The 288358-nt window shown below is 43.4% G+C and overlaps 4 protein-coding genes, 2 long non-coding RNA genes and 1 pseudogene across 19 annotated transcripts; 3 read left to right on the top strand and 4 right to left on the bottom strand.

Moving 5' to 3' along the window:
• Positions 1-22851: 22851 nt before the first annotated feature.
• SOWAHB (sosondowah ankyrin repeat domain family member B) lies at positions 22852-44058 on the bottom strand. The gene is made up of 3 exons (XM_036413097.2): positions 41404-44058; positions 28585-28594; positions 22852-22858 (listed from the first exon to the last, which is right to left on the bottom strand). Exon 1 carries the CDS (start codon positions 43902-43904, stop codon positions 41448-41450), a length of 2457 nt encoding a protein of 818 aa, XP_036268990.1. The 5' UTR covers positions 43905-44058; the 3' UTR covers positions 22852-22858; positions 28585-28594; positions 41404-41447.
• A 687-nt stretch (positions 44059-44745) lies between these two features.
• Positions 44746-51507, top strand: LOC123651192. Its single transcript, XR_006739728.1, has 5 exons — positions 44746-44906; positions 45956-46013; positions 49499-49572; positions 50778-50864; positions 51324-51507. It is a non-coding gene; the product is annotated as an uncharacterized LOC123651192 (long non-coding RNA).
• A 21643-nt stretch (positions 51508-73150) lies between these two features.
• Positions 73151-162933, top strand: SEPTIN11 (septin 11). 11 transcript variants are annotated; one of them, XM_045571517.1, is made up of 11 exons: positions 73151-73343; positions 121604-121718; positions 132324-132519; positions 139654-139840; positions 143555-143716; positions 145228-145324; positions 147468-147636; positions 152371-152503; positions 154270-154457; positions 160103-160167; positions 162672-162933. In XM_045571517.1, exons 1-10 carry the CDS (start codon positions 73317-73319, stop codon positions 160122-160124), a joined length of 1296 nt encoding a protein of 431 aa, XP_045427473.1. In that variant the 5' UTR covers positions 73151-73316; the 3' UTR covers positions 160125-160167; positions 162672-162933. The 11 variants fall into 11 exon arrangements, 9 of the variants coding, with proteins under 9 accessions (XP_045427473.1, XP_045427468.1, XP_045427476.1 ...); XM_045571512.1 differs by having other exon boundaries at positions 160100-160167; XM_045571520.1 differs by lacking the exon at positions 162672-162933 and adding an exon at positions 162043-162193.
• A 5504-nt stretch (positions 162934-168437) lies between these two features.
• Positions 168438-194668, bottom strand: CCNI (cyclin I). 3 transcript variants are annotated; one of them, XM_036413061.2, is made up of 7 exons: positions 194092-194668; positions 184518-184674; positions 180738-180866; positions 176704-176778; positions 176424-176564; positions 175890-176120; positions 168438-169995 (listed from the first exon to the last, which is right to left on the bottom strand). In XM_036413061.2, the coding sequence occupies exons 2-7, from the start codon at positions 184629-184631 to the stop codon at positions 169552-169554; spliced, it is 1134 nt and encodes a 377-aa protein (XP_036268954.1). In that variant the 5' UTR covers positions 184632-184674; positions 194092-194668; the 3' UTR covers positions 168438-169551. The 3 variants fall into 3 exon arrangements, with proteins under 3 accessions (XP_036268954.1, XP_045427486.1, XP_045427489.1); XM_045571530.1 differs by lacking the exon at positions 194092-194668 and adding an exon at positions 192859-192879; XM_045571533.1 differs by lacking the exon at positions 194092-194668 and adding an exon at positions 187313-187333.
• LOC118704959 lies at positions 183707-184507 on the bottom strand. The gene is made up of 2 exons (XR_004983563.2): positions 184272-184507; positions 183707-183944 (listed from the first exon to the last, which is right to left on the bottom strand). It is a non-coding gene; the product is annotated as an uncharacterized LOC118704959 (long non-coding RNA).
• Positions 194669-245100: 50432 nt separating the features above from the next.
• On the top strand, positions 245101-252856 carry CCNG2 (cyclin G2). Of its 2 annotated transcripts, none has more exons than XM_036412993.2 (8): positions 245101-245414; positions 246366-246503; positions 247212-247349; positions 248462-248712; positions 248893-248971; positions 249080-249178; positions 251240-251445; positions 251775-252856. In XM_036412993.2, exons 2-8 carry the CDS (start codon positions 246366-246368, stop codon positions 251896-251898), a joined length of 1035 nt encoding a protein of 344 aa, XP_036268886.1. In that variant the 5' UTR covers positions 245101-245414; the 3' UTR covers positions 251899-252856. The 2 variants fall into 2 exon arrangements, with proteins under 2 accessions (XP_036268886.1, XP_036268894.1); XM_036413001.2 differs by lacking the exon at positions 245101-245414 and adding an exon at positions 246236-246255.
• A 23417-nt stretch (positions 252857-276273) lies between these two features.
• LOC118708827 lies at positions 276274-277201 on the bottom strand (annotated as a pseudogene).
• Positions 277202-288358: the final 11157 nt, after the last annotated feature.

Genomic DNA, 288358 nt, shown 5'->3' with positions numbered 1-288358 from the left:
GTGTGTGGAGGATCAAATTTATTGAATAAATTCATAATCCCTCACCGCTCTGGCTTTATGCGTTTCTCCTTTGGCAATCTAACAAGGACCTTCTGGTAACCTAGATGATGCTCAGCCAACTGAGCCACACTGGCCAAGCCCAGCCAGATTTCTTTTATTTACTTGCGGTTTCCAAAATAGACATTTTCATGCCCTGGGGTTACAGATACTTTTAGGAAAGGGAAAGAGGAGGAAGAGGGGAAGGAAACGTGACTTTGAAAAGAGCTAGCAAGTCAATACATTGAAATGATCAAGGGCAGGTGCTTCAAACCAGTGTCTTGGGTCTTTCTTCAGTGTTTTCTCACTGGATCTCAAAACAGGAAGGAAACTAGGCCAATGTGTGAAGAGAGATCGTCCCACGTTTTGGCAGATGGAGGGAGGCCTCAGGTAGGAACTTGATAATATGTGGTTGTGTCTCAAGTGCCAGAGGGCCACAAGTGGAGAGGACAGGCTGGAAGACTAAGGCCAATCCAGTGTTCCCAGAGTAATATCTGAAGTTTGTAGCCTTGATGTAAAATTAGAGATAAACATAAATAATCCAACAGCAAAGCAAATTAAATAATGGAAATATCACTCCAATGGAAATCCTTTTGAAGGCAAATCAAGTTTAGAAAGAAGCAATCTCCACTGACATAATGTTAGGGGGTTGCATTTTATAATCCTCCCAAACTAAAGGGTTTTATTCCTTCCTTTCAAGCACTGGAAATGATTGCTTGGATTTCAATCAGGAAGACCCGCATAACTGGTTCTGAATCCCCATCAGTGACTTTACTAATAAAAATCAAGAGAAGCAAACCTAATGTGGGTTACTTGCTGAAAATAAACATAAGTCAGTAATCAGACTTGCACAGGAAGATCCAGAATTAAGCAAGCCGCACAGCTGGTCCTAGATTCTCTTTGGAAAGTTTCTGAGCAGCATTTTTTTTTTCTCTTTAAAAAAAATAATCAATCTGATCTCCTAGTGGATCCTCCTTATCTTCTTTATATAAAAATCAAAACTGATATTTTGTTTAGGGTTAGTGACCACTTGCATATATTACAATCACTTTAAACTCAATATGTCTAAAAATAGGAAATAGAATGTAAGGTTTGAGGCACAGGAAACTGACCACCAAGATATTTTAAAGTAAAGTTTATTCCCTAGTAATGAGCGGGACTCATTAAAGAGGTAGAGAAATCAGAATTGAAGGAGCTGTGAAGGGGGATGGACCCAGCCGGGCTGCCGCCTGGACATGGAGGACCAGCAGCACGTGGCTGGTCTGGGGGTCTTTTTAAGGAGAGGAACAGGAAACGGTTGGACCCAGGGCAGAACAGGAAGAGGTGGGCTTCAGGACACCTTGGCAGGCACTGATTGGTGGCTCAATGTCTTGGGGATGTCTCTGTGACAGATGCCAGTAATGTCAAACTCCGCCCACCAGTTGGGAGGAGGGAGAACCTTATACAGAACTCACTGTTTCCCCCCAAAACCACATTCTTCCTCCAGAGTAGCACTCCCATTCAACCCGTTACCCACACCAGGAACCTGGTGACCTCCTTGAGTGCTCTTTTTCCTTACGCTGCTCTTCCTACAGGTCACTAAGCACTGTTAACCTTCCTCAGATCCCTGCCTTGCTTTGCCTTTCTTCTTGCCCACTCTGGTGCAGATCCTGTTTTGCTCACCTGGGTTGCTAATGATGGTTGTAAAGGTGTGAGACCTCAGTTGTGCCTGCAGGATTCTCACAGCACCCAGCAGCAACAACCTATTCTCCCCATTGTTCCCAGCCCCCTCAAACTGCCCCCTCGAACTGCCCTCCCCCTTTCCCCCCAGACCAGAGCTAAAGGCCAAGGAAAAGGAGCTGAGGCTGAAGCCGGTTTGGCTCAGTGGTAGAGCGTCGGTCTGTGGACTGAAAGGTCCCAGGTTTGATTCCGGACAAGGGCATGTACATTGGTTGCGGGCACATCCCCGGTAGGGGGTGTGCAAGAGGCAGCTGGTCGATGTTTCTCTCTCATCGATGTTTCTAGCTCTCTCTCTCTCCCTTCCTCTCTGTAAAAAATCAATAAAATATATTTTTTAAAAAGAAAAGGAGCTGAGGAAATGGGCAAAGGAGATATCAGTGATTCAATAGACAAGTAGGCAACACTGTCAAGGTCATGTGCCTCTACTCTGCAGCCATTTTGAAATATAGCGTTCTGTGACTGGAATACATTCACATACTTGTGCAACCATCCCAACCATTCCCCTCCAGAACTTTTCATCTTCTCAAACTGAAACTCTGTGCCCATTAAACCAACTCCCCATTGAGAATTAAATTAAACCAACTCTCATTGCAAATTAAACCAACTCTGCAAATTAAACCTCCTCCCAGCCCCTGGAATCCACCATTCTACTCTCTGTCTCATAGGAATTTGACTACATACCTCATAGGTAAGATCATACAATATTGTTCTTTTGTGTCTGGTGTATTTCATGTAGCATAATGTCTTCAAGGTTCATCCACGTTATTGTATGTGTCAGAATTTCATTCATTTTTTTAAGGATGAATAATATTCCATTGTATAGCTAGACCACATTTTGTTTATCCATTCATCCATTGATGGACATTTTGTTTCCACTTTTTTGGCTATTGTGAATAACACTGCTTTGAACATGGATGTGCCCAATCCTTTCAATTCTTTGGGGTATGTACAGGATGAGGCAAAAGTAGGTTTACAGTTGTGAGTGCTCAAAAGAATTTATTCTTGTATTATTATTTACACATTATTATATTATTTGCCATATGAACAACTGTAAACCTACTTTTGCCCCACCCTGTGTGCAGAATTACAATTGATGAATCATGATTGACTTATAACTTCTTATCTCACCTACCAGACTGTGAGCTCTTAAGAGGAAAGATTGGATCTTGACACAAATAGCTGAATGACTGATCATTAACCCTGGTACCGGGGTGGGGAACCTTTTTTCTGCCAAGGGCCATTGGATATTTATAGCATCATTCTCGGGCGATACAGAATTGTCTACATAAAAATTAGGCTGCTGTTTTAGTCAAACAGTTCATTAACTCACCCCTGGTGCCTTGACAGGGCCAGACCAAATGACTTCATGGACCTAATCTGGCCCTGCAGGCCAGACGTTCTCACCTCTGCAGGCCTCGTAAAAAGGATTTTATAAGAAACAGAAAATTTAGAAGATAAATGATGAGAGAGGGCAGGAGCAGTTGGGGCTTTCAAAAGGTTCGTATCCTAGCTAAATTTATAAAGCTGGGATTATGATCTTGAACAGAAGAGAAGGCAGGGGGAGGGTCCCACGGAGGCTTTATCGCTGTGTTTAGCTCACAGGCTCTGGAGCCAGACCATCTGGATCTGTAGCCTAGCTCAGCCACCTTCGAGTTTTGAGGTCTTCAGCACATGATTGAACCTTCCTCTGTAAAATGAGGATAGTAATGATTAGTTCAGAGTTGTTGCAAGGTTTAAATGAGTTAACACACACAAAATACATAAAACAATGCCTGAGAGCTAGCCGTTTTGGCTTAGTGGACAGAATGTTGGCCTGTGGACTGAAGGGTTCCCTTAAAAAAAAATCAATAAAAAATATCCTCAGATGAAAATTAAAAAAAAAAATTAAAATAGTGCCTGACACATAGCATGCATTCAACAAATGCTAGCATTATTAACAAAATCAGAATTGGATAAAGATTAGACTTCAAGTATAAGTTAAGTCTAGAATATCTCAAGAAAGTGCCCATTGTGCCAGGGATTCCATTTCACATGGCCCATTTGGTTGGGAAAATAAGTCAGCATTTTTTAGCACCTACTTTGTGTCAGGCCTGATTATTATTATTACTAGAGGCCCAATGCACTGATTTGTGTTATGTGTTAGTTAGGTGTTGGGGGGAGGGTTGACTAAATAATTTCTGAAATCCTCACAGGTTTAATGATCTAAAAGTCACAATAATCACTATCACTTATTTGAGCACTTAATAATGTGCCAAATATTTTATTTTATTTTATTTTTTCCTTTGTTTTCTTTTTTTTTCTGTTTTTTTCCCTTATTTTTTTTATTAAATTATTATCTGTGTACATATCTTACCATTGTCCCCCCTCCCATACATACCCTCCCTCCCCAGAGTTTTGTGTCCATTGGTTGTACTTATATGCATGTATACAAGTCCTTCGGTTGATCTCTTATCTCCCCCAGATCTCCCTACCTTCCCAGCTGTAATTTGACAATCTGCCTGTTGCTTTACTGTCTCTATATCTATCTTTTGGTTCATCAGTTTATAATGTTCTTTATTATCCATAAATGAGTGAGGTCATGTGGTATTTCTCTTTCATTGACTGGCTTATTTCACTCAGCATGATGTTCTCCAATTCCATCCAGGTTGCTGCAAATGATGAGAATTCCTTCCTTTTTATGGCAGCATAGTATTCCATTGTGTAGATGTACCATGGTTTTTTGATCCAATCATCTGCTGACGGGCCCCTAGGCTGTTTCCAAATTCTGGCTATTGTAGATTGTGCTGCTATGAACATAGGGGTGCATATATCCTTTCTGATTGGTGTTTCTAGTTTCTTGGGATATATTCCTAGGAGTGGGCTTACTGGGTCAAATGGGAGTTCCATTTTCAGTTTTTTGAGGAAACTCCATACTGTTCTCCACAATGGCTGCACCAGTCTGCATTCCCACCAGCAGTGCACAAGGGTTCCTTTTTCTCCGCAACATCGCCAACACTGTCTTTTGTTGATTTGTTGATGTTGGTCATCTGACAGGTGTGAGATGGTACCGCATTGTTGTTTTGATTTGCATCTCTCAATTAGTGATAATTAGTGACTTTGAGCATGTTTTCATGTGCCTTTTGGCCTTCCTTTTTTTTTTTTTTTTTAGTATATTTTAATATATTTTATTTAATATATTTTATTGATTTTTAACAGAGAGAAAGGGAGAGAGATAGAGAGCTAGAAACATCCGATGAGAGAGAAACATCGACTAGCTGCCTCTTGCACACCCCCTACCGAAGATGTGCCCGCAACCAAGGTACATGCCCTTGACCAGAATCGAATCTGGGACCTTTCAGTCCGCAGACCGATGTTCTACCACTGAGCCAAACCGGCTTCTGCCCTTCTGTCTTCTTTTGAAAATATACTATTTAGGTCCATTGCCCATTTTTAATTGGATCATTCATCTTCCTTTTATTTAGTTGTATAAGCTGTCTGCAGATGTTGGAGATTAAACCTTTATCAGTGATAATGTTTACAAATATGTTCTCCCTTACAGTGGGCTTTCTTGTTGTTTTGGTGATGGTTTCTTTTGCTGTAAAAAAGCTTTTTATTTTTATTTATTTTATTTTTTTTGTTGTTGTTCATCAGGTTTTTTAATTTCCTTTTTTTTTAATTAATAAACTTTTATATTTTTAAGAATAAATTTTAAAATCTAATAATTTTAAACCTTGTTTTTTCTGCCCTGGGAACTGAGAAGCAAACTTGTTTACATGTAAACTTGCCCTTAGGCTATCAAAAGTGTAGCCATTCAAATGTAAATGAACACATTGTTTAAAGATAGCTACCGGTTTGGCTCAATGGATAGAGCATGGGCTTGGGGACTGAAGGGCCCCAAGTTCGATTCCGGTCAAGGGCATGTACCTTGGTTGTGAGCATATCCCCAATAGAGAGTGTGCAAGAGGCAGCTGATTGATGACTCTCTCTCATCGATGTTTCTAACTCTCTATCTCTCTCCCTTCTGTCTGTACAAAATCAATAAAATATATTTAAAAATAAATCAATAAAAATAAAGACAGCTGCTGGCTGGAATTGGATTACCTGTTCTGGGTGGGAAGGGCTTGTCCTCCCCTTTCTCCATTAAAATTAAGGTGTTAGCTTTAAAATCTCTTTTTGGCAAGAGACCTTAAACTTTAAGAACTTTAAATTTTTCAGATAGTAAATCAGTTACTTAGCATTTTCTCAAATCAATAATACCTCCACATGCCCAAGGATACACTTCACACAAAAGACACTTCCAAATAGCTCAACCAATCTCATCCAGACCCCACACAAGGCACTCACAGATCAACACCCCAGTGCTATACTAACTCAACACATCCAGATCTAAGCCTTCATCACTTGATTCAGCAGACCCTCAACTTCCCCCAAAAGTTTTCAGCCATGTCTGAGAGGCAGCCCTGGGGCGGGGGCAGGCGAGGAGCGAGCCCGTGTTGCTCCGGGCCGCTCCACAACCAGCTGCTCCGGGTCTGGCTGCTGCCGCTCCAGGCCTGGTTGCTCTGAGCCTGGCTGCTGCTGCTCCAAGCCCGGCTGCTCTGGGCCTGGCTGCTCCCGACCCGGCTGCTCTGGGGCCTGTGCCAGATATTTTAGACTCATTGTCTCATTTGATTCTAATAACAATCTTGAGAGACACATATTCTTACTGTGTCTGTTTTGCAGATAAGAAAATGAAGACGTGGAGAGTTCAATACCACTTTCATGTTCACAGGAAAAGGGCAGGACCCGGGACCCCAGACCTGTAAAGCCCATGTTCTCAATGCCTATATGTTAAGGACAGCCACCATCCTCTAACTCAGTCTCCTTGTTGAATAACAATTTACATAACTGTCTTTCAAAATTATGAGTTCCTTTGGAAAGAGACAATATTTTGACCATCTCTGTAACACTTTCGGCTTAGAACACAAAACCTGGCCCACAGCAGGTGCTCAAATGTTTAGTTAATTAACTATATCAGTCAACAAAAAACAATCATTACTACACTGCATACTCACCAAGTGTGCACAAAGAGTTTGCACCTTACTCCTGTTCTGCCATGTTGTTGTTGGAGAATATGTCTCCCAATATAGCATAGCCCCTTCTTCATATTTACTGAGGACTTCTTAAAAGTCAAGACTTTTTCAAAAGATAGACATAAATGAATGAGTTGGCTGCAAGGCTGATTGCGATAGGAGGTAAAAGATACATAAATGTAACGTTTCATTGAGTTTGATGCCATTGTTTGGAAGATGCAAGAACCTAGAAAAGCTAGTTTTTCTGGAAAAACCTAGAAGGCAGTACTGGCCACCCCCTCCCAACTTTTTAAATAAAGAACAAATGAACAAGAACAATTTATTTTAAGTATTACTAAGAAAGATAAATTGCTGTTAATTAAACTGCACACCATTGATTTGAAAATGCATCCTTATTTTAGAGATGTTAAAACGTGCCTCTTGAATGAAGCTCTGATGCATGCTGTAACATGGATGAGCCTGGGAAACATTATGCTAACTGAAAACAGCCAGTCACAAAAGACCACATATAGTATGTTTCCATTTATATAAAATATCCCAAAGAGGCAAATCTTTAGAGACAGAAAGTAAATGTATTTGTGATATCGCATTTTTGGACTGGATCCTAGATTCTTTGTCCGCGGGAATCAAAGAATGAATCCACGGACAGAAAGTGGTATAGCAAAGGTGGAGATTTATTGATGAATAAGGACAGACTCCCACGTGGGGAGAGGGAAGAGTCCCACAGAATGGAGTCCCATGTAGGGAAGGGGAGAAGGGTCCCTGAAATGACTCCCACGTGGGAAAGGGGAAAAGAGTCCCACTGAGTTCCTCTTTCCAATGGCTTATAAAGGCTGTAGATCCTGGTGCCTTGATATCCCCTCTGATTCATCACTATTCCCTTTGGCCTTTCTTCTCCTCCTTCCGGACTAAGGGCTTCCTTCTCTTTATTTTGTTAATATGACCTTTCTTGGTTTCTTCCAGTTCCCTTGTCTTATGGAAATATACCTGTTGCTGCCTCCTTGTCTTATGAAGGTGTAACTCCACCTGGCTTCCTGGTGTTAGGGAAATGTACCTTCTCCCAGCCTGCAGCCCCATGCTTTTCCTATGGACCCCAATTCTTAAAAAAATCCCTCAGCCTACCTAAGTCCCCCTAAAATTCCTGCTTCATTTGCATAGAGCTGGAGAAGATTGGGGAACATGCACTTAGATTGGTGGGGGGGTGGCTAACCTGAGGTTTGGGGAGGGAGATAATGAAAATATTCTAGAATTGATTATGGGGATGGCTGCAGAACTCTGATAAAAGCCACTAACTGTACACTTTACATGGGTGAATTGTATGGTAAGTGAACTATATCTCAATATAGCTGTTATTTAAAAAAATGTATCTTTTAGAATTGAGAAAATACAGCAATTGCTCAATGGGAGGGCAGGGCTGAGGGAGAGATTAAGCCGGATGAAGAGGGATCTCGGAGTCTTTGGGAGTGGGCTTTGACAATAGAATAAGGGCAGGACTTGTGCCATGCAGGAAGAGAAAATGGGGTGGGGGGAAGGGATCCAGGCAGAAGTGACAGCTTAAGCAAAGTCCGGGAGATCAGGATAAAGTATAAGCAAACACTTAAAGAAAGGAGCTGTGGTCGGAGGAAAAGCTCGGAGGCAGCCTGGCACACACGGGGGAGGGCACCAAAGGCCAGGCTACCTGTGAAGAGAAAAGCCTTGAAAATCTTTCCCAAATGCCAGCCTTTAACCCCGGCAACTCCACCCACCAAGAGAATGTAGGCGGAAGGCTGGTGACGACCTGGCAGGCAGAAAAATCCCCTTTGGAACTGGGAGCCAGAAGACGAAAAGATTAGAAAGGCAAAGGGCAGTGCCTCCGGAAGCGCGGTGTTTAAACAGATGCCGGAGCGCAGGGGCTTCTGGCGGGAAGCCCGGGAATGCCAAAGGTCGCGGCAGCACAGCCAGGAAGCGAGAGCAAGGAGGCATCACTGCACTAAGGGAACGGGAGTGGAGAACAAGATGAAGTGGGGAGGAGGACGCGTGTGCAGTTACGGGAAGGAAAGCCGCCGGCCTCCCAGGCGAGGGGAGCCAACGACTCTAAGGAGCCGCTGGACTCCAGCACGTGTGAGCTGAAGCCTGAACTTGGCAGCCCCGAGCTAAGCGGGGGCAGGAGCCTGGGAACGCAGAGGAGGCGCAGACCAGGGCTCGGAAGGCACCCTCACGGCCACTCCCCTGAGCCCTGGGCTGGGAAGCACCCTGCTCAGAAGGGGCTCAGGCCACTCTGCTCCTTCAGGGCAGGGAGCAAGGACAGGCCGCCGGCCTGCCAATGCCCAGCGGCCAGCTATGCCCAGGTCGAGTGCCAGGTCTGTAGCAAGAGGCAGCTGCCTCCATAAACAGAAGAGAATGGCCAGGCCGACCTGGGTCTGTCTGCCCTTTGGCTCACTTTTCCCATTTCCAGCACAGCGTTTGTAAGCTTGAAGTGAGCCAATTAGTCCATTTAAATACTATACACAACCCAGGCCACTCTCATCCTTCGCCAAAATGCAGACACAGTTCCTGAGATGTACAAAGGACCGTGAACTCAGCAGCTGTGGAGGACCGTGAACTCCTGAACTTCTTCCTAGAAGGAAACTGCCTCTCACACAGGGGTGGGGAACGCCGGCCCGAGGACCGGATGAGGCCCATGGAATCATTTGGTCTGGCCCTGCCAAGGCATTGGGAATGAGTTAATTAAATATTTGACCAAATATAGCAGGCTACTTTTTAAAAAATATTTTTATTTTTATTTATTTTTTATTTTTTTTTAAATATATTTTATTGATTTAATACAGAGAGGAAGGGAGAGAGATAGAGTGTCAGAAACATCGATGAGAGAGAGTCACTGATCAGCTGCCTCTTGCACACCCCCCACTGGGGATATGCCCGCAACCAAGGTACATGCCCTTGACCGGAATCGAACCCGGGACCCTTCAGTCCCCAAGCTGACGCTCTATCCATTGAGCCAAACCCGTCCTGGCTAAAAAATATTGATATTTTTAAATTGACTTTAGAGAAGAAGGGCGAGGGGGAGAGAAAGAAACATCAATGATGATAGAGAACCATTGATCGGGCCGCCTCCCGCACTCCCCCCACTGGGGATCGAGCCCGAAAACCCAGGCAACGTGCCCTTGGCTGGAATCAAATCTGGGACCCTTCAGTCCGCAGGCCAATGCTCTATCCATTGAGCCAAACCAGCCAGGGCTAACAGGCGAATGTTTAAGTTGACACTTGTGTATGGCCCTTGGATGCTGTTATAAATATCCAAATGGCTCTCGGCAGAAAAAGGTCCCCCACCCCTGGCAGTGGCCAGGCCATTCGGTGCAGAGCGCCGTGGCAGGCGGAAAATGGAAGCTGCTGGCAACGTGTGCTAAGTGGAAGTGCTTGTTTACCTGCCGTGTAAACGCACCCACGGCTACAAAGGGCTGGAGGCCCCTGAACTGCAGCCTGCGCCTGGCAGTGCTCACTGAACCCTGGAGATTAAGTGCCGACAGACGTCATGCAGTCTGGATTTTTCCAAACAAAATCTGAAACCCTCTCTTCTTGATCTGTACCCACACACCCATCAACAGCAGTAACAGGAAGAGCCGCTTGGCCAAGCCCTGAGATCTGATAAGGCTCTCACTTTCCACCTTAAGGTCAAGGGAGGCCTGTGCCCTGCCCCCTTTCTGGGTCCCAGCTCTGCTCTACTCAGCCCGGTTCCAACTGACGCCATAAGGCCAGGCCAGGCCGGGGAAGGCCCACCCTGGCAGAAGGATCTGTGGGCTTTTTAATGCAATGTGACTGGAGGTGGGCAGAGCTGCATGTGGGCTTGGAGTATGTCCTGAAACCCACTTGGGCTCAGGCCTAATTCTTCTGAGTTTCTGATTCCTGGGATCAGTACAGAAATCTGCACTTTAAAAAGCATCCTGCCCGGTCAGCATGGTTCAGTGGCTAGAGTGTCAGCCTGCTGACTGAAGGGTCCCAGGTTCAAATCTAGTCAAGGCTACATGCCTGGTTTGCAGGCTTGATCCCCAGTGTGGGGCCTGCACAATCCCCAATGATCTCTCTCATCACTGATGTTTCTCTCTCTATCTTCCTTCCCCTTCATCTCTGAAATCAACATATATATATATATATATATATATATATATATATATATATATATTTTTTTTTTTTTTTTTTTTTTTTTTAAGCATCCAGACCACACCTTTAGATAGTAACAGAAGCTATGGAACTCCCAAGACTTAGCCCTTTATCCTCTGCAGTGGGCACTGCTCCTGGATAAGCCGCTTACATATCCTTATTCAATCTGACATTGCACGCACTGTGCTGCACGGTTCACACAATCTGAAGTAATGCTGGAGGACAGGAAATGTGCCTCCTGTCTCCTTTCCAATGGGCAGTTTCTGCCCTGAGCGTCAGCCCCTCTGTCTCCACGTGCCAACGCCCAACTTCCCTCAAAGCTCAAATGCCCCCTCTTCCATGAAGACTTCCTTCGCCTTCTCAAACCACAGTAATTCATTTTTTTCTCCAAACTTACTGAATTCCCCTTTTCTCTCTACACTATTCGTATGATACTTTCCTTGTTTGTTTGTTTGTTCTTTCTGGTCATTTGTGCACATGTCTATTCTCCCTGTGGACTGAGTTTTTGGATGACAAGATCATATGTTATGCCATCCATACTACCAATTATTTGGACAGACATGACACCAAGGAAAATACCCCCCTAGAACTTGGAGCTGGGGCAAATCAGTGGAATCCAACCACCTTCTTCTGGTAACAACTTCATTATTTAACACTCACTCAATCCATGCACAAAAACACAGATCTCAGGAGTGGTCATGTAACCAAGGTCTAGACACCAATGCCTTCTATCTCCCCTGACACCATGATCAGCACAGTGATGGGCATGTAACCCAAGCCAGGCCAATGAGATTTCATTGTAGCAGTTTTTATTGAACCATGGAGAAGAAAAGAAGCTATTTATTTATTTATTTATTTATTTATTTATTTATTTTACCAGACTTAAAACTGGTAGGATGTGTGTCCGGAACTGTTAGAGGCACCCCCCACCTGGGAAGAGCCTACTTGAAGATGACGCAAACATGAAGTACAGCAGATTCAGAGCATTGGGCTGATGACACTGTACCCTTGGATGCAGCTGTGCCAGAAAAGTACCTAAATCCTCGGATTCTAAGTTGGGTCTTCCATCCTTTGTCACTAAAAAACAAAACAAGTCTGGCCGGCATGGCACAGTGATTAAGCGTTGACCCATGACCCAGGAGGTCACATTTCAATTCCTGGTCAGGGCACATGCCCAGGTTGTGCAAGAGGCGCCGATCAATGATTCTCTCTTACCATTGATGTTTCTGTTTCTCTTTCCCTCTCCCTTCCTTTCTTCAAAATCAATAAAAACATATTTTTAAAAAGAATAATTATAAAATAAGCAACACAAAACACTGTCTAATGAACCCTCTGAAATTTCAATGAGTATAATCTATACACTCAAAGTGACTGTGATTAGCTATCTTCCTGTCAAAGGGTGATAGGACAATTTGACTATAGTCCAAACTTCAATAAAGAAAAAAAAAAAAAAAGGATATTTCTAGAGAGTTTAAACTAGACTATCATGATAACCTAAGAAGAAGAAACATAATTATATAGTGGCCTGAATTGTGGCCTATCTGAACAGAAGAAAGGATATGAAACCCCAAAGGTCAGAAACTAGTCAGCTCCCAGTGAGTTTGAGATAAGAAGAAAAATGCCTTGGCTTATGGACCTTTTCAAGTCTATACTGTTGTGGACCAGTCAACCACAGCCTCTTGTTCAGAGTTCAGTATTCAACACAAGCAACATTGTGATGATTAACTTCCCCTTAACACAGCGTCCAGGGAGAAAATATGTTTATCCCCTCATCATCCAAGCTGCATAATAGTTTGAGATGTCATTGTGCACAAGTAATTTGACTTTCTGGTTTTATACAGCAGACTCCATAAACTCGATGAATTTGAGCTTTCCTCTTACGGCATGAGAACAAAATCAAATTTCTGGCCCAGAAAGCTGATGGCCAGATCCCAGGTGAAGCAAGTCCTCTTTGTTGTAGGGTCTGTAATTTATTTTTAAACATTTCAGCGTTTACAATGTGGCATTACATGAGTGTTTCTCAAGTTAAGCCAAAACCTGGGACTAATCAAGAAAGCGCAGTGAAGGGTCTGGCAGCTAGCAGTACATCAGAGAGCTCCCTGCTTTAGAGCCAGTCTTTGCATTATCACACCTCAGCCAACAACCAACAGGCTTCCAATAAGTATGCTCAATGCCAAAGGGAAGCTATTGACGTTTAAATGCACATGACTGGTGTTAAAAATGGGCTTTCAGTGGTAAAATTAAAGGAATCAGGAAATAGAGCCGTTAGAAAAGACTACTGTAGCAGCAATTCCACTTCTTCCATGAGCAAGGTGTAAAAAGCCAGCGAGGCCTGAGCCTGAATCTTTAGTAACGGTGCCTAAGGCTTAATTGCAAACCAGTTCTATGACAAGCCATTGATTTCTGATTGTCTGATGCCGACTATAGGTCATAGAAACCCATGTTGAAAGAATTTTCCATATGGAGTATGATGGAAGCAACTATAAAGTCTGAAATCTAGGATTTAAGCTCCCAGACTTTGAACTGTGTTGGGCCTGCTGGTAGGTAAATATTTACCTAATAACGTCTACTTGGCAGGATTTGGTGTGACACTTGCTTTCATTCATCATACCTGGTGTGAGGAGTGAGGAAGTCACCAATCCTCACCTTCTTTGGGGATTACCATTGTTTACCAATAAGAACCTTAACAGTTTATTTGCTCAAAGTGTTCTTATTTTAGATCTCACACTAGGCTATCATTCCCACTTCATACCGTGACCACAATACCTTAGGGCTTTCATATTGAAAGTTAGAAGCTGATACATAAGAAGACTCTTAGCAAACATTGGTTAATAAATTTGGGGAGTAAAATTATTTCAGAGAATGAATGAATGGAAATTGAAAGTAGTAGAGTGATCATTGTAGTTATTTAGGCCTTACTCTCCAGCTTCCTCTGTAAAGCTTTCACTTCCTTATCTGCTACTCACCGCTATAGACTAGTAACATTACCCTTTGAGTTAGGACATATTAAATCTTCACAGGTAGAAATTACATATTTCTATATTCTGTAAAAGCCCAATGTACCATTTTTAGATTCCGAATATTACAGACTATTTTGAATAGTTTTGTACTAGAGTTCAAAGTAGACAATTCCTTTGTAATCCCACCAAACTGATAACAAAACCTTCTTTTGATGAATATCAGCTTTTGATGTTGTTTGAGTTGGTTCACCTGGCCTGCTCCACGATCTTTTCCGCTTGATATTGTTGTAAACAACCCATTTTTCATCGCCAGTTATCAGTCGTTTTAAAAATGGATCATTTTCATTACGTTTCTTTAGCAAATCGCAGCTGCTAATGCGTTGCGTTAACTGTGATTCTTTCAGTTCGTGAGGAACCCATGTATCGAGTTTTTGAACATAGCCAAGTTGTTTTAAGTGATTTTCAATGCATGTATGTGGTACATGAAGCTTCTCTGCAATCTCACGTGTTGTACTGTGACAGTCCGAATTGATTATTGCTTTGATTAGGGCGTCATCAACTTCAACTGGACGACCAGAGCGTTTTTCATCTTTGAGTGAAAAATCACCAGAACGAAATTTGGCAAACCAATTTTGACACTGCCGTTCTTTTTTATATATTACAGAATGTCTTTATTCTGTTAAAAAAAAATCTAATTTTCCAAGCAGGATGTGTTTTATGAGAACTGACTGATGATGATGGTTTGAGCCTGATAATAATATTAAAGATCTACTCAATGCCAGGCACTAGTCAAGTGCTTTATAAGTGCTAGGTCATTGAACCCACACAATATCCCACAAAGGAAGTGTTATTATTTCCATTTGCCATTGAAAATTCCAAGAAGTTACATGAGTTGCCCAAGGTCACACGGCTCATAAATTCCAGGGCCTGCTCACTCCACAAGCCCAAGTCCTGGTCATTGTGGCTGTGGCATCTCTGGCTACGGGATGTTCACCGGAACCGCAGCTCTGACTCCAGATCAACTGCTATCCTCTGCCTTAGGGAGTTAGCCATCCCTTCCCAAATTCTCCCAGGACTTAATGCATATACCTACTCTCCCCCTTCCTTGGAGAGCTCCAGATTTCTCAGGAAGAGCAGTCATCGCCTCTGCCAGGACATCTGTTTGCATCATCTTTCAATGTTGATAATTTGGGGATCCCTCAGGACTCCAAGGTTCAGAGGGAAGGACTATTGCCCTCTGGGAGAAGAAGCTATTTTACCTCAAACTCTAACGTCTTTTTTTTTTTTTTTTCCCCCTCCCTGAATTGCTGGGAACAGATTTGGAAAGCAAACAATGCCATGCCCTCTGAAGGGCGTTACATAGGAAACAGATGTTCAAATTCAGCTTGGGTTCATTTGTGTGGATAACTTCTTGGCTCACGTCTCCGCCTGAAGCACTGCCACCCAACGGATGTTTGGTGGGGACTGAATCTCAATAAAGTAATGAAGGACAACAGCCATCGGAGCTGGGCACTGTGAAGGGACAACCTCTGGCCTCACCTAGCAGCAGGCAGAGGCCCTCCGGAGAAGCCAGCCTTGGCCACAGGGAGAGTGGAGCGCATTGCCTTGCTGGCTGCAAGCCCTGAGACTCATGCCAGGGCTTTCGGCATCATGAATGGTAAGCAGGCTGGTGAGTCCTCTGCACAGCAGTGACCTGAGAGAGTGCAAGGCGTGACTCAGACTCTGGGGGCCACAGAAAGAAGGAAATTGGAAGGGCAAGAAACCTCCATGGTTTCAGAACGAGGCTTAGAAACTCTGCTCCTAATTGATTGGAAACTAGACCAGATGCGTTTCCTCCCATCTGCCAGCTGACCCAAGGAGCCCTCCTGCTCCCAACAGCCTCTTCCAGCTGCACTGTGACTGCTGAACACGCATAACGCTCCCAGCAAGCCATGAGGTCAACCTTTCAACTCTCTTTCAGAATTACGCGGGGAAGTGAGTGATGCCAGGGGCTCGGAGGGTCATGGCAAAAGGGAATGTGTTTTATCAGGGGTTGTTTCTTTTTTGGAAAGGGGGGAGTGATAGATTTCCTATGTTGAATTTAAACAAACTGCCAACGGTCTTTTGAACTGAATCTATGAACTTTCCAGCTGTGTCTATTAACAACTATCTTTTTTTTTTTTAATTGATCTTTTACAGAGAGGAAGAGAGAGTAATAGAGAGTTAGAAACATCGGTGAGAGAGAAACATCGACCAGCTGCCTCCTGCACACCCCCCACTGGGGATGTACCCACAACCAGTGTACTTGCCCTTGACCAGAATCGAACCTGGGACCCTTCAGTCCACAGACCAACGCTCTATCCACTGAGCCAAACTGGTTTTGGCAACAACCATCTTATCGACCAAAAAACTACTGCTAGCACTATCCCAAAATCTCCAACTCTCATTTGAGCCATCAGAATTGTAAGTTTCAATCCAGAAAAATCATATAAGATATGGGGGGGAAAAATGATAAAGGCTAACACATATAGTGCCAGGCACAGATCTTTTTAAAATACTCCATCTTCACAGGAACCCTATTATCCTGATTTTACAGAAGGAGAAACTGAGGCACAGAGAAGTTAAGGAACTTGCACAAATTTACACAACTAGTAAGCGAAAGAACACCTGTTCAACCTCTAGCATCCAAGCTCCAGAACCCAGGCTCTGAAATAGACTCCATTGCTTCCTATGTTTCAGTTATTTGTATTTTTAAAGAATTTCTCAATATCATCTAAGTTGTCAAATGTGTTGTCACCAACAGTCTTAAGTCTGTAGTGATATCCCTTCTATTTTTCTATTTTTGCCCATTTAAAAAAATATATTTTTATTGATTTTTTTACAGAGAGGAAGAGAGAGAGATAGAGAGTTAAAAACATCAATTAGAGAGAAACATTATCAGCTGCCTCCTGCACACCTCCTGCTGGGGATGTGCCCGCAACCAAGGTACATGCTCTTGACAGGAATCGAACCCGGGACCTTTCAGCCCATAGGCCGATGCTCTATTCATCAAGCCAAACCGGTTAGGGCTTGCCCATTTTTAATTTTATTTATTTCTGTTATTATTTTTATTATTTCCGATCTTCTTAAGGTAGAATTTTTAGATGTTGATTTTTGAATTTTCTTTGTGTCTAATATAAGCATTTAATGTTATAAATTTTTTTCTAAGCACTGCTTTTCTGAAGCCTACAAATTCTGATATTTAACATTTTTATAAATATAAAATATTTTATATATTTTTATATAGCATTATCATTCACTTAAGATATTTTATAACTTTTTTTATAATTTATTCTTTGGCCTATGGATTACTTAGAAATGTCCTATTGATATTTAATTACCAAATACTTGGAGATTTTACAGATATATTTTCTCATTTAATTACTTTATAATAAAAAAAATACTTACTTTAAATTTATGAAGAGTTAGTTTATGATCTAGCATATGGTCTCTGTTGGTGACTATTATACTTGAAAAAAAAGATGCATTTTGCCACTGCTGGGCTTAGTTTTTCTCTATGCCAATTAGGTCATGTTGATAGTTTTCAAATCTATGTCCTGATTGGTTATTTACTACTTTTTTAAAAATCAATTTTTGAGAAAGGAGGGCTAAAATCTCAATAATTATGGATTTATCTGTTTCTCCTTTTAATTCTGTCAGTTTTTTATGTATTTTGAAGCTCTGTTACTGAGTGCATACACTTTTAGGATTGTTATGTCTTCATAATGATTTGGCTATTTTATTATTATGAAATGTCCATCCCTCTGTCATTGGTAATATCCCTTGTCCTAAAGTCCACTTTAATATAGCTTTATTTTGGTTAATACTTGCACGGTATATTTTATTTCATTTTTTAAAAGATCTATCTTTGTATTTAAAGTGTATTTCTTTCAGACAGCTGTGTGGATCATGTCTTCTTCCAGTCTGACAACCTCAAATTTTAATTGATGTGTTTAGTCCATTTTCATTTAATGTAATTGTTAATATGTTGGGATTTTTTTTTTTTTACATCAACTATCTTGCTATTTATTTTCTATTTGCCCCATCTCTTTTTTGTTCATTTTCTCATGTTCTTTTAGATTAAGTATTTTCAATGTCATATATTCATTGTCATAAAGGCTAACACATATAGTGCCAGGCATAGTTTTAATTTTATAATTTTAAGTTTACAAATATATTTATTTACTTTATCACAATTTACCTTCAAATAAAATTGTTCTTGTTGACCAATGTCACCCTAATAAAATTAATTTTTAAAGAAGTTATACTGCTGCATAGATAATGTTAGACCTTATAACAGTCTGCTTCCATTGTCATACCTTGTACTTATACATATTATTGACCCCAAACATATTGGTGTTATTATTTTTTTTAATATTCAATTATTACCTGGCCAGTGTTGCTCAGTGGTTGAACACCAACCTATGAACCACGAGGTCCTGGTTTGATTCCCGGTCAGGGCACATGCCCCAGTTTCAGGCTCAATCCCCAGTAAAGGGCGCATGCCGGAGGCAGCTGGTCCATGATTCTCTCTCATCATTGAGGTTTTTATCTCTTTCTCCTTTTTCCTTCCTCTTTGAAGTCAATAAAAGTATTTTTAAAACTACACAATTATCTTTGAAGAAAATTTTAATAATGAGAACACTTTTACCAACTTATTTGCTCTTTTGAATGACCTTCATTTCTTTGTGTAGAGCTAGTATTTTTTTTCTTTATAAACTAAAAAGCTTCCTTTTTTATTTCTTGTAATATAGGCAAAATTATTTCTAATAATTAGCTTTTGTTTACCTAAAAATATATTTCATCTGCATTTAAATATATATATATATATATATATATATTTTTTTTTTTTTTGATATTTTATAGAGAGGAAGGGAGAAGGATAGAGCTAGAAACATCGATGAGAGAGAAACATCGACCAGCTGCCTCCTGCACACCCCCCACCAGGGATGTGCCCGGAACCACGGTACATGCTCTTGGCTGGAATCAAACCCGGGACCTGTCAGTCCGCTCTCTGCACTGAGCCAAACCGGTTTCGGCTCATCTGCATTTTTGAAGGTTCTATTTATTGTATATAGAGTTCTAAGATAACATTTTCTTTCTATGTTTCTCTGTGTCTTCTGGTTTACATTATTTCTGGTGTAAAGTCAGTGGACATTCTTATCTTTGTTTCCTTTAAAGAAATGTCTTTATTTTTTTGGCTGCTTTTAGCATTGGCTTTCAGCAATTTGATTAAGATATGTCTTGATGTGGTTCTTTGTGTTTATACTGTTTGAGTTTGTTGAGTTTATTGAATCTCTTGATAAATATATATTTTTAAAACTAAATTTGGAATGTCAGCCATTACTGCTTCAAATATCTTTCCCATACTTCTTCCTTTTGGGTCTCAAGTTACTCACGTTAGATTGCTTAATATTGTCCCAGAGGTCTGGCAATTAATTAATTGGGGCTCTATTAATTAATTACTTAATTAATTTTAGCTTTTTTCTATCTGAGCTTCAATCTGGACCTTTTTCTTTTCCTTTTTTTTTGGGGGGGGGGTTTACATTTCAATTTCACTGATCTTGGCAGTGTGCTTCTAAGACCATCCAGTGAATTATGCAGTTCAGATTTTTAAGTTTAAAAATTACATTTGGTTCTCTTATCATAATTGTCTGTGTTTCTCATTATGTTCACTGAGTTTTTCTTTAAATCCTTAAACATATTCACAAAAGCTCTCTAGAGTCCTTGTCTACTAGTTTCTGTCATCATTTCTGGATTTGTTTCTAGTGACTGTTTTTTTCTCCTGGTTAGGAATCTTATTTTCAAGGTTTTTTTTTCTGGTGCCTGGTAATCTTTTAATTGAATTCTGGACACTGTGAGTATCATGTATTTTAGTGCCTGGATTTCTGTTGTTTCCCTTTTGAAAATGTTCAGCTTTATTTTTATAGTCAGTTGATTTAGCCAGGGATCAGATGGTCTTTTGAGGCTTATTTTCAAGTTTTGAGAAGATTGTAGCGGTCGCCAACCTGTGGTCCATTAGGTATGAAAGGTTGGTGAGCGCTGGTCTAAGGAAGCCTTTATTTCAGGACTGCTTTCGCCTAACTCCTTGGTGTGGCCCTTCTGGAGTCTACTGACTGGCTGGCTGGTTGGAGTTATCGATAGAATGTTGATGCTCTGCAAGCTCCAGTTATTGTTCAGGGGGAGAGAGAGAGAGAGAAATATTGATGTGAGAGTGAAACATTGATAATTGGCTATATGCCCCAGACCCGGATCCAGCCAAAGCCTGGGCATGTGCCCTGACCAGGAACAAACTAGCAACTCTTCAGTGCATGGAATGATGCCCAAACAACTGAGCCATGCCAGCCAGGGCTGAATATAATTTTTAATGGCCACCTCATATTCTAATGCATAAATGTGCATTGTTAATCAATTTTGTATTGTTGAACATTTGTGTTGTTTTTCATTATTGTAAATTAACACTTAAAAGAAAAGAATTCTGAGTACGTTTTTGTGCAAATACAGAATTATTTCCTCAGGAAAAGTTCCTGGGAATAAAATTACTTGATTAAAGAGGAAGAACATATTTAAGGCTTTTGAAACATGTTGCCAAAATGCTCACTAGAAAGTCTGTATTCAAATCTTTCTCCTCCTAAGAGTTTATGAGAGTGCCATTTTATTATACTCTAAAATAGTTATTATTTTTAACCATGCATTTGCCTGGTGGACATGCTGAGAATATACTAGTATTCTCTCTCCACCACCATCTAACTCCAAATCCTCAAATTAGCTACAGAAACAATGAAAATCAAAATGAGACTATAAAACACTATTCTTTGTTCTACACATATCCCATACGTGGGATCTTGGTACCTGGCATATGTCCCCAGTTAGAAAAGCAAGAATCCTTTATGTTGGCAGCAATATGAGCCACAGACCCTGGCAAATGTGGCACCTGCCACCTGTCTGGGACTAGATCAAGGCATGGGTCCTAGCTAACACTGTGCCCAGATATGCATGTGCCTTCCTGTTTTCTTGGCCTGCGTCCAGACTTAAAAACTTTATCTCCAGAAGTTGGCTCCTGTTCAGCTTACAGACATGTTTAAACAGGCAGAGGGAAGTTCAGGACACGGGATGGCTTACGAGAGAGAACCGTTCTGAGAGAACTGAGATGCTCCTCAAACCCCTTCACTCCCCCTCTCTGGCCCTGGGCATCAAGAGGAATATCTAAAAGGACCTAGTAGTCCCAGCATTGCAACCTGGGCTCTGGACAATAAAGGGACAGGGAGCCCTCGCTGGTTTGGATCAGTGGATAGAGCATCGGACTACAGACTGAAGGGTTCTGGGTTTGATTCCAGAAACATACCTTGGTTGCAGGCTCAATCCCTAGCCCTGGTCAGTGCATGTATGGGAAGCAAGCAAGCAATGTGTCTCACATCAATGTTTCTCTCTCTGTCTCTCCCCTTTCCTCCTACTCTCTCTAAAAATCAATGGAAAAATATCCTTAAGTGAGTATTAACAAAACAAAACAAAAATATAAAATATAAAATAAAATAAAGGGAAAGTACAGAAACGACTTAAAAAAAAAAAATAAGACTGGGGCATATGAATTCCAATACACAAACCTACATTCTCACCAGAAAGTAAGGTTCACAATGACAGAATTTTATCCTTTTTGTTCATGGATTTATTCCAAGGGTAAGAAAAATGCCTGGCACTCAGTAAATATTTGATGAATGAATACATTAAATGGAAGGACAAGAATTGGAAAAAACCATTCATTCAACATGTATGAAGCACTTAATATGTGTATACCACTGAGTAGGGAACTAAGCAAGGCTCAAGGAAGGATTCAAAAACATACCTTCATTCTGGAAAATAAACATCCACACAACAAACACCGAGTCCTCCACAGTGGCCCAGACAGCAAGCACCTTTGGCATTCAGAAGAGGGGACACACCTTTCCTAGGTGAAAGAATGGTGGTGGTTTGGGGGGGAGGGGGAGAGGCCACAGAAAGGAGGTGGATGTCAGGCTAAGCGCTGAAGGATGGCGCATTAGTTTCCCGGAGATGCGGTAGCAGATTAGCACAACCTAGGTGGCTTGAAACAACAGGACTCTCTTTCTCCCCTAGCTCTGGAGTCTAGAAGTCTGAAAGGAAGGTGCTGGCAGGGTTGCGCTCCCCCTAAGTCTCTAGGAGAGAATCCTTCCAGCTCCTGGTGGCTACTGGTGCCCTTGTCTTGAACCAGCATAACCCCAATCTCTCTGCCTTCCCGTGGCCTTCTTCCTGAGCTCCCCTGAGTCTGTTTCATCAACTCTCGTTGATGTCAGGACCCACCTAATCAATATGATCTCATTTGAGCCTCATCCTAAGGTTCCATGACATGAATTTTTTGGGTGACACTATTCAGCATACTACAAATAGGCAGAACACCGGTGGTGAAAAAACATCACAGAAAACAAAAAGAACACCTGTATTTATTTGTCAGGATTCCCCCGACACCAATGCTTAACCAAAGACTCAAAGCTTTCTGCAGCCAAACTAGAAAACGATCCCGGATGAATCTGCGGGAAAATAGAAAACTTCACCTGGTAGGGTTCCCAAAAGACATGGAGTCTTCTGAACTGGATTTCCAAAAATGGAAAGCAATTTAAACCCCATGTGGAATGCACAGAATGAGAAATGTTGCTTCAGAGTTAGATTTGAGTTTGAAATGGGCTATTTGCTATTTAGAAAGATCAAATAATAAAAGCACAAAGCCTGGATTCGAGTCTCGGTTTCTTAACTCACTGGCTCTGTGATCTGGGAGGCAATCAGGGCAGCAGCAGCCGCCGCTCGCACTGACCTTCTCTATGCCCCCGGCTCCTTACCAGTGAAACAGGGAGAGCATAACTGCCTGTCTCCTCCAGTTGTGTAAATGAAGCTTCAGTCCTCTTCTTGTGTTTTCCCCTGACTCTCACACTACTACCACGCCCACACCACTTCTGACGCCAGATGTGGGGAGGGAGGAGTTCCTGTGATTGACAAAGCAGGCACCCAGTGAGTGTCCTGTAATTTAACTCAGTTCTGACACCCTGCCTGGAGATAACATCAGATCCCACAGGTCAAAGGTTCAGTTCAGAGACTGCCACCCCACTCTAGACATCAATCACATGTCCAACCTGTGCTTCTGACGAACTAGCTGTACATGAAAGGTTCCCATGACCCTCTGCTTGGGTTCAATCAATTTGCTAGAGCAGCTTGCAGAACTCAGAAAAAGTTAACCTACTGTTTTCCAGTTTATTATAAAAGGACTAGGGACTCAGTGCACAAATTCATGCATCTTGAAAGGAACTGTGAGCCATGATGCTGCAGTGGACACAAGGGCAGGTCTTGGCCCATCCTCCATACCCTTGCCAGGCCCCTCCCACCATGGCCTCTGATCCCCTTATTACTGGAAGCCCCACTCCTGTTGCCATTGCTCCCACACGCTGATGGTGCCAGGCCCTGCTCACACCCACTGATAGCGCAGAGCAATTTGAGGCCAGCACCAGCAGCAGGTGCAAGTGGAGCTGCTGCCGTCAGTGGGTGCGAGCGGCGGCTGCTGCTGCCCTGATTGCCTCTCAGGAGCAGGGGGAAGTAGAGAAACCCTCAGGGGTGATTGATTGGGACTGGTGTCAGGTGCTGTCAGCAGGTGTGAACAGGGCCAGCACCGGCTACAGATGTGAGTGCTAAACGGGACCACAGTGCATGGGAGCAAAGAATTTTCAGTAACCACCACAGGTTTGCCCCAATGACAGTGACCTGCACCCCTCTTTGGTCTGGCATCCCCGCTAATCTGTTCCACCATCCCGCCATGGCTGATGCCCACCATGTTCCACACATGCTTCCTGGTGGTCAGTGCATGTAATAGTTGCACTGTTGTTCAGTTGTTGGGTTGTTCTGCCATTTGGTCTATTTGCATATTAGGGATATATATATATATATATATATCCTCTAGTATATATATGCACAAAATTTGTGCAAGAGTAGATCTTCCTTCCCCTGGCTGCCATCACTAGCAGACTGAAAGGTCCCAGGTTCAATTCCAGTCAAGGGCATGTACCTTGGTTGCAGGCACATCCCCAGTAGGGAGTTTGCAGGATGCAGCTGGTCGATGTTTCTCTCTCATTGATATTTCTAACTCTCTATCCTTCTCCCTTCCTCTCTGTAAAAAATCAATAAAATATATTTAAAAAAAAAAAAAAAAAAAAAAAGAGAAACATTGCTTAAGGAAATAAGAGATACTATGGCCCTAGCCAGTTTGGCTCAGTAGATAGAGTGTCAGCCGGCGGACTGAAGGATCCTGGGTTCAATTCTGGTCAAGGGCACATGCCTGGGTTGTGAGCTCGATCCCCAGTGGGGGGCATACAGGAGGCAGCTAATGATGATTTTCTCTCATCATTGATATTTCCATTTCTCTCTCCTCACTTTCTTTCTAAAATCAATAAAAATATACTTTAAAAAAGGAGAGATACTACAGGCAAAGAGACAACCTGTGCTGAAGTTAACGTAGAGGACCTTCAAGGCCCTCATCCTGGGACAAACACATAGCACTGAGACTGAAGAGGATGGACAGAAACCGGGGCTGAGCCTGCGGAGACCACAGATTGGAGTGAATGTCAGAGGGCCAGCAGGAGGGAGAGGCGAGGCACACGCTCAGAGCCCCCACTCCCAGCAGGGTTACACACCTGCATGACCTGCTTCCCACTGGTTTCCCCTCCTAAAAGTAGGGCTTTAAGTACTGATTTTGGTTTTTAATTTATGCTGAAAGTAGCAAATTATTTTTGCTTGAGATAAATTAGCACAGAAACTTCTAAGTGATAAGGAAATACAATACAAGAGGAGGTAATCTGGTAACAATGTACCATTCTCCCCCCTCACACCCGCCCTCCCGTTTATGATACCATAAACCTAACAAATTAGTAACCGTTATGAGACCTGGTTTGAATCTCAGAGTATATTTTTACATATATTTTTACACTTTTTATTTTGAAACAACTTTAGGAAAGTTGTAAAATAAAATAAAGTAAAATAAAATAATTTCTCTATATTAGATTACCCAAATGTTAATTTTTACCACATTTACCTCACTATTTCCTCTCTAAATATATACATTTGTCTGAACCACTTGAGAGTAAGTTGTAAATATAATATCCCATTGTCCCTAAACATTTGTGTGTACTTCCTAAAAAAAAAGAAAGACATTTTTGACATAACTACAGAACAATGATCAAAATTAAGAAATTAACAGATATACTACTATATTCTAACCTACGGATCTTATTCTAATATTGTCAGTTGTCTTATGAATGTCCTTTTCAGCATCTTGAGGGCTTGAACCTGCATTGTAAGCCCTGCCGTGCCAGTCACTGGCTGGGAGCAGCTCAGCGTGAAGGCCACAGCAGACCCAGGCAGCTGGGCTGTCAGTGATTCTCCCGCAGGGAGAGAGAGAGCTGGATGGTGAATTTCCATGGCTGCCTCAGACAGTGCTTTTGTAACTAAAGGAGAGAAGCCAAGAGCATCCTAGAGGTCAATTCTGATTAGGGTTGGACACATGCTAGCAACCGCCTACCTCTAGACTCTTGCTAGGCCAGAAACATAAATCCTTATGCGTTCCAGCCACTAGTAAATCAATGTGTCTTTTTGTTATTCATATGCCCCAAAGCATTCCTAACTAACATGATCCTCCAAACGTGGTAATACCAGATTTGTATGCCTATGCATGCGTGTGTGCGCGCACATGATCAAATTGCTCTCAGGAAAAAAATTCATGCATGAACTATGCAATATATGTCTCTCAGCATATTCAATATGCTTTTATCACTTCAGTTTATTTTGATGACTTCAATAAGCATAACACCGTACTTTAACAATTCTCACAGGATCTCAGAATATGAGAGTTAGAAGAAACCTGAATGATTATCTCATCTAAACTCCTTCACAGTACATGGAATGTTAAGAAATGTGTTTGAAAGTAATAGAAGTAGTTGCAAAGGGGGAAAAGTGATGTAACAGCGGGTAGCAGAAGGAGTGGAACCCAGGTAAAAGGATTTCAGTTATTTCAAAGCAAAAGTAAAATCTGTACTCATTAATGTGTTCATGAAACATTTCCTACAATAGTAACTATCAGTAAGCTCTCTTTTTTACAAATAATACAATAGTAAAGCTTTAAAAAAATTTTCATTGATAATGTTTTACTATGGCATTATATCAATGTAGTGTGGTGTGGAGAGAAGTGAATTCTTTTTTTTTAATCCTCACCCAAGGAGTGAGGATATTTTTTCCTATTGATTTTTAGAGAGAGTGGAAGGGAAGGAAGAAGGGGAAGAGAGAGAAACATTGACATGAGAGAGACACATTTATTGGTTGCCTCCCGCTCACACCCCCACCAGAGCTGGGGATTGAATCTGCAGCCGAAGTACATGGAATTGAACGTGGGACTCTTCAGGCAGCAGGCCAACATTCCAATCACAGCAAAGCCAACCAGGCTCGCTCGCTCTTTCTTTCCCTTTCTTTCTTTCTTTCTTTCTTTTTTTTTTTTTTAAAGAAGCAGATTCTTTGATGTTGGCCTCAATCAGTTTTACTGTTGCTCTACCATTTGCTAAGGCTGTAACCTTGAGCAAAGGACTTGTCCTTTTTTTGCCTTAATTGCTTCATCTTTAAAATGAAAAAAAAAAAAAAAAAAAATAGGGCCAAAACCGGTTTGGCTCAATGGACAGAGCATCTGCCTGTGGACTGAGGGGTCCCAGGTTCGATTCCGGTCAAGGGCATGTATATTGGTTGTGGGCACATCCCCAGTGGGGAGTGTGTAGGAGGCAGCTGATTGATGTTTCTCTCTCATCGATGTTTCTAGCTCTCTATCCTTCTCCCTTCCCCTCTGTAAAAAATCAGTAAAGTATATTTTAAAAAAATAGTTACTATCTCTTAAGGTGGTTGTGAGAGTTAAATGAATTAATATGTATAAACATTTATAACATTTAATTATTATTATAACAGTGTGATATGCTAAGCCATATGCATAGAAATGAAAGGGGATTATTAAGTCACCCTGGCATTTATTGGCCTTGGCGTGTCCACTGCGAGGGTTAATAATTTTGTGCTCTATCTTCTAGTGAGTCTGACTGGGCCCCAGTCTCCATGCCTTTCTGCTGTCAGCAGGAAGCTGGATCTCAGATCTTTGAACTTTCGGAACCTTTGAACCTGTAATTGCAACAAATGGAGGTCAGTTTATTTGGTTAGGCTTTTACACGTGTTGTCATGGAAACTGATCTCTTTTTCATCCATCTGTCCGCACTCCCCAGTGCAGAGTCACTACTTCTCAGTCAGACTTTTAAAAGACACCAGTGGATCCCCTCAGACGCATCTGAACACCTAAACGAGAGACTGAGGCTTTCTGTGCAGTCCCTTCTGTAACTGACACAGATCCCTTCTCTTGAACTCATGAAATGTTGAAATTCTATGTTATTAATTGGGAAGTCTAAACCTTGAAAGGGGTAACATTTGTGGTCCAAGGGTCTATGCCAAGCCGAGGTGCTGTTCATGCATTAGTAGGGGTGTCGAACTCAATCAGAGAAGGGGCCAAAATCTAAAATCCAGCCTAAATCGCAGGCCGAATGGTTTACTGAACAGTCATAAACTGTCATTGTGATGGAAACGCAGCGGAGTGCAGTGATGACAGCGCGGTGCGGGCCACATTGCAAGGCCTGTAGGGACGGATTTGGCCCGCGGGCCTTGTGTTTGACACATGTGCATTAAGGCAACAGAAATACATTCTCAGTTATTCAAGGGCCCACCTTCAGGGAATTTCTGGAAAAACTATTCTAAGGTACACTCAGCATACTCAAAACAAGGGAAACTTGATAATGGAAAAGCTGTGGCATAAAAAACACTAGTGATGAGCAATGAGACTAGTGAATTGGGCCAAACAAGTGTCACTAGCTTAGAAGGTAACTGTGTATTAATGATCTGAGCTATTTATGCAATCATTTTCACTTCGTAGGCTGAAAGGAAGCAACTAATAGTTATCCTGATTGAAATTTAGCTTAGTAGCCACAGATTCTGGGGAAATTTCCTGGTCCACTTTATGAAGATGGTTCAATCTCATCTGCAGCCTATAATAGACTAATGAACCAGGATTTGCAAAAAGCCAAATAAGTTTTTGACTTACATCTACTAATAATGTTTCAATTCTAAATAAAATAGAAATGTACCTTGTTTTATGTCAGATTATCCATCTTTCCCCACTGTTTCTAAAAATAACACACATGGTAAAGAACAAGCTGTACCCAAAGAACTCCGTGATTCCTATTCCCTGGCCTTTTGGGAGGCCTAATGACGTAATGGAAGTAGCAATTCAGTCGGGCTAAAGAATCAGTACTGAGTCCTCAAATTATTAGCTGTGTAACATTAGACGAATCACTTCACTGCTCTTTGCCTCAAATTCTTGATTTATCCTTCTTTCTACAGCAAAGGTAGACAGAGGAGCTTTCCCAGTTCTCTCTAGTCTGGACCCTAGGGTGACAGAGAAATTATCAGTAATAAATACTAGCTAACGTGATAAATTGTTTCCGCAATCAGAAATAGATTAATTCACACACCCAGAAAAGTTTAAGAACTAAGATTGGCCTGGCCAGTGTGGTTCAGTGGTTGAGTGGCGACCTGTGAACCAGTAGGTCACTGGTTTGATTCCCGGTCAGGGCATATGTCCAGGTTGTGGACTCAATCCCCAGTGTGGGGTGTGCAGGAAGCAGCTAATCAATGATTTGTCCCATCATTGATGTCTCTATCTTTCTCTCCCTCTCCCTTCCTCTCTGCAATTAATAAAAATATGTTTAAAAAAATAAAGAAGTAAGATTGGCATGAGATAGAATGTAGAGAATTTCTATCCTCCCCAAAAAAGGGTATAGCAACAGCACTCTATTTGTATAACTTTTGTAGAGAGCCTTTGTGTGTGTGTGTGTGTAATTTGTTTTTACAGTTTTCTAAGGAATGAGTTATTATCTCCATTTTTTTCTTCAAATGGAGAAGCAGAGACTCAGATATTCAGTGATTTGCTAAAAAATGAATGGTAAGATAGAGGCAAGGAGGCAGTGACAATAGGGAAACAGTGGAGTATGGATCTCTGAAAACCTGCTCTTCCAGGAAAACACTGACAAACATTGTCAAAACCACATCTACAGATCTCAGGAAATTAACTAAAGGGGAGCCTTTATTTAAAAAAAAAAAAAAAATCAAAAAGGCTACATCTCAGCAGAGCGAGCTTTCTGGCATTTTGACTTGCCCTTTGCCTTCCCCACGTCCCCAGCAACACGCCAGCCTGGAAAACAAGCAGCACTCCCAGTGACAACCAGAGCCGAGCAGCCGCTGGAGGGGCAGAATGGGCTTGGAACGCCCCAAAATGCCATTCTCAGAGAACTGCCATTGTCTGACAGGTCTGGCGGTACCTGGAAACCCTGTTCTAAGACCTGGTCTTTATTTAACCTGACTCAGAACAGACTTTCCCTGGAGCATTTGTCAAAAACAGTCAAAAGCAATTGTTTAACATCACAACTACCTTTGGCCTTGATAACTATGGACACAAACACAAAGCTGACCAAACACTTAAAAGGGAAAGCTGAGGGATATTCATAGAATGCTTTGAAAAGGTCCCACTAATTCCTTAGCCATTCGGAAGTATACAAAATGGTAGAGCAGTGCACATACCCAGGAAAGACCTAAATAAATGGAAAGATATCTTTTTCTCATGGATAAAGATTTAAAAAAAACACACATATTTTATTAATTTGAGAGGGTGTGCCAGTGGAAAGAGAGAAACAAGCAGTGCGAAGGAATATGGTGAGTGCAGGGATGACACCTTCTACCTCAGATTTCAGGACACCTGACCTCGAATGAAATTGCCAGAGAAGGCTTCCTGAGGAAGTAATGTGGAGCTGGGCCCTGAGAGGAGGGAAGCATCAGGATGAGTGGCACATTCAAAATGTCCCAGAGGCTCGAACAAAAACAAACAAATCATCCTGGGAGAAAACAGTTGGGCAGTTTCTCAAAAAGTTAAACACAGTAACCCTATGACTGAGCATTTCTCGCCTAGCTAAACTGGTATATATTCAAAAGAATTGGAAACATATGTTCACACAAGAGCCGATGCAGAACTAGTCATAGCAGCCTTATGCACGTTATAAATCTTTGTCCCTCCCCATACTCTCAAAGTGCAAGTTCCAAACAAAAACTCCACCAGAGACATCCATTTTAGTCATATGGGCTCTTTAAAAGGTTTTCATGTTATTTGCTTCAACGTTTGCTCTACTTTAGAAATTATAATAGAGTGCTGGGGGGTGGGAGCGGCCAGGGGAGGTCAAGGCGGGGGGCGGGGGTGTGTGGGAGGAGGAGACTCATACAATCAAGAATTTATTTATTTTTTACAGAAGGGAATAAAAGAAAAAATACAATAGTAATAAAATCACATTTAAAATTTAGGAAAATAAAATAAAGCAGGAAATCTATACATTGTCCTACCACACAAACCACACCATTGTTAGCATGTTGATATATTTCTTATCATGGTTTGTTATTTTACAATGCCTGGAGAAGGCAAAAATCTGTCCTCACATTTCAGTGAGCAGAACAATTACCAAAGCCTCTGGATTAAATGAGATTCCCCAGTCCTGGCCCCAGAAATTCAGATTCACTAAATCTGGGATGGAGTTCAAGCCCCTGCCATTTTTATCTGACAAGCAAAGCAATGGCACAGATGAGTCACAGACCACACATGAGAAAACATGCTTTCCTTCATCTTCCAAGGTCTTGACCTGCCTCTAATTAAGAAGTGGTGAATTGTAATGAGGGCTGGGGAAGATAAATTCCACAAAATACACTAGCCTACAGCACAGCTGACCCCAGCAACCCCAAGTTGGAGCATCTGACGTTAATTTGCTTGCCCTTAGGGAAAAAACAGAAAACAAAAACACAGAAAATGCCTGGGCTTTAAATCTGAAGGAGTGTCTTGCCACCTTGGGACAACAATGCAATACATGAGCAGTTAGTTGCCTGTGTCATTTGTAAGCTGGTTCCTTTGATGGTTCTGTTAATATAGAATACTAGAGGCCCAGTGCATGGATTCATTCCTGGTGGGGTCCCTCAGCCTGGCCTGCGGGGATCAGACCAAAACCAGCAGTCCGACATCCCCCAAGGGGTCCCGGAGTGCGAGGGCACTCTGCAAAGTTGCTGTCGCTTGGCAGGTCTTACGTTGAGCGACCCCCCCCCCCCCCGGTGGTCAGTGCACGTCATAGCTACTGGACAGTCGGTCACTTAGGCTTTTATATATACAAATAAGCTACAAAACTACATTAAGCTTCCTTTCTAATCCAAAAACCTTTGCTATTCAGCCACTGTCTGGATGAGCAATGATAGCACCTCATGGGCACAGCAACCTAACTCTATTATCTTAAAACTTGGAGGTGCAGCGAGTCTCCCTGTCTGGCAGGGATTCCTCTCCCACGGACACATTCCATGTGACCACAATCGCCAAATACATAGCCAGCTGCTTGGAGTCTGTGCTGGAAGGAAAATGGAATCTATGCTGGAAGCTTTCAACTATTCAATAATTCTAAAAGGAACTTAATTTCATTTGTAGCAGGCCCTGACTTCTTCTCTATCAGGTGTACAATTAAGTGGCAATGACTCCTAAAGAATCAGAGCCACAAAGAAAAAAAAAGAAAAAGCCTCAACAAATCAGACAACTGCTGCGTTGTCATCGCTCTTTCCCTGTATAACATCTTCCTTCCTTCCTTCCCTCTTTCATTCTTCCTCTTCTTTCTTATTCAGGTCCACCTCTTCCCCGCCCTAGAAGACTTCTCTATGAAATCGGTGAGGTAGGGGAGGGGTTAGGGCCGAAGGCCGTGGGCAAGACCCTAGGGAAGGTGAGGTGCTTGGGAAACCGCCCGCAGAGGAGACAGGCCTCAGGAGACCCTTTACTGGGATTACCTCTTGGATGGCACTTGTACCTTTATTTACCCGGCCAACCAGCCCAGCACAGGGCTATTCTTTTTTTTTTTTTTTTAATCCTCACCTGAGGATATTTTTTCCAGACCAGTGATACTGGTAGATCTGGCCCATTTTAAGTTGAAATCAAGCACAGTAAACAGTCTTCCATCAGGTCTCGCTCACACCTTTCTCCTGTCTCCCCTGACCCCAAACACACAGAGAAGCTACAGGTGTGAGAGGTGTGGTCACAGCGAGGCGTGCCCTCCTGTCTCTCTGTTTCCCGGAGGAGAGGCCTCCTACTGAAAAGACAGGCGCTCGGAACCCGGGCCAAGACGCCGGTGAGACATAAAAGAACATGATTGCTTCCAGTCAAAGGAATTCAAGAAACGATTTTTAAGATAATTGAACACTTGGTACACTCAGGATATAGCCTTTGACTGCAGAGAATGGAAGTGAACATTGAAGCAAAAGTCTAGTCTACAAAGATTGTGAACTGCTCCACCTTCAGCCACCTAAAGACCTAAATTTATTTTATTTTTCCCCTCTGTGTTCTCTTCCACCTCCATCTACCCTCCACGCCCAGCCCCGAATCACCTCACTGTGGTCCTTGTCCGTGAGTTCTCTTGTTTTCTTTTTTGCTCAATCCCTCCACCACCAACCCCCAGCACCCCTCCCAGAGCTGTCTGCCTGCTCTTTATGAGATTGTCAGAAGACCTAAACTTTTCCTTACTTGAACTCAAGATATAATACCAATTCCATGAAAAAATAAATATATTAAGCAATAAAATAAGTTGGAAAGTACTTTGTACTGTGGTTTCATTTTTTGTTATAAATTCTGGAAGTACACATGCCAAAATATTATCTGTGATTACCTCAAGGTTGAGAAATTAGGGATTTTCTTGTTTTACTTCATCCGTTATCTAATTTTTTACAGTTATTTGGTATTATTTGTATATTTTTTTTCAATTTTTAAAAATGTAAAAATAGTTGAAAAATTTACAAAACCCAACCTTTCATCAACTGACTTTAGTTCTGGGCATCTAAAGTGCAAAGATGATTGATATTCACAATAATAATCACAAAAAAAACATTTCAGGGTCTTGAATGGTTTTTTGAAACAAAAAAATATTTTGTTAAGTACTTAGTGTAGTTCATTTTGTTAAACTGTTAATCATGTAAAGTATATGTGAGAAATCCATATTCACTAGAATAATTCATTAATCAAAGCAAACCATTTTTCAAACCTATCAGATGTTTGTGGTGGTATATACACACATCACAAAATACTGCTTCATCTCTATTCATATAAATGTTTTGTTTCCTTACAGGAACACTCACTGTTAGTTACTTCAAAACCATTTCCAACATAAGCCAGTATTCTAGATGCTATGACTTTAAGTTTATAACTGATAATGATTTTCTTTTCTCAATCAGAGAAAATGAATAAAGACATAAGGAGTCTTTATTGGGGGGTGGGGGGAGACACAAACCTCCAAAATGAAATTTGAGTCAGCCATATACCACAATAAAGAGAAAACATTAACTATGGCAGAATAGAGCCACTCTGTGCCTACAATGCAAGGATTGCCTGGTGACACTGGTCCACCGCTTCTGCTACTCTCCTTTTCCAAGTGGCCTTGTAAAGCTCTTAGCAGGAAAACACCTGAATCTCAAAGAATCCCTGGCTATTCACAGAATCAGGAATTTTAGTAGTCACTGGGTCAGCTTCCTCACACAGAAGCCTTCCTCCACCAAGAGTCGGGAAAACGTATAGATAGATGATAGATAGATAGATAGATAGATAGATAGATAGATAGATAGATGATAGATAGAGTAATACGTTTTTATTAATTTCAAAGAGAAGAAGGGAGAGGGAAAGGAAGAGGGAGAGAGACAGGAACATCAATGATGAGAGAGACTCATTGATTAGCTACAACCTGGGCAGTTGCTCCACCAGGAATTGAACCCTGGCCTCCTGGTTCATAGATTGATGCCCAACCACTGAGCCACATTGGCCAGGTGGAAACATATTTAAAAAATACAACACATCTTGTGGTGTAAAAATATAGATACAATATCCCAATTCCCCATTATCCATGCTAGAATTGTATGGAGAGAGGAGAGTAAAGTGCATAGAATATCCATAACATGAATAATTGAAAATTTCAAGTAATTAAAAAATCTATTTCCATACTATTTGAGTTCCAGCCCCTGTCAGTTCCCAACTGACTGCCATAGTTGGCCAAAAACAAAGCTCAGAAGAAAAAAGCACGTAAAAGACCATTCACCCTGGACACAGTGCTCCTGAGAGAGGTGTATATAGTGTAACCCATATTTGAAAAGAGGTTCTAGGACTCAGTGTTCCCAAGACTTCATGACAGGTATCAAGAATCAGGACAATGTTTTGTGATCTCTCCTCAAAGCATAGAAAGATGGCTCCACAGGTAGGCTCAATGTACATTATTATGAAAAAATTACTTAGTTTACATGCCCTTTAGGAATCAAGAGTTAAAATTTCTATTCTGAGTGTCTTTGGCCTCCGGATAAAGCAAAATCAGCCTTCCGTCCTTTTTTTTCTCCATTTGCTGTTATCTATTGTAATATTGTACATGTTTTCATGGTCCTTCCTGAAGATCTGAGGCCAACTTGACGCTATTGGTATATTTTTCTCCTTCCTCACCTCTCCTTTCTTCACAAAAATCAAAGCTCACAGAGATTTCACATTTGGCCCGTTAACAGGTGGGAAACTGAGGAGAACCCTCAGTCAACAACTTTCAGCTAGAAGGGCGTGGCTATTCCATGTGGGGGTGCAGGGAGTTGGGGGGTAAGGGATATATCCTAGCTCTTCCCAGAAAGAAAAGTGAATGTGACTCTCCCTAGACCATTAGTTCAGGCAAAGCTATTGTCACCTGCTAAATGAATATTTCTTTTGCTCACTTTCAAAAATGTGTTTTAACTCAAAATTTCAATTGCTCTGATCTATAAACCCTTACATGATTTGGCAAGCCTACTTCCTCAAACCACTAGGGAAATGGGACCATTTCTGGCCCTGTGTCTCCTTGCCTCAGCCCTACTTTAGCCAGCCCAGACTCTCAGGCAATGACACCCGCTGTGGGATTGTGGTAAGTCGCTGTGTTCACCACATTCACGTCCCTGAGGCTCTTCCCTGATTGACACCAATGGATAAGGGTTCATTCGAAGGCTAATTGTATTTGGGAACAAAAATATAGCAACAAAAAGCTTTAAGTCTTATGAGATTAACAATTATGGTTTCAGGAAGAGTGATGGCACAGAAACACCTGTTAATAACTGTTAGGTTTGGGAGTGTTCACTCTTCTCAAGAAGAGAAATCAAATGCACGGAAGAATTAGACCCTCTCAAAACAGAGTCCTGGTTTTGGCACCAACAGGCAATTTGATAAATATCTTTCTCCTATTTGTCTTCTCACTTTCTTCTTTAATTGAGGTATAATTTACATGCAGCTATGCCCTTTTGAAAAAGCTCAAGTCTTAGGAGTAGAAAAGAGAAGTCTAACATGGGAACTAGAAATCAAGAAGTACTATTTCCACACCAAGGAGAAGCAATAGTTCAATAGGCCAATAATTTTTAATTCAAGATGAGACATTATTTTGACAACATCACTGGAATTTTGATAAAATTTACTGTATGGTTGAATTTAGATATTTAAATTTCTTAACTGATAGTGGCTCAACACACACACACACACACACACACACACACACACACACACACCTCCCCATCAGCCTCACCCCTTACGAGCTCTGCCTGGGTTTCAGTTCCAGGCCCACCAGAGTTGCTTATTTGTTGGGTTTTAGTGAATGTAACTTCAATTAGACATAGTTCTACTTAATGCCATATCATAATAGCTAGTGACTGTTACTCACAAGAGATAGTTGAACAGTTTTTTTTCATTGGAAATAAGAAACACAAGCATATTTTTTATATAGAAGTATAGCGGGAAATATTTGGCTTTATTAGTAAACCTTATTCGTGTAGCACTTTCAAAGTCAACTAGAGGATTTCTATTTTTTTCAGCATAGATGAAATTTAAAGTGAGCTGTATGTTTTTTATGGTGTTTAAAAAATAATAATAGCTAACATTTATTGAGCACTTACTATGTGCCAGGTACTGCATTAATTCCTTTGATCCTCTCAAAAAATCCACCTTAAACATAAGAAAATTGAGAGGTTGAAGGCCTTCTCCAAGCTTCACTGCCAGGAGCTGGAGTGCTGCACTATTCTACCCTCTCATCCACCTTTTTAATCATGTGTTTGCCGTTGGCGAACATAAGCGCTCACAACAGCACTGCTGTGCTAACCCGCCTGAGATGGAACGTGCACTCTTAGATCAGTGCCACCAGGAACCTAGGCTGTCATCACAGCAATGAACCACACAGGGCATCTGAGCAGTGAGAGGAAAAGGGGCTCTTTTTAAATCTTACCTGTTCCTTTCTAATTCCTACCAACCAAAGTAGCCCCTCCAACCAAAATTTTCTTCCCACATCATAGACATCCAATCTGAATCAATCACCTTATTCTGCTTATTGAATCCACAGTCCTAATATTCCCAACAGGAAACTAAGGCAGTATAAACACTTGACAGACTTCTGCTTCTAGCTTGTCTTGCTCACAGGAGCAGGAGAACTCTTTGTTTCACCTCGGCCTATTTATGTCACTCCGCTGCGGTGAGCTGTCAATGGCTTCCTCTGCCTGGGCCAGTGGTTCTCACACTTAGACAGGAATTTATTGTGGTCACTGCGCAACTCTGTGCACACTCTAAAAATCACTAAATTTTACCCTTTAAACAGGTTAATTGTTTGGTATGTAAATTATATCTCAATAAAGTTGATATAGAGGAATCAAAGCATCTGGAAATCATGGCGTGCCATGTGTAAGATCCTGAAATGGTGAACCAAAAGCAATTTCACTACCAGAAAATAAGAATATGGTCTATCGCGCATATATGTACAAGATTAAAATTCACTACTTTACAACTATAAAAAAAGCAAGTGGTTGAGCTAAGATTATCAGCCATATCTAATGTTTGCCTTTACTATTAAAGTGCCCTTTGTTATATTACTTTACTGCATACTAGGAAGTAAGCATTAATATCAAAGAGAAAAATTTAAAAGGGAAACTTAAAAAATTATATAGTATGTTTTTATTGACTTTAGAGAGAGAGGAGCGGAGAGAGAATAAAAACCATTTGTGCTGGGGATCGAGCCCACAACCCCAGCACATGCCCTGACCAGGAATAGAACCTGTGACTTCCCAGTGCAAGAGGACGCATTCAACCAACTGAGCCACACTGGCCAGGGCTGACAGAGAAACTTTAAACTTGAGCACTTCCCTAAGTAAATGCTTTGATGTGTTGTGTTTTTGGTTGGTTTGTTGTTGCTGTTGTTTTTAAAATATATTTTATTGATTTTTTTACAGAGAGGAAGAGAGAGGAGGGATAGAGAGTTAGAAATATTGACCAGCCGTCTCCTGCTGACCCCCTACCAGGGATCATGTGCCTGCAACCGAGGTACATGCCCTTGACTGGAATCAAACCTGGGACCCTTCAGTCCGCAGGCCAACGCTCTATCCACTGAGCCAAACCGGTTTCGGCTGTTGTTGTTTTTTTGTCTTCAAATTGAGACTTTAAGAAAATATCTATACAGTATTTGTAATAACGCTAGGCTTTCTGGAGGAGCTCTGACGATTCCAGCATCCTAGAAAACGCAATATCAAAATTGACATACCCTAAAGTCAGTCTGTTTTTCAACCCGGCCTTCAGTTACTTGTCCGTCTTCACCTCTTTCCATTCCACCTCCCTGTGCCCCACAGCAGTGGCCCCACATCCCTCACAACCACGAGTAGTGGCTTTACTTCTGCTCCTTCCTCCTCTGGGGTATTCTGTCCTCCTTTCTCCACTTGCCCCTTCGAAGCCCTTCTGACCTGCCCTGTCCACGAAAGTGCCGTGAGAGCAGGGAACATGTGTATCTCACTGAATGTTGTATTTTCAGCAAAAAACATAGAGCCTGATACCAAGAAAATGCTCCACAAATGTGTCTTTGTGTTCTCACGGTCTCGGTGCACATGTCTATCTGCTTACCTCACTGTTCTGGAATTATTTTTCAGTGACCTCGCCCTCACACTCTTCTTGTCTTTATCACACAATAGATGCTCCATAAGTACCTAGTACATGTAGATGAACTGAAAATATGTTTCTTAATCTCCAGATGTCCAAAGTCTTTTAAGGAAAAACAAAACTTTCAATGTGCTAAAATACTACCTGGCAAACACTGTGAGTGGGATGTGTGTGCAATACTGTGAGAATTCTGATAAAGGAGGCTCTACCTCTTCTGGCTTGCAGGCCTTCACCCTGGACTCGTCAAAGAGGCTGACATTTGAACTGTCCCTGGAAGACGAACAGTAAGTCCCCCAGGAGTATAACCAAAGGGGTTCGAAGCTGAAGGAATTCAGCACCAAGACAGAAAGTGAGAGGGCAGGGTGGCTAGTACCCCCAGTGGGCTGATGTGGCTTCCGGGGTGGGGGTGAGGGGTCATGGCAGGCATTGTTGGCAGGAGGCTGGGAAAATGTGCTTGGCCTGGCAGCTCTCCTAGCCTGAACTTCACAACATGAGCAAGAGGGTGATTTGATCAGATCTGTGTGTTTTAGCTCGGTGCTCAACACCCTTCTCTGCCTGCACCCTCCCAACACACGCTGACCACGTGAGAGAGTTGACTAGAGTTCTAAGAGTGACATCTGGACAAAGGCCAGAGTGCTCTGAATCTTCATGAGAACCAAGCTGAAACCCAAGACGGTGTTCTAACCATTAAGCAATCAGCCAACACCAGTGCTATGCAAATCGCACACTGGAGCAGAAGTGAAGAATGTGGTAGAACAAACAAAGCTGGTTTCTATGGAAAGCCAGATCATTCACTGAAAGATTCCTGGCCTCAGTGAAGCCCTCTCTGATTTCCCCAGCACTTAGTTCTGTACTTAGGACGCTTTGAAGTTGTTGGGTTTTTTTCTTACTTTATGATTGTTTTGTGTTCGTTCCTGGCATCACATTTTTTATCTCTTTGCCTCATTTTAAAAGGTGATATCTAATGTAACGCAACTTCAGAAGACACTCTGGGAGCAAGTTAGGGTATAAATCACTCAACAGCAAATCTGATTAGATTTTAATTTCAAGAAGGAAGAGGTCACGTCCCAATCACCTTTATAAATCCCACAGCATGAGGCAAAACGTATTTGTTGAATAAACTGAAGTAGTGAAAAAAAATATGGTAAAGTAGAAACATTCTTTGATTTTTAAAAGAAGTTATTTTTGCAATGTTTTTCCTTGAAAAACACCTATTGATTAAGTATTTGGATTAGATGTTTATCTTTTTTATTTTTTTTTTAATTTTCACCTCTCTTAACCATGGCTCCACTAGGGTTGTTCCTATAATTTTTCTTTTTAAATCCTCAAGCAATGATATGTTTGTATTGATTTTAGAGAGAGAGGAAGAAAGAGAGACAGAGAAACATTGATGTGAGAAACATTAATCAGTTGCCTCTGGAATGCACCCAGAAAGGGGATGGAGCCTGAAACCTTTTGGTGTTCGGAACGACGCTCCAACTAATGAGTCACCTGGCCAGGGCTGTCCTCATTTTTTTTTTTAATTTTTAAAAAAATATATTTTATTGATTTTTTACAAAGAGGAAGAGAGAGGGATAGAGAGTTAGAAACATCGATGAGCGAGAATCATCGATCAGCTGCCTCTTGCTTACCCCCTACTGGGGATGTGCCTGCAACCAAGGTACATGCCCCTGACCGGAATCGAACCCGGGATCTTTCAGTCCGCAGGCTGACGTTCTATCCACTGAGCCAAACTGGTTTTGGCTTTTTTATATTATTTTATTTTTTTATTTCTCAAAGTGTCAGCCCTTGTGTAAGTCTCTGTAAAAAACAACCCTTAGAATTCTTTATTATACCTATGTGGTTTATAATAGGACAGAGATATGTTTATTTCAGCAAAATTATAAAGTAAACCTACAAACAAAAAACACTTGACATTCACTGAGACACATTATTTGTAAAGAAGAAAGTTAACAGTAATCAGTACAAATATAATAAGTTATAAAGATTTGTTAACATTTTAATTTTAATAAGGAGGAGGGAAGATAACCAGAATACAAAAATACTTTTAAAATACGGCATCATTTCCACAGCACATGAAAACATTTTCATTAAAAATTAACAATTTCCACTTAGACATTTCATTTTTTTCAACCCTCTCTGAATTTATATTCTGAAATCTTGATGGTCTCATTTCATGGATCCACAAAGATCAGGCCTGTCACAAATAACTAAAAGGAGCGCTTCCTGTTAGAGAGAGCACTTCAGGCTAATATTTAATCTCAATTGGCAACAAGTTCAGTGCAAATAAAATTACATTTAGCAGCGTTGAAAATTCCTGGTGGGGAGGCGTTTACCTCTTAACCGTCACTGTTTCCCCAGAGAGAAATAATTTTTCTCCTCCCTGTAAGTGTGGACCCTGGCCATTCAAACCTGCTGAAAACGGCTACTGCTAATTCTGCCGTCTATAACACAGGGAGCTTCCGAGAAAGCTGGTTTCAGTCACGAGGCACATGAGCCACCAGTGTTTACATTTGGAAAGTTTCCCTTAGGTTGATTTACACGTGCAAACAAAACAAAACAAAACAAAAAAACCAGAGCCTGAATATCAGTCATAACTGGATCTTACCCAACAACTTCTCTGATCATGGAGAAGAAACCCAAAGGAGGCACTAATCATTTCATGCATTAGCTTCCAAAGGAAAACCAGGACAGAGCTGTGGCATCTCTTTAAATCAAATCCTACTCTCTGGTAATACGCTTATCTCACTGATTTGAATGGGAAAAGGAAGAGGGAGGAAAGCAGTTATGGACATAGCGCGTGGGAGGAGGGAAAACAGAAGGGAGGGAAGGAGGGAGAGAGGAGAAAAAGAATGAATAAAGAAAAAGATTTTTTTTAAGAATGAATAAAGAAAAAGATTTTTTTAAAGAATGAAAAAAAAAGAAAAGAGGGGCCATCTGATTTCAAATCTGGAGCTTTCCACCCTCAGCCAAATCATTCTCCAAACGAACAGAAGCCAGAGCACAGACAGCCAGAGAGGATTCTGATTGAGCCTCGTCAATTCCTGGAAGTGCCTTCCTTCTTGTTAGACAGCTGTTCCCTCTCTAGCCAAGGCCTGGTAACTGCCGCTCCAGAGAACAATGTGGCTTTCTGTGCTCGGATGGGAGGAAGAGGAAGACACCTGCTGCTTGTAAGCACCGGGCTCTGCCCCTTGTAGAGGTCTCCCTGGCCCAAGGTCATGAGCTGTCAGAAGCTTGAATAATCCCTGAGATCCACAATGTGCTGACAAAACACCCGGGCAGGTCAATACTGGGTAGGCCATCCCCCTCGGTCTCTCTCTTGACCAGTTCCTCAGCAGTTTTTCTTTGCTACAGGATGGAGGTGCAGTGGCTGTGTGTCGGAGAGAGGGGCCCACCTCAGTCACTGTACCCCTCTCTTTCCTTTGGAGTGGGGAATTTCTCATACTGGTTGGCCAACTTCCACTTGTTGTGCTGACTTTTGAGAAGCGCCGCGAGGGAAGTCTTTCGGGTGACGTGTCTGGATACATCTCGGCTCTTGGCCTTCCTGGTGGGGGAAGAGCTTCGGACTAAGGGAAAGACGGGGAAGATAGGCTTGCCCCGAGGGGCTCCCAGGAGCTGCCATATCTCCCCGGAGGTGTTACTGGTCAGATACTGCCAAGGCTTCTTCCCACTGCTGTCCCGGATGTTCACCCGGGAAGCCAGCCTTTGCACCAGCAGCTTCATGACCCCCTGGTGGCCGTGGATGGCTGCGAGGTGCAGCGGGGTGTACCCGCCGCTGGACTTCACGTTCGCATCGAGGGCAACCCCTGCCTTCTGGGCACTGCCCACGAAGTCCTGCAGGGCCCTGAGGTCACCGTGCTTGGCGATCCAGTGCAGAGCGGTGTACCCAGTCAGGAAGTCCTTGTGCAAAGCCAGCTGCGGGTCCTCCCAGAGCAAGGCCAGCACGTGAATCCAGGAGCCGGTGGCAAGCTTCACTATCCACTGGTGCTCCCGGGCATCCAGGGGGACCACAGACGGCCTGTGCTCAGGCCTGTGCGGGACCAAGGCTGCAGCAGGCGCCTGCCTGCCTGGGGCCCACGCACTGGGTAGCCGACCCCTCGCAGCAACAGCAGCTTTCAGGTCAGCAGGGCTTGGTATCAAGGCAGCATCCAGCCTGGGGCTGGACGCCGTTGTTCCTGCCCTGGAGGATCTCCTGGACCGTGGTGGGCGCCGACTCCTTTTCAGCAAGTCCTCCTCCAGACCCTCCTCATCGGAGGAGGACAATCTGGCTCTCCCCGCCCGAGTGCTCATCCTGAAGGATCTCCTGGACCTGGGAGCCGGCCAGGGCAAAGGCTCCTGGGGCTGGCTGGCGGTGAGACCATTGGCCCCAGCTGGCACCGGCTGAGAGGCGTGCCCACCATCCCCTCTGTGTCTGAGGCCTGGAGGGCTCCCACTGCAGCCGCCCTCCTTCGGGGCAAGGCCGCCAGCTGACCTCCTGAGCTCTCTCCAATCTGGGGTCCCTAGGGCGCCGCCGGGCAGCCCCTCCTCGGAACCCCCCGGGGACTCTTTGGGCCCACTGCTGCTCTCCTCGCTGCTGTGGCTGTTCTGGTCCACAAAGTCATCCAGTTCTTGGAGGGACAGCTGGGAACGGATGCTGCGGAAGACCGCCAACTGGGGGTTCCTGGGGCAGGATTCGGGGACAGCCGGGAAGAGCGAATGAGGGGAACCAGGAGGATCCGAAGGCGCTAACTTCGCTTCTGGGACCCCGAAGCCCAGCTCCAAGGGGAAGTTCTCTGGCAGCACCGACCAGGCTCTGGTGGGGCCCTGGTCCCGGGCCTCGGGCGTGTGGGGGTGCCTGGCCACCCATTCCCGGGTGCGCTGCTGCTGCTGCTGCTGCTGCCGCCGCTGCTGCCTGGAGTGGTGGTGCAGGTCGCCCGGGGTCAGCAGCTCCGGCGGGTCTCCGGGGGAAGGAGGAGGAGAGCTGGACCGGAGGGCCGGCGGGGAGGCCGCGCTGCCAGCAGCCTCGACGGTTGCAGGAGGCGAGCGGGGTGCTGCGGTCACGGTCACGGGCGCGGGCGCGGGCGCGGGCGCGGGCTCGGCGGGAGCGCCTCCCCGCTCCGGGCCGGGGGCCCCGCGGTCACCGGGGGCAGCGGGAGCCCGCGCCGGCTCCTCCCCGGCGGTGACGGAGGCGGTGGCGGTGGCGGGGTCCGGGAGCGCTCCTCCGGCCGGCGGCTGGCCCGGGAGCCCCCCCAGGACGTTCTGGAGGCATTCCCAGCAGCAGCGGCCTTGCGTCTCTGCCGCCGCGCATCTCGCTCCGACCTGGGCAGCGGGCACCGCGGGCACCGGCGCCCGGGGGTCTGAGCCGCCGCCGCGTCTTCGGCAGCCGCCTCCTCCCCGGGCCGCCTCCCAGGCGCCGCGGGCGGAGAGTCCATTGCAACCTGGGTCGGCGGCCGCTGGGGCTGCGGCACCTGCTGGCTCCTCCTCCTCCTGCTCCTCCTGCTGCTGCTCCTCCCGCTCCGGCCGATGCCGCCGCCCGGGCTGCCGAGCGCGGGGCGGGGCGCGGGGCGCAGCTCCCCCCGCAGGGCCGGCGGCGGCGGGCGGGCCCCGGGGCTGCTGCAGCCCCTCCTCCCCCAGCAGGTCCCGGTACCGCTTCTTGAGGACCACGCACTTGGTGCCGTCGGGGTCCTGGCGCACGGCGGCCACCGAGTTGACGAAGCCCTTGAAGAGCTCGCGGCGGCGCTGGTGCTGCGCGGGGGACGCGCCGGGGTCGCGCAGGAAGCCCTTGAAGTGGCTCAGCAAGGCGGCGTTGGTCACCCGGCCCCCGGCCTGGCACAGGAAGTCCAGGAGCGCCTCCTGGCTCAGCTCCCGGGCCATCGCTGCTGCCAGGGCGCCCCCGGGTCCCCCGGTGTCCGTCTGGCTCCCTCCCCGAGCTCTCCGAACCTCGGCCTGTCCAGTGGCACCTGCACCCGGGGCGGCGCCACCGTCTCCATCAGCCGCAGGCGCCGAGCGCGCCAAAGGGCCGCGGGTCTCCGGGGGAGGAGCCCCTCTGGACCTGGGCTGAGTCCCCGCACGAGTCCCCTCTCCCCCGGGTGGGAGAGGGCGGCTGCAGGGCCTCTGGCCGCCGGGAGCCCCGGCAGCAGCGGACGTTCCCCGGGCAGGTCGGAGTCGGTTTCACCTGCGCCCTGGTGACGCCTCCTGCCTGGCCCTGGGGGCTGGGCCCGGCCCGCCTCCTCCGCCTCCTGTCCCTCCGCCCTCTGAGGTCTCCCCACCCGTGCCACCCGGCCCGGTGAGTCAGGCCGGTGCGGCCCGGGAGAGCGCCTGGGTGCGGGCGGGAGCGGCGGGCGCTGGCCGCGGACCGCTCCTGGCCCGGGAGACACCAGGCAGGCAGGCAGGTAAGCGGACCGGCCTCTCCTCCTGGTCTCAGCCACGCAGGAAACGAAAGCCACGGAAGACCCGTCCCTGGCCTCTCCGGGAGCTGCCTAAGTCACGGCTGAAGCCGATGGGTGGCGGGGAAGGTGCTTATTAACCCACATTCCGCGGTCTCTCTAAGAGGTGCCTGCCTCTCTCTCTTCATCCGGGCGGTGAGGTGGTAATTTCAGGTTCCCTGCGGGCCGAGAAGTGGGGGGGGGGGGGGGGGGGGGGGGTGGCGGGGGAGTACTCACTCTGCATCCCAAACAACCTCTCCGCGTCAGGAGAGGCAGCCCAGGCGCCCGGCACCCAAGTCTGTGCTGAAAGGGAGCGGCCCTGTGCAGGCTCCAGGGGGATTTCGGCCTTGCCTTTTCCTTTGTGATTGCTTCGGATTAAGGTGCAAGGAAAATCAGTTTGCCAGTCGATTATCCCACCAGCTAAAATGATCAGGGGTTATGCCTTGTTAAAGTATTGGATTGGATGCCAGGTGTTCCTTCGTTTGTATTTACCCTCACATTTGTGAACCAAAGGGACTTTTGGGCTTGACTTTTGTGTGGGCTTAAGTGAAGTTGTCTTTCTCCTCTGAATGTAAGTTCCCTACCGCCCCCCCAAACACACACACAGATCCAGCGTGTTGAGCATGTCACAGAGTAGCCTGACTTGACCTGAGCTTTAGAATGTCTCTAGATTCTCATTTTCATTTAGAGTCCATTTGCAGCTAGAGGTGCCTTTTTCACCGGCCTCTTCCAGACAGTAGAATTCAACACTTTTCCCGGCAGCTGCTTTCTCCTTTCATTTTATCGGTGCATTTGTACATCCTGCTCTTTCTTTGATTGAGGTCCTTGAGTAGAGGTCCTGTTTCTTTATCAGTCCTGTTTACATTCCCAAGATGCTCTGTCTTATCTACTCACCTATCTGGCTCCATGCCCTCCCCCACTCCTCTTAGCTGTCTTTGCATTTCTTTTCCCGTCATGGTAACCCCACATGTCACAGCAAGACTATTTCTTAAAATCCTCTGTCAGCTCTATTTCCAATTGTAAAGTCTTCCTTCTCCCCTGCCCTGCCATTTGCCATTCTTCTTTCTATACTAACCCTCATCTTTCACTTTCCTTCTTTTCTCGGCCATTCCTGACTGTGTCATGAGTCCATGACCTTTCTGCCAAGGGAGGGTCTTGAAAGTTGGCCCCACAGTTGTCAACCTGCTTTAGCGTAACTCAGTCTTCGTGATGGCTATGTAGGTCACATTAACCAAGGTTTATTTTAAGTCCCCAACAGTAACTGATATTTTTCTGTGAATGAATTGGAATCTTTGGCTTTGTTATCTATGTCAGAAAGGAGAAGTGGGAAATGTTTTTGGCATTTTCTAGATTTAAACCCAATGCTGGGCTGAGAGGGGCATAGTGGTTTCCACTAAGTGGAACATTAGCTTCAAGCTTTTCAGGAGGGTCATTAAAATAAAGATTTTTGTATTAAACTCCAGCTTCTTTCTGTGTTTATTTCCTGGTGTTGCATCTTAGAGGGATGGAGAGGTGTGTCCACTCTTAGGGCAGAAAGGAGTTCAGACAGGAAATTCAGGTAGGGGATTAAGAGTGGCAAATGAAAACACACACACACACACACACACACACACAAACCCTTTGATACTTTTCAAAACGTTTGGTTAAATACAGGGTTTTTGTGCCCTGGCCAGTTTGGCTCAGTGGATAGAGCATCGGCCCATGGACAGAAGTGTCCCAGATTCGATTCCAGTCAAGGGCACATACCTCAGGTACAGACTTTATCCCGGTCAGGGCGCGTGCTAGAGGCAACTAATCAATGTGTGTCTCTCTCACATCGATGTTTCTCTCTGTGTGCCCCTCCCTATTCCTTTCACTGTCTCTAAATACCAATGGAAAAATATCCTCAAGTGAGAATTAAAAATATATATGGGGTTTTGTGACAAGGGGACTTGAAGCACTTATAAGGGCTGGGGAGAAAGGAAGGGGTCATCAAGTCATGGTTGCTGATGTGATATTATCTTTAGTTGAGAGTGAAATTAGTGGGTCTGGAGGAGCAGAAGGGAGAAGGGAGGTGGGGGGAACGCAGTTGCTTTAGATTTCTGGGTGCCCAGATGGGTTAACATTCAGACCCTCTCTACTCCTCCTTCTCTCTCTTGGTTGCGGGGATGGTTAATTCAGATGCTTTCCACCTTATCTCAGGGAGCATTTTTATGCCCCCCTTCAAGTACTGTTCACTATTACCAAAAATATTCATGGAGTGTCCATGTTGCCCCAGCACTACTGGAAATGGATAGAAAGAAGAAAACATACTCAAGAACTCACTATTTGTTGGGAGCAACTAACAAGAGAAATGGCCCAAACCTGTGAGTTAAGTGGCTTAACAAAGATATGCACCAGAAGCTGGGAAAGTTGAGGGGTGGTGCATAAACGAAGAATCCGGCTCGGCTTGGGGAGTCAGAACAATTTTCCAATAAGAAGCAACTCTGAGGAGAAGAGGTGAGGAAGAGGCAGAGAGAACAGTGGTGCAAACACTCAGCATGGTGTATTTGGGGAACGAACCACAAACAGATGCCCTTGGCTTTAAGGAAGAGGATGTTTGTGGATGTGCTGGGAAGGAGACCACAGAAGGAGGAGGGCATCAGAAGACGAGGCGGGGGAGCCGGGAGGAGGTCCTCTGGAGAGTTCTTGGGAGGGTAGTGGCCTGACCAGATTTGTGTTTCAGAAAGATCATCCTGAAGGTAAATGCTAGTTTGAAATCATGACCCATATTAACAAGTAAAAAAACACATTGTAGAATAGTGTATTTGACCAAATCTAAGACACCATTCATTGTATGTTATATACTGCTTTCAGAGATGATAAAATATAAAAAAGTAAATAAGATGCCTCTTAAAGTAGAAAAAATGCAGCATGTTTACAAAAATCTTACCTTTAGGAAGTGTGTGTGTGTGTGTGTGTGTGTGTGTGTGTAGGAGTAAGATTTGAGGAATGACTGAAAGGTGACTTTTAACTTTTTTTTATAGCTTTATAAACTATTTTATAATGAAAGCATATTATTGAAATATAATATGCTTTTTTAGCTTGAAAAGGACACTAAAGATAATAAAATATAAATGAGTAACAGCAACAAAGAAAAAAAAAACCAGTATCAAATCTTTTGCTGGAAGAGGTAGATGAAGCTGCCAGCAGGGAGAACCGTCCAGAAATTACTGAGAAGATTCAGAACAGAAATGCAAAGGTCTGAGTTCAGTGTCAGAAAAAAGAGAGATGAACAGATGGATTGAAGAGAGACTTAGTGAGTGAATTCAGAGGAGCCTCGTGGTGAGGAACAAGCTTGGCTTTTCCCATGTGGCTAGCCTGAGCTACTGGATGATGACTGCTAACATCTACACGCACAGTAAATATAAACGGAAGAGTTGGTTTTGGAAATGGGAAAGATGATAAATTCAATTTGGGGTGTAGTAAGTTTGAGATCCTTAGATACCATAAAAATAAGGAGGCAATATAGGTATGAGGCTCCAAAAATGTATGTCTTAGCATCTATAAACGGCCATTTAGACCACAAGCAATGATAACATTGCTTAGAAAGAGATATACAGGCAGTGGGGAGGGAGGGTGGAGGGTGAATCCACATTTACCAAAGAGAAAGAGGAAAAGGAGCCTGTGTTAGGGAGGCTTAGGAGCAGCTGGCGGGGAAGAGGAGCCCCACTGAGCGGGGTATCATGGAGGTGGAAGCACAGAGGCAGAAGGAGGAACAGCTTTCTAGAGCAGACGCCAAGTTAGATAAGAAGTGAAATGTGACCGTAGCCTATTTGGTCGCTGCGCCCCGGTCTGGAACAGTGTCAGAAGAGAGGTGAGGATGGAAGACAGGTTACAGAGGGGCGAGGAGTGAGTGGGATTAGCGTAGGGTGAAAAGGACTTGACCACCACAGGAAAAGAAGAGGGGATGCTAGATAAGGAGAATATCCGATCATGTATTTATTTTTTTGGTAGTTGTTAGGAGAGATACCATCCTGTCTATGTGCGGAGGGAAGAAAGCCAAGAGAAGATAAGTGGAAGACCTAGAGGAGAGAGTAAATATTTAATGAAATCGGCGGTGAGGCTGAAGTCCAGAGTTCAGGTTGGGTGGTTCTCTGGGACAGGACATGACAGGGCAGAGCCTTTGAGAAGTGGCGTTTACATTAATTAGGGGGCTAAGAGGTTGGGTGACAAGTTTTGAGGAAATCTCTTTGAAGTCGAAAAGCAGGTTGATGGGAGTAAGGGGGATATAAAATGATAAGGTTAGGATATTATGAGCAGAACCTCAAATATTCTTTTTAAAAATATATAATTTTATTGATTGTTTACAGAATAGAAGGGAGAGATATAGAGAGCTAGAAACGTCAATGAGAGAGAAACATCGACCAGCTGCCTCTCTTGCACACCCCCCACTAAGGATGTGCCTGCAACTTAGGTACATGCCCTTGACCGGAAGTGAACCTGGGACCTTTCAGTCCGCAGACCGACGCTCCACCACTGAGCCAAACCGATTTCGGCAGAACCTCAAATATTCTTAAGTCTTGGGGCTTAAGAGTTGCAAAGAGGATAGTTTGGAGATGATGACAAGATTCAGAGTATGACCACGTAGATGAAGCATAGTGAAAGTGAGAGGCATTGGAGGCGACAGCATCAATGTGAGGGGTGCTGAATGAGTCTTACACAAGGATACTGAAGCCATCTAGGACGGAGAGGACACCAAGAATAATCTGTGTAAATCCTTTAAAAAAATATGCCTCTAAAAATAGTAGAAATACAGCATTTTGGCATGAGTAACATAGATGGCATTTTGCCAGCAGTACTTACTGTGCTCTCATTTACAGATACACTCAGCAAACAGTGTGATATAATGACTTACACACATGTGTCAAGTTCCAGATCACTCTCCTTTATCGGACCCTCAGATCGGGTATAGGAAGTGTGTAGAACAGAGATCATTGCCTTGCCAAAAGTAGCTGTCCTTGCTCTTAATAAGTATGAATTTCTTATAAGATACATTCTGATGAGTTTATTCTTTGCCTTCAGTACAAACTTCTACTGTGAATGTAGAGTGACATCTCCACCCAAGAAAGTAGACCTGCCCAATGTCAGTCATCCAGGTCAGTAGGCAGATCCCCAGGTGGAACTGGAGCTAAGGTGGACAGCAGAAAGGCAGGAGGGAAAACCTGAGCACCTGCCATGCTCCATCTTTCCCTCTCTCTTTTATCTCTTCCTCCTCCCTTCTCTCTCTATCTCCAAGGCACTCTAAAGCTCTACAGTTGCTGAAACCAGTTTGGCTCAGTGGATAGAGTGTCGGCCTGTGGACTGAAAGATCCCGTGTTCCATTCGGTCAAGGGCATGTACGTTGGTTGCCGGCACATCCCCAGTAGGGGATGTGCAAGAGGCAGCTGATAGATGATTCTCTCTCATTGATGTTTCTAACTCTCTATCCCTCTCTCTTCCTCTCTGTAAAAAAATCAATAAAATATATTTTAAAAATAAAATAAAATAAAATAAAGCTCTAAAGTAACAAAGAAAAAAAGCATTTTCTAGTGAAGCGAAGGCTCCAATTTATAAACCAGATAGTGTAATGATAGAGAGCTCTGTACGTAACTCCCTTCTCCTGTTGTTCTGGCCTACCCTTCTTTCCTTCCATCTTTCCTTTCTTCCTTCCTTCCTTCCTTCCTTCCTTCCTTCCTTCCTTCCTTCCTTCCTTCCTTCCTTCCTTCCTTCCTTCCTTCGTTTTCTTTCTTTCTCTGTCAGTATTTATTGAATACCTACCATATGTATGCACTTTCCTGGGGCTGAATACAAAATGGTTAAACCAAACAGAAAATTTGCTTTCAGAAGACTTACATTCCAATGGGGAAGAAACAGACAATAAACATAAACGTAAACAAGAAAATATTGCTCGATAAGTGATCAGATACAAAGTTAGCAGTAGAGACTGACTGGAGAGAGCTACTCTACAAGCATGAACTGGGAAAGCTGCTCTTAGAAAACATCCACAAGCAGAGACCTCTGTGGCAAGGAGGAGGCAGCCATGTGAAGACGGAGAAGAGGGGAGCAGGGTGGGGAAAGCCATTCCAGATAGAGAGATGAGGTAATATTACATCAGCAATCAGCATGACGTGTTTGAGGAACAGAAAACTAGGACTAAGCTGGAGCCCAGTGAGAGAAGGAAGCTGGTGTGAGAAGTCAAAACAATGAGAAGGGTCTGGATCTTGTAAAGGTCTCATGGGTCTTGGGTTTTAGTCCTAATGTGATGGGAAGCCTTTGGAGGTTTATAATCAAGAGAATAGCATGTGCTTTATGTATTAAACAGATTTATGGCTATTGTGTGAACAGATGAAAGGAAATGCTATAAACTAGAAGCAGAAAATCCAGTTGGGAGACTACTACAGAGGGCCAGGTGGGAGAGGGTGGCAACTTGGAATAGCAAGGTACCAGGCATACAGAGGATTGAGATTTGGAAAATATTCTGGAGGAAACCCTAGAGAATGTGCTTGTGGGTTGGACATAAATTTACCAAGATGGGGGATATGGAGGTAAGACCTAGTTTGTGATCAGGAAGTCAAGTGTTCGCTTTTAGAAAGGTTAAGTTGAGGATGACCGCCAGGCGACTAAGTAATGATCTAGAGTAGGCAATTGCTCAGGGTGAAGTCAGGCTGGAGAAATACATTTGAGAGTTTGGGACAGTGAGATGGTGTTTTAAAGCTATGGGGTTGAATGAATTTACTTATGAAGGGACTCTGAAAGAGAAGAAAAGAGTTTCATGACCAGCCACAACATTAGGGATCCAACTTTTAGTAATGTCTTGCTTAAATCTTGTCTCTGCTATACTATAAAATCCATGTTTTATCCTCCTAAGGCCAGTCTGCTGATTGTGTCTGCAGCAGACATTAGTGTGAGAGACACCCACAGTTAATGTCAGGGTCTGGAGCAAGGTCCCTTCCAAGTAGAAAGTCTCCCTCCATTGCCAACTTTACAAGATATAAATTTAAATTTGTTAAACTAGTCAGCAGATTTTCCATGCACATCCTGATTTTGCAAATAGAAAACAAAAAAAAACAAAAACAAAACAAAACAAAACAAAAAAACAGTTTTAGAGCTTAGTGTCTTAGGGAACTCATGCTTGAATTAAGTTAACCCATATATAGCATTTTGCACTAGAATCATAATCTTTCTTCAACTCTCTGGAGTATTTGATCCAATTGACCATTTTCTCTGCTTCAGGTCTCTGTCTTGGCTTCTAGCCTTTTCTAGTTCTACCTCCCTGACCCAACTCTGATTATCCTTATTTTATAGTTGAGGAGATCAAGATCCAGATTATGTAATTTCCTGCTATTTTATTACCAAAGTGGCAAAGCTAGGATTCAAACCCAGACAGTTTTCCTCTGAGTCAGCATCCCTTAGTCCCTGCTCTGTACTTACTATTTCCCTTCAGAGGCCTCTGTCCCTGTGCTCCTTTCTCACCTAAGCCCCATGTCACTTCCGCTTTCTCCGAATCTACTCCTGTTACCTCCTCCCTGAATCTTCAACCTCTTTCTTCACCTCCAAGCACTGTTCCCACCCCCACCCCCCACCCCAACCCCAAACAAAACAAAGAAAACCTCCCCTTTCATTCAGCCTCATCTGCTCAGGCTCATCATTCCTGTTCTGTCACCTCGACCCAGAAGCCTATCCAGACTCTTAAAAAAAATCAGCTCCCTACCTCCAGGCACTTCTCTTTGTGGAAAGTTAACTTTGGGATGCCCGTGAGACATTTAAGTAGAAGTGGCAAGTGGACAATTGGGTATACAATTCTGGAGTTTAACTTTCGAAGTACCTAACACTCTGCTATGCAGCTATAAAAAGGAAGGATCTCATACCCTTTGAGACAGCATAGAGGGACCTGGAGAGAATTATGCTAAGCGAAATAAGCCAGTGAGAGAAAGACAAGTATCACATGATCTCATGTATATGTGGAATGTAATGAACAAAATAAACCGGTGAACGAAATAGATCCAGAGACATAGAAGCATGAAAGAGACTGATAAATCTCAGAGGGAAGGTAGGGTGGATGGGTGGGTAGGGAGAGATTAATCAAAGAATTTATATGCATATATGCATAACCCATAGACACAGACAATAGGAGGTGAAGGCCTGGAGGAGTGGGTTTGGGGGGTGAGGGGTGGAGGGGGTCAATGAGGAAAAAAAGGGGACATTTATAATACTTTCAACAATAAAGATAAATATTAAAAATAATAAAAATAAATTTAACTCTGTGTTTGTTTATTTTTGTGTGACCCCCTCAACCAGAACACAGACTCCATGAGGGCCTGGACCATGTTCTGTTCACCACCAGCAAAGAATTAGCTGTGGAGAGGATTGCTGGAATGCATTGTTTCAACCTGGGTGGCTTACAATAACAGGAATTTCTTCTCTCACAGTTTCAGGAGGCTAGACATTAGAAATCAAGGTGTTGGTAGGACTAGAATACCTCTGGAGACTAGGGAGAATCCTTCTGTTCTTCTTCCAGCTCCTGATCGCTGTCTGCATTCTTTGGCTTCCTTGGCCCATGGCCACACTACTCCCCTCTGGCTCGGTCTTCACATGGTCTTCTCTTCTTTCCTGTGGTTCTCCTCTTCTGTCTTTTACAAGGCCATTTGTCATTGAATGTAGGGCCCACTCAGATAATCCAGGGTGATTTGATCATAAGATCCTTAATTTAATGACATCTGCAAGTTGTTACCATTTTACAGTTATTTACTTTATAGTAACATACACAGGTTCCAGGAATTTAGACATGGGCATATCGTTTTGGAGGGGAGGGAGAGGGGTGTGGGAGGGAACACAGTTCAACCCACTACACAAGGGAACAAGGGGAAGTTCAGGAATGTGTTTCTCCAACCTTTATTCTGGCTAATTCAAATTTCCTTCAAAATTCAACTCAGTAGTTGCCCAATCAAGGGAATTATACTCCAGTTCAATTACATATCCCTCCTATAATAATAATAATAATAATAATAATAATAATAGTTATTGCATAGTCAAAGTTTTAGGACTTTATGTGTATGAACTCACTTACTTCTTGCTACCACCCTCTGAGATGGTCTCTTACTATCCTTATTTTACTGAATGCTAATCATCTATTTTGTTGTCTCTTTCCCCCAATATACCTCTTCCAGGGCAGCAACGAAGACTTACATAGTCATCTCTCTGTCCCCAAGACACAGCACGGCGCATCCAGCCTTTCTATAAAGGCTGTTGTGTTGAATAAATGACTGAACAAGATGGGTTGATATTAGACTGGGGAGACTTTTGAGTATCAAATTAAGACATTTGGACTTTATCTTTTTATCATGTGACCAAAAGCATTTTAAAGCCAAGAAGTAACAGAATGAACCCCTCTTTCAAACATATATTTTCCTTGGGAGACATTTCATCAAATATTTATCAAATAATTATCACTTCCAAATATGAAGCTCCATGTAGGTCTTCCTCCCAAGCTCTAGAGTCACATTGCCAGCTTCTTGCTGGGTATGTCTAGGCCCAAATCAGCATGTCCAGACCAGCAAAGTCACTCTCTCTGTATTATCTAGCTCACAGGCATCCAAACTACTGGTAGACAACTTGAATTAATTCTGGACATTTCCCTCACCCCCAAGCCAATTAGTCATAAAGTCTTGTCAGCTCTATCTCCTGAACTTTGTCTAACGTCTATTTTCTTGGCCACTGACATGTTTCAGGCTCTTGTACCTTTCACTTAGACTATGGCATCCCTGCCTCTAGTTTTCCTGCTGCAACTCCAGTCCATCCTCCACTCTGATGCTCATCTTATAGGCCTAAAAATTGGACTGATCATGTTACCCTCTTATTGAAACAACAACCAAAGCTCCATAACAACTCTAAATTGATTCTCTGTTGCTTACAAGATCAAGATCTTTAAAATCTACCTTTCCTCCCTATTCATTCACTGAACACATGTATTGAATGCCTCCTATATATTGGGTGCTATGCTCATTGCATTCATACACTGGTAAGGAAACTGCCCCACACATACACAGATGGACTAGCTCATGTCACAGGCAAAAAAGGAAGATACTGTAATGGGAAGGAGTTCATGGCATCATCTTCATCTGTTTTCTTTCAATACATATTGTAACTTGATTGTCCTTTTATCCCTGTGGGTAATGCAGATCATATTATCTAGTTTTAAATTAATCTTTACCAAGAAGGCAAATGATTTAAAGTAATTCTCACAAAGAAACTATGAATTAAAGATAATACTAAACTTTAAGCCCAAGGGACTGAGACTCTACCCAATACAGAAACATATGAGACAATTCGAGATATAAAGGAACAAGAAACACAGGGCTGTGGATTTAAAACAAGAGGCTTCATTGCACAGGCAGCATTTTATAAGAATGCTTTTCAAGGTGTGGCCTGTAGGTTCCCCCTGAATTTGACAAAAGCACATCTTCCTTCCTTTCATGGGAAGGAAGCATAATTCCACAGATTTTCAATTTTGCATGCAGCCAGGGGACACTTAGTCATCTCCCACACGCGTTATTAACATTTAATATTTATAAACGGCAGTTGGCACACATCTAGAGTGCTAAGGCTTCTAATTTAGCACACGACTGAAAAGCCTGGCAGCCACAAAAATGCTTGGCAAGTGCACATATGCAGAGAGTTGGGCTTCTCCCAAATTTCAAAGGGCCAATTTCTTACCATGTGTCATTGCTAGTCTATTGAGGTATCTGGGGTTCTGATGACAAGTCTTTTCATTTATTAATAGTGAATTACTATTTGGTGTTTATTATTATTGGCTTATTCTGGGTTCATTCATTTGTTGGTGTCTCACGGGATAGCTTTAGGCAGGGGCTCTGGAGACCCAGCGACTTCCATGTATAATCGGCGTGAACTCGGGCAAGATCTGTGATTATTCTGAGCCTCAGCTTTTCCATCTCAAAATGAGAGTGCGTGGCGGAAGTGCTTATTTCATTGGTGTGATGTGGGCAGCCATTGAGTTAATGCGTGTAGTGTTTTCACAGATGGCACTTAGAGAAGGTGCTGGCACATAGTACGTGGTGATAGTAGGACTTGGTTCAGCTCAGAGTGACAGAAAACCAAAAATGCAGTCTAATTAAAGATAGAAGTTTATTTCTTCACACAGAATCATGGGCAGCCCATGTATGGCATTCTACAGAAAGCATGTCAAACTCAAAGGCTAACACAGGCCAAATAAACAAGGTTTAAACTTAAATGGGCCGCAAACAAACAAACAAACAAACACCAAAAGCTTCAATTTCCATAGAAATGTAAGTTTATTTGGAAATAAAAAAAAAAAAAAAAAAGAAGAACAAGATGCCCTAACCAATTTGGCTCAGTGGATAGAGCGCCAGCCTGCAGACTGAAGGCTCCCAGGTTTGATTCCGGTCAAGGGCATGTACCTCAGTTGCAGGCACATCCCCAGTAGGGGGTGTGTAGGAGGCAGCTGATCAATGTTTCTCTCTCACTGATGTTTCTAACACTCTATCCCTCTCCCTTCCTTCTTGTGAAAAATAAATAAAAATAAAATAAAAAAATAAAAATAAAATAAAAAAAAAGAACAAGAGCCATGATAAAAGTCATGTTTTCTTCCTGACACTTGGCATCTCTTCTCTGCTATATCTTTCCTACTTCGGGGGAAATCTGGTTCGCAGCGATGACTTCCAAAACTGACCCAAGGTGAGTGTCAGTCATTCTGGATCTGACAGGGGACCTCTTTCCTTTCATAGTTGTAAATAACTGCTCACACAGTTGTATTGGCTGGGCCGCAAAAGTATTCTTTGTGAGCCAAGAGTTTGACATGCTTGCTCTACATCTTGTTGTTCCACAATTTCTCAAAATGGGATAGACCTTTTATAGGTCTAGTTGGCTGTCCAAGCAGCAGCCATCAATATCTGCATCCAGCTAGCAGGAAGGAAGAAGGACAAAGAGGAGAGCACAAACCCTCTCCAAGGATACTTCTCAGAAGTTTTATACAGCTTTTAGGCATACATTCCATGGACCAGAACTCGGTCCCATGGCCACATCTAGCTGTGAAGGCAGGCTGGGGAAAAAAAACATTTATATTGAATTTGTATGCCCCCAACTATGGAAAAGGGGGTTCATTGTCACAAGACTGGGTTCATCAGCTGGAACAGTATTGGCCTTTTGGGCAGGACACGTCTTTGTTGAATGAGACTGCCTCTGCATTTCAGGACATTTATACCTCCAGGCTCCAGACACACCTACATGCCAGTAGCATACAATGCCAGTCGTTGTATCAACCCAATGTTCCCACAGACAGGAGGTAGCACTAGCGTTCCATGTTAGGTTCCTGTGGCAGGCATTTTGTCTGCCCAGGACAGTAGTATGTAACTTTCCGCATAGCCTTGTGTTGGATAGCCACCTTCTCATGTAATCCTTTTTCTAGTAACAGAGGTAAGAAAATAGCCGAAACCGGTTTGACTCAGTGGATAAAGCATTGGCCTGCGGACTGAAAGGTCCCGGGTTCGATTCTGGTCAAGGGCATGTACCTTGGTTGGGGGCATATCCCCAGCAGGGGGTGTGCAAGAGGCAGCTGATCGATGACTCTCTCTTGTCCATGTTTCTTACTATCCCTCTCTCTTCCTCTCTGTAAAAAATCAATAAAAATATATTAAAAAAAAGAAAAAAAAGAAAAGAAAATAGGTGAGTCTCTAATTCAGGCCAGGCCAAATAAAATCTTTTCCCAGGTTTTTAAAACATTGGACCTAGGGGAAGAATCTTAATTTCTTCACCAGGGAAGACATTAGATCTAGCACTCTTCATACGCTATTGATGAGAATGTGAGATGTTTCTGCTCCTTTGGAAAACAGTCTAGCAACTCCTCAGAAAGTTAAATATACATAGTCCACACAGCAAAGCAACTCTACTCCCACTCATATATCCAAGAGAAATGATAACACGTGCACATAGAAACTCACACATGAATACTCATAGTAGGGTTATCCACACCAGCCAAAAAGTGGGAACAGCCCAAATGTCCACAAGCTGATAAGTAGATGAGTAAAATGTGGTAGATCTCTATAATGGAATACTATTTGGCAATGAAAAGGAATGGAGCCCAGCCAGTGTGGCTCAGTGGTCGAGATCAACCTCTGAACCAGGTTGTCAGTTTTGAATCCTGCTCAGGGCACATGCCCGGGTTGGGGGCTCCATTCCCAGTAGGGGACGTGCAGAAGGCAACTGATCAATGATTCTCATCATTGATGTTTCTATACCTCTCTCCCTCTCTCTGGAAAAAAAAAATTAAAAACATTCTTAAAAAATTTAAAAGTATAGTGCTTTCTTAATTTCTGAGTCATTTTAGCAAATTAATCTAAAAGGAGTCATAGGAACCCCCAAACTTATAATCAAACTGGTCCATCAGAAGTGTGTGTGGCCCCGTGGACTGGTGGCTGGGGTCTGAAACGGGGGCAGTCTTTTGGGGCTGAGCTGTTACCTGCGTGGTCCGCACAGGGTCAGGTTTGAATGGAATTGTTAAACACCCCTTTGGTGTTGGAGAGTTGTTCGAGTGCACTGGGGAGGTAGCATTTGCTAAGTGGGCCATTATCTACAAAGTCTGAGAACGCTACAGCACGGGAAAGTACCTAGTACAAAAGCACCCAATCTTGAATACAGAACTTGGAGGCACTTCTTAAAGTGAGAGGTTAAGTATTGACATTTTCAGAGTTGAATTGTGCTTCACATTACGAATGTTTACTAAGGGTACGTTTCAAAAGCTACTTTCTCTTCTTATTGCCCTTTTCAAAGATAATGAGTCCTGTTTACCCAAGATGATCAGGGGTGGATTTGCCGGGTGATGAAAGGGTGAAGTGAGAGGCTCTCCTTTAGCCATGTGGTTACACATGTTTCCATGAGGAGAGTATCTCCTGAGATGCTGAAACAAAATAGCTGCTGCTATCTAAATATATATGAATGGTGGTGTGAATGTAACGCATGATCCTTCTTTTTTTCTTCTTCTTCTTTTTTTTTAACCAATCTTTATTGTTCATATTATTACAAAGGTTCCTCATTTCTTCCCCCCTCCACCAGGTTCCCACCCCCACCCTCCGCCCCCTCCCCATCCCCCATTGTCCTCATCCATAGGTGCACAGTTTATGTTCAGTCTCTTCCTCCCTCCCTTTCCCCGATAGTAAATCCCTTTTCAGATAGTAAATCAGTTACTTAGCATTTTCTCATATCAATAATACCTCCACATGCCCAATGATACACTTCACACAAAAGACATTTCCAAATAGGTCAACCAGCCTCATCCAGGCCCCACCCAAGGCACTCACAGATCAACACCCCAGCGCTATACTAACTCAACACATCCAGATCTAAGCCTTCATCACTTGATTCAGCAGACCCTCAAGTTCCCACAAAAGTTTCCAGCCATGTCTGAGAGGCAGCCGTGGGGCAGGGGCAGGCAAAGAGCGAGCTGTTCCGGGCCTGGATGCTTCGGGCCTGGCCTCTGTTGCTCTGGTTCATTCCACAACCAGCTGCTCCGTGTCTGGTCACTGCCGCTCCCAACCTAGTTGCTCTGGACTTGGCTGCTGCTGCTCCAGGCCTGGCCGCACCCGACCCGGCTGCTCTGGGCCTGGCCGCTCCCAGCCTGGCAGCTGCTGCTCTGGGCCTGGCCGCTCCCAGCCTGGCAGCTGCTGCTCTGGGCCTGGCCACTCTGATCCTTCTTTCAATACAAAACTTTATTACATGGATTCTTCTGGAAAGAGCTGATTGTTTCCATACTTGCTCTTTACCCTCCTCTCCCCTTACTCTCCTCCTTTTGTGTTCTCCACTCCCAGGTGGAAAAAGGACCTTCTTGGGAATTTATGTTTATAATGGCAGAAATACTCAGCACTTGACAGGGCCAAGAAACAGTGCATTAGGAAAAAAATTAACATCGCTCCAGAAAGATGGGAATAAAGGATGTTATATCCTGATCTGGATGGCGGTGAGTAGGGAAGTAAGGACCATAGTTTCAGATTTAGAAAAGGAAAAAGCTTCAGAGCAATTGGTGTGGCAGGATATAAAATAAATATTTTTAAAATGAACATAAATAAGGATTTTTTTTAATCAACTGCAAAAATAATAAAGAAAATAACTGGTCAATGTGTATGGATATAGAATCTTCCTTATGAAGAAAGGATGATATATCATTATCACATCTGTGACTACTCTTATTAAATCAGAATCCCCACATTAACTCACAAGTTAAATATTGAAAGATTTGTTTAATAAAATATTTGTTTCCCCCACTAAACACAAGCAATGGTTTTACTGTTATTTCAAATGAGAATATTTACTATACTTCATTGAATTAGTTCACCAAATAGTGGCAAAAATGGTATAATGACTTTTTTTTTCATTTTAAAAGATTGCAGTTACAGTCTTATAATGGGCCTTTATAGATTTGCCTTTTGTGCTTAGAAAAAAAGCACCTGGTGTTAGTTTCCTAATATTTTAAAACTACAGGTGTCTCTATTAATAGCACCCCAAGGAAATGGTGAACATGAATAAGATTATGCAGACAATTTTTAGTTTGCTAATTGAATAATACTTTAGTTCATCACAAGTGTTTCCTATAGACTGTAACAAGTAGCTCATTTATTTTTAATTGCTAATTTAATTTCACTTTAATTTAGGAAATGACTTCATAGGAAAAAAGTGTTAGGCAGCAAGAAGAGCAATAATCAAATATGTAATAATGTTCAAGATTCCATCAGGCACAGAGCTCTTGGTACTATTTAGAAGAAATGAAGCCATTCCATAATTTTGGCTTTCTAGTCCAATGTGAAAGGAAAGGAAGAAGAAAAGAAGAAAGGAAAAAAGGGAGGGGAAAAAAAGAATTGGAAAGAACCTAATATTCAATAACCAGGGAATAGCTACATAAATTTTGATGTGCTCATATAATGGACTATTTTTCAGTTGGATAATTTTATTTATCTATAACATGGTTGATATCTCATACATACATAAAAATTTCTATAGCTCAAGAAAAAGGTTAGCCGAAACCGGGTTTGGCTCAGTGGATAGAGCATTGGCCTGCGACTGAAGGGTCCCAGGTTCAATTCTGGTCAAAGGCATGTACCTTGGTTGCGGGCACATCCCCAGTCGGGTGTGTGTGTGTGTGTGTGTGTGTGTGTGTGTGTGCAAGAGGCAGCGGATCAATGATTCTCTCTCATTGATGTTTCTAACTCTCTGTCCCTCTCTCTTCCTCTCTGTAAAAAATCAATAAAATATATTTTTTAAAAAGAAAATGAAAAAAAGTTAAACACTCCATATGGAAATAATAGGCAAGTGAGTAGCAAAGTTTTAATGAAGAAAAAAAGAATAGTAAACATATTTTTAAGCTTCAATCACTAATGGTCATATAAACGTAAATGTAAAAACCTATGTTATCATTCTTTACTATGAACATGGCAAGGATTTTAAAATATGTACCCAGTGCTTCTCAGAGGGCAGAGGGCTTTTCTGTAAAATAACAATATACATCAAAAACTTTAAAATGGGGCCAAAACCGGTGTGGCTCAATGGATAGAGTGTCGGCTTGGGGACTGACAGGTCCCGGGTTCGATTCTGGGCAAGGGCATGTACCTTGGTTGCGGGCACATCCCCAGTAGGGGGTGTGCAAGAGGCAGCTGATCGATGACTCTCTCATTGATGTTTCTAACTATCTCTCTCCCTTCTTCTCTGTACAAAATCAATAAAATATATATTTTTTTAGAAAACCAAACTTCAAAATGGGCAAAAAAATATCCATAGCCTAATTGAGATTTCTTAAAATCCTTCTGTAGGAACTTGTTTCTTCTCCAAGTTAGTTAGATTTTGAATGAAAGGTAAACAGGAAATATGGTGCATATTGTTATCTGAAAAGGCTATACATAATGCATGACTCCATTTCTGAGACATTCTATAAAATCTGTAAACAGGTCAGTAGCTGTGAGGGGTTCAGGAGGGTTGGCTCAATACAGGACAGAGGAGGTTTTAGGGTGGTGAACCTGTTCTACAGGATCCTGTGTGGATCATAAATGTAATGGACACGTGACACGATGCATTTGTCAAAACCATAACTTTACGGCATAAACTGCGTACCTTAATGTATGCAAATTTAAAAAAAAAATAACGTAGGATGTTGGGGAACCCCAGGATGGAATACAGAGTGTGATGGAAGACTCGAACTATACTACAAATGTAGGGAACAGCCTCACTAAAGGAGTGGGAGGGGAAAGGTGCTGACCTGAGTAATATTGGAAATGAGTGGAGTCTGTAGATTAAAAGCAAAAGAAACTGCATATAATGTAGAACACACAAACATTGTGTTCTAGTGATACAGTTGTTGCTAATGGGGTGTTTGTTAACATTCTGAAACTACCACAAATGTACACTAACACTGAAACAACGAGGTAAATGGATGGTGGATGGTGAGAGCCCGGCTTCGCACTGGTGGGGTAAGAGGTTACAGATAAACAAGGAAGAAGGCTAGAATGATTTATGTAGTAATGGGTTTCAGTTGGCGTCATCAGAATGAACTTACGTTTATCTTACAACAGACACAAATGGCTACACATAGAAATATTTACAGATACTGTGTGTGCACATGAATAGGTTGGTATACACATATCATTTCCATACTCAGACTCCTGAGATGGCCTCCACCACACTCCAATGAGCGATAAGCAAACCTGAAGCCCAGGTTTTGGTTTCTAATACTATCTATGCATATAAAAGACTAAGTGTCCCATCTGACTGGTAGCTATGATGTGCACTGACCACCAGGGGGCAGATGCTCAATGCAAGAGCTGCCAAGTTGTAGTGACTGTCCTTGGGTGAGGTTCTTGAGTGACATACCCCAAAACCAGAGAGGAGGGAGACCGATTCCTCATGGAGTCATGTGATTCCACTTTCGGCTGTGAGTTATGTTGTTGCTGGGGCACTGTTGGTACCGAACCTGGTTTACTACACTCTTGCATTTGTGTTCCACACCCTGTAAGACAGCAACTTTGCAGAGCGCCCTCTAGCACTCTGGGACCTCTTGGGGGATGTCAGAGACCCAGTTTCACCCGATCCCCACAGGTCAGGCTGAGGGACCCCACCTGCCAGAGGGACCCCACTCACTCCACAGATGCAGATGAACCACTGCACCCCCCCCCCCCCCAGGTGCAGCCAGTTGAGGAGGGACTGCCCATCTTGCCCAGTCCCGCCCCACAGGCCACCTTCTAATTAATTTCCTTCCCATGTGCACAAATTCATACACCGAGTCACTAGTTCACCAATAAAAGGAACCAGAGCCCTTTAGAAAAAAAATGGCAGATTCAAGGGTTGGGGCAGAGAATATACAAGAGATGCTTGGAACATTTTGTAGTGCCCAAAAGTAAGGAAGTGCTCAAACAAACAAACCAAACCAATGATAAGGCTGTGTTAAAGGGACACAGTAACCAACTGAAAGAGCTCCCAATGTTATTCCTATTACATCATATCAAGGGTACTACACTATCAGCATGACTCATTATTGATGTTGACCTCAATCGTCTGGTTGAGGTAACTGTTTATCAACTTTCTCCCACTGTGTGATGTCATGAGAATTGCATTTTACCACTTTGACCTTCCTACCACAGACTCATAACCTGAGTCTGATCATTTGGAAAATATCAGGCAAGTCCAAATTGAAAGGCATTCTGCCAAATGCCTGACAAGTACTCCTCAAAGGAGTCAAGGTCATCAAAAGCAAGGAAAGTCTGAGAAACTAAGAGGAGCCCAAGGAAATGTGACAAATAAATGGAATGGGATATCCTGTAAGGGATCTTGGGACAGAAAAAAGAACATTGGGAAAACAAAGGAAATTTGAATAAATTATGGATTTAAGCTAATAATAATATATCAAGGTTGGTGCATTGGTAACAAATATAACACACTAATATAAAATGTTAATGGGGGAAACTGGGAATGGATTGAGAACTATATATACCATCTTCAAAACTTTTTTGCAAATGTAAAAACATTTTTAAATAAAAAGCGTATTAAAAAATGATAGTCAATAAAAATTACTTTAAAACTGGAAAAAAATTAAAAGGACCTATGGCTTGTGATAAACAAACACAAACACAAATTGCTTTCAAGGAATTTGCTTCCCAGCCACCAGGAGTGCATTTATTTGTTTGTTTGTTTTTGTTTTTTAATTAATTAATTAATATATTGATTATGGTCTCACATAATTGTCCTTATCTCCCCATTCCCATCCCAAACCCCTCCCTATATATGTCCCCACCCCCCTGTTGTCCATGACCACTGACTAGGCCCATATGCATCCACACAAGTCCTTTGGTTGATCTCTTCCCCTTACCCCCACCCTCCCCTACTTTCCCTCTGAGGTTTGAGAGTCTGATCGCTGTTTCTCTTTCTCTGGGTCTGTTTTTGTTCATCAGTTTATGTTGTTCATTATTTCCTCTAGATGTGTGAGATCATGTGATCCAAGAAATACCCTTGTAAGAACCTAAACTGTGACAAGCCATAATGGCTATGCTGAGAGGCAAATGAATCAGTCTGTAGTGAGTTCCTTTCTGGGCCAAAGTTCTTTTGAGTGCCAATTTCAATGTCAAATAGTTCCTTATGTGTACATGTCAGCCATGATATCGATATTTCAGATCTGGTTGGTGGACAAATGGTGGTAATGCAGGTCTGGAGTGCATTTAGCAAACAATCTCAACAGTCAGCTCCTTCAGGATCTGCCTCAACTGCAGAGAGATGCCCCTGCTAAGGTAGCCGCTTCTCGAAGCTGCCCATCTGGCGATGGAGCAGGGTGGGTGTAATTGCCCAGGCATCTCTGCCTGAAGACACACCACTCTGATGGGCGCTATTCTCTCCCCACCAGCTGGCTGAGGTTTGGTTGGATCCACATTACGATTCAGATTCTCTCTGTGCCCAATCCTGCTTCTTTCCACTTTCGCCCCAGGTTTTACCTCCAATAAACGTCATGCACACAAAACTCCATGTTATCATCTGCTCCCAGGTTACTGATCATGGGCTTCCTCTTTTAACAGAAGAGTTTTACAGTATTAAAGGTAATTTCTATCTAAGCCTTGCCTGAATTCCCAATTGATGTTTAAATACTGAAACGTATTTACTTAATGCCTTCTCTGTTATCATTTAAAGAAGTTTATAGCCCTGCTGGCGTGGCTCAGTGGTTGAGCATCGACCTGGGGACCAGGAGGTCACGGTTCAAGTTTCAATTCCGGTCAGGGAACATGCCTGAGTTGTGGGTTCAACCCCGGGTTGGGGGTGTGCAGGAGGCAGCCAATTGATGATTCTCTCTTATCATTGATGTTTCTACCTCTCCCTTTCTCTCTGAAGCCAATATATATATTGTCATATATATTCTTTAAACTCTGGATACACAAAACATGAATAAAGTATTTATTTCTTGAGGAGAGGGGTGGGAACTATACAAGTGGTGAATCAGTGGGAGACTTTATTCTATGCCACTTTATATTATTTTTAACCATATACATATAATTATTTCTGAGACTGATTTCCCTCCAGCACTTATTTTTCATTTCTTCCTTTCACAAATAGCATCCACCTCCCCCCGCCCCCATGTCTCAGTGGAGCATGTTAGTGCCATGTAAGAGATTACATATTCTAGCTTCCCCTGCAGCTATTTCCATGTGACTGAAGTTCTGCAAAGAATTGTGAGCAGAGGTGAAATGTGCTCTGCTCATGTCACTTCCTTTAAAGGAAATTACTTTTCTACTTCCTCTTCTTCACGCTTCTCACGGGCTAGACTATGGCTACGGTGACGGTGAATCAGTTCTGATCAGAGTGGAGGAGGTAACAATCAGAAGTTGATGGAGCAACAAGATAACAACAAGGAACGTGGACTCCCGGATAACCACAGGTAGCACAGCTGCCACGTCTTTCTGGACTGCTCACCACCTCCTGGACTATTTTATGAGAGAAATAAACATCTTTTTGGGGACGGCCACTGAGTTTTGGGGTGTTTCTACAGCAACTTAGTCTATATCCAAACATAATTTTTGTGGACCTTTACAACTTATTATAAAATTTACACTTGGAAAGGCAAAGGAACTAGATTAGACAAGATAATTTTTGAAAGAGAATACAGTTGGAGAGTTGATTATCCCCCATTTCAAGACTTATTATAAAACTATAGAAAGCAAGGCAGTGTGATATTGGCAAAAGAATAGACATATTATTTAATAATGAAACAGAAAAGAGAGATAAAAAATGACAAGCACGTATAGTTTATTTTTTACTAAAGATGCAAAGGCAATTCAATGGAGGAAGGATAGTCGTTCCAATAGATAATGCTGGAAAAATTGTATATATGAAAAAACATCAATTATTATCTGGCAATATACGAAAAAAAAACAACTCAAAATAGATTACATACCTAAATTGCCAAATCTGAGATCATGAAAATGTACCTGTATATTTTCTTCTAAGAGTTTTATAGCTTTAGCTATTACATTCAGGTATTTGATACATTTTGAAATGATTTTTGTACATGATATGAGGTAAGGGGCTGAATTTATTCCATTGCTCTGCCTGTACAGTTGTCCTGGCACTATTTGTTAGAAAGATTATTCTTTCTCCATTGAATGATGGGCTTGTCAAAATAAGTTGGCCGTAGACATTTGAGTTTATTTCTGGTCTGTCAGTTCTATTCCATTGATATTTATGTATGTCCTTATGCCAGCACCACACTGTCTTGATTACTGTGGCTTTGTAGTAAAATTAGAAATCTAGAAGTGGGAGACTTCTAAGTGTTAGCTATTCTGGGTCCCTGAATTTCTATATGAATTTTAGAATCAGATTATCAATTTCTACAAACAAGCCAGCTAAGATTCTAATAGGGATTATGATGAATCTTTTTTAAAAAATATATATTTTATTGATTTTTTTACAGAGAGGAAGGGAGAGGGCTAGAGAGTTAGAAACATCGATGACATCAATCAGCTGCCTCCTGCACACCCCCTACCAGGAATGTGCCCACAACAAAGGTACATGCCCTTGACTGGAATCGAACCTGGGACCTTTCAGTCTGCAGACGGACGCTCTATCCACTGAGCCAAACCAGTTTCGGCTATGATGAATCTTTAAATCATCTTAACACTATTAAAGTTTTCAATCTATGAGCATGAGATTTTTTTCTGCTTTTTGAGATGTTTTTCCATCTTAAAAATTTACTTAGATTTTTAAAAATTTCTTTCAATAATTTTAGGTGAACATTTTACAGTTTCTTGGTTACATTTATTCCTTAGTATTTAATTCTTTTTGATGTTGTTGTAAATTAAGTTGTTTCCTTAATTTCATTTTTGGATTCTTCATTGAAATGGTAGAAATACAGTTGATCTTTTGTATTTTAATCTTGTACTGAGACAACCTTATTGAGCTCCTTTATTAGTTCTAATGATTCTTAAAAATGGGTTCTTTGGGATTTTCTATACACAAGTTCATGTTTTCTGTGAATAGAGATAGCTTTACTTTTCTCTCTCCAGTTTAGATGTTTTAAAACATTGGTCCATTTTTACATATAGAGTTGCAGGAGGAGTTCAGGACCTGCTGTCAGTTATACTGCCTGAAATGAAAGTGACAATAATTTTTAACTTATTTGCTGTTTCTTACTCCCCCCCCTCCCCCCCAATTCAATTTTACTGGAGTCACGATGATCTTGTATTAGATAAGGTTCTTTGACTGCAAGCCACAGAAACAAACCCTAGGTAATTTAAGGTAACAAATAAAAATAAATTATGGAATGCATAAACTCTATTTGTACTGTTTTTGTATCACTTAATTCAAGATTCAAACTTAGCAGTGTCTGGGCAAGCTTACATCACAAGCTCTCTTGGATATATTTTGTAGTAAAGGAAGATTCTGATGAAAAGTAACTTTAGGAACCTCTTTTATAGGGCATTTACTTTCCACCAAGATGGACACATTCATTGGGAAATCTCCCCAAATAAACAGGTTCCATTAAAAAGGGAGTAGTAGATCAAGCACTACTAACAATGCCAAATGTTTACTAGGGCCCTAGCTGTTTTGGCTCAGAAGATAAGAGTGTCTGTCCATGGACTGAAGGGTCCCCATTGATTCTGGTCAAAGGCGTGTACCTCAGTTCCAGGCTGGATCCCCACCCCAGTGGGGCGTGTGTGGGAGGCAACCAACCAATCAATGTGTCTCTCTCACATGCTGTTTCTCTCTGTCTCTTCCCCTCCCTTCCACTCTCTCTAAACAATCAATGGGAAAAATATCCTCAGGTGAGTATTAACAACAAAAAACAAACAATAAATATTTACTAGAGATTTTTTTCTAAAATGCAAATATGTCTCTTCTATGCTTAACCTTCTTGATTCTTCATTTCCCACAGGATCAAGTGCTAAATCCTTAGTATGACAATAAAGGTTTTTCTAGCCCAGCCCCTAGCCTCATTTCTATTCCAGTGCAGCTCAAGTATTGGATACTAGAGGCTGAGAGCACAAAATTTATGTGTGGGGGGGGGGGGGAGGGAGAGGAGGGTTTCCCTCAGCCCAGCCTGCACCCTTTCCAATCTGAGACCTCTTGGGGGGATGTCCCACTGCTGGTTTAGACCCGATTCCTGAGATCCTGGACCGCTGGCTCCTAATTGCTCACCTGCCTGCCTGCCTGGTCATCCCTAACTGCCCCCCCTTCCCCACTGGCCTAGTTGCCCCCAACTGCTCCCCACCCCTCATCCCCACTGGCCTAGTTGCCACTCACTTCCCCCCCTGCCAGCCTAATTGCCCCCAACTCCCCCTTCTCCCCCCTGCCGACGCAGCCTGCTGTGCAGTCATTTGGTTGTCCCTCACTAACCCCCCTGCGGGCCTGGTCATAGGCAGCCATTTGTGAGGGTGTGATGGTCAATTTGCATATTACCTCTTTATTATAGAGGATACCAGACTTTGTGCTGTAAGCTGAAATACAAATAAATTATCTTGCTTTGAGGCACTCAGAGCCTAGTAAAGATGTATGTAAGTATGATCACCTCTCAATTGCCTAACTTGTCTTGTAATAATAGCTATGGTGACCATAAGTCCTGGTCTTTGCCTATTATCTTAATAAGCTAACCATCTTCTTTCAATCTCAAAAGTTTCTAAATTTGAACAATAAATTCTAGGTCACTCTAATTATAGTATACCTGTTTTCTCAGTTAACTCTGAGCAAAACAATTCTGTGAAGGACTTAGTCTGTTAAGATCCTAGCAGAAATGAGATGGTACATTCTCAATGGGTAATTTGAGTAGAGTTTAATCAAACGACTATTTGCAAGTCTGTGGGATAAATGTAGCAAAACCACAAGGAGTTTACCCTGGATTATCCCAGGGAAGTAACTGGCCTTTGGTTGAGGAATGCAGCCAGCCTGCAATGGTGCCATAGCAAAAGAGCCTGGGAAATAAGTTCCAACACTCCTTTCCTTGTGGTTCTGTGGCTGCCCACCACTGCCTGAACTCAAATGGGTGAAAAGGGAATAAAAGCCCTTTGAGCTCCAGCTTCTGGGGGCAGAATGGAAGGCGAAGAGTGGATCTGGCAAACGTGTGCCCCATCAGGACTCACTGCTAGTGCTCTATTTCACAACAGAAAAAGATAAGCCCCGACTGGTTTGGCTCAGTGGATAGTAGGGGTGTCGAACTCAATCAGAGAAGGGGCCAAAATCTAAAATCCAGCCTAAATCGAGGGATGAATGGTTTACTGAACAGTCATAAACTGTCATTGTGATGGAAACGCAGCGGAGTGCAGTGATGACAGCGCGGTGCGGGCCACATTGCAAGGCCTGGCGGGACGGATTTGGCCCTCGGGCCTTGTGTTTGACACATGTGGGATAGAGTGTCGGCCTGAAGACTACAGGGCCCCAGTCAAGGGCAAGTACCTTGGTTGCGGGCACATCCCCAGTGGGGGGGGGGGGGGGTGCAGGCGGCAGCTGATCGATGATTCTCTCTCATTGATGTTTCTAACTCTCTATCCCACTCCCTTCCTCTCTGTAAAAAATCAATAAAATGTATTTTTTTATAAAAGAGATGAGATGAAGAGAGGATATCTCGCCCAGTGTCACATAGCTAATAAGTAATAAACTGAAGTCTCAGGGCTCTGTTTTCCCCAATGTGCCACGTTCCCTCTAAGGATCCTACGCCAGCAATGCCAGGACACCTGTTCTTGGGACAGCACCATCACCAGGATTCCGGGACCTCCATCTATTCCCTTGTTTGGAATGTCCCCCTTGCTCTCCTCCCTGTTCTGCTTTCCTTGGTGAAGCCTTTCCTGTTTGTGGGGGCCTGAGTTGGCGGGGACCTCCCTTCTCCGCGTCCAGCTCCGGAAGAGAGATGAAACAGGTTCTTGGAAGAGGTGGCCGGGGATTGAGTAATATATGAAATAAGGAGAGCCGACACAGAAATAGATTCAAAGCTGGGTCCCGGGTGGGTCGCTGCCCTTTTTGCTGGAGAGACAGGCAACACCTGAGCCATTTATTTATTTCCAAAAGAATAAAGGGGGGTTTCCCTGGAAAGCTTAGGGTCAAAGGAGTTTTGGGTGTGCCCAGGTCCTATTCATTCCCTCATTCCCAGTATTAGGCCTGGATTTAACATATCAAGGCCTGGGTGGGCCAAAGTCCTATTCAATCCCTCATTCCCAGCACATGGATAAAGATAAATCAGTACTGATAAGTCTCCAGCCAGTTGGGGGAAGGCCTTTTCCGGGAAACGGCCATGCCAGTCACCTCAGACTCAGCTGACATCAATTTAAAGAATATCCATGTGCATTCCCACTGCTTGACAGGAGAGTGACTTGCTCCTTGTACTCTGCTTTAAACTCCCTTAATTCATGGATCATTTCTAAGAGTTGGATTATTTATCAGCGTTGTTTAAAGATCTCTCAGCAGACTGCACTGATTAACAGTCGAAGAGGCATCCTCATTTTAAAATGTTTAGTTCTTAGCACAGAGCTGAGCACAGGGTTAATAAGGTAATTTAACCCCTTAGCAACCCTAATAAGGAGGAACTATCATTAAATAGATTTTAAAGACGAGGAAATTGAAGCACTGAAAGGTTAAGCAATTTGCTCAAGTTCACATAGCTATGAAGTTTTAAACCTGGGTAGGATGGCTGTAGAATGATGTTTAAATAACTCCCAGAGTGAAAACTGACATTCTGAAGTAGACTTTCTTGGCCAACAGTAATTCAATATTTTTATTAAATACATTTATGCCTAACTACCCAAAAGTCATTTAGGTGGAAATTTAAGGCATTGCTCCTACTTAGTGAAAAAAATCAGGCAGAAACTGGGTAAACTAATAATTTTGTCCTAAAAGTTTCTTCAAACAGTTGAGATCATGGAATAGTGACTTTAAGCTTTTCTGATAAGAATAAACTAACCTGCCCAGAAAGGTAGGGAGTTCATACTCTTATCTAAACATATAGCCAGCTGTTTTCAACACGAGCATTTACAAAGTAAATAAAAATAAAACAATTTGATTAAGTCTGGCCTGGGCAACATAACAAAGAATAGCCAGTTGGTTCGCAATGACCATTACAGCCTGTGGAGCAGTCTTTTTTTAAACATATTTTATTGATTTTTTACAGAGAGGAAGGTAGAGAGATAGAGTTAGAGAGTTAGAAACATCGATCAGCTGCCTCCTGCACACCCCCTACTGGGTACATGACTGCAACCAAGGTACATGCCCTTGACCAGAATCGAACCTGGGAACTCTTGAGTCCGCAAGCCTGCGCTCTGTCCACTGAGCCAAACGGGTTAGGGCTGGAGCAGTCTTTTCATAGGGTTTGCCTGAGACCTCAGGTCCACGGGCAGTGAGGCTGTCTACGAGAGAAGGAACAAAACGCCGACGTACAGAGAGCAGCAGAGGGAGGCCCTCCTCTTCCTCCTCCCTTCGCATTGCCGCCATCCGCGTGGTCATCTTCACTCGACACTTACCGAGCACTTACTGTGTGCTTCACACAAAATGGTGGGCCATGCCTCCAAAGGTTTGAAGACGAGGGGGCACACATCGGTCAACACGGTAGAGGTTCGCGTCTGCAGGTCTGAGCCCGCCCACAGACTTAGCGGTCCCCTTTCGTTCACAGAGAGGCGGTGAGAGTCAGACTCTCATCCCTGAGGGTTCCCCCTGCGTCCTGCCGGTGGGATCCAGCCTGGGCGGCCTGCGGCCCTTCGATCCCTCCGGGGGCAACCCAGCTCCAGCCCCCCCAGCAACTGGACCCCCTGCCCGGCGCGTTCGAATCCAGCCTCCCCTCCCACCCCCGAAATGGCAGGAGGGGCAGACGCAAGGCCTCCACGAAACAAAGTTCCTGCAAGTCTCGGGTCAGACTCGGAGGCAACCAGTCTAAAGAGGCGGTCTGCTTTGACCCAATCCCATAGGCCGTGGACTTCCCTGCGGGCGCAGTCCGGCGGGCTGACCCTAGTCCCTCCCGCCTCCGCACAGTCCCAGCTCTTCTATGCAGCCGGCTCCCTCCCAGACCGGTCGCCGCCCTCCATCACCTTGTGGACCCGGACCCCTCTCCGCGGGGGAAGCCGCGGCTCCTCGGTCACACCCCGCGGACGGGCCTTGGCCCCGGTGGGCGCCGCGCCGCCGGGCAGGCACTAGGACGCTGAGTGTCGCCCGGCACACGGTCACGTACCCCAACATCTGCTGGAAAAACCCTCCCCTACGGCGGCGGGGGAGCTCCCCGGTCCCACGCGCCCGGGGCCGCGCAGACTCGGGTCACCCGCCGCCGCCGCCGCCGCCACCCCCGCGCGCGCCTCCGCGTCGCCGGGTCCGCGTCCAGCGATCACACAAGGTCGGCTAAGCCCCCACGTGCGGCCCGCGGGCTCCGTTACACCGGGAGAGAAGTGGGGAGGGGGGGACACAAAGGGAAGCTCGGCCCTGCGCTCCGGGCCGTGCACAGCTGCACGGATTCTCCAGCGGGAAGTCCTCTGGTTCCTCTCCAGCCGGCGGCGGCGGGGGGCCGTGCACACCAGCCACTGCGGCGGCCTCGTCCTCTCCCCGAGGTCCCCGGCCCGGCCGCAGGCCTCCGCCACAGCACCCCGCTTCCAGAACCCCGCTTTGTGGCCTCTCTCTCCCTGCAGAACGCATCTCCGTAGCCTCTCCCTGCAGAATGCATCTCCGTAGGCGCAACGCTTCCCTGCTGGGGGGCCGCCCATGTGTCTCCCCGGCGGCCCGCACCCCTTCCGAGCCGGCTCCTCCGGGAGGCGCGTGCTGGCCCCGGCCTAGCTTCCCGTTCCCGCGGACCCTCCCGCCCCGCGCCCCTGCCCCTCTCCCCCGCGTCCCTGCCCCTCTCCCCCGCGGCCCAGGGTCCGCTCCGCCGCGCGCTCGGCGGCACCCGGGCCCGGCTCTCCGCGCCCCGGCTCCCCTCGGGCTCCAGCACGTGGTGGCGGCCAACCCACCGGCTGGGGGGGTGTCGGTGGCCCAGACGAGGGTCGCTTCGGGCCCCCCTCCTCCCGGTTACATCCCCGGAGGGCCAGCCTTGGCGGCCTGAGTCCGGGGGCCCGCCCACCACCCTCCTTCGCGTCGCCCGGCCCCCGCGTGGAAGGCGTTCCCCCCCTTGCTGGGGAGGCAGATGGTGCCTTCCAGACGAGGGGCCATGTTGCTCGGATAAAGCCAGAGGGCGGCGGCGAGCTGCGAGCAGACGCCGCTGGGCGCGCGTGGAGCCGGAGCCGGGAGCCAGGAGCCGGGCGCGAGCGGAGCGCAGCCGCGAGGGAGGCGCGGGGGCGGCGAGCGGGAGCCGAGCAGCAGCCGGTGTTGGCGGGGAGCAGCCGGGCGCAGCCGGAGCCGGAGCCGGGGCGCAGCCGCGATGGCCGTGGCCGTGGGGAGACCGTCTGTGAGTGCAGGGGGACCTGGTTCCCCCGGCCCGTTACTCCTCCGGCACGAGGGGTCCCTGCTTTGGGGCGGGGGCCGGCGCGCCTAGGGGAACCCGGGCGGGGGCTCGGAGGCCGGCTGCGGTGGCCGTGCGTGCGTGTGTGTGTGTGTGTGTGTGTGTGTGTGTGTGTGTATGTGTATATGTGTGTGTGTGCATGGATTTGGGCGCGCGTCTGAGGCTCGGGCTCGGGCTCGGAGCCCCCCAGGCTCGGCTGTGGCGTGATGCAACAGTGTCTCGCCTCGGTGCGCCCAGATTCCCGGGATGGTGGGGGGAAAGGGACCTCTCCCCCGTGTTCCCTTCAGGAGAGGATCCTTTGAGCCGCGGTGGGTCTCGGCTGCCTCCCTCCCTCCCTCTCCGCGCTCGCCTTTTCCCCGGTGACAGCGGGGAGAGGCTCTGGGCGCCCGGGTCTCCTCCCGTGTCCCCCGCGCGGAGAGGCGGCGGCGTGGGCACTGAGCCCCGGCCCAGCCCCGGGGTCCCTCGGTGCAGTAAGAAGCGGGCCCAAAAGAAAGCGGGGTGGGATTCCGGGGTGGGTTCCCCAGTGCTTTGTGAGGTCCCGGATACCCTCAGGCACACACGCCCGGGTGCCCGGGCCCTGCCCAGGATGTGCTCAGAAGCCCCGCGTTCACACACAAAGTTTCCGGAGGCGCCCTGGTCGGGGGGAGGGATGGGGGAAGAGGGTGGAGGGTTAGAATGCTGGGGGCGGCGAGTCCCGGAGGCGGGGGCGTGAGGAAGAGGAAGGGCGGGCGGTGCGGGTGCCCGGGGAGCCGGCTGCCCCTCGGCGCGGCGCGGCGCGGAGGCGGGGGGAGGAGGAGGAGGAGGAGGAGGATGCTCCGGCCCCGGGTCGCGGGTTGCGCGGCTCCCAGCCCGGCTGGGCGTGGATGGCGCGGCCTCGGCCGGTGCTCCGCATCCCGGGTGGAAGGCAGAAGGGGCGGCGGCCGTCCTTCCTTTTTAGTGAAAGGAGCCGAGTGGGGTGGGCCAGGCGGAGTTCTCTCTCTCTCTCCCTCTGTCTTCCCCTCCCTCCCTCCCACCCCCATTGCTTTGTCGGTGCTCAAAGTCCATTTTCACCCCTCCGACTTTGGGAACCTTCTTCCCTCGAGGTTTGTCGGGTTCTGCCCCCTCTCTTTCTTCCCATCTCCTTTTCTTCTCCTGCCCGTTAGTGTGGAGCTGCAGGTGGTCGCTGGAGAGATTTCATAGACATAGACAAAAGTCCTTAGGAGGCACCAGAAACTCAGAGACACTCAGGCTGTGCCCCAAACCCCGGGCTCATTGTCCTAACTCCTGCTCAGATATGCATACTCCCCCGCCCTCAACCCCGCACCCCCATCCCCACCCCACCCCGGGAAATTCGGGGGATTCCTCTGCGTGTTCCAACTCAGTGTGGTGATTCCGCTGCCGAGATGTTCTCAGACCTTTTCCGTGGTCAGAAAATGTGCAGTGGTCACATTGAAGTGCACCTATGGGTCTTTCAGGCATTTGAAACTCTCAATAGTTAATGACAGACTCTTAAGAATCCAGATTTCTTGCACGCAAATTGTATTCTTGATAATTGGTGGTCAGAGATTGCTGTTATTGAGGGATGTGTAGTCTCTGGGCTAATCTTTTATTTTTATTTTTTTCTTTTCTGGTGAGAAAACGGGTCTAGAGAGGTCAAGTTTGTCTGGTGAAATTACTTCCTCCCCCACGCTACTTCAGATCCCAATAACTAAAATAACAGTATCTACTCTAGATAATTGGAGAGCATCTGGGAATGCAATATTGTGTCTGTGTGTGTGTGTGGGGGGGGTGGGGGGAGATGTCTTTTTCTGAATACCTTATGGCTGGTGCATTCTTGAGGGATGGGGAGGTGGAAGAAATAATTTGCTGCACATTGTCTATAAATTAGTTAGTTCATACATGCCAGTTCAATAGGAACAGTATGTGGATTTAAGATTTAGTTGTGTGGCCATAATCAGATCCAACACCAGGTCTGTCAACCAGATGTGAGCTTAATCCCACAGAATTTTTGTGGAAGGGCCTCGCTCATGCAAATAATAAGAGATTTTTACAAGTGTGTGTGTGTGTGTGTGTGTGTGTGCGTGCGCGCGCGCACGGAGGAGGGAACTGCTTTCTCTGCACATTCTCTTTTGTCCCTGGAATTAAGATTACATTACGTTTAAAAACAAGACGTCTCTCTTTGCCTGAGCTGTGGTATATGGGTGATCAGGAATTGACTACAGAGTTGAAGTCTTTTCGTGTGTTTCCAAGGAATCGAACTGCTTCACGTTGTTGTTCACCCTGTAAATGTCTTAAGTGTAGTGTCTGCCTTTTGTCTTCTAAACAGCCTGAGTACATGAAGATTCTCCAAGACATCTGCATTGCATCCTTGTTAGAATTCTCTATGCCTTCTGGTGCCTTATCTAGTCTATGATGATGAGAACAAAAGAAAGAGTGTGGAGAGAACATAGTCCCTCGGGAAGTGGATCTGTGTGTGAATGGAGCTTCTCCAGTTATTTCTTTAGAATTTGTTCTTCCACCAAAAGTTGTTAGGAAAACATGAGCATATATCCGTTCCCTGAAAATTGCCTCCCTCGTCCAGATCGAAGGAAAGTTCATTCAGAATAATTTGCCTTCAATTTTAGACATTCTTGAATTTGACCATGTTAGTGTGATATCTCTGGTAATATGATCTTTTACTGGGCAAAAATCCTTAAATGACAAATGTAATAATTTATCTTACGAAGGGATTACAGTATTCCTCCCCTTATCTACAGTTTCATTTTTAGAAGTTTCAACCTTGGTCCAAAAATATTAAGTGGAAAATTCCAGAAACAAGCAATTCATAAGTTTCAAATTGGCCCGCCGTTCTGAATAGCTTGATGATGGGCCATTTGCTCAGTCCCGCCCAGGGATGTGAATCATCCCTTTGTCCTCCTTTGTCCCGTTTATCCATGCTGTATGCCATATGCCTCCCTCCCCTTAGTCACTTAGTTACAATCTGAGTTATCAGGCTGTGGTACCACAGTGCATCTGTTCAAGGAACCCTTATTTTACCCAATAATGGCCCCTAAGCATTCAGATATGCAAAGAGAAGCTGTAAAGTGATTCCTTTAAATCAGAGAAGTGATTCCAAGTCAGGGATGGGACCCTTTTTACTGCCACGGGCCATTTGGATTTTTATAACATCATTCTAAGGCCATACAAAATTGTCAACTAAAAATTACCCTGCTATGTTTGGCCAAACATTTAATTAACTCACCCCTAATGCCTTGCCAGGGCCAGGCCAAATGATTTCTCAGGCTTTCTCAGGTGGGTGGGCTGGACGTTCCCCACCCCTGCTTTAAGTGAAAGAATGAAAGTTTTCAGTATGGAAAAGAGAAACAATTTTATGCTGAGGTTGCTAAAATCTACTGCAAGAACAGATCTTCTACCCATGAAATTGTGAAGAAGGAAAAAGAAATTCATGCGGAGAAATCATCTTACATAACTTTTATTACAGTATACTATTATAATTGTTCTACTTTGTTATTGTTAGTTATTGTCACTCTCTTACTATGCCTAATTTAGAAATTAAACTTTATCACAGGTATGTGTGTACTATTTGTGATTTCAGGCATAACCTCACCAGATAAGGGGGAGGGATTACTTTATATCTAGTTGTAACCATTTAAACCTCAAGGCTAAATTCAGATGTTTCTTAAGTGGATTTGTTGTTGGCTAAGAAAATGAAAGCTCCAGTGTAGTGTGACACTCTTTATTTGCTTTTTTTTTTTTTTTTTTTTTTTTTTTTTTTTTTTTACAGAGAGGAAGGTAGAGGGACAGAGAGTTAGAAACATCGATGAGAGAGAGATATCAATCAGCTGCTTCCTGCACACCCCTTACTGAGGATGTGCCGGCAACCAAGGTACATGCCCTTGACTGGAATCGAACCTGGGACCTTTCATTAAGCAGGGTCGATGCTCTATCCACTGAGCCAAACTGGTTTCGGCTTTATTTGCGTCTTGATCTTACCCCTTAGTTTCTCCATTTCCCACGGGTGGTTTTGGGCTTGGCTGTGAGAAGACCCTGAAGCACATCTGTGGTTTCCAGAGTGTAACTGATGATTAGCAAGAGCGTTTCTCTCCCAGGAACATGTCCACATTTTGGATGAGTTAGTATTTTTGCATCCAAGTCCCAGGGCAGCTTTTATTTTTATTTTAAACAGAGCATGGTAATTGACTCTACCTGGGAATGAGACTTTGTGCGGCTGGCCACTCTCCTTAAGGCGTGGAGCTCGCCTAGTTCCAGAGCCTCGGAGTTGATAGGAGCTTTAGAGCTCATTTGGCTCTGCTTCCTCCCCAGTGCGGAAATATTTATTCCTAGCAGAAGGTATGTGTTTAAACTTTTCCAGGGGTGGACATTCCCCTATGAAACCCTTTAAGAAACATGTTTCTTTTTCTGTTGAGCAAGAAGAAATGGAAAACCGAGTTCATTCATTCGCTCATTTAACACTATTTATCAGTGGACAAGAGAAATTCCCTTCTTCCCCGCGAGCTATCATTTTCTGAGATATTTAGACAGACTGCAGTGGCGCATGTAAGCCGTTTAGGGAGAAGGGACCAGTTTGACTGAGTGGGCGGTGATGTAGGTAAAGGACCTCGTAGGTCTGAGGGTCATTGCATACGGTCCCTGAAGATGCGGTCCGTCTGCAGCAGGGGGAATACGGGGACTGAAAATGAAATGTTATTTTCCCTTGTTGGAAAAGTGCCATTTCTAGACTTGCAGATGTGCCCCACATGGAGAAAGATTAATGGAGCTGAAAAAAGTCCAGGGCATGGCCATCCAAATGATAAAGGGGGGCTGCCATGCAGGGTGAGGTTTTTAAAAATTAAAACTCTTTAATCAGTGATATACACATTGAGGCTTTCTAAGCAATTATTAAGGAATCCAAGAAGTGTTTGAGGTGCAGTGATCTCTCCTTTTAAAATCTTTTGACAGTTGTAAATTATTTTTTTATCTTTTAAAGTATATTTAAATTTTTTTTTTATTTATTGATTTCAGAGAGGAAGGGAGTGGGGGGGAGAGAGAGAGAGAGAAACATCAATGAGAGAGTATCATTGGCCGGCTGCCTTCTGCACACCCCACACTGATTCATAGGTTGATACTGAGCCATGCTGGCTGGGCTAAAATATCTTTTTAAAATATATGTGAACTGTGGGCTTTATCCTCAATGGGGGGCATGCAGAAGGCAGCCAATCAATGATTCTCTTTCATCATAGATGTTCTGTCTCCCTCTGCCTCGCCTGTCCTCTCTGAAAGCAATAAAAAATATTTTTTGAAAAAATGATATGTCTACAACACAATGAAAAAGACTCTTGGAGCCGAAACCGGTTTGGCTCAATGGATAGAGCGTCAGCTTGGGGACTGAAGGGTCCCGGGTTCGATTCCGGTCAAGGGCATGTACCTTGGTTGCGGGCATATCCCCAGTGGGGGGGTGTGCAGGAGGCAGCTGATCGATGACTCTCTCTCATCAATGTTTCTGGCTCTGTATCTCTCTCCCTTTCTCTCTGTACAAAAATCAATATATATATATATATATATATATATATATATATATAAAAGAAAAAGACTCTTGGAACTGATTAAGATAAAAATTACACCTATCCCCCCAGCCTGATATAAAAGCTCTTCGATGGACAGTGTATTTTTATTAGCTTTTGAGGCTTGCACCAGCAAGCACAACCCATTTCAAATATACTGCTACTGTGTGCCTGTGTGGATCGTGTCTGACTGTTTGGGCACTGGTATAACGAAGGAAACAGATGCTCAGTGCTTTCCAGGAGGCCACCCTGTGTCTGTCCAGACAAAGGAGTGAATGATTCGGATGGCCTGCTTTGACTGATTGCCAAAAGACACAGTGCTTATACTTGCTGGTGATGCCACCGCTGATAATGAGCTCAGGGTTTACACTCCCTGTGGAGCAGGCTGCAATTAGTTTTCTGTGCCTGGCTTTCTCTTTGTAAGACCTCCAGCGTGGTTAGGACTGAGGCAGGGGGGTGGAGTGTGGGGTAAGGGATGCTCTTGGATATTTATCTATCTATTTATTTATTAAATTATTATCTGTGTACATATCTTACCACCACCCCCCATACATGCCCCCCCTCCCCAGAGTTTTGTGTCCATTGGTTGTACTTATATGCATGTATACAAGTCCTTCGGTTGATCTCTTATCTCCCCCAGATCTCCCCAACCTCCCCGCTGTAATTTGACAGTCTGCTTGTTGCTTTACTGTCTCTATATCTATCTTTTGGTTCATCAGTTTATAATGTTCTTTATTATCCAAAAATGAGTGAGGTCATGTGGTGTTTCTCTTTCATTGACTGGCTTATTTCACTCAGCATGATGTTCTACAATTCTGCTCTTGGATTTTTATTATTAAATATTTATGGAGATCTGTTTCTTGTAGCCTTAGTTAGACCGGTATCCATTGGGGCAAGTGAAACTAAATCATTTTTTTTTTTATTTTTTGAAAACAAAGACCCAGATATACAGCTTCTATTCTTTTCCCCAAGGAGACCTACTTTACAATACAATTGATACCCCCGCCCTTTTTAAAAATCAAGATGGACAGAAAGCTCCCTTCCAACCAAACAATGCCTCTCCTGACCCATTCAGGCCTGCTGGCAGCCCGTCAATGCAGCTGCTGTTGTACATAAAAACAGTACTTGGGCTGAGGTGTTACCAGACCGACTTCCAAAAAGAATTTGCTGGGTGATCTAAAGTCAAGTGCGCATCACCCCAGACCCTGCCTGTGGTGGAAATCGGGAGTCTGCTCCCTGACAGGACCAGCACCAAGGCCTTAGAGCACCTTTATTCGGGATCTGTGCCCATGAGGGTGAGGGCCTTGCTCAAGCCGAAGGATGCATTCTCTCCACCCGCTGAACTCTGACCCATGGAACAGAGGGTGCTGTGTTGATGGAGGGGACAGGCTGAGGTGGAGGCTCCCTGCTTCGAAAAGAACAGCCTCTGGTACCTGAATGGAAGCTTTGTTCCTGCAGTTTTATTTGTTTTGCATTTGAAAAAAATTGTGGTTAAAATATATATATACAACCTAAACTGTATCTGCTTGTGTTTGGTGATTAAGTAACATTCCTTAAGGAAGAACTTGTGATTTTCTTATTAAATTTTCTTCTTGTCGAAGTATAATCCCAATGATACAGGTAGGTTAGAAACTGCAGAACAAAACAACCTTCAGTAGCCAAACACATCAATAATTGTTCTTGGCTTCTTAACCCATCTGCTTTATCCGATATTTCTTGTGTACTTTTCTCTGTGCAGTGCTGAGGTTATGATGTTAAGTATTGGAGACGCTGTCATCGCATTTCTCTGAAGGATGAGTAAGCAGCAGAACTTAGCGAGGAAAACGGGGTGGAAAAGTGTTCTGAGCCAAGGGAACAGCAGCATGCACGCAGCCCTGGGGGCGAGGCAGAGCCTCTTAAGGAAACCCAGCGTCGCGGTGACATCGGTGTCCGGAGAGTGGACAGAAGTGAGGCTGGGCTGTGGGAAGAGCCCACGTCAGGCAGCATTCTCCCAGGCATGTGCATTGTCACTACACAGCTCTTTCCATGTTTTACATTCCACCCACCCCTGCCTTTCAACCTGGGATATCTCAGATTCTTGGAATTGGTTGATAGAAGACACTGAAAATCTGCATAGTAGTAATTCTCCAGGGTTCAGTACAGTAGAGGACAGATGGCAAAGGGTCAGGGAGGTTGGTTCACTTTCACGGCCAAAGTGGCAAATGGAGCCCTTAAACAACAAGGGAAGTGAAGATTGAGGAACTGCACAAAGGGAAGGAGGGGCAGGGTCCAGTGATGGGAGAGAGAATGTGTGTGTGTGTGTTAGGAGCCTAAATGAATTGAAGGCAAAGAGCACGATTATCCCTGTTCGATAACGGCGAGTGTCCAGGAGTACCATCCCCAGGTCAGGGAGGGGTGGTGACCTTCAGAAAGACCAGCTCTGGGACTGCGCTCCTGGAAATGGTTTTGAGGCCACTAGGACTTGTAGCTGCGTGACAGAGCAGAAGCATTTCCCTGGGGATGCCTCTGAACCAGTCCTCTCTCAGCCGTCTGCTCCTCAAGGCGGACGCATCAGCTGGCACCTGCTTTTCTTGCTTTGTTTTCTCTCTGCTGAGCGGCTGTAGTATGTAACGTTTTGGTTAAGATCGTGGGCTTTGGAGCCAAACGGCTGGGGTTCTGGGGAATCCTCTCTGCCGTCGACCCACCTTTAGGGCTTCAGGCAAGTGACTTACCTTGTGTACCTCACATTCCCCATCTGTGAAACAGTAACAGTATAACATAGGGGTGTCGAACTCAATCAGAGAAGGGGCCAAAATCTAAAATCCAGCCTAAATCGCGGGCCGAATGGTTTACTGAACAGTCATAAACTGTCATTGTGATGGAAACGCAGCGGAGTGCAGTGATGACAGCGCGGTGCGGGCCACATTGCAAGGCCTGGTGGGACGGATTTGGCCCGCGGGCCTTGTGTTTGACACATGTGGTATAACAGGACCTCCCTCAGAGGCTCATGGGATTAAATGCTAGTATACAACACACTTACAATGATGCAGGAAATATTCGCCCTCCGTGAAAGGCATACAAGTACTGAAATAATAAGGGCTTTTAAAAAATACATTCATATTGATATCAGAGAGGGGAAGGGAGAAAGAGAGAGAGAAACATCCATCGGCTGCTTCCTGCATGACGCCTACTTGTGAGCAAAGCCCGAAAGGGCATGTGCCCTGACGGAAAGGGAACCGGACCCGTGACCTTTGGGTGCACGGAACAAGGCTCAGCCAACTGAATCACAGCAGCCAGGGCAGTGAGGGCTTTTCACTGAAGACCGGACTCTCAGCAGGAGCATCTGCCCCTCTCTCCCGCACCGGAAATGTGCAGTCCTGCCTTTTTTTCAGTCACAGCTGACCTTTGAGGCTCAGCTCAAACATGCTCTTTCTCTCCAGGCCTCCAACACTTACGTGTCACTCATACAATATTCTGGAGCTCCTCCCACTTTCTTTAAGTTACTTTTTTTTTTTTTTAAGTGTGGAGGAATTACCAAATATAGTTGTTAAAATATCTCATTACCATAAACAATGTATCCTGCTAGCCTTGAGCACATGCCTGTGTTCTCAGCCTGTGTTGCCGGACTGGAGGATGGAAAAGGACTTCCGGGAAGGACGGTGTGGTGCCCCCTCAGTAACTAACACTTGTCTGGATGGGTGAAAAGAGATCCTGTGGATCGATTGGGTGGGACTTGTGCAGCCCGCATCCTCTCAGCCTGCTTTCTTAGTCCCCCTGTTGGTGCGGGAATTTTAGGCAGGTATCTACGGATCAACAGCGTTGTGCCCCAGGCTTCTCTGTTTAGCTCCTCTGACCTGTGTACACATCTGAATGTCTAAGGCAGTGGTTGGCAAACTCATGAGTCCACAGAGCCAGATATCAACAGTACAACGATCGACATTTATTTTGAGAGTCACATTTTTTTAAACTTAAACTTCTAACGCCACTTCTTCAAAATAGACTCGCCCAGCCGAAACTGGGTTGACTCAGTGGATAGAGCGTTGGCCTGCAGACTGAAGGGTCCCAGGTTCGATTCCGGTCAGGGGCATGTACCTTGGTTGCGGGCACATCCCCAGTTGGGGGTGTGCAAAAGGCAGCTGATCGAAGATTTCTCTCTCATCGATGTTTCTAACTCTCTATCCCTCTCTCTTCCTCTCTGTAAAAAATCAATAAAATATATTTAAAAAAAAAAATAGACTCGCCCAGGCCGTGGCATTTTGTGGAAAAGCCGCACTCAAGGGGCCAAAGAGCCCTATGTGGCTCGCGAGCTACAGTTTGCCGACCACGGGTGGGCCTAAGGGAATTACCATCCCATGGGCCAAATGTAGGCTGATGCGGATGGAAGCTGGTGAATAGAGTCCTCTCTCTTGTCACGAAGTTGGACAATTCTGAGGCACAATCTGGGGGGGTCCCACCTGGGCCCCCGTCAGCAGGGGTGATTAAACATCCATGCTAGTATGTATTCCCCTAGGCTGGCTGGCTGTCCTTTCCGGTTACACTGTTCCTAGTCACCGCTCCTGTTTCTCTGGATCATGTCTCAAAATAGCTACGTGCATGTGTGTCCTTGCCTCAGGCCCCTGCATTTGGGGGAAACCTGGGTGAAAACTCCTTGTTTCCTGGTTTGGGGCTCATTAACCTTACGTAAACGAGGGAGCATGAGTGTTACTTTTGTAGCATACCCTATTATTCTGGACATTACAAAAAATATGCTCAGAATGAACTAACCTTTTATCACATTTTTATAGATTATTGGAGGGCAGACCTCAAACTGTTGTTAAAAACTAGACTCAGAAAAGGAAAAGGCTGGATATATCACCTAAACTTTTCTGTAATGTTCATTTCTAGTTCCTTGCAACGGAACCCTTCACCCTCTTGTCAGGATGGAAGTGTTTGTTTCTGAGTAGCTAGTGCCTAGTTTGTAACTTATCCACTTCAAATCGATTACTTTTTATCTATTTTAGAAACTATAATAGATACAGAGTATATGGGGAGGGGAATACGTTTTTGATACATGAGCTATGAACTTGTGCCAAAGCTTAAAACTGCTTAAAAAAAAAAAAAAAAAGAAAGTTTGGGTTTACACTGTCTGCATGGATTAGGAAAAAATGAGGTCATGATTCTTGAAACAACATTCATTAACTAATAATATTGAGCAATTTTAAGGACCCAGATTAAGTATTGCTTGAGAGTTTGTAGGCAAATGGTTTAAGTCATCTCTTCACTTTGTATATGTACCTAATCCAGAGAAGATTTCTAATAGCCATTTCAGAAATTGTATGAACCAAGCTGATTTGTTTTTTAAATCTCCCCAAATCTGTCAGGTTTGCTTCACTCTTTGAGATTTGGTTTGAGTTTTTTGGTGTGGGTGGGTAATCTAAGATTATACCTCTGCCTGATGGAACACCTTAATTATTTATCTATTGCATACCTCTTCGCTTGCAAAGCCATTTCAGTCCTCAGCCAACTTTGTGATCGCTCTGCCCTGGGGAATGTTGGATGGTCCACAGTTGAACAAATTTATTTCTGAGCCCTCTAAAGAAATCTGGTAGTTGTTGCTAATCAAATTGGCCCCATTCAGAAAACAGAATTCCAAAGAATTGTATGACCTTAAGGCTGAAAATTAAGGTATGGTTTCAGCCATTGACATGACTAATAATTAATTTGCTGCCACTGGCTGCTATTCCGAAGCAGATGTTTAAGCTGTGCTGGAGAAAATCCGAGACTCAATTGGATTCCATCACCTGGTCAAAGCTGAGGAGAAGAGAACTCTTAGGGATGTTATGTAATAGAGATTTACACAGGCGTATTGTGGAGTTAGGGATACTGCTTAATATTACTCACTCTTCTTTCTTGAAGAACGTGTGTTTTATTCCTAGGCGGGTTTTCCTATTTCCCGTTCATTTAGTCAGCAAACACTGAGCCCCAGCCAGCACCATACTTGAGCGAAGATGTCTAAACCATATTCCTTCTCATTCTCCCACCAAATCAAGCCAGAACCAAAATCAGTTTTGGGGGAACATGAACCTCCCTCTCACTGAGGTTCAAAATCTTGGAATACCTTTTGAGTCAGGAGTGAGCTGGCAAGTTGTGTTTGTCCTTCCCACCTGAGTCTCAGCGACTGGCTGCCTGGTTCCTGAGGGCGCACCGTCGGCCAAGCAGGTATTTTAGGACCTTCAGTGTTTCCAGCCCGGCACTCCCTGTTGTTGGAAACACATAAGACGTAGCTCCTACTGAGAAGCTGACGATGGAATTGAGAAGAAAAGTCTGAGGCTCAGATGATGTTCAACTTCACGATTGGGAGGGTCTTCAAACCATCAGCCAGCCCTCCTCCCCACCCCCACCCTTCTCTCTCAATATATTTTTTATAGAGAGTTAGAAACATTGATGAGAGAGAAACATCGACCAGCTGCCTCCTGCACTTCCCCCACCAGGGTTGTGCCCACAACCAAGGTACATGCCCTTGACCGGAATCGAACCTGGGACCTTTCAGTCCGCAGGCCGACGCTCTATCCACTGAGCCAAACGGGTTTTCAGCTCTCCCCTGTCTCTCAAGATAGTAGTAGGTAAACATCAGGAACGTGGTTCAGAATTCAGGAAGAGTAGGGTCCATTTTATTTCTCTTCCCTTTTTGTAATGTAATTTGAGGAGTGCTATAAAGATAACCCCAACTTTCTTTCTTCCGACCTAGGCTACCTTTAACAAGTTATTACTTTGGTCTAAGGCAGGGATGAAAAGGGCACACCAAAGGAAATGGAGAAATTGTATCAGAATCGGAGGGAATGTTTTCAAAATCGCTGCCAGGTTAATAGTGCACACCATTTCTTCTTCAGAACATGCTGACTGCCCACAGCATTCCATATGCCTTTGACTTCAGACTACCGTTTGCTGTTAGGACACACATGCATTCCTGTCCCCACATGCTAACTGGATCAGTAAGCAAGAACCCATGCTTACTGGGTCAGAGGTTTGTTCCCAAACCTGCTCATGCCAGCTATAGTAATCGTCATAGTGGCATAATTTAGTAATCCATGAACTATTGAGTGGGAAAATAGAGTTGCTTCTAAATCGATGCTTTGGGGAGATTTTAGTAAAGTTGAGAATTTTTGCTACGTAAAACTGCTGTGAAGGTTATTTGGTTAAAATAGTTATTAAAAGTTGGATGAGAAGAGTAAAAATCGAGAGAGTCTGCCTTTAGTTTGGATTGAAATGATTTTAAATTCTGGGTCCACTTGAAAGAAACTAACTAGGAATCATGGATACTGGCTATGATTGTACTAGAAGGACATCTCTAATTGGAATCCCTCCAATTCATTAGGATGAAAATAATGTTGGCCCTTGTCTAAAAATTGGTGAATGAATGTGTGTTTATATGTTTTTAAGGTGAAATAAATGTTTAGGCTACAACTATTATTTTTTAAATCCCAATCTTTAAATACTCTTTTTAGATAAATTACTTAATCCCTGCGCCTAACAGCTATTTTTCTAACACACAGGCCTCTCCCCTGCACAGGTAGAAGGGGGGAAAGGTTGATTAATACTGTTCTCCTGAATTGAGATCCAGATACCTCCAGGAGAATTAACTCACTTGACTTATGTACTTCTTTTACACTTTGATGTAAATGGTTATTGGGTTTTTTAGTGGAGTTCTTTTTTTGTTTGTTTGTTTGTTTTCTCTGATTGCAGAGTGGAAAGGACACTAAAAACATTGCCTGTTTAATCAGTTTCTCTTAGTCCCAAATATGATTTTGGACACAAAATATTCTCATTTTGGAAAGTCCAGGTTATTTTGTGATCTTTTACATTCTCTCTCAGGTACACACGAAGACACACACTCAGAGATGTACTCAATCTGTCTGGGAAACAGAAACTCTCCTTGGATATAGAGGAAAGCTTGGACCACAGTCTTCGTAGTCAGCCTTCCAGGAGTTTGGGATTTTGGTGCTTTGACTTTTTTGGCCCACATAGTTCATTCCAGCTATTCTTGGATAATCTCCCATCAACAATTTGATTTTAATTTTTTAATCCTAACCATGAGAAAATTGTGTTAAAAACAAACAAGTAGATAGGTGTTTTTCTATTTCAAAATAAAAGAAGTGGGAGGAGAAGACTTAACAAATTGGAAGCTAAAATGTGTGACTTCTCCATTTTTGAAGATAAAACTGGAGTCATTTCTCATGATTTTTTTTTTTTTTTTGTCTTTAAATGTATATTTGGAATGTTGCTGCTAATTTGCACGTTGGCTTCACCACTAAGCTCACTGCACACATTGAAGTGCAGTTTCACACATTTCCCCTGTGATTGGGTTTCAATGGGTGAAGGTTGGTTTTCACAATAACCCTGTGATAGTTTGACTAGAGCCTTGACCCAACCCCTTCAGCACATATGTGATGGATCTGGATTCAAACTTCCCCTAGATAGAAGGCGATGAGGTTAAGGCCAAGTCTTTTGACTGTCGGGTATATCCTCTGCTTACCAGATGGAGATACTACCCTGGCCTGCAGAATAGCACTGCCCAACAGAACTTTCTGTGTCCACAGGAATGTGTTACCACTGCGCCATCCAGTATGGTAGCCACTGGCCATATGTGGCTATTGAATACTTGAAATGTGGCTGATGCAATGAAGGAATTAATTTTTTACGTTTAATTTAAATTTAAATGGCTTTAGTGAAGCTTTAGGAGTATAGTCTGGAAGTATTGATAATCTGATCTCTCGCTCTCTTTCTCTCTATTATTTTAGGGGGGGGAAACCTGTTTTATTAAGGAATATTGCAAACATATATGAGTAGAGAGAATGGTATAATGATGTCATCCAGTCCAATCTTTTTTTTAATTTGATATTTCAATTACAGTTAACACACAATATTATATTAGTTTCAGGTAAAACATAGTGATGAGGCATTTATATAATTTATGAAGTGATCACCCCAACACGTCTAGTACCCATCTGATACCATACATAGTTATTACAATATTATTGACTATATTCCCTGCACTATTCTTTATATCTCCACCCAAACCAAAGTTATGTCATCTGTTTCTCTTCCTCTCCAACTTCCTGTCTCCCCTCTGTACTTCTGCCCCCCAAGTTATTTTTTAAGTAAATCTCAGGTACAGTCCTATTTTTATTTAAGGGCTAAGCTGGTGAGCCGGCAGAAGGAAGAGGTACTCAGGGATCTTCAAGTGTATTTGTGAATTTAAAAAAAAAATAAAAGACCTGAAGTACAGTATATGTATGGTAAAAGTTATGGTTTGACAACAGGTAATGGGTATAGAGATGAAGGATCGTCTGAATGCTTGAAATAAGTTCATCACCATCATCCTCATAATGAAAAGCCAGGCTTGAGCCCAGAGGGGGGCCAGTCACTGTGCCAGGCCTTGTGCTTATATTGAACTTTTGGTTCATGGATCAGTTAAACTTTTAAAGATTATCCGTATTCAGTGTTTATCATTGAGCTTTATTGAATGCCAACAGTGCTACAGAGTCTTAGGAATTTTAAAAGGTGGAAAGCAAGCTGAGGACCATTTTGAGCCCAATCTCCTTGGAACGCTTATCTCCAGAGAGCGGTCCTGGGTTTGAGTGCACAGGGCATGGCCCAGTGCTTTCTGTCACACCCAGACTGACTGGCGGGCTGAGCTGAAACTGGCAGCATAAGTCACTCCTACCTAGTTTTTAAAACGGCAGGTTTTTCAGACCACTTTTAGAGCACAGATGTGATTTCTAAGTCTGTGTTCGCTACTGTACGTTTTCCTTGTTGGAGAGAATTGTTTTGTAATTAACCAGTATAAAGAAGTCATTTATGAAATGGTATCCTTTGGGCTAAGGATTTATGCCTATTACTGGCAGAGATTATTATAGAAAATGCGTGTTTGTTTTCACTATTTCTGTTTATAAAAGAAACTCTTGTAGCAAGCACATTTCCGTCATATGGATACACTGAAGGAAATAATGCTTGCATCAGTGATATTTAACGTGCATTTTTCCTTCGTAACATAACGCATAATTGTTGCTGTGCTTTTGAAGTTGGATTTAGGAGTTAGTAATGATTTTTCTTCCCTGTGATGGAGTGCAGAATATATCTAGTCTAAATTTGGAGCCCTGTCCTTAGTATCTCAGGTATGAAGGGGAGTGAATTTGTGATGGAGAAAGGATCTTGTATATCAGAAATGCTCCCAGGCCCTGGCTCAGCTGTCCTATTGGTGGAAAAGATAGTATGCTTCGGAAGAAGAGCTATTAAAAATGTCAGCAACATTCTGAAAAGTGGCCAGCCTGGGATGCTATTTTTTTCCATGGCCAAGTCTCTGATAGAGTCTGCCGGTGGTGTTCCCCTTCATCTTCTGTCAACCACGGCCTTGGGAGAGAGGAAAGAGCGATGCTTAAATCTTATCTACATTGCAGTTTACTCCAGGTTGCTTTTGTTCTTCCATGATTCGGGGAGATGGTGAATAGTTAGTGGACACCCTACAGGTGTCTTCAAACTAGGGCCCGCGCGGGCCACATGCGGCCCGCAGAGGAGTCTGATCCGGCCCACCAGGTTTTTTGGGCAGTGAGCGCAGCCGAGGTGTTACAGTAGGAATTAGTAGTTCATATAGTCCGGCCCTCCAGCTCTCTGAGGGACCGTGATCTGGCCCCCACTTTAAAAAGTTTGAGGACCCCTGCCCCTACATATTAATGTTACCATGACTCAAGACTTGGGCCATTTTTGCTAATCATACTCCTGTGAAATGAGCCTTCTTATCTCCACTTGACGAGAGCTATTTGAATCCGTGTAGGGCCAAGAATAAGATTTAGGAAGATGTTTTGTCAAATCAGTCGCTCTGTCCTTTTCATTTCAGGGTAGAGACAAGAAATTATTAAGGCTTTTGAAGTGACTGTGACCTGATTAGGAAACTATAACAAATATTTTTAGCAAAGAGGGCAGAAAATGAGTATGCGTAGCAGTGTGTGTGTGTGTGTGTGTGTGTGTGTGTGTGTTTGTGTATGTGTAATATATTAAAAGCTTATAGATTTTGAAAGGCCTTTGTAATCGATCAAATTTAAATCCAGCAATACCACATTTTGAAAAATAAAATTAAAAATTCATGTAATCTAGATCTCAATTAATGCTTACTTACACTTCGTTACATTTAGAAAAATGCTTAACTTGATATAGCCATAACAGTAAGAAATAGAGGTTTACTTTATGTAATCCCATTAAGGTGGTTCATAATCAATGATTTATCACACAGCTTCGGAAGGCCCTAGTGTGGTTCTGGATTGAATATTTATGCCATGGTAAGGATTGTAGGAGAGAGAAATGCAGAAACCATCTTTGACCAGAGGGACATCAGATGGCTCATTTACTTGAGGGAGAAAAGTACTGAAAGGGACAAGGCTCAGATCTTCAAACTGCTGTAAACGGGCAAGCACAGACCACCTCTTCACTCTGCATGGAGAAATGAGGACCTTAGTGTTGCCATAGTTTTCAGTTTTTTAAGAGAAGATGGACATTTAGAGTATGAAGCAATATTTTCCATCTGAAAACGTTGGCAATTCGGTCAAATATTTTTAAAGTACTGTGTGGGCCACATAAACATGTTTGTGGGCTGAGACTGCCAATTTGCAATCTGATTTCCACTGGAAATAATTCATTTATTTTTCTTGTATTTGAATAAAGAAAGCATTGAAGTGTTTTTTTGTGTTTTTTTTTTTTGGTTTTTTTTGGGGGGAGGGTTGGGTTATTCCTTTTAGAATGTTTTAACATTTGAACGTTTAAAGACTTTTTTGTTTTTAAAATAGAAGTGAAACAGTTGTTTGAACTCTTAAGATGAGAGTGTATAGATTATTGTTTGAGGGCAGCATCAAAACTTTTAAGTTGTCTCCTTAACAGGATATCTCTCCAAACAGGTTTGAGCTGTAGGAGGCCAAGCTGGGAGAAGTAGAACCAGAGTTGAGAGTTACACGGCTCTATAGGACCCAAAGCGGAGAGAGCAGAGGCGTTGTGGAGTGTGTGCCTGGCCCCAGAAATGTCCCTCTGCAAAAATATGTGCTATTTATAGTGAAGGGGGTGGAGTTTTTTCGTCTTGGTTGAGATCCAATGACAGCTAATGGCTGTTCCTGACAGGCTGTGGAATTATTTATGAGCTGGCAGTAGGATGATGTAAAATGCAAGTGGATATAGGTAGAATATGGCCTGTTACCCCAAACTCCAATAATTGGTTAGTGCTAGAGCCAGGAGTGGCTTCCGAGGTCACCTGACCCAGGGCCTTCCCTTGAGGTGAGGAAAACAGGCCTGGGGAGTCATCCGAGGTTTACATTTCTCATTAACCTTCCCCTCCCCTTTTCTCTCCTCCCTTTTCTGCCTATTGAAGCATGTATTTTCCAGGAAAAACTTGGGACAATTAGAGAGTCTCAGGAAAACAAACAAAAAAAGCAGATAGTCATCAGGATATTTAGAAAACGTCATCCTAGCAGTTTGATTTAGCTTTTTTCTTCTTCTTCTAATTGTTAGGACATTGTTTTTTGATAAAATGTGTTTTTCTATGAAGGTGTGATACCCTTACTTCTTAAAGCCGACTCTTCATGACGTTCTTGAGAAGCAAATAAACCAGTGAGCTCATAGAGAAATGTGGCGAAATGACCTATACTTCTGCAGAATTTCCTAGTGGTAGGCGAAGGAAGTCATTGACTTTAGCTGCTTCTGAATGACAAAACTGGTAGTTTCATATGATTCAAGAGTGTAACTTGAGCAAAAGGATAGTGAGGAGTACTGGAGGTCTTTCTGTTCTTTTAAAGACGTCCTTGGCATTTTTCATGGTCATTGACCATTCAGCCCTTCTCAGTTTATTCTGCTCAAACACTGTTATATCCGAGCATTTTTACTGAGAAATGTGGAATCGAAAGCCATGTGTGCTCACGTGGAACAGTCTTCCTTCCACGTGTTATGTTTGGCCTGAAAAGCCTCCCTTGTCTTGAAGAAAAAGACAACCCGGCTAAAGTCAGATGCTGGATTTGTTTCCTATTTTCCAGGCCAACAGAAGCAAGTTAGGATGGAAGTCTTGGTCCAAGCATCGTACTTTGATATGCAGTTATATTAATATTACACCTTTTATTGAATATGTGAGACCCGTAAAAACTTTGCCCTGTTGTTGTAATTGAATCCTAATTCTGACTTGGCAGGGGTAGTTGGGGGTGGGGGTGGTGTGAGGGCGTGGAAAGGGCTCAGAAGAAAGCATTGTTGTAAACTTGAGACCTTTTCCTTCTGCTAACTTTCTAAATGGAATCCGCTGGTATTGGCTTTGTCGAAACCAACTTCTGTAGAAGTGCCATTTTCATATTTTGGAGGTGACAAATATCAGTATAAAATAAAGGACATTTGAGCACTCAACTCGGATAGTTAAGGGAAAAATTTATTTGAGAGAAGTTATGGCCTCTGAGTCATATCTAAGACCCCTAACCAAATACAATAAAACAAATCTTTTTTACTTTTGGCACCGAGTAAATGCATAATAAAAGTATGCATGCTCTTTTTTCCGAAGAAATTAGGAAAAAACCCACCCCCAAGTCCAATCCCTAGGAGAAAGCCAAACTCTACCAGCTACATGGCTCATCAACATCGGCGCACCACAGCTGAGCAAATACAAGCATCCCAAGCAGCAACCTGGCAGCGGCCTTCTCTGCACTCCTTTGAGCCAGAGGGTTTAGTTAGAAATTTGCTTCTGACATTTTCGAACTATTAGTTTAAAATTCGAGTGCTACCTCAAGTACTTAAAAAGCATTTCATAATGTTTGTTTATGAGCTGTTGGGGACAAGGTTTTCCAAGGGAAAAGGTACTGGGGAGGCTGAGCCTGTTTCCCCTTCATTTGTTTCTCGGCAAAAAAGGCCCTCCCATACCCTGCTCTCTTCAGGATGAGTGCTTCTCTCCCCAGGATTGCGTGCACATCCTTCCGTGTGCCTCGGCGCCTTTCCTCCCACAATCCCCTTGCTGCTGCCTGCTGGGCTGTCCACATCCCCTTCTTTCCTACTCCTGTCTTTGCATCACCTAAATGCCTTCCCCTGGCCTCTCCTCGCTGCCCACACCTGCTCACTCCTTCCAGACTCCAGACATTCCTCTCACCAGGCTGAGGAGGACTACTGTTCCGAATGCTCATTTGTCTTAGGCTCCTGTGATAAGCAGATATCTTGTTGTACCATCATCATTTTAATGCCTTATTCATGTTTCTATTGTAAATCCAGCAGAAAAGAGTTCCCGGCCCAAAGGAGCTCCTCAGTAAATGCTTCACAGATAAGCGTGCACAGGTTTCCGTCTTTGTAGAAAGCCTTAACCAGTAAATATTACTGTGGCAGAACATCCTGGGAGGAATTCTCAGTTCTTATTGGTTAACTAGATGCCCAGCGCGAAATTGCGCAGCCCCGCCCCCGCCCTCCTTTGCTGCGGGCGGACTCCCCTGTCCACCCGCGCGTGTGCCTCGTTGTGCACGCAGCCTCCTGGTGACTGGTCTTTGGGCGTGAGGGCGTGAGGGCACTGGGGTTTTTTAATAGAGATGGTTGAACACATGAGAGAGGGAACTCAAGGAGGGCTAAGAAGTGACCACAAATGCAATGGGCTGAAGATTTTAATTTTCATTTCACCCGTTTCTTGTCTCAACCTTGGGTTGTTCAGACCATGCCAGTGGGCACTGGCAGAGCATAATGTACGTTACTCCTGTCCACCAGGTGTATGGCAGTGACTGGGGAAGGCAGCCTGGTAAAGGGTAGTTAGTTCTCTTTGGTGCTGTGTTCATGGCCTTCCCCTGGCTTACTCTTCCTGATGATTGGAATTACATGTGTAGAGCAATGACTCTTGAGACTATTCTGTGTGGAAATTAGTGGGCTGCTTTCAGTATCTTCATTTTCATCACTCTTATTACCTTCCAGAGAGCTGGCAACATGCTTGCTGGAAGTTCTAGAAGTAATAGTGTGAGAAGGGGTTATTTATCCAAAGGTGTCTGGTGTGTGGGATTCAGGCGAAGACCAAGTATTTACATTTTAGAAATTTATATATGATTGATATATATGTCTTATATAAACATACTCAAATGACCAGCAGAATTGACATGGAATTGATAAGGAAAACATTTAAAATATTATATATTATGAAACTGCTTAATGTGGACAAGACTGTACCAGGTGCTTTCTATGCTCTCAGCTGAAACTGTAACAAACCTATGACAATAGATACTATCCTCACTTTGCAACTAAAAAAAGAGAGACTGAGTAGAAACCTGCCGAAGTCATTCAGCTCAAAAATGACAGAGCCGACTTGTAGCCAGTGTTTATGATACTTTTCCACGCTGCTTTATAGTTTGTTTTAATGACAGAGAGATTTTTCCAACCCCATCACTTAAAATATTGACATTTAAATATTAAGTCTAAAAAATGGCACCACAGAGTTTAAGCATACCTGTCTGCGATGCATGTTGGTGAAAGGCAACACTAATTATTTTAAAAATTTAAGTCATTTTAGCGATTGTTCTAGAGCAAATTATTACAATGGTTGTTTCAGCTAACTACTGCTTAAGTATGATCTTTGAATCTTGTCTGGGTGTAGCACAACATTTATGAACATGCCAAGACTTTTATGAGCTTCTTTGAAGGCTAGTAGTTGCTTTTGGGAAATGAAGGGAAAGAAAAGTGCCTTAAAATGGACACAGTGTTGCCCTGACTGGTTTGGCTCAGTGGATGGAACATCAGCCTGCGGACTGAGAGGTCCCAGGTTCGATTCCCGTCAAGGGCATGTACCTTGGTTGTGGGCACATCCCTGGTAGGGGTTGTGTAGGAGGCAGCTGGTCGATGTTTTTCTCTTTGATGTTTCTAACTCTATCCCTCTCCCTTCCTTTCTGTAAAATATCAATACAATATAAAGAAAAAAAATGACACAGTGTTTGGGCTGCTCAGTGATGCCCTGCTCATCTTTTTTTAACCCAAAATGTGTTTATTGTCCTGACTGGTTTGGCTCAGTGGATAGAGTGTTGGCCTGCAGACTTGAGGGTCCCAGGTTCTGTTCTGGTCAGGGGCATGTACCTTAGTTGCGGGCACATCCCCAGTAGGGGTTGTGCAGGAGGTAGCTTGTGGATGTTTCTCTCTGATGTTTTTAACTCTCTCCCTCTCCCTTCCTCTCTGTAAAAAAAAAAAATCAATAAAATATATTAAAAAACAAAACAACAAACAAACAAAAAACAACAAAATGTGTTTATTGGGATGGTTCCCCACCCATCTTGATTCGGGGTGTTTTTAGGGCTGCCTCCTCCTGCAGGAGCATCCTCTGGGAGCCTTGCTCTCCCTCCTGTCGGCTGAGGAGGACAGTGGAGCAGCCAGCACACCAACCACCGTCTGTAAAGATGGTAGCTGCTTTACAGCATTTCACACCCCAGACCTGGGAACCCGGGCTCTGCACCAGGCACTTCCTCCTGTGTTTCCTTGTTCTTCTGGCGGGGGGTGGGGGGGGTGGGGGGGGAGCCTGAGTGCGAGGCATATTGTCGTGGGGTGGCCAGCACTGCCGGAGAGAGATGGGCTGCTCATCAAGACAGAGCAGAACGAGCCCTCGCCGGTTTGGCTCAGGAGAGATGATTCCAGTCAAGAGCTCATGCCGGGGTTGCAAGCTCGATTCGCAGCTGGGGACGTGCAGGAGGCAGCCGATCAATGATTCTCTCTCATCGTTGATGTCTCTATCTCTCCCTCTGCATTCCTCTCTGAAATCAATAAAAATATATATATTTCAAAAATAAAAAATAAAAAAGATCAGAACGGGCCAGTGGGGGTCTGGGTGTAAAATGTCAAGATGTTGTCACAGTGACTTTTCTACCAGCTTCACCTGGTCCTTTAAAAACTAGGCCTTTTAAAATGTGGGGAAATCATAACACTTTCCTAAAGTAATTCTGAAGTAAAGATGGCCAGTGGCTCCACGAGATTCAGCCTGGTTAAGCTGTCCAACTTCCTACGATGACCGTGAGGTCGGACATCTTTTCCTGTGGGGATTGTCCTTTTTTATTCCTGTGAAGAACCTATCCACAGCCCTGCTTTGCTCACTCCACTCCCAACTATCTTGTGTGCGAATCAGTCTGCCCTGTCTCTTCACTTAAAAAAAATATATATTTTATTGATTTTTTACAGAGAGGAAGAGAGAAGGATAGAGAGTTAGAAACATCGATGAGAATCATCGATCAGCTGCCTCTTGCATCCCCGCACTGGAGATGTGCCCGTAACCAAGGTATGTGCCCTTGACTGGAACAGAACCTGGGCCCTTTCAGTCCACAGGCCCACGCTCTTTCCACTGAGCCAAACCGGTTTCTGCTGTATCTTCACTTTTGTTTTTGGTGTCTTGTTGTAGAGAAGCTTTAAAGGTACCTTCATCTTTTTGTTTTGTGTTTTGACCTCTTTTTTTTTTTTTTTTTTTAACTACCGTATTTTTCGGACCATAAGACGCACTTTTTCCCCCCCCAGAAGTGGGGGGGGGGAAAGTCCCTGCGTCTTATGGTCCAAATATAGCCTACACATATACTTTAAAAAAAAAGTTTTTTTACTTGCCCGGCTGTGTGGTCTCTGTGTGCTTGCCCGGCTCTAAAATGGTTCTAAATGCTGCTGTTTACTTTACAGGGTTGATTACATGTGTTTATGACTGTGATGTTGGGTTTTAATGCACATAAAATATTTTAGGACACTATTTGTTTCAGAACCTTTTTTTCTCCATTTCCCTTCTCTAAAAACTGGTGCGTCTTATGGTCCGGAGCGTCTTATGGTCCGAAAAATATGGTAGTTCACTCTTCACTGAACTCATTTAATTGTGTTTTACAACTGTTTTGACTTGCTCGGTAATTTAGTGGAGACAAGAATGCAGCAGAGGCCATGTCTCCTGGGGGAGGTGTCCTGACCACTAAATTTTGAAACGACTCAAAGTGGAGGCAGAAAGGGAAGAGCTTGGAACATGAAAAGGAACAGAGCTGAGCAATCCGTCCTTTCGAGAGGCACTGGCATTTAATGCAGAGATCTGAAGAAATTTCTGTGAGATAATTAACACCTAATGTGCAATTAGCATTTGAGGGCATGCTGTGCTAGATGGGAACCCTTGAATTAGCAATAGCATCATTAATTGAGTTAGAAGTTTATTGTTTTTGGAGGAGAGATCCCGGTTTAACTCATTTCAATTGGGTTATGCCCAGGTGCATAAATCAAAGTAATGTTCTGGTATTGATAATAGTAAGTAATATTGGACACTCCCTTTACCAGCAGATACTCTGCCTAAGCACTTTATGTGCCTTATTTTATCTATTTATGAAGAGGTGCTGTCATGATGTCATTTTACAGATAAGGAAACAGGCCCCAAGGAGGTTAAATAATCTGCTCAAAGGCACACCGCTTGTAAGTAAATGGGACCAGGATTTGAATTCAATTCTTTCTGATCTCAGAGCCACCCAAATGGGATTGTTCCACTTTTTTTTTTTTAAATAAAAAGTATATTTGATGATACTGAGTGATAAGCCCTTGAAGTCAATGATTGTGCCTATTTTGCTTTAAAATTAAGCTCATATCAAGCAACTGAGGGCATGCCCCTGAGTTAGCTGCTCTTAATGGAAGTGAAAAATTTTTGCAAGACTCTACACTTGAAGCCCTTAAAAAGGGAAATCAAACCCCTCCCCTCCTGAGGTCCTTGCTTCTCTCCTCTGGCTTTGCTTCCTTCTGCCAGGGTGCAGCCTGGGTCAGTCTCTCCCGCCAGGCCTGGCCTTGCTCTCCCACAGCCCTCCCGAGGCAGGCCACAGGTAAGCCTACCTATTGCTGTGGTGCAAGGGGATGGGGTGGACCTTGTCAGCGTGTATGTATGGGACACACACACACACGCATGGGAGGTTACCACACACAGCATACGTGAGGGCAGCAGCCCGCTTGCCGATGCTCAGAGCATAACCGCCTCCCTCGGGCTTCTTCCTCAGACCACCCCACACAGAGCCTTCCACTTCAGTGAGCACATAGCACATCTCAAGCAAACAGGAAGAAACAAACGTGTGTGTACATGGAAGAAATGCTGCAGTGAATTATTGATACAGTGTCACAGTGGGTTAAAAACACAGGCTTTGTTACATAGTGGCTCTGAGACCTTGGGGCAAGTTTATAACCCCGTGACTTCATTTCTGCATCTGTAAAACGGCGATCTGACCAGGTTGTGAGGACTTGAACTTTAATGCATGTAACACACTTAGAATAATTCCAGGCATATTATGTATGATAGCTAGTTTTCTAAATTTAAAGCAATAAGCTGCCATTTCCAAACTGGTGGTCCTACTACTTCTACATCAGGGTAATTCATGGACACCTTTATCTTCTTATCTCTGACTGTTTGGGTGAATTGAGGTCACTTTTGCCTGCCCTTGCGGAGGAAGGCATTTCTGTGGCCTGTGGGGGAGTAGGGCTTCTTTGAGCCCCGGGAATGCTGCCTCTGGCTTTCGGTCTGCCCTCCTGCCCCACGGCCACCTTCTTCGGATCACTCGGATGTAGTTCCTTGTTTAAACCTGAAGGATTGTGCTCTGTCTGTTTTAGTATCGGTGGTGATTGGACGTTCTGCCCTGACTCTTCCTGCTTCCTCTCCCCATGGCCCTCTGCCTCCTTGCCCTGACCCCTCAGCTACCTGTTGGCTGTTTACAGCTGGGGAAACCATGGTGGGCCCTTCTGCTCTGTCCTAGGTGCTGGGGAGGCAGAGCGAACACCACATGCGGTTTCTGTTGCTTGGGGTTTTCGTAGATCGTCAAGAAGGAGGGACTTTTAAAGAAATCATCTCACCCAGCTCTTTCATTTTGCAGCTGAGACCCAGGAGAGTAAGTGACCTCCTTACAGCCCACAGACTCTTACCTGGAGCCAGATCCCCCGACTTTGGCTCTTACTACAAGTCCCAGGGCAGAACCAACGAGGCAGTCTAGGTAGTTGGTTTGTCAGCAAATTCTTTGAAGTTTCTCATTGCCTAGGGGACGGAAACCCAAACTCCTCTCCAGGCCCCCTACCTCAGGTGTGAGACCACAGCCACTGATACGGTGTGGTGATAAAAATCTTAACAGTTTGGGGGCTGTGCTATGGGTGCAGCGAGTCAGGCAGCACGTAGGGCAGGTATTTGTGGTGAGCCACTCTTCGTAGAAATGTGAGCTCTTGTAAAAGCCCCCGGAGCCCAGCCCAGGTTCCTGTGGGTGCTCACGCCCGTATGGGGCGCCTCCAGCCTGTGGGCCACAGAATGCAGACTAACAGAGCACTGTCTGAAAGCCTCTCCACCGTCCCCCAGTGCTCACTGCGGCCGTGTCAGTTTGGACATTTAAAAAATATATTTATTTATTATATTTTATCAACATTTTTTTTACAGAGGGGAAAGGAGAAGGATATGCCCTTGACTGAAATCGAACCTGGGGCCTTTCAGTCTGCAAGCCAATGCTCTTTCCAGTGAGCCAAACTGGTTTTGGCAGTTTGGGGCATTTTGGGTTAATTGGTATACTTTCTACCAAAGCAGAGTACTTAGCCATTCCCATGAGGTTTTGCTGTAACTTCAATCCACTTATGCTCTTGTTAAGCTTCAAAAACATTTCCTTATTAATTCATTAGGAAGAATAATTTCATTACATGTTAGCAATACATTTTATGAAATGTAAGGTAATTACATAATGTTTCAAAAGAAAACGTTAGTGGGGGATGCATTGTTTTACATTTGTGTGTTTTCTTTTTAATGCCAGATTTAATAGAAGACAGCTGCTTCTCTCATTTACTCTTCAGATCTGCTTCTCTCATTCACTCTGGTGCAATACACGGCTTTGGTTGAGGTACCAAACAGATCCAGCTCACAGATACGTGGTTGGAAAGCTTCCTGGGGAGGTCCTGGGGTGCCGCTGACCACACATTACTCCTCGAAAGGAGCTCTCCCAGCCTCTGTATCCCCACTCAGTTCCCTCTGGGGACGAGCATTGAGTTTCCGGATAGATGGCATGGAGAAGGAAGTGGGCACTATTATTACTTTGATGTTAGGACTCTGTGTGCTGAGAGTGGTGTGTAAGGAAATACTATAAAGAAAAACAAACAAACAAACAAATCCCAAAGCCAGTTTGGTCCAGTGGTTGGAGCGTCGGCCCTCGGACTGAAGGGTCCTGGGTTTCATTACGGTCGAGGGCCCATACCTCGGTTTCAGGCTCCATCCCCAGCCCCAGTCTCTTTTCACTTCCTGTACTCGTGTTAATGTAGAATGTGATTGTCTTCACGATTCGCTCATTGCTGTATGAATAGACCACTGGAGACTCAAACTCAGAGATGGGGCTAGACTCATGTGTTCTCCTGGTGCAGGCGTGGCCTGGTGACAGTGACCTCCTCCCCTCACAGTGATCCAGGCCCACGGAGGGCTGGTGGGCTGTTTTGCTTTCTGTTAGATAATAGGCTGGTTTTGTGGTCTTAAAACTATATGAAGTAGTGCTTCTTGGACAGAGTAACCCACTGACTTGCATTTGGATCCATTCCCCTGCCTGCTGTGCCTTCTCATTTGGCGTGAGCATTTTATACTTCTGTTTTGATGACTGAATACTTCTAGCGAGGTTTCGTTTGAAGCCTGATAGCCACTCTAATGCAGGCCCTGGCAGCCTTTCTCTTCTTTCCCCCTGGTGAGGGATACAATACCACTATTTAAGAAGTAGGGATTGTTCGTGGACCCTTTCTCCACAGCCCCTCTCCCCTCATCTGTGCCACAGAGGGTGACGCGGAAGCCCAAGCAGTGGTAGTGCCTGCCACTTAAAGCAGCAATTGGGTTGGAAGCCCTGGATAATTTTTTTAAAAAATACATATTTTATTGATTTTTTACAGAGAGGAAGGGAGAGGGATAGAGAGTTAGAAACATTGATGGGAGAGAAACATCAATCAGCTGCCTCTTGCACACCTCCTACTGGGGATGTGCCCACAACCAAGGTACATGCCCTTGACTGGAATCGAACCTGGGACCTTTCAGTCCGCAGTCCGATGCTTTATCCACTGAGCCAAATCAGTTAGGGTCCTGGCGGATTTTTAGCTATGGAATGGAACGGCTGAAGGAGTCTTTGTGTGTATGTATGTGCTCTCTTGTTTTAAGGTGGATTGATTCAGCTACACAATGTTATGTGGAACTAAATGGAGAGGAGAGTATAATATTCTAAAATCAGAAAGCATTGGTGGGAGAGAAATTTAGACCCTAGGAAAAAGTCCAAGAGGAAGCAATTACTTTTTTTTTTTTTTTTTATTACTGGAAGAGGAGAAAGTGATATTAAATAACGTGTGACTTTAAATTTATTAAAATTTGATTTAGAATGCTTTGCCATTTGTTGCACTTACAGAAATATTATTGCCTAAAGAAGTGACCCTGGGATATGTTTTCACATGATTGAGCAAACTATTTGTAATTTCCTCGTGGATTATTAGGAAATAATAAAGACAGGTACTTTGTGTTGGTGCCACAGTGGCTGATGGCTTAAACATTTGTCCCAAATTTCAAGCTGAAGAGCACTGCACGTAAAGGAATCCAGTTAAAATGCCTTCGGAGGTGGGAATCTAAGTAAGTATTAAGTGAAACAACGAAAGTGAAATTGCCAGCTCATGCCTAGCTCAGGATAGGCTTTACAGTTGTGAATATTAATATTAGTTTCCCTGCAGATGAAAATATTATTAGCTTTAAAAGGCTTACTTTTTAATATTGGCTAAGAAAAAGTGGTAAATCAATTATTTCATCAGTAAATCAATATTTTTCCCCTGGATACAGACAATAATAGTGTGACGAAGGCTTGGGAGAGGCAGGTGCAGGGAGGAGGGGGTCAGTGGGGGAAAACAACAACAACAAAACACACCCAGAAATGGATATCTGTAATACTTTCAACAATGAAGATAAATTAAAAAAATAATAAAAAGATTAAAAAGTAAAAAAAAAAAATTAAAAAAAAAAAGGTATTTCTTGCTTCTGTAGTCTAAGCTTCAATAATCTGGATGATAAAGCTCTTCAGCGTTCTGCTCTAAGGATGAGAGAATGAATCTGGAGATGTTCTTTCATCCCCAAAGATGTTTTAGAATAATTAAGTTGGTAAAAATGGCTTGCCAGTTCTTTGCACATAGTAGTATGTAGGGGTACAGAAGACATTTCTTCTTCTCTAGCCCTTACTTCTGAGTTTTGGGTGGGTTTTTTTTTTTGTTTTGTTTTGTTTTTTATGGGGGAAGGGGATACAACCATTTGTGGGTTTGCTCCTCATAGTGGTCTATGAGAAGCAGAGGAGACCGTGACAGGAGTTTCTGAGGTGTTAGTCCTGTGGTGTGAACTGCTAGCTGCATCCTCTCTTTCTTCATCATTGATGCATTTTCTTTACATCTCTGTGAGCTTTGATTTTTCTGTGGAACTGCTTTTTTTTTTTTTTTTTTTTTTTTTTTTTTTTATTGATTTCAGAGAGGAAGGGAGAGGGAGAGAGTGAGAAACAAACATCAGTGATGAGAGAGAATCACTGACCGGCTGCCTCCTGCACGCCCCCCACTGGGGATCGAGCACGCAGCCCAGGCATGTGCCCCTGACTGGGATAGAACCTGGGATCCTTCAGTCCGTAGGCCAACACTCTATCTACTGAGCCAAATCAGCTAAGGTTTGATAATCTGGTTTTTTATTATGGCTTTGCCAGAGTAAATAAGAAAGAAGGTTTGATAATCTTTGCTTTTACACAAGTGAGAGTGATGGCTGTAGACTGCTCAACTTTAACCTGTAACGTTTAGGTTAGGCGGTGCCTTCTGTGTGAGAGATATAAGAAATCCACTCCAGTAGTTGGTAGTGGAAATGCATCGCTTCTGGGTTCTTTTTCCTCTTGCTTTCTGCTTTCTCCACTCCCCTTGCCTTTCCTTATGTGTTCCCACATGGCGTAGGGCCGTGTGCATGGCAGAGCTGCCTCTCCAGCTGTTTCCAGCATTGGGAGATGAACACCCTGTAGGGTGTGTAACACACTCGTGTGTGGCTGCGGATGTCCCCTGATGACCAACACACACACATCACTCTGCGGTTCATAAAAGGTTGACTAGAAGTAGTTTTTTTCTGAGCTTCAGTTGCCTTGAACTATAAAATGGGATAATATAGTACATACCTGAGAGGAGATGGTGAGAGAGAAGTGAGTTCAATGTAATTTACCCAGGATCGGGCCTGGAATGAATTAGTACACACACAAAGTCATGTGCAGCTTAATGGCAGGGATATGTTCTGAGAAATGCATTGCTAGGTGATTTCATCGTTGTGCGAACATCGTAGAGTTCACTTACACAAATTGAGATGGGATAGCCTGCTACATACCCAGGCGATATGGTATAGACCAGCGTTTTTCAACCGCTGTTTCGCGGCACACTAGTGTGCCGCGAGATGTTGCCTGGTGTGCCGTAGGTGCAGACAAGACAAGAATTTTATAATTTTTCACTATTTTGTTTACTTAATATTTCATAATAAAATAATTATAAAATACTTTCTTTGTGTTTATTTGATTCCTATTCAAGAGAATTACTTTATATATAGTCAATATAGGCACAGAGTTAAATTTTTTAACGTTTTCTAATGGTGGTGTGCCTCGTGATTTTTTTCATGAAACAAGTGTGCCTTTGCCCAAAAAAGGTTGAAAAACACTGGTATAGACTATTGATCTGTAGGGGAGGAAAAAGCATTTCCCCTTTATCCTTCTGGGTTCTTGCTGAGATATCCCGGTAGTAAAAGATTAACAGGAGAAAAACAAAGTTTAATAACATGCATACAAGGAACAGACCCCAGGAAAACTGAGTACTTACCTTTTTTTTTTTTTTTTTTTAATGGCTGAAGCCACCCTCTTAAACACCATCCCTAGCTGGTGTGGAAGGAGTCAGTTATGGGAGTTTACCCCAAAAAGCACAGTGAACCGGGTACGATTGTTACCCAGACATTAATGGTTGTCTTCTGCATTGATTAGAGTTTCTAGCAATAAGGTCATCCCTCTCTACCCGTCCAGGGAGGGAGACACCTTAGCAAATGGAGATTTCTCATATAAATGTTAAAGTTACATTACAAAGGGTAACTTCTACTTGGTTTTCAGAGCTTCCCCCAGGCTTACTGGTTTTGTGTGTGTGTGTTTGCTTTTAATGAGCCAGCCTAAAATAATCCTTATGCCAAAGAAACATTTTGGGGTGACAACTTCTGTTCCCCTACAGTCTCTAGACTACAGACCTGTACAGTATGTCACTGTACTGAATACTGTAGGCAGTTGTAACACAATGGCATGTGTTTGTGTATTCATTGCTCTCAGACAGTAGTACAACGACTATGATGTCACTAGATGATAGGAATCTTTCAGTTCCATTACAATCTTACTACAGGCCTTGTGCACAGATTTGTGCACATTGAAAGGAAATTAATTAGAAGGTGGCCAGCGGGGTGGGACTGGGTGAGCTGGGCTGGACACACCCTGGAGCCAACCTCCCACCATCCTCCCGAGCTGGCTGCACCTGGGGTGGCACCGGGGCTCGAAGGGTGTCTGTGGAGTGAGCGGGGTCCCTCCAGCAGGTGGGGTCCCTCTGTCTGGACTGTGGGGACCGGCAGTCCAACATCCTGCAAGGGGTCCCGGAGTGCGAGGGGCGCTCTGCAAAGTCCCTTTTGCTCGGCAGCTCCTGAGTTGAGTGTCTGTCCCTGGTGGTCAGTGGCATCATAGCTACCAATCAGAGCATCTGCCCCCTGGTGGTCATTGTGCATCATAGTTACTGGTCAGATGGTCACTTAGGCATATATATATATATATATATATATATATATATATATATAGGCATATATATATATATATAGGCGCATATATATACACACACACACACACACACACACACACACACCCCCCGTATTTTCTGGCGTATAAGACGACTTTGTAACGAAAAAAAGTCAACCAAAAATCGCGGGCAAAAGACCAAAATTGCACAAAAATTACCTGCAGATCTTGACAGCAAAGTAAGTCTTTTCTTTGAAGTGGGGGGTAGTCTTATGCAGCAAATATAGGCCTAAACCTATGTTTTAACTGTAAAATTAGGGGGTCGTCTTATATGCCGGAAAATACGGGGTGTGTGTGTGTGTGTGTGTGTATAACCATCATCGTATATGCCATCCATCTTTGACTGAATGTTATTATGTGGTGCATGACTATATATTCATTAATACATATATGCATATATATTATACATATATACATACATACATACATATGTACATACTAACTTTAGCAGAATAATTTTCCTAAGAGCAAGTGCCACTGTGATGTTAGACCTCTAACTAGGCCACGTTGATTGCCGCTAAGTGCTGGGAAGGGATCCTACCGAAGCATGCCACTGGATCACTAGCGGGTCTGTCTCTTCCGTTCCACAAGGCCTCTTAGACCTCACCTCCTCCACCACACGCACCTTAGCATAATGAATTCCCCCTTCTGTATGGCAGTTGTTTTTCATTGGGGGAGGGAAGGACAGGCTGTTCACTCTGTGAGAACTGAGACTCTGTATTCATTCATCCTAAACATACAGTAGTGGCTACATGTGACATTGGGGTAAATCAAGTTCAAAGTAAATGAGCAAGACAGGGTTGGAGGAATAGAGTGAAGAAATAAACTATAGAGTTACTATAGTCGAGCTGCTAAATTACTAAAATGAAGTAGGTTGAGGTATGGGGAAGTGATTCTATTCCTGTTTCAACTAGCCTGGAAATGTAGACTTTTGAACTTTCCAGTCCTGCGTCAAAGGCCCGGATATACATCAGACCATTTGGCATCATCAGCCAGCTTGCCTGACATCTGACTAATAACCATCCTCTCCTAGACAGAGGGAAGAATGCAGGACTGATTCTTCCTAAGGATCTTTCTTTTACTTCGGACACTTCTGGGCTTTGGCCCAGTTGGGTTTCCCATTTGCAAACCCTAAAACCCTTGAATAAATCTATCATTTATTTCTAGCCACAGCCTCCAGATTCTTTTGAGTTTATTCGATAACTTCCTGTCCTCAGGAAATTTACATCCTTCTGGGGGCCTGGCAAAGTGTACTACTAGGTGCAGGATGTGACAAGAGGCCCGAATACAGCGCACATTTGTAAAATACAACGCAATGGTGTTTAATTTTAGGAAACAGGGAAGGCCAATGAAGAAGATGGCATTTTGTCTGGAATTTGAGGCATGGGTAGGATTTGACAGAGTTGAGGATGGAGGCGTCCTCTGTGCGGAGGTGAGTGTGCTTTGAAGAGAATCCGTTGTCCAGCTTGAGGTATGGGTGGCGATGGACTTGGAATCTGGAAAAACTGGTTTGAGTGCTGGCTCTGCCATTTACTTAAGCTCTGGCTTCTTCATCTGTGAAATGGAGCCAATAGTAATCTGCTTCACTGGGTTATAAGGGTTGAGTGGGAAGGTTTTTTTTAAAAGTTCAAGTATGGTGTTTGGCAAAGGAGTGCCCAGTAAACTATTGTTGCGATGGAAGGAAGAAAGCGTTGAAACGTTTGAAGGGCAGACCAAGCATGGTGGTCTTGGAGTATCTTGTTCATTTTTTGCTAAGCTGCACTTAGCATTGTGTATTTTACGTAAGTGTTCAATGATTGCTTTTTGGTTGATTGATCAAGAGAAGTGTTCAACCCTTGTCTTTTTACTTCTCTGGTCAAAGAAATGGTAGAGCTTGTTCCTTTTCCCTGCTCTGAATATTTTTTACGTGTTTTTTGTTTGTTTTGTTTTGTTTTTTGTTTTTAATTTTAGAGAGGGGAAGGAAGAGGGGTAGAGAGATAGAAACATCAATGAGAGAGAAACATCGCTCAGCTGCCTCCTGCACTCCCCCTACTGGGGATCGAGACCACACCCCAGGCATGTGCCCTGACCAGGGAATCTCTTGGTCCACAGGGCAACACCCAACCACTGAGCAACACTGGCCAGGCCTTGCTCCTCTGTGAATGCTTTAACCCTCATTATTGGAGTACCCCAGACAACTTTGAATGGGTATTTTTAAAAGATACCAATCTACTTTCCACCCTGACCCCAGAATGAGGTGAGATACGTGGAACACTTGTTAGTGTTCTGCTCTCCAGGAGGAGGGAAGCTTCACTGTTTCTGTCCGTAGACACGTGGTTTTACAGTGGCAGTTCCCTGAGTGTGTACGCGAGCAGCCAGATGACTTGGGGTGGTCATACTGTCTTACCGAAGCGAGCAGCCAGATGACTTGGGGTTGTCATACTGTCTTACCGAAGCGAGCAGCCAGATGACTTGGGGTTGTCATACTGTCTTACCGAAGCGAGCAGCCAGATGACTTGGGCTGCAGGGTGTGTAGGAAGCTGGACCGAGCATTCTGGGGGATAGCTGGCAAGCCTTGTTTCCTTTCCTTGGTGGTTGCAGTCGCCACATTGCACAAAACCCACTCGTGGTAATAACCAACCTAAGTATGTGCCGTTGGTGCAATTGTGGCCAGCGGGGTCTCACTCTGTGCAGCCATGATTACAGCCAGATAGATGGCCTGACCCTCACTCTGTGGGAGGGATTTGAGGCTTGGATTTTCCTCAAATCCAAGTGGCCAAAGTTGTTCTTCCTGTTTCTTGCCCATATAATTATCATTTATTTCTTCCCGCCTGCCCTTCACCTTTGCTACCTGCATAACAATTATTCTAATGAACCATTGGGCTTTGGAAGAGTTTAAGGGCAGCTACTTGGATCAGTGCCTACGACTTTTTGCTAATTCTGTTTTCTTTCACCCTGGGTCCCATTTCGCTTTCTCGGTGTCTCCTTCCTACAGAATGTATGAATTGCAGCAAGGATCTCCTGCCAAGCTAAAATCTCTCAAGTTTCTATTTCAGCTTAATGCCTCCCTGTAATCATGCTGTCAGAGCCGGTCAGAGGCGTATTCCTGTTCACGTAGCCCATAACTCTTAATCTGGTAATCTAGGAGCATTGAGGTGGGACTGGACCCCTTCTCATTGTGAAGCCTGTGCTTTGTGGGAACTGCATGCTTGGAAATGTAGCCTCTGGTGTTTGTTGCACATATTTGACCATCTATGTTTAAGAGCTGCTGGGATTTTTATAAACAGATTATTGTCCATAGTAGAGGTTTCCCAGTGTCCTACTTGATTATTCAGAAATACCAGGGTAATGATGATAATGAAATGCCTCTTTAAGAGATGGTGGGAAGGGGGAAGGGACCGTGGGAACATTCTTTTGTGGCCGCATGTGAAAAGAAGGTTTGTTTTGCCTTAGCTGATGTAGACAAGAAAGCCTGCATCTGAAATGATCCATCAGTAGGAAACATTTGAGAAGAGAGGAAAATTGTGATGCGGCCTCTTGGTTCTGCTTTCCTGAGCACACCAATAGGTATGCGGAAACCCCTAAGCCCTGTTTCCCCTGTATCTTCTCTGACATGTGGTCCATCTTCTGTATGGCAGCAAGTTGTCTGTTCTGCTAATGGGAGCATTTGTTTTTTAGGGATTAATTGGTTCTTTTTTTTTTTTTTTTTTTTATAAGAATCAAGTAAGGAAGAAACAAGAAAGCTTTAGCTTGATTAGAATGGCAGAAATTGTAGCCATAACATGGAGTCCATTTGTTACGTTCTCTGCAAGATATGCGTTTGGTTCTTTTAATGCTGGGAAGGACGTTTGTATCAAATAGCTTACCATTTGGATCCTTGCCCAGGCTCTTAATCTGGGTTCAAACCTTGGCTAAAACGCAATTCTATACCCGAGATTCTTCAGGCTGCTGCGCCGGCAGGAGGGTGCGCTCCTCAGTAAGTGCCCTGGGTGGTGGGAAACAGAAAACTCCTTCATGCTGTGGCTGCTCAGTGATTGTTCCTGCATCTGTCTGTCCCTCAGCGCTGGGACACCCCGGGACAGTGCGGGCACACACGTGTTTCGTTACGTATTGCTGATGTGTGTCTTTAGCATGCCTCACTTAAAGGAATATTTGCAACAGACTGAAATGTGAATCAGTTTCAAAATCTTATGCCCTCCACTCTTAATTATTCTTCAGTTTTTTTCCAGTCCATTGCTGTCCATGAGCTTTGGACCTCATTCTCCTCCTGCTGCCTCCCTGACGGGCTCTCCTCCTTCCTGTCCTCCTGTCTCCATTCCTCCTCAGCAGCCACCCAGATCGTCTCTACCTTCTCCTGACGCGGGTCAGGTCTGACTCCCTCTAAGAACGCCTTCCTTCTTGGCTCTGGTCCCCGCTGCTCTCTATTGTCACACCCCGATAACCTCTGTGCTATATTTCATCATCAGACATCTTGCATTTGCCTTCTCCTTTATTGCAATGTCATTTCTCCCCAACAAGGCGTAAGATCCTTAAGAAGCTTTTGCATTTCCTAGAATTCTTGTTCCTCAAGACCCACCTAACTATTTGCAGTGTGCTTTTATTACTTCCTCCAAAGGCGAGTGACTCTCCAGCTGGTTAGCTGTTTGCGGCCTTATCACATGTGGTGTCAAACAGTGTGGAAATGCCCGTCTGGCTCAGAATAGTGAATAGGATGGGGCCTCATTCCCTGTTGGGTTGGTTCCGGCACCGCTGACTTGAAGATAGGCCTGTCTTGGCTGGATCTGACCTCATCAGTCCCTTAAAAGGGATAAGGCTCTTCCTGAAGACGGGGATTTGAAATGTGAGAGGGATTCTCCGGACGCTGAGGTGGCCCGTATGACTAATTACTGTGGGTGACCTTTCAGGGCTGAGTGCAGACTCAGTCCTACACCTGCAAGGAATTGAATTCAGCCAACAACCTGAATGAGCCTGGAAGGGGAATATCCTCCCCCACCCCCCAAGCTTTCAGATGAGAACTCAGCCCGGCCAGCACCTAGCTTTCAGCCTGTGATACCCGAAATCTCTGTGATATTCCCGAGTGGAGAATCTAGCCATCCCACACCCAGACTTCTGACGTGTAGAACCAAGAGCCAACAAATAGGCTTTGTTCCAGCCACCAAGTCTGTGGTAATCTGTTACATGGCGATAGGAAACTCAGACATGCCCCAAATTTATATCAATGACCTCTATTCCATCCCGGTGGAGTTCCATCCCGGGCTGTGACGAGGATGCCGATGAGGGAGCTGGAGTATTTCCGGCAGGACTGTTTACAAGTCATGCTGGCAAGGTGATAGCGCACGCTAACGTGTACGTTTATTTCCTAGGAATGTATTTGCCATGGCTTTGGCCATTTTTTGGTGTGGGCCCTCAATTTCCTGTTGCTAGAAATGTACCCTCCGCACTCAGCGATGTTGTCCCTCAGCCCAGCGTGAAGGTGCCTGAGGAGGAGGAGGAGGAAGTGGCCAGGCTGTGATGTCCCGGGGGCTTCTGTCGATGGCTGCCGGAGAGCTGGTTTGGGTGTGCTTCTTCTTTCTCAGAGACTGTCATTACACGGTCATCGCAGTAACTAAGAGCCCCTTCCATTTCCAGAAAGGGACAGAAATAAACAGTGTCTTTCCAAAAGGAAGTAGCTAATTTATATCTGCAGGGAGAAACGGTGGCACCGGGAAGGAAACGTACGATATATATTTCATTCCTGGATGATGAATGCATGTGGTGCCTAGGAATACATGAACTGAGCCATAATATTTCTCAGATAGGAAGCACCGAGGATTGGATGTGTGACTATAAGGAGACAAACTGTAACTAAAAGCTGAGGACAAGACTGATGTGGGTCCCTTAATTATCTTTGACCTCCTATTCATCACTGTTTTGAAAAAGCTTGTCTGAAAAAAAATAGGCCTTACCGTCAAGGCAGGGCAGACGGGACAAAAATGACCCAAATGAGCAACTGTGAGCATTTGGTTGGTGGCTTTTCTCCTCTGCAAGACGATAGGGGCTGTGTTTGAAACGGGCTCGGGTTGTTTGGGATGGCCCTGGAGAGCCAGCGGGCTTTACACTGACCCTCCGTGGCTGTCCGTCTCCTTAGCTCTCCTAGGGGGCTGGCCCAGCGAAGGGCTTCTCACCGTCTCTGGGATGTCGGGGTGAGAGGGAGCAGCCGGAGCATCTGTTTCTAATCGGATCGAGCCTTTATAAACACTTCTGGCCTGTTTGTCGCATCGCTCCCCTCCCACCCCCGTCCTCTGTGGGCATGGCCGGATGTGTGAGTCCCTGGAATGCACATGTGGGCCTTGTTCTCCCGCGCAGGAGCCTTTCTGCCGATCAGCACTTTGTGGCATTCGGCTGTTCCAGGCACTCGCCATTTGGTCTTGGGAAACTAAAGGAAAACATCTTTTGTGTTGGTGGCGGTGCTCATTCTCAGCACCCGGGTGGATGGAACCTCTCAGCGCTGACACTGACTTCTAGGGACACATCCCGTCTGCAGGAAACAAGTGCTCCCGCCGAAAGCGGTTTGGCTCAGTGGATAGAGCGTCGGCCTTACAGACTGAAAGGTCCCCGGTTCGATTCCGGTCAAGGGCATGTACCTTGGTTGCGGGCACATCCCCAGTAAGGCGTATGCAAGAGGCAGCTGATTGATGATTTTCTCTCATGGATGTTTAACTCTCTATCCCTCTCTCTTCCTCTCCGCAAAAAATTAATAACATGTATTTTTAACAAGAAGAAGAAAAAAGTGCTCCCACGTTTTCTCGTTTTGGGGTTGTCGCTCTCGGTGTGACAGCCTGGGGCTCGTTGCTGTGAGGGACATCGGGTCGCTGATGGGGCGGAGGTGAACACCGAGGAGAGACACCAGCACGGCTCTGGAGGAAGCGTGGGCAGATGCTGTTTTATGTGAAGGTGGGAGGTAGAGAAGACGGGCGGGAGAACGGGAGGCAGAGATGGGAGAAGGAGAGCAGAAGCGACACTGTATTTTTCTGGCCTTGGGTGTCAGGCTTCCCTCAACAGCCGTATGAGTTCTCACCTCTGAAGCTGGCCCACGGGTAATGGAGGAAAGGGTGGCCCGAGCACTGGGCTGCTGGGTGTTGGCTGTGGTTCTTCCTCCACCCGGCCCTGTCAGTGTACCTGCCTCCTTACCTGAGCATAAGGAGGTTGGAAAACAGAATTTCTGGAAAACATCACACAGGGTACAAATTTTGGCGTGGTCTTATTGGGGGCAGTGTTAGCAGATGGGCTCAGAAATGGAAGTCAGCTGATAGCCGGAATGCACTTATGCCAGTTAAGAGTGTTGGTGGGAGAGGCTGACCACAGAGAAGGTGTGATAAGCGGCTGTTGCATCTGGGTGTAGAGGAGAAGAGCTAATCTGGGGCAGTATCTTCAAGAAGCCTTCACTCTCCAACTCAGATGGTGGTGGAGAGTATGAGGTGATTGGTTAAAGCAGTGGGCTTTTCCTTCTGCAAGGGAGAGCGGACTGTACATTTGTTCAGACTTTTAGCGGTATTCATGCCAATTGCTGTTAGTCTAGGGCCTTTCTAACATGTCGAAGTAGATGCTGCCATTTGACATAAGAAATTGGAAGTAGGACAGATTTGAGTGGAGAGTGGGGGTGGGTAGGCTGAGTCCCAGGAGGAGATGCCAGCCTCGAGATGCCCGGCCGGGCGGAGGATGCACAGGAGGGAGGCGGGGCTATGAGTGGGGAGTGGCTGGCCCATGGTTGGTCACTAAAGTCACTGGCAAGGAAGAGGTCATTTAAGAAAAGCGTGTCAAGTGTTAATTTTTGCAGCAGCCCTGTGAGGTAGTCCTGAGAGGTTAAGTGACTTACCCTAGATCACAGCTGAACTATCCCACTGTTCTGCTTACTTTTATCTTCTGTTATTAGAGAAAAACTCATATTTTCCTCATATATTTTATACCCACCTATTTGCTACAATAAAAATTTCAGGTTTATCTCCTTTAAAAAGATTTTTTACTATTTAGTATTTATTATTGTTATTAGCCTACCCTAATTTTTAAAATCTCACTCTCTATTTTTAAAAAGTGTGAGGTAGGTTTTTTTTTGTTTTTGTTTTTGTTTTTTTGGTGGGTGTGGGAGGTAATAATTCAAATTTTGCAGAAACATAACCATTAGGAAGTAAAATTTCCCTATAATCCTACCACCCCTAAAGAAAAACCGCAACACCACATTATTTTTGCAAGGATCTGGAAAAGCAAATTTTTGCTCTCCGTTGGCAGTCTTTCAGAGAGAGTTCCTTAGAGATGGCACTCGAAATTGGGGCAGCTACTCAGTATTAATCGAGATCTTTTCTGGGTACTTGGTGGTGTTTTCTCGGGTGGCTTCCTTCAGCCCCTGGCTCTGTGACTTGGGAGTTGTCCCCTTGCGTCTCACTCATCGCTACTAGCTGGGCTGCACTCAAGTTCTTTCCTCATATGGTTTTCCTCCTGACTGTCCCCCTCTCCTTCTTGGCGCTCTCTATTCTGCTGAGTGTGTGAGACAATTTCCTCGGGGGTTTTCTTGGCTCCAGCCTTGGGATTCCGTGGTGTAGATGACAAGCAGAACAGCAAATGTTGTCCCAGTCCTCCTTACAGAACACGACCCTCACTGGTAGGTAATGAGATGCCTCAGACACCGACAGTATGAGCGTTACACCCCAGCAATGCCTCGCCTGGAAAGCATCCCGGCGCAGGCTCCATAGCTGTGGTTTGCGTTGATACTTTGCATTCCAGTGTTTTCCCTTTTGCATGGGAACTTGAGGGCGTTCCCCTCCGTCTTCCCTCCAACTTTCCCTTCTTTAAGAGAGACTGGGACACCAGTTCAGTTCACTCTAAGATGTACTTATGTAAGAGTATGTATTTACAAAAGCGATCCATCAGGCACTTGGGTAAAACTTAACTTCTTGGACTGTTTGTGAGGCTAGAATTTCTCCAAATCCCCGCCAGTGGCCAGTGGTCAGTTAGAGATTTAATGTGAGAAGCAGCATGTTTTCTTTGCTTCTCTTCAACGGGACATAAAAAGAAAAAAAAGACAACCCATGATGAAGGGATATGACCTTCTTTTCTCTGAGTGGGCATCTTCCTTATGGAGAAAAGACAGAGAGCAAAGGGAGGGTTAAAATTGGGCATTCATTTTCTTAAGACTTGAGTCTTCATCATTTCTATCTCCTCGCATTAGGCAATGCTTGTCAGAAAGACTCTATTTTCATCTGAATATATAAAACCTGCATATATTGCCTGTGCATAGGAGCTACCTACTCAATTAATAGTAGTTAATAATGCTCCAGACAGATCCGTGATTTTACACACCATGTAGACTGGTGGGATCATGGGAAGGATGACCAGTTAATCACCTAAGTTCTAAGGTTGAATAGCACTGGAACTTGGGATTGCTTATGGGAGTGCATCTGTGGCTATTTGATTAGCGCCTGTGTGGCTCCACAGAGCATGCCTAGCTCCAAGAGTTAGGCATGCTCTGTGTTCTCACCATCATCCCCTTAGTATTTAGCACAGTTATCCAGCACATGTTGGTACTCAATAAATATTTGTTGAATGAATGAAAGCATGAGTAACGGTTTACTTTTCTTCCTGAAGACAGATGATGAACTTACACATGAGTTATTTCCTGTTTTGCTTTGAGGATGTAAACCCACTCTTCAAAAACTTGTGGAAGGCTGCAGATAGAGCCGAAGGGGAAAGGGGAGAGGCGTGTTTTCAAACAGGACATTTACAGAGGGTGGGTTTATAACTTCTTGAAACCAGGTCATAATTATTATAGTTACACGCGCAAACATTAAAAAAGTTGGGTGGGAAACACAGAGGAATGCACACAGATTTCTGTTAGGTTTGGAGTTTGGCAGGACGGCTGATAGAAGATTCCTTCCAAGGGTCCTTGAGAAAGTGAGCCATCCTGATCTGGCAACAGAAAATAGACGGCCAGGAATTTTTCATCCCTTGTTGGCTTTCCTTGAGCAAAATGACAGATTTAGATTTATGCACCTCTGACGTCCAGCCTCAGGAAACCTTAGAATTCACCTTAGAACAGAAGACTGCTTAGAGGTTGCTTCTTTAGATCTCCTCATTTAACCGATGAGAAAACATATGACTGGGGCTTCAGTGACTTGGATCAATGTAATTATCATAAAACGAGGCGTTGAGAAGATTAGAGTCAGCACCTCTTGCCAACAGAAACCTCCAGCTCTCTAAATGAATGTGAAAAAGAAGTACTCTCTTAAAATTAGAAAATAACTTAAATTTTTTAAGGGGCAAAGGTCTTTCTAAATTGTAATATCTATCTTCGAAGGTGAAGATGAAGTCTGTTGTTTTCTGCATACATTAAAACAGTGTTTTTCAACCTTTTTTGGGCAAAGGCACACTTGTTTCATGAAAAAAATCACGAGGCACACCACCATTAGAAAATGTTAAAAATTTTAACTCTGCGCCTATATTGACTATATATAAAGTAATTCTCTTGAATAGGAATCAAATAAACACAAAGAAAGTATTTTATAATTACTTTATTATGAAATATTAAGTAAACAAAATAGTGAAAAATTATAAAATTCTTGTCTTGTCTGCACCTACGGCACACCAGGCAACATCGTGCTGCGGAACAGCGGTTGAAAAACGCTGCATTAAAACACATATCGCCTTGGTGACAGGCCCAGGCTTCCGCAGCCGCTGATAAGGATCAGCTGCTGTAGATGACGCCTTCCGTTTTAAAAGTAAAGAAGGATAGCACTTCACTTTTGAGTTACGGTGAATAGAACCCATCTGAGCACATTTAGTGGGCTAGTTTCAAGAGGCTCTGGGCTGGATTAAAATAGAAGTAAGAGAGAAGATGGGGGTCCAGAATGGTTTCCAGCCTGAATGGCATCCCCCTCCCCCAGCAGGAATGGGGGTCTCTGGCTCTCCCCCAGCTTTGTAAATGACACCTATTTAGGGTGGATTTTCTCCTTGCTACCATCCCCACGCTCTTCCATTTCCTTGTTGTTCACTCGGTTCTTTCCTTTGTGGTTTCTCCTCCTTGGTGAGCCTGATCAGCCCTTCTCCTGGCATGCTCCAGCCGCAGGAGAGCCCCGGGTTCACGTCAGACTTTGAAATCACGGCCTTCTCCTCCCCCCACCCCATTTAGGGAAAGGAAACCCAGGTTTCCTGAGGACCGGTTAAAGGCTGGGCACTCTCATACATGCCGTTTCCTTGGCTCCTCCCAACACCCCGCCGAGCGCTTTGTTTGTGCTGATGGAGAAACAGAGACTAGAGCAAGTAGGAAGCAAGGCTCTGGGGTTCAAACCCACGGCCTTCTGAGGCCCAGCCTTCGCCCTCCTGCTTCTGGTTACGCAAGGTTCGGAACATAGAACGTATTTTAAAGCAGCACTCAGAATGCAAGTGTGCGCACACATTCTTACATAATTAGTTCTGTAACGATTTCAGTAATGAAGTCAGCCTGGCATCTTCTGAAATACTTGTCAATGAATGATCCACTTCAAAGCACACATTCGTAACAAAGAGACCTTGTCGGCATAGAGGGCGTTTATCTGGAAGTCTTCTGCAAACTGGGCTTCTGTTATCCTGGTAGATTTGGAAGCTCTGGCCTTCTTAAATGGAGTCTTCTGATCCCCCCATCCCCCCATCACCCCATAGTTAAAGTCACGGCATTTATTACTGTTACTCTTGCGGCTTTATCTTTACTTATGTCCTTTCTCTGTCCCTGCATTGTGTCCGCTGTACAGGCAGGAGAAGTGTTTCTCAGTGAATAACAAAAATAGCATATCTTGCTCCCTTGTGCCTGAGCAGTGAGTATTTTTGAATAAACAAATAATTGTATCCATGTGGAGATGCTCTGAAAAGAGAAAAACGAGATTGTCAAGTTAAACACTGGTGATTTAATTTCATACCACAGAATTTAGTCACAGCCCATTCCAAGGTAGAAGAAGCATACAAATCATCCAAGTACAAAACTAGGTAGGTTAGCAAGTGGAGGACTACATCAATGACGGTCTGCCTACATAATGGCTTCGTGTTGGTCAAAACTAAGCCTTATATTATTGGCTTCATGTGCCACAGTTGCGAAAATCAACATCTACTTTCAGCCTTACCAGGACCAGTGAAAGTATCTACTATACGTGGAGCTACTTTGCCAATATGAACCCTTGACTTCTCCCTCCTATAGTTACCAACTTTAGAGAATGACAAGGTTAGAATATTTTTTCCTTTCTATTTTAACATGTTAGATTTTTATAACACTCAAATCATTGTATTGTCTGTGGCTACCAGGAACTTAGATCACTGGTTTACACTGGTGTGCTGCAAGAATTCTTTTAAAACACGCAGTACTGCCCTAGTCGGTTTGGCTCAGTGGCTAGAGCGTTGGCTGCAGACTGAAGGGTCTTGGGTTTGCTTCTGGTCAAGAGCGTGCACTTCTGTTGCAGGCTCAATCCCTGGCCCCTGTTGGAGTACATGCGGAAGCAACCAATCGATGTGTCTCTCTCACATCAGTGTTTCTTTTTCTCTGTCTCTCCCCCTCCTTTTCACTCTCTCTAAAACAAATCAGTGAAAAATATCATCGGGTAAGGGTTAACAACAACAACAAATATGCAAGACCTGACCTCTTCCCCCCTCCTTTTTTTAATTAAAAAAAAAAAAAAGACAACAGCCAACATAACGATAGCTGTCCAGTGAGAATGATTCAAAATTATACCGTCATGTTTTTGTTTTGTTTTTTGTCAGATCGGCAAAAAATATATTTTTTGCTGTGCCCCAGAATTTGAGTAGTTAGTTTGTGTGCCATGAGATGAAAAAGGTGGGAAATGGCTGACTCAGGTTGTGAGACAGCGGAGACTAACGGCACATTTCAGTTCCTCCGTGTACCAGCTGTCTGACCTTGGGTAAGCTATGGAGCTTCTGTGCTCTGGTATCTCATCTGTGAGCTGGGATTGGGTAATTAATAATAGTAACTGCCGCATAGAATTGTTAAGGTACATGAACTAGTTCATTCATGGTTAGCACTTTTCTGGAACATTGGAAATGGTCGGTAAATACTAGCTGTTATGATGATCATGGAATACCAAATAGCTTGAGCCACCTGTATGCCATCATTTTTTTCTTCTTCTTCTTGATAAGGAGCATGTTCACTGGAATTTCATCATAAAGACAACGATGGAGGTAGATTTCAATGGGATCTAGAAGGTTAGGTTATGTAAACATTGGACCTCCCAGATGGAGGAAACCGTGAGCGTGAACTCTGAGGGGAGGAACCTGGGATTGGCCCAGGAAAGGCGAGGAACTCAGGTGAACTGCAGTGTCCTGTGCTCCATGGGGAGCCGTGGGCGATCCAGTAGGAATCGAGGTTTGGGGTTAGACCAGGGAGGTCCTGAGATGGCCGGCCGGGGTTTGGGACTGTGGGCCTTTGAGTGCTGAGGTCCCTTTGCCGGCGAGGCACGGAGGGGATTAGAGGGAACAGGATCTGGGCCAGGAGACAGCTGGGAGGCTGTTGGATTAGTAGGACGAGAGAAGAGGATGTGCATTGCTGCCACTTGGGAATGAATACCCGGGGTAGGTGGGTCTCAAGCATAGATAAATGCCACTAACAGACACAGGGAACTCTGGCGTAGGGGTGGTGTAGGATGGAGGAATAGGATTTCAGTTTGGAGAAAATCAATTTGAGGGACAGATAGGACAACCCAAGAAAAACACCCCTTCATAGAAATTCAGAACTGGCCGAAGCCGGTTTGGCTCAGTGGTAGAGTGTAGGTCTGAAAGATCCCAGGTTCTATTCCGGTCAGGGGCATGGACGTTGGTTGCGGGCACATTCCTGGTGGGGGTGTGCAGGAGGTGGCTGGTCGATGTTTCTCTCTCATCAACGTTTCTGGGTCTCTATCTCTCTCCCTTCCTCTCTGTAAAAAATCAATAAAATATATTAAAAAAAGAAAGAAAAGGAATTCAGAACTGAATGCAGGCAGAGAGATCAGTGTCGGAGATCAAGTGCCCCCGTTCTGAGAGTGGTAAAGACAGAGAGGAGGAGATTGCCTGAAGGGGCCCCACATTCTTTGGGCAGAAGCAGCTGAGGCAGGAAGCAGGAAGCCCTGGAGTGCAGGGTTTGATGCCGCTGCTCGGTGTGAGTTACACCTCTCCTCACATTTCCCACGTGCCTTCCAGTTTTTCCAGTCTGTTCACGGATCCAAAGAGAAATGCTGGTTTCCCTTTTCTCCATCACATGCTGATGGGCAGTAACTCCCAGGATTCCTTTCATACTGGGCAGAGAATTGGGCTCAGATTATGGAATTTTAAAACGGCCCTATACCATTTACATATTTTTTTGTTACAACGTTAGAAGACGGAGACTGAAGACATACCTTCAAATTAAAATAAAAAATATTTTTTTTCAGGACCAAACTGTTTTATAACCCTTCATTTTGTGTGCGGTTTTTCTATGGGTATAAAAATACTCAGTGGATGTGGGGGTGGTTTCTCGTGTTTTGGAAATGGTGAGAATATGAGATGCCGAGCGTTGGGTCCTGGGACGAGAGCTATAATTACTGATTCTTTACCAGGACTGGCTCCTGGGTGGATATCTGAGATTAAAAACCCAACACTCCAGAATCCCGAGCAGGGAGCCACTCCCCCTCCCCATCCCTGGAAATTAAAAGTGTGATGGAGAGGAGAGGGGAGGTAGGATGATGGCTCTTCTGGGCCTTGTCTTCTCTTGTGCCATTTGCTGAGGGTCCAATTCAGGGATGTGACTGAAATGCAGGCTGGTGTGGCCTCTCCTAGCCTGACACACAGCAGCAGCTGCACAGCTGCGATGGAAAGATATCTAAATATAACCCAGACTCGTTCAAACCCTCCTCCCCCAGCCTTGGCGGATGTGGTCCACGCCCTAAAAATACCTGCTGTCTGAGTCTTGAGGTATCTGAAGAGGAAGGCATGGGTGAGAGAGTAGAATTAGGGCCGTGTGGTATGTGGGGGGTGGGGGGGACGGGCCAGCTACCGGGCCTGCTGCCCACGAGAGCCTGCTCTGGAAGCTGTTGGTGAGCTGCCCACCGTGCCATCCTGTTCAAGGATAAGTGCCCACTCTTGAGCCTCGTATTCACTGTTGGCAGGTTTCAAGGAAACTATTCATAGACGGAGCATCTGTTCTCTGTCCCATTGACCTCAAGCCTGCAGCTGCCACCATGGTATTCAGGCAGCGTGATGGCTTTCAGTTTTGTTCGGAGAATCAGGATTCTAGAGCTGGCAAGGACCTTGGACATTATAGCGTTCAGACAACAGTCCCTTAAAACCACTTGGTCCAGGGAATCACATTTCTCTGCCTCTGTAGTGACCCTGGCGATTTGGACTTGGAGTCTCTGTCCCAGATTACTTAAAGAGATCCCTCCCATCATTATCTAACACAAATAGGCATAAAGGAAACCTGCGTTTTGTTTTTTAAAAATGTTGACTAAGTGACCCTGGCCAATGCCTTTTTAAAAAAATTATTATTAAACTGTAAATTGGGAGCTCTTTTTCTTATCCAAATTTTAGCATTTTGAATCTAAAGTTCATGGGCAACATAACCAGAACACCAGGAGTTGTGTTTTCAAGAAGGCTTTCAGTGTCTAGTTTCTGGAATTCCAAGATTGTGGTATTATAACTGAAGGACTGTTGCTGACCTCTGCTTTCCTGGGAAGGAAAGGTTTCACAGGTCATCTCTAACATCCTTGGGATGCCTTCCAAGTCATGGAGGCAGTAGACATCCTATCTAATAAAAGAGTAATATGCAAATTGACCATCACTCCAACATACAAGATGGCTGCCCCCATGTGGTTAAAGATGGCCACCACAAGATTGCCAGCAGGGGAGGGCAGTTGTGGGTGATCAGGCTTGCAAGGGAGGGCAGTTGGGAGGGGAATAGGCCAGCAGGGGAGGGCAGTTAGGGGTGACCAGGCTGGCAGGCAGACATGGTTAGGGGTAATCAGGCAGGCAAGTGAGCGGTTGGGAGCCAGCAGTCCTGGATTATGAGAGATGTTCAGCTGCCCATTTAGGGATCAGGCCTAAATGGGCAGTCAGACATCCCTCGAGGGGTCTCAGATTGGAGAGGGTACAGGCTGGGCTAAAGGACGCTTCACCCCACCCCCATCCCCTGCACGAATTTCGTGCACTGGGCCTCTAGTCTATATAGAAAAGCCTAAGTGACCGTTCAGCCAGTAGCTATGACCCACTGACCACCAAGGGGAAGACACTCAGTGCACAGCCATGGAAACATGGAAGAGACTGATAAATCTCAGAGGGAAGCGGATACAAGGGAGGGCATGAAGAGATTAGCCAAATATCTTATTTGCATACTGGAGGCCTGGTGTATGGATTCGTGCACCGGTGGGGTCCCTTTGCGGATTGGGGTCCCAGATTGCCAGAGGGATGCAGGAAGCTTCTCTGCTGTGAGCTTGTCAGAGCTCCTTCGCTGTATCTGGAGAGAGTGTCACTTAGTTTTTACTGTGGGCTGGAAGTCATTTGAAAATTTTTCTTGAGTGTTCAAAGCTCCCAAAATGGTTGGAGGTGTTTTTTTTTTTTTTATGTCTTTTACTAAGTATCTGAAATAGTCACCTCCAGAAGCTCCGTTTTCCCTGGACCCGTGCACATGTGGCAGGGAGTGAGGTGTGCTGGAGACCATCCACCTGGATGTGATTTTGTGGAAAGAGCGTGGCTTTGAGTTGTTGGACCTTTAGTTGTGTAGAAGCCAAGAAGGGTGTGGGGAGAGAGGCACGCTCCTCCGGGCACGCCCGGAAGGAAGGGAGGGAGAGGGTGCTGTCCGTGCGCGCGGTGCCCAGGCGGTGCCGTTCGTGGGCTCTCAAACATGTCCCCTCTGTGATTCCAGAACGAAGAGCTCCGGAACCTGTCCCTCTCCGGCCATGTTGGGTTTGACAGTCTTCCTGACCAGCTGGTCAACAAGTCCACTTCCCAAGGCTTCTGCTTCAACATCCTGTGTGTTGGTAAGTGACTCACCACCTGCCGCCGGGCACGGAGGCTGACCTTCGGCTGGCAGGTGCCTGGGAGAGGGACTCGTTTCAGGAAATGAGCAGGATGGCATTTTCACTTTTTTTTTTTTTTTCATTAGAAAAGCAGGACAATAATACCCACTGTCTATCGATATGTTCCCACCGTTACCAAGATTCTTGTAGGTGGGTACATGCTTTGTGGTGTTACTCAAGTTATTTTCATTTAGTGGTCAGTTTAATATGTTATTAAGTCATTTATTTTCACGTTTGATAGGGGGAGGGACTTAGACCATAACTAGTCACTAGTTAAAAGCAGGAACTGAGATGTACATACACAGTAAGACCACTCAGAAGGCTCTGAAGCATGTGTTTCTAGGGTCTTTCATTGCAGGGCACCAGTAACCTTCATTAGGGGTTTTTCTTTCTTTTTTTTTTTTTTTTTAAAGGGTACGGCATCTGCCCTAGGATAGAGGGTCCCATCAGGATTCTGGGAATATCTTTTTTTTTTTTTTTTTTTTATATATTTTATTGATTTTTAACAGAGAGAAAGGGAGAGAGATAGAGAGCTAGAAACATCGATGAGAGAGAAGCATCGACCAGCTGCCTCTTGCACACCCCCTACCGGGGATGTGCCTGCAACCAAGGTACATGTCCTTGACCGGAATCGAACCTGGGACCTTTCAGTCTGCAGACTGACGCTCTATCACTGAGCCAAACCGGCTTCGGCATTAGGGGTTTCTTAAAAGATATTCTACTGACGGTAAGTAACATCTAAAACCACTCTAACTACTTTCATAAACGTACCGCCTTTAAAATGTTTGCTTTGAGCACAAAAGCCAATTTCAAATTCTGTCTTATATTTGAAATAAACTTTCTGACCAGTGGTCGCATTCACCTTCCATCCATAGTTGGAATCTAAAATTGACCTACATTTATTCCTGTTGGACAAATGGCCAGGGTCAGAGAGATCTGGCTTACTTGTATCCTCAGTACATTTTCTTCATACCCTTTGAACGTCACACGTCAGCCTAGGTCGCTGGCTGTGGTATTTTTCTTCGTCTCTCTAGTCAGATCCCTTTTACACTGAGAGGAGGAAGGTAGAAAAGAAGGTGGGGAGAGGGGGAGACAGAAATACCTCCTCCTGTTGGTTTGAAGCAGAAATGCACCTGGGACAGATGATGGCCTTGGACAGGCTGCTCCAGACGAAGGAGTGGCCCGGCGGAGCCGCAGGGCGGTGGTTTGGGCGGCATTGGTGTGTTGCCATTGTCCTCTGGGCACAGATCCCCAAGACTCCACTCCGAGGCAGAACAACAGGAATTCTGTGTTTCTGTAGAGCCCAGTGGACCCGGGCTTGGCAGAATGTACCAGACTCACTTCCCTTATCCACATAAAGGGAAATGAATTTAGAAAAGGTGTGCACTCCGTGTAAAACCACCATTTTAAAAAGTATATACTTTATAGATTTTTTTACAGAGAGGAAGAGAGAGGGATAGAGAGTTAGAAACATTGATGAGAGAGAGACATTGATTAGCTGATTCCTGCACACCTCCTACTGGGGATGTGCCCACAACCGAGGTACATGCCCTTGACCGGAATCAAACCTGGGACCCTTCAGTCTGCAGGTCGACGCTCTATCCACTGAGCCAAACCAGCTAGGGCCCACCATTTTTATTATATATATATATATATATTATTGATTTTGTACAGAGAGGAAGGGAGAGAGATAGAGAGTTAGAAACATCAATGAGAGAGAGCCATTGAACAGCTGCCTCTTGCGAACACACCCTACTGGGGATGTGCCCGCAACCAAGGTACATGCCCTTGACCGGAATCGAACCTTGGACCTTTCAGTCCCCAAGCCGACTCTCTATCCATTGAGCCAAACCGGTTTCGGTGGGCCCACCATTTTTAAATGATACCCATTGGGGTGGGGGGGGGGCAGGTGTTTCCCTGTTTGGAAGTATCCTGACATGTTGCATGCGGCCGCTGCACTGGGTGCTCGTCAGCAGAAAGCCACCGCGGATTGGCACGGGACCGGCTCGCTCTCTGGCGGGCAGTCCTTGGACTGCGTGAGAGGAAGACAGGACCAGGCAGCCCGCCCTCCGGCTTGCCTTCTCCTTGTCCCCACGTGAAGTGGAGCCATTTAAAATTCAGCAGGGCGCCTCCTGAGTGGCAGCTAGCTCTGCAACGTGGCATAAATGAATTGCCTTTTCTCTTACAGTAAATGCTGCTTGCAGAGCCTGCCATTCCTCATTAGCATAGCAATTTGTTGGCAATTTGTTGATTTTTCTTTTTCTTTTTTCCCCCCCTATTGAAAAGTGGGCTAAATTGTAGGCTGATTACTATTCTGGCTTCTCTCCCCTGCCTCCCCAGCCTTGTCTTCAACATCAGCTTCACAAACACATGGGAGAGTTGTGTCCCAGCTCCTGCAGGTTGGGAAATTTCCCAGGGGCACTGGGCTTGCTGGGCGGACCTGGTTGGACAGGGTGCATGGTGTGAGGTGGGGGTGCTGGCTCCTGGGCTGACCCCTCGTGTTAAATGAATAGCACCGTTACAGTGCTGGCCAGCATTCCTCCCAAGCCACGTCCATGCTGCCCTGTTGGGTCTGCAGAGCAGCTACTATTTTAACTCGCCTGGGTGGATGACAATACCTATGATTCCTAGATTATTTTTTAGATTCTGGTTCTATGCTTAGACATGTTTAAAATTGGTTTTTCAAACAAACAAAAATAGTTCATCCTTTCTGTTTAAAAAAACAATCCCCCTCTTCCCCTTTTGTATTTCATCCTCATTTCCATTCCACAGAATTAACACTGATATTCTTCTAGAAACTTTACTTCTTTCTGGACTTGGAAATTATTTTTGGAGGCTTAGAACAACATCAGTTTATTACTATCAGTATTACCCTGTGGTTCTCTAGAAGTTCAGCATGTGTGCCCCCGGGCTCCATTCGAGGCATCAGCAGGACCACGGTCTTTTCCGAACCTCTGGGACAGCGGTCGCTAACCAGTGGTCTACAGATCTCTGGTGATCCATGAGGTCCGAAAGGTTTGCGACCACTGCTCTAGGGGAGACCTCATGTCCTTGCTTTTCTAGCTTCTAATGGCTCTTGGACCCTCCATTTTCAAAGCCAGCAGCATTGCACTCCTCTCTCCCTCACTCTAGTAGTAGGAAAATTTCCATAGAGAATTGCTAAAATCCGGTTTACACTCCGTTGAGACTCTTCCTCAACCCCGAACACCGAAAAGGCCATACATATATTGAATGGTGGCCTGAGTCCTCAGGGAGGGAGCTGGGGGGAGCCCAGCGCCAAACACAAGAGATTTCGATGGGAAAGGAGACTTGGTCAGAAGGCAGACGGGCATGAGAGAGAACATATACAGCGGCTCTTTCACAGTTATACTAGAACTTCTTAATTTTGGTTTTAGAGATCATATGCTTCTGTGTTTTGATATATATAAAATTGATTTCAGAGGGGATGGAGAGAGATAGACACATCAATGATGAGAATCATTGATCAGCTACCTTCTGCACGACCCACACTGGGGATTGAGCCTGCAACCTGGGCATGTGCCCTGAGCTGGAATGGAACCCTGACCTCCAGGTTATAGGTTGATGCTCAACCACGACCCCACATTGGCCGGGCTGTGTTTTTTTCTCTCTCTCCACAGTAGGTCCTGGCTGTCCTTCCAGTATCTCAAGCCCACAGATTCTTTTCCATGACTCTTTGGCGCCCTGTGGTGAAAGCCAACGTTCGCTCTTTGGGACACGGGGGTGTCGGCATTAATATTAAGCATATTTATCCTCAGAGAGGGGAGTGCATCAAATCTTCTTACCATAAATATTTTACAGCAAAATATCTGTAGAAGAAAACAATTTTCTCTGTCAATCAATGGTCCCATCTATTTTTAAAGTAAGAGTCTGTGAGAAAAAGGGTTCTAGCTTTTGACAGCCCTCGGGGGAATAGGTGTCCTATTTAGCTTCAGAGCATCCATGGTACTTTCTTTTCGCCTTGTCATCCCACTGTCTGTCTGTTATTTTTTATACAGTATGTGTGTGTTCGCTGTTTATAGCATCATTAAGTTATTTTCACGTGATAAGTATGGAAGGGAATTGAGAATTTTTTTAAAAAAGTTAGGAGCCTAGGAAGGAAACTGATGATGATTCTCAGAATTCATTTTGTGGCAAGGTACCGTGGGTCTCAGACAGAGGAAATGATCCCGGGCAGAGACTAACCCTGGCATGCGCTTAGTCTAGTTTTAGAGGCACTGAATTAAAGGTCTGTTGTCAGCATCTGTCTCTCTCGAGCTCTGGAAAGAAACGTAACCAAGAGTGAGAGAGTAGTGTGCACTTCACCGGGAAGAGAACTCTTGAAGCTGAACTGGGTACCAGAGCACCCGGGAGTTCATGGTTCCCTCACTCTCCATCTTGCTGGAAACACACCGAGACACCCCAAAGCTGCACGCTGGTTTAAATAAAGCCCTTTCTGTCTTACCCATGCTGTATTACTCCGGAGAATCTAAATTAGTCACCATTTACAATTTAAATATCTTTCTCGTTCATTTTCCAAAATGACTCTAGCGAAACGCCAGCATTGATGCAGCCGTATGTGGGGTCTCTGTGCACAGGCAGACATGGAGAAAACACGGCAATGCCCCAGCTTTGGGAGGGGAACCAGCTCAATAGCAGGGCCAAAGTAAATTAATGGTGCATTTTGAAAATAGATATTTTTAAAGTAAGTCAACAATTATTGGTTTGAGGGAATGACAAAAGAGGAGTAGAAAACTGACCAGTTTAAGATTATTTTAGCCAAGGCTATAGTTGTCAACATAAACTGTAGGATTTTACAATCAAATCGTGAAATTTTTTAAATCTCCCTTCTTATATCCAGGAAGGCATATAAAGTGGTTGACAGGGTGAAATGAGTGAGTAAATGAATAGATACAATTAACCCGCCAAAGGTAAACGAAGTCAGAGATGGGGTCGGAACTCAGAGCCATCAGACCTGCCTGTCAGGAAGGCGTTTGCCTTTCAGCCAGTGGGCAGAGCATGGAGCAGAGCCATTCAGCAGATGCGTATTGAGCACTTGTTATGCGTCAAATATGTTAACAGTTTAACAATGGCAGGTTTATAGTATCTGTGAAGTTAAAATGAGAGTTGCCCTAGGGGAAGCACAACTTCACCTGGAAGAAGAAAAGACACATGTCCCCACATCTCAGTCTGGTTCCTGAGCGTCCCCAGGTCAGTGCGATGGACCCATGCGATGCCAGGAGTCACATGCTTTTCTTTCAAATCCCTCATGCAGGCGGTGGGATTAGCCAACGCATGTTCCATCAAAGGCGATTCTCCGAAGGGATGAAACGACACAGCTTGGGCACACAGCTCTCTGGTTATCTGGCTCCAACCAAGAATGAAAGGGAGAGTCTTTAGAGCAGGTGGCAGGCCTCCCTGCACAGGGACTGGCTAATCATTCCAGTACTCAGCCTTGGCCGTCAGAGTGAAAATGCTGCATCACAGAGCATCCATCTATAATTCCCTTCTAATTAATTAATAATATAGTCCTCCTAGTTTGTTGTTGTTGGGTTTTTTGCTTGTTTGTTCTTTTTAAAAAATATATATTTTATTGATTTTTTACAGAGAGGAATGGAGAGAGATAGTTAGAAACATCGATGAGAGAAACATTGATCAGCTGCCTCTTGCACACCCCCCACTGGGGATGTGCCGCAACCAAGGCACACACCCTTGACCGGAATCGAACCTGGGACCCTTCAGTCTGCAGGCCCACGCTCTATCCACTGAGCCAAACCGGTTTTGGCTGCTTGTTTGTTCTTTTAATGTCCCACTAAGAGCTTGTAGATTCAGTAAGCCTGAGAACTGAATGGAAGGGGCGGGGCTGCTTTCTGCTGTGACCTTGGTGTCATGCTCACCAGTGTCAGCTGGAGCAGAAAAACAGAAGCCAAGGTGGGGGGTGAGAGGTGGGGCGCTATAAAAGTAAATCTCTAATTATTCTAACAACTAAGCATTCAGATAGATGAACTTACAACAGAAAAAAACATACATACACACACACACACAAAACAAAAAAAACAAAAACCACAAAACAACAAGGGGCGCTACAAAAGTAAATCTCTAATTATTCTAACAACTAAGCATTCAGGTAGATGAACTTACAACAGAAAAAACATACATACATACACACATACAAAAAACACACACACACAAAACAACAAACTTGAAAAAAATCTATCCAAGTTGCAAATCTCAGCATAAAAGATCATCAGGATTATTTTTCTTTCCAATTAACTTTTAATGAAGGCCAGGTATTCTGCTAAAGAGTTTGGAAATACTTCAGAGTTGGTTGGTGTCAGTCATTAATTTTCTCAAAATAGTGTCACCGCTGTTTAGTAAGAATTGCCTGGTAGGCTTTCCGTTACTCAGTTGGAATGAACAGAAATATTCTTCTCAAAAGTAGAGAAAATGTCCTCCTTTTGGAGGCCAGAGAGAGGCCTCAAAACTAATGCACTGAAAAGCTCTCCTGGTTCTAGAATTACTTTTATCCCAAAAGCTGTCACTTCTTACTGAACTGAAGAGTACTTTTGGTGAATCACACTGCTTCTGGAGTAGCTGTATCTAATTACAGCTCTTAAAAGCACAGGGCCTAGAAATGGAAAGTAAAGCCCTCTGAAATTTAAAGGAACAGTGGTTTTCCCAACCCACTGATTAACCCTGAGCTGTAAGTAGGGCCTGGAATGCTAATTGTTCATAATTTCCTCCCTAATGTAAATGATCATTAAAATTACCTTAAAAAAAAAAAAAAAAGCAAAGCACTTAGTGTTCCTGATTGACGAGAGCTTTAGCTAATTCTCAGCCAAGTCAATGAGATGATAATTTCAGTCCTGCAATAGTAACGGAGAGTCCCTACCATGGAAATGGAAGGCTTTATTGCTGTCCTTAGGGAAAGAGATGAAAGTTGAATGGATCACTTTCTACAGACAGAACCTTTACCTTATAAGGTAGTTCTGCTATCGTCCCTTTGTCCATGGCCTGAAAATAAGTAAATCGTAAAATAAGTTTGCTGCACTTGAAAAAGTTACATGTGTGACAGGGACATAAAATCACTGGAGTACCTACAGTATTGGGTTTCCTACCTGATTCTAAGTACCCTAAGAGTGAGATCCCTGCCCTAGCTTGTTTGGCTCAGTGGATAGAGTGTCGGCCTGCGGACTGAAGGGTCCCAGGATTGATTCTGGTCAAGGGCACATGCCTGGGTTGTGGGCTACATCCCCAGGAGGTGGCCGGTCAATGATTCTCTCTTATTGATGTTTCTATCTCTCTCTTCCTCTCCCTTCCTCTCTAAAATCAATAAAAATATATATATATTTTTTAAAAAGAGTGAGATCCCTGTTTTCTTTCTGTATGTATTATACAGTAACTTTGATTTGCTCAAAGTTATTTTGTTAAGCCACGAATCATGGATATGTTTGTTGAGCTCTGTCATGTTAGGGAGCACAGACTAGTTTAGATTACTCTCACTACAGGCCTTTTGGTAAGAATATTCAGGAAGGTAAGGAAGACAGGAAAACATCTCAGCTGCTACACAGGCAGACTTCACGGAGATCTGGAATGACATCCAGGACGTTACAGACGTTCACTCAGTGTCTGCTGTCTCTTTTTATTCACCATTTTATGCCCAGCACCTTTGCTTGTCACATAGTAAATGCTCAAGTATTATTAATGACTGGAAGTCTGGTGCACGGAAAATTCGTGCACTGGGGGTGGGGTGGGAGTGGGGGGCTTAGCCTGGCCTGCCCCCTCTCACAGTCCAGGAGTCCTCAGGGGATGTCCTACTGACTGCTTCCTTCTCCGGGAGGCAACCGGGCTGATCAGGGGAAGGCACCATCTCCATCACCCCGCTGCCGTTGCTGCTGCTGCTGCCACTGCCAGCCGCGGCAGCTGCCTGAGCCCCGGGCCTTGTAGCGGCTGTGGCTTTGTCAGGATGTACATCTGAAAGACATCCACCCTAATTAGCATATTACCCTTTACTTAGTATAGATTGAATTTCAGACACTTAGCTCTATTTGTGTCTATCTGCTCTCTTCTATATTCCCAGCTAATGGCCTGTCAGCATCTTCCATTTACTGGAAGCCTTTGCTGCTTCGTGGCTTCTGCTTACTCTCTCTCTGTGTATCTTTTCTTATGCCTTTGCCATGTGTGCAGATTGTGTATCTCTCACTCAGACTGCCAAGGAGGGGAGTTCTGATTGGACAGACAGGTCGCTGCCCAAGATGGGGCACTGTCTAAGAGCATCATGGTTAGGCTTCCATGGGTGCCTCTGCTCAGGACGCCAGCCCTGGTTTAGTTCCCTGTGGTCACGAGGTATAAAGTATCGTCTTGCTCAGAAGAGGAACGTGGTTAAGGCAGACACTTAGAATATTATCCCCACCATAATAAATTAGAGTCTGATTGGTATTCATTCAGTCATGTTCCGGGTCAGATTCTATGGTGTGGGAGAGTACCACTGCAGGCTAGTTCCTCGTAGTCCCAGAATGTGACACAGTGCTTGGTATGGAGTAAGCAGTGGAAAAATACTGGCTGAATGAAGGCTGAAAGGAGAGGAAATGCTTTGATCTTTTGTGTATCCGGGGCCCAATGGGCAAGGTTAAAAAGTAAGGCAAACAAACTTGACCGACTCATCCTCTAAGTGAATCATTGCAGTCAATGGCAAGCCACACAAGGCTGCTAACTAGAGAAAGCTCAGATCCAGAGAAACTCCATCCTACTTCACTTTTGCATTATGTTGGAAAACAGTGAGTAATATGGAGTTTACGGTTGTTAAGTGGGTTTTGCCATTACAATGGGAGACTTGCCTCAGGGCTGTAAGTCCCAGAGTTCTTCTTTCCCCTGCAGTGGTCACCATCCTAACCGGCATTATTAAGACCCTTGAGAAGAGGAACTGTTTCTAGGATTTGTTGGGAGGGTTGCAGCATATTAGCATGCTCAGATTGAGTTGGAAATCTAACAGGGAGATTTTCCAAATTCAAAATAAAAAGTCTTTCCGATGGATAATATTCTTTGATTTCTACTTCCCTTTTCCCACCATCACATACTTAATCACTAACACCAGCACCTTGCCAACTATTTTTGATTCAGAATTAATTTGGGAATTAGAATGAAGGAGGATTTTGCTTGGTTTTATGATGAAGGTCAGGCTAAAGCTCTTTTAGCTCCTCATTTGAGTCTCGCCATTTGATTGGTAGAGTGGTACCAGGAACCTGCCACTCTGCTCTGCACATATTAGGCTCTCGGTAAACACTTAGTGACTTAAATTATCTGTGTGAATTAGTAAGGCCACTGTTGGGAGGTCATTTAACATGACTCAGTTTCATTGTTGCAGACATCACTCTGAAGCTGGGAGAGCTATCTGGACTCCAGCTGAATAGGAAAAGACAATGAGGGTCATATAGAGCAGTGGTTCTCAGCCTTCCTAGTGCCGCGACCCTTCAATACAGTTCATCATGTGATGACTCCCAACTACAAAATTATTTTTGTTGCTCCTGTTATGAATCATAATATAAATACCTGTGTTTTCCGATGGGTTGCGAGACACATGGGTTGAGAGACACACAGGTTGAGAACTGCTAGCAGGGTCACCTAAGACCATCGGAAAACAGATATTTACATTACAATTCATCACAGTAGCAAAATTACAGTTATGTAGCAACGACAATATTTTTATGGTTGGGGGTCACCACACCATGAGGAACTGTATTAAAGGGTCGAGGCATTAGGAAGGTTGAGAACCTCTGATATAGAGGACTGACACAAACTCATAACTATAGTTGGGAAATAATAGGCAGGCAGCTTTTGCTGTAATAGGAAAGTCAGGATTGGCTCTGTTGGCTCAGGGTAGGTGTTCGTCACACAGATGGGCTAGCACCCTGCTCTGCCACTTAATAATGTGACTTCAGGCAAGTTACCTACACCCTACCTGAGCCTTCGTTGCCCCGACTGTGAAACGGAGGGGACGGGAGCACCTGCTTGCTTCATGGAGGATTGTGATAGGGCTTAACTAGCTCAGGCATTGGAAGGTCTTGCCACAGCACCTAGCACAAAATCAGCCCTCCGTCACTTAGTGGGTGTGTGATTATTACCGTTATTTTCAAAAGCGTCGTTCTGGAAAATGTCATCCTTTATAGCAACAGTACCTGGTCTCAGATAATTCAATATAAAAGGAGTATGTCTTTCTTTCTAGTAACAGAAACTCAGCAGTATAATTTCTTTTAGGTAACAGTTTTACACACCAACAATTAGGAGAAGAGATACCTGTTACGTCTTTGTAATGTACAAACAGGTTGTTTCTCTAGAGCTATAGAAGAGTATCTTGATCAGTAAGTCCAAGATTTTTTCTGCTGAATCATTTCTAAAACTTACTAAGACATTTCTAAGGAGGTATTGGATACAGCTCACCGGGAAAGAACGGTCTTGTTTTGGAGGGCGTACTGGTGATGGTAACTTTTTTAGAAGTTGTACAGACATGGTCATGAAACACTCTTGTGAGGCACTGACACGCTCTCCGATTCCTCCCCTGTGGTCACGTAGGTGAGACGGGCATCGGCAAGTCCACGTTAATGGACACTTTATTCAACACCAAGTTTGAAAGTGACCCCGCTACTCACAACGAGCCAGGCGTCCGGTTAAAAGCCAGAAGTTACGAGCTCCAGGAAAGCAACGTCCGGCTGAAATTAACCATCGTGGACACCGTGGGATTTGGAGACCAGATAAATAAAGACGACAGGTATATCTTGGGATTTCGTGGGGATGTAAATGGATGAGGCAATGGCGTGACCGGTAAATTCAAATGCTGACTGTTCACTGATGATGGGAGTTGATCCAACTGTATCTACGAAAAGATGAGACATTCTCGTCCTGAGAAATTTTCTTCAGGTCAGAAACAGCCTGTGTGATTGATTCCAGCTAGTGTAAGCGGAAACGGGATGTGTTGGGAGGAATAAGATCACTTGTGGCATTTTTCCAGGAGGGCCAGGGAGCCAGGTTTGGGGGATTTCCCATCGGGAAAGTCAATCTAAAGGAATAGAAACATGTAACTGCCCCACAGGACAGTTAGCGGAAACCCCTGCCACCAGCCAGCGGTGACTCTGGGCTGGGTCCCTAGAACCGCCACCAGGTGTGTGCAGATAGCCAGATGCTTCCACCATCGCCTGCAAGAAGAACCCTTTTCCCTGTGTGACTTCTGCCTTGGGTTGCTCCTAAAAACCCTAAGTGAAGAAAACATTTTTTATGAAAGATCTGTTGGGAAAATCTTAGTGTCTGGCTGACTTTTAAATATCACATTTTATCTCAAAAGAAGTTTGAGAAAGTTAAAATAAAACTGTCTCAGGCCCAAAGATGCGTTCAGGAGGGGGGCTTCCAGGGACATTTTTGAGCAGTGACAGCATTATGGGAATAAAACACCACGTCAACCAATGATGGTATGTTTACTTAGTGCTCAGAAACTTCATTAGGTTTTTCTTGTTTGGATTTTTATTCAAAACTATGTATGTTATATACATGTGTTTTGTATAAAGGAACTTGAACTATTTCTTATCTAGAAATGTGCATTGCCTAGATCAGTGGTCGGCAAACTGTAGCTCACGAGCCACCTGTGGCTCTTTGGCCCCTTGAGTGTGGCTCTTCCACAAAATACCACGTGCGGGTGCACACGTACAGTGCGATTAAAACTTTGTGGCCCATGTGCAGAAGTTGTTTTTTGGCCTGGGCGAGTCTATTTTGAAGAAGTGGCGTTAGAACACTCAAGGGGCCAAAGAGCCGCATGTGGCTCGTGAGCTGCGGTTTGCTGACCACTGGCCTAGATAGATATGGGGGGGGGTGGGGGGGTGCGCAAAAAAGTAGGTTTACAGTTGTTTGTATGGAAAGTAATACAATAATTAATAAATAGTAATATAAGAATTAAGTCTGTTTCGTGTACTCACGACTAAAAACCTACTTTTGCCCACCCTGGATTTTAACTCTCCCTTATCTATATGAGCACCATGATAGTGACAGAGAAATACGTAATTCCTTATATAGCTGAGCTCTATTTTTATCTATAGAGCAATTTAAATGTTCTTCAATAAACATTGTCCGGTAATAACAGAAGAACGTGTTAGACGTAGTGAGAGATGTCATTTTGCTGGTCAAAATGGACTATCTGTACATTGTGTAGGAGTCGGGGACAGCTGAGCTCAGCCCCTGCAGCTGAGCAGTTGCTCTTAACTTACGGCCTCAGTGCCAAGCAACGATGGCGAGGCTATTGCCTGAAGGCTGTTGGTAATGCCAAGTGGAGTGGATGAAGAGAAAACCCTGGTGACCCGATGAAGAGCACAGGTGCATTGTGGGAGCCCAGGAGAGAGCTGGGGCTCCTGGTCACTGAGCAATCCCAGTGCACACTCAGAGCAAGGCGTGTCTCCATCTCCAACCCGCACGGTTTCTCCCTGGGGTTAAAGTCTGTGCACTCCGTTGGGAAGGCAGCAACTGGACCCTTTTAGGATCCCCTTCTGCAGGAATGAGACTGTCCTCCAGCATCCAGCTGCTGAGATGCCACGTGCTATTCCAGCTCAGCGTCCTGCTTCAGTCCTGCCCCTACGCTTGTGCCCCGCCTCTAACCAGGCACTTTGCCTTAGATGGGTGAGTATGCACTCACCTGCTCTGACCAACAAGTGGCTGGTCCTGTGCCGATCCTCATCGCTGCAGCTGGAGGCCTCTTTAAGAAATTATCTGACTCATTTGGGTCAAATAGTAGTCTCCAAGGAGATTTAGAAGAGAGGAAGTGTGATATTAACCTAACCTAGATACCAAATATTTTTTTTTCTTCTGAAATTTCTTGACAGCTGTTGCATAACATCTTTCAGTGGCATTTAGAACTCTGTGCCCCAGAAGGCAGTGTTGACACTATGGACTGTGAGCCCAAATGACTACTGTTTAAAATAGTTGTTCAGATAGGCCCTGCGTCCATCAAAAAATTGGAAGTGGGATACGCATTTTTGCAATGTTATGTAACCGTATGGTAAAGGATGTGCTGTGTCTCTGAACCCATGATTATTTTACTAGTGTGGGGATTAGGCAAGCTTTTCTGCCATTGATGCAAGACCTCAAGAATGTCCCAGTTTGTTTATATAGGCTTCGGACATGTCAGCATTCCTGCAGCATTATCTGCCTGGGACCAGGCTAGCTAGAAGGAGGCAGGAAGAGAGATCTGGTAAGGTTTCCTGTTATGTTTAATAGCAGGTTAACTCTTTGTGGATTAAGGACTTCCTTGTTTTGTTGTCTGTGCTCTTCAGTGAAGAAGGAAAGGGGTCTGGAGAAGGAGGAAACCAAATGTTGCTGTAGAGCTGGAAATCGAATAATTAGCCCTTCCTTTGGGAGATGGAGATAGACTGACAGTGGCTTATTAACTAGAATGATAAACAGCCTGAAGAGCATGAATGGTTAAAATTCACTTAGAGAGAATCCTCAAACTTATGAAGTCTTCATTAGAGTTATAAAAATGGAATTGAAGTAGACTGTTTGGTCTTTGATTTCTAATTTTTTTTTTAACATGAAAAAAAATTTAAATATATTTTATTGATTTTTTTACAGAGAGGAAGGGAGAGGGATAGAGAATTAGAAACATCAGTGAGAGAGAAACATTGATTAGCCACCTCCTGCACACCTCCTCCTACTGGTGATGTGCCTGCAACCAAGGTACATGCTCTTGACCAGTATCAAACCTGGGACATTTCAGTCCACAGGCCAATGCTCTATCCACTGAGCCAAACTGGTTAGGGCGAATTTTTTTTTTTTTTTTAAATAATGAAAATTAACTTTGGCTAACAGATAGCAAGATAATATATATATATATATATATATATATATATATATATATATATATATATATATATATATATATATATATATATATATGTGGTAGGTGCCTGGTCATTTATAAAATTGAGAGTCAGCCCTGAATGATGGCATTGGCTATTTTGCACGAATGATCAGTGGGTGGATAAGAAATTTTGTGTGGACATATAGTCCATCAGTTTCATAGTCAAACATTTGCCCTTTTATTGTGTTGTTCATGGCTGGAGGAATGTGAAAAAAATGAGTGGTGGGTAAAAGGGAATAGCCCCATGCCATAAAAGGAAATCATGTGAAAATGGAAGGGCTGGATATGATGTGCTCTCCCCGCCCCCCATTTCCTCTGGTTTACATGGCTGCCATCCAGGGACGTTAGCATCGGCCACACTGAATATAAATAGGTGTCCTTTCTATAAGAAGGGAAGCTGGCAAAAGGCAAAATAGGGAGTCAGCGTCCTTGTCTTTGTCACTGAAATGCTGGGAAGGGAAGTGGAGAGGAGAGGAGACAGGGCAGAGGATTTGTGTGAAGGGTTGTGAACAGAGGATCAAGCCACTGGAACTATTTCATCAGCATAATTAAATATTCCACACAGGACTAGTGATTTGGGTAGAGTTCTCCCGGAGTGCATTTCTTATTAGATTAGATCAGTGTTTCCCAAACTTTTGACATATGTGTACCCCTTCTATAATTTTCGTCTCGCTGGGTACCCCTCGTACTCATGAGAACAGAGAATTAGGCGCAGCTAAGCACGGTGCAGTGCATATCCCCACCAAACTCCGGTGCAACACGTACCCCCACCAAACTCTTCCCATACCCCTGGGGGTACGCGTACCACACTTTGGGAAACACTGGGTTAGATCAATACACAAAATAGATGGGCTTTTGTGTGTGGGAGGTAGGAAGGGGAAACCGAGGTTTCCGCCTTGACCAGCGGTGTGGATGGAGGTGCCATCCGCTGTGCTGAGGGATGTGGGAAAGTGTGGGCTTGGGGGCAAGATGAAGTGTTTGGTTTTAGACTCATTTCGCTAGGAGAGCACCTGGAGACATCTAGTAGGCAGTCGGATGCTCAGGTGAAGGATTGGAGCTGGAAGTGGAGATTTGTGGATCATCATCGGGTGGGTGGCAAATGAAACAGGAAAAGCTGTGACTTTCCAGGGAGACCATGCAGAGAAAAAGGAGATGGAAAGATTGGCCAGCACTCCGTAACAGGAAGCCAGAGGAGGCCTGAGATGTAAGGGAACAATAGATTTCCTCAGCTATATTGAATCTAGGGCAGAAAGCTTTCCTCACTTGAAATGGAGAGATGATGGGCCTGACTGGCATGGCTCAGTGATAGAGCATCAACTTATGAACCAGGAGGTCATGGTTCGATTCCAGTCAGGGCACATGCCCAGGTTGCAGGCTCAATCTCCAGTGGCGGGGAGGGGCGCATGCAGGAGGCAGCCAATCAATGATTCTCTCCCATCATTGATGATTCTCTTTCTCTCTCCATTTTTTTTTTTTTTTAACATGAAAAATATTTGTGAACCAGAGGATAAAGCCACTGGAAGTATTTCATCAGCATAATTAACCCTACCAGACCGCTGATGCTCCAAGAATCAAACCAGAGGCTAAAAGGGAAATTAATAGAAAGCAGAACATGCTTGGACAACTGCTGGGGAGGAGGTGCTGAGAAGCAAATCAGAAACTGGGGAACAGCTGCTGTGAGCTGCTTTTCCTCCCCTTGGGGCTGGGAGGGTGCTGGGGGAGGGTCTTGGTTCCCCCAACACATGCCTCAGTGCCAGGAGACTGGCCTTCATTGGACTGACCCCTCCCTGGCTGGGTATGAGCTCAGTGGCAGAGGGGTTGCCATGGAACCAGGTGAGGGGAAAGTTCTCTTGTGTTTTTTTCCCTTTGTCTTTGAAAAATGTCAGGCAAGCCGAAACCGGTTTGGCTCAGTGGGTAGAGCATCGGGCCTGCAGACTGAAAGGTCCCAGGTTTGATTCCGGTCAAGGGAATACACCTTGGTTGCGGGCACATCCCCAGTGGGGGTGTGTGTAAGAGGCAGATGATTGATGTTTCTCTCTCATCAATGTTTCTAACTCTCTATCTCTCTCTCCTCTTCTCTGTAAAAAAAAATCAATAAAATATATTAAAAGTAAATAAAAATGTTAGGCATGCTATTTCTTTTTTTTTTTTAATATATTTTTTTTGATTTTTTTTAGAGAGAAAGGGAGAGGGATAGAGTTAGAAACATCGATGAGAGAGAAACATCAATCTGCCGCCTCCTGCACACCTCCTTACCTGGGATGTGCTTGCAATCAAGGTACATGCCCCTGACTGGAATCGAACCTGGGGACCCCTGAGTCCGCAGGCCTATGCTCCATCCACTGAGCCAAACAGGTTAGGGTGCTATTTCTTATTTGTTGTTTCTTAGATGACAGTGAAATAGTTATATCTTACTTTATGTGCTTGTTCTTTACATATATTAGCTCACTTGTTTACCACAATAGCTTTCCATATAGATACCATTTTTGTCCTGGATTTATCTGTGAGGAAACTAAGACACAGAGAGAGTTAGTAACTTTCTCAGAGTCACACAGTTATAAGTTGTAGAGCCTGACTGTGGTCTGAGGTGGTCTAGCTTGCATCTATGCTTCTAACCACCATCCTATATAACTATCCTGGAATAAAGATGAGGATTACTATTGTTATATAATGCCTGCCTATATTTTAAAATTGAAAAACTTAGAAGACTTATCCCTTGCTCATCCTTTTCATTGGAATCTTGCTTGCCATGATTGAGAACCTTGTGCTTATTGCTGAGGCACATTCCACTTTTTTTAGCCTCTAGAGACTTGTCTGCTTAAAATGAACCAAGGATTTTGTGATAAGTTTCCAAGAAAAATGTCATTGTAAAGCTTTTTATTTGACGGTTTTGGTTTGAGTCATAAATTTGTTTGGTTTCTCTGTTTTATTTTTATTTTGTTTTTGTTTTTCACTTATGGTGTCTGATGTCAACTACATTTTAAAAGATTTGTAGTTCCCTTTCAGGGGTTTCAGTTAATTTATAGTCCTGGGGTTTAGTGTTGGAAGGCTTTTCTATTTCTTAAAGTTTAAATCATTCCTCCAGCACCATAGTAAGTTGGGGAGATTCAACCTTTTGTATTCCCAATAGGCTGGTCTCATTGCTGCTGACCAACCTCTCCTGAGCAGCTGGTCCCCTGGGACCCGGGAGAGTTCATGGCTTATCCAGTGACCTGTACACCACCTGATGTGCTTTTCATGGTGTGTTTATGGTCAGGTCATCGAACCATACATAATCACCCAGAAAAGATTTGAATTATAACTTGGTGAGCAGAGGGTTATAAAATGCATCTTCAAGTCATAACATTTAGAATTGGGAAGGACCTAGAAGATCACAGTGGTCCAGGCATTTCGGTTTATAGCTGAAATCCTGGCATGTGACAGGGCTTTCTGGGCGCCCAGAGGACGCCTAACCTCCTGAGGAGCAGGCAGGGGACCGGGCCAGGGCTCCCAATAGGAGGCCATACCCTGAAGTCACAGACCAGCTTTAGTTTGTGCACCAGAGCCAGTCTGTTGGTGCAGGCCGTCAGCACACTTTGTTGGGACAGACTTGCAGGCTCAGTTTTGCCCCAAGAGGAAAGAATGCCACCGCCTCTTAGCAGTCTCTTCAAGGGTTCCATGGCGGAGTCGACCGCAGGCTACACTTGTTTATCCTCTGTTTCAGAGAATGACTGTTCGGCAGGTCAGGGATGGGAAGGAGACTGTCCCAGGTAGAAGAGCTAGCGTGAGCCAAGGCGGGAAGGCAGAGCTTGGTGTGCGTGGCTCGGCCAGAAACAGTGAGCCGGGATGGTGTGGGACCCAAGACAGACAGAAGGCCCTGGATGCAGGGGAGGGGGCTTTAGCTCTCGGGCCAGGGGAACCGTAGACATTCCTTGAGCACTGTACCACGCTGAACTGCCGGAGGGGCCTCGACTAGAAGCGTGCTGATGGGAAGTGTGCTTTAGAGAAGGTTCTTCTGCATTCCAGCTACAAGCCCATTGTGGAGTACATCGATGCCCAGTTTGAGGCCTACTTACAGGAGGAACTGAAGATCAAACGGTCTCTCTTCAACTACCACGACACCAGGATTCATGCGTGCCTCTACTTCATCGCCCCGACTGGGCACTCCCTGAAGTCCCTGGACCTGGTCACCATGAAGAAGCTGGACAGTAAGGTACTCACTGCCCGTCTGCTCCCCGCCATGCTCCTGTCCGCTCACCTTTGTTCCAAGGCCCCACGTTATTCTCTGCTTTCAGTGTAAATGTTTTTTGTTTTGTTGTAAAAAAAACAAACAAACAAACAAAAAAAACCACGTTTTTTAGAATAGTTATGGGTTCATAGCAAAATTAAGAGGGAGGGACATAGATTTCTCACATACCCCCGCCCCTTGCCCCATGCCCAGTCCCCCCCATTACTAGCGTCCTCCTTCAGAGTGGTGCATTTGTTAAAATTGAAAGTCCATAGTTTACATTAAGGTTCCCTCTTGGTGTGCATTCTGTGGGTTTGAACAAATGTGTAATGACATGTATCCATCATTATAGTATCAGACACCGTAGTTTTATGGCCCTGAAAACCCCCATGCTCTGCCTGTTCTTCCCCAACCCCATCATTTGTGTTTTCTGGTTTATAGAACCATAGGGTTGAGCAACGTGAGAAAAATGCTTCAAAACTTCTCTGGATGTTAGGAGAAAACAAAAAAACAAAGCCATGTAGCTTTGTTACAAAGTATTTTTAGGTGTTTTTCTTATTTTTTAAATAGTTTATTGATTGATTGATTGGTTGATTTGATTTGGTTTTTTAGAGAGAGAGAGAAAGAAAGAGAAATATCAACGAGAGAGAAACATCCATCTATTGACTGCCTCCTGCAAGCCCCCTACTGGGCTTTGAGCCTGCAACGTGGGCATGTGTCCTGAACAGGAGTCGAACCGGCAACCTCCCGGTACACAGGACAACAGCCAACCACATGAGCCACACTGGCCAGGGCTATTTTTCCTTCCTAAATTAGCGTCAGTGTCTGGTCTGGTGAGTTGGGAGATTACTTAGTGGAGACAGGGAAATGGTCACAAGAGGGGTTACATTTAGCGAGATTGAAGCATAAACTTACCATTTCTTGGTTTCCTTAAAAACTTACGCTAAGTCTCTTAAAAGGTGCGGCTTTAATGTGAAGTTTAGAATGAAGAAAAAAAAAGTTAATGTTTCATCTATGTGATAACAGTCCGTCTTAGATTTTGAGGCTGACTGCACCCATGAGTTGAAAACAAATAAAGTCCTGGTTTCAGTTTGACCCCTGAGCTTTCCACGTTGATAACCTCTCTTTTCCACAGCATTTGAAGGAAGGAGCTGATCTGCGTTTCAGTTCATTTAATTTCCCATTTTGAGGTAAATGGAAGATAGTCGATTTCTGAAATAAATCAGCAGCAGATGGGAACAACCACAAAAACGAAGCTATGGTATTTTCTCCTAAATTCTCACTTCCTCTTGAGTTCCATACAAAGTCTTGTCATCCTTAGGCGGTTTTGTTGGGTGTTACTTTATTTTATCTTTGTCCAGACAACTCTGTGTGAAGATGCTTTCTCTCCAGGGGGACATAGCAGAGAGAGTGCTGGAAGCACAGCCTGTCCCCGGTGCTCCGGGTAGATGCCCGCAGGGGGCCTGCAGTGGCCGGATGCAGGGCCAACGCCTCAGGCGCCCAGGAGAACACCCCAGCAGCCTGGAAGGGTGACTGCAGCTGGAGTGCTGCTGGAGGGTAAACAGAAACCCTTCCTCACATCTGCACCGAGGTGGGGGACCCGCCCAGATAGGCTGTTCCCTGCCGTCCAGCCTGGAAAGCGGGTGGGAAAGAGCCGAGAGGCAGGTGGCTTCCTCACCGAGGCTGTGGATAGACCAGGCAGGGCTAATGCTCATATCCAAGAGGATAATGTTGAGTGGAGTTGATTTTAATTTTTTTAAATATATTTTATTGATTTTTTACAGAGAGGAAGAGAGAGGGATAGTTAGAAACATCGATGAGAGAGAAACATCGATCAGTTGCCTGTTGCACACTCCCTACTGGGGATGTGCCCGCAACCGAGGTACATGCCCTTGACCGGAATCGAACCTGGGACCCTTCAGTCCGAAGGCCAACACTCTATCCACTGAGCCAATCCAGCTTCGGCAGTAGAGTTGATTTTAAAAGGAAAAGAAAAGGTGGAAAAACAAACAGGTGACAAAGGAAAAGTCACCACAAAGCAGGTTAAACTGCTTTCAGAGAACTGGAGTAGTTAGTACTAAGGGGCATCTGAACAAAACAGAACAACAAAACAAAACAGATTGTCAGTGGTTTGTTTATACAAGTCAAGTGGAGAGCTAAGGTCAAACTGAAACTAGGTATGGTAGTTTCTGCAAAGATTTGCAAGGGACTGATCTACCTTTCAGTTCATTAAATTTTTCATTTTGAGGTAAATGGAAGGTAATAGATTTCTGAAATAAATCGGCAGCAAATGAGGACAACCACAGAACAAAGCTGTGGCATTTTCTCTTATATCCAAACCTCCTTTTGAGTTCAATACAAAGTCTTACCAAACTCCAACTAAGACTAGGATAATTTCAGAAAAGGTTTGCAAGTCCCTGAGGATGAGGACAAAGACACCTGAAGTCTCAATTGCCTGGTTTGTCTGTCTACTCTGACCCTATTGGCCCAACACCAGTGGCCTTGACGTTTTGTCTGCGTGGATATTAACTGAATAGTCAGTGTGTACCAGCCCGAGTGAGAGCCAGAGGTCTCTGTTCCTTAGGTCCCAATGTCCCACCATTTCTCTCTCCTTTCCCCCCCACTCCCCTCCGCCCCACCGCCCCACCGGTCAGAGATGTGTTTTTGTTTGTAGTCTGCCACTGCCACTTGCTGGGGGAAGCCCAAGCGTGATGAGATTGGGAGTTAGTCGAGGAGCAGGGTTTTCTGTCCACATGTCGTCTCATTCTGGTTTATCAAGGATTTTTTTTATTTGGCTCTTGGGATAAAAGGAGAATCAAAGGAATGCAGGCGTGACCTGGAAAGCCTCCCTAGATAGAGCCTGTCCTCTGGCCAGGACGCTTTCTCCGGAGCCCGTCCCTTTTCACCGGAGCTGGTGGAGAGCAGGGTCCCAGGTAGCGGATGGCAGCAGCAGCATCTTATTGGAGCCTCGGTACCAGCCAGGGAGCGGAGGAAAGTAAATCTTAAAGGTGAATTGTTAAGACTGTGTGCTGCGGACAGCGCTGACAGAAGCTGGGAGACGCACCTCGGGGTCCGGGGCTAGCCCTGCAGGACACTAGGCTCTCTTCGGGGCTTTCTGCCGTCACATCCCCTGGCCCAGGTCACTGATGCTGAAAGCGAGCTGGCCTCGGGCATAGGTCTCCTTCTGGCCTGGAGAACTGGTTGGTGTGATTTTGAAAAGTTTAAAAGTAGGCGAAACCATGTTTGTTTTGGTGAATACTTAGGTGCTCCCCTCAGGTTATCAGAAGGACAAAAGGATGTTTCCTGCATAGAGCTGACTGTTCCACTCTGTTCTAATGAACGAAAACTTTACACTGCCAGGAATGAACGTGCAAAACTCAGGTTCCCAAGGAGCAGGAGGGGTCTCAAAGGAGTGGCTGGTTATTCCAAGGATAGGCTTCTTTGTTATCGCCTATTCTCACAGAGTAATTTCCTTTTGCTCTGTGCTGAAGGAAATGGCAAGCAGGCTTCCAGCGCCGAGGGGGGGGAGTGAGAGTGTTCGCAGGTGGAACTAAAAAATCATCCCGTACCTTCTTAATTTCGCACCTATGTCAGAGGTTCTATTCTTTAATTGAAGTTTTAATGTTTTTACTTATCTATTTCCTATTTTTTTATTCATTTGTCTGTTTTTCTTACGTTGGAATTGTATCTGTTTTATAGGTAAACATCATCCCAATAATTGCAAAAGCTGACACCATCGCCAAGAACGAATTACACAAATTCAAGAGTAAGATCATGAGTGAACTGGTCAGCAATGGAGTCCAGATATACCAGTTCCCCACGGACGAAGAAACGGTGGCAGAGATCAACGCGACAATGAGTGTAAGTCCTCCAGGGAGAATGGAGCGACCAGTGATTTTCCAGAGGCTTTTCTTTGTATCAGCATGGTAGAGCCACTAGGACCTACACTGGGAATTAGATGTCTTCAGTGTGGCCCAGCTCTGCCACCAGTTCACTGTAGCCACTGTGCCACTCAGTTTTCCCATCTGTCTAATGGGAGCGTTAAGCAAGGTGATCGCGCATCTCCTCCCCACTCTAACAGTTACGATGTCTATAGCGGATCTTGGAGGGGTGCCGGCCCAGCACCGTTTGGCACGGAGCAGCTTGAGGGAAGTAGATCTCTGCCCGCTGGTGCCAAGGTTGGCAGAAACATGGCCACTGCCCCACTTCGCTTCTGAGATTGGTTCCTGCCTTTCTCCCTTTCTCAGAGTCAGTCTGAAATCCAACGAGTATGTGACATTCATAAAACATTCCAACTTGGATGTGCACCTAGTTACTCCTAACAAACTTAAATGTTTTTTAAGTATAAAATAAATACCCAAAAGATCATTCTTCTTCAACACTTGCACCCACATTGACAAAATTGGTTCTTTTTTTTTGAAGATTTGAGTTTGCAGCAAAGTGAAATTCCATTTCTGGATTCCTTGAGCCCCATTTCACATGCTCAGGGGCCACATAGATTAGCAGCCACTGTGTTGGACAGCTTGTGTCTAAAGCTTTCTGTGTAGTTGCAAAGACCCAGGCAGTTTCCCCATGGATCTAGCTCAGATCAAATATCCCGAATGGGTGTGGACGGGTAGGATACACACACACACACACACACACACACACACACACACACACCCTCCTGGCTTCTGCCCCTGAGCAGAGGCCTGCAGCAATGGGGAGAGTTTAGAGGCAGGTGGGAAGCCAGCCTTCGCCGGAGCTGGGGAGGATTACTGCAGCAGGTCCTTGAATAACGGCACTTTGTTCACCGTCGCTTCCTTACAATTTTGATGCTTGAAGGAAAAATTGTCTCCTGACCAGGCCCACTGTCCCTGTGGTGTTGTCACGTTCTCCCCATATCTGCGTGGGTTTCCTCTGGATACTCTGTGCTCCCCCACATCCAGAGATGTGCATGTTGGATGAACCACGTGTATCTAATTGTCCCAGTTCAAGTGTGAGTGTGGGTGTGGGTGTGGGTGTGGGTGTGGGTGTGGGTGTGAGTGCGAGGGCGCCCTGTAGTGGAAGAGCAGGTGTCCTGTCCAGGGAGGGTCCCCCCTGGTGCTCTGAGCTTCCGGGAGAGGCCCTGGCCAGCATGTTGGGAAATAGTGATCTTACTTGTTCTTATTAATCTTCCTTCACTGTATGTGTAGCTCACATGCATTTCCATGTGCAGAAGTATATGGGTCTTTATAATTTCGGTGATGTTTTTGTGACCAGCAATAAGCCATAGGAACTTAACTCTTGATGTCAATTAGACTCTAGTAAAACTCTCTTTTTATGGTCGTTTCACTTAAGGTTGCAGCTTCCAAGAGGACTCATTGTACTCTCCATCCTTGTGTTGTTGGCAGGTCCACCTGCCATTTGCCGTGGTCGGCAGCACCGAAGAGGTGAAGATCGGCAACAAGATGGCCAAGGCCAGGCAGTACCCGTGGGGCGTGGTGCAGGGTATGTGTGTGGCAGCGAAGGGATTCTTCACATTTAACCCGTGGTGACGGACCACGTTCCTCCCTCCCCACCGTGTTTGAGGGGCTCCTTAACCGTGGGCAGGTGGAGGGGAGTGGCAGGGTTGTACACCTGCAGTCGTGGAGGTGAGAAAGAAACAGGGACCAGGTAGGACGATGGTCACAGGGGAGAGAAGTGGCTGCAAAGCCCTACTGCCAATGAGGCAGCCCCTAAAAAATGGCGTGTGGGAAATTCAGTATAAATTCCTGATAGGAGAGTTCTTCCCTAGGAGTCTGAACCATTGTCATCAGTAAAGTATAAGAAAGCTGCAAAGAGTTTCTTGCAAACCAGAGAATACTTATCTCTTCCTACTTGTTCATCTCTGGGAACATTGTCCTCCAATTAAATGTTATTTCAGGCTCAGCCGCCATGGCTCAGTGGTTGAGCGTCGACCTAAGAACCTGGAGGTCATGGTTCGAGTCCCTGTCAGAGCACATCCCTCGGTTGTAGGCTTGTAGGCTCGATCCCCCATGTGGGGCATGGAGGAGACAGCTGATCAATGATTCTCTCTCATCGATGTTTCTGTCTCTCTTTTCCTCTCTCTTCCTCTCTGAAATCAATAAAATTTATTTTGAAAAATAATAAATGTTATCTCAGTAAATATCTGAGAATTAAGAGGATGTCTGGCCTATATTTGGCGCTGGGAACCATGACCACAGTCTCTAACCTGAAGAAGCTTCCCAGACGCCACCTTGATGGGCAAGGACTGTGTCACCTGCCCTTGCCGAGTGTTCTGACCGGGTGTCCAACGCTGTAGATTAGCACGATGGCTCCAGAAAGGTCTTCATTGGTTTGAGATCTGTGCATCCTCCTTTTCCTTTGTTCAGAATAAAGGCAGTAGTCTGTGAGAAGAAACAGTGCCTTTGAGATCCTAGGAAAATTGTAATTTTTATGAATCTTACCAATTACTCTACCACGAGAAAATTTTCTTCATAGTGTTATTGATAAATTAAAGGAGATGGTATATAAAAAAAATCCTTGTCTAGCTCCAGACAGCAGGAAGAAATAGGCCAGTCTTTTTCTTTTATTATATGTTAGAGGCCCGGTGCACAAATTCATGCACAGGTGGGGGTCCCTCTGCCTGGCAGGCGATCCAGGGCTGTATCACCTTGTCCCATTCAGGGCCCGCTGGTGTGGGGGAGGGACCATCCGAGGTTGGCCAGCCGTGGGAGGCTGGCTGTGGGAGCTCACTAACTACCAGGGGGCACCTCCTGCATTGAGTGACTGCCCCCTGGCGGTCAGTGTGGGTCATAGCAACCATTCGGTCATGTAGGCTTTTCTATATATAGATTTTTATTGATTTCAGAGACGAAGGGAAAGAAAGAAATATCAGTGATGGCCGAAACTGGTTTGGCTCAGTGGATAGAGCGTCGGCCTGCGGACTGGAATGTCCCAGGTTCATTCCAGTTAAGGGCATGTGCCTTGGTTGTGGGCACATCCCCAGTAGGAAGTGTGCAGGAGGCAACTGATCAATGCTTCTCTCTCATCGATGTTTCTAGTTCTCTATTCCTCTCCCTTCCTCTCTGTAAAAAATCAATAAAATATTTTTTTTAAAGAAAAAGAAAAAGAAATATCAGTGATATAGAGCATCATTGATCTGTTGTCTCCTGCACACCCTCTGCTGGGGATCTAGCTGGCAACCCAGGCATGTGCCCTGACTGGCAATCGAACCATGACCTTTTGATTCATATGTGGATGCTCGACCACTGAGCCACACCTGCTGGGGTAGGCCTGTCTCTGACACCAGATGTCATGATGTTTGAATGTAGACTCTGCTTCCTCTGTGTGAGCTAATCCATGCTTCCTGTGTCTGCAAAGCAGGAGTCATTAGGAAGAGTAAAGACAGTATTTGTCTGTCTCCTCCCACAACGCCCGGCTCTGGGCAGGCACTTGGCAGTCACTCCTGTCGCCAATATTCTGGTCAAAGTCAGAAACGTGGTCTTCGTTGGGAAGGGAGGTGGATCCAGTAGAGGTGGCTTTGAGCGATTTCAGGAGCGGTGGTGACAATATCTTGGAACCGTCCCCTTTGATTTTCGGTGACTGACAGCAGCCCCGCCCTCCGCCCCCCTTCCCCCATCTCTTGCAGTGGAGAATGAAAACCACTGTGATTTTGTGAAGCTGCGGGAGATGCTGATCCGCGTGAACATGGAAGACTTGCGGGAACAGACTCACACACGCCACTACGAGCTGTACCGGCGCTGTAAGCTCGAGGAGATGGGGTTCAAGGACACGGACCCCGACAGCAAGCCCTTCAGGTATGCGGCCCCGGGCAGTCTGAGGTTCCAGGACAGTGGGGAAGACGGGGTGTTGTGAGTCGCGGGAGTGCTTGTGAGAGTGAACTGTCGGAGGAAAGCACCTGGTGGGGCAGGTAATCTCCTGTTGCCAGGCGCGGTGACAACCACTTTATCGGGATTGTCTTCCAGAGGTGTGGTTGATGTCATTGTCATCATCCTCGCTTTACGGAGGAGGAAGCTAAGGCGCTGGAGTGTAAACCACCAGTCCGAGGTCCTACAAGTAGGAAGTGACGGGGCGGGGGGAGTTTTTTTTGTTTTTTGTTTTCTAATATATTCTTTTGAGGTTTTACAGAGAGGAAGAAAGGGGAATAGAGAGCTAGAAACATTGATGAGAGAGAATCATGGATCAGCTGCCTCTTGCACACCCCCTACTGGGGATGTGCCCGCAACCAAGGTACATGCCCTTGACAAATCGAACCTGGGACTCCTCAGTCCGCAGGCCGACGCTCTATCCACTGAGCCTCTTGTTTTGGCAAGAGGGGAAGTTTTGAACTCATGCTCTTCATCATTACTCACAGAGGCACAGAGCTTGGCCCAGGCATTTACAAAGGTGCCGCTGCGCCTTACGTCTGCCTCATTTATTTGTGCCAGATCGGTGTGACTTCCCAAGGCTTGCTCTTTCAGAAGTGCTCCACTAGCTTCCGGCGGTTTGATGCAGTTCTGACAACAAATGAGTAGGAAAGGGGATAACTGATAGAAAATGGCTTACAGCCTACAAATTTGATGGATGGAGATGAAGAGGCAACATGTGAAGGGGGAAATATGGAAATTAATGCGTAATTAGTGGCTTAGCAAAGGCCCATGCCTTGTCAGAGCCACATGGAGAGGGGCCTCCCGGGGAGGGTGCCGGGCCTGGTGAAGGGAGGGAGGGGGCCTGCCACGCCAAGCTCGCAAGAAAGGATTGCTTTGTCCACACTGAGCCCTCACAATTTCTTCATGTGGATGTGCCGTGTATCTGGGCTCGGTGTCTTTACTGACGGGAGAGGGGGTGTGGCAAAGGTCCTCAGAAAAGACTGTCTTCCTCCTCCTCTGTGGCGACCGTAACTCAGACTGTAACTCAGACTCTGATACCTGGGAGCTGGCTGGCCACAGTGCCTGCGGCAGCCTGTGTGCGGGCGGCAGACTCCATGCCCCCAGATCTGAGCTGCCCTAGGGTGGTGGGTTTTGTGTTTTTTTTTGCTATAGAGGCAGTTTGGAAACTAGGGAGACGTAGCAATAGCACCTTATAAAATGCCAGCAAATGCTTCTCTGTTTGTACGGGTGTGAGTGTGGGATTTCTTAAGCTGTGTTACCGAAGGTAATATTTCCGTAAATATGTTTGTTCTGACTTAGAGATCAAGCTGAGGCATGGCATTCGATTTATAAACTATTGGGCTCCACGTTCTGGGGGAGACAGTCAGGGGGAGGATGGGGTTTAAAATAAAAATAGGACTCCTCCCTGCTCTATTGTGATTGGTAATTCAACTTTAAAAGTAATAATTCTGTGAAATGTCTTTAGGTGTCCTAGTGGCTCTTGAGATGGTTCGCTGAGTCTGTTTTCTAAACTGGGGACGGGAGGGAAATGAGGGGGGAGGGTAATATTCGTTAAGCACTGAGTGCTTTACTCACTTTGCCCCCATTCATTCCCAGAATCCTATCCCCGGAAGGTAAGTCCTGCTTCCTCCACCCACATCTTCTATACTGAGGCTCAGAGGCTGTGCCCTTCCCTAGAATTGCCAGTCCCACGCTATGGCCAGAATCCAAGCCTTGATCTGTCTGGCCCTAGTCCCCATGCATTTCTCTCCCTACACACACCATCTCTCTCTCCGAAAAGTCTTTTTTTTATTTTTTATTTATAGCTTTTTTTTTTGTTTATTTATTTATTTATTTTTTTAAATCAATCTTTATTGTTCAAATTATTACAAAGGTTCCTCATTTCTTCCCCCCTCCACCAGGTTCCCACCCCACCCTCCGCCCCCTCCCCATCCCCCATTGTCCTCATCCATAGGTGCAGTTTATGTTCAGTCTCTTCCTCCCTCCCTTTCCCCGATAGTAAATCCCTTTTCAGATAGTAAATCAGTTACTTAGCATTTTCTCATATCAATAATACCTCCACATGCCCAATGATACATTTCACACAAAAGACATTTCCAAATAGGTCAACCAGCCTCATCCAGGCCCCACCCAAGGCACTCACAGATCAACACCCCAGCCTTATACTAACTCAACACATCCAGATCTAAGCCTTCATCACTTGATTCAGCAGACCCTCAAGTTCCCACAAAAGTTTCCAGCCATGTCTGAGAGGCAGCCGTGGGGCAGGGGCAGGCAAGGAGCGAGCTGTACCGGGCCTGGCTGCTCTGGGCCTGGCCTCTGTTGCTCTGGTTCATTCCACAACCAGCTGCTCCGGGTCTGGTCACTGCTGCTCCCGACCTAGTTGCTCTGGACTTGGCTGCTGCTGCTCCGGGCCTGGCCGCACCCGACCTGGCTGCTCTGGGCTTGGCTGCTCCGGGCCCAGCCGCTCCGGGCCTGGCCGCTCCCAGCCTGGCAGCCGCTGCTCCGGGCCTGGCCGCACAAGACCTGGCTGCTCCGGGCCTGGCCGCTCCCAGCCTGGCAGCTGCTGCTCCGGGCCTGACCGCACCCGACCCAGCTGCTCTGGGCCCGGCTGCCCCGGGCCCGGCCGCTCCGAGTCTGGCCGCTCCCAGCCTGGATGCTCTGGGCTTGGCTACTGCTGTTCTGGGCCTGGCTGCTCCCAACCCAGCTGCTCTGGGCCCGGCCACTCCGGGTCTGGGTGTTCCTGGACTGGCCACCCTGGGCTTGGCTGCCTCCGCCTCAGGCCTGGCTGCCACTGCCCCAGGTCTGGCTGCTCCAGTGCTGGCTGTTGTTGCTCTGGTTCTGGCTGCTGCTGCTCTGGGGCCTGGCCGTTGCTGCTCCGGGCCCGGTTGCCACTTCCTTGTGTCTGGGCACTCTAGGCCTGGCTGCCGCTGTTCCAACATTCTGTCCTTTTTTTTTTTTTTTTTTTAACGCATATATGTTGCAATGTTGGCTGGTGAGTTGAGTTCTGACTTAGTCTTTCATTTTCAAGTTCTTCTTTGTATTCTTTCTTAAGTAATTTTACTATCTTTTGCTCTCACTTGATTTCTTCACATTGAGAACTTCTTTGGTTTCTTCCTCCTTGTCCTGGGAGCTCAGCAGGTTGGCCTGTGGGACCCCTTTGTTCTCCGCGGGCTCCTGCACTGCTCCAGCCTGTTGCCGGGGTCGGCGCCGCCCAGGAAGCAGCCCCCGGCCTTGGCTCCGTAGCCCGTGCTCAGGGGCTCAGGGGCACCCCCCCGGGAGGCCCCGTTGCCCAGCTCCCTGCCGGCGCCCGGCTGGCCGGTTTCCAGCAGGGGCTCCTGCTCCCTGTCGCATTCCTCCAGTCTGGAGCTTTTTTTTCTCTTTCCTGCTAGGGGAGTCTAGGATCAGAGTCAACCAGTGCGCACGACTCTGGGGGCTCCGCTTTTCGCCACTCCCCTGGGATTCCTACTCACAGCCCCGTTTCCCCCTGCTCGAGCCTGGGTCCCCAGGGTCTGGTCCAGGACTGGGGTTCAGAGCAGTCAAAACTGGGGCCCAACACAGCCGGGGCTCCCGTTTCCTTCCCTCCAGGGCAATCCCGCATCAGAGTCAACATTCCTTCCCTTGCAAGCAATGTGCGCGACTCCGACTCCGGGGGCTCGGCCTTTTGCCGCTCTCCCAGGACTCCACCTCACAGCCCCGTCTCCCTCTGCTTGAGCTTGAGTCCCCAGGGATTGGCACAGAACTGGGGTTCAGAGCAGTCCGGACTGAGGCTCAGCGCCGCCAGAGGCTTTGTTTCTTTCGGCTAGGATACTCCAGCATCAGAGTCAACATTCAGTCCTCTGCGCACAATGTGCGCGCGACTCCGGGGGCCCTGCTTTTCACTGCTCGCCTGGGGTTCCGCCTCACAGCCCCATCTCCCCTTGCCGGAGCCTGGGTCCCCAGGGTCTGGCTCATAACTGGGGCTCAGCGCTGCCGGTTCTGGGGTTCAGCCCAGGCTGGGGGTTTTATTTCCTTCCTGCTAGGGAACGCCAGGCAGCACCCAGCCCTCTCCTCCTCTCCGGCTGCGACCTCTCCGCGCGTGCGTGCTTGCGAGCGCGCAGCATGTCTCCGTACCTTAGGCTTTTTTTCAGCTCCTCTGATTTTCCTTCTGGTTTTCTCTTTCCTTCTTGTTGTAGAATTTTCAGTCAGTCGACTACCTGTGGCTCTGGGTGATGTCCACTCTACATTTTAGTTGTATTCCATTGAAATTGTTGTGTGCTGCTGCGGTTAGATGTCTACCCGAGCAGCCATCTTGGATTCTCCTCTCTCCGAAAAGTCTTAATCATGTCTTCGGGATCTACCTGGTGTGCTGATCTGGAAGATACCAGCCAGCCCAGCCCAGGCTTTCTGTATATGAACATGTGGGGTAAAACTTGGCCAGTGGGAGACAGCCTGCTAGTGCTGCCCTGTGCTACCACTGGGTACTTCCTATGGGCTCATCCTTGTTCTTGATGCACTTGTCTTTCTGATCACTGCTAGAGAGAAGATGTGCCCCTTTCCATGTCTTTGACATGGTCAGTGGCAGCCTTTTCTAATTTTTGGAAGACGGTGGGTAGAAACTCTATGAACTAAAGTTTCTTATGCAATTTTATGACATTGTCCCTGTTTGTGTCTTTTGAATAGTCTTCAGGAGACATACGAAGCAAAAAGGAATGAGTTTCTGGGAGAACTTCAGAAGAAAGAAGAAGAAATGAGACAAATGTTTGTTATGAGAGTGAAGGAGAAAGAGGCTGAGCTTAAAGAGGCAGAGAAAGAGGTAAGCCATCTACCTGTCCTTTTTCAAGGGGAGAAATAAGCAAGGTGTTTTATTAATCCTTTACGTTAAATTTTATCACTTGCATGGCATACTATCTTAGCGAGAAAAGCAGGCGAGATATTCTCATCCCCATTTTACAGATGGTAAAACTGAGTTATAAAGGTTAAGCAATTTATGCAGTCATACACCTAGTTTATAGCAAAGCTGAAACTAAAACTCGATCTTAGGTCTCCAGACCTGGTCCCATTTTCTTTGTACCTCTGTATTTCCTCTGTATACACGTCTTGAAATAAGAGATTTCAGATTCTGTGGTTGTTATTATTATGTTTATTCTATCAGCCAATTCAGTTAGCTAAACAGTGGATGGCTCTTCAGCACTGATAGGTGATGGTCTCTATATACCAAGTATGTCGAACTCGAGGCATGTGGCCTACCGGCCACGAGTTTGACATGCTTGCCACTCTGCTCATGCTTCCCTTTGTAGGCGTGAGCTCTCGGCTCCAACATCCCTTTGACTTGTCTCCTTCCCCAGGACCAGGCCAATGAACTGCTTCCTAGAAGCTCCCATGGATTTCTGCAATAACACTCATCCCAGAGGGAGAGTTAGAGAGAGAGGACACTCATCCTATTGAGAGAGAGAAAGAGACAGAAATATGTTTGCCCCCATGAGTATCTCAAGTGCTTGGCTGATAGAGCAATACATTGACAAATAAAACTGTTTAATTTCCCCCTTTTAATTGATCCTGATAAAGACAACTGAAACTTAGAGCCCTAGATGGTTTGGCTCAGTGGATAGCGTGTCAGCCTGCAGTCTGGAGAGTCCCAGGTTTGATCCTAGTCAAGGGCACATGCTTGGGTTGTGGGCCCGATCCCCAGTGCTGGGAGTTAGCCAATCAATGATTCTCTCTCATCATTGATGTTTCTGCCTCTCCCTCCCTCTCTCTTTCTTTGAAATCAATAAAAATATATTTTAAAAAGAAGACAACTGAAACTTAGAGATTAAGAACTACTCTTCCCACTAGGGTGAGTTTCTTATTAGGAGCATGGATAATTTTTCTCCCTTATGCTCTTTATAATAAACATGTATTATCAGAAAACTAGAGGCCCAGTGCACAGAATGCATGCACTGGCGGGGAGGGGATCCCCTCAGCCTGGCCTGTAGTCTCTTGTAGTGCAGGGCCCCTTAGGCGATGTGCAACTCCCGGCGTAGGCCTGCTCCCATGGGGGATGGGCCTAAGCTGATAGTTAGACAACCCGCTCGTAGTTCGGACCCCTTGCTCCTTATCACCCACCGGTTCACTGCTCCTTACCGCTCAGCTCGCTGCCACGGAGGCGGGAGAGGCTCCCACCACCACTGCTGTGCTCACCAGCCATGTACCCGGCTTGTGACGGAGCGGTGCTCGCCTGTGGGAGCGCACTGACCACCAGGGGGCAGCTCCTGGGTTGAGCATCTGCCCCCTGGTGGTCAGTGCATATCATAGCGGCTGGCCGGTCATTCTGCAGTCACAGTCACTTAGGCTTTTATGACATAGAAGTGTGCAAGCGCCCCCTTTAGCTCCACAGGGTCCACGTGTCAAAGGAGAACAGGGCTCCACGGGGTGCCTTCTGCCTCCACATGGCTCTTCCCTGAGCTCCGGCGGCCGCTGCGCCCCTGTAGTTAGAGCACAGACAGCAACGTGGCGCAGGCCTTGTTCTGAGCGGGTCCGAGTCACCTCACTCCGGTCTGCTGGCTACTCCCTTCACCACGCTTGTCCCGCCCTCCCCAGCTCCACGAGAAGTTCGACCTCCTGAAGCGGACACACCAAGAAGAGAAGAAGAAGGTGGAAGACAAGAAGAAGGAGCTGGAGGAGGAGGTGAACAACTTCCAGAAGAAGAAGGCGGCTGCCCAGCTGCTGCAGACCCAGGCCCAGCAGTCTGGGGCCCAGCAGACCAAGAAAGACAAGGATAAGAAAAAGTAAGCAGGTGTCCCCCCCCGGTGCCGGGGCCCTCTAACCGTTCATTCCTCTTGCATGTCTCCACTTTCCCCATTTCCAGACTGGAAACTGGTCTGTTAACCAGGAAGATCCAAGCAAGTGTTTTCTCTACCGTGCAGGGAAGAAGACACAGGTTTTTAAAGTATTTCTGAAGGGTACACAAACATTGCTTTACGAGGCTCGGCCGCATGGCCAAGCAGTCAGGACTGGACTCACTTTTGTCTCCAGTCTCGTCTTCTGCACCAACACTAGGACTTTGGGGAAGACGGTTTATTTCTCTCACGGCCCTTCGGAGACGGTCCGCGTGACTCCCTGTAAGGAGCAGCCCAAAGTTACAACGGTTACAGCTATTTTTCTGGTCCGCATTGTTAGGCTTGATAAGCCGGTCATTGATCCCCAAAGGAAAGATTTGGAAGAACTGCTAGTGGCCACTAGTTTTCCTCTAAATTCAACAAGATGATAAGTTGTTTTACTGCAAAAATCAATCCCATCCAGTTAAGACCACCTGCAACAACCCTCAAGACACGCCTGTACCCACGCCCAGAAAAAACATTTTTAAACGTGGCTTTGGTTTAATGAGCCAAAGGGTCAGAGCTTGCTCTCGTGTTGGTCACTTCCCATGATGCTCCAGCGGCAGCTCCCGTAGCCACTGGAGCTCAGGGCCTGCCTTGTCATTCTCCGGTGATTTGAAGTTCATGTCAGATCCCTTCAAGACCAGGCAGTGCAGTTTAAGGCATTAGCTGCTGGTTTGACGGGAGGCTCGGGGTCAGTGAGAGGCCTGGAAGAGCTGTGTGCGGCTGGATGGCCACCCGGACGCTGCCCTTTGTAGCTACACACACCACAGGGCAGCACTAGGACCACTCGGAATGTGCTTAGGGTTCTTGCTCTCCACCCCGACTCCCTAACATTCTAGGGGAGAAGCTGACAAGTAAACCATAAAAGTGGTGGCACTCGAGCGGGCAAAGACCCTTTTTTTAGATGTGGAAGACAGGATTGAGTCTGCACAGGAACTGAGACCTGCCCTAGGGACTGACTGGTCACCGTGTCTTGGTGAACAGACTCCCCTTGAGGAATCGTGTCGTGGAGCCCGTGGTAGAAATTGAAACACTGCTCCCGTGGCCCACGGAGGGTGCTTTACGTTGTCCTCTGCACACTGGACAGGCTCAGAGGCAGCAGAGAGTGTGTGCGGAGCGCAAGGGGCAGGCACGTTTCTAAGCCACAGACAGGCGTCAGTGTAGGGAAGGGAGGTGTGATTTTAATGGGGTTGGTGCAGACCCAAGTGATGAGAGGATGCCAAGGGCCGAAAACTTAGTTATGCTAGATGAGTTCTGGCTAACGATGGCCTCGAACATAATCTAGCTCAGGAAGGCTCTTTGTGGCTACACATGCCCCAGGGTGTCGGCCCCTGGCGGTGACATTCCCGGGCAGAGCCAGCTCAGCAGCTGTGGTGGAGACAAACGGAAAGCCATCGAACAGCAGACCTTTGTTGATCCACTCACCCGAGACAGAGATAGGTATAGGGGTGAGTGTGTGTGTGTGTGTGTGTGTGTGTGTGTGTGTGTGTGTGTGTCTATAGGCATGAATGAAACGGGAAAAGCTGCTGACTCACAGCTTAGGAAACCCAAAGCTAAGTCTTTCTTATCCTGAAGCACTCATGTATGTAAAGGTATATATTTTAGAACTAAAAGTGTTTATAAAAGACCAGCAATGTTCTAAGGATATTTCACATTTGCTGGATGTGCCTTCAAGCAATAAAAATTCCAAGAGCTGATGGGTATCGTGCCTCCATTAAAAAAAAAAATCTATTCCGTAACAGACTTCCCAGCATAGGGAGGCTTTTCCTCGCCCTGCTCAGCATGGCAGATTATTTTCTTCCCATCCCTGGACCTGAGCGATGTCTGATGCTCCCCATGTATGTGTACATGTGTGAAGTATGTGTGAATTCTACTTTAGCCTTATTTACAGATTCCCATGTAGTATTCGTGGAATCGGGCTTCATTTGGGATGCAGGAATCACCAGGTTTTGTGCCTGACAACGGCACGTATTTTTTGGAAACAAAGGTTTCCACCCTTGTCCACACTTGGCCCTTTGAGCAGTGATGCACTGCCCGTTGGAGTTTTGACATCTAAAATTAAACAAAACAAAAACAAAAGAAGCACCACTCCCCCGACTGCCAGTGGAGAGTGCTGAGGAGGGAGGACCAGAGCAGCACTGAGGTAAATGGAGGGCTCTCTCCTCCCTTCGCTGTCACGGGAGAGGCTGCAGTCCCCTCGCAGCCCCTTGGCGCTGGCCTGGCTCCAGGGAGAGAGCCACAGGAGAGAGGCTTAGTTACCCACCTGCCCTGTTCCCACCTCAGAGCCTGACTCAGTGTTTCTAATATTTTATATATTTTTTCCTTTCTATTTTAATGACGCGCTCCCTTTCTAACTTAGGTAAGGCTTTTATCCTTCTCCTTGACCTGTAGTGGCATGAGATCATATAACATTTCCTAAGATTTACAGACAAAGTAGAACTAACCCTGGCACTGCCATTAGCTGGACCCCACCTCCCGCCATCTCTGGCCACCACGTCCCTGTCCTTGTGTGCGGCCACCCCGCAGAGGGGGGACTGCCGATGGTAAGTGGTCCAGCGGACAGGGTTCATCTTCTCTGAGACGTTTGCACAGCGGCCGGCAGCCATCGGCTGGCTATGATACATTCAAAATAAGTTTTAAAATTCATCATTTTAAAACTATACCTGGCTGGCATCAGGTAACTCTAAGTTTATACAATCATTCACTCACTTTTTATTTATTTTTTTTATTGATCCTTGCTAAGGAATGACGTTGCATGGTTTGGACTTGCCTCCAGTGAGACGTGTGGGTCTGGGACTTGGCACTGCCTTGAACCTGTAAGAGGAGAAGGCTTCTGGCATTGCTCTGGCTGTGACCACATGATGATTGTCCCTCCTCGTTTCCTTCCCCAGTGGATTAATAGCATGCCCTCCATCCACCGTATCGCAACCCCCAAGTTAATTATTCAGAGTCTTTTACAGCATATTTATTCTCTTACTCCAGGAGCTCAGAAATGGAAGAAGCGACTCCTCTTTAGTACAGAGGTGATACCCAAACCTAACACAGTAGATAATGGTTTTGTGTTATTGGACAAAATGAAAATAGAACCGTAAACCCTTTCATGAGAACATGCAGTGGTTTCCCAGAGCCACCTGTGAATTCCAAATCACGTGCAAGTGGAAACTAACCACGTGCTCTTTAATTCGGTGCCAAAACGTTGCTTTTGCTTGTCGTGTAGAAGAGCTTGTTCAGATTTTTGGTTTCGGTTTCTGTCAGTTCCATAATCATTGCATGAGCATTCACCATCACCAAACGCGGGTGCTGGCGCTCCTAATTTCCCTTTTCTTTTTTGTTGTTATTTCTAACTTTTTTTGTTTTGTTTTTTAACTTGCAGTGCAAGCTTCACATAAAGCCTGGCAAGCCAAGGATGGTCCCGCATTCACCTGCTTTTGCAGTAATATTGTATCGCTGCCATCTGTGTCCTTTTTTTTTTTTTTTTTTTTTTTACCTTCCCCCAGATACCAATAACTCTTAACTCATTTTGCTGAATGTTGTTGGGTGCTGGAAAGTGATAGAGCAAGGGAATGACAGCAAAAGCTCTGAGCAGCTGGACTGGCCTCTGGAAGTACATGAGTTGCCTTTTGTGCCTGTTCTGAGTGGCGGCAGGAAGCATGCCTGCTGCCTGTGTGTTGCTTTGGACGGAGGGAAGGAGGGTACATTGCTACACGTTCGCCTGACAGGAAAACTCACCTCCTCAGCAGCTGAACCCTAAACCTGAACATCCATGACAACTTGCTGTTCTTAATGATTCATGATGGTGAAAGCCCTGAATTCACTCTGGCTCTTCTCCACACCCACCCCAAACCCAAGATAGCTTTGCACGTAGGCAGGCCGGTGGGTAAGCTGTGTGCGACTTTTAAACTTGCATGGATCGCTCATTATTATAATAACATTATTTGGTCTGGGTTGTGGGTCTGTTCAGACTGACCATCTCTGCTTATGGCTTTAAAAATGTGTCTGAACCCCCCTGTCTCTCAAATTCTGGCCAAGTTGAACTGTAAACGGATCAAGGCTACCCTGATAAAAGTGAACACAATCATAGTCTCAAGAGCTGGATAAACAGCATTGCTTAGAAGAAGCTACTAAGGATAGTGAACTTGCCACAGCCTCCTTACTCCTCAGAATTGCTGTCTTCCACAAACACCGAAATCTGCCCCCAGTGGGTGGAGAGGAAGATCTAACGACTGATGCCAGGGATTCGGTACCTCCAATAACATTCTTCAATAATGAGAAGAAATTTCTCAGAAATCCTTCAAATAAAAAGTGTGTTGTAAATTGTGTACCATCTGCAGCACAAATCTGAGGGTGACATGTCCATGTCAGGTAGAAATGGGAAGGAACATAACACAAACCCTCAAGTCAAAGAAATTCAACTTAGCCTCCCATCTCCTTGCATAGGGTCCTTTTGCTATTTGGCAATAAAGAGAAGAAAAAGTGTTACAGCTGGTCTTTCAAATCCAGTTGTCTTGAAGGAATTTCCTCACCTTTCCCTTTGCAACTAGCTCACCTCCCTCTGTATGCCAGTCAGTGAAGGCTAGGACTAACCCCGTATGCCATGACAGAGGCTGCCCCCATTGTATGGAAATGGCATATGTAACCTCTTTTCCATTCTGTTCCTTTATAAGGCTTATCCTTTTGTCTTGATTCTCCCCCTCCCCCCCAATAACAAGATACCAAGATCCTACCAGCTTTCCCTCTAACTCTATAGTCTCCTGTTTCTTACATTAAAGAGTGCATTTCTCATGAACCCGATGCTTTATTTCCTTCTGGACTTACTAGTCCTACATAAAAAGCATAGAATACACTGCCCCTTCCCTGACACACACACACACTATTAAGTCTGATTCCAGTAAAGATTATTTTCCCCTTCTCTTGGTCCTCAACCATACTCGTAGAGGAAAGGAATGGTCTTCTGTGAACTGATTTGGCTTAATTAGGCCAAGTTAAGAAATCGGTTTCACTGAAGTAGGGACAGAAACTACAAACTAGGAGCAGCATTAGTGGTATTGAGATAAGTTTCAGAGTAACTGGGCCAAGGTTTCGTCTTTTTCTTTTTTTTTTATGATCTTAGTGTGATGCTGGCTGTGGAGCAGCGGCTGTCGGGTGGCTTGCTGATTCTAACCACGGGCTGAATTTGCTCATTTGCTTGCACCAGACAAAAGCTTGAATCCTTGTGTTGTATGCTTGTCCCAACAGCTGCTTGTGTGAGCATTTTTGTGCTTTGTAACGGGAAATACACTTCCAAATTCTCAAAATGCATCACTTTAAGGCAAGCCTAGCCTTGAAAGGCACCAGGCTGACTTTGATTCTAAGAGTATTGATTTTTTCCCCGTTAAATTTTTCACAGTAAGATAAATCCTATGGAGAGTCAGAGAATAAAAAAACAGAAGAAATAGACTATAGAAGCTTTTTAAAAATGCGTTGCTTCTGAACTTTCTCCTACCTGCTCCCTGGCCCTGTTTAGTTTGTTATTGCTGTCCTTCTTTCTGTATCTGTGCCTTTTTTCACAGTAGTCCTTGGCTCTGCACGGAATAAATGATACCCTCCAATCTAATTGGATGTGCTTTCGCCTTTGCATGTAAGTACGGCAGTAAGAAACATTTGAGATTTTTTACTTTAAAATTAGAGAAACATATGGGATAGGTGGATTTTTTTTTTTTTCTTTTTCTTTTCAGAGGGGGAAAGGGAGGTAATGGTTTGAGAAGCTTTTGGTTTAAAAAATGCTCACAATATTTAAAACGGCCAATTTTATATCTTTTTCACAAGAAACACATAAATTCAATTTTCCTATGATATCAATATGGAAGTCAGAAATCACTAGCCCCCCACCACACAGCACTGTGGTGTCAGCAGGTATCGCAGAGGGCCTTGGTTCTATGTAAATACAGTTAGAATGAGAAACTGCCACCTCCCACTGGTGAAAATTGAGGAAGCATTGCTTATGCTAGGCTGCCTCTGTGGCTCTTTAATTTTTTGTGATCTTGCTTGAACGGCCTGGCCCTTGTGCTGACTGCTGGCAGTGGTAACCTCTATTTTTTAAGCCAGACGGCTCCAGCCGGCCCCTCCCCACATCTCATGTTCAACCATAATGGCCAACCTCGTGCCTCTCCTGGACTTTAGATACCGGAGCAGTTGTGCCTGCAGTAGGATGTGGTGGGAAAACATTTGAGAGAATTTTTGGGAGGTCAGACCGTTTCCTGCTTCAGCTCTTTATTCATTGGTCAGGGTTCTGTCCAGAAAGGGTACCTCCTGATGGGGGCGTTTAACATAAGGCTGGGCACAGGCTACTTATCTTCCTCCTCTGCTTTGTAATCTCACCAGCAATAAAAATAGTCTTCACATCTGTGCACCTCAAACAAACGGGCTTGGTTTCCTCGCTTCCTTGAAACATCCATGTTTCACACACAGTTTGGTCAGGTTTTTCAGCTGTTGCCACCCTTGTCATACTGTCTCTGTGTGGTCCTGCCAAAACTGTCCATTCAAACCAGCTACTCTTTCATTTGCAAGCGTTTGAAACTGTCAAGTCTCCGCTTCCAGAAGTCTTGGTTCCATTAACAGAATATGTATGTATGACTCTTGAGTGGAAATTATGCCTACAAAGTCTAGATTGTATGTAGGTATGAAGGGGAATTTTTTTTTAATAAATTGAAAATTAAGCTGTGAACAGCATTAGAACTTTGTCTATTTCCGAATTTTGAAATATGCTGATATGCCTTAAAATGTAGTGGATCATTGTCATTTTGCTATTGGAAAATAACCATTGTGTTTCTAAAACTGTTGTGTAATCTACTTTCAGTGTTAATGCAAAATTGTCATCTATGTAAGCTGCATGTTAGCCTTGTCTTTTTTTTTTTTAACTAAAATAATTGTATTGATGTGAAGCATATCATTTTTTCAAGTATGAAGGTAATCACTTAGCAAACATGCTCAGTAATGTGTTGTCTGTCACGGTAGGAGCGTGTGGCCAGGTAATCTATGCATACATCACTAGTGCCAACACACAACGTGGGGGGAAATATATTTTTACCCAAACATTGTGTGCCCTTTTGTGAGTTCTTTAGTCCCTGTCGGATATGCATGTGCACCCATGCTGATCACCCGGGGGAAGGAAACGGGAGAGGCCCCGGCTTCCCTGCCTGGTCTGGTGGGCAGCACTCACTTCGCCAAGATACTGCCTGGTGTCTGTCCTGTTCTTCACATGCCATCTCTGCACTTTCTCTCCCATCCCAGGCCCTTCTGTCCTGGCCAGTGTCCCCCGGTGCCCACTGCCCAGGCCCAGTGGAGGCACCTCTTCCTGCCTGGCCCTTGCTGCCGGCCCTGCTGCACTCACACCTGTTAGGAAAGTCGTCCCTTTAACTGACTGCTGTCCTTTCCCAGTACAATAGAGACACTCGTATGTTTAAGCCTTTATGAACCACATTTGAATCTGAACTTTCTTTTTTCTCTTCTGTAGCTTCTTCTTTATGTAACCATCCTGTTGACAAGCCCTAATCTCTCCTAATGGACATAGAGCATTAGAAGAGCAGGAGCTGTCTGTTCACACGTGTTGGGGAAGAGTTACCTCATTTCCACCATCGCCTCCTTCTCAAGTCTGGGTTGACTATCTCACTGCTGTATTTGTCAATGTCTGTTTACAAGCCACTACCCGTAGTGGTTACTGAAGTGACTTATCACTACCAAAAAGCTCTACTATTTACAAGGAAATTGAGTGAAACCAACTGGGCCAACACCCAAGGCAGCCCTGTGCTGGGACCCTCTTGCTTAGCGGTCAGGTTCTTGACGCTGCTGTCCAAGAATTCACAGCAAGTGCCCTGACCTGAGGTGGTCCACACACTTGACCTCAGGTTAACTCCACACCTCTGCCCCATGAATGACATTCTGAACAACCCTATTAGGACCCTCTCAACCATAAAGCAGGCCATGAGATTTGGGCAACATTTTTCTTCCCGTTGTTTTTTTTATGGGTTGTTTTGGTGTTTGGGATGGTTTGGTTTTCTTAATTATTTGGTATTGCATGAACAGAGATGGCTGCATCTTTTTTTATTTGGTGTGTTCTATTGATACAATGTTTTTATTTTTCAGCTGACCATCTGCCTCTTGAGAGAGAGAAGTGGGCATCCATCCTTTAAATTCATGAACTTGTTGTTTTGACTTTTTCTGTTACCCACATCCCTTGTTGTTTTAGAATTCTGTTTTGAGAGAAAAAAGAAAACAAGCCAGTTCTGCTTTATGTATTGATTATTCAAACTTAGTTTTGGTATCAAAATTAAGCTAGTTTTAAGCTCAAGGAGAAATTTAAGACAGAATTCTCTTCAAATGCTCTCATCTCAGACACAAGTACACACAAAACCTTTTGCTGTCACTGAGGTTTTGACCTCCATGTTTCAAATACGTCAGTACTGTTAGAGCCTTTTCTGCCTCTGGGACTCAATTTCTATTTAAAGGGACCTTAAAATAACTTCCCGGCCCATCCCTGCCCTTGCATTTATGTGAAGCTCTGCTTTACCTTCTGTCCAGAGTTGTGTTTGGGACCGTGGGGAGTGAACAGCAAACAAGCACTTCGCCCGCCCGGACAACAGCCTCACAGCAATGGTTCTGACCCCCCGTCTTCTCAGAATCACCCAGGCGGCTTTAAGTTTCCCTTTAACTTCACTACTTGTCTGTAGTTTTTGCTTTTTTCCATCGTTTTTCAGCCCCCAGTAGGTAGGTAGATCACAAAAACGTTGTTGGCACGAGTGCATGAATGTCCCCTCTACTTAAGAATGGTGGCACAGGCTTCTGTTGGAAGGCGAGATACAGGAACAGCCCCTGCCTCTTGAATCATTTAATTCTTGGAAAGCAGTTTAGAGCAATTAGATGAGCTTGCTGTATTTTTTTACTTAGACACTGTGATTAAATGCAATAGTCAGATTCGTCTGAGCCATTAAATGATCAGATTATGAGTAAAGAGCCATCCCCTCAATGATAGAAATCTGCTAGTGGCCAGTAGTTGAAGGGGGTGGATGGGTGGGTACTCACTCATTTAATGCTGGAACATGACAAATTAACACATCAATTATATAGTAAACTATTGCCTGTGAAACTACTGTTGTCACTAAGTAAAAAACTTTACATTTTTAAATTCCTTATTTTTAATATTTTAATATCAACTTTACCCATCATTTAAAAAACAAATTCTGCATCCAGTGGTAGACATTTATTTTTTTATTATTTTTTTAAATATATTTTATTGACTTTGTACAGAGAGGAAGGGAGAGATGGAGAGTTAGAAACATCGATGAGAGAGAGTCATCGATCAGCTGCCTCTTGCACACCCCCTACTGGGGATATTCCCGCAACCAAGGTACATGCCCTTGACCGGAATCGAACCCGGGACCCTTCAGTCCCCAAGCCGACGCTCTATCCATTGAGCCAAACCGGTCTCGGCCCAGTGGTAGACATTTATTGACCAATATTTAAAAATCAAATTAGGAAGGATTATTTTAAGTAGGGAAATATGTAATCTATTGTTGCTATTCTTTTTCCCCCCTTTTTAGTTCTCAGATTAAAGAAAGTGTAATAGTAATCATCTTAATGGAGGGATTGGGGAACAAGCTATTCTAAGTAGATTAGCTTCTGCTCAGTTACCAAGGAAAAGCTGATCACGGACACGCACGACAGGTCAGATGCCTGCCATCTCTCCCAGAAGCTCACCACCACCACCGTTTTTACTCTGGCAGGGTGCCTTTTCTCAGTGCTGATAACGCTGGTAGGTTCTCAGGTTCTGGCTATGAAACCATCGCAGAGCTAATGATCTTCAGTAATAAAAATTCACTTCCATGGTAGACTCAAAAAGTAAAGCAAGAATTGATCCCCAAAGCCTATATATTGCATTGATAACAAGCTATTTTCCACTCAATCTTTAAAAATATTACTTGGTTTCAAATACAGGCAGTGCTTTATTGCCCCAGGTGTGGCCTAGATGGTCTGCCGGAGGCTGCCACAGCTCGGGTGGAGAGATTGATTTCCTGAATCAGTATGTGCTGAAGTGGGGCAGATAAAATTAGGTCATCTTTCTAATATGCGTGGCCAAACTTTTCCCCATCAACTATACCTTTAAATGAAACGTCCTTCATAGTTACTTTAGTTTTATTTTTGCCTGTCGTTGGCCCAGCTTATGGATAAAAAAGTTCTAATATCTGAAAAAACTAAAGGCATAACTTTCACTGTATTCAAATGACATTTTTACACAAAACCTTTTGCTTGGCAGATGACTATCTTTCTACCCTGGAGATTGGCACTGATGGCAATGCCGCTCACTTTGAATATCCTGTACTTGAATTCTGAAGGCCCTGGTGTTTAGTTCTTGTGATGGACCCCATCTGGCTCTCAGAACAATCTCTAGCAGGCAACTGGCTCCCCCACGGCGGTGAGGGGTGAGGATATTTTCATTGTGAGTCTAGGTACCCACTCACCTCTCTCTCCAACTTGACTATTCTGACAAGTAGCTATATACAAGTGAGTTCTTTTGGTTGTGAGACATTCAGATCTGGCTCAAATGATTTTACTTCTGGCTCCCAGTCAGTTACGCACTCAGTGCTGTGAGTTGAATGACATTTCAGTTCACTGTGGAAACTTCTCTAAATTATGACATCTTGATAGATCAGAGGAAGCAGAGGCTATTATATAACAAAGTTGGTCCCTGTCCCCCAAGTCAAGTGTGTATGGGGGAGGGTGCAGAATAGCATTCTATAGAGCGCTTGGCCAACCACATTCTCCGTACAATGCTTTTAGACCTCTCCTTGCCCTTACCCCACCCATCCACCCACCTTTTCCCCACCCTCCCTCTTTCCAAATACTTCTTTATTCTATATTCAGCATTAGGCCTACATCAGGTGCTGTCTTTCTGTATACCTCATGAGCAAACCTCTGGAGTAAAAAGGTAAGCCCTTTGAATGCTAAATTGCTGGATGGATCATATTCTGAAAAGCAAAAGCTCACCACCACCAATTGCTTTTCAGTAGTTGCTTGCTTAAGGTTGCCCTTTATTTTGCAGTGTCCTCTTGCCCAACTAAGCATTTCTGAGAAGTGAGAAGCCAGTTCACTATGCTATTCTTTGCCCCCCCCCCCCCGCCCCCGTTGTGTAACACAGAGGTCAACAATTCTGGCATATTATCTGCTCTAAAAGGTTGTACTTTAAGAGTTAAGAGAAAGAGAGGGGTTCTTCCCATTTCATCCTTAACTCAGAAGTCCCTGGGAACTAAAGAACTAGAGTTGTGATAAAGTGATTCTTCTGACAAAGTCATTCTTAGTTACCTCTTATTACACCTTCTCAATAACCAAGAGAAGTCAAATAGTTATGTCTGTCCTACATGTGGACCGCACATATTACATCATAAAAACCACTAAACTCAGTATCATGAGGGAAGCTTTCTTTCATTTTAAGTCCTTACTGCAAGCTGTACTACAAAAACCTGTACTCTTTTGTCATTTCTGACATAAGGGTTGGTCACAGCCAACTCAAAAGGAGGGCATCAAGGTATTAATTTGTAAAACTGCTTTGCTTGGTTTTTTTTTTTGGTAAGAGACATATCTAGCCAGCCACCTGTCTCATACCAACACAGATTTTGCTTATTTTCCCTCAGTCCCACGTGTACAGTGACATGAATTTGTGACTGCAATTGATGTTGAATATTGCCTAGTAACGAGATGAGTATTCAACTACTCATTCCGGGTACTGTAAACCAAACTCAATTTCCCCCAAAAATGTAAGATGTTTCCTTTTCCTGGAAGCACCATCTAGTGGCCAAATCTCAACACAATAACAGGTGTAGGAGACACTGAATTAACACAGTTTAAAGGCTAATTTCAAGAATTCTGGAGGCTTCTGAATAATTACGTTAGAAACTTCATGATATCAAATGTAAAGGCTAGACATACGAGATGCGTTGGAATCTGAAACTTGTTAAAAAAAAAAAAAAAAAAAAAGTCTTAGCTGTACGGCACTGGACAATTATCCAACTCCCAACTTGCTAATGGGCATGAGGCATGCTCTCTCCCAGGATAGTTGTGAGAACATTTGGCACGGTATCTACCCTTTCCATTTGAAAGTGTACAAACTGCCTTAAGGATGAAGATAACAAGTTCCCACCATGTTGGATAAGCATTGGTTAAGGTTGAATCACGTTTTTAGAGAAAGGCCACTATGCTGCTTGTTTCAGGAACCCTAGACTGAGTACATTAGACACATTGAAAACCCAGGTATGTGGGGTGCAGAGGACATGCACACATATTTAACAACACAGGAGAAAAGAATACTTCTTGGGGTGAGGACAGAAAGCAATGTCTAAGTTTCCTCAATGGTGGGAATGCAGGCTCAGATGCTCACATCAGCTTGGCTGAGTGAAGACCTATGCTAGTTCATTCAGAGCCAGAGGCATAGTTTCAAGAACATTTCTGATAAGTCAGTTCTATCTGACATTTGGAGTACCACCCCTCCCCAAACCCCCCCTCCCCTTCTACACTAATATATCACCTATAGATAAAACATTGTTCTCCACAGATAACCAACTTCATACCAATCTTGCAAAAAGAATGAAGTACACATTTAGATTCTCTTAGTTTGATCTTCAAGATACAGTATGCACTTTTCACCTCTATTGAATGGAGGGTAAGAAAATGATTTATGCCCATCCAGTTTATTCCCTTACCTTCATGCAGGCTTCAATGAATGATAGGTTTTCTAACCACCAGGAGGCACCTGACAATTATGATCCATAAAGGTCCAGTTTTCAAATCTTGGAAGAAAATAGCTTATGATGTGATGCCAAGATTTAAGTCAAGTAACCTGGGGTAGGCTAATGAGAATAGTTTCAGGTAAAACAGGATATAATTTAACAGAAATATTAATGAAAAATTCCCATTGTTAAAGAACACTGTGCTTTTCTGTTCCAATCCATGAGTTCAGACCCCTCAAAGTTCTCCAACAGCCCAGGTTTATGGGAGTGCTCAGAAGGGTCTGGTATCCAAAGTACTATCATTTAATTGACTATAGATTAACTAGAGGCCCAGTGCACGGATTTCATGCACGGGTGTGTGTGTGTGTGTGTGTGTCCCCCTCCACCCAGCCTGCACTCTCTCCAATCCAGGACCCCTTGAGGGATGTCCAATTGCCAGTTTAGGCCCAATCCCCAACATCCCTCTCACAGTCCTGGGCCCTGGCTCCTAACTGCTCACCAACCTGCCTGCCCGATCGCCCCCAACTGTCCCCTCCTTGCCTGCCTGGTTACTCCTAACCCACCCCGGCCAACCTGGTCGCCCCCAACTGCCCCTGCTGCTGGCCTGGTTATCCCCAACTGCCAGCCTGGTTGCCCCACACAGCCTGCTGTTCAGTCGTTTAGTCATCCCTCACTAACCACCCCCCGCCCACCAGCCTGGTCACCCTACACAGCCTGCTTGTTCAGTCATTTGGTCGTCCCTCACCAACTGCCCTGCTGGCCTGGTTTGTAGGCAGCCATCCTTTGAGGGTGTGACAGTCAATTTGCATATTACCTCATTATTATCTACACTAATAAAAGAGAAACATGCAAATTGACCGTCACTCCTCTACATCCACCAGCCAATCTGGAGTATGCAAATTAACCCAACAGATGGAGGCGGCCATGGAGCTGGAGTGAGCAGGAAGCATGGTTTGCCTCTAGGAAGGGGATGAAGGAAGCCAAGCATCCTTCATATTTAAATCACTTCCTTCATGTATTATTTTCTATGAAGCACATTCTTAGGACTTCTATTATTTTCCAGTTTAAATAGCAGTGCCTAAGCAATCAAAAACTTGCACTTCTTCACAAGTAGAAGAAAGATACGACAAGGTTAAGGACAACATTTATTGCTACCAGAGGCTTTTATCATCATCAGTACATGGCTGGTTCTGGCTGAAATACCTTCTTCAGACTGCAAAGGGAGCTCAGATTACAGGAGTCATTAAGAGAAATACAGGTAGCTTGGGAGGCAGAGAATAACTTTTATCCAGAAAATCCTAATAGCTTAACATAAAATTAGGGAACTAAATTCAGTTATATGTCACAGACCCAATCATAGAGCTGTCCCAACATCACGACAGTCTCTCCTACTGATTACAGAGTGAAAAGGAGCTGATAAATTACAAAAAAACAAAATCTAAATTTTAGTTGTTACATGTTTCTTTGATAAGTACCTCGACGTATTTATCACAAATTTCTTATCCAAATGTCAAAAATGCTTTAGCAAATCTAAGAGTATCCTAATTATACGACACTTTTAACTTTCAGTTTAAGATCATCAAAAAAATAATTTTTTTTCCAAATCCTAGAAACAAATGAGATAAACACAAAAATCAATGTGAGTCCTTTTTCTATTATCATCTGATTCCTTTGGAGCAATTCTGAGGTATCCTTTTCAAATTAATTTGAATTTGAATCATGGATTAAATATGGCTGTCAATCTGAAATAATCTATTCACTGAATTGCTAAAAAAATAATTTTGAGGGTTTCCTAATCAGGAAGTTGGGCTATTGATCAACACGCATAAAATTCACTAATATTCAATATAAAAGCAAGCAAAAGAGGAAAATTAAGTCAGGACATGGGATTGTGTTTGTTAGCTATGAAATTTTGGAACTTAAGAAAAAAACACTGAATGTGAACTTTTGACATGGGGAAACCTACATTACATTTTAGCAGAGTAAATGGCAGAACTGACAAAAACTACAAAGAATTTTTTTACTTAAAATTGTTGGATCTTTCAAATTTTATACTTTTTGGGGGGTCTTTAAGTGCTTAAATAATGTCTAATGTTAAATTATAATTAGCCACACTAATAAATGGTTTTCTTTCTTTTCTGGCTCACGTCAAATCAGCCTGATTCGGTATATACCTTCCCTGGTCTTCCATGTTCCTGCTCCCATAGTAGTAGACCTCGGCTTGCACTTAAAGGTAACACTTGAAGCTACATGACAGACACAGGCTGCAGAGGAGGACAAGGGGAAGCATGTCCCTCCTGCCTTGATAAATCAGTGCCACACACAGACCCCACATTTTCTGAAGCATTATCTTCATTATAGAGCCGCTTGATTCCATCATAGAAGTCATCCACTTCCATTTCCTCTACTTTACGTTTGGCAGAGGTATACTTGCACCCACTGGCAGCTGGGAGATGATGATAGAAGGCTGCTGTACCTCTGACTGGCACTTCTGGTTTGCTGTTGTCCTTGGAGAAATCTGGGCCTGTGACAGAGGAGGGATGTAATCTGAACACTCCTTTGTCACAGGTCACCAGGGTGTGCTTGAGGGGACGGTAGACATAAACGGAATTTAGAGGCAAGGAAGACTGCAGAGTTGAAAGGTGATGTGCCACAAGCTCCCGACAGTGGATCAACTGGGAGCTATCCATCTGGGAGGGGTAGGAAGAAAAAAGTTGATAATTTAATTAACATAAGCTGCTCTGTCATCTTTGCTGGCTTCTTTCCTATCCTGTGCCTTCTGCACCCCAGCTTCCTTTCCTTGCCTCTTATCTTTTACCTCAAACCCATCTATTCTTCCAGCTTACCTATCATCTTGGGAATTCTGCCCAAATGCAGTATTTTAATATAAATATCTTTGAAACTTGCATTCTGTATTTGCAATTATATGCTGAACATCTTCATGAAAGTAAAATCATGAGCTCTCGTGCTCACTGCTACATACCCACATCTGCTTTGGTCCAGTCCATTCCCCTGCCTCTTCTAATCTCTTCAGTAATTAAAATTAAGAAGTGAAGGAAGAAGCCAGAGGCAAGAAAAAAAATTAAATAAGAAATGGGAAAGGCTTCCAGGCCTTGAGAATAATTTAAGTATTTTTCTTTTTTAGACAGTAAGTGAGAACTTTTGACAAGACATATTTTTGTAGAAAAGTAACAGGCTTGACAACACTAGGAAGAAATGTTTTTGTTTAATTTGGGAGTTAAGTCCTTGTTACCCTTGAGGACAGTTCAAATATCAATCCTTCCTGAAGCCACCCTTTACTCCACCCAAACTCCAGAATCATCTGTTTCTATACCAACTTGACATCAAAGTCAATCCAGCATGATCTATTTAAACATTTAACTTTTCTATTATAGACTACAAGATCCCAAGATCTTTTGGAAGGCCTTCAAAATCTTACCTCTGGTAAAGAGTCATTAGTCTCTTGGCCTTCTGTTCTCTGTAATTATAGCTGTACTCAAAATAATCTTCTAGCAACATATATTTCTTCCCTATTCAAAATTCTTTGGTGGCACCCCAATGCCTACCAGCAATAAGCTCACTTCTTTGGCTTATTAATAAGGTCTACACAATCTGACACCAGCCTTCTTATCCATCCTTATTTCCTAACATATCCCAATTTGTGCTCTCCATTCCTGCCAAATGGGCCTGCTCTCTATTCTGTACAAATCTTGCCCTTTCTTACTTTACCCTTACTCATCCTGTTTCTACTTGTTGAAATTGCATTACCTACCTAATACCTTCCAGATCTGGCTAATTACCACCATCTTTCTGGAAGCCTATCTTGACTATTTAACTATCAAAGGTTAACTTTTCAGTCATATATTTCATAAGCATTTTTGGATATTTCTTAACCAAGTTTTATTCACATATATATATATAATCTGTAGCACACAAGCATGACTATTTGCAATACCACAGAAAAATAAAGAAAAATAACACACTTTACAAGAACACATGTGGTCACAAATTGTTTTTATCTCTAAATACATTCATTACTTGTTAACCAGGAAAACAGTGGGACAAAGTACACAGAAAAGGGATGGGATTTCAAAGTTCCTTAAAGCAATTAGTACCCTATCCAGTACTTGAAGAAGCCTACAAAAAAGAAGTGATAGAAATAAAAGAAACTGGGAAGTGAAAAAAGACTATAGTGTAAAAACTATTTCTAAAAAGTAAGTACCTAGTGTAATAAACTGTGCCTTAGCAAATGAATGACACTTAGTGGCCTAGAAAAATACAAGTATTACAAATATTCTATTGCTTTAATCATTAGGCATAATTTCACAGCAAATTATGAAAAGAGATGAATTTCAAATAAAAAACTATGTTACTATAATCTTTCTCTGTGCAATAATGGGTTGTTACAGAGATGAGAACTAGCAGAAAATTATACAAATAGCCCTAGCTGGTTTGGCTCAGTGCATAGAACACTGACCTGTGGACTGAAGGGTCCCAATTTCGATCCTGGTCAAGGGCACATGCCTTGGTTGTGGGCTTGATCCCCACCCCGTAGGGGACATGCAAGAGGCAGCTGATCAATGATTCTCTTTCAACAGTGATTTTTTTTTTCTCTCTCTCCCTCTCTCTCTGAAATCAATAAAAATATGTTGTTTAAAAATGATAACCACTAAAAAGAAATTAGAGATTAAAACACTTGAAAGTTTACAGGGTAGATGTCCAAATAGTTTACTGCTGGAAAGGGGGGACAGAACAGCAAGACTTAAGTAATAGGTTCAGTTGAATTTAGGTTCACTGCACGGTATGAAGCTCTGAGAAATCCTACTGAAACAGTCTGACCTTAGACACCTTCAAGAAGAACTGGGAGACCCTGGTAAGGAAAGTATGCTTCTTTAACTCACTACTCTAATTTTTGTATTATACCACAGTAAGGAACATCTGTTTTGACTACTGCCTGGCTAGTGATCGAGAGACCACTACATGAATTTGGATAAGGTTTAACATCCTAAGACTATCAAGGAGGGCCTCATCCGTCAGGAAAGGAGGATACTGAGGCTAGCCACAGAATTAAAGTAATGAGAGAAGGGGTAAGAAGAGAAAAGGGTTTAGGCATCTCAGAATGGTGACTAACAGGTAGCATACGAGCTCATAGGAATGGGGAAACTAGGAGGGACAAGAGGAAGCTTGTTTTTCAAACCAGGGAACACTCACTGTAGTTTTAAGTCTGGAAGGAACACAGGTAGAGCTAGTGACAGTGGTCTCCGCATAGCACAAAGTGTCTGTGATAAGCCACTGACAGTCCTCTCAGAGCAAAAGGGAGCATGTCAGAATTAATTCCTACACCAGAATCAGAAATCCCGAGGGAATATCTGATATTACTATGGCTTTGTCCCAGGTCTAATCACAATGATTACCTAAACACAGGCGAACTTAGCGAAGACAGAACTGAATCTTGAAAAATCAGGAGTCATCAGGTTTGGGCCACAAGGGTTGGCCACCAATCCAAGATGATTTTAGAGAACAGCTAAGATCAAGTCCCAAAGTCTCTAAAGTTTCCTGACCTTGTTTTTAACTATCTCCCCCATTGTAACCTGAATACTACATGGGGCAGACTTTCTTTTTAGAATCACTGTATTCCCAGTGCCTAGATCATAAAATTCCCAATAAATGTTTGTGGACTATAGCTATTTATATTATATAAAAGAATGGAACAGTGGTTTTCAAACTATGTCCAAACAGCTTACAGAAGGGAAGAGGCCATGTTGAGTAGGACTTTGGACCCAAAAGGTCTCTGTCCCAAACACATAATCAAGTGATACTTTTCTATTTTGTATTCTGGGATTGTGTGTTGGGGGTGAGGGGAGAGTTCCAGTTCTGCAAAAACTCTAAGAATCTTTAAGGTTTGTGTGGTATTGAAAAAGCACGGTGTTTTTGTCTACTTTTACTACTAAGGAGTCCTATGTATCTCTGAAAAAGCCTCATGTTCCCTGGACAACAGGTATAAAATAAAGGAGTTGAGTGAAATTATTTCTAAGAAGATGCCTTCAATTCCAAGCTTATGATACTCCTTCAGTAAAAGAGGAAACAAGACTCAGTGAACACTTCCTTCTTCCAGCACCAGACTTATGAGAGAGAAGCAGCAGCTTCTCCAGTGTTTTTCAGTAGATAACAGCCCTTAAAGCTACAAATACACATGCTATTTAAAGCATTCTTTTTATTTATGCTTCAAAGTCTGTCCTTTCTCTGTAATAGTAACACTTCAAAATTTTCTGTTAGCTTGGGAATAGGCACAGAGACCAAATCAAGTGGCATTTAGAAGGATGTCATTTGTTTGAATAAAAAAAAATTCTATATAATAAAAGCCTAATATGCTATGTGTCTAGTCATCTGTTCAACCAATCAAAAGTGTAATATGCTAATGATATGCTAAAGCCACTCAACCACTTGCCATGATGTCCACTGACCACAAGGGGGCAGACAACCAGTCAACCAGTCGCTATGACATGCACAAGGGGGCAGACGCTGGGGTCCGACCAATCAGGACTGAGCAGGACAGGCTAGACACGCCATAAAGCCCTTCCTCGGTCTCTCCCCAGCTGGCCAACCTCCTTCATCCCTCCCAGGTCCCAATTATGCACTGGGGGTCCCTTAGTCTGGTCTGTGCCCTCTCGCAATTCGAGACCCCTCAGGGGATGTCAGAGAGCCAATTTGGGCCCGATCCCATGGGCCAGGCCAAGAGACCCTATTGGTGCACAAATTAATGTACCAGGTCTCTAGTTAAATATAGCATAGGTGGTTTTCTATTAATGCCCATTCCCTACTGCCACATATGTCTAACATAATGTAATATAATGTAATGGTTAATATTCAATTTCATTTTTCCAACACTCTAGGTAGGCAAAATAAATTTTCTGTCCTATACTATTTATATATGGCATGATGGTTTATGATAGTTTCTAAACCTTCTCACGAAATAGCAACTTTCTCCTAGGACTGACTTTCATCATAGCATTTACTTCAAAGGAAATGAACACTGCTCAATGATTTCAATGTAACATATGCTATTAAAATAATCATCTCACTTATAAAGAAAAAATACCCTTATTACATTAACATCACATGTCCTAGGAATAAAGAACAAGCTGAACCATGCTAAAAACAGTGGAACAAAACACATAGAAGAATGGTAGTGCTCTGGCTAATCGCTACCCTTTTTATAAAAAAGCTTGACTTTCTCTGCTCGCAAACTAGGACCTGAAATTCTCAAAGCTGAGAGGTAGCCCTTGTATGTCTGCTGACATTTACAGCTCACATCTATAACATGATTAGTTATAACTAATTTATACAAAACACCAACCTCAAGTATTCTCATTTTTCTTTTATAATATTCTCTTATAAATTTTATTAATAAAACTGCAGTCTCTGCTAAAATTAGTTTCTATATTCAAAATGTGCCAAAACCAGTTTGGCTCAATGGATAGAGCGTCGGCCTGTGGACTCAAGGGTCCCAGGTACAATTCCAGTCAAGGACACGTACCTTGGTTGTGGGCACATCCCCAGTAGGGGGTGTGCAAGAGGCAGCTGATCGATGTTTCTCTCTCATCGATGTTTCTAAATCTCTATTCCTCTCTTCCTCTCTGTAAAAAATCAATTATATATATATATATATATATATATATATATATATATATATATATATATTTAAAAATGTGTTTATGCTCAGAATTTAAGCCTTTTCTCTAAACAAAATCCAATAAAACAAATAAGAATAACTACTGCCAAATGAGAATAGGGACATATAAAGGGAAAGTAAGTTCATAAGTCATTTATGGATTCAGTTGGCAGGAGTAGGTTTGCAGATCTAAATCTGTAAGTTCTACTTGGTCACAGGAGTAGAACTAATAAGAATTCTCTCAAAATAATTAGTAACATATAGCACCACTATCAACTTTCCACTGGAATGATATCTTTCCCACTAAACCCTTACATTTTATATAGATGGCTGATAAAAATCTAAATGACCCATAACATTTTATACCAATTTGCAAATACAAGTGATGGACTAATCTCAGGCAAAAACAGTAACTATTAGGACTAACCCTCTTTCAGAAAGAGACCTTCTACTTTCCAAAAACTCTGGTACAAATACTTCACTTTCTAGCCTAAAAAAAACAACTTCCTACAATTTATGTTTTTGATGCATCTTTTATAAAATGAGTGAAGTATGGAAGGACTACAATGAAACCTACAAATGCAACTAGGAAGATTTTTCAAACAAAACTAAAGGAAAATATATAACTGAAAATCATATTAACTTTTTCAAGACTCTTAAAAGATTTTAAGTAATCTAGAAGGGTTTAAAGTTTAAAAGAATCAATAAATACTATATAAGCTTTACAAGAAGAAAAAAGATTAGCCCATAAATTTAAAGTGTAAATTACTCTTTACCTTTATCTACTCTTAAAAATGGTTTGCCATTTTAAGATTAGAAATGTCTCTTAGTGTTATAACCATCTGGTAATCCTATTTATCCAAGTAAGAGATACACTTGAAATGAACACCATTTAATTAGACTGACACCTACCTGTGCTTTTTGAAGCAATTCAATTGTAAGGGGAAGCCAATCAGGAATGAGTTTCTCCATTTCCAAACTAACCATGGCCAGAGCAAGCATGGATCCTTTGAATTGCAGAAGTTGGTTGCAGGCCATACAGTGAAGTAGTTGCTTGGTTAGGACTGCCAAATGTTGAGATGGGCTCAGTTTAGGCAAACTGAAAAGTAACTGAGGCCTAGTTGACACTGCAATGGCATGGAACTGGTAAAAATAAATAAATAAATAAATAAATAAATAATAAATTAAAAAAATCACAAGACCATCATTCTAGTTTTACTTAAATGTCTAGGTAAATTATGTATAAAAATTGATGGAATTTTTAGTGTTACACAACTTTTAAGTTTGAAATGTTAGTTTCAGTGATTTGACATACACCCTTAAATTGCTAATTTTTCCTTAGCTAAAATTCAGAATAAAACAAAAGAGCAGGCAATCTACTTTTCAAGTTACTGAAATAGGATTATATATTCAAATAAGAAAATAAAAAACTTCAGGTATATTTACAATGTGAAGAAAATCCAATGGTGTGGCTGTGTGAAGGTCCCAATTCAACTTATCCAGAATAATTCTCTCCATCCTCAGAATTTCAGATGAAGAACATCCACAGAAACTGTCTCTTGCCAACACCTTCAGTACTGGAATTCTCTATCCAAACCAAAGAGGGACAGGGAGGAAAGGACAGAAAATTTTCATTTTTAACTTTCGTTTTAGTAAACAAAAAGCAGGTGAGTAAATGGAGAGAAATATTCAAAAGAGAAATAATTCATCTTTAAAAAAAATTTACCTCATCTTCCTCAACAGTCTTGGCAGCTAGGAAAAAACAGCTGATTGCAATGCAACTCAAGTATTTTGGATGGGCCTACAATTATAAAGAGTGAAAAAGCAACTTCAGTGATTCTTCAAAAGTTAAGAGTTTATTTAAAAAAACTAGGCAAGCAGATAAGTATGCATATATTCGATGGAAAGCAATTCATTTGATTCCCACCCGTTGCTTTCTAAGATCAGTTGACTTTTAACTTCACAACCCTAGCCATGTTATTCTATGGAAAGACTAGCATCATCCCATTGCTAGAAGTTCAACCAATGCTAGTTAGCCAAAGTTCATTTCTATCCAGCAGACAAGAGCTTGATTTTAGAAGACAATTTTTAATTTAATAAACAAAATTCTCCAAAGTAAAAATATTTGTGTATGTGTATTTTTAAGCTAGTTTTATTCTCTTTACCTATCCATCAGTAAAATTAACATATGAGGTGTTAGGAGAATTAAATAGAAGAAAATACATACAAGAAAGCAATTAATAAATTTCAAATGCTTTAAAAAAAAATTTATAAGATGATAGCCGACAAGTAGAAATGTTCTAATCATTAATGTGCACACATACAAAATTATATATCCAAACTCCATTATAAGAATGAAAGGATCCTAAATATATAAAGAATTAATCAGTGGGTTAAAAGAAGTTCTTGGGCCGGGACCGGTTTGGCTCAGTGGATAGAGCGTTGGCCTGTGGATGGGAAGGTCCCAGGTTCGATTCCAGTCAAGGGCATGTACCTGGTTGCGGGCACATCCCTAGTAGAGGGTGTGCAAGAGGCAGCTGATTGATGATTCTCTCTCATCGGTGTTTCTAACTCTCTATCCCTCTCTCTTCCTCTCTGTGAAAAATCAATAAAATATATTAAAAAAAAAAAAAAAAGTTCTTGGGTTTGACACCCATAGTAGGGTTGGAATTTGCCTGTTTTCCATATCTACAATAAAGTTAGTCCACTTCCTACCTTACTGGTAGAATAAGGGTTTGCCAATCCAGCATCAGAATCCAGTTTTAAGTAACCAAAACAATTTCGTCCTATTATATTGTACTAGAGGCCTGGTGTAGAAAATTCATTCACAGCTAGGGTCCCTAAGCCTAGTTGCAATCAGGGCCATTTAGGGGCCTTGTGGCTGCCAACTGGGGCCTTTCTTCATTCCGTGCCATGCCCTGGTGGTCAGAACATGTCACAGCAAGCAATTGAAACTCCCGGTCTCTCGGTCAAACTCCCAAGGGGACACTTTGCATGTTAGTCTTTTATATATATATAGATGACAGAGTTAAGTTATACAACACAAAGAAAGCCTGTATCAACATGTATTTTATACTTCAATATTACATTCATTTCTGTGAAACAAGAGACCCTTCCAATGATCATAGTACAACCCTGATTAAGTAACTTTTAACAAACCTGCCAATGACCACTACGCCTCAGTACAAGTGGCATACTGTCTAGGAATCTTAGACTAAATCTTCTGCCTGTATGTGATAATAAAAGCTGGTCCAATACTACCAATATCTTAAAATAATCACTACTACTAACCAATTAATACAGTTCAGAAAGTACTTCCATAAATATTGTCATGTCTATTACATCTTTTTATAAATGAGAAAACGTCTCAGAGGTTAGAGACACCAAGTGATCTAGGAAGTGAGCCAGATCTTGTTGCTAAGATAGTCTTCCAGGTTCCATTATTTTCCCATGTGTACAACATATCAAACCCACATCTATGAGGTAATCAGAGTTCATTACAAAGATCCCAAAGGTTAATAACTTCAAGTAGGCAACGCAATCCCTAAATCAAGGGCACAAAAAAAAAAAAAGTAATATAAAGACTCCCAGCAGCAAATGTCTGATTTTAAACTAACAATAGTTCTTAGTCCTGGATGTACATCAGGATGTATTCTTCACATACAAACATACAGATCTTATGTATTAGAGATTCACAATCCATAAGTCTGGGAGAGGACTCAGGGTCCACACTTTTAAAGAGCTTCATAGCACTTTATTCTGCACAGCTAGGATTAGCGTTCCACTCTTTGCTGTAGCCCTTTTATTTAAATTTTATTTAAAGTTTAAGTGCCTTTATTTAGACTATGAATACATTTTAGATTACTTCAATGCAGACTAACCATCTGAATAACAGTACTATATCTGATGCTAACAACATGACAGGACCCATTAAATAAGAAATATGAAAAAAATCAGATTATACTTGGCAAAATTGTTTCAAAACTTGCCCAAATCGAGCGGCCAGGCCCGGAGCAGCCGGGTCTGGTGCGGCCAGGCCCGGAGCAGCAGCTGCCAGGCTGGGAGCGGCCAGGCCCAGAGCGGCCGGGCCCGGAACCGGGCCCAGAGCAGCCGGGGCGGGTGCGGCCAGGCCTGGAGCAGCAACAGCCAAGTCCAGAGCAACTAGGTCGGGAGCGGCAGTGACCAGACCCGGAGCAGCTGGTCGTGGAATGAACCAGAGCAACAGAGGCCAGGCCCAGAGCAACCAGGCCCGGAACAGCTCCCTCCTCGCCTACCCCTCCCCCATGGCTGCCTCTCAGACATGGCTGGAAACTTTTGTGGGAACTTGAGGGTCTGCTGAATCAAGTGATGAAGGCTTAGATCTGGATGTGTTGAGTTAGTATAGCGCTGGGGTGTTGATCTGTGAGTGCCTTGGGTGGGGCCTGGATGAGGCTGGTTGACCTATTTGGAAATGTTTTTTGTGTGAAGTGTATCATTGGGCATGTGGAGGTATTATTGATATGAGAAAATGCTAAGTAACAGATTTACTATCTGAAAAGGGATTTACTATCGGGGAAAGGGAGGGAGGAAGAGACTGAACATAAACTGTGCACCTATGGATGAGGACAATGGGGGATGGGGAGGGGAAGGAGGGTGGGGTGGGAACCTGGTGGAGGGGGGAAGAAATGAGGAACCTTTGTAATAATATGAACAATAAAGATTGATTTTAAAAAAAACTTGCCCAAATCAATTTAAAACATTTAATAAGGTCAGTAATCTTTTCTTTAATAAAAGCTATAATAAGTTCATTAATAATTTTTGAAGAAAGTATGACCCAAGAAAAGACAGACCTTAAAAGCATCTTTTTCTATGAAAGGGAGGTTAGTTGTTATAGGGAGCCAGGATGGAAGGGTGGGGGGCTTGATACTGAGATAAAAGTAGGCATCTCAGATAACCCCGATTTCAGGCAATTAGTATCACTGTAATTAAGGTTTTTTAAAGTCTCTTAAGAGTATTAGTTTGAAACATAAAAAGCTAACTAAATAGCCATCCAAATGTTTCTATGTTTCATACCTAGTAAGAAAGAGTATAGAAGAACCCTCAGTACTGAATTCATAGTTCCCCCAGCTTATATAATCCTAGACATACAAATAACAATTGAATTGCTTTTTAAATTTTTTATGCCTTGACATTAAATAAACGCTACCTTTCTGCTTTAAATCTGTTGAGGGTCCACTATGACTGATTCTGCATAATATAACCAAAAATGTACCAACAGGGTCAATATAAAACATATTCATATATTTGCCATTCAACAAAAATACAAGTTATTTTATGACAGTTCAGTTCATCTTGTTATGCTCCAAATGTATACCTCTAAAAAGTATATATTGTTCAGAAAACCAGGCAATATTCAATAAACAAGTGACAGAAAAATGTGTAATAGGCTTATACTTTTCTAGTTTGATTCAGTGTCCACATTATGTTAAAAGGTGACTAAACATTCTGTCAATGCTATATGGTTTGCAATGAAATTAGATAAAAAAAATTTCACAAGCATAAGTTAGGAATACTCGTAGCAACAAAATTACACAATTAGAAACATTCCTGAAAATTTAAAACAATAAAAGACATCATGTTTTCTTATAGGTACATGTATCAAATCCACGAAGGTTTTCCTATTCCTTTCCATCTTATAGAATGTTTACTAATAGCCAAGAGTTTAGCATATAAAGCCTCAAACAGAGGCTGTGTTTAAGTGTATCCTAAATAATTAATTACCTTTACAGTAGCTAAAAACCTGTCCAAAAGACTGCTAGCCAGAGCAAATGTTTCTGGATAAAGGTTGAATTGGTACTTGAGTTTGGCCAACCACTGAATCACTTCATCTCTCTGGGATGGAGAAACATTCTATAAGGGAACAATTAAAACATAAAATTAAAATAAAACAAGAAAAGTTTCAAGTTATCATCAAGAATATGTTTAGAATTCTCTCTTATAAAAGGTTAGCAAGAGCTATGCAATAGTGTTTAAATGTTAAAAATGTTTTCAAGTTTATTCAAAATCTAGCAAATAAGATAAATGAAGATAAAAGTTTATATATTAGGTATAGCATTTAACATCAATATCTAATATTCTCACCCTAGCTGGCATGGCTGAATGGATAGAACACTGTCCTGGGAAATGAAGGGTCCCAGGTTCAATTCTGACCAAGGACACGTGCCTGGGTTGCAGGCTTGATCCCCAGTAGTGGGTATACAGGAGGCAGCCAATCAGTGATTACCTCTCATCATTGAGGTTTCTACCTCCCTCCCTCTCCCTTCTCTAATATCAATATATTTTTTAAAAATCTAATGTTCTCACTTTATTAAATAAAATATTATGTCATCTCACCATTTACTGATAATTATATTGAAGTTTTCAAATAATATAATTTTTAATTTAGATAACACTGTTATTAATTGATAGCAATTTTTGAATTAAGTTTTTCCAATTCTTGAGAATAATATAGTGATTTTCTAAGACAACAAATAATAGTCATTAAATTATCTTAGGAAATATAAATAGACTACAATAACAGAATGAGATAGCCCATTAAAAACAAAGCTAGCCCTGGCAAGCATTTCAGCTGGTTGGAACATCGTTCAGTAGATCAATTGGGAGGCAACCCACTGATGTTCCTCCCTCCCTCCCCCCTCCCCCCCTCCCTCCTTCCACCTCCTCTTCTCTAACATGTCTTCTGCTGATGATTAAGAAAACAAAGCTACAGTCAACAGGAATAAATAAAAGACACAAGGGACAACAGACAAATTACATTTTAAAATGATAAAAAATACTGAAGAGGAAAAGTCACCTGAACTAACTTACTACTAGAGCAGCGTTTTTCAACCGCTGTTGAAAAACACTAGTGTGCCGCGAGATGTTGCCTGGTGTGCCGTAGGTGCAGACAAGACAAGAATTTTATAATTTTTCACTATTTTGTTTACTTAATATTTCATAATAAAGTAATTATAAAATACTTTCTTTGTGTTTATTTGATTCCTATTCAAGAGAATTACTTTATATATAGTCAATATAGGCACAGAGTTAAATTTTTTAACATTTTCTAATGGTGGTGTGCCTCGTGATTTTTTTCATGAAACAAGTGTGCCTTTGCCCAAAAAAGGTTGAAAAACACTGTACTAGAGAGATTCCACAAACACAATGCACATTGTTTCAATCTTCCTATATCTTATTTCTTAACTGCTGAGTATAGGCTTAATTTTTAGAAGGTACATACTTTAAAGCAATAATGGTTTAGATGCCTTTACTCTTGAAGCACCATAAAAATAAAACAAAACAAATCTGGAAACACTTAATCTACTAATATATAAAACAGATCCATATGAGTACTACTTCTACCAGGTAAACACAACAAAGTACAGAAATGACTCTGAGATTAGTAGAGGAGTATTTTCAGTGAGTATTCCAAACAAATAAAGGTTTAATCCAACCTTTTGCTTCTTTTCTCCAATTCCCTCTTTTTACCTTAACTCTTCCCCCCCAACTAAATCCTACTTCAAGGATCTCTCACAATTCTCTTAATCTTCATCCCCTAGCCCTTAGTTTAGGATAGTGGTTACACCCATAGCACTCTACTTTCCTTTTGAGATAACATTATAGTTTCTTAGTGATTTGGCTGAGTTCTCTTGGGGTAGGGTTGTAACATTTTTGTTCACTGGCATATAATGGGCTCACAGTATACATTCATTAAATGAACACTGATGATCATTTCTTTATAATTCATCCAGGTTAGAGACATTCTTTTATATAATAATAGCACTTTTAAGTAGAAGATAATTTTGCCACATGCTTTTTGGGGGATTAAAGATTGGTAAAAGTGACATGCACTTTAAGATATTTCCAATTTATTTTTCCAAGTGCTTTTCATATACAAACATAAAACTGCTTCAAGCTGTTTATATAAAGACGGCTTCCATTATTTTGGAACTCTTAAGGAATCTTAAAGGCCATCTAATTATGTGGTTTTCAAATAGAGGATCTCAAATCACTGGCGACCAAGCAAATCAGAATAATTTAGGAGACCCTTCAGAGTGAGTGCTTCCAGGCCCCAACCACACCCACTGGGCTTGCAGTGGCAACTGTGGAAATATGTATTTTTAAAATCTTCAAAATTTTATTTACATGAATTCAGTTTGGGAAACACTGATTCAGTCTAACCATAAAACGTAAAAGTTCTAACATCTCTGATAAGTGATCCTCTGCTTTGGATATTTGTTCATTCCACTGTGGAAAAGCTATATAGATTATTGGAAAGTTTTTCACTATATTCACAATATTGTCTTAAATTGAATCTTAACCTGCTTTTCTAGTGGTCATTTGGATTGGTTCTAGTTCTAGCCACTGGAATAATATAGAATAGAGCCATTTCTTATTTTAAACAATAGCCCTTTAGTTAAAGACAAGTGTTAAACCCATAAAGTCATCTCTTTTCCTGATTAAACATCCCCTGCTCTTTAACCATTTTATGTTTGACATGATTTCCCTTTTACCATTCGTTTTTTTTTTTTCTAGATATATCCTTTTTAGTGTGTGTCTTAAATTGAGACATTTGTCATTAATGAGCAATAAAGTAAAACTATTACTTCACTTTGTCTTAGATTAGTTACTTCATTAATCATTCTAACTCTATATTTTGTTTTGGCAGCAATTTCATGTTGACTTATACTGAACTTTTGCTTTTTTTAAAAAAAGGGCATAGAACCAACAGTAGTTGAGACGTCAATTGGCTATCTCCCTAGAAGCTTCCAACGTTGTATTACCTTAGTTTACTTGAACTCCTCATAAATATACAAGAAATATGGTGCTTTTTTGTTTGTTTGTTTTGTTCCCTAAAGACAATGATATATACTCAGCTTCCATGGCTAGCTATTTATGTAGAAATAAAGGCAGCTTACTACTGTACGTATTGACTATTGGAAGGAGTGGCTATATGGGTAAGCCTCAGACTGACGTGTTGGCAAAGCCACAAACTTAGGGCTGTTGGCATAATTAAGCTTGACCTTATGAAGCCCCCTAGATCCTATCTGGTAGCTAATGGGCTGTGGGAGGTGCAGTGAAACTCTTAAGAACATTTTAACTATTGTGACCACTACCTTGTTTACCTCTGGCTATAAAATAAAGGCTCAGCTTGCCCTCTGGATCTCTCTCTGTGGCCTTAGAGACCCAGCTATATACTCGTTTGTCTTTTCTTCAATCCTTCACCGCCTTCACTCAGGCTCACCGAACCCTTGGCTGTGCTGGGTCGGCACAGACAGGAAAGAAAACAGATATACCTATCTTCCTAAAGCTGTAATTCAAATAAAAATAAAACAAACAGGCAAACAAAAACAGTTAGTTCTTGTTTTGTTTCAGAATAAAACAAGGAGATATTTCTAAAATAAAGAATAGAGCCTTTCCTTTAAGTGTACATAATTTTGTAGTGCATGTCAAGATACTATATAGGACAGCAGTACACTTATTTCTAATAAAAGTAATTTATTTAAAGAAAAATATCAGTACCTTGTTTGTAGGCATTTTCGGCACATTTACCTTCCACATCTGACCTTCCCTAGAGATTGCCTTTTCCAAAAGGAAAGACAATCTCTGATTTTCCGAAGGCCCTGGAAACTTCATGATATCCTTTGGTTCTGCCTGGCTCCCAGCTTGATGTAGCTACCTAGAAAATCAAATATAAGACAATGCTCTTTATGTAATTATAGAATAAGTAGAGCACTGCATAAATATCTTGGCTCTTATTAAGCAATTCATAAAACAAAATAAGATTATTAGGCAGTATAGGATTTTATAGCTCTTTAAAATATGTATTAAAAACTTACAATAGTTATCTACTGCATTCTCACCTTAAATTGGAAACTCAGTTATAAAGAGAAAACATGGTTTTATGATTGATAGAACTCCTGGACTTTGATCAAACTATATTATTACTGTGTCAAACTGTGACAAAGAATTTTAAGTCATGAACTTTTTATTCTAGGAATTCTTAGAAGTAGTAGTCCCAAATATTCCTCTTAAAAAAAAGTTACATCAATTACATTAAATCCAACCCACTGCCACTTAATCAGTATGAAACGATCACTTAAGTATGAAACTTTTTAATTTTAAATTTATTTGATTTTTTTTCATTAATTCTCATGGTTCAAAAACACAAATAGCATAAAGAAAAGGCATTATGAAACAATCTTGAAATGAGCTTCCAATACAGTGTCCACTAGCCTCATATGTGAATATTTAAATTAGAATTGAATAAAGTTAAAATATACCGTATTTTTCGGACCATAAGACGCTCCGGACCATAAGACGCACCAGTTTTTAGAGAAGGGAAATGAACAAAAAAAGATTCTGAAACAAATAGTGTCCTAAAATATTTTATGTGCATTAAAACCCAACATCACAATCATAAACACATGTAATCAACCCTGTAAAGTAAACAGCAGCATTTAGAACCATTTTAGAGCCGGGCAAGCACACAGAGACCACACAGAGCCGGGCAAGTAAAAAAACTTTTTTTTTAAAGTATATGTGTAGGCTATATTTGGACCATTAAGACGCAGGGACTTTTTCCCCCCACTTCTGGGGGGAAAAAAGTGCGTCTTATGGTCCGAAAAATACGGTAACTCCTCAGTCACACTAGACCCATTTCAAGTGCTCAGAAACTACAAGTGACTAGCAGATATGGCATTAGACAATACAAAAAAGGAACATTTGTATCAATGCAGTAAGTTTTATTGGGCAGGGTTGATCAGTAAACTCAATAGTAAGATGACTGGCACTCTAAATCGAGCAGCAAGTTTAAAGAGCCACAGTTTAGATCAGTATAGGGCAACTGAGAGTCCAAGAGAAATTTCTGAAAAAATAAAATTTTAAAGGGGAAACTATAGTTTTGAGAGTTATGACTGTGTGTAGAAAACTGAATTGAGAATTGCTGAAGACTTAGATGTGATGAAAAGCTAACAACTGGAAAGGTAACTTCAGAAAAATAAGAAGGTTATGTAAGAAGGTAAATATAATTATTTAATATATACCACATTATTAACACAGCAATAATAATGAAAACACGAAACGGGATTTCAACAAACGTTATTAAAATTATATGTTAGGAGGATAATGGATGTTGAAAGACAGAGTGAGAGCTAGATCTTTATATTAATCTAAAATATAAAAAATAGCAGTAAGGCTATTTGAAAATATGATCTTAAATAACAAGCTAAACAGGTAAGAGCTGATAACAATTAACCTTTAGAGAAAAGTGTGAGGAGCCCTGCAGAAGGAAAATGCTGTTTTTTTATTATAAACCTCCTATAACTATTTCAGCTCCTCAACTATGTACCTGTATTCTGTATGTGCTTCAGAGTTTGCTTGTTTTCTAAAATTATAGTATAGGAGAAGGCAGCTTCCTACTCTCTCCCATACTAAATTATAAATTCCTTTGTGATCACATCTACTAATATCATTTTTTTTATTTATTAACCCACTGTGCCCACAGAACAGTATCTTGATGAAATAGGGACTCAACCAAAGGTTCCTTTCAACCTTTGGGACTAAAAAAAAGCAAAACAAGCCCAAATTTAATCTCTTTAGCAAGCCAAGTCTTCAAATGTTTGAAGGCTGCTAATGATATCACTAATTCACCTTTTCCATATCTGAAAAACTGTTCAAGAGTTCCTCAAATGACAAGATGTTTGCTCTTCTAAATTAGCACCAGTTTGCCGAGACCGGTTTGGCTCAATGGATAGAGCGTCGGCTTGGGGACTGAAGGGTCCCGGGTTCGATTCCAGTCAAGGGCATGTACCTTGGTTGCGGGCAAATCCCCAGTAGGGGATGTGCAAGAGGCAGCTGATCGATGACTCTCTCTCATCGATGTTTCTAACTCTCTATCTCTCTCCATTCCTCTCTGTTCAAAATCAATAAAATATATTTTAAAAATAAATAAATAAATAAATAAATAAATAAATAAATAAATTAGCACCAGTTTAACTGCACATATGCAATCTAAGATTAGCTATTTTTTAGAAGCCACAACACGCTATTTAAGTATAATTTATGGTCAATTATACAACTCTTAAGTACATCCCCTTTACCTGCCCCATCCAATTGTGTGTGGGAACTTGCTGCCTTTTGAGGGGACAAGTGGATACATTGAATAGACTCGCTATAATTTCATTTGATGCAGGCATAAATGGTAACCTTAGAAATAAAGTATAAACTAGGTGACCACCTGTCAAAAGATATTTAGGAAAAACACCTATATTGAATGGACGTTGAACTTCACAGATTATAAATTCTTGTAAACTTACCTAATTTTAGTCTGTAATTAACTTTTTTCAAAACTTCAAGTTTACTAGTTTAGCCAAGGTGGCTCAATGGATTGAGTGATGTCCCATGAACCATGAGATCATTGGTTCCATTACCAATCAGGATATATGTCTGGGTTTCCTCTTTCAATCCCTAGCAGAAGAGGGGAGCTGATCAATGTTTCTCTCTCTCCCTCCTCCTTCCTCTCACTAAAATCAATGTAAAAAAAAAAAAAAAATTAAAAAAAGAATCACACAACTTCAAGATTTTACTTGACTAATTATTTATCTCATTCCATTAGTTTTAGCCAACCTACTCAATGCACTCCAATGGCTGGCTGCCCCTGGTGATTACTTTTCCCCTACAATGCTTCCTTTGAAGATTATATATTTTTAGGAGACCATAAAGGGAACATCAAGAAAAATACGGTCAGGTTCAAGAAACTCATATTCTCCAATCTCCTACCAATTAAGGTCCTCAGTAAGACATCCATTATTTAGATGCTTTTATCAACTTTTTTAAAACAAAGAATTCTGGGTCAAAGCAGAAATCACAAAGGAAATTATAAAATACTTTGAGATGAATGAAAAAGACTACCTAAATATCAAAACTTATGGGATGCAATGAAAGCAGTGCTTACAGACAAAGTAATACCTGTAGATGCCTATATTTTTAAAAATCTCAAATCAATACATTAAGACACTGGAAAAAGTAAACTGTATCTAAAGCAAGCCAGAAGAACAAATATCAAAGTGGAAATGAATAAAGTAGAGAATAGAAAAGTCAATGAAACCAAAGTTGGTTCTTTGAAAAGATTATCAAAATTGGCATCCTCCACCCCAAAAAGTAGTTTGTTATACTGGCAAACCTCTACTACACTGGCCAAGGAAAAACAAAGGACGAAGTACTAAAATCAGGAATAAAGTGGGGATATATTACTACCTACATTACAGAAAGGATTATAAAGAAATTTTATAAACTATATACAAATAAATCAAATAATTTAGATGAAAACAAATACCTAGAAACACAAACTATCAAAACTGACTTATGAAAAAACAGAAAAGCTGAATAGCCATATAACAAGAAACTGAATTAGAAAACAAATTATCGTCAAAGAAAAGCCTATACCCAAATGGCTTCACCAAACATTAACAGAAAAATTAATACAAATTCTTCACAAACTCTTCCAAAAGTAAAGATGAGGAGCACTTCTCAACTCCTTTTATGAGGCTAGTTACTTATCCTGCTACCAAAACCAAACAAAAACAACATCACTAGAAAACTATATAGCTCAGTATCTCTTCTAAATATACAGAGCCCCAACAAAATACTAACAAACTGAATTTCCCAACATAAAAAAAGATTATACACCATAACGAAATGTAATCTAGCACAGGAATGCAAAGTTGACTTAACACTCAGAAATCAATTCATGTAATATACCATATTAAGAGAAGAGAAAGGGCCCTAGCTGGTTTGGCTTAGAGGATAGAGCATCAGCCTGTGGAATGAAGGGTCCCGGGTTCGATTCCACTCAGGGCACATGCCCTGAGTTGTTCTCAGGTTGCAAGCTCAATCCCGTGTGGGGGCAATGCAGGAAGCAACTGACCAATGATTCTCTCTCATTATTGTTTATCTCTCCTCTCTCTTCCTCCCTGAAATCAATATATTTTTAAAAAGAGAGAAGAAAAAGGAATCATTCTCTGCTCACACTAAGATGTAAACAAAAGGAAAGATTAAATTCGCTTAAACTTTTTTTTAAAATGGGCTATAAATAATGCAAGTAAAAGACAAAAAGAATGGAGGGCATCTGTGGGGATGCTCCAGATTAAATGACTATAGAATCTGACCTTAGGCTGATCTTGTATTGGAGAAAGAATACTGCTAAAAAGGTCATTTTTGGGTCAAATGACATAATGGGAACATGGACAGATGAGATAAAAGTAAACGTAGCAGAAAAAAAAGTGACAATATTAAGAACCACCAATTGGTTGTTACAGAATAGTTATGGGGATGTAAAGCACAGAGAACATAGTTAATAAAATGTTCTAGTAACTAGGCATGTTGCAGGATGGGTGCCAGATTTATTGGGGTGGTCAATTATCTATATAATAAAAGCCTAAGCTACCCTTAGGCTAAACGACCACTCTGATGTGCACTGACCACCAGGGAGCAGATGCTCAACGCAGGAGCTGCCCCCTGGTAAGTGCAGTGGTGATGGCAGGAGCAGCAAGCTGAACTGAGCAATAAGGAGCATCGATCAGGCAGAGTCGTAAGGAGCAAGGAGTTCCAGAATGCAAAAGGGATGTCTAGGCCCAATCCCCAGAATCAGGCCTAAGCTGGCAGTTGGACATCCCCTGAAGGGTCCCATACTATGAGGGGCACAGGCCAGGCTGAAGGGACTCCCGCCCCAGTGCATGAAAATCGTAACTCTCATTGAGTTATGTAATATCTGGTCAGTGGGGTGCATACCTGAAATTAATATAATGATCTATTTCAAATGTAATGGAAAACATAAAATGATTTTTAAAATAAGTAAATGTAACAATGTTAAATTTACTAAAATAATAAGTTTACTGTGATTCTGTTAGAGAATATACCTATTCTTAGGAAATACATACTAAAATTTAGGAATAATGAACCATCATGTACACAACTTATACACATACATACATTGGGGAGGGGTGACAAATGATAAAACAAACAAAATGTTAATATCGATAGGTTAATTCAGGTAAAGGGTTTCTTTTTGAAATTACTTAAAAGAATGTATAAAAGAAAAAAGAAAAAAGACAATTTATGTAAGTAACTTATATTAGCAGGCTATTATTTACGTTCTTTTTTCTTTTAATCCTCACCCGAGGATATGTTTTACTGACTTGGGATAAAGAAACATCAACCAGTTGCCTCCCATACATGCCCCAACCAGGGATAGAACCCACAATCCCTGACTGGGAATCCAACCCGAAACCTCTGGAGTATAGGATGACGCTCCTACCAATTGAGCCATGAGGCCAGGGCCTCTATTCCGTTTTTAATCTCCAGTAAGATAGATAATACAATGGAGAAAGCACTGGCTTAAGTTTTACTTCTTTTACTGGCAGAACACAGCCTATTTTCTAATAAGTAAAACAGATTGAGTTAGATGAATGATGAATCCTGCTAAGAAATAAAATACAAACACGTAAAATATAATTTTACTGTTTTATGTAATGGAATGTTATAGTTGTATCTTGTTATTATATTGCACATTGTTGGTTACAGCCAGAATTTTGAATGCTCAGATAGAAAAGTCTAAAGGAACTAAAAACCAAAAAGGCTGTATTTTGGTTGGCATATTACACACACTTCTAACTTTATGATAGTTTCTTTCATATTTCTTATCCCCTTTTTTAAATTGATTTCAGAGAGAAAGGAAGAGGGAGAGATAGATGAGAGAGAATCATTGATTGGCTGCTTCCTGCAAGTCTCCCACTGGGGATTGAGCCCATAACCCAGCATGTGCCCTTGACTGGAATAAAACCTGGAACCTTTCAGTTCACAGGTCGACACTATCTGCTGAGCCAAACTGGGTAGGGCTCTTCTCCCTATTCTTTCAATTGCTACTTCTGTTTCTTTCTCCACGTTTATCAAATAGCTTACTAAGTGCAGTTTATAAAATCCTATTGTACAGCATAAACTATATTATTTGTGCACTTAGTTGAGTCCCTCAGCCCCGCCTGCACCTACAGTCCAGGACCCCTTGGGGAATATTTGCCTGCTGGAAGTTGGCTGTCTCTCTCCCAGAACACGAGCCCTTACTCCTTACTGCCTTGCCTGCCTGCTCGTTGCTTCTTACCACTTGGCCAGCTGCTCCTTAGCCCTGCCTCAGGCTGGAGAGGCTCTCGCCACTGCGCTAGCCAGACATGAGTCTGGCTTCTGGCTGAGCGGTGCTCCCTCTGTGGGAGCACAGAGACCACCAGGGGGCAGCTCCTGTGTTAGGCATCTGCCCCCTGGTGGTCAGTGCACATCATAGGGACTGGTCATTCTGCTGTTTGATTTGCATATTAGGCTTTTATTATATAAGATTATATAGGATATATGGGGCCTCCCGCTCATCTGAGAGAAACTTGCACAGTGATGGATATGTATCTAGCAAAATAGTAATATGCAAATTGACCACCACTACAACACACAAGATGGCCGCCCCCATGTGGTCAAAGATGGCCTCCCCCATGTGGATATATGGCCACCACAAGATGGCCAGAAGGGGAGGGCAGTTGGGGGAACCAGGCCAGCAAGGGAGGTCAGTTAGGGGTGACCAGGCCTGCAGGAGAGGGAAGTTGAGGGGGACCAGGCTGGCAGAGGGCAGTTGGCAGGGGGTACCCAGACCTGTAGAGGAGGGGAGTTGGGGGCGACCAGGCTTGCAAGTGAGGGCAGTTAGAGGTGACCAGCCCTGCAGGGGAGAGCAGTTAGGTGTATATCAGGCTGGCAGGGGAGTGGTTGATCATGCTGGCAGGCAGAAGTGGTTAGGGGCAATTAGGCAGGCAGGCAAGCGAGCAATTGGGAGCCAGCAGTTCTGGATTGTGAGAAGGATGTCAGATTGGAGAGGGTGCAGGCTGGCTTGAGGGACACCCCACACCCCGACCCCGCCCAGTGCACGAATTTCATGCACTGGGCCTCTAGTATAATATAAACAACTTCACTAAGATGGAATTTTATTTACTGTCATTATAACACCAACTATATTAATTATTCTGTACTGGTGCTGACTTCTGGATCTTAAGTTCATCTTCTGAGATTGATTTATTAATGTAACCATACAAGAACCTCATGTTCTAATTTACTTTCTTGACTTTATGCCCTTAACATAATAATGAACTACATTACCTATAATTCCTAAACAGGCTGCTCTCTTTTCCAATCTCCATGCCTTTCCACAGTTCTTTCAATTTACACTTAAGTGATTAACAAGTAAAAATAGTGAGTGCGCCCTAGACGGTTGCTCAATGGTTAGAGCATAAACCAACAGACTGAAGGGGTGAGGGTTTGATCCAGTCAAGGGCACAGACACTTGACGATGTACCTCTGGGCAACCAACTGGTGTGTCTCACACAGATGTTTCTGTCTCTACCTCTCTCTTCCACTCTCTAAAAAATCAATGGAAAATATATCCTCAGATAAGAGTTAACAACAAAAACAGTGAGTGCTACGTGGCCAGGTATTATTCAAAGTACTGTCATACTAACTGATTTAATCCTCACACAACCTTATGAAGTTGGTATTATTAAGTTCATTTTAAAGATGAAGAAACATGCAAAGACATGTGAACACTTTTCAAAGCATTATACAATCAGAATAAGCCAGTACACACAATGTGAGCTTCTAAACTTGACCGAAAAATGTTGCAGAGTTCCATTTTAGCCTACTAGGATGTCACACTGCCACATAAACTCAGTCATCTATAAGGCAAATCATCTTTATTTCGCCTTCCCAACACACTAATTCTACCAGTCTGCTCTTCATCAGCATTAAGATTTTCCTGGTCCAGAAACTCAAGACTCACTCATCTGGCTGGTCCCAGATTAGCAGCATTCTGTCTTACTCTATGTATCCACTCCCTTCAGTATGGCTGCCACAAATGACCTGAAAAGCTAGAAAGAGATAACACCACTGTTAATCTTTTCGACAGATGCGTTTTCAGAACAGAGACTACCTGATTGCTCGGGTTTAAACTCTGTCCACCGGGTTCTAGCTGTGCCATCTACGGAAGAAGTTACTTCATTTTCTGAAGCCTCAGTTTCCCTCATCTGTGAAAGGAGATTCCTCAATGAAACCTGCCTCAGAGTCCTTGAGGACTCAGTGAGTTGCAAACAACTTCCAACAGTAACTGTCCGATAAGCCTCAACAAGTGTTATTACCACCATGAGACCACAGCCTCACAGGGCTGCTGAAGTGCTGACTCCTCAGCGACAGGACAAAGGCTCACCAGCTGAGTTTAGCATTCTGAGATTTTTCAATCTGATGCCATCCGGCCTCCCGAGACACTTTCCACTGTTTTGCTATCCAATTCTCCACTCCTTCCACTAGGATCACCAACAGAACCTAGAAGAGCTCAGCAGTGTCCCTTCCTCCCTTCCCCCTCCCCCCTAAAAAAAAATTCGCTATTTTTTTTTTTTTTTTTATCTGCCCGTCAGGGTGCAACTCAAATCTCACCTCCTCTTCCATTTCCCCCACCCACACCCTGGGTAACGTTCCCTTTCTTCTGTGTTCACCCCATTCCGCTGGCTTGGCGGCAATGGGAACCACCTCCCTCCGGCGCTCTCCCCCCCATAAGCGCCGAGGTCTCCGGGTGGGAGGGAGAGTGAGTCCCCTTCTTTGTGCACTAATGCAGGCTCGCCGAGCACAGAACATGCGCGGCAGGGCAGGCAGGCAATCTGCAGTCCTTACAAAAAAGTTACTCGGTGACAAAAAAAAAAAAAAAAAGCCCAAAAGGAAACAAGAGGAACAGAGCAGATCTGTTGGCAAACTGGGCAGGTGCCGAGTTTGTTCTTACGTGGACGCGGCGGGGGAGCGTCCGGAAGGTCCCCGCGAGGGCGCGGGCGGGGGGTGGGGGGGAGATGTGGCTGGAGGGGGGATGCTGAGGGAGGGGGGATGCTGAGGGAGGGGGGATGTGATGGGGGGTAAGGGAATTGGGGGGCGGGGAGGAGGTGCTGTGGGAGTTGGGGATGGGAGGGCCTCGGAGGTTGGCGCGCGCGGGTCCCGGGACTCATGCCGCCCCCCGCCCCCGCCCGCTCACCTTCTCCTCCTCCTCTTCCTCCTCCTCCTCCTCCCGGGCAGAGCTCTTGGCCTCGCAGGAGTGACGCTGGGTCATCCGGGGTCCCGCTACCACCTCATCTTCCTGGGCGCGCGGCGGCGGCGGGGCGCGCGGGACCAGGGGCCGGGCGAGCCGACTGAGGAGGGAGACGAGGGGGCGCCGGGCCGGGGCCGGGGCCGGGGGGCGGGGGACCTGGGAGTCGAGCAGGACAGCACGGCTACGGCCGGTGGGTCGGTCAGCGAATCAGTTCCATGACGACCCCGGGCCTGAGGCCGCCAGCGCCGGTCTCGCTCCTCCGACGGCCGCCGCGAGTGCCCGGGTGGGGAGGGGGCTCCCTCTCTCCATAGGGCGGCGGGGGCCGGGGAGAGGCGGGGAGGGAGACCGGCTCTGCCCCTGCCCGGGGGAAGCGCCTCCAAGGGGAAATGGTGAAAGGGAGGAAGGGGGGGAAAAGGAGAAAAAAAAAAAAAAAAAAAGGAAGGGGAAGGGGAGGAAAATAAGAAAGAGCGAGACAGAGGCGCTGCCGCGTCCGCTCGCTCGCGGGGAAGGCTGGGGCGGGAGGGGAGGGCGGAAGAAGGGCCAGCTCCTTGGCTCCGCCCCCGCGGACGGATCCCTAGTCCGCGCTCGCTTTGTAAACAACACTGTGTGGGACTCTTTCCATCCCCCTTTCCTTTCCCGTGCACCGAACAGAGGAACCCAGAGGGGAGGAAAAACCTAGGCCTTTTGAAAGGAGCTGGGGGAAGCTTTGGCACTGGGGCAAAGGGAGAGAGAACATGTCCTGAGGGCCACGGAAACCACAGGTGCGCGGACTCGTTTCCGTGGAGGAGCGGCGGGTTCCTCCGCGCGATGACGTCAGCGCCCCCTCCAGCCCCGCTGCTGCGCACGCGCCCCGGGAAGAAAGAAGAGCGGAGCGCTCCGCTCCGGGGGGGAGGGCTTGTTTCGGGGATGCTTCTCGGGCCGAAGCTGGAGCCATCTGGGTTTTTCCAAGCTTGTCTGGGGCTGGGGCTGGTCGGAGACTATATATATTGTGTCAGGGTATTGTATTCTTTGTTGATCTCGCAAACAAACAAACAACAACAAAAAAAACACAATTGTGTTTCCTTGTCATTGACGTGTGAAAAGAATTGCGGTGTTTTCTCTGCCACATCCTGGGTAGGGGGAGATTCCAAAGCGCTTTAGAAATGGGGACATTTGGATGATCATATCCTTAAGCGTCTTTTTTGCTGAGGGCCTCTTAAAACGGTAAATTATACCGCTGAAGGCCGGGAACCTACTTGGTCATGCGCCAAGGAAATCCTATCCGCTTAACCAACCCATCTGAGCATTTCAGATTGGGTTTTATTGCCAGGTGTTTGACTAGTGTGTGGTGACATACAAATGTATTTTTATTTGGGGCTCTTTTACTCACCTGGGGTAATTTTTGCTCATCTTTTGTCTTAATTATAATAATATTTAGAATTACAGAAAGTTTTGAAAAAGAAAAGGGAAGAAGACTCCTCAATTATTTACAGGCGTAGTCTTCGTTGTGTTTGTCATTTGTCTTTCATATGCCTATTTGAAGACATTGAACAAATTCGTGTTAAAGCTTATTCACCTGGCCAGGCTCAGCGCTTAGCTCTACTAAACTGGAAGTAATGCAGACAGAAATAGAAATAGCTCCTGCTTTAATGGTGTTTACAATTTCTAGGGGATAAACATTGAGCTAATTGTCATTATCTGAAATTACCCAGTGTATTGATTTGTTTACGTGTACATTGTATTCCCCTCTCCAGAATATAAGGTCTTGGATGGCAGGGATCCTCCATGTTTTTCACTCTTTATCCCTGCATGTAAAAGGCTCTCAGTATTTGATTACCGACTGAGTTAACAATTACAAGTATCAGAAGTATTAAGATGGAAAATTGCAGGCTGCCATGGAAACACTTCACCCTAGCCTCGTTAGGGATATAAGAGAGTGTTTCTCTGAGGAAGTGACATTTAAGCTGAGACTTGAAACCACTGGGCAAAGAAGTGGGGAAAGGGTGATGCAGGCAAAGGAAACAGCATTTGCAAAGGCTCTGAAGCGGAGACAGTCTAAAAAAGTCTCTGAAAGGTAGTAGAGCTGGCCCTCGGAGAACTGAGGGGGAGAGAGCAGAGGTGAATAGGGTCCTGGGACGGAGCAGGGAGTGGGAAGCAGCCCAGGAAGGATTTGAAGTGGTCGTACATTCTGCTTTTTTCACTTTGTATAGTCTTTTTTCCGTTTGACTATGTGCTCTTCCTTCTACAAAACCACATTTTTCTGTGTAATACTCTTGAGAATGTTGCATTTCTGCATAATACTTTTGAGAGTGTAGCAAAATTACATTGTTGGACCATGATTTTTACTCTGATAAAGAAAATATATACATATATATAAATAAACAGGGAATATGCTAATTAGCCGGACATCACAACCACTCAGGAGGAGCTGCATGCACAGATAGGTGGGAGGGGACTGCATGCTGTCCCCAGCCCCATGAGACTGGGGCTGGGGGTCAGCCATAGTGGAGACACAACACACAGGAGTGCCTGCACCCACCCCAGCAGACGCAACAAGGCGGCAGGAGCCTCTGGGGTCAGGCACAGGTCCCAGCCCCCTGCAGGGCACCACCTCCCACAGCTGGAGGTGGAGCACCTCCTCATGTGATTTCAATCACCTGCTTGGCCTCTAATATAAAAACACTCCTTGGTATGTAGCCAAGAGAAATGAAAACATGTCCACATAAAAACTTCTACATGAATGTTCACAATAGCATTACTCATAATAATAAAAAAGGTGAAACAACACAAATGTCCACCAGCTGATAAATGTATAAGATAAATGTGGTATCCTATCTAACAAAGAGGGAATATGCTAATTGACCATCATGCCGTCACAAAATGGCGGCTCTGACAGCCAATAAGGAGGGAATATGCTAATTGACTACCACGTCCTCAAAGATGGTGGTGCCCACAGCCACAAGATGGTGGTGCCCAGTCCCCTCAGCCCCGTGGGGGCAGCAGGCACGTGGCATGGCCAGGCCCGTCCCCAGGTGGGTCCAACCGCTCCACGCATCTGCCTCTGGAGTTCCCCAGTCCCCTCAGCGCCCCAGCCACAAAGGGCCGGCCAGAGGCACAGGCAAGCCTCAGATGGCAGCTACCCAGCAGCCCAGAACCACCTGAGGTTCAGGTAACCAGGCCCAGCAGAAGCTTATGCTGCTGGCAGTGGCAGCAGCAGAGGTGTGTTGAGGGCATTGCCTTCCCCTGATCACTGGCTCACCTCCCACCCCTGAGGGCTCCTCACTGGGAGGGGGGGCAGGCTGGGCTGAGGAACCCCCCTCTAGTGCATGAATTTTCATGCACGGGGCCTCTAGTATATTATTTGGCCATAAAAATATGTACTGATATATGGTCTAACATGGTAACCTTTGAAAACATATAATATACAGTCTTTTGTGATTGGCTTCTTTCACTTAGCATAATTATTCTGTTTCCATGATATGACCAGAATAGACATATCTGTAGAAAAGAAAGTAGACAAGCGTTTATGATAGAGGCAGAAATGGGATTGGGGATGATAGCTATATTGTTGTGTTTCTTTTTTCTTTTCTTCTTTTTTTTTTTTCCTTTTTTATGTTAATCCTCACCCAAGGATATTTTTTCCATTGATCTTTTATATAGAGTGGAAGGAAGATGGAAAGATGAAGAGAAACATTGATTGGTTGCCTCCTGCATGTGCTCTGACCAGGGCCTGGCCCAGGAAGGAGCCTGTAACCAAGCTACGTGCCCTTGACCAGAATCGAACCTGGGACATTTTGGTCTGCAGGCCAATGCTCTATCCACTGAGCCAAACCAGCTAGGGCTTTTGGGTTTCTTTTTGAAGAAAATGTTCTGAGATCAATATGGTGGTGGTTGCATGATTCTGAACAAACTAAACCATTAAGTAGTACACTAAAAGGGTGAATTGTATGAAATGTCAATTATATATCAATACTGTTTTGCCCTATAAAAATGAAGAAAAGACAGAAAAAAAGAATACAATTAATATATTTAGGTATAACCTTTTTGTATTACTTCTGGGTCCAGTGGTATTTATAGTTTTAAGGCTTTTGATGGCTACCAATTTGCCAAATTGTTTGGCAGAGGGGCTGAACCAATTAAAATGTAACTTGGAACATTTAAGAGCTCCCACTTCATTATGTACTTATCCTTTTTGAAGTTTATGTTTATTAAAACTGTCTTTCTGTCTGTGAGATTGCCAGTGACAATATGATCTGCAAGACTATACGTATAATTACAAGTAATTAAAAAATGGTGAGGAACAAGTTTCAGTTTCCTAACAAAAAACATGGACATTATTTTTCTTCACTATTCACTCATAAGATCTTTTCATCAACATCTCTTTTCTCAATAACTGTAATGTTGCTTTTACAATGAATCGTAGTTTAAAAAAAACAGAAAGCCTTTGCAATTCCCTGAGAAAATAAATGAAGTATATAAAGAAAACATTTATATCATATACTGGTAAAGAATTCATATTTTTTTCATTTTAAAAATATGTTTAGGAATGTTTCCCTTATGTCCTAAATAGTAAAAATAAACTACATTTTTACATCATATTTTAGAATAATAGTAATATATATATATATATATATATATATATATATATATATATGGCTTTTTTCAGAGAGGAAGGGAGAAGGATAGAGAGTTAGAAACATTGATGAGAGAGAAACATCAATCAGCTGCCTCCAGCACACCCTCTACTGGGGATGTACCTGCAACCAAGGTACATGCCCTTGACCGGAATTGAACCTGGGACCCTTGAGTCTGCAGGCCGATGCTCTATCCACTGAGCCAAATCAATAAAATATATTGATTACCGCGCTGGCTGGCATTACTTAGTGGTTAGAGCACCCAGTTCTATGCTTGGTCCAAGACTTATGAGAGGCAACCAGTTGATGTGTTTCTCTCACACTGATGTTTCTTTCTTTCCTTTCATTCTCTCTAAAGATCAATGGGGGAAATAGCCTTACTCCTTGGGTAAAGATTAGAGTGTGTGTGTGTGTGTGTGTGTGTGTGTGTGTGTATCTCCTTATGTGCCAGGCGTTACACTATGCACTTTTATTGCATCCTCTCCTTTTCATCCCACAGCACTCCTCTCCAGAAGGATTTTTGTTGTCCCCATTTCACAGAAGACAAAGAGATCAAGTAAATCCACACGGCTTGGAGAACCACAACAGGATTCAAACTCAACTCGTGCTTTCAATCACTACCCTTTTTTGCTTCACCCCGTGGGTATTTCTGGCTTGCATTAAATCTCAAACAAGAAATACTCACACTGTGGTTATTCAATCTTAGAACAAATGTTAAAACACACATGCATTTTTTAGCAAGCAATTTATATTTGTGTTGCTGGAGAGTTGAACTTTGCTTGGAAAGGAGTTATTGAAATATTCTTAGTCATGTTTTTTTCTTGACTGGCATATTGACTCTTGATGTATAAATTGCCTTGCAGAGTGGCAGAGTAAGGAAGCACCTGAGAAACAGCATGCTTTTATAATGAAAGCTCTCTTCTGAAGTGCAAAACAGCGTAAAGTGATACCCCTTCAGAAGCTAGGACAACTAAAGAGAATCAAGCTGATGAGCACAAAGAGGTTTGCTAGACTGAATCTTTCAAGACCCTGCTTACATTTTTATGACTTCAGAAGACTAGGCTATTTACTTTTTAATAACAGACATTTTTGAACTCAGTGGTCTTAAAGGAAACTTTTAGGGTAATATTTCCAGCAGACACTCTGTGAAGGTACTATCTTGTAGTAAATACTAAGGCCCACAGGAACAAAGGAAGTGATTTATCCTACATAATAACAGGTTAATACGCAAATTGTCCCCTAGACAGGGAGTTCCAACAGGGGGTGGGGCTGGCTGGCCAGCCGGCCCCATTGCCCAGATGGGGGCAGGCCAACTGGACCCCATCAGTGCACAAATTCATGCACTGGGCCTCTAGTAATCATAATCACTTATTTTTAGCATCTGCCCACAGAGAGGAAGGGAAAGGGAGAGAGAGATAGGAACATCAATGATGAGATACATGGATCACCTGCTTCCTGTACACCCCACACTGGAGATAGAGCCCACAACCCTGGCATGTGCCCCAACCAGGAATCGAACCTGGTACCTCCTGGTTCATAGGTTGATGCTCAACCATTGAGCAATGCTGGCTGGTCAAAGATCCTTCTTACAACTTTCAAAATATTTGCTTTCATTAAATTCTATCTAGACAGAATGTAAGAGGAATAAATATCCCATATAGATATCAAGAGAAAAAGAGTGCCAATTCACCAATATAAAGACTTCCTATTTACCGTTAGGAAATGTTCAGAGCAAACAAGTCAAAAATTCTAAAACAGGAAGTCTCAAGCTGCTTCTCAGACTTTGGCCAGCTCTGACTGTGAACTGGCTTTAGGTTCTCATATTTAGGTTCTTATTTAGAAAGACCTCGCTTGGGATCACTGGTCACATGCTTCATTAAGAGGAGCCCCAGCAGTCACATAGCAGCCACCTATTTGAATTTGTAAATCTAAAGGCTTCCGTAGAAGTATTTCTCTTTTTGGTGCTGTTGGAAGAAAAATACATCATTGAAAGAACACCATTTACTCTCTCACAAATGGTTTTGAATCTTTTTTTAAAAAAAATAAACATATTTTATTGATTTTTTTACAGAGAGGAAGAGAGAGAGATAGAGTTAGAAACATGGATGAGAGAAACATTGATCAGATGCCTACCACACAACCCCTACTGGGGATGTGCCCGCAACCAATGTGCATGCCCTTGATCGGAATCGAACCTGGGACCCTTCAGTCTACAGACCTGACGCTCTATCCACCAAGCCAAACTGGTTTCGGCTGGTTTTGAATCTTGAGCCACCAAATTTGGTAAGTTCAGGGGAAAAAAAATTATTTTTTTTTTAGATATTATGTAATTAAACTACCTACACTATTTCTTGTCAAGCATTTATGGAGAAGGGGTGGAGAGAAAGGTAAACATCTTCCAAAGTGTATTTTTAGTCTCTTCAGGACATCTGTTTACTATAAACCTTTTTTTTTTTTTATCAGTAAATGAAAATAATTATGTTTTAGGAATCCATTTAAATGATCTATAACCAAAGTTTCCAAGACTTCTTTCTCATATAACTAAGCTGCTTTTATCACCAGTCGATGATTTAATAAATATTTGAGTCCCAGTTGCATCCTGGGCCGGGCACTGTAAGAGATTCTGAGGTGATTCATGTATGGTTCTGCTTATAGGAAACTTTTTCACTCACGCCTTCTTTAATTCAGCGACATTTACTAGGTGTATGACCACCATCAAATTAATCAGCTTCTTTATAACTTGACCTTAGTTTCATCATCTGTAAAATAGGGGTAATAATAAATCTCCTAGGTTTTTATGAGGATTAAATAAGACAATATTTATAAAAGGCTTACAACAACATATAACACATAGGAAAAACTGTTTCTTTTTTTTAAAATATATTTTATTGATTTTTTACAGAGAGGAAGGGAGAGAGCTAGAGAGCTAGAAATGTCAATGAGAGAGAAACACCAACCAGCTGCCTTTTGCACACCCCCGCAACCAATGTACATGCCTTTGACCAGAATTGAACCTGGGACCTTTCAGTCCGCAGACCGACTCGACTCTCTATCACTGAGCCAAACCGGTTTTGGCAGGAAAAGCTGATTGTTACCTTAACTACTGTAAGAGTTCTTTATGTGCCAGGCTTGAGTTTGATTTTTTTCTCCACTTAATACAATTGCAAAGGAAACAAGCACCCAATAAAAACATTGTTAATATAACATGAAAAGTTTTATTATAGTTATATGCAGAATGCTATGGGGAAACTGAGAAAAGAGCCATTTTGTGTGTTGGTGAGGGACTTCTTTTATAGACTTAAATTGAATGTAGCATTATTTGCTGTGCAACACATTGCCTCAAAACTTAAGCTTGAGGCTCAATGTTCCTCCCAGGAGTGCCTCCATGCCTCCATCCCCTCTTCTTCCCCCCAAGCATGCATCTCTTAGACTCAAAGGGACTTCACCAGACTTGCAACCAGGGCAGTGGGGAGTTTCTACTGGGCAAACCCCTCGGACCTGTCCCCAAGGCCCTGTTTCACTTTGGCCCTTTTGTTAAAGAGCCCAGCCTAGGCTCTCCTGTTGCTTCCGCTATGCCAATATAGGTGGAAAAAATTACCTAGTTTGTAGAACAGCTGGACTTGGTGATTTACAAGTTATAAATATTGTTTAAGCCTCATTTCTTTTTTAAAAAAACATATTTTATTGCGTTTTTACAAAGAGGAAGAGAGAGGGATAGAAAGCTAGAAACATCGATGAGAGAGAACATCGATCAGTTGCCTCTTGCACATCCCCCACTGGGATGTGCCCGCAACCAAGGTACATGCCCTTGACGGGAATCGAACCTGGACCTTTTATTTTCTGCAGGCCGACGCTCTATCCACAGAGCCAAACTGGTTTCGTCTAAGCCTCATTTCTTTGCAAACAACACATTTAAAACACACACACACACACACACACACACACACACACACACACACACAAGCTGTTTCTATTACACCCAGACTTCGTGATCCCCAAGGACCACCAGGGAGCTGAGTCCGATGCAATAAACAAAAGAGCCTTTTCCATGCTAGCATGGGCTCTGTCCCACTCACTCCGGCAGCATGGCGGAAGAGAGCGAATTTCGCCAAGCCCAGGGGTTTTACACCAGTGGTGATGTCTCTGCTTTGGCTGACCCTGATTGGGCTAGGGTCCAGTTAATGGAGGATAACTCCGCCCTGCCCCACAGTGGAGTCAGGAGTTTTATCCTCGCCCCACCCTGCCCTCTCAGTTTAAACCTTGCTGGTGGAAATATTTCTTTGTAGCTAACACAGAGCAGGAAACTTCACATTTTTCTTGGAGCCTCAGAATTAAAATTGCACTGGTTCTAGCCTCTTTTTTTTTAAGTATGTTTATTGATTTCAGAAAGGAAGGGAGAGGTATATAGAGAGAAAGAAACATCAATGATAGGAGAGAATCATTCCTTCAACCCAGCATGCACCCTGACAAGGAATTGAACCATGACTTCCTGGATTAAAGGTCAAAACTCAACCACTGAGCCACACTGGCTGGGCAGGAAGCTAAATTTAATATGTTATTCATTAGAACTGTGTGATAGCAAAAACTAAGACTCAGCCAAAACCATGTGTCAAACACAAGGCCCGCGGGCCAAATCCGTCCCGCCAGGCCTTGCAATGTGGCCCGCACCGCGCTGTCATCACTGCACTCCGCTGCGTTTCCATCACAATGACAGTTTATGACTGTTCAGTAAACCATTCGGCCCGCGATTTAGGCTGGATTTTAGATTTTGGCCCCTTCTCTGATTGAGTTCGACACCCCTAGCTTAGTGGATGGAGCGTTGGCCTGCGGACTGAAGGGTTCTGGGTTCGATTCCGGTCAGGGGCATGTGCCTTGGTTGCGGGCATATCCCCAGTGGAGGGTGTGCAAGAGGCAGCTGATCAATGATTCTCTCTCATCAATGTTTCTAACTCTCTGTCCCTCTCTCTTCCACTCTGTAAAAAATCAATAAAATATACTTTAAAAAACAAAACAAAACAAAATACCTAAGACTCAAAGGTCTAACCATACAAAATACTCTTTTGCTCAACCCACAGAGAAAATGGGCAGCTAATATTGACCTAAATCTTATTTATACTTATAAACACTTGCATTTTAAAACTAATAAAAATTTACCCCAAATCCACAACTCTAAAGCAAAATATAATTACATTCCTGAATCTAAAATGTCTTAAGAATGTTTTGAGAATATGGTTGGGTAAGGAGGAAAGATAATGCTGGAGAAATATGATGAAAAGAATTAACCTTTATGCTAAAGAAACTGCAATATTCTATGGGACCTTCCTTTCCTCCCACAATATCAGCTATTTTGTGCTTTTATTCTTATTTCACCTATCAGTGAACTTCCTTACAATTATACCTCTCCTCACACTTTCCTACGTGTTCTAAGAAATAGAGTTCCCACTTTTCTACCTAAATGCACTCCTTTATTCTGAGATCCTATTAATGTATTAGTGGATCCGGCTCACCTCCCAGGCCTCTGTTATTGCTCATGTTGTAGGTTCATTGTGTAGTGGTATATCTATCATCTCTCTAAACATGTTCTGTGTTCTTCTAGATTTGTGTCAGGTTTCAATATGTGTAGAATCATCTGGGAGGACTGCATAACAATGGCCTTATTTAGGAAACTGGCCAGACAGTCGAAGCAACAGACTCAGAAATACCGAGGTACCAAAGTGGTGGCTCTATAGAGAATCTAGCTCTGTCCATCTTGCTGCTTCCCCATCCTTAGGGAGTTGGCTTCCTTTTTTTTTTTTTTTTTTTTTTTAATATTTTATTGATTTTTTACAGAGAGGAAGGGAGAGGGACAGAGAGTTAGAAACATCAATCAGCTGCCTCCTGTACACCCCCAACTGGGGATGTGCCTGCCACCAAGGTACATGCGCTTGACCGGAATCGAACCTGGGATCTTTCGGTTCGCAGGCCGACGCTCTACTCACTGAGCCAAACCAGTTTCGGCTGGCTTCCTTTTTTATGGCAGAAAATGGCTCACATCCTGATTCCAGCCCACTTGAAGGGAAAGGAGTGAGGGAAGCACCTGACTCACAAGTTGCCTACGTCACTTTGCCCACATTCCACGCACTATGCTATATTTGGGCTCAGCTTGCACTATTATTAGTATGGACGATGAAGGCTATTGAGAGGATAGTTAGCAAGCTCGACCACACACAAACATGATCCAGGTCTCTTTAAAAACGGTTTTTAAAAGCAACAACTTGTAGTTGGTGTTTTGGCTGATGTATCACTTCCATCCTCATTCCCTTAGGATTCTTGCCAGTATTTGGAGCAGCAGGTGGACAAAAGTAAAGAAAAGCTTTTAGATCTGATCTCAGCCCGCTCTCCAGAGGGGCACCTGTACTGACTGTCACAGCAAAAAAGTGTAACCTCTGCCAGAGGATTACAAAGAGCCAGATGACTGCTCTTTCACCACCTTCCCCTGAAGGTGGTGAAAGAGCTCTATAACATGTTATTCACTCTATAACATGTTAAAGACATAACTTATAGTCCGGCTGGCATGGCTCAGTGGTTGAGCATCAACCTATGAACCAGGAAGTCACAGTTCTATTCCTGGTCAGGGCCCATGCCTGGGTTGCGGTTCAATTCCCAGTAGAGGGCATGCAGAAGGCAAGCAATCAGTGATTCTCTGTTACCATTGATGTTTCTATTTCTCTCCCTTTCCCTCTCTGAACTCAATATATTTTTAAAAAGCTATAACTTACACAAGTAGGACTGTGAAGCTGAATGTACCCCTTTCCCATGTGGCTAAAATCACAATAATGTGGATGGCCTTCACTTTATGGGTTGTAGGTAGGGTGTCTTCTTGTTTGGGGCCCTCATTACCCTCACCCTGTTGACCCTCAGCCTCCTGCTTCTTTGATGCCCACCAGGCTGACCTTCAACACTCTGCTTGCTTCCCACAGGAAGCCCTGCAGTCCTCAGCACATTCCACCGGATGTGTTTCCTTCCTTAGCCGCTCTGAACACGGGCCAAGAAGTGCAGCACACCATTGTCTTGATTGGGGATCTCTGTGGATGGAAACAAAAACTGCCTCAACTCAGCTCTATGAGTATAGCTGGAAGGATATTTATTACAGGGCTTCCAGGAATATCAGGGAATCTAATTTCAGAATGTAGTTCTATTTCATAGGAAATGAAGAGTCATGAGACAGCTACTCTTTCTGGGATCAATCAGATGATCTCGCATCTCTGTTTCTCTGATATGTCCACTTGTTTCCTCTCCTCTCACCCACCAATTTCTAATCTTTTCAAGGCTTTTGAGGTTCACTTGGCTCTCCCCTGAGGCTTTCATTTGCCACAATGTCATGTTTGCCTCAATGCTCACACAGCGGAGAGCTCCTCTGCACAATGTGAACAGCCTCAATCTCTGTATTTTGGTTCATCTTCTGAAATGAAAACGTTGGGCCAAAACCGGTTTGGCTCAGTGGATAGAGCGTTGGCCTGTGGACTGAAAGGTCCCAGGTTCCATTCCGGTCAAGAGCATGTACCATGATTGCGGCACATTCCCAGTAGGGGGTGTGCTGGAGGCAGCTGGTCGATCTTTCTCATCGATGTTTCTGACTCTCTATCTCTCTCCCTTCCTCTCTGTAAAAAAGCAATAAAATATATTAAAAGGAAAAAAAAAACTAAACACACACACACACACACACACACACACACACAGACACAAAAACATTGGATTGGCTCATTCTAAATCAGATGTCTATCCCTGGTTCAACCAGTTTTAGCCAGGAAAGTGGAGTCACCTGAGGCACGCATAGGCAGAGGGTAGAAGGAGGATTCTCTCAGAATGGGCTGTAAATGGGAAGATGACTGAGACATCTAGTGTAGATCTTGCTTTTTATACTTTTAATCCCAGCCCAGACTTTCAGCAGAGTTATTGAAATCATCTGAGAGTTAAACATGAGATTAATTACAAAATGCCATCAAACTAAATACCTTATCTGGTACCAGGGATGATTCCCCAAAGGGCACTACAGGTCAGCCATTCCCATGACCAGGTAACTTACTGCCTCTTGCCTTCATCCACTCATGCTCAAGAATTGGCAACTGCAGGCTCTTCTGCAGTGGTATCAGATCCTGGAAATGGGGATGCATCTGAACCCCTGGTTCCTTTTTATTTGGACATAGCTTCTTTTGAAATCTTTCATGTTTTTTTGTGTGTTTTTAAAAATATATATTTTATTGATTTTGAACAGAGAGGAAGGGAGAGAGATAGAGAGCTAGAAACATTGATGAGAGAGAAACATCGATCAGCTACCTCTTGCACACCCCCTACTGGGGACATGCCCGCAACCAAGGTACATGCCTTTGACCGGAATCGAACCCGGGTCCCTTCAGTCCCCAAGCTGACGCTCTATCCATTGAGCCAAACGGGTTTCGGCTATTTGTGGTTCTTTATATATGCTTATGATACATGTATAATGCCTATATGTACATAGAGATTTAATAATGATATAAATAAACTTTGATTGATATTATGAGTTAATAGGGGTTTTTCTGAGTGGCATAATGGTCAGATTAACGTATTGCTAATATACTTAAAGTTCAAAACATGCATATCTGAAGAGCTTATTTATATATCTATTTGTGATAGAAAAAAGTCAGTTCATGGAGTTAACTGAATTAACATACAAAACTAATTTGACAGCCTAAGTTGTGGTACTCCAGCAGAATTTTTGTGGAATTCAAATTTGCAATCAAAGTGTTCCTAAGTTAAGAAGAAAACCACAACAGCCTGACTTTATAGCTTCAGGGAAATCCTGTTCAGTAAATTTAGGGGACTTCCAGAGGTAGCAAAATGAGGTAGGGAAAACCACAGAGTGATCACACTTGAGACACAGCCAATCGGAGACTGGTTCCTCCAGAGTGACCAGGTCCTCCTGGGCCGGGAAAATAAAGGGCAAAGGTATCACCTCAGAGCTGGGAATCAGAGACCAGATTCTCAAGGGATTTGGAGCATAAGTCAGCCAAGGGTACAGAGTTCACTAGAACAGTGCTTTCTTGGGACATGAATCCTGTTTATTTTAGACACAAAACGTTCTAGCCCCAAATGGAAAAAAGAAAGAACTGTTCTTACTTTATAAAAAAAAAAAAAAAAATACGTCTCTGCCAGAAAGTTAGGAAACAACTGTGCCATCCAAGCCCTGCTGCTCAGTGGCTCATTTACAAAATTTCCTTGTTTCCAGCTGCTATCAGTATCTCCCTGTCCTGGGCCAAGCCCCGTTCTCAGTCCTACCCCTGTGCTAAGCACAAAGGCGTTTCTGGAGTGCGGGCTGCATTCTCCAGTGCGTTGGGTTACCTACTCCAGGTAAGTCATATGCCCCAAGAGAGTCCTTGGGACACAAAGCACAATGTCCCTGATGAGCGCAGCTTCAGAACTCGTCACCAGGTAATCCCATAACGCACTGCTTCCTGGAGATGTTCTTGCATGAGTTTTAAAGCTATAACGTGATTTACAGCCTTACTCATTCTAATTGCAAACTTGAGCACCAACAGAATGCTCTGTTTAAGTCACTAATAAACCTATGCTAACCTGTGTGGGGTTTGTGTTCATTACTGCAGCTGCGCTTTTTCGTAGTGCGGTCAAGTGAAATTCTAGGCTCTCAAATAAAAACTTCCCAGTGTGGTGCCTATTCCTGCAGGGCTTCTTTTAGACCCAGCATGTCACACTCTCGGCCTGCGGGCTGCATGTGGCCCACAATGAATATGTTTGGGGCCCAGCCAATTTAACGATGTGTAAGAAACGTTTTAATAAACATTTCATCATTTAATTTTTACAGTTTTCTGCTCTACATAAATATTAACAAACTACAATGTTTTTTTTTAATATGTATTTTATTAATTTCTTTTAATAAGGAAGGAAAAGGATAGAGTGTTAGAAACATCAATAAGAGGGAAACATCGATCAGCTGCCTCCTGCACACCCCCACTGGGATGTGCCCACAATCAAGGTACATGCCCTTGACCGAAATCAAACCTGGAACCTTTCAGTCTGTAGGCCTACGCTCTATCCACTGAGCCAAACAGTCAGGGCAACAAACTATAATGCTTGCTAATGACTGATTACTATAATCATGTTGCATTCATTTCCCTTACGTGGATTTCTCTCCACTAATACCAGCAGCAAATATTTTAGCAGCCAATTGCCACGTCATTAGCCTTGGACTGACTCATTTGGTGTGCGCAACAGGAAATATTTCGCTTTTGGAGAACAAGAAAAATAGGTTTGTTTGTGTTACACTTATTAATTTATACAGTTATTCAGTGTCTGGTAAGTTAATGTTCAAGAAAAAATATTAATTTTTATTGAAATGTTCTATTATTTTATGTTAATGATTACTCATTTATTTCAGCCCTTTTTTTTTTTTTTTTTACTAAATATATTTTTATTGATTTTTTACAGAGAGAAAGAGAGAGGTATAGAGAGTTAGAAACATCGATCAGCTGCCTCTTGCACACCCCTAAGGGGGACATGCCCGCAACCAAGGTACATGCCCTTGACCAGAATCAAACCCGGGACCTTTCAGTCCGCAGGACAATGCTCTATCCATTGAGCCAAACCGGTTTCAGCAATTTCAGCCCTTTGTATTCAGCATGTCTCCATCGAAATAAACCTACATTTCTATGAAAATTGAAGCAGTTGTTTGTTTGTTTTTTGTGGCCTTGTTTATGTGGCCTGTGTTAGCCTTTGAGTTTGACATGCTGTTTTAGACAGTACTCTTGTAGTATTTGCCTCTGTCATTTAGTGGTAGGAAGTTGGACAGACATGAGCCAGAGCAAGGACGACGTGTCAGGTATAGAAGGTCACCAGGGTAGAAAAGCTCCAGGTGCCTAGCAACAGATCATCAGTTTTAGGGTGGACCTTGCCCTCAGGGTGACCTTTCCTCCCCTAGCATATCGCTGGTCACGTGGTTTGGGCCTACCCTTCCTGTCCAGCAATGACATCAATGCCTCAGTTGTATTTCAGCTCCAGGCCCAGATAAGCAATAAAACCAGCCTGGGCTGGTGTCTGGACCAGCTGCATCAGATAATAATCCCCTGAAGGACACACCTGGGAAACTGTTGAATAGTCTATTGAGATCTCCTGGGACCTTCCCTAAAACCTCCACCCTTAAAACTCTTACACAGAGGACCCGGGGTGTGCGTGTGTGCGTGTATTCTTTCATTCTTTTTGTTTATTTTCATGTTTTTTACAAATACTTGAATATACTTTTAAATTTTTTCTGTGATTTCTTTTTTTTAATATATTTTTATTGATTTTTTACAGAGAGGAAGGGAGAGAGACAGAGAGCTAGAAACATTGATGAGAGAAAAGCACTGACCAGCTGCCTCCTGCACACCCCCTATTGGGGATGTGCCCGCAACCAACGTACATGCCCCTGACCGGAATCGAACCTGGGACACTTCAGTCCGCAGGCCGATGCTCTACCACTGAGCCAAACCGGTTTCGGCTTTTTGCAATTTCTTATCAACCCTATTATTTCTTTTCTTTTTCTTCTTTTTTTTTTTTTTTTAAACCAATCTTATTGTTCATATTATTACAAAGGTTCCTCATTTCTTCCCCCCTCCACCAGGTTCCCACCCCACCCTCCGCCCCCTCCCCATCCCCCATTGTCCTCATCCATAGGTGCACAGTTTATGTTCAGTCTCTTCCCGCATCCACCACTCCCCCTTTCCCAGAGAACTGTCAGTCCACTCCCCTCCAGTATCTCCAACTCTACTACAATCAACAGCTAATATTGTTCATCAGGTTTTTCAATCTCCTTTTTGTTGTTGTTGTTGTTGGTTTTTTTGTGTTTTTTTTAATTAATAAACTTTTATACTTCTAAGAATAAATTTTAAAATCCAATAATTTTAAACTTTGTTTTTTCTGCCCTAGGAACTGAGAAGCAAACTTGTTTACATGTAAACTTGCCCTTAGGCCAGGTGTCGGCAACCTGTGGCTCCAGAGCCGCATGTGGCTCTTCTGAAGCTTTACCACGGCTCTGGCTCCGACAACTGGCAAGCCCGTGTGAAAATGAAGGTAACGTCTTACAGCCTGATGTGCTGACACTGTGCACTGAGGTTCAGGAGCAAAAATCCCATTAACCAGGTAAATTAAATATTTTAATTAGCTATTAATTTGCAAATATATATTTTACATTGTTAAGTGAAAAAGTCCTTTTTTTCTTCAGATTGACAGCTAACTGCACGATCCGATATATAGCATTAAGGTAAGAAACAATATATGAGTGTTATATTTGTTTTAAATGTCACAATGGTTTTGCGGCTCCCAGGTTTTTTTTTCCTTTGGAAACGGGTCCAAGTGGCTCTTTATGTCTTAAAGGTTGTCGACCCCTGCCTTAGACTATCAAAAGGTGTAGCCATTCAAATGTGAATGAACACATTGTTAAAAGATAGTGCTGGTTGGAATTGGATTACCTGTTCTGGGTGGGAAGGACTTGTCCTCCCCTTTCTCCATTAAAATTAAGGTGTTAGCTTTAAATCCTCTTTTTGGGAAGAGACCTTAAACTTTCAGAACTTTAAATTTTTCAGGTAGTAAATCAGTTACTTATCATTTTCTCAAATCAATAATACCTCCACATGCCCAAGGATACACTTCACACAAAAGACACTTCCAAATAGATCAACCAACCTCACCCAGACCCCACACAAGGCACTCACAGATCAACACCCCACCACTATAATAACTCAACACATCCAGATTTAAGCCTTCATCACTTGATTCAGCAGACCCTCAAGTTCCCCCAAAAGTTTCCAGCCATGTCTGAGAGGCAGCCCCAGGGCATGGGCAGGCGAGGAGCAAGCTGTTCCCGGCTTGGCTGCTCCAGGCCTGGCCTCTGTTGCTCTGATCCGCTCCACAACCAGCTGCTCCAGGTCTGGCCACTGCTGCTCCCGACCCGGCTGCTCTGGGCCCGGCTGCTTCAGGCCTGGCCGCTCCGGGCCTGGCCGCTCCCGACCTGGCTGCTCCGGGCTTGGTTGCTGCTGCTCTGGGCCTGGCTGCCCCCGACCCGGCTGCTCTGGGCCCGGATGCTCCGGGCCTGGCTGCTTCAGGCCTGGCTGCTCCGGGCTTGGTTACTGCTGCTCTGGGCCTGGCTGTACCTGACCCGGCTGCTCCGGGCTTGGCTGCTGCTGCTCTGGGCCTGGCTGCCACTGCCTTGTGCCTGGCCACTTTGGGCCTGGCCACCGCCGCTCCAACATTCTGTCCTTTTTTTTTTTCTTTTCTTTTTTTAAACGCATTTATGTTGCAGTGTTGGCTGCTGAGTTGAGTTCTGTCTTAGTCTTCGATTTTTCAAGATCTTTGTATTCTTTCTTAAGTAATTTTGCTATCTTTTGCTATAACTTGATTTCTTCACACTGAAAACTTCTTCGGTTTCTTCCTCTTCGTCCTGGAAGCTCAGCAGGCTGGCCTGCAGCGCCCCTTTGTTCTCCGCGGCCTCCTGCGTGGCTACAGCCTGTTGCCGGGGTCGGCGCCGCCCAGGAAGCTGCCCCCAGCCTCGGCTCTGTGGCCCACGATCAGTGGTCGAGGGCCCAGCGGCACCCCCCGGCCCCCAGGGGGCCCTGTCGCCCGGCTCCTTGCTGGCGCCCGGCTGGCCGGTGTCCAGCAGCGGCTCCTGCTCCTCATCATGTTCCTCCAGTCTGGAGCTTTTTTTCTCCTTCCCGCTAGGGGAGTCTAGCATCAGAGTCAACAGACTGTCTTCTGCACACACTGTGCGCGACTCCAGGGGCTCTGCTTTTCGCCTCTCCCCTGTGATTCTACCTCACAGCCCTGTCTCCCTCTGTTTGAGCCTGGGTCCCCAGGGTCTGGCCCATAACTGGGGCTCAGCACTGCCAGTTCTGGGTTTTAGCCCAGTCCAGGGCTTTTATTTCCTTCCTGCTAGGGAATGGCAGGCAGGCACCCAGCCTTCCCCTCCTCTTCGCTCGTGTGCGCGCGCACAGCATGTCTCCGTACCTTAGGCTTTTACAGCTCCTCTGATTTTCCTTCTGGTTTTCTCTTTCCTTCTTGTTGTAGAATTTTCAGTCAGCCAACTACCTGTAGCTCTGGGCAATGTCCATTTTATATTTTAGTTGTATTCCATTGAAATTGTTGTGTGCGGCTGCAGTTAGGTGTTTACCTGTGCAGCCATCTTGGATCCTCCTCAACCCTGTTATTTCTGTGTTGGTTTCTATTGACCGATTATTTCTCTTGAAACCAGACTTGTTTCAAGAGAAATAAAATACAAGACTTGTTTCTTCACATGTCTTGTATTTTGTTTGGTACTGGACACCATAGCTGTTCATTATTAGGTATTCAGATTCTGATATGTTCTTATTATATCTTGAGTTTTTTTAAAAGATATATTTTATTGATTTTAAAGAGGAAGGGAGAGGGAGATAGAAACATCAATGCTTAGAGAAAATCATTGATTGGCTGCCTCCTGCAAGCCCCCCACAGGGGATCGAGCCTGCAACCCAGGCATGTGCCGCTGGCTGGAATCAAACCTGCGACCCCTCAGTCTGCAGGCTGATGCTCTATCCATTGAGCCAAACCAGGTAGGGCTTGAGTTTTATTTTTATTGATTTCAGAGAGGAAGGGCAAGGGAGATAGAGAGAAATATCAATAATGAGAGAGAGCCTGGCTAGTATGGCTCAGTGGTTGAGCGTCAGTCCATGAACCTGGAGGCTGTGTTTGATTCCCGGTCAGGGCACATGCCTGGGTTGCAGGCTCAATCCCCACTGTGTGGTGTGCAGGAGACAACCAATCAATGATTCTCATTATTGATGTTTCTATCTCTCTCTTTCTTCCTCCCTGAAATTAATAAAAAATTTATATATTTTTAAAAATTGAACCGTGACCTCCTAGTTCATGGATCTATGCTCAACTAATGAACCACACTGGCCAGGCATGTTTGTCTTGTTTTAGATTGAATGTTGCCCAAGATTCATGAAGGTTTTAAATTACTCAAATAACATAGCAACTTAAAGCAGCAAAAGGAAAAACACCAGAGAGTCTATATTTAGTGGTTAAATATTAGGATATTTAAAATTAAAAGACCATTAGTCTGTCTAATTTTTAGAATTTTAGTTAAAAAAATAAATACTTAAAAACTTAAAAGAATCATTATTTGTTACTCAAATTAGCTCAAAATTTTGTTTTTAAATAGACAATGAATTGATTTTCCTCAATGAAAATCTTATGGAGGCTTTTCTAAATCTATTGAATTATTTTTGGAGATAATATGATTTACTAAGGAACAGATGGAGAGCCAAAAAACAAATATGGTTTCATCAAAGCAAGTTGGAATTTAGGAAGTCAGAGTTTCTGTTCTTTCAGACAAATTTAACTTCATTTATAATCTACTCAGGTTGAGTGAAAAAGTCCTCACAATATGTGTGCAACACTGTGATTTATAAAAAATGTATATTTGGTCATTCATATGAGCAAAATGTATTTCTCATATATATTTGGGCTTCATCCACAGTTCAAGCTAACAGCTCCCTGCTCCCTAGGAATTTTCCTAAGTGTGAGGGACAAAGGTGTCTTTTGCTATGACAAGGAGGTAACTTTGGAAAGCACCTAAAAATGGGTGCTTGTGGACAAGGCAGCCAACCTTGTGACTACAGGGTTGGAAATTTCAGTGGTTTCCCCAATCCTACCTTGGGTTGGGAAGAGGACTGGAGTTGGAACCAATCATCAAAGGCCAATGTTTTAATCAATCAAGATCATGTAATGAAGTCTCCATAAAAACCCAAAAGGTCAGGGTTTAGATTGCTTCTGGGTTGGTGAACACGTGGAGACTGGGGGAAAGTGGAGCATTCATTACAAGAGTGCGTGAGCGCTCCCCACCCTTTCTCCACACCTTGCTTCAAGCAACTCTTCCATTCAGCTGTTTCTGAGTTATAGCCTTTTTATAGTAAGCCAGTGGCCCGGGAAGTAAAATGTTTCTCTGAGTTCTGTGTATGACTCTAACAAATTAATTGAATCCTCTCTGGGAAAGTGTGGAGGCTAAGAAAGAAGAGAGTTTGGATAGTGGGGGTGATGTATGGACAGAAGCTAAACCTTTCAATGGGTAAGATTCTCATGCTTGAGAAGGGACAACCAGTAGAAACCAGCTTTCCTTTCTTCGAACTTATTCACCATCCCTGCCATGGTATGATAGATGGTATACCATCTGGCCCTGTCACTACATAATGATAAGGGGTGTGTAATTCTCTCTCAAGAGCATCAATTTCTAGAAAGGAGAATGTGAGTTTTATTTAGTCCTTGAGAGAGTAGACAGCAATGTAAGAAAGTCTTTGAAGTACTTAAGATTTCTCTTTAAAGGTCTACAGACTTTCTGTTTACTTGCTTCCAAAGTAGCCTAGGCCTTTTATTCTTGCCTCCTAACCCAGCGCTTCCTCCCACTTCACACATTTAGTTACCCGCACTCACAGTGAGCTTCCAGCCTGCAGAGTCAACCTCAGAAATTCTCTCCTTATGTCAGTTTCCAAAACCCCTCTTTCCTTTCTTCAAGTTCAACCTTCTTCAGCTCCGGTGGAGCCAGATGATTATTCATGAGGTAAATACTTGGTATAATGTGTGGTTATAAAAAGACTTTATTAATGCATAATTTAATTTAGATGTAATTTATGAGCAAACACTTTAATTAGGCTATTAATTCCATTACAGTGTTTGGGTTTATATGTCGTTCACAGTAAGACCCTTGTACTTTCCTCATTGGTTCTTATTCCTCGGTTTTCTATGATTTAATGCATTCAGTTACATAGTTTCAATACCAAGATATTTTGGTCAATTTATCTCAATCCTTTCAAAAAGTTAGGGCTTTCTTGGGCGGGGCTCAGACTTCTGCTCCGTGGGCATGCATGGTCAAACGATTGTAAACAGAAATAAAGGTTGTATGAAACCTAGAGGAGAATTAGAGAGGCATTTCTTTTTGTACCGTTAGGGAGTCCAACTGGGAATTAAAGAGGCATTTTGAGAGGCCCGGGGCCCTCTCTATTGAGGGAGCAATGTCCTTTTGCTAGTAACCTCATCAGATTCCACCCCTCAGATCCCTTTTGCCTACCCTCTTTGCCCATGTGCATTAGATGATATTAGCTCTTTGTCCTTAGCAGTGTGTACAAGCCCAGTGTCTCAGGATTCTAAAATTCCAGGAATGTGTTATCTTCTCCAAAGAGCAGCACTTCTAGACTCCCATCGTCAGCAGGAAGGTGCTTTAGATCATTGTCACAATGTGTAACATAAGCAGGCTTAATATAAAAAGAAAGGTATGAAAGATGTAGCCACAGGTGAAGAAAAACAGATCATCTTTTTTTTTTTTTTTTTAAAGCACCATCCCTAAAGTTTAATGAAAGACATGTGGCCTTAAACAAACATGAGCTATCTTCCCCTTCTCACTTTAACATAGTCATGTCTCTTACTTTACTAAATCTCAAAATGTATGGTTCCTTTTTACATACATACATAAACACTTTTAAACATAAATATCAAATTCAAGAAAATCAGATGGGTACATAAATTTAGGAAGCCAACAGTATAGGAGAGAAGGCCAATCACCAGATTTCATAAATTATCATCTGACTGCCTTCTTTGGATATTCAATTTGATATGTTATCCTAAATATCCCATATCACATGGTCCACAAGGTCTTCCTTTAAGATGCTGAAGCAATTAATAGCCATACTTGTCATTAAGATGGGTCCTGCCATCTCCACTTTGACCTTCAGGTAGGACCCACACACAGTAGTCTGGGTCATCTTGTGGATATTTGGAGGAAAGAAAACAGATCTTCTTAAGGATTTACTACTCTCCTTTCCCAGAACTGGAGGCTTTGAGAGGCTTAGTGACTTCACTTGGGCATCTGAGAAGAGAGCAATAGGGTTAGAATCTCTAGGTCTTCAAGCTGTCCACAAGACCCTACATCCTTCCTCTCCTGTTGATATGCAGAGAAAAATGTAAAAATAAGCATGTGGGGTGGTGACAAGGGCATAAAGAAAAACACCATGAGGTTACTTAACGAAAGTACAAAATAAAATCTGAATTTAGAAATTGCTTTGTCAATTCAATAGGAGGCTCTCACTGTGTAATTTAAATGAATGAAACAATTTCTTAAAAATGTACCATCTGCTAGGCACTGTGCTAAGTGCCAAGAACACAGAAATGCACAGAACGAAGTTCCCACTCTCGTGTGTCAAAAATCATCACTGAAGAACAATGAAGAATTGTGTGGCAGACATTGTTGCCAAGCCCATATCCCTTTTATAAGCTGGGGCAGCCCATTGTTCAGCTGCTGTCAGTGCCTTGGCTAAGAACTCCAACTTGTGACCTTCTCCAGAGACTTGACCGTGGCTATGTGGAGCCCTTCACTGGAGACTCCTAAGAGGTTACACGCCTGTCCTATCCCAGGGTAGCCAAGGACTGACTCATCTGCACTCTTCCATATGCCTCCCCAAACTTTTACCTGAGACCATACCCTCACTCAGCTCTTTCTGATCCTGCTGCTTCTCCTCCTTTATAGGTTTTCCCTAAAGAGCATTTACTCTTCTTTCCCAGAACTGGAGGCTTTGAGAGGTTCAGTGACTTAACTTGGGCATCTGAGAAGAGAGCAATAGGCTAGGATCTCTGTGTTCTCAAGCTGTTCTTTTGACCACAAGACTCTACATCCTTCCTCTCCTGTTGATATGCAGAAAAAAATGGAAAATATAAGCAGGTGGGGTGGTGACAAGGGCATGAAGGAAAACACCATGAGGTTACTTAACGAAAGTACAAAATAAAATCTGAATTTAGAAATTGCTTAAGAAAGGGTTATAATAAAGTACATACACTAGAACCCCTTTCTTAGGCTCTACTCCAAAACCCAACCTAAGACAATTGGTGTTGCTTTAGGTTGCTGAGCAGTTTCCTAGCTGCATTGTCCAGTATAGGATTGGTAACATTATGTAGGTCTATAAAAGTTTTTAATAGACCCCAACATTTTTTACCATCTATTGGACATGTAACATGCTACCTCCCATTCCCTCTATTTTTCTGCTAAAGTTTAAACAATCTAGTTTTCACTGTGACCTTTTAGTTAATACTTTTGGCATGTAAGAGGTATTTTGGGGGTGAATAAACTAACGTAATAGGACAATAAATATGTATGTATCTACATGAATTATATGTGTTTTAGCACTTTTCCACAATTATGTGGTCATTAAAACCATTTTAGTTTTAAAAAATGTTTTTCTGTGATTCTTACAGAATAATAGAGTAAAAACCATTTTGGGGAAATGGATTCATCCTTGATAAAGCTCTAATAAGGTGCTGGGAGATAAACTATTGCATTCCTTATTCGTACATCTCAGCAAACTGAACTTGTGACTGTACAATAAAGAACAGTATTAAAGCAAACCTTATTAAAGTTAAATTTGTTTAGCCAAAACCGGTTTGGCTCAGTGGATAGAGCGTCGGCCAGCAGACTAAAGGGTCCCAGGTTCAATTCTGGTCAAGGGCATGTACCTTGGTTGCGGGCACATCCCCAGTGGGGGTGTGTGCAGAAGGCAGCTGATCAATGTTTCTCTCTCATCGATGTTTCTAGCTCTCTATCCCTCTCTCTTTCTCTCTGTAAAATATCAATAAAATATATTTTAAAAAATAAAAATCAAATTAAATTTGTTTAATATAATAGTAGTTTTTATGGTGGACAACTCCTGCTGTACATTTCGCTAAGTCTCACAGGCTGGTCCCTCAAAGCAATCATATTTTCCTTTTTGACTCTCCTGTATAGTTAAGTCACAAATATTCCATTACCAAATTCTTAAATATTAATAAATTGGGTTAAATTATTAGAGATAAGGATAAAGTATTAGAGCCATAATATCTCCAAAATATGCCTCTCCCCCGCACTCTGCAGAAAAGGTGAATGATTATTTAAAATAAAGACAAAGACAAGGCATGTCGAAGAAAAAAGTCATGGCCATTTTGCAGGCAGAGGCGGAGGCAGGAGCCCAAGAGCAGGATTCCCTGTTCAGTTTTGAACTTGGACCTCGACAGCACAAGGAAATGGAGCTCAGTGGCATGTAGTGGAAAGCATGTGGACAGGTCCACGCCCTGGCAGTTAGGTGTTAAGAGATGGTGCTCGTGTGGTTCATTTCTGCCTGAGAATCAGGTGCTCCAGGTGCTAGAAAAGCCAACTCTGATCCTGGGCTCACTCCTTGAGCAAGCTTTCCCTTCCAGCCATTGCAGCCCAAAGACCACTCTACCTGCTTTTTCTTAATAACAGGTATTGATAAGAACACTACGTTCAACCTGCTAACATAAAAACATTCATATCTGTAAATGATTCCTGTGAGTTTATTGAGTTGTCTGTCGACAATTGCTGGGAAGCAGAATCTCAACAGATTGGGATAATGCTCCGGAGAATGGCGGGTTTCATCTATTGTATATTTATACATTGCAATCAAAGGAAGGGACATAGGTGGGTTACATGAAACCATTGGTGATAGACTAGAGAAGCTGGAGAAAGCAAAGCGGGGAAACCCCTGGGAGTGGATAACAAGCAAAATGATAGACACATACTGAGGTGGGTGCAGGAACAATCAACATGGTAACAATGAAGACATTTGTGGTATCTGTCCTGGTGCCCAGCACATTAGTTTGTGCCCCAAGAGGTCCAGAAAAGGGGAAGTTACAAGTTACCCAGACATTTCAAAGGTATGTTATCATAGATGCAAAAAGACAGATAGGCTCAGTAAGGTAAAGGTTGAGCTTGTCAGTGAAAATACCGGCCTAGGATATACCTACCCACCATAATTGCTTTTAGTTAAAGTTTAATCTCGGACCATCCTTTGTGGTTATTGTAGGTCTCTGAGTTTGCAAGACCACCATGTAGGCCTCCCCTGAGCTTGTCAGGTCAGCACTTGGCCCCTTTCGTCCACACACCAAAGACAAATATGAAGAAGCTAAGCACCCCGCTTTCCTCACCCTTTCCGGAATAGCGTTCCCCGTCTTCCTTTCTTCTTAAAGCACTCTTACATATTGTAGTTTCTGTATTGAATCAACATAGAATTAGCTTTAATACTCCTGTTTTCTGTGAAGGTTAAAGCCCTTGAAAACCAAATGCTTTTCACGTGAGTCAGTCTTCAGGAGCCCTGTGTGCTGACTCCAGTTTTGGCCTTGCTCTCTGCTTGGAGTCACATGGTGGGGTTAGCTCCAGGAAGGAAGCTTGTGTCGTGGTGAATGAAGTAAAGCTGGCCCAGTGCTTACTCTACACTGGAGGATGTTGAAGGTTAAGTTTATCTCCAAAAATGTGTTCTTTTGAAATAGCCTGGAACCCACAATCAGACTTGTATGGTGGAATATTGAATGATAACTTATTGTTTGGAACTCAAATGGCCATGCTTTGCATTATGGCAGCGGTGTCCAAGATAGAGGTAGTTTTATTGACCGACAACTGATATCAGCTAAAGCTGATGACATACATTCCTTTTATTCAGAGCTAGTATTTTCCAGATATAAGATTATGTAGAAACTTACCTAACGTATTGGTTTAAAAAGAAAACCACTCTTGGTGGTGTAGGTAAAGGGGATGCTTTCCTCCTCCCACAGCCATATAAAAATTACAACTAAACTACAGAACAACCATCATTCAGAACCACCTAAAATCTGGCTGAGCGGAAGCTCTACAACTAGAGAATTAAAGAAGCCACAATGAGACTGGTGGGAGGGGCGGAAGGCAGAGGGGTGGGCTGACACCCATGGGTGGCATTTTTTCATTGGGAGTTATATGTTGGCCATGGAGATCCCCTTAGCACAGGGCCAGAAAGAGAAGTCCCTATAACTCTGGGCCACAAAAACCAACAGGGATTGAGGCTGAGGACAATGGAGGGCTGCTAAGATTCCCAGGCAGTTCTTCTTAAAGGGTCCGTGCCTGAGCTTACAGGGACTCACTCCATTTGAGCTCCAGTGCTGGGGCAGCAGCTTGAAAGGATCCAGGGACATACATGGAGGAACTAATTGTCTGGCATCAGGGAAAGAACTGGGCATCAACTTTCCCCCAAATAAAAGTGCTGGCAGAGGTCAGGGTTCCTTTGCTGAGACTTTCCCTCCACAGAGCCGCCAGGCAGGTGCCATATCCGAGTCTCCATCAACCTGGTGATTCCCTGAGACCCTGCCCCATCCACTTTGCAGCCTCATCTAAGCTGTTTGCAGTGGCTTTTCCATCTGAATGGCCTGTCCTGGCTCAGACTTTCTTAAAATCTCTCATACAAGTAGCAGCTGGACTTAGTGTGTCACTTGATAAGTCACCCCAGGCCTGGCACAACAGCAGCCTTCCAAGGTATACAGCTTGGCCTTGCCTGGGCACCTCCAACCCCAACACAAGTAGCAGGTCACTCTGTAGCTCATGCTGGGTGGGCACAGGCAGCAGCTGACTTTGCACCTTCTGGGAGGCCCCAGGGCCAGTGCATTTGGTAGTCAACTTCAAACTATGCTAGATTACAATCCTACTGTATCCATGAGCAAAACATTCAAGGGGTGGGGTTGGTGTGCACCAATGACCCACTGAAGTAAGTCCTGCTCTGTAGGTGCATTTCCTGCACAGCAGCTCTTCCTCTGCAGTCACAAGTGGTCCTCATGGCCAGTTGGCCTGGAGGTCAATCCCTCTCAATGATGCCAATAGCAATCTAGGCTTAACTACAATAGGACAGTGCACACAGCCCACATAGGAGCATGCTTAGAGTATCCAGCTCAGGTGACTGGGGAGGCTGAGTCACTGGGCCCTACAGGACACCTATTACACAAAGCCACTCTCCCAATTCCAGGGCACATAGCAGATTTACCTAATACATAAAAGCAAATTCAAGGAAGCAGCCAAAATGTGGAGACAAAGAAATATGTCACAAATGAAAGAACAGAAAAATCTCCAGAAAAATAAATGAAATGGAAGCAAGAAAACTACCAGATACGAGTTCAAAACAATGCCAATAGAATATTAAAGGAACTTAATGAAAACTTCCAGAGCTTAGTGACAACTTAAAGGAGCTTAGTGAGAACTTCATGGAACTTAGTGATAATATCAATGACAAAAAAAAGCACCAATCAGAGATGAAAGATACACTAACTGAAATGAAGAATAATTTACAGGAAATCAACAGAGTAGAGGACACCAAGAATCAAATCAGTGATTTGTAATGTGGGGAAGGGAAAAACACCCAATCAGAACAACAAAAAGGAAAAAAGAATCCAAAAATATGAAGATAGTGTAAGGAATCTCTGGGACAACTTCAAGTGCACCAACATTCACAGGGGTGCCAGAATGAGAAGAGAAGGAACAGGAAATTAAAAACCTACCTGAAAAAAAATAATGACATAAAAATTTCCCTACATGATGAAAGAATTAGACTTACAACTTTAGGAAACACAGAGAATTCCTAACAAGATGAACCCAAAGAGGCCCACCCAAGAGACTTCATAATTAAAATGCCAAGAGTTAAAGACAAAGAGACAATTTTATTTTCAGAAAAATCTTATTTTTTTTAAATATATTTTTATTGATTTCAGAGAGGAAAGGAGAGGGGGAGAGTGATAGAAACATTAATGATGAGAGAGAATCATTGATCGTCTGCCACCTGCATGCCTCACACTGGGATGGAGCCCACAACCCAGGCATGTGCCCAGACCAGGAATTGGACCATGACCTCCTGGTTCATAGGTCGAAGTTCAGCCACTGAGTCATGCCAGATGGCCCAAGAGAAAGTCTTAAAGTAGCAAGAGAAAAGCAGTTTAGTTACCACTAAAAGGGAGTGCTCATTTGGCTGTCAGCTGTTTTATCAACAGAAACTATGCAGGCCAGAAGGGAGTGGCAAGAAATATTCAAAGTGATGAAAAGCAAGGATGTACAACCACGATTACTCTACCCAGCAAAGCCATTATTTAGAATTGAAGATCAGATAAAGAGCTTCACAGACAAGAAAAGCTAAAAAAGTTAATCACCACCAAACCAGTATTATATGAAATGCTGAAAGGTCTCTTGAAGAAGAAGAAGAAGAAGAAGAAGAAGAAGAAGAAGAAGAAGAAGAAGAAGAAGAAGAAGAAGAAGAAGAGGAGGAGGAGGAGGAGGAGGAGGAGGAGGAGGAGGAGGAGGAGGAGGAGGAGGAGGAGGAGGAGAAGGAGAAAAAGAAGGAGGAGGAGGAGAAGGAGAAGAAGAAGGAGAAAAAGAAGGAGGAGGAGGAGGAGGAGGAGGAGGAGGAGAGGAGGAGGACAAGAAAAATATGAACAATAAAATGGTAATAAATACATATCAACAATTGAATCTAAAAATCAAAATAAACAAACAAGGAATCTAATGAAAAAAATGAACTGATGAATAAAATAGAACCATGGAATAGAGGCATGGAAACATGGAACATGTTCCAATAGAGGCATGGAAAAATGGAACATGCTCATGAATCTCAGAGAGAAAGGGGGTGGGATGGGAAGAGATTATCCAAAGAGCTTATATACATATATGCATTACCCATGGACATAGACAATAGTGATGAGGGCCTGGGGTGTGGCAGGATCCAGGTGGAGGAGGAAATGTAGGGAGAGACATCTGTAATAATATCAAAAATAAAGATTAATATATAAATAAATAAAATCACAAATTAAAAGGAAAAAAGTCATGACGTACTAGAAACAGTATGTCAGACTTATTCAAGAGGGGCTACTTCAATGGAATTTTTGTATTAGGGGAGAAAGGTCTAACTCACCTCCAACTCCAACAAGGACAAGTGGGATTTCTGGCCGAGGCGGGGGGGGGGGGGGGGGGGGGGGGGGGGGGGAGGAGGAAGGGCAGGGCTGGGTCAGTGGATAATAAATTACTAGGAGAAAATATCAGGGATAAGAAGGATTCTTGGTGGAGGAGTCACAGAATTCTTGCTGAAGGCAGGCCAGGGTGATAAGATATTAAGGTTTGGGAGCTTTTTGCTAAGCTGCTTTAACAGGATTATTGCTCAAATGGATTTTATAAGGAGAAAGAGGAAAGCTCAAGATCTGGCCGAGTCCAACAGAAAGCTCCTGTTAAAATTAGTCCAAGACGAGAGTCTTTATCAGTAGAAACCAAAAGTCTATGACGGTTATAAAGTTGGTGAAGTAATAACCTTTGGTATTATTATCCCCATTTTATAGGTGAAGAAACTAAGGCACAGAGAGCTTAACAACCCTCCCAGAGTCTTCCAACTAAAGGATTTAAATTTAGGAAGTCATTGAACCCATTGTCTAATCTAGGAGTGTCGAACTCAATCAGAGAAGGGGCCAAAATCTAAAATCCAGCCTAAATCGCGTGCCGAATGGTTTACTGAACAGTCATAAACTGTCATTGTAATGGAAACGCAGCGGAGTGCAGTGATGACAGCGTGGTGCGGGCCACATTGCAAGGCCTGGCAGGACGGATTTGGCCCGCGGGCCTTGTGTTTGACACCTGTGGTCTAATCCAGTGTTTTTCAACCTTTTTTGGGCAAAGGCACACTTGTTTCATGAAAAAAATCACGAGGCACACCACCATTAGAAAATGTTAAAAAAATTTAACTCTGTTCCTATATTGACTATATATAAAGTAATTCTCTTGAATAGGAATCAAATAAACACAAAGAAAGTATTTTATAATTACTTTATTATGAAATATTAAGTAAACAAAATAGTGAAAAATTATAAAATTCTTGTCTTGTCTGCACCTACGGCACACCAGGCAACATCTCGCGGCACACTAGTGTGCCGCGGAACAGCGGTTGAAAAACGCTGGTCTAATCAGTAAGACATACTGCCTTTTTTATGTGGAAGATAAGGAAAATCAAAGCCTAAGATCTGGCTATAAATTTTATAACAGAGAGTGAGCTGGAATGGCTTACAGAATAATTTATAACCTCATCTCACTGGTTGCTGTACCTTAGTTACAGACAGAATTTTAAATTAAGTAGGTCAGTTTCTAAAATGATGTATAGACCCTTAAATGAAAAGGGAGCTGCAAGTAAAAGTAATACTTGTTATAATGTATGCATACACCAATGTTTCCTTAAAAAAAAAACTAAAAAAAACCCCCACACAGTTCTTACTGGACATTTGTAAATTTGTATTTAAGAAAACAGAAACTGCAAATATTAGAAAAATCTCATCTTTAAAAGCTCTCAGAGCTTTAGACAAAACGAAAGAAATGGAGGACAAAAAGTGACTGGATATAGAGTTCAAATCTACGCTTATAAGGTTTTTCAAGAATTTCCTAGAAAAGATGGATAAGACCTATGAGGATATGAAAAGAAATCAACTAGAATTAATAAGGAGTTATCAAGAAATGATAAGGGATCAACAAGAAATAAATACATTGTCTGAAATAAATAATATTATACAGAGTCCTAAAAACAGAATGGAAGATCGCAAGAATCAAGTCAAAGATTTGGAACATAAAGAACCAGAAGACACTCCTCCACAGAAGCTAGAAGGCAAGAGAATCCAGAAAACTGAAGATAATGTAAGAAACCTCTGGGACAACTTCAAGCGAACCAACATCAGAATTATGGGGGTACCAGATGAGAGAGAGCAAGATATCGAAAACATACTGAAAGAAATAGTGACAGAAAACTTCCCCACCTGGTGAAGAATTAGACTTACAAGTCCAGGAAGCACACAGAACTCCAAACAAAAGGAATCCAAAGAGGACTACACCAAGACACATCATAATTAAAATTCCTAGAGCAAAAGACAAAGAAAGAATATTAAAAGCAGCAAGAGCAAAGAAGGTAGTTACCTATAAAGGAGCACCTATATGATTGTCAGCTGACGTCTCAACAGAAACCATGCAGGCCAGACGGGAATGGCAAGAAATATTCTAGGTGATGAATAGTAAGAACCTACAGCCAAAAATAATCTATCCAGCAAAGCTATCACTCAGAATCGAAGGTCAGCTAAAGAGCTTCACTAATAAAAAAAAAGTTAAAGGAGTTCATCAACACCAAACCAGAATTATATGAAGTGCTGAAGGGGGTTGTTTCAGAAGAGAAAGTAAATAAAGATAAAAATTATGAACAACAAATACTATCAAGTGAATCTAAAAACCAAGGAAATTAAAAAAATCTGAGGAACAATATTAACTGTTGAATATAATAGAATCAGAGGTATGGAAGGGGAGTGAACTGACGATTCTTGGGGAAAAGGAGAGAGGAGGAGGAACATAAACTGTGCACCTATGGATGAGGACAGTGGGGAGTGGGGAAAGGGCAGAGGGTGGGGTGGGAACCTGGTGGAGGAGAGCAATGGTGGTGGTGGGGGGAAAGGAACATTTGTAATAATATGAACAATAAAAACTTATTTTAAAAAATAATAAAAATAAAAATAAAAGCTCTCAGAGCTTTAAAAAAAACACACAAATTAGTTTATTCTTTAGGGTGTTAGAAGGCATTGCACAAATGCAGACACCTTGACATTCTGCTTTTAATGTCTCTGTTTTTTTATGTTATTTGTTATGCAAAGAAGAGTACAACTATGATGGGAAAACCCAGAGATAACAGTTACAAAGTAGATCCGTGAGACAATATTGCCAGTTTGGAATGAAAACAGAAGGAAAGTTTCCATTCTGTTTCAAGTCCCACATTTTAGAAGAAATGGGTTGCAGGACAAGGAGTACAGTGGTAGACCTCCTTTCTTAATGTTCCTTTCCCTTTTTTTCTAATCAGCTCAAGGTTGTTGCTCTCATCAGAATCCCTCCTCTAAAATACAAAATGATATCTAATTAACATTTCTCTTATTTGAAATGGTTAACAGCATCAGACCATTCAAGCATTGCACCTGATGTGTGTGGCAGCATAGTTGGTGCATATATTTAAATCGAGAAAGATGGCTAACATTGAGATAATGATGTGAAAGCACCTAGCACGCCTTCCCCAGTCACACAGGTGACTTTTCCAGCTGTTATTATGGAACAAAGGACTGTGATAGATTTTGCTTGAGTAAAGGAAAGGAAAGGAACAGGTCTGGAATGGAGGTATTGCATGGGGGTGACCAGCCCAAATCTAGTAACAAATGGGGCTCTGAGAAGCATGGGCACATGGTAGAGGGACATCAGCAAAGGGAGAGATTTCCCAAAACACATTTGACATCACTGCTGAAGGTCAGCATTTATTTTTTTTATTTTTTGAGGGTGGTGAATCTGGAATGTTCTTTTCCAAGGTCATGAGATGGAGCATCATCCATTTGGGATCACTTAAGAGTTGTTTTGTTTAATGTGGTGGAGGTATATGGTTCATACTTTTCGTGGACATCTTCTGGAGTCAGCTACTATTAATAAATAGCCCTACCGCCTCCACCTAACTGCCCCAATCTGGTGATCCACGGTGATTAGACCAGCTCCCAAATTATTATTCCACCATCATTTCCATTTTATATAAGGTGGTTCCTTGACTGCCTCTCAGCTGCAGTTTACTGCACCAATGATGAATATTTAACCGAAGTTGGCCAATCAGAACACTTTCCTGATGAATTTGGGATGGAGATGGAAGAAGAGTAGAGGGAAGAAAGAAGGAAAGGAAAAGGAGATTGATTCAATGTCCCAGCAAGGTAACCCAAAGACCTGCAAACTCAGGAATTGCGGGGAGCCTTATTGGCCCACACAGGAAAACAGAGGAAGTGAGGACAGAAGAATGCAGAGGTGACTCAGAGAAACAGAGGCACAAAGGAAATCCAGATGTGGCTCTTCCTGAGGTGGAGCCTTTCTTAATGCTTCCAGGAGATATCCCTGTGTCTTAGGATAAATTGTCCTTGTTTGCTTAATGTAATTCAATTGGATTTGTTTTAGTAACTAAAAGAATCCCAACTGGATACACCCCTTTCTCTTATCACCCTAATGCTATGTAGTTCAATTGTTGTTCTCTTTGAACCAGGAAGCAAAAGTTAACAAAAATATTCAACTACATAGTACCCTCTGACTTGTGGCCTCTATATGAAAATCATGTCAACTCTGTCATTTCTCATTGCACCTGATGTGTGGCAGCATAGCTGGTGCATATACTTAAATCGAGAAAGATGGTTAACATTGAGATAATGATGTGAAAGCACCTAGTACGCCTTCCCCAGTAGAGTTAATTAGGCTCCAAGGGAGACAAGGAACAGAGACTCACTCATTACTTAAAAAAAGAAGAAGAAGAAGAAGAAGAAGGAGGAGGAGGAGGAGGAGGAGGAGGAGGAGGAGGAGGAGGAGGAGGAGGAGGAGGAGGAGGGGGTTTTTGGAAAGGTATACAGGACAAAAGGAATCTCAGCTAAGAGCCGAGGCCTGGCAGAGCGATTCTAAGAACTGGATTTTCTAGTTAGCCATTTGGCAGCAGAATCTTGTTGACCCTCCACCATCATGGTGACTTGATTCCTCTTTGTCTCTGATTTCACTGCTTCTGCCTCTACTGACCCACTTGCTCACTCTCTTTTCAGCCCACTTTCTCTACCTCGTTGTTACTCCTAAGCCATGGTATCTCCTTTCTTGTATTTCAGCTTATTAAAGCTTTTTTTTTTTTTTTTTAGTTTGTGACCTATTATCACTCTGACTCCCTTACTTGGGTGACTTTTTCTCTCCAAGCTTATTCCCCCACCTACACTTGACAGATTCTTTTTCTTTGGATTCTTTAATTCCCCCAAAACCTGCTTTCTCTGTTTCAGAAGAACTTTTGCATTAATGTCCTCATAATATCCTGGTTCCTATGAACCTTTCTGTTGCATGTCCTCAGTCCAAAGTCATAGCTGGATGGTAATAAGGATGATGGGTGTTATGAAAGAGCCATAGGGTCTCATGATAAATCATGACAGCATAGAGCTACCTCTCCAGGAGGGAATATGGATATGAGTCACTTGTTCAGTATAGCTCTCAATAAGTCTTTTCTTTCTTTCTTTCTTTCTTTCTTTTTTTCTTTCTTTCTTTCTCTCTCTCTTTCTTTCTTTCTCTCTCTCTTTCTTTCTTTCTTTCTTTCTTTCTTTCTTTCTTTCTTCCTTCTTCCTTCCTTCCTTCCTTCCTTCCTTCCTTCCTTCCTTCCTTTTCTTTTTCTTTCTTTCTTTCTTTCTTTCTTTCTTTCTTTCTTTCTTTCTTTCTTTCTTTCTTTCTTTCTTTCTTTCTTTCTTTCTTCTTTCTTTTCAGCATAATGACCTGCTGAAATAGCTTTCCAGACATGTCCAATCTTTCACATTTGTATTGTCCTTATAGATATTGCAAACTTCCCAGAAGAGGACTTATGGCTAGATATTTTTTTCAGTTGTCTTGTTGTCAGTAGTCTCCTGGGGAGATGCTCTTGAGTCTGTGAGGTCAAAATTATCTATATATATAAAATCCTAATATGTGAAGTGTCCCCTTAGGAGTTCGACCGACCAGGAGTTTGATCGCTCACTATGATGTGCGCTGACCACCAGGGAGGAGCCCGGAACGAAGGAAGGCTCCAGCCAGCAGCTGGCAGCTGGGAAAGGGCGGCCCTGGCTGGCAGTGAGCAGCTGCTAGGGACCCTACCTATGCACAGATTCCTAGTCAGGGCACATGCCTGGGTTTTGGGCTCCATCCCCAGTAGGGGGCATGTAGGACGCAGCCAATTAATGTTGATGTTTCTCTCTCATCAATATTTCTATCTCTTTCCCTCTCCCTTCCTCTCTCTTGAGAATCAATAAAAAATATAAAGAATTATACACTCATTTTTTTTCTAATAATATATCCAGTTGGTCCAGATTTTCTTCATATACTATACTTAAATCAAAACAACCTACCACAACAGAATGAATGTATTCAATAGAAAGAGAAATGAGAATCCAGAAGTTAAAAGATTTGCCAAAATGTAAAACACTTCTCTTCTTTTTAATTGTTTTTTGGTTCAGGAAAATATAGTTATGTTTTATTAAAATGTTATTTATGCTAACAAGTAGTGGGATTATCATTATTATCTTTTAAAATATATTTTTATTGATTTCAGAGAGGAAGGGAGAGGGAGAGATAGAAACATCAATGGTGAGAGAGAATCATTGATTGTCTGCCTTCTGCACAGACTGGGGATTGAGCTACAGCCCAGGCATGCATGCCCTGACCAAAACTGAACTGTGATCTCCTGTTTCATAGGTCGATGCTCAACCATTGAGACACACAGGTCGGGCATCATTGTTATTTTCAATGGAACTAACAAATTATAATTTTAAGAACTTCTTCATTCTAATTTCTAATGCTATACATATTTATAGGTATAGCACACATAAATAAAGTTCTTTCAGGTCCTCAATAATATTTAATAAGGCAGTGGCATGTTAGACCTCGCTGGCACTGGCTCATGAGAGCAATTGTGTGGATCTCTTTCCAGCTCTGTGTTCAATGACAGTCAAATGTGGTACATATTCCCCCTAAATCCAAAAAAAAAAAAAAAAAAAAAAAAGATCTACGCAGTGCCTCTTTAGCAGTAGATTATGCAAAAAGCAGCATTATCTTTCATTTTGGAGAAGATATCTTGAGGTGTTCCATACCATTTGATTCCCAGGAATTTCATGTGGATAATGAGCCCCTGAATTTTCAGAGGTTTTATCTCCTATTTTCTGGTTCACATATGTCTTACTAAATCATAGAAAATATTATTCTCTGTTCAGGTCCTGATCAGGTCCAATTGATATAATATCATTAATGCAAATAAAGGAAATTGATTGTCACAACAAACCCATGTATGGAAGGAAATACATTGTTTGATCTGAAATAGAATGAGAGTGTATATTTCAGAGTCATTGAAACCCAATAATCGAGCTTCCTCAGTTGCATTAACAAATAAACAGGTGTATGATTCTCGGTACTTGTACAACTGGTTGGGATAAGATCAGAAATTGGCTTCTGAAAGCACACAGTGCTGTGTACTTAATGGACAAATAAAACAATACTTCTTGGTTCACATTACTGTTGTTCTGTGTGCCACACACTACAATACAACAAACATTTTGAACTTTTCAACTGTGTCCCTTAGGTTTTTTGTTTTTGTTTTGTTTTTAATGAAATCACATAAAGGGTTAGCATCATTTGGAGCCAGAATTATCCCATACAGCTGTCTGGTTTCCCTAACATGTTGCTGATCTGAATTTGGGTGATAAACATTTTGGAGATGTCTAACCTCAAGGATTGTAGGGGAAAGTGAATTGAGCCTGTGAGAGGCAGCATGTGGCTTTTCTCCATGGTAACCCACTTTGTCCACCTCTCAGAAAAACATGGAAAAAAGACAGCTGGGAGGAGATAGCCAAAGGCATTTGGTTGTAGAAATGGGTGATAAGGAAGTACATAGTATAGATTTTCAAGGACAGGGTGATATGAAAACCAAAGCAAAGAGAAAGAAATAGGTCATATGATTGAAGTGTCCTTGTAAGAAATAAACAAGCAATGTTAATCCTTACCCAAGCATTTTATGGAGTGTAATATTCATCAGAGTATACTGATACTGATATCTGGGCTTTGCAACAATATTCTTTGCATGTGAAATTTGTTTATGTAATTTGTGTCCAGGTTGGTTCACCCAGTTACCTAATAAGGACAAGGGTCAGTTTTCACCTTGGTTAGCTAGCTCTATAGAAGGAAAAATTTGTACCTTTGCCATAGCTGTGTGCTATCCAATTCAGGACTCTCCCGCATTTGATATAATCTATTATTATTATTGAAAGAATTGTTTAAAGCAATTTTTCTCTTAATATAGGTAATAAGATAAGTAACAATGAGAAATAATAGTTACCCTTACCAAACCCTTATCATCTACTCTGTGCTTGAGCTCTCAATATGTATTGTCTCATTTAATTTTCGTAATCTACCATTTTCAGGTAAGGAAATTGGCTTTAAAAAGTTAACTAACTTTAAAAAAGTTAACTAGCTTGCCATATAAGACATTTTATTCTCAGATGCAAATATCTAAGAGGTACACACATTCATACACACATGCACGCATATGTGTGTAAGGAAAAAAATTCAAAACATTTCTTTATAACTAAAGAAATGCTATTTCCTTGCTCCAACCTTTTGTGTTAATACACAAGCATTATGTATTTATGTGCTTCTGTGTACATGCATGTGTCTGAATATAGGTTTATGTATGCATTATTAATTTTTTGAAAAAGCAAAGTTTTCTCCTATGTGTGGAAATAATAATTGTATGTTTAAGTACAGTATAGTCTTTAACTTTATAGAATAAATCCTCCAAAATCAAGCAATCGAAGGATTTTTACTGCGCATCTGCTCTGTACTTAGCTTTATATAAAGAGGAGGATAGAGAAGTATGTCATTCTGGTCCTTGTTTTGAAGTATTGTGAAAATAGGTAACATGTGTTGGTGAAGATGTGTCATATAGAGCAGAACTCTTGCCAAGAGTTGATGGGAGTGGAAATTGGTTCAAGTGCTCTGGAAACTGGTTAATGCTGCCCAGTCCAGTTGAAGATGCTCATTGTCTGAGACCCAGAAGTCCATTCCTAGGCATCTGCTAGAAAGAAAGTCTTGGATGTGGCACAAAGAGATGGGGAAAACATGAATTGCTGCATTTTTGTAATAGCAATAAGTTGGAAAGATTCCTGAAGTCCATCCACAGTAGAATGAACAAATAGAGTGACATACTTGTTTACAATGGAAGATTACATAGCAATAAAAATTGCTATGGCTGTCGGCAAACATGGACAAAGCTCCAAAATATAATGCTGAGCTGGGGAGGGCAGCAGAAGCTGACAGCACCAGGTATTTTCTGGGGGTTCCCATTCAGGTCCTCTCCCGAAAGGAACAAACAAACAAAAAAATAAACAAACCATGTTTGGGGGCTGGGGGGATGTCACAGGGCCAGGCCAATGTGGCTCACTTGGTTGGGCTTCATCCCATACACTGAAAGGTTGCTGAATTCAGGTGCGTGTGGGAGGGAGCTGATTGATGTCTAGATGTCCTGCTCTCACATGGATGTTTCTCTCTCTCTCTCCCTCTCCTTTCCTCTCTCTCTCTCTCAAAATCAATTGAAACAATTTTAAAGTGGAGATTATTATTTTAAAAGAAATTGCAGGAAAATATATTCAATGTAATTCTACTTATATAAAATTCAAACACTAAACAATATATTATTTAGACATACATACAAAGTAATCTATTTTTATTTATTTATTTAATTATCCTCATCCAAGGATATTTTTTGCATTGATTTTTAGAGACAGTGGAAGGGAGGGAGAAGGGGAGAGATGGAGAAAGAGAGGGAGAGAGAGAGAGAGAGAGAGAGAGAGAGAGAGAGAGAGAGAGAGAGAGATTGATTTGTTGCTTCCCACACATGTCTATATTGGGGCCGGGATTAAACCTGCAATCCAGGTACATGCTCTTGACCAGGAATCCAATCCATGTCCCTTCAGTGTGGGGTTCTAACCATTGAATGTACCGGCCAGGGCCAAAGTAATCTACTTTTAAAAGGAAAGGAACAATTAACTGAAATTTGTTACCAGGACTACTTTTAGAGTGGGGGTGGGGGAGGGGGGTGGGATGAGGTGGGGATGTGATCTGTAGAAGACATCCAGAGGTTTCAAAGCTAAATACTATATATTATTTATCACCCTTGGGTGGTGAATATACAATTACTTATTTTATCAATAGTCTTTAAATTGTTCCTAACCTGTATGTATATTCACTTTTATGTATATTGGAAAAGAGACCAGGAGATTTTATATCACCTCAACAATATTAGTTGTGTTAGATTCTTTGGTTATAAGGCATTTCTGTTTTCCATGATTTCTGTAATGTGTTTTTATTATTTTCACAATTAAAATATATTAAAGTAATTCATTTATAGGGAAGTAGCAATGTTCTCACTTAGCCTAAATAAGTCACAAAATATAACTTGAAGTAGTTTTATTTTTAGCTAGAAAATGAATTTCACAAATATTTGAGAAACATAGGTGTGAAAAGAACATCCTGAAAGTGGAAGTTCTACTGACATGCTACTAATCTGTTCTTAGGACAGAAGCTGTTCACTTAAAAAAATGAATATAACATTCTGAATTGAAGGGGAAAGACAAAGTCACACAGCAGAAGCAACTTTTTTTAGAAGCAGCCAAGAATTGCCTCTTCTATGCAGACTTCCCTAATCTCCCTTCTCCTCCTCCTGAAATGACTCTTCTCTCCCCATCTTGCTGCTAGACTTTGTACACACCCCTCTGATTGCACAGGCCACATAGGAGCATTGCTATTTGTTGACTCAGCCCTCCCTCAGTAGGCTCTAAGCACCCAGTAGGCAGGGTCTAACCATAGTCACCATGTATCTCCTGTTTCCACCAGGGCACAAGTAGCTGCCAAGACAATGTTTATTAAGCTGAACCAAAGAAGCAGCAAAGATTTCAAACTGCAATTAGGGCTGTGCTTATAAAACATGGCTACGGAAACCTGATTATTCTTGGAAGTGCTTCTTCATGCAGAGTGATTCAGTACCTTTCTACAATATTTAAATATAAGATCTAGAGATGATGTTATGTCCATCATAAAAACTTACACACATTGCCCAAAACAATAAGCACAATAAATTGGTAATTTCCACGTGCAGGCCAAGAATATTTTCTACATACCCAATTTCTCCCCATCTCTATCAGCACAAGCTGAAAGCTCAAACCTGCTATTTTATCTTTCTTTATTTTTTTAAAGAATGATTTAATCAATATATATATATTATATTGATTTCAGAGAAGAAGAGAGAGGGAGAGATAGAAACATTAATGATGAGAGAGAATCATGGATTGGCTGTCTCCTGCACCCCCCACACTGGGGATTGAGCCCACAACCCAGGCATGTGACCTGACCAGGAATTGAACTGTAACCTCCTGGTTCATAGGTTGACACTCAACAACTGAGCCAGCCGGCTGGGCAAATCTGCTATTTTTAGCAGTGAGTGATTGGAGGGACTCGACTTCCACTTAGCATGATGATAAGAATGTTCTGCAAATAGGAGAGCAGAACAAGCCATGGTCAGGCAATCAGAAGATTTGCTGATTACAATCTTCTGTAATAAAGACACAAAATGCTTCTGTGCAATAATATAGAAAACAGCTCAAATGCCTGCAAAACAGCCCTTTTCAGGGCCAATAGCAACACAGCAGCAATTTCTCTCAGGCACCTAAGTATCTGCAAACTACTGGGATAGCATACTCACATGATGTTTCAAACATCCTGAAGAGCTCTCTCTGTGATATCTAAAGAAAGGCCGAAAAGAGCCTCTTTTTTCTTCTGCTGCTGCTTTCCTAGAGGCTGTGCTGAAATAATTGGCCTGCTTTGTTAGAAACATGTTAATCCAAAACTTCAGACAAAGGCAGTTAATCCTGGTAGACCTGGTCTCTAGCTGGACAATGTCTTTTCAGATTAGTTTGATAGAGAAATTCAGATTTTTAAAAAAGCATCGCCACTTGCTATTGAAGAAAAATGAAGAACACACACACACACACACACACACACACACACACACATGCAAGTGAGTAATTCACTGATGAAATTTCCTAACGAAAGATCCAAATCCAAATTGCCATGGTTTATGCTCACCTAAACTATGGATGCACCATTCTGCATGAATTTAACAGAAGGTATAACTAAAAGGACCAAGCTTATATCCAATTTGGAGTTTTTCCTTCTTCCTGAATAGCAGAATCAGAGGGGTTGAAAATGTGGGTCCTAGAGTCAGATTGCCTGTGACTGAATGCTGATTCCACCACTGTCTGCCTGTGGAACAAGTTACTTAAACTCCCTGCATCTGTGCAATAATGCTTACCACTTGTGTGTGTTATGGGCATTAAAATTATGTCAATACCTATAAATCATTAAGCACTGTTAATTATTGATTACTAAGTGTTGATTTATTGTGAAGTTAATAAAATTTAGTTTCAGGGCCCCTGACATGCATAGGTTCTTTCTTTTTTTAAAATGTATTTTTATTGATTTCAGAGAGGAAAGGAGAGAGCTAGAGAGATTTAAAAAAAAAAAAATCAATGATGAGAGAGAATCATTGATCGGCTGCCTCCTGCACACCTCATACTGGGGACTGAGTCTGCAAACTGGACATATGCCCTGACTGAGAATTGAACCATGAACTCCTGGTTCATAGGTCGACACTTAACCACTGAGCCACACCAGCCAGGCACATGCATAGGTTCTTTCCAAAGTCTCAGGATGAGCCCTGGCAGAGTTCACACATAAGTTTTTTTTAGTTTTGTAAAAGTAAGACATTTTAACTGCAATCAGTTAAGGCTGCTGTCTCTCGCCATGTCAAATTCCACTGTACCATTTTCCCTTTTGTTTGGAGGGGCTTTCACTGATGCCCTGAATTTTTACAACTCATCCATGAAAAAAAAAACTTGATGAAGGTTTTCTCAAATCAGACATCAATCATAAAATGAATCTGGCTAAGGGGAAGCTGAGTTGGGGACATACCATTTTAACTGAAATGTGGAAACACATTTTGGGATGTTTCAATAAAACCATTGAGAAACCACAGATTCCTGATTTGAATGTAATAGGAAGATGCATTTTTGGGGTCATTTGTAAGTACTTTTATTAAAGAACTAAGAAAATTCTGATAAAAACATAGGGGGTCCCCCCAAAATGTACACACACACACACACACACACACACACACACACACACTGAGTAATTATAAAGGCAGTGTTTAATAAAATATATTTAATTTTCAAAATTGAGCTAGCAGCTGTTAAAGTGTGTATACTTTTTTGGGGATACCCTGTACATGATGAAATCAATGGAATGTTTGGACAACAAGAAACTAATTTTAACAGATATCCCTCCTGCCCAGATTATTCCAAAAGCAGAATTTCCTTAAAAGAAGGGAGAAATTTCTAGTAGAACTGCAAGGTAGGCTCTTAGATAGTTTGACACTCTAGTTAGTGAAGAGAGAGGAATTATGTTAGTTGGGAAAAATAGAGATTTCTTACAAAATACTGACATTGACAAAGAAAACATAGAACTCAAAACGTGCTTCTGTAATAAAGGGACAACTAGCTACCTACTGAATACAGCCAGTTTTCACTGATGCCCTGAATTTTTACAGCTCATACATGAAAAACACTTGATAAAGGTTTTCTCAAATCAGACATCAATCACAAAATGTAATATGATCATAGTTATAAAACTGAAAGAAATATCTTTAAATATCAATAGCCATGGTAGAGAAAAAACTAAATTAAAAAACTTTTTGATTCTATAGAAAACCATATTACAATACTGTTATCTTATGGAGAACAGATTTTCCAGCCAAAAATATTGGCAAAAGTTTTATAGCCATGTGTCAGGCAGCATATATATATATATATATATATATATATATATATATATATATATATATCATGAGGCTTCCTAGATTTTTTTTATTGTTATTTTGTTTTGTTAATCCTCAACTGAGGATATTTTTTCATTCAGAAAGGGAAATATCAAGAGAAGCATTGATGTGAGAGAAACACATTGATTGGTTGCCTCCTGCACAAGCCCCAACCAGGGCCTGGGCCAGGGAGGAGCCTGAAACCAAGGTACATGCCCTTACCCAGAACTGAATCCAGACCCTTTGGTCCACAGGCTGACACTCTGTTCACTGAGCCAAACTGGCTAGGGCTATTTCCTAGATTTTGGATGTTTAAAGAGTTTATTTCCAGAGATAATCCCTGCCATATGTCCCATATGTCAGATGGTGATTGAATTCCTCTCATGGAGAGGTAGAGTGTATGTTTCTTCCCCTGGAGCCTTGAGCCTGAGTAGACATGTGACTGCGGCTGAAGGAATGGTGAATAAGGGAGAATAATGCCCCTCCCTCCACCAAAGATATCCATGTCCTAATCCCCAGAGCCTACTAATATGTCCTGTTACATGGCAAGGGGGAATTAAAATTGTAGGTTGAATTAAGGTCTCCAATCAACTGACCTTGAGATAGAAAAATTATCCTGGATTATCTGGGTGATCCCAATGTAATCACCAGGATCTTCATAAATGGAAAAGAAAGGCAGAAGAGTCACAGTTGAGAAAGATTTGAAGATGCTATGATGCTGGATTTGAAGATTTGAAGGCTGAGCAACTGCCATCCAAGGCTTGCCTGTGCCTTGGGCTGGCCCTGCGTGGCTGTGGGGCTGAAGGGACTGGGCACTGCCATCTTGTGACTGTGGGCACCACCATCTTTGTGAGGACTGATGGTCAATTAGCATATTCCCTCTTTATTAGATAGGATACGTATATGTATCTATTGTTGCTGCTGCTGGTGTTGTTGTTAATGATAGAACATCCTGTATCTTTCCCAGGAGAACTTATATTTATCTGTACAAGGGTTAGTGATATTCACAACACAGTTAATTCCCACATATGGATATGCTCAGCTTTGGAATTGTGGGAATTATCCACACTGCTGTAGAGCTTAGTGAATGACCACAGCAGGAGTTTTTCCAGCCAAGTCACTTTAGCCCCTCCAAGTTCTACTAAACATGCAAGTAAATTAGACTTATGTAAACACTCTCTGAAACCTGGGAACTCAATGCTCATTAGACTCTGTGCCCAATTCATTACTTCAGTATCTAGAGCTTTTCTGTTATGCTAAAAATCAACTGAGATAATGGAGTAGCTTGGAAATGGTGTGGAAAGACTGGCAAAGAAGAGTGCAATGAAGGTTATGACGATTTCTGAAATCAGCTGATTATCTCAAAATGATGAGTATGAGCCAAAGCAAATATGTTTTTTTTTTTTTTTTTTGTGGCCCAGACTGGGACATTGTACATTATTATTTACATAACACATTCTTATTTTATGACGTGTTCCAAGAACCTAAGTCTGATACTTCCTGTCTTGACATCACAGTGCTATGGGAAGCTGACACTGTGAGCAGAGTCATTTAGGACACATCTGTTAAACGTATCTTATTCCTAAAGGAAGTTTTTATTTTCTGTGAAAGTAATTATATCTTATTTTGATCTCAAAAGAAAAGGCAATTGACATTTAAAGTAATATGAATAAGCAATAAAAGCTTAAATTTTGCTCTCATTAACGTTTTCCTTACTTGGGGTAGTAAACACACAATGCAGTGTACAGATGATATGTTATGGAATTTTGCACCTGAAGTCTGCATAATTTTGTTAACAAGTGGCAATAAATTCAATAAAAAGGGAAAAAGACATTTTAAAATGTCTTCAAAATAAAGTTTTCTTAACTTCTGAAAAGGAAGATTGCTTCATTTCAAAGATCAATCCTCAGGTCTGTAATTTTTTTTATATTATTATGTTTTTCAACCACATTCTGAATAAGAAATTGCTACTACAGGAAGGAGAAAAAAAAAAAAAAACAGATTTGGGGAAGGGAAATAAGGGTAGTTGAAGCTTTAAATTTGGAGCAGTGCTGGTTCTATCTGGGAGAAGAGTAGAATTCATAAAAGCAAAACTAGATATAAAAGTGAATATTTATACGAGACAAATCCAGAAAAAGTGTAAATTCTTAAGAGTTGACCTATCCTCACTCCAGTTATCTATTGTTGTGTAATGAATCACCCACAGCTTAGTGGCTTAAAACAACAACAATAATTCATTATCCTCACAGTTCTAGGGTTGGCTGAACTCAGCTAGACAATCCTTGCTTAGGGTCTTTCATGAAGTTACCGTCAGATGGTGCCTGGGGCCGCAGTCATCTTGTGGGCATTTTGCGAATCCAGAGTTGATGCTGACCATGGGCTGGGACCTCAGCTGGTGGCCGGAACGCCTACTTATGTGGCTTCTTGGTGTGATCTTTCCACTTCCTCATGGCACGGAGATAAGGCTTAGAGAAAACCAGGTGAACACTGTACTTCCTTTTATGAACCAGCTTCAGCACTCTCATACTAGTAGCTTCTATTCTAATTTCATGTTATTATTAGAGCAAATGACAAACTTAGTGACTTAAAACAAATTTCCCATATTCTAGTTCAAAGGGATGGAAATTTGAAATGGGTCTCACTGGGCTAAAAGCAAGGTGCTGAGTGAAAAGATAGGATTTATTGTCTAAAACTACCACCTGTGAGGAGAAAGATATCTCTGGAAAGTGGGGAGGGAGTTTTGATGTCTCATGAAGTACAGGGAAGCTGAGTACAAAGCTTTCAGAGAAGCTCTGCAGCAGCCTCTTGAGAATGCCCTGTTTTCTCTTCTAGGTAGAAGCAGGAGTAAGGACACTCCTCAGAGTCAAGAATTCGCTGAAAGAAGGCATTGTTTTCTCTGTGGGTGTGCCGTTGCTTGTTTCCTGTTCTGTGCCCACCTTCTGCTTCATGGTCTCAGATGTTACTGAGAACAACAGGGTCACTGTCAGGCCTTCGTGGAGTTATTGGGGGCAGAGGATATCCCTTCTTGCTGTGCCCTTATCACTGTGCTGTAGACCAAGTATCTTATAATGGAACTAGAGGCCTGGTGCACAAATTTCTGCATGGGTGAGTCCCTTGGGGTGGCCTGTGGGGATTGGGCCCCAGCTCACAGCCCCACAACCCCACCTGGCACCCCACCTTGGTTTGGTGCCGTCCCCTCACCTGCTCCACCATCCTGCCTGCAGGACGACTGATCAGAGTAGGACCTCCCCCCACCCGCCCGCCTCCCTCAGTGCCTGGGAGCCAGGCAGCGGCCCCGACCCCCACTGGTCGCTGTCCGTGGGGTGATCCTGCTTGCACCTGCCTTGACTTGGCACCGACCGCTCACCTGCTCCAACATCCCGCCCTGGTCCAGCTCTCATTGGGACCCATCAGGGCCAGCAGCACCTCCACTGCTGCCTGCTGTCAATGCCTTGTCACTGATGCCTGCCGTGTTACATGCTGACCCCTGGTCATAGTGAGCAGTCAAACTCCTGGTGGAACTCCTGAGGGACAATTTGAATATTAGGATTTTTATCCTATATAATAAAAGCCTAAGTGGCATCATTTGTGCAATATCATCACAAGATGGTTGCCACAAGATGGCTGGCAGGGGAGGGCAGTTGTGGGTGATTAGGCTGACAGGGGAGGGCAGTTAGGGAGAACAGGCCAGCAGGGGAGGGCAGTTGGGAGTGACCAGGCCTGCAGGGGAGGGCAGTTAGGGGTAATCATAATGGCAGGGGAGCAGTTAGGTGTCAATCAGGCCCACAAGGGAGCAATAAGGGGGTGATCAAGCTGGCAGGCAGAAGCGATTAGGGGCAATCAGGCAGGCCAGTGGTTAGGAGCCCGCAGACGCAGATTATGAGAGGGATGTCCAACTGCCACTTTAGGCCCCATCACTGTGGCAGTTGAACATCCCCTAAGGGGTCCTACATTGGAGAGGGTGCAGGCTGAATTTTGTGCACTGAGCCTCTTATAGGACAAATCTCCTCAAAGTCCTTCCTGGGGACTGTCAAGTTTCTGATCCTCTGTTTTGTATGTGTGTGTGTTGTAGGGAAGTTAACCTCAAGAAAACTTAGGGAAGATAGAAAGGTAGTTGACAGGTAAAGGCAGATTAGCCTAAGGGTGAATGCTTATTTAATAAATAACACCTAGGGCTGCAGCAAAGTAAGCAAAAGTGATATGGACAGACAGACAATAGAGCCTGGAGAAAGTCTGTCATTTAAAAAAATTGAAACATTTAGCTGAAACTGGTTTGGCTCAGTGGATAGAGCGTCGGCTTGTGGACTGAAGGGTCCCAGGTTTGATTCTGGTCAAGGACATGTACATTGTAGGGGGTGTGCAGGAGGAAGCTGGTTGATGTTTCTCTCTCATCGATGTTTCTAGCTCTCTATTCCTCTCCTTACCTCTCTCTAAAAAAAAAAAAAAAAATAAATAAAAAAATCAATAAAATATATTAAAAATAAATTAAAAATTGAAACATTTAAAAATTTTAAAATATCCTAATAAAGAGGGGATATACTAATTGACCCTCATGCACAAAGATGGGAGTAACACTGCCAATAAGGAGAGAATATGCTAATTTGCTGCTCTGCCCTCAAAGATGGTAGCACCCACAGCCAATAAGGAGGGAATATCCTAATTGACTTCCCCACCCTCAAGGATAGCAGCACCCACAGCCAATAAGAAGGGAATATGCTAATTGTCCCACCCTCGAAGATAACAATGCCCACAGTCACAAGATGGTGGTGCCCAGTCCCCTCAGCCCTGCTGGGTTGGCAGGTGAATGGCAAGGCCAGGCTGGCCTGAGGGCAGGCCCTGCCACTCCACACACCTGCCTCCACAGTCCCCAAGTCCTCTCAGCACCCAGCAGCCCAAGGCCAACCAATGGCATAGGCAAGCCTTGGAATGCAGCTGCCCAGCTGCCCAGGTCCAGCTCGAGGCACAGGCAAACCTCAGATGGTGGCTGCCCAGCTACCCAAGGCTGCCCAAGGCTCAGGTAACCAGGGCCGGCTGAGGTTTGCACTGCTGACAGTGGCAGCAGCAAAGGTGTGATGGGGTGTCGCCTTCCCCTGATCGCTGGATTGCCTCCCACCTCTGAGAGCTCCCAGACTGTGAGAGGGGCAGACCAGGCTGAGGGATCCCCCCTCCAGTGCATGAATTTTCATGCATCAGGCCTCTAGTATTAAAAACAAATAAAAATCAGCAGAGTAAAATGAGAAAACCAGCATCATTTGCTACCCAAAAATATCATAATTGTTAAAAAGAACTGTTTTGGGGGGGAAATAAAAAGGATGATGTAACTATAGATAGTCCTCAGGTTACGTTTGATTTGATGTACTTTATTTCCTGATCATTGAGCCACACTGGCTGGGCTGGACCAATATTTGTTAATGATTGTTTTTCTTTTTTAAAATATTTTTTAGCCAAAACCGGTTTGGCTCAGTGGATAGAGTGTTGGTCTGAAAGGTCCCAGGTTCAATTCCAGTCAAGGGCATGTACATTGGTTGCAGGCACATCCCCTGTGGGGGGTGTTCAGGAGGCAGCTGGTCAATGTTTCTCTCTCATTGATGTTTCTAGCTCTCTATCCCTCTCCCTTTCTCTCTGTAAAAAATCAATCAATAAATAAAAATATATTTTAAAATTGATTTTAGAGAAGGGAGAGGGAGTGAGAAAGAAACATCAATGATGAGAGAGAATCATTGATCAGCTGCCTCCTGCACATGCCCCACTGGGGATCAAGCCCACAACCTGGGCATGTGCCCTTGACTGGAATCAAACCTGGGACCTTTCAGTTCACAGACTGACACTCTATCCACTGAGCCAAACCGGCTAGGGCAATGATTGCTTTACCTTAAAATGATAAATGGACAAAAGAGGATAAAGGACTCCACGCTGGACAATTTAACTAGTCTTTTCTGAACTGAACAGGACCTGCCAGGAGCAGGAAATTCAACACCATTTGCAAAACTTTCTTGTCTTACTCTTAAGAGAACTGCTCACCATGCCAGAGGCTGGCGTCCTGTTAAAGAATATATAAAATACTAGCCATGCAGCATATACTGTAGTATACATTTTGTTCAACTACATTTACTAGTAGTGAACCAATCAAAGAACAACTTTGACATCATCTCTTCCTTTTTCTGATATGTTCTCTATTATTCTAGAAATTTTCTACCACGTAATTTTACATTTCTTCTTTCACATCACTTATTTTATATCTTATGTTCCTTTTCTATCTTTGCCCTCCTTCTTGGAAAAAAAGTCCCAATCTCCTTCATGTTTTGGTCACAAACTCTTTCTCTCATGTTTTCCATCCAGCTGCTTTCTGTCTCTCTCTCTCTGGACTCTGTCCATGAGCTTCTTTATACACTGTACACGGAGGCCTCATCTATGTAATTCTAATCTTAGCTCTATTTTCCATCTTGGTTGCAGGCCCTCATTTATGTTTTTCAGCACAGATTTCCAGCAAGAGATTTATGTCAAATAAGAGTTTTAATAATGTCTAAAAGATCAAACAAGTATTGAACAAAATTATGCAAGCTGTAAATCACTTAAAAGCAGTCTTTTAATGTAATTTTATTTATTTCCCCAAACCCTGAACAAGGCCTCAAGTCTCTGAAGTAAGAGGATTAGCTCTCTGAGCTCTCCTCCCCCCAGTTGCTCTGAGCTCCAGATGTCTGTGTCTAGTTCCAGCTAATTTGCAGAGGGATCTGTTTCTAAAATTCCTTTGCTGCTCTGGAAAGAGGAGAAAGCTGCTGCTATGCTATGTGACTTCTCATAATTTACAAGTAATAAAACAATTCACAGACTACATGTAGAAGAGCAGAAAAGAGAAACCTTTGCCTAGGGGCTTTCTGATTATTTAGATTACAACTCATAAAGTGCTACCTTGTGATTTGTGTGTTTGGCTGATGACAGTGGAGAACTGAAGAGGAAGAAAATAGAGTTTTACTATAATGTTGAAGGGATTCTCTCACATCCCCCAAAGGTATTCCGTGTGAAAATTTCTCCAGTCTCCTTTGCTTTGCTTTCTGCACAGCCTCAGGAGAGGTGTCACCTTTTAATAACGCTAATCATAACGGACTGTAAATGGTAATTTATGGGTGACCATGAACCTCTCAGAGACTCCATTAAAACAACGGCACATCTACAGCCTCTGGGGGCACACTATTATAATGATTAGACGTTTAGGTGCCCTCGTCAATGCGCACCGGTAATTTCTTTTTAATGTCCACCCCACTGAACATTTATTTTTTTATTTCGGAAAAAATTCAAAGTCCACACAAGTAAAAACCCTCACGACAAAATAAAGAAGAAACACGGGGTATGCATCCCTTGGTCCTGCAGCCGTTCTGGCTCAGAACCGAGAGGCATTCCCCCGGGACGGGCGGGGGCGGCGGGAGGGAGCGGACCCCAGGCACAGGTCCATGCATTCCTGCAGAGCGGGCCCACCTTCGCCAGGCATGCGCACTGCAGACTCCCGCGTTGCTAAGGCCCCGAGGAAGACGGAGGCGCAGAACGCGGCGACAGCCAATCAGGGGCCTCCAAGGCTAATCAGCTAGCCAATCTAGATCCGGGAGTGAACCAGGGCCTCGGCATTCGGCCAGCGTCCAATCAGGGAGCCGGCTACTTTGGGCGGATTTTTCAAAACAGAGGAAACAAAACAAATCAGGGACCTTTAAAAGGTGCAAAGCGAACGGAAGCGGTCTCCTTCCGCGCGTCAATCCCTTCGCTTCCCTTTCTTCCCCGACCGGCTCTATCGCCGAATAAAGACGACGTTCCCCCGGAACCGAGAGGGAGGAGCGGGCTCGTGAAAGCCCGGGCAAACCTCCGAGGCCCCCTCCCCAAACCCGCTGGGGACGGTGGCTGAGAAGCGGGACTATTTTACCAACCTCTGTGGAGAAGCGAAGGATCCCTCCGCGCGAGTCACGTGCCCCGCCCCTGGGGGGGGGGGGGGTTCGGGAGCCCAAAACAAAAACAAGGGGCTCGGCCGGGCTTCGCGTCGGCCGGCCGTGGGGGCAGCGCCCGCGGAGGCTCAGGGCGCGGCGGGGTGGGCGCTTCGCCCCGGGAGGGTGGGCGCGCGGGGCCAGCATGAAGCCGGGGCTGTAGGTAGGGCGGCGGTGACGGGGGGTGGGGAGGGGGCGGATGCGGGTCCCGGGCCACCGCTGAGGCGGCGGGTGCTCAGGAGACAGGTCCGGACGCCCCCGCCGCACCCAGTCCCCGACGGGCGGGCGGGCGGACGGACAGACGGCGACGCCGCGGCCGGTGGAGGAGGCGCGTCTCCGGCACGGTGAGTGCTCCTGCCCGGGTTCCTTTGTTCGCGATCGGGACGCGGGGGCGGGGTGCTTCGGGGTACCCAGCCCTCAGCCCCCAGCCCCCAGCCCCGGGAGCGACTCCGCTCCGCCCCCAGCTGCTCCAGCTGCGGGGGCGTGGGCCCGGGATTGGGGAGATGCTGGTGGAATGCATGAAGAGTTCGGACATTTCTTGGGTGCTCCCCGCCCCCCATTTTGTCCCCGGGGTTCGCTGGGGTGGTAATCCTGGAATTGACAGCCGGGGCCCCGCACGGTTGCGGAACCGGGGCGTCCGTGGTTGGACCGGGTGGTCGGGACAAGGGGCGGGCTGGATTTTGCCCCCCCCCCCCCCCCCGGGTCTCCACCACTCGGGTACCAGCGTGTGGGGAAGGCTCGGGGCTGGAGTCCCGCTGCGGGGGGGGGGGGGGGGGGGTTTGGGGGGGGGCTCCCCGGCCGGGCCCGGGAGGGCGGGGCTCCGGAGTCTCCTCCCTCCGGTTCTTTGTTCGGTCGCGAGACTTGTTCTCCTTCCACCACCACCACCCCCCCCCCCCACACACACACACACCCCCATCGTGCAAAGCTGGCACCCGGGACCCGGGCGGGAGCTGTCCCCGGGCAATCCCGCCCGGGGGAGATCCCTCTCGGCTTCAGGTGGGGCGGGCCCTGGGACACCACCCCCAGCCCGGGGACATTTTCTTGGTGGTGAACCGGCCCGGAAGCCGGCTCCGGCCAGCCCCCAGCCGGACCCAGCCCCGCCCCGCCCCGCCCCGGCCACCCCTCCCCGGCGGGGCTGCGGGCTCGCCCCGGGGACGTGACGGGCCCCTCATCCGCTCTCGCCAGGTGTGCCGGCTGGGGCGCCTCTAGCAGGAGGTATTTCCTGCCCTTTCCCTCTACCTCCCGGTCCCACCTGCCCCAGGACACACTCACTGTGTGCGGTGTCTTTGCTGCAGATGAAGGATTTGGGGGCCGAGCACTTCGCAGGTCATGAAGGGGTCCAGCTCTTCGGGTTGCTGAACTTCTACCTGGAGCAGGAACCGCGATTCCAACCTCGAGAAAAAGGGCTCAGCTTGATCGAGGCTACCTCGGAGGTGAGTGGCCGGAGAATTTGCTGGAGTTGTCGCCCATAGGGCGTGGAGAGGGGTAACTTTCTGTTGTTGAGTTGAGAGACTGAGGACAGACAAGTTTCTGAAGACCAGCATGGGGCTTCCTGGAGGAGTACTGAGATACATTTGATTCCGGGTCAAGCTTTTGTTGCTTAACAAGAATGAGAGTGATGCTAACTGTAGTGAAGCGTTTTCTTTCGATGAGGCACTCCAGCCTGCAGCTTCTGGGTGGGAGACTCCCTGGTCACTCAGCAGTTCATTTGTGGAAATACCCTTTGTCTATGAAATGCTTATTGTATTATAGGTTCTCAAATAGTTAATAAACAAACAACAAAAACCCTATAAAACAAGTAACAATCTATGTTCATTACAGGGAATGAAGTTATATTTGCTATAACCCTCTGGAAGTGTGGCCCCAGTTCACTTTTATAGTGAATTGCCGAATTCTTTTGAGCTGTACATTTTTAAAAAGCAATTATATATATATATATATATATATATATATAGATAGATAGATAGATACACACACACACACACACACACACTTTTTGTATCTGAAAATGTGTATTGCTTTAGTTAAAAATTACCCTTTCCCCCATATTCTCGAAGGTTATGGGAAAAAATGACCTTTGTGTGTATTATCAATTTAGTTCTAAGAAAATAGTAAACTTTGGTTCTTGGTTTTTATTGCAGAATGATAACACTTTGTGTCCAAGATTGAGAAATGCCAAAGTAGAAGACTTAAGGAGTTTAACCAACTTTTTTGGATCTTGCACTGAAACTTTTGTCCTGGCTGTCAATATTTTGGACAGATTCTTGGCTCTTATGAAGGTATTTAATAATTTTTTATAAATCTTCACTTTTCTTTTTAGACAACCCCCCCCCTCCCCCCAAATCTTCACTTTTCTATACCCAGTGCTTACTACAATGGCCAGCATAGGAGGGTTGGATAAATATTTCGCAAATGAATGTACTTATGTCACCATCCATAAACACTTTTAGTAATTGGAACTATGATCTTTAATGTCAGATTAAGAGACCACAAAATTAAGTGTATAGTATTTTATGTTAGGTTTTGCTGTATGTCTTACATGTCTTCCCTTTGAAGATTTAACATAGTGAAGACTACTGTTTTTTAGGTAGTTTCTTTATACCCAGTATGTATACAGTCCTTAATGTAAGGTTTTCATCTCCCATCATGTTTTTGTTGGAGCCTAGATGTTTTTAATCTGAACCATAGGTAGAAGTATATCAGTCTATTAAAGGTGAGCAACTGCCTCTCCTATAAGTCTGCTCAAAGCAGGGAGGCATAGTCACAATTACCAGCAACTGTTAGGGAAATGTGATTTTTCTGCCAGTAGGATGCTGTCAGCTGCGGGGTCAGTTTTCAGGAAACTGAAAAGAAAAGGGCAGCCATCTGCCCATGGCAGCTTTTACACATGCTTCACTGCACAATTGATGCAATATTTCTCTTGGGCAAAGTTTCATTGAAGTATGGGATGATTCTTGGAGATAAGTAGGTAAGAAGATTAAAAGATTGGTGGATGTGTTATTTTTATATCCAAAGAAGTAGTTTATTTTCTAGGAGTTGAAAGCTTTATGTTATTTTGAGGGAGAATGTACTATTCACGAATTGCATGAGTTTGAAATACAAAGTATAGGCAGTATTAGAAACTTGGTTTTTGAACTTGTACTTAATTATTTTTATCCCCATTTAAATAAGTAATTTAAACGCCCCAAAATACCCTTTTAAAAAGAAAGGTTGAGACAGTTTAAATTGTGAAAATGATTAAATAAAATTGTGGGTAAGGAAAAGTACAAGGATGCAGCTTGTTTGTGTTCTGTCTTAAAAGTAGGGGCATTACTATAATATTCTTTAAGTGTCGGCTTTGCTAGATCAAGTAACAATTGGTAGAAGACGACTTTTATTTTTTGTTTTTCAGGTGAAACCTAAACATTTGTCTTGCATTGGAGTCTGTTGTTTTTTGCTGGCTGCTAGAATAGTTGAAGAAGAATGCAATATTCCTTCCACTCATGATGTAATCAGGATTAGTCAATGCAAATGTACTGCCTCTGACATAAAGCGGATGGAAAAAATAATTTCAGAAAAATTGCACTATGAATTGGAAGCTACTACTGCCTTAAACTTTTTGCACTTATACCATACTATTGTATTTTGTCAGACTGCAGAAAGGTCAGTGGGATTAAAACTAAAAATTTTATACTTTAGATTACTATTGCTAGCAGTAAAGAATTAGAATGCAGTGAAGTTTATAGTTTTACTTCCACCAAGCTTTTTAATGGCAAGTCCTTAAACTTGTTTAAATCTTTGCAAGTTTAGTAAGTAAATTGTTTTTTTCTTTTCGTTGTATAGAAAAGAAATACTGAATCTTGATAAACTAGAAGCTCAGCTGAAAGCTTGCAACTGCCGACTTACCTTTTCAAAAGCAAAAGTAAGTCAATTTCTTGCTTATATATGATTCACGTTTTCTATTTTGAATTAAAAAAATGTTTGTTTTACTTAACACTTTTTTTTTTTTTTTTTTTTTTTTTTTTTTTAGCCATCTGTATTAGCTTTGTGCCTTCTCAATTTGGAAGTAGAAACGTTGAAATCCATTGAATTATTGGAAATTCTTCTGCTTGTTAAAAAACATTCCAAGGTAAATATATTTAGTTCTTATTCTTTAAAGCAAGTTTTCTTCCTAATATTTCATTTTGTGTTCTTCCCCCCCCTGTGGTGACATAAACATTAAATAATACTTTTTTATGGGATTCTCTTAACTTTTATACTCATTAAAAAAAATATATCTCAGGTGTTGAAATTTTCAAAATGCAGCTTTGATCCAGTCAGTATTAAGCTGGAAGGGAATCCTGTCCTTAGCCTAGCTTCTTTCAACATTAAGATGTCCCTTCTGTAGTATTCTTGCAAATTGGTAATACAATGGTCTGTTCTAAAATACACACAAAGAAGTACACTTACTACATAACTGATGGCATCCCATTACAACTTTAGGACTGATTCATCCCATTAGTAGTAGCATTACCAAAATAACATTAGCTACATTATTCTTTTTAAACTCCTTAGGCCAGCCCAATACGTTTTTGGCAATTATAAAGAGGTGTAAAACAATTAAAGAGAGAGTCATTTTCACAGTCAGAGATAAATGGAACTTAATATGTAGTGGTATGTTCTGTTATTTATTCTGTGTCTGAGTGCCAGATAATACTGAACATAGGGAGTATTTTGGGGTTTTGTTAGCAGAGGAGTAAGGTAAACCAGGAGAGGCACTATGACTGGGAAGGTGTAGACTAAAAGAATCTTAACAGTGATAGTTTGGGCAGCAAAGGCTTATTATAGTCAGGAAGCTGGTGGACTATAGAAGGGTTTAGGAATTATTTGAGGGTAGGCTTGTAGATAGAATGTCTAGGTGATGGTCACAAGAAGCTGTGAGAATATCTAAGTTGAGTGGTTTTAGAAGCCAAGCATGGAATGAGGCAAGGAGCCACAAATGATCAATAGTTGGAACAAATGATGGAGAGAATGTTGGTACTATTGAAGGAAATTTGAGAGAAATTAACTTGTGTTCAAAGACGTATGATTTTTACCTTCCAGGTAGTAGATCTCCAGCAGGTATTTAGCAGTCTGGAATAAAAACTCAAGATAAATCATAGTTTAAGATCAAGATTTGAAATTTCTCATGAAATAATAGTTAAAGCCTTAAGAAAGTTGGAGTCTTTTGCTTAGAGGTTGGTTGAAATTCTGTTGGCTGGGCTTTCAGTGTTGGCAGTTTCACCATTAGGAGCCAAGTGAAGGAAGGTACACCAGACAGGTAAGAGCACTATCAGGTTGGGAAGAGGTTTTCAAGAAGAAGGTAGCCAAGAGTATTGAATTTTGATGAGAGGCCCATTATAATGGGAATTGAAGGAGGTCATTGGATACCTAGGAGATGAGGTTAGTACAATGAGAAGGGAGTGGTAGAAGCCAGAAGGCAGGGGGGTTAAGATGTAGCTGGATTAGATGGAAATGGTGGCCAAGATGATACAAAACTCTTCTGTTTGTGCTAAAAGTATTTGTGAAGTGTTTTGTTTCTAACGTCTAGCTTGTGTTTTAGTCAGGAATTTATTAGTTTTAATGTAAACCATTTATAATTTATCTGGAAATATCTTCAGTGAAAATTGATTCCTTGAAATAAAACTGGGGCAGTCCCTGGTCGTGGAGAAACTACACCCTTTTGGGGAAATTCCTCTTCTGTCATACTGCTGACTTCTTCATTAGCATATATCTGGTATCTTAGTGTTCATGCATGTTTTTAGCAATCAAAAAATGCATTGTTATAGAAACCCAAATTGTTAATTTCCTTGGCATTGAGACTGTTAAAGAATATACTACTTGATAATTGATTTAGTAACAAACAATGTTTTTAGGTCAGTGTGTTTTCTTAATAGGCAAAACTTTCTGTGTATTGAATCCTATGTAAATTATCTATACCTTTGGTGCTCATCTCCTAAACCAGTGGTGACCCAATTTTGACTTCACACTAGTATCACTTGGAGAGCTTTTAAAAAATTTTCTGATTCCCAGGTCTACCCTACATCGATTAAGTAATACTGGGGGTGGAAGCCAGGCATCAGTATTTTTTTATGGAGTGCAGGGTGATTCCAAGGTACAGCAAGGCTTGGGAAACACTCTCTTAACCTCTTGATTAAAATATTTTTTTCAGGTTAATGACACTGAATTCATTTACTGGAGGGAGTTAGTTTCTAAATGCCTCGCTGAATATTCTTCTCCTGAATGTTGCAAACCAGATCTTAAGAAATTGGTTTGGATTGTTTCAAGGCGCACAGCCCAGAATCTCCACAACAGCTACTACAGTGTCCCTGAGCTGCCAACAATACCGGAGGGGGGTTGTTTTGATGAAAGTGAAAGGTAAGCAGATTCCTTAACTGATTAGACTTCCCAGACAAAATACACTCTGAATGGGACCTGATGGTAGAGTTATTGGTACAAGAATAATAGCTTGGAAAATAGTAATTTGTTTAAACCTGTTAAGAAAATCTGTATTTTTCCCAAGGATATTATAATAGACTTCAGTTTAGGAAGTCCTTATAAGTAAAATTTTCTCACTGTAAAGCTTAAATTTTGAATATAAAAATTCTGAGACTAGAGATACTTGCTTAGCAGTTTTATTTTGTCTGTAAAATGTTTAAGTGTATTTAAAATAATGGACTTTGCTTTGTCTCTTCCTTTCTCTTTAGTGAGGACTCTTGTGAAGATATGAGTTGTGGAGAAGAGAGTCTCAGTAGCTCTCCTTCCAGTGATCAAGAGTGCACTTTCTTTTTCAACGTCAAAGTGGCACAGACACTGTGCTTCTCATCTTAGAATTCTTACTGTTCTGTGTCAGAATTGAAAGTGTGTGTTCAAGTTTCCAAGCAATAAATGGGGGAGTAGGTAGTTTTTTTATCCAACCCCCATCTAGACAGGAATTGCATAGACTGGAATATACCTACTTGCTATTTATTATTCAGATCAGATCTGGCCTATTTTCATATGTAATCCTAAGCCATCAAATGGGTTAGTGCCTCTTGAACAATTAACAATACTTTAGACATTGGCACTTTATTTTTCTCGTTGATCTTTAGCTACTTGGGGGAGGAGGGAAGGTATCAATACCTTCAATTTTATTACTTTTCAAGAATTTTTGAAGATGAATAGTATAGGTAATCTTAAACTTTTTATAAAGCCTTCAGGTGTCTTTATTTAAACAAATTGGGAGTGGGCCAGTACTTCCTTAGCAGGGAAAATGGATAAACCTTTAATGGTTTATCTTAAATCGCTCCCCAACCCCCATTCTCAGAACAGAGAATATTAGTATACTCTTAAATGTCAAACACCTTTTTTGTTTCTTTTCTTTTTTAAAAAATAATCACTTATCTGATGCAGACTCTGTAAACTTGGGAATTATAATGTTGCCATATCTGTGAATTTTAGTATGTAATGTGTTAAGATTTTGGCCAAAGCAGAAATAATCAACAGGCTATGGTTATTAGGTAATTGCATTCCTAATGCCTAAGTATTCTCAGACTGTAGTATTATTTTAATGTTATTAAAACAATCTATAATCTGATAGTTTTGCATGTACCTGTGTTAAAGCAGTGCAGAAGGTTGATCAGAACTAGGAAACTGAAATTGGTAAATGTTGATCTAGTAGCACATTTTATCTCGTTTTCATATATTAAAAAAAAGTCTGCATGATTCCATTTTACTTCCTTTGTAATTCACATTTCAAAAATAATGGTATTAGTATATGAGTGCCAAACTGAATGTGAAGTAAAGAAAACTTAAGTGTGTGTAGTGTTACAGTTTTGAGCATATCTGTGTGGTGGTACAGCCATAAGAATAGGGGACTTATAAACTCTGTACACATGAAATTCTGTACAGAGAATTTTTAAATTTTATAAATTGTGTATGAAAATGTAAATCTTAAAAAAAATGTACATAAAATACTGTATTTTTTTACCTTGTGTGTGATAGTCTAGTAATTGCATGTAAATATAATTTATTGTGTATTGTGTGTTACAAATCAAACATTGATGACTTACTTTTAATGGTAAGTCAACATCCATTGGATATTTTCTGAAGTGGATCTTTTTGAAGTAATAACGGGTTACAACTCAAAATAAAAATGTTAACGAATTGTACTTTTTGTTTGCAATCATATCTTAATTTCTTGGTAAAAGAAAAAGTGCTTGCTTTATTTCAGTGGAGAGGCTTGAAGTGAGGTTGGAGTGTCTTAGGCTAAGCCCTTTATCTGGTAACCAGAAGTCCTTTAGGTAATATTTCCTTATCACAGTTTGGCTCATAGCCTTGGGAGATACCGAAAGTGAATCTGTCATTTGAGAATTGACCTCTCTCTGGGATGGACTCATATTAAACAAAATGTCTATTAACTTGTAGTGAAGGGCAACAGGTATCAAGTAGACCAGAATACTCGGGTTGGCAGATTAGTACAATCTCTGAAGACAAACCAAATTCTAACCAGGTTTCTTGGTGAATCAGCATATAGGGGTGCTGTTGGCTGTGACTGGACCCTGCCAGCCTCTGGCTCTGGACTTCTTTTTCTAAGCCTTGGGCTTTTGTTGCAAGTGATGGTTTTGCTTTTTGTTTTGTTTTTACATAAGTTTCCCATTGAATTTGATTTTATAGACCATTGTTTTTCTCTAGTTGATTGGAGAATCATACTGAGTGTGGTTTTCATGTGATACCTCTTCTTCCTTGGAGATAGGGGCATGTTTTTGTACTCTGCTAATGGAGAGTCTCTGCTTACATATTTTGGTAAATAGCAATATATTTTGCTTTCAGATTTATTTTTTTTTTTTAATTTTACCCTGGGTTATTTTTCTATTGATTTTTAGAGAGAGTGGAAGAGAGAGGCACCCTGACTAGGATTCGGGCTGGGGAGGAGCCTGCAACCAAGGTACATACCCTTGACTGGAATTGAACCTGGGACCTTTGGTCTGCAGGCCGACGCTCTTATCAACTGAGGCAAAACAAGCTAAAGCTGCTTTCAGATTTTAGTTTGCTAAGATGTAAATGTTATTTGTGGCTTTACAAATTTTGAAACCTTTAGTTCCTACAAGGTTTTATTACTTTTTGTACTATATTCTCTTTCTGTGTGAATCTGTCCACAGGTAGCTTTAGCTGTTCTCCTTCCTGGTTGTCTAGGGCTTTTTATTCTCAACCTGCTTAGTCACAACTGGTCATCCAACTTGGAGGTTCCTGATTACTCCCAGACCTGCTCTTCCTGTATCATCTATCTTGGTGGAAATGTATTCTATCTACCCAAGTAGGAATCTTAGGTGATATCCTAGTCTCCTCCCACCTGTTTACTGGAGGTCACCATTGGTACGATTTCATTTATACTTTACTGGTATGACTCTCTTTTCTGCCACAGGTTTAATTCAGACCTGTATACTTTATCAGCAGGGTTGCTACAAGTTAGTGATCTCTCAGCCTCCAGGCTTGCTCCTGATTCCCTTGCTGCCTGGGAAATATTTAAAGATATGCAAATATGTCTCTCTGAAAAATTGCTCAATAGGTACCTCAATCAGAATAAAGTCTGTATGATAACTAAGTCTGTATACAAGTGTTTTCCTAACCAGAACACTACACCTGTTTTTTGGCCTTATTTTTCCTCTTCCCATTTCTTAGAGCTAAAAATGTGTTAAGCAAGGTAACGAAAAGCTATGTGGAAGATGGATTGGAACAGGTAGAAATGAGTAGGAGGGAGACTGGTCAAGAGTTGTGCACAAATATAAGAGGTGATGAAGGACTGAACTAAGGCAATGGAAATGAAGAAGAGGGAGGAATTGAGAAGCACTATCTGTTCTTTTGAGGCATTGTTGGGAGACTCAAACAAGTCTAGGAGCCTGGTTATACCCTCAGGCCATTCAACCAGGTGGCTTTCCCATGACTAATGAATAAAATTGAGATTTCAGTCTCCTGCACCATTTAGAGTAGAGAGGGAGCGAAGACTACCATTTTGGATCCTTGACTTGGGCAAGAGATTTGGCTTTTCCAGGTTTGATTCTGTCATTCCCTGGGATGTGGTGTACATACTTGGCTGCTTCTGCTCTTCAACGTGCTGCAGTCTCATTTTGCCTAGTCCCTGGTCTACACCAATTTGACTTTCAGAAAGTGAGTTTGGACAAATAATGTGTTTTAATTCTCTGTCACACTCAAGTGAATACTCAGGTGAAGTACAGAGGCATTGGTTGCAGAATACTTCTCACATTTTAAACCATTTTCTTTAGGCTCTGACTTTTTCTTTCAATTTCTTTCATTTCAATATTGGGCTTAAAATACGATGTTCCCCTGTGCCTCCCACCCTCCCTTGTGCATATGCAAATTGTCAGCCTATTTAGGTAACCAAAGTATATGATTCTTATATCGACAAAGACCTTGTGTTTTTCATTTGTCACTTTTGAACTCAGTATTTCTAATTATTTGTACCAGAAATGGTCAACAACATATGTCTTTGTAACAAATCGGGTTGTGTGGTCGTTTTCCTGATAGTAAATGAGCCTTCCCAGGGCATGAAGTGCTCTTCACAGTAAGAGGAGGAGTCCAGCCGAAATCGGTTTGGCTCAGTGGATAGAGTGTCGGCCTGCGGACTGAAAGGTCCCGGGTTCGATTCTGGTCAAGGGCATGTACCTTGGTTGCGGGCACATCCCTGGTGGTGGTGGTGGTGGTGGTGGGGGCGTGCAGGAGGCAGCTGGGCAATATTTCTCTCTCATCAATGTTTCTGGCTCTTTATCTCTCTCCCTTTCTGTAAAAAAATCAATAAAGTATATTTAAAAAATATTTTTTAAATACTGATTATGTCTTTAATTAAAATAATTCATGGCTTCCCAGTGCTCCTAAGTATCAAATTCAAACCCCTTACCATAGTTTACAAGACCCTGTTTGATTTGGTCCCTGGCCCCTTCTCAGCCTCTCTCGCATGGCATTCACATACACACACTTTCCAGCCTAATTGCATTTTAGCTCCTCCCACTCTCCATGCTTTTGCTCGCTTTTGCTCTCTACCTGACTTCATGCACACTGTTTCACCTGCCTGGAACATTTTTCCTGTCATCCCCATTAGGTAAAATCCTACTTATCACCTTAGGAGTTACTTCATTCGCTTTTCATTCACCTACCAGATATTTGAGTGCCTTTTCTGTGCCAGGCACCACATAAGTGCTTAAAAAGTATAAAACCAAACAGAATGCACAGTGTCCCTGTCCTCATGCAACTTACATTCCAGTGGCAGAACCAAATAATTAAATTCACAGGAAATAATAGATTTTTAAAAATCCTCACCCAAGGATATGTTTCTTGTTTGTTTTTAAAAATATATTTTTATTGATTTCAGAGAGGAAGGGAGAAGGGAGAGAGAGAGAGAAACATCAATGATGTGAGATAATCACTGGTTGGTTGCCTCCTGCATGCCCCCTATTGGGAATGAAGCCTGAAACCCAGGCATGTGCCCTGATAGGGACTAGAACCATGACCTCCTGGTTCATAGGTCCACGCTCAAACACTGAGCCATGCCGGTCAGGCTGGAGGATATGTTTTTATTGATTTTGGGGAGAGAGAAAAAGTGGGAGAGAAACATTTATCCATTGCCTGTCATGGGGATTGAACCTATTGTACAATCTTTTTTTTTTTTTTTTTTTTTTTTAAGATTATTACAATTGTTCCTTTTTCCCCCCATAGCTCTCTTCCACCTGGTTGCTACCACCCCCCCCTTTTTCCTTTATTCTCCCCTCCCCGCACTGTCCTCATCCATGGGTGTCTGATTTTTGTCCAGTCTCTTATGTACTTCAACACCCCTTTCCTCCTAAGAATTGTCAGTCCATTCCCTTTCTATGCCCCTGATTCTATTATATTCACCAGTTTATTCTGTTCATCAGAATTTTTAAAATATATTTTATTGATTTTTTACAGAGAGGAAGGGAGAGAGAGATAGAGAGCTAGAAACATTGATGAGAGAGAAACATCAACCAGCTGTCTCCTGCACACCCCCCACTAGGGATGTGCCCACAACCAAGGTACATGCCCTTGACTGGAATGAAACCAGGGTCCCTTCAGTCTGTAGGCTGAAGCTTTATCCACTGAGCCAAACCAGTTTCGGCTCATCAGAATTTTTATTCACTTGATTTTTAGATTCACTTGTTGATAGATATGTATTTGTTGTTCATAATTTTTATCTTCACCTTTTTCTTCTTCCTCTTCTTAAAGAATACCTTTCAGCATTTCATATATTACTGGTTTGGCAGTGATGAACTCCTTTAGCTTTTTCTTATCTGTGAAGTTCTTTATCTGACCTTCAATTCTGAATGATAGCTTTGCTGAGTAGAGTAATCTTGGTTGTAGGTTCTTACTATTCATCACTTTGAATATTTCTTGCCACTCCCGTCTGGCCTGCATAGTTTCTATTGAGAAATCAGCTGACAATCATATGGGTGCTCCATTGTAGGTAACTGTTTTTCTCTTGCTGCTTTTAAGATTCTCTCTTTGTCTTTTGCCCTTGGCATTTTAATTATGATGTGTCTTGGTGTGGTCCTCTTTGGATTCCTTTTGTTTGGGGTTTTCTGTGCTTCCTGGACTTGTAAGTCTATTTCTTCACCAGGTGGGGGGGAAGCTTTCTGTCATTATTTCTTCATATAGGTTTTCAATATCTTTCTCTTTCTTCTAGCACCCCCATAATTTGGGTGTTGTTATGCTTGAAGTTGTCCCAGAGGCTACTAACACTATCTTCAACTTTTTATATTCTTTTTTTCCTTTTGCTTTTCTGGTTGGGTATTTTTTGCTTCTTTGTATTTCAAATCTTTGATTTGATTCTTGTGATCCTCTAGTCTGCTGTTGGATCTCTGTGCATTATTCTTTATTTCAGTCAGTGTATGCTTAATTTCTAGTTGGTCCTTTTTCACATCCTCGAGGGTCTCACTAAATTTATTGGCTTTTTCTAGAAAATTCTTGAAAAACTTTATAACTGTGATTTTGAATGCTATATTCAGTAGTTTGTTTTTCTCCATTTCTTTCATTTGTGACCTGTTTCTTTGTCTCTGCATTTTGGCTGCTTCCCTGTATTGATAGAATGATTTTTTTTTTCTTCCTTCCTTCCTTTCTTCCTTCCTTCCTTCCTTCCTTCCTTCCTTCCTTCCTTCCTTCCTTCCTTCCTTTCTTTCTTTCTTTCTTTCTTTCTTTCTTTCTTTCTTTCTTTCTTTCTTTCTTTCTTTCTTCCTTTCTTCCTTTCTTTCTTTCTTTCTTTTCTTTCTATGTCTCCTGTTATTTTTAAGTTGTATTTTTCTAGGAATTTCTCTGTTTCATTAAAATGTTCAGTCATTAACATATATTCTCTTATAATCTTTATAATGTCTTTAAAAATTTTCAGTGATCCCATTTTTATTTCTGATTTTGAATTTTTAGGACACTTTTATCAGTCTCGCACAAGTGTCTTTATGACTCCAAATAGGCAATAGTTCCTTAGATATTATTCCAAAAACATGAGTAACCATCATTCAAACTTAAAACTTTTGTTCTTCAAAGGACACCATTAAAGTGAAATGACACAAATTGAGGAAATATTTGAAAACCACATTTCTTGTATTAAAATATATAAAGAACTCTTACAACTCAACAATAAAAGGCAAAATAAAACCCCTAACAATTAAAAGATGGGCAAAGAATCTGAGACAAGACACACATAACCAAAAATCATATAAAAAGATGCTCCAGCCCTAACTGGTTTGGCTCAGTGGATAGAGCATCGGCCTTCGGACTGAAAGGTCCCAGGTTCAATTCGGGTCAAGGGCATGTACCTTGGTTATGGGCACATCCCCAGTAGGGGGTGTGTAGGAGGTAGCTGATGGATGTTTTTCTCTCATTGATGTTGATAGAATGACTTTGTGTGCTAAGTGTCCTATAGGGCCCAGTGGCTCAGCCTCCCCAGTTATCTACTCTATTGATGCACTCCTTTGTGGGCTGTGTGCACAGTCTTGTAGTTAAGCCTTGATTATTGTTAAGCCTTGGTATCACTGGGAGGAACAGACCTCCAGGCTAATTGGCTGTGAGAATCAGCTGTGTCTATGATGGGAAAACTTCTGTGCTGGAGACACCCTTATAGGGCAAGACTTGCTTCAGTGCGACTTTGGTGCTCACTGAGTCTGCCCCCTGAGTGTGTCCCTTATGGATCTGAGGAGTTGTAATCTGGATGGTCTTACTCTGACCATTGGGTACACTGGCTCTTGGATCTCAAGGAGGTGCTAATTTAGCCTCTGCCTAAGGTCACCAAGCAGAAGCTATGGAGAGATCTGCAGATTCCTCTTCTTTGTTTGGGGTTTGGAGGTGCCCAGATGAGGCCCAGCTGTGAAACAATGCAAGCTGCTGTGGAGCCTTGAGCCTTCTTTTGGATGTTCTGGTTCTCTCTGATTCAGCTGCAGTTTGTTAGGTAATTTTAATTTTTAATTTTTATTGATTTTTTACAGAGAGGAAGGGAGAGAGCGAGCTAGAAACGTCAATGAGAGAGAAACATCGACCAGCTGCCTCTTGCACACCCCCTACTGGGGATGTGCCTGCAACCAATGTACAAGCCCTTGACCGGAATCAAACCTGGGACCTTTCAGTCCGCAGCCCGACGCTCTACCACTGAGCCAAACCGGTTTCGGCTGTTAGGTAATTTTAAATTGCAAAGGGCCAAGCCATTCATATGAAAAAGCCACTGTGCACAGCTTGGATGGGGTGGAGTCTCAGGGAATTCACAGGGCAGTGAGCAAACAGCAATGGCTTCCTGTCAGCCCTACCTTAAGAGGCCTGGGTCTCAGTGTCCCGTGGTAATCGCTGCAAGCACCTCTGAGAGAAAGCCACCCTCAAATTCTGCCCAATGCCAGACAGCCCAGTTTCTCCCTGTATGAGTCTGGGTCCCCAGAGTCTCACCTGGAACTGGATTTCAGAGCAGTCAGGAGTTTGTGTCTCCCTCCTGACTGAGAAAGATGGCCCTGTCCTCAGTTGCCAGCCCTTTCCATATGCATGCCTTCTGTATCTCTGCACTTTCCTTCCGCACCTCCTCTAAGTCTCAGTGTGCTTTTCTCTTTCCTTCTAGATGTAGAATTTCTCCCACTCTGCCAGACTTCCTATGGTTCTGGATGATGTCTGTTTTGTCTTTTAGTTGTAGTTTTGAAGTGGTTGTGCGAGGCAGCAAGTGTTTACCTACGCTGCCATCTTGGTTTCTCTCTGAACCCACAACCTTTTGATGAATGGGATGATGCTCCAACCAACTGAACAACTTGGCCAGTAAATAATATAATTTTTAAGGTTGTGATGATGTTTTTTTTCCAAGAAATCTTCCTGGAACTCCCCAACTTTCCTCTGTTGTCAGTGCTGCAGGTTTTCATATAACTGTATTTTTCTAGCAGCAAATACTATGTCTGTCTCCCATGCCTGCTTACCTTACCTGTCTGCTTTGGGAAGGCAGGGGCTGTTTTGTCTTTCTTGTTCATTGTTGAATTTCCAGCTCCCAACACAGTGTCTGGCCCCCAAACTCCTCCCGCAGTTACTGGTAGCAGGTAACTTCACTGACCACTTAATATGTCCCAGGCACCTCCCATGAATTGTTTAATTGTCACCACAAGACAAGCACTACTATTAGTTCCATTTACATACCAAGAAACTAAGAATTAGAGAAATACTTTAACACAGATCTGGTAGGTAACCGGGCTATAATTCAAACCAAGCCTGTCTACCAAACCCTACACTTAACCACAATGCTAAACTACTACCCAAACTTTGATGGTACTCATTAAACAGTTGTATAATGCACGAAACAATAAAAGTTCTTATAAAGAATGTCCTACTCATCCTACCAGTAAAATAAACCACAGTATTTTCCTGTTCAATTGCTCTCACTTATAGAAAGAAAAAGTGGCTAAAATTTAGAATTAAGTATCTTTTACCCAGGAGTCAAATATGGTCATGAGCAAATCCCAGGTAGAGAAGATGAAGCCTCATCAAAAGCTGGGGATTTTAATTTGCCCTGGGAATGTCTTCGTACTCAGGCTTGTGGGCCCTTCCCAAACCTTGTGTGTCTAATTCCTTTTACACTTCGGCAATTTATACTTTATCATTATCTGGGGTCCCAAGGCCCATAGTCATTCGGTGTTGGGGAGGGTGGAACTCTATAACAATAGAGGACTGTTTTGTTGAAGCCTTACTTGCCCTTTGCCTGTTTTACTGTTATCCAACATAGCAATCATCTGCCACTTGCCCCTTGACTGCTCTGGGATTTTGCCAATAATTATTTCATACGTTTGCAGCTTAACCCTTGCCTAAACTCTGAGCTTCTCATGAAAAGAGACCGTGTCTTCTGCTTCCTTCATATCCTTTAACATGCCTAGCATAAAGCGGGGACATATGTCAACATTTTTTACACATGTCACACCTGACTTTCTTTTCCATTCTTGATCTCAGCAATTCACAGTTGGTAAAGGTGAACTTCCATGCATTCAAGAACGAAGTCACCCTTCCCGGTGTTAAGATTTCAAATCATTCCTAGGGTGTGCAGGGGGACATAGCCCACTGCCACTCTTATGTGCACCTTATTGGAGAGTAAGATATAGAGATCAGGAATACAGGCTCTCTAAATAGACAGTCAGGACTTGATCCTGGCTTGGCCACTGACTATCTGATTTGACTATTAACTAAAGTGTTTCTGCCTCAGTTTATTCATCTGTATAAAGGGGTCAATAACATTAGCAACCTTTGATGGATTCGAAAATGCGCTACCTAAATGCCAGCCCCTTTAGAGATGTTCACCTCTGGAGCAGCCTGACCCAGGGTCATGTTCTGTCCAGGAGGGACCACATCTAGTGATCAATTAAGGTGGAAGGAGTTCTAAAGGCCTGGTTACTTTGATATAACACAGGATGGATCATTTTGGTCTTAGAGCTCCTGATAGGGTTGGCTGAAGCTGCTTCATGACTCAATTCCCTCCCAGCCTTGCTTTCTTCCCCTCCTGCCACAGCTGTTGATTTCAAGGCATTTCATAATGAACATCCTGCACCTAGCCTTTGTCTCAGAATCTACTACCTGAAAACCACCAACTGCAATACTGACTCATGGGGTCACTCTGTGTATTGAATGACGGGACAATACATGATAATGAATTTGGAACAGTGCCTGATATGTACCCAGTAAATATTAACTATAATCATTATTACCTTACTTTTGTCCATATCCTCTTATTTCCCTGCTGAGATAAAACTCAATTACTTATTCCACTACCAGTATTAGTGAGCTACTGTGATATGCTGAGTTGTGTTTGAGGCACTGAGGATGCATAAAGGAATCAAAGCATAGGTCTTACACTGAGGTGTTCATACTCCAAGGAAAGGCAGACATATCAGTTACCATGCAGTGGAAGAAGCACAGAACTAGAAATACGTCCACAGCCCTGTGCTGGTGTCCTGGCTTTGTTTCTGCCTGTATTCTCAGATCTTCCGGAAGGAACTAGAAAGCCATTTGGTGTGATTTCAGTCACTCCAGGGAGATCCTGATGGTCTGTCCTTTTCACAGTGCCCCTTACACCTCTGTCCCCTCTAGTTCATCCTGTCATCCCCATTTCTTTTAGTGAAAGATGCTGGGTGTGGATAAAATGTAAATATCACCAACAGCGTTTCAGAAACTGTGGTTTGGGGCTGAGCACCCATTCAGCATGAATATAGTTTTGGGCAAGCACATGTGTTATTTTGGGTACTCCAGAAAGCAGATGGAGTCAGAGTGCAATAGATTTATGGGGGGTGACACCTGTGAATGAGAGAGGAAGGAGGAAGGAGGGTTGGGCAGGGAGAGCCTAGGACTGTGATGCGGATCTGACAAAACTCAGCCAATCTGGGACTTGGGAGCACATGTCACCTGTTAGAACCCCATGTTGGATGGAAATTGCTAGGCCCAGCACCCAGTGCTCAGGTGCTGCCTGAGGATTGATTATTCAGGAAGAGGGTGGCTTCAGCTGGAATGCTGAGGCATCTCTTGAAGGGCTGCAGCTGGAGGCTTACGGCTGCCGCCCTCATGGCGAAATGGCAGGTTCTCTCTGGAGCAGTGGTTTTCAACCTTCCTAATGCCACGGCCCTTTCATACAGTCCCTCATGTTGTGGTGACCCCAGTCATAAAATTATTTTCGTTGCTACTTCATAACTGTAATTTTGCTACTGTTATGAATTGTAATGTAGATATTTGTGTTTTCTGATGGTCTTAGGTGACCCTGCTAGCAGTTCCCAATCTAAGACCATGCTAGCAGTTCCCAACCTAAGACCATCAGAAAACACATATTATCTACATTACAATTCATAACAGTAGCAAAATTACAGTTATGAAGTAGCAACGAAAATAATTTTATGGTTGGGGGTCACCACAACATGAGGGACTGTATGAAAGGGCAGCGGCATTAGGAAGGTTGAAAACCACTGCTCTGGAGGGAGATCCGTGTGGGGATCCTTGTGGGGCACCTCCATAACCTCTCTGAGAACTCGTTTTTTAATCTGAAAAGGGGAGATACTAAGAACTGCAAAAATTCTTGACAAGGACGTTCCATTCAAACCCAATGGGCTTGACCAAACGTTTACACAGCTTCTAGCAGCCTTAGGTGTTATCCCTGGGGCGATCCAGCCTCCTTCCGAGTTCCGGGCTGTCAACAGAATTGACTGTTCTAGCCAAACCCTGACAGCCCTTTCCTAGAGCATTTACCAAAAAGGGCTTACCATTGGGAAACCTTTTTCCGTCCCTCACAGATGTACACGCAGTTCCTATAACTCGGGGTATCTTTCTGGAGGATCTAAAAGCCATTCCTTTGAAATATAATCATCAAGAAGGATAGGGCTCTGTCTCCAAATCCCCGTGGGAAGATAGAATTCCAACTTCCATAATTGCCAGCTTGTAGACACAGCTGGCCTGTCGCATTGACACTCACTGACTCTCTGTAATTTTTCATGGAGCCTTCACTTGCTTCCCCTCCCTTAGCTCTCATTTCATTCTCGTTATGTCCCTTTGAAACACCCAGTCATCTCTGCCCAGAATCTGAAAGGAGCTCAGCTCTTTCCTTTGGTCTTTGAGAATTCTGAGACCTGCCTTTCCTGCCCCCGAGGGCTAGGAGGGCTGAACAAATTAATGAAAAAAATAAAAGTGTTTGTAAATGGCCAAGCTTTTTACAAATACAAGTGGTTGCATATATTTTCCTGAGAGAGTGCTTTGAAAAATGCATCAAAATATTCTTCTGGCCCTGGCTAGTTTTGCTCAGTGGTTAGAGAGTTGGCCTGAGGACCCAAGGATCTTGGGTTCAATTCCTGGTCAAGGGTGCATATCTTGGTTGCAGGTTCAATTCCCGGCCTCAGTTGGGGCTTGAGCAGGAGGCAACCAATCAATCTCAGTCAAACACACACACACTCTCTCTCTCTCTCTCTCTCTCTCTCTCTCTCTCTCTCTCTCTCTTTCTCTCTCTCTTTCTCTCTCTCCCTTCTCTCTTCCTCTCCCCCCTTCCTTACATGCTCTCTAAAAATCAATGGCAAAAAAATCCTTACTTTGTGAGTGAGGATTTAAATTTTTTTTTCTGTTAATATATCTTTCCTCTAAAAATGTAAACAATATAGAGAAAGTGGATAAGGCCTACAATGCTACCCCTCAGAGATACTACTGTCAACAAAAAGGTATTTATCATTTCATTCTCTTGATGCAAGTATAAACACTTTTTTTTTAAAACATAAGTGAGATCTTACTCTCTATACTCTTCTATAATTTACTTTTCTCATTTAACAATATCCCATATGTCAGTGTCAATCGATATTATTTTAATGGCTACAGATTGTTTCATTGTATGCTTATGAGATAATTTATTTAAGATTCCCTTCTTTTCTTTTCTTTTTTTATTATATTTTATTGATTCTGTACAGAGAGGAAGGGAGAGAGAGAGAGTTAGAAACATTGATGAGAGAGAGTTATCAATCAGCTGCCTCTTGCACACCCCCCACTGGGGATATGCCCGCAACCAAGATACATGCCCTTGACCAGAATCGAACCCGGGAACTTTCAGTCCCCAAGCCGACGCTCTATCCATTGAGCCAAACCGGTCCTGGCTAAGATCCCCTTCTAATGGATGCTTACATTGCTTCCAATTGTTCAGTACAGTGGTGCCTCGCATAAAGAACGCCTCGCACAGCGAACGCTGCACACAACGAACTTCATTTCATGATTCATACAAAGAACTTCGTTTCACACAACGAAGTCACCTGAGCTTCCACGACCGCTTTGCCCGAGCTTCCACGACTGCTTCGCCCGAGCTTCCACGATCGCTGCCGATGTATTGCATCCTTCCGCGCAGGCACTGCAGGCAGTCGTTAGTCACCGCGCTTAACTTAAGCACGTATCGCGGCAATCGTTCTTCATTACGAATTAAATCACGCACGTATCACGGCAGTCGTCCTTTTAAGTTAAACTCAATATTTTTTTTATATCATGGCTTCTAAAAAAAGCAGGAAGGTGATTTCTGTTGAAATGAAACAGGACAATGCTCAAAGGGAAGCGTCATCTGATAACGAGGAGCAACAATCAAACAATCAACCAATCCCAACTGCTGACATCAAGAACATCCTGGTCAAATGGAAAGCAGTTCAGGAGTTTACCAATGCCCACTATCCGGATTCAGCTGAAGCAAACAGGATCAACGATCTTTACTCCGATACTCTTGTCCGTTATTTCCGGCAGATGTTGGAGAAAAGAGAAAAACAAACGACTTTGGACAGGTTTTTCATGAAACCATCGGCCAAAAAGCAGAAAATGGATGAAGATGTGCAAGATTCGGTAGACTCTACTTAGTCTGTCTTAAAATTAAAAAAATGTGTGTTTTAAAAAAAAAAAAAATTATGTTTTTAGATGTATCTAAATAAAAATAACAAAAAAATTATCTTTTTTTATGTCATCTTAGCATATTTTATGCTACAGAACGAATTATTTTTTTTAACATGTATTGTTATGGGAAAACGCGTTTCACATAACGAACTTTTCGCATAACAAACTTGTTCCTGGAACGAATTAAGTTCGTTGTGTGAGGCACCACTGTATTTTTAATCAAAGCAGCAATATGCATTCTTGTACACACACTTCTGCTTACCCATGCAATAATTTCTTTAGGATACATTTCTATAAGTGAAATTCCTGGGTCTATTCTAAGGGAATACACATTTAAAATTTATATTTGTTGACCTATTCCCCTGAAAGGCTATATGGATTTGCTCTCCCATCAGTAATGCATGTCAGTGAGTTTTCTTATTTCTAAACCAGAGGATTTTGCTAGGGGGTGGGGGGAGAAGGGCTCAGAAACAGTGAATGAGATCATTAGATTCCTAAAGGGGATAGGGGGAAACATAGACCCCAAAAGTTGAACTCAAAAAGTAGGATAGGGCCTCTGTCTATGTTTCTGCTGTCTGTCTTCTGTTTGGACCCAGGTCCCCGCTCACACACCTCCTAAGCCACCAAAGCGCTGGCACTCCTTTTCATAGACTGGGGCAGGCAAGCAGCAGCAGCAGCATCCCTCGGCCTGGGCAAGCAAAAGCCTTTCTGCCCAGCCTTGGAGAAAGCCCTGCCTGCAGCTATACCTGCCTGCCCCACGCTCTTGTCCCATCTTGTACATTAAAGAGAAGTGAAGCTGACGTGTCCATGAAGGAAAAGTGTTCAAAGACTAGACAAGCTGCCAGCCCTCAGAAGTGGTGCTGTGCCTGAACTTGGGGCCCGGCTTCAGGAGCAGACATCTATCTTGGTTGCTCTAGGGAAGCCTTTTATGCTATTTCTGGGTGGGACGCTGGGGAGGAGGGGAACAGGGAGCCACATCTTACCGGCCTCTGTTCCCATGTTGCACCAGCTGCCAAGAATGGTCCCTTTCCCTCTCTTTTTCCTTATTAATTTTCAAGAATTGAAAATTCTTGAGTGTCTAAGCTTTATCCTAAACTTAAGATCCTAATGGAAAGCTCATCCATTATGTATTCATTCGAATGCCACGGATGTCTTCATGATATACATCCCCGGTCAGCTGTTGTCACAGGGCTTTCTGTTTCTCACAGAGCCCCCGAGCCGGTCCCCTTTCCCTGGGCATCTCACACTGAGCAGCTTTAGAGCACAATCGCACAGCTGCGGGACAGCTGCTGCCTGGACTTCCAGGAGCCCTGTCTGAAGCTCAATGACACAGCTCCTTTATGCAGTTTCCAGGACTCTGAGTTCCAGAATAGGCAGGACTGCTCAAGCAAGAAGAGAAGGGGTCCTGCCGGAGGCACTCTCCTTTGTGTGGGGAGTGAGGAGAACTGTGTGTGTGCGCGTGCCCAGGCCCAGGCCCAGGCCCAGGCCCGGGGGATTCTCAGAACTACTTTCTCTTCCTTTCTCTATGCTGTTAGAAGAACATGAAAAAAGATGGCTTTGAGAGAGATAGGTCAAATTATACATTTCCTCAACTCATTAGTATCCACTCCTCCTGGTGTGTTTAAATCAATAAGATTTTCCACCCTTGAAGGGCAAGTTACCTACCACAGCCAAAGCCATGCAGTTATGCTCAATAGATAGTTGGGATTCTATGAGCTTGCAGAAGCTACAGAGGGCCCCAATATGCTAAAGAGGGAAACTGGCTGGACATCAGGGCAGAGATCATGGTGACAGCACTCATGGGGTCACTAGAGTTTAAGGTTAGAACCTCATCTCTGCAGGCTGAGAGCTAGAATCTAACATGTCGAGTAGATCAGTTTTTTAGTGAAAGGAAGAGTGTGTGTGGGGGGGGAGGGTGGGTACCAACTAGTTAATTTATCTGAGAGGATTTCCCTTCTTTGGATCTAGAATGTTAATGTCTGCCATAAAAAATGCTAACATTATGCCTTCCTGCTAGCGGAATAGATGAGGAGCTAATCCTATTAGCGAGCCCATGCTTGGAACGGACTGAGTACAAACAGTGGGCATGGTGACTCTGTGCATGGTGCCAGGCAGACCTGATGAAATACAGTGCACCAAACAGCTTTCTCCAGTTACTCTGATGGGACTTTTAAAAAATTTTGTTTTTATTGATTTTTTTTTTTGAGAGGAAGGGAGAGGGTGGGAGAGATAGAAACATCGACTAGAGAGGAACAACCAGCTGCCTACTGCACACCCCCTACTGGGGATTGAGCCCACAACCGGGCATGTGCCCTAACCCAGGAATAGAGCTGGTGACCTCTAGGTGCATGGATCAGTGCTCATTCACTGAGCCACATTGGCCGGGCAGGACTTGGTTTTTGTTTTTTTGTTTTTTTTTCCCTCTGTAGTCATTCATTTCCATTGCCACCACAGAGAGTTAATACCATCCCTTACATTTTGATCTGATTATATTACAAAAGGCTGTAATTCCCCTTTAGAAACTTTATATCTTTTCTTGAAGTCCTGAGGGCCCCCTAAGCAATCATTTCAAAACCTACTCTGCCATTCCACATTCCAGAAGAGCTTTCATATTAAGTCTTGGGAATTTGGTAGCATTATGTTTCCAGTAGACTTTAGAGCATATTTATAGAATTGTAATTTTAAAGATAGTTCAGAATTTTCATATACATGAGCTTTTTTAGAAGAAAAAAAAGTACTAAATGTAGATACAAAATAGACATGCGCATTGGTTTTCTCCTCCTACCGATAACGAAGACAGAAAAAACAAAGGGTTGAGGAAGAGGGAACACTCAAACACTGACAGAAATGTAAAAAAATAAAATTGTGGAGGGAGAAGCAAGAGAGAAAGAAAGGAAGCTGCAGAAGACAGCAGATGATGTAGAGGGGGTGCGATGGGGATTACAATGTGGAAGGGAGAAGAATTAGCTGTGGAAGCCAGTGTGGGGCAGCTGTCGGAAAAAGCTTGGACTGGGAGTGAGGAATCTTGGGTTTTAATCCCCTATCTGTCAAAGCTGTCTGACCTAAGCAAGTTACCTTACTGCTCTGAAGCTAACTTTCCTCTCTGTACAGTGAGGGGGTGAGCTAAGTGTCTCTCTAAGGTGCACTGCAGCTTGCCATTCTCATTCCAAAACTTAGAAGAGAATGCTAAAGCAACTTAAGACTCGTGTCTTCTGGGAAAATGTATCTTAAATCCTTGACTCGGGGACTGTCATTATTCCCAGTGGTAATCTTTTTTTTTTTTTTTTTAATATACATATTTTTTTATTGATTGCAAAGAGGAGAGGGGGAAAGAGAGATAGAAAAATTAATGATGAGAGAAATCATTGATTGGATGCCTCCTGCTTGACCCCACTGGGGATGGAGTCCACAACCCAGGCTTGTGATTGGGAATTGAATCTTAGTTGCCTGGTTCATAGGTCAACACTAGACCACTGAGCCACACCAGCTGGGCCTGTAATCTTTTTTTTTAAGATTGCATCCAGTCCATGATCCAATCAAGTCTGTCTTAAGCTTTGGATTATATGCAGTCCATCTGTCCTGAGTTTGGTTAATTTTTACCTATAAATAATTATGGTGGGAAAATAGAATAATAAGCATTAATGAGTGAGAATGAGTACACTCAGCACAAATACATCAGAACCAAGATAAGGATGACAACCTTCATACAGATATATAGGGAATGTGCTGCAAGTGTGCCTGGTGCAGGAACAGTCCCCATTTGGGCAACTCCATTATTTTCCAAGCCCTGGGGAGAGAGAAGCCATCGCAGGCAGGCAGAGCCATCAGTAGATGGGATCTTAGGGTGGCACCAGACAGTGCTAAGCAGCATAGATTAGTAGAAAATAAGCCAGATCTATATTTAATATCAAGTGCATGAAGAGAGGCGATGCTAGTCCAAAAAGTCTCTGAAGTTGTATTTCATGGAGGATAGAAAGCTTAAATTATCTAAGTTGTAAAAAACGCTCTGATGAGTTATTCACTCATCTCTTGGTTTACATCTCACCTCTTCTAACTTTCTTCCCCCATCTTGGTTTAATTTAAAAACAGCTTCCGTGAGCTTTTTGGGAGGGTGCCTGTGTCTCCTTCATTGTTGTACGCCCAGTATCTCCTAGAGTCCTGTCACTTAGCAGCTGCTTAAAACAAATGAAGGTTGAATGAACACATAAACAAATGAAGCTACTTGAGGGCTTCTCAGAGGAAGTTATGCTCTAAAAGTGATGCTATTTTAAGGACCTACATTAAGATCCCATAATAAGTAAGAGGGAGGGGCAGTGAGGCTTCCTCTGGACTCTGAGAATTAAAATTGCCAAGCCAACACATTTTGGAAGAGAGCAGGTATTTGGAGAATTTCCTAAAACAAAAACAAACACACACACACACACACACACACACACACACACACAAAACCCCACAAGCAAACAAATGAAGAAAAAAGAATAGAGAATGTCTTCTGGGCCTCAAGGTGGAAAAAACAGGGCATGGCAATAGCATTCCATGTGGGAATCAACATGGCTACGAATGAACATACCAACAGAACAGGAATGATTTGAATGGAAAGAGGAAAGCAGGAGTCAGAGAATCAGAGACCAACTTTCTAGTGTTTACCCGTGTAGGCTGGGGCCATGTCTGAAATGAGAGAGACAAGTATCCACATTAGGAATATCCTCACAGTGAAAAGGAATTAGTGAGGACAATGGCCCCATATTCTTTTAGCACAAACATTTGAATTCCATGGAGACTTCCTTGTAGGGAACAGTTATGCAGACATAGCCCTTTGCTGCAAATTCAGCTCCTCAGGAAGCAGATGCTGAGATGGAGTTGGAATACAGAGGTTTATTGTGGGGTGGGGGTGGGGGTGGGGAATGGCCATGTAAGATAAAGGGGGAGGAAAGCAGGGTTGGGCAGGAAAAGTTTTCAGACCGCAATGCAGACTTGAAACCTGTGAAAGGAAATGGGAAGGCAGAGCTTCAGGCTGTGCTGTGGAGGGATCTGAACCAGTCTTTACCAACTGCATAGGGAGCTCCGGACAAAGACGAGAGGAGTCCCACTTTGGGCCCACACAGCCTGTCCCTAGTACTCCCAGCTTGGACGGTATTGGCTGAGGGGTACGCAGGGAAAACGAGGCCTCAGCTTGAACCTGTGGTGTACCCTGAAGGCACTATTGCTAGAAGCTGTCAGCCAAATGCCCTTCTTGAAGCTGAACAAGCTGCCACGTTATTCAAAGCTGTTTCCAAATTTCTTATTTCACTAGGAGCTTCTGGCCAGCTGGGCTTCTAACCAGGTAAAAGACAAGGCTTTGTAAAAGAAAGCATTCTGCCCTCCCCAACCAGCTATTTGTTTTCTGATTTTGAATGCAGCATTGATGCCTGGGGTGGTAGACTTCTTGTTAGCAGGAGGCCATGAGCAAACATGCTAAGGGATGTAGTTCCTTGATGACAATGATAAGACTGCTTTCTCTTCTTGTTGAATAAAACATCAATAGTGTTCTGGTTTAATCCATTGGTTTGTTTTCCTGTTACTTGAACTTAACTGATACACCCATTGCCTGGTTCCTATAACTTACAGCATATATAGAAAAATTCCCCCCTAATACACCTTAATATAAACTAGTAAGTTGGCATTTTGTTTTATATCTCCATTTCTTGTTATTTTGGTATCCACTGAGTACACTAAGAAAATAGTGTTAAAGTCTGAAAGGCTAAAGACTAAACCTGGAAAAAGGATGGTGTGTATTCACTTAGTGTCCTTCCTGAGCTTGTGGTTTACACTCTTATCAAGAGGTATTGCATTTATTCGCACCCCAGAGTAAACTAAGGTTGTAAGTCCCAGTTAGCAACCATATTTAGAGAGAAAAAAAAAACAGCACCTGACATTTGTAACCTATTTAATTTTTTTTTTTTCTGCAGTGAAACAATGAAGCAAAGCCTGTACTTCTTAGGTGAATCTTCAGGTTTGATTAATTATAGTCTGTGGGACAATAATGAGTTCTAAAGACTATGAAAGTCAACGAGCAGTGTCTAGGGAGATGACCAGTGGATGCAGCTTTTTCTTATAGACTATTAAACACTGTCAGCCTTCTTCATTAACGTACTAGCACTAGTGTGCACATTTGTTAACTGTCACATTGGGAGATAGAGTCATGGGAAAAAGATACAGAATAGTTAACTTAAAAAAAGTGTTTTTATTGTTTTTAGAGAGAGAGAGGAAGGGAGAGCAAGAGAGAGAATCATTTATTGGTGTTTCGCATACATATTCCAATGGAGGAACAAACCTGCAACCTGGGCATGTGTCCTGACTAGAATCAAACTGATAACCTTTTGGTGCATAGGATGATGCTCAACCAACTGAGCCACACTGTCCAGGGCCAGAATAGTTAAGCTTTAAACATGGTTGAAGAAAGTATGGGTGAGCCCTACCCAGTTTGGCTCAATGGATAAGGGGCATGCAAGAGGCAGCCAATCAATGATTCTCTATCCTCATTGATGTTTCTATCTCTCTCTCACTCTGTCTTCCTCTTTGAAATCAATGAAAATATATTTAAAAAAAAAAAAAGTCTGGGTGAGAATGGAGACCAAGTGGAGAATACTGTATTGCTGGGAATTCTGGATATCTGTCCCCTCAGTGTGTGAGCTCTGGACACTTGTGAAATCTGAGGAGCAATATGAATAAGTGAAAATGGACTGTTTTGATTTTCTCATCTGTATCACTCGTCATCAGATGACACAGTGAAATTAGGATAATTTAAAGAGGATTTAATAAGAGGACTATTTTCAAAGGCGAAGATGGGATGAAGGGAAAGCACAAGGGATAGTGTAGTGAGTCAGAGCTAGAAACAACAAAGCTGTAAACAAATTAGGCTCAAAGAGATAAAAGGAGGATATACTCAGTGGAACCCCAAAGGAGAGAACTGTGTAGAAAACTAGAGAGAGGATTTGTGACTTTGGTTCAGGAGGCATAGCTCACCTGAGGGTGGGAACCGGGGGAATAAATATCTCAACATCACACTCCTCCTTCCCTCTGGTCTCTTGAAGGGCTCCCCATTGGCCCAATCAGAAGCCAGAGAGCTTCCTTGATGTGGTCCATCAATTCTGTTTCTTGGGTAGAAAACACAGAGAGAAGGGCCAACAGCAAATCTGAAGGACAAAGAGAAGATACTCTGTCATTTCCTTTGTTTATACTTTTGTAGAGATGATGCTGAACACCTCAAGGACTAAGACAAGGAAGAGGGATAAGGAAACTGGGTCTGGATCATCTGAACATGGCATTACTTAGTCTTTAAAATTTGAGAAGTTCTGAAAAACACTAATAAATAAAACCCCCAGTTTTTCAATTAAGCCTTGGATTCAGCAGGCTGTGTCAGAAGGTGCTGAGGAGGATATTTAGAAATGTATCTTTGGTTGGTATTGAAGGAAGAATTCTCATTTCACTAGTGAAGTAACTATTTTATCCAAGACATAACGTAATGGGAATATATGTGGAAATGAGCATTCAAGTGTTGAAGAAAAAGGAAAGTGGGACCAAGTAGCAAGAAGAGGGAGAGCACTTATTGAGGGAAGCAAAGCTTTGCAGAAACCCTAACTTATGACTCATTGCCCAGAACTTCGTCACATGGTTGGTGGGCACCACTACCTGTGAGGGAATCTGGGGAAGCAAGAGTTTCTACTTGGCACATTGATGCTCAGGTTTCTGGTAGAAAAAAGAAAGGGGAGTACATATTGGGCCAGCAACTAGCAGCATCTACCATCTTAGAGAAAACTAAAACTCAGGGCTGTGAAGGAATAACCCCCCAAATTCATAGTTATCAAGGGATGAGTCTGGGATTCAAGATCTTCTCTTTTAAAGATAAAAACAAATGCTTTTGTCCACTTATCTAAAGAAATGTCATGGAAGGTTGGTTCTGACTTTTTACCCTACATAAACATGTAGCATCATGAGAGACTTGGTGCTTATTAGGTATTTACTAGATACTGGTTCTTATTAAAGGACTGGTATTTATTCTGTAGGTAATGGCAGCTTTGGACATATGGAGAGGAAAAACAGGATATTTTTAGGAGGTGAGTGAAAGATGAGACAGAGGGCCCAAAACCAGGACTACAGGCTTTATTAGAGGAGAGGGACCCTGCCGGGCTGCCTTGCAAAGGAAGAGAGCTTATATGCAGGGGTGAAGGCACCTTTTGAGGGGAGGAAAGGAAAGGTGTGGGACTTAGGGTACTTGGCACACGCTAATTGGTAGTCTCATATAAGGCACATGATTAGGCACTTAGGATTCGGGGGCTTAGGGTATTTGGCAGGTGCTGATTGGTGGTTCAATGTACAGTCCATATAAGGTGCCTTGTTAGGTGCTCAGGAATGTCCAGGCTGCAGGTTCAGTTACATCATACTCTGTCCATCAGTTGGGGGAAGGGAGGATCTATCAATGAATTAATCTCATCTGGAGTCAGAAACACTGGATATTGGTTCCAGTTTTGACACTGACTTATTACTTAGATAAGTCACTTACTTTTCGATGTGGCGTTTTCTTACTGTCTATAAAATGGAAGTAATAATATCTTCTCAAAACTTACAGGTGATGTCAAATGTAATGACAATGTTAACAAATGCTTTAATATCTCTATATAAAGTATTTTAAGAAGTCCAGGAAATGTCAAAGCAGCATCTTTGACCATGGTGCTCATCAAGAACATTCCAGATAAAAGGCAGACCATCACTCCTATTGAATGAAGTAACATTACCATCAAAATCGAAGTGCCCAGCGATATTACTGTTAGGAACCTGTGCCACAGAGAATAACAATGCTTCCTCTTCCTCTTCTCTTTTGAAAGAATTCCCCTCCCCCTCTTTCCTGAGCTCCAGGACCTGAAGGAGGACCACAGAGAGGATCAAGAGAGGATCAAGAGCTGCTGCCAGGATGATTGCAGGGGGCCTCTTCTAACATATGGTGTTCTGAGGGAACTGTGGGATTCCAAAGCTGCCACTGCTAGTCTCATTTCAAAGAGAAAATATGAAAAATACCAGTACCCAAGACAGTGGGAATTGGGGCTGAAAATCAAGAGAGCAGTGTGATCATAAATCTAGAGTATTTTGTTGCTGGTAGCTACCCAACTTAAAAAAAAAAAATCACAATTTGCAGGTTTTTATTATAAAAAGGTATAAATACTCCCTTGTTCAATGCTTAAAATGAGTTAATGTATTCAGGCTAGCTGCTGAGATGATCCAGAAATATAGGTTGCCTGAGCTTGAATTCTGAATTCTTTGTACTTTGGGAAAGTTACTTCATCTTTCCAATCTATTTCCTCATCTGTAAAGTAAAAGAGTAATAGAAGCTTTCTTGGGTTAGTCTTGCAAGATAATTTAACTCACATAAATCCATTGGCACACTAATAGTATATATTCCATAAATTCTAGCTCATATTAATATTTATAATATTTATATATAATACTTATAAAAATTGTGGCATTTTTTCTTTATTCAGAAAAGTATGTCTTCTTAAGTGCCCACCTATCCTCTGCCATGTCAGAGGCATAATGAAAGGAGGCAGCTTGAGTAGGTTTTGAATCCTGCCCTGTTTCTTTTTTGTTTTGTTTTAATCCTCACTTGAGGATATTTTTCCATTGCTTTTCAGAGAGAGTGGGAGAAGGAGAGACAGAGAGAAAGAGAAACATTGATGTGAGAGACACACATTGGTTGCCTCCTGCATGAGGTACATGCCCTTGACTGGAAGTAAACCCGGGACCCTTCAGTCTGCAGGCTGATGCTCTATCCACTGAACCAAACCATCCAGGGCCTGCCCTATTTCTTATAACACTATTACAGGCCTGGTGCACGAACTTCATGCACAGGGTGGGTGTGTCTCCTCAGCCCAGCCTGCATCCTCTCCAATCTGGGACCTCTCCGACTGCTGGTTTAGGCCCGATCCCCAGGTCTCACTAACCCCCCTGCTGGCCTGGTTGCCCCATGCAGCCTGCTGCTCAGTTGTTTGGTTGCCCCTCCCTGCTCCGTTACTGGCCTGGTCGCCCCCTGCTGGCCTGTTTGGTCATCCTTTCGGTTTTGATGGTCGCTTAGGCTTTTATTATTATAGATGCCTTTCACTCAATGACTTTACCTCCCTGAGCACCCATTTCTTCTGTGTAACTAAAAAACGTGTCTTTCTTCTCAGACCCTTTTGTTTGGCAGCCCAGTTTGTACCAATCTTGTGGTCAACTCAATCCCTTTATTAATTTATACAAGAAATCCATTAAACTGAACTTACTTTGGATTTGTAATACATAGGAAGTTATCTTACCACACAGGTTACCCATAATTTCATTTGAAAAATTTCCATTAGGTTTATCTCTTCCTCCAAGTCTTTCTTTCTAGTCCTCAGCCATTGTCTTCCTAAGTTTACCCCAATAACGGATCCGACCCCGTTTTCCTTCCCTTTCGTCCTTTATTTTCCAGAAGGAGGTGCTTTTTTTATAAGAAACCTGGTGCCAGGCTCTTTTGCTCTCTTCCTTATTACAACTGGTTTATCAAAGCAGTTCTCGTCAGAATCAATTCTTTTACCAGCTGCGAGTTTTGCTGCAGTGTTTTTTGGAGCAGGGGTCATCCTTTTCCATTATTGTCTTGCTTCTGGGAGTTGAAGAGGAGGCTGGCTGCTTTGCGGGTACTTCCAGATCAGTCTTGTTTTTTATTTTTTGTGTCTCTCTGTGTGTGTTTTGGTGGGTTTGTCATCTTCAGAGCCCCCAGGTGAAGGGGTTTGAGCTCCACAGCCCTTCTCCTGGACCTCTCTGGTCACATATCGGCTTCTCCTGAGTCCTTAGGGGCCCGATAATGAGATACGTGATCCACTCGGATGGTTCTCCCTTTGATCCTGATCCCGTTCAAGTTGTCCACGGCCAAAATGGTGCTCCTCTGGTCTTCGTAGCAGAGGAAGCAGAATCCTTTGGATCTCCCAGTCCTCTTGTCGCGCACCAGGTGGATGTTCACGACCTCCCCATATTGTGAGAACACACAGATGATGTCCCCTTCCGTCAGCTCGTAAGGAAGGCCTCCCAGGAAGACCCAGGCGCTGTCTTTGTACTGCGAGTGCCAGGACACCCCTGGGGCCGTGCCGAGCTGGGCCTCACGGTCATTCAGCTCCTGGATCAGCTTGACTTTAGTTAAAGGGTTCATCTCCGCCGGGTGGGTGTCTTCAACAAACCTTCCTCTTCCGGAGCTGTGTCCAGGCCTCAATGGACATTCCTGGCGCCTGAGACTGAAGGAAATGGCGGCAGTGGAAGGTCCTACGGCCGCACAACACCCTCGTTGCCCTCCGCCCACTGGCTTCCGGTCCCGGCCGGCGCGCTGCTTGCTGGGAAGGTCAGTCTGGGCTCAGTGTGTTGGGCCCACGGCCGTCCCGGGAACTACTTTCCCATGAAACACTACGGCGTTGACAGGCCAAGGCGGAAGCGGGGATGGGAGGTAACTGTCGCTCTTTTATTTCGTCTTCGGAACCTGTAGTCCTTCGGGGAGGTGGGCGTGGCCAGGCGTGGCCTTGTTTCCACGTGCAGACACCATGCCAGGTTGAAAACATGACAAGCTCTGAGTTCAGATGTTACCATAGTAAATAGAGGCTCCCAGTCCATGGGGTACAAGGGTGGGAGCCGTCCTTAGGGCCCTGCCCACCAGCCTCACCGAGTCGCTGGGCGCTGGCTGGGAGCGCTGTGGCCTGGCTGCTGGCAAGGAGGCCTGGCTCCAGAGATCTTCCTGAAAAACACCCTGCATCCTTAAAATAAAAGGGAAGAAGAGGCAGCTCTACTCAGTGTTCCAGATTAGGAAAAAACAAAACACCCTGCATCCTTGCCCTGGTTGGTTTGGAGCTGTGGACTGCAGGGTCTCTGGTTCAATCTTGGTCAAGGGCACATCCCGGAGCTGTGGGCTCCATCCCCCGTGTGGGGCGTGCAGGAGGCAGCTGATTATTTTCTCCCATCATTGATCTCTATCTCTCTCTCTCTCTCTCTCTCTCTCTCTCTCTCTCTCTCTCTCTCTCTCTCTCTCTGTCTCTTCCTGCCTGAAATCAATAAGAAAATATTAAAGAAAAGAAAAACACCGTCTTTGAGGTCTCTTTAAAATTCTTCTGGTTCCATTTTTGTGTTCACACTGGCTGCTTTTCTTGCCTAACTTTATACCACTTTCCCCTCACCTCTCTTGACCATTTATGTTTGCGTTCTGTCCTCAATCCTTAATCCATTTTTACCACGTTACTTTAATCTCTAGTGGATATTGAATATTTTGGTTCCCCCTTTCCATATCTCATAAGCACTTTAAGGCTACATACATGTTCTTGCTTAAATATGTAGGACCATGGTGACAGTTATGTGAACAGTAGATTAGGGTCATGACTATTTAAAATGTGTGGATGTTGGGAGAATCCAAGATGGCAGCACAGGTAAACACCTAGCCACAGCCACACACAACAATTTAAATAAAATACAACTAAAATATAAAATGGACATTACCCAGAACTACAGGAAAGTTGACTGACTGGAAATTCTACAATGAGAAGCAAGGAAAAAACCAGAAGGAAGAGCAGAGGAGCTGTAAAAGCCTAAAGTACGGAGACACATGGCTCGCGTGGAGAGGATGGAGCTGGAGAGGAGGGGCAGCTGAGTGCCTGGCTGGTGTTCCCTAGCGGGAAGGAGATAAAAGCTCCGACTGTGCTGAACCCCAGTTCCGACTGCTCAGTTCTAGGCCAGACCTTGGGGACCCAGGCTCAAACAGAGGGAGCTGGGGCTGTGAGGCAGAACCCCGGGGAAGCAGCAAAAGGCAGAGCCCCCGGAGACACGCACACACGGACTGTTGACTCTGCTGCTAGATTGCCCTGGCGGGAAGGAGACAAAGGCTCCGGACTGTGCTGAGCCCCAGTTCCGACTGCTCTGAACCCCAGTTCTAGGCCAGACCCCGGGGACCCAGGCTCATCCAGAGGGAGCTGGGCTGTAAGGCAGAACCCTGGGGGAGCTGCGAAAGGCAGAGCTTCCAGAGGCGCGCACATTGCGCACAGAGAAGGGAAGGTTGGCTGTGCCGCGGGATTGCCCTGGCGGGAAGGAGACAGGGGCTCCAGACTGCTCTGAACGCCACCTCCAACCCCACTTCCAATTAAACTGAACCCCAGTTTCAGGCTCTTTTGGGGAGAGCCTAGACTGTTTGATAGCAGGCGAAAATCGAGGGCACCTTTCTCTCAGAGGTGCTTGCAGCAAGTACTGAAGGACCCTAAGGAATACTGAGACTCAGGAGCCGCATAGGGCGTGGCTGACGGAAGCCAAGCCTATAGGCTTTACCTGAAACTCTGCCCCATCAGGGAAGCTGCGAAAATGCCGAGACAACGAAATAGATCACAAACGAAAGAAATGGAGGACAAAAAGCGACTGGATATAGAGTTCAAAACCACACTTATAAGGTTGTTCAAGAATCTCCTAGAAAAGGCCGATAAAATAAATGAGACCTATGAGGATATGAAAAGGGATCAACTAGAAATAATAAGGAATCAACAAGAAATAATAAGGGATCAACAAGAAATAATAAGGGAACAACAAGAAATAAAGAATACATTGTCTGAAATAAAAAATATTATACAGAGTCCTAAAAACAGAATGGAAAATTGCAAGAATCAAGTCAAAGATATGGAACATAAAGAGCCAGAAGATACTCCTCCACAGAAGCAAGAAGGCAAGAGAATCCAGAAAGTTGAAGATAATGTAAGAAACCTCTGGGACAACTTCAAGCAAACCAATATCAGAATTATGGAGGTCCCAGAAGATGAGAGAGAGCAAGATATTGAAAACATACTGAAAGAAATAGTGACAGAAAACTTCCCCCACCTGGTGAAAGAATTAGACTTACAAGTCCAGGAAGCACACGAACTCCAAACAAAAGGAATCCAAAGAGGACTACACCAAGACACATCATAATTAAAATTCCAAGAGCAAAAGACAAAGAATATTAAAAGCAGCAAGAGCAAAGCAGGTAGTTACCTATAAAAGAGCACCTATATGATTGTCAGCTGATTTCTCAACAGAAACCATGCAGGCCAGACGGGAATGGCAAGAAATATTCAAGGTGATGAATAGCAAGAACCTACGGCCAAAAAATAATCTATCCAGCAAAGCTATTACGCAGAATTGAAGGCCAGATAAAGAGCTTCACGAATAAAAAAAAAAGCTAAAGGAGTTCATCACCACTAAACCAGAATTATATGAATTGTTGAAGGGGGTTCTTTCGGAAGAGAAAGTAAATAAAGATAAAAATTATTAACAACAAATATGTAACTATCAACATGTGAATCTAAAAACCAAGGAAATTAAAAAAAAACTGATGAACAATATTAACTGTTGAATATAATATTATTAGAATCAGAGGTATGGAAGGAGAGTGAACTGACAATTCTTGGGGAAAAGAGGAGAAGGGGATGTGGGAAGAGACTGAACATAAACTGTGCACCTATGGATGAGGACAATGGGAGGGTGGGGAAAGGGAAGAGGGTGGGGTGGGAACCTGGTGGAGGAGAGCAATGGAGGGGGGGGGGGAAGAGGAACATTTGTAATAATATGAACAATAAAGATTTATTTTAAAAAAAAGAACACAAAGGATATAAATAAATAAATAAATAAATAAATAAAGTTGAAAATAAAATAAAATGTGTGGATGTGGACCAGGAACAGTAGCAACAGTAGCTAAGCCTTTCTACCATTGCTCTGAATGCTTTATGTGTACTGGTTGATTTATTCCTTAGTAGTAACTGCCTTATGAGGCGGTTTCATCACTTTATAAAGAAAAAAATTCTGAGGCCAGGAGGTTAAGTCAACCTTAACTTTCTCAATCTCTCAACATAAAACAAATAATTTCCTAAGTTGTCTTTGTGTAAATTACAGTGGCTTTTTATAGCACTACTTTAGAGCAAATATTTCACTTATTGCTCAATATTGTAGTTAGGTATCAAACCAAATGTCTATAATAAACCTAAACCACACATAATGAGGTAGATGTCATTCCTACCTTGCTGAGCAGGAAACTAAATGTATTAAGGGAACAATAGTCACTTCCTGTATCACAAAGTCCGATGTGTTTACTTGTCTCGTATACACTGACTCAAATGTCACCTGTGGGTAACAGGGAGCTCCTACCATTATGCGAACGGAAGCTTTTGGTGAGGCAAGATGACTGGTTGAGTGTCATAAGCTTAGTCATGTATGTTTGCATCAGACTAAATGACCAAATAGACATAAAAAGGTGGAATAAGTGTCATAATAATTTGGAACACACTTTCCTTTGAAAAACATTAAAGCTAGAGACAGTGAAACAAGGAAGGGCTGAGGATAGAAGGAGCAACAGGAGAGGGACTTGATGGGGGCTGGTTTGGCTCTCTAGAAACACTATGGGAAAGAGTGAGCCAGGGTGAGGCTGCTGCTAGCTTACGGAGAATCGGAAAAAGGGGGACAGATTCAGGAGGTTAGCCTGGGATGAGCTGCTGCTTCCCATTGCTCCCCTGATTGCCGGTCTTGTGGGGTCCTTTAGAATGGAGGAGATTCTTGCCTGTGGGGGATCGTAAGGGGGAAGGAAAAGGTGCTCCCGTGGTGCCAATATCTTGCTCTTGTTTCTTCTTTTTGTGGCTAACCTCCATGCAGTAGATCTCTGGGATGTTTGAATAATAATAATAATAATAATAATAATAAAGTAAAACACAGTGAAGGGCTGCTGCTTGTCATACATGATTATCACACGCACGTACTTAATTCTCCTATTTAATAGTAAAATCTAGGTTCACTTAACAGAATACCTGATTCAGTGAAGCAGTCGGCACCTTTCACCTGATAAACTAGAATTGATGTGGAAATCTTACTCTGAGGTATTACAGCAGTTTCTACTTCCACTGACTAAGAAAGCATTCAAATACTGGCCCAATGTCAGGTAAATTAATCTCAACTAATCAGTCCTAGGTAGCGATCAATTTTATAGGTGATGCATACAAGCTGAGTCTATTTTAAGTCTCCCTTATAAGAGGGACTGGGATTTTTGAACCCCAGGTCACCTTCCAAAGCCAGGTGCTAGTTCTACTGCATTCAGATGTGATGGGATGTTTATGGAAACGCCTCCCTCATCCCTTGACTCACTTTACTGTTCATTGCTTTTATTCAACTTCCTTTTGAAAGGGTGGTTAACACCTTGCACTTTGTTTTCCCAAATAACTAACCCAGTTGTTTCACTCAATGACCCGTCTTCCTTCCTAGCTCGCATTTTCAAGTCTTCCCACTTCAGTCCTATTAAGATTGTTCTATGTCTGCATATGGATTTCCGGTCTGTTGCCTTCTTTAACTTATCTCAATATTCCAGTTGCTGACTCTATTCCTGGTTAGTTTGTCTTTTTCCCCAAGTAACAATCGTATAACTCTCTTTGTAATGCCTTTCTAATAAACCTCAACACAGCATGAACCAAAGTATCTACTTTGCCCTAATATTGGAGAGGTAGAACTTGGGTAAATTAATAATGATATAATAAAGAAATAGATAATATTAATTAGGTACTTATTAAAGAATATGGTGGAATAATATGCCTTAAATTCATGAGTGACTTTGGATTCTCCCAATTGCCAAACAGCAGAGGGGAGTAGGGGATAAGCCAGAAAAACAAAGTTTTGGGGCAATCTTAAGCTTACATTTCTCTTTAAAAACCCACACAACAGCACAACCAACAGCAAAACACAAAACAAAAATCTCAAGAAGTAACCTTCGCTTTTTTCTCACAACAAAAACTTCCCCTTCACTTCAGAGATTATAACTAAGTTGGTAAAACATGCATTAATGACCACAAATTGATGTAGTAGGAGTTGAAATTTGTGTTTTGACTTTATTCTCAGCATTTCTGCCATATTAAACTCACCAATTTAAGTAGCTGCCATATTCTAAGATGGGTTCCTCCCACTGACTCCTTTCTGAATCAGTCTCTGGTATCTGTTAGAGGCTAAGTCCTGGGACTGTGTGATGAGACACAAATAATGTCAAACTCTACAAGGTAGTTTGAGACATTAGGCTCTGAATATGAGGAAGTTCCACAACTATGCTGAGTGACTTGTCCTAATTAGGAGGGCTTGGGTGACTTTTTCTTTTCTTTTCTTTTCTTTTCTTTTCTTTTCTTTTCTTTTCTTTCTTTCTTTCTTTCTTTCTTTCTTCTTTTTTCTTTTGTTAAGAAAATTTTTGTGGTTTTATTGTATCATGAGGCATTGAAACATCTGAACAAATCAATATCTGGACGGTGAGGCAGCAGCTGCTTTCTCCTTCACTTCCTTGGGTTACTAGAGCAACTTGTCAGTAGATAAAAAAAAAAAAAAAAAAAAAAAAAAAAAAAAAGACAACCTTTTGCATTACTTAAATCTTTCCAAGGCATGCGCTGGTACAAAACAAACTTCTTCTGTCAGATGTCACTAGTCTAGTGACCAAACATCATGCACAATACATAGGCAACAGCAGCGCACTGCGCCCGCTCCATCCTGGGTTCTGCTCATTTGTGTGTGATATTTGGAGCATCTGGAGGAGTGTGAATAGTACCTGGAAGAGGAGGGAGGAAGAAACAGCATGAGTGCCTGGCTGGGAGAAGGTCAGCCGAAGTTGTGCAGGGCAAGCCTGAACATGTCATTAGGAACAACTGGTGGAACCTCATGATGGGGTCTCCATCGGCCATAAGCTGGCCCACAGCCACGCCGAGGATGCAGATAGGTGGTGTGGGCTGGTGGTCCTGAGCCGTGATGCTGCGCTGGATTTTCTGGAACAGAAGGCTAGACAACTTCTCCACAGTGTCCTTCCCCGTAAGGCATGATGTGTCAATGTAAATTGAGCCTAGTTGGATTCTGTTGTTGTCAAATAACTGGTGATAATGTTGGATGAAGCTGGATCCAATCTGCTCCCAAAGTGGCTTGTCTCCCATTCTGGAGCGTCACCCAGCCTGGTTGAAACCCAAGGGGCTGGCACGATGGCTGCAGCGGTGGCAGCACCCCTTTTCCCCATACCTTCCCTCGCCACCCCCGCCGCACTCGGTTGTGTGACTATTTCTAACAAGCTCAGAAAAACAGTCATGCCCCACCTTCCCTCTGGAAGATTGTATGAAATGGAGAATAAGTATCTTCTAGTGTTCTTCAACTAAAAATATTTTTCTCTGTCTCACTGTGGTAAAGCAAATCCCTCTTAAAAGTGGCAGTATTCACACTTTCAACCCCAAACTTCAGGCAAATTAGTAAAAGTGGTCATGGTTTTTTAACTTACAGCTTTCCTCTTTTTCTACGGTTACTAAGTGCCCTCTGCTGGAAGATGTGTTTAAAGCTCTCATTAGTGGTAGTGCTCTAAAATGCTCAAATAGCCGAAACCCGTTTGGCTCAGTGGTAGAGCGTCGGTCTGTGGACTGAAAGGTCCTGGGTTCGATTCTGGTCAAGGGCATGTACGTTGGCTGTGTTTCTGGCTCTCTGTCTCTGTGCAGGAGGCGGCTCGTTGATGTTTCTCTCTCATTGACATTTCTGGCTCTCTGTCTCTCTCCCTTCCTCTCTGTAAAAAAATCAATAAAATATATTTTAAAAAAAATGCTCAAATAGCAAGGCCCTGTGTGTTTAATACCTGAACCAAGGCTTCTCAAACACGAGGCCATGACATTAGACCACATAGGACTTAGGGCCTAGGTCATCTCCCTGTGGCCTTTGCTTTGACATGTATTTGACATGGTCTTATTGTTGGGGCCTTTCCTTGTCAAGACTGATACTTTCCAGATTGTTTCTTATCCCAGGTTGATACCTTTGGGGTTGATATTCATTCTCCCCACCAAAGGCTAGTTGCTTTGGTCTCATTCGCTCAAGATATTTGAGAATGGGTAGAACTGGAAATTTTGAGCTGGTTGTGACCCTGAACACCAGCTTCTGATTGGTCTCCAAAAGACATACTCCCCCTCCCCAATAATATTTTTCTATTTTTAGATGGAAATTTTAGGACCTGGGGCGAATGAGATGACAGGAAAAAAATGGTTAACTTTCTAGGCAGTAATCATTTTTATCAAATGAGTTTAGTAGGCTGGAGTGGCCCAGACTGGAGCATCTCAGATTATCTGGTGTAGAACCAATTTGTTTCTAAACTGTCATGGGCCAACATCTTATGAAATACTGTAAAATGAACTATTAGAAAAAATAAAAGCCAAATTCTATTAAACTTAATAGACATAAAACTACATTTTTATAAACATAATCAGAACAAAAGGGGAAAATATAAATTTTATATTAATTACAATAATAGGTGACTAATAAAAGAATTACAATTGCAGAATGATAGGTTGGTATTATCAAGAATTAAAGTATAGTTATTGCACTAAATGCTCTTCTGCAGAATAAGTACTGTGCATTAGTACTTCAAGTACTAACTGCCCTCCCCTGAAGGCCTGGTTCCCCTCCATCTGCCCTCCCCCGAGGCCTTGGTCCCCCCAACTGCCCTCCCCTGCTGACCTGGTCTCTCCCATCTGCCCTCCTCTGCTGGCCTGGTAACCCCTAACTGCTCTTCCTATTGGCCTGATCACCCACAACTGTCCTCCCCTGCAGGCCTGGTTCACCCCCCCCCCCAACTGCCCTTTCTTGCAGGTCTGGTCTGCTTCAATTGCCCTCCCCTACAGGCCTGATTTCCGCCTCCCCCCCAACTTCCCTCCCATTCAGGCCTGGTCCTCTCACAACTGCCCTCCCTTGCAGTCTTGTTCCCCCTAACTGCCCTCCCCTGCTGACCTGGTCTCCCCCAACTGCCCTCCTCTGCCAACTTGGTCACCTCTAACTGCCCTCCCTGCTTGCCTGATCACCCACAGCTTCCCTCCCCTGCAGGCCTGGGTCCCCACCAACTCCCCTCCCTTGCAGGCCTGGTCCCTCCCAACTGCCTTCCCCTGCCGGCCATCTTGTGGTAGCCATCTTGTGTCCACATGGAGGCATCCATCTTTGACCACATGGGGGCGGTCATTTTGTGTCTTGGAGTGATGGGCAATTTGCATATTACTCTTTTATTAGATAGGATGAGGAATGCTTGATGTAAAATTGCAATCCTCTGTTACTGGAAAATTTGGAAAAAATAAACGGACCATGAGCATTGCAGGTTCTGATCAGTAATAGTTGGGCCTGATGGCAGAATCCATGTTCCATGTAGGTTAGGAAATAAAGACTGAGTGTCATCTGCCAGTTTTGGGCAGAGGAGGTTGTGAGGGAGATTTCTTATCCAGTTGGTAGACCCTGACCTCAAGCTCTATTTCTTTTCTGAATAAATGTTAGGAGTCATCTATCATTGTTTTTGTCCTTCACAGTGAGAAGGAAATTAGTAGTGACATATGAAAGGTCTAATGTCCTATTCTAAGATTCTGTGTAGATCTAGCTAAGTGTGAAGGCTTATCTTTCCCCATTTCCTACAGGCAAAAATTCTAGGGCTAAGAAGAACTCTATGAGATGTCTGTACAAATATGTCTGCTTAAAGGACACATGTGTGTCCTCTCTAGCTTTTTAGGTCAGTGTGCCTAACTGTATCCATAGTGGTGAACTTCGATGTCAGGGGGAGTCCTAGACCACAGGCAGGCCTATGGTCCTGAGTGATGGAGGGGCCTGGGCCCACTCAATTGCAAGGGCACTTGGCCATCAACAGGGGAGCTATTATTGAGCCAGTTCTGGTGTTACAAGTTGAGGAATGGTGTATTATTGATGTATATGTGCTAAAGCCATAATTTTAAGCTACACTTCAAACTGGTCGACTCATGTTTTGTGGGTCAGGCTGAGATTTCCCCTTGGTTACACATCCTTGAGAGAAGATCCTTGGTAGAAATGTTGCATTCTGTTTGCCAGTTTGTCTTTGGGGAAAACAAAAGTCCATCTCCCCGTGCAGATCAAAAAGGGTGCATTCTGCATTTATATGGAGTGTTCTATGAGAAGGTCTGCCTTCCAAACGCTGTCCCTCAGAAACCAGAAGCGTCAAGCAAGGCAAGTCTGCACCTGATAGCTCCATAGCTGTTCTGTAGATCCCAACTCATTTGACTAGGAGGATCAAGTGACAGGGTAGTCCATTTGAGCTGGTCTTCCTCTGTGAGCAAACCCCTGTGAGATTTCTGACTCCCTAGGACCTTGGTTGGCAAACTGAGGCTCACAAGCCACATGCAGCTCTTTGGCCCCTTCAGTGTACCTCTTCCACAAAATACCACGGCCTGGAGGAGCCTATTTTGGAGAAGTGGTGTTAGAAGAAGTTTAAGTTTAAAAAATTTGGCTCTCAAAAGAAATTTCAATCATTGTACTGTTGATATTTGGCTCTGTTGACTAATGAGTTTGCTGACCACTGCCCTAGGACATTGCTATTAACTAATTCTCTAAAATCAATGCCTTACGTTGTGGGTATTCTGAATATCTCTGCTATCCTGGCGGGAAGTGCAGGCGAAGGAATCAAGTAAGACCCAAGGATGACCTGTGGGGTAGATGTGCTGGGGCTGAGTTCAGCGTTTTGGCCAGGAGATGGCAGCATTCAATCATATGGGGAGCTCTGAGTTCTCTGAGCCACGTCAGGTGAGTTAGAGCCCCCGCTGGTCTGTGTAGGAGAGGGCTTTCTGGGTGGAGGGAACCATAGTGATGGACTTGTTGGTCCTAATGGATATCCTTGAAGGGAGATAGTTTTGGGAAAATAGAATGGGCTAAGTGAAAAAGGAAAATGGATCTCTACAGACGATGCAAAAACGTAAGCTTTTTAGGGGAAAGAAGACAGATAACCTCTTGGGGAAATTAACTCTAGAAGAGATAGTAGAACCAATGCATCAGAGAAGCAGAGTTAGCTCTTGTCATGCACACACCATGGTGAGTGGGCTGAGTGTGATAATAGCCGAGGATATCGGGTGTTCAGAATCACCTGTGCTTGAGCATCATGTTTCCTAAACTGTAAATACAATTCACTATGCACATTTTTTCCCCCATGCATAGTGAAGATACATCATTAGACAGAATAATATGCAACTAAGTGTGTCTTCTGTGGGTTCATCTCCTTCTAGGACACATGTGTCAAACACAAGGCCCGCGGGCCAAATCCGTCCCACCAGGCCTTGCAATGTGGCCCGCACCGCGCTGTCATCACTGCACTCCGCTGCATTTCCATCACAATGACAGTTTATGACTGTTCAGTAAACCATTCGGCCCGCGATTTAGGCTGGATTTTAGATTTTGGCCCCTTCTCTGATTGAGTTCGACACCCCTATTCTAGGATATTTCATCACATAACATTCTTTCTTGACCATAGGAGCTTTCTAGATCTCTGGGATATCTAGCTTTTATCATGTAGGGAAGATAAAGAATAGAGCACAGTAAATTGAATAATTGGAAT

The sequence above is a fragment of the Pipistrellus kuhlii genome, unplaced genomic scaffold (assembly GCF_014108245.1).
Source record: "Pipistrellus kuhlii isolate mPipKuh1 unplaced genomic scaffold, mPipKuh1.p scaffold_m20_p_1, whole genome shotgun sequence".
In the NCBI taxonomy this organism is placed as follows: domain Eukaryota; kingdom Metazoa; phylum Chordata; class Mammalia; order Chiroptera; family Vespertilionidae; genus Pipistrellus; species Pipistrellus kuhlii.
The sequence above is the reverse complement of the archived record's forward strand: the minus strand, read 5'-3'. Positions and strand labels throughout refer to the sequence as shown.

Bases quoted from the DNA above. Each gene is read 5' to 3' on its own strand.
- CCNI (XM_036413061.2), bottom strand. From the start codon at position 184,631: ATGAAGTTTCCAGGGCCTTCGGAAAATCAGAGATTGTCTTTCCTTTTG. The intron at 180,867-184,517 runs GTACTGATATTT...GTTCCCTTATAG, and splicing joins CGAAAATGCCTACAAACAAG to AATGTTTCTCCATCCCAGAG. The intron at 169,996-175,889 runs GTAGGTGTCAGT...TACCCCTCCCAG, and splicing joins AATTGCTTCAAAAAGCACAG to ATGGATAGCTCCCAGTTGAT.
- SEPTIN11 (XM_045571512.1), top strand. From the start codon at position 73,317: ATGGCCGTGGCCGTGGGGAGACCGTCT. The intron at 143,717-145,227 runs GTAAGTCCTCCA...TGTTGTTGGCAG, and splicing joins AGATCAACGCGACAATGAGT to GTCCACCTGCCATTTGCCGT. The intron at 147,637-152,370 runs GTATGCGGCCCC...TCTTTTGAATAG, and splicing joins CCCGACAGCAAGCCCTTCAG to TCTTCAGGAGACATACGAAG.
- SOWAHB (XM_036413097.2), bottom strand. From the start codon at position 43,904: ATGGCCCGGGAGCTGAGCCAGGAGGCGCTCCTGGACTTCCTGTGCCAG.
- CCNG2 (XM_036412993.2), top strand. From the start codon at position 246,366: ATGAAGGATTTGGGGGCCGAGCACTTCGCAGGTCATGAAGGGGTCCAG. The intron at 248,713-248,892 runs GTCAGTGGGATT...TTCGTTGTATAG, and splicing joins TTTTGTCAGACTGCAGAAAG to AAAAGAAATACTGAATCTTG. The intron at 248,972-249,079 runs GTAAGTCAATTT...TTTTTTTTTTAG, and splicing joins TTACCTTTTCAAAAGCAAAA to CCATCTGTATTAGCTTTGTG.